The sequence below is a fragment of the Glycine max genome, chromosome 4, assembly GCF_000004515.6.
Source record: "Glycine max cultivar Williams 82 chromosome 4, Glycine_max_v4.0, whole genome shotgun sequence".
Lineage (NCBI taxonomy): Eukaryota > Viridiplantae > Streptophyta > Magnoliopsida > Fabales > Fabaceae > Glycine > Glycine max.
Window position 1 is genome coordinate 1,500,049 of NC_016091.4, and position 230,350 is coordinate 1,730,398.

At 31.0% G+C, this 230,350-nt stretch overlaps 28 protein-coding genes and 1 non-coding gene across 51 annotated transcripts; 19 read left to right on the forward strand and 10 right to left on the reverse strand.

Moving 5' to 3' along the window:
• Nucleotides 1-6,185: 6,185 nt before the first annotated feature.
• On the forward strand, nt 6,186-11,485 carry LOC121172599 (lysine histidine transporter-like 8). 2 transcript variants are annotated; one of them, XM_014774415.3, is made up of 5 exons: nt 6,186-6,598; nt 6,903-7,036; nt 9,799-10,217; nt 10,529-10,660; nt 10,762-11,485. In XM_014774415.3, exons 1-3 carry the CDS (start codon nt 6,279-6,281, stop codon nt 10,206-10,208), a joined length of 864 nt encoding a protein of 287 aa, XP_014629901.1. In that variant the 5' UTR covers nt 6,186-6,278; the 3' UTR covers nt 10,209-10,217; nt 10,529-10,660; nt 10,762-11,485. The 2 variants fall into 2 exon arrangements, with proteins under 2 accessions (XP_014629901.1, XP_040870683.1); XM_041014749.1 differs by lacking the exons at nt 10,529-10,660; nt 10,762-11,485 and having other exon boundaries at nt 6,946-7,036; nt 9,799-9,847.
• On the forward strand, nt 10,535-11,250 carry LOC100816989 (lysine histidine transporter-like 8). Its single transcript, XM_041015107.1, has 2 exons — nt 10,535-10,660; nt 10,762-11,250. The coding sequence occupies exons 1-2, from the start codon at nt 10,535-10,537 to the stop codon at nt 11,248-11,250; spliced, it is 615 nt and encodes a 204-aa protein (XP_040871041.1).
• Nucleotides 11,486-11,765: 280 nt separating the features above from the next.
• On the reverse strand, nt 11,766-14,904 carry LOC100812901 (uncharacterized). The gene is made up of 2 exons (XM_006577887.4): nt 14,700-14,904; nt 11,766-12,361 (listed from the first exon to the last, which is right to left on the reverse strand). Exons 1-2 carry the CDS (start codon nt 14,813-14,815, stop codon nt 12,154-12,156), a joined length of 324 nt encoding a protein of 107 aa, XP_006577950.1. The 5' UTR covers nt 14,816-14,904; the 3' UTR covers nt 11,766-12,153.
• A 1,250-nt stretch (nt 14,905-16,154) lies between these two features.
• On the forward strand, nt 16,155-18,432 carry LOC100306672 (uncharacterized). The gene is given in 2 exon segments (NM_001251581.1): nt 16,155-16,545; nt 18,155-18,432. A coding segment is annotated over 1 exon segment (330 nt). The 5' UTR covers nt 16,155-16,199; the 3' UTR covers nt 16,530-16,545; nt 18,155-18,432.
• Nucleotides 18,433-21,964: 3,532 nt separating this feature from the next.
• Nucleotides 21,965-29,984, forward strand: LOC100815570 (L-ascorbate oxidase homolog). The gene is made up of 8 exons (XM_003523159.5): nt 21,965-22,293; nt 22,459-22,568; nt 24,619-24,889; nt 26,688-26,790; nt 26,904-27,249; nt 28,277-28,642; nt 29,231-29,309; nt 29,464-29,984. Exons 1-8 carry the CDS (start codon nt 22,138-22,140, stop codon nt 29,674-29,676), a joined length of 1,644 nt encoding a protein of 547 aa, XP_003523207.1. The 5' UTR covers nt 21,965-22,137; the 3' UTR covers nt 29,677-29,984.
• A 908-nt stretch (nt 29,985-30,892) lies between these two features.
• LOC100819304 (enoyl-CoA hydratase 2, peroxisomal) lies at nt 30,893-35,208 on the forward strand. Of its 3 annotated transcripts, none has more exons than XM_006577888.2 (12): nt 30,893-31,190; nt 31,297-31,319; nt 31,430-31,535; nt 31,988-32,058; nt 32,254-32,326; nt 32,929-32,968; nt 33,141-33,213; nt 33,280-33,430; nt 34,302-34,372; nt 34,465-34,482; nt 34,706-34,879; nt 34,998-35,208. In XM_006577888.2, the coding sequence occupies exons 1-12, from the start codon at nt 31,134-31,136 to the stop codon at nt 35,083-35,085; spliced, it is 945 nt and encodes a 314-aa protein (XP_006577951.1). In that variant the 5' UTR covers nt 30,893-31,133; the 3' UTR covers nt 35,086-35,208. The 3 variants fall into 3 exon arrangements, with proteins under 3 accessions (XP_006577951.1, XP_006577952.1, XP_003523214.1); XM_006577889.2 differs by having other exon boundaries at nt 30,936-31,190; nt 34,468-34,482; XM_003523166.3 differs by lacking the exon at nt 34,465-34,482 and having other exon boundaries at nt 30,936-31,190.
• A 2,518-nt stretch (nt 35,209-37,726) lies between these two features.
• On the reverse strand, nt 37,727-43,735 carry LOC100776544 (prolyl endopeptidase). Its single transcript, XM_003523171.4, has 12 exons — nt 43,452-43,735; nt 43,103-43,322; nt 42,804-43,004; nt 42,508-42,578; nt 41,990-42,152; nt 40,495-41,088; nt 39,929-40,309; nt 39,764-39,839; nt 39,627-39,690; nt 38,433-38,568; nt 38,069-38,182; nt 37,727-37,981 (listed from the first exon to the last, which is right to left on the reverse strand). Exons 1-12 carry the CDS (start codon nt 43,547-43,549, stop codon nt 37,916-37,918), a joined length of 2,184 nt encoding a protein of 727 aa, XP_003523219.1. The 5' UTR covers nt 43,550-43,735; the 3' UTR covers nt 37,727-37,915.
• A 9,287-nt stretch (nt 43,736-53,022) lies between these two features.
• On the reverse strand, nt 53,023-53,132 carry MIR394C (microRNA MIR394c). Its single transcript, NR_048793.1, has one exon. It is a non-coding gene; the product is annotated as a microRNA MIR394c (primary transcript).
• An 8,414-nt stretch (nt 53,133-61,546) lies between these two features.
• Nucleotides 61,547-63,203, forward strand: LOC100817517 (F-box protein SKIP23). The gene has a single exon (XM_014774416.3). It carries the CDS (start codon nt 61,663-61,665, stop codon nt 62,842-62,844), a length of 1,182 nt encoding a protein of 393 aa, XP_014629902.1. The 5' UTR covers nt 61,547-61,662; the 3' UTR covers nt 62,845-63,203.
• A 2,805-nt stretch (nt 63,204-66,008) lies between these two features.
• Nucleotides 66,009-68,666, forward strand: LOC100784746 (high mobility group B protein 9). Of its 3 annotated transcripts, none has more exons than XM_006577891.4 (7): nt 66,009-66,093; nt 66,476-66,648; nt 66,799-66,877; nt 66,983-67,148; nt 67,310-67,408; nt 67,875-68,245; nt 68,349-68,666. In XM_006577891.4, the coding sequence occupies exons 2-7, from the start codon at nt 66,503-66,505 to the stop codon at nt 68,454-68,456; spliced, it is 969 nt and encodes a 322-aa protein (XP_006577954.1). In that variant the 5' UTR covers nt 66,009-66,093; nt 66,476-66,502; the 3' UTR covers nt 68,457-68,666. The 3 variants fall into 3 exon arrangements, with proteins under 3 accessions (XP_006577954.1, XP_006577953.1, XP_040870684.1); XM_006577890.4 differs by lacking the exon at nt 66,009-66,093 and adding an exon at nt 66,123-66,323; XM_041014750.1 differs by lacking the exon at nt 66,009-66,093 and having other exon boundaries at nt 66,227-66,648.
• A 7,442-nt stretch (nt 68,667-76,108) lies between these two features.
• Nucleotides 76,109-85,620, forward strand: LOC100818047 (serine/threonine-protein kinase STY46). Of its 9 annotated transcripts, none has more exons than XR_001387759.3 (16): nt 76,114-76,610; nt 76,906-77,026; nt 78,904-79,001; nt 79,157-79,273; nt 79,766-79,820; nt 80,693-80,803; nt 81,087-81,137; nt 81,717-81,850; nt 81,925-82,032; nt 82,590-82,663; nt 82,759-82,934; nt 83,638-83,733; nt 83,803-83,870; nt 83,965-84,298; nt 84,848-84,901; nt 85,079-85,093. XR_001387759.3 is itself a non-coding variant. In XM_006577892.4 (16 exons), the coding sequence occupies exons 1-15, from the start codon at nt 76,420-76,422 to the stop codon at nt 85,208-85,210; spliced, it is 1,599 nt and encodes a 532-aa protein (XP_006577955.1). In that variant the 5' UTR covers nt 76,117-76,419; the 3' UTR covers nt 85,211-85,213; nt 85,320-85,620. The 9 variants fall into 9 exon arrangements, 3 of the variants coding, with proteins under 3 accessions (XP_040870686.1, XP_040870685.1, XP_006577955.1); XR_001387761.3 differs by lacking the exon at nt 85,079-85,093 and having other exon boundaries at nt 83,965-84,041; nt 84,218-84,298; nt 84,848-84,902; XM_006577892.4 differs by lacking the exon at nt 83,803-83,870 and adding an exon at nt 85,320-85,620 and having other exon boundaries at nt 76,117-76,610; nt 84,218-84,298; nt 85,079-85,213.
• A 6,862-nt stretch (nt 85,621-92,482) lies between these two features.
• On the forward strand, nt 92,483-94,348 carry LOC548088 (ornithine decarboxylase). Its single transcript, NM_001251700.1, has one exon. It carries the CDS (start codon nt 92,709-92,711, stop codon nt 94,110-94,112), a length of 1,404 nt encoding a protein of 467 aa, NP_001238629.1. The 5' UTR covers nt 92,483-92,708; the 3' UTR covers nt 94,113-94,348.
• A 2,493-nt stretch (nt 94,349-96,841) lies between these two features.
• On the forward strand, nt 96,842-97,647 carry LOC100306554 (plastocyanin). The gene has a single exon (NM_001249724.3). The coding sequence runs from the start codon at nt 96,932-96,934 to the stop codon at nt 97,427-97,429; it is 498 nt and encodes a 165-aa protein (NP_001236653.2). The 5' UTR covers nt 96,842-96,931; the 3' UTR covers nt 97,430-97,647.
• A 1,744-nt stretch (nt 97,648-99,391) lies between these two features.
• Nucleotides 99,392-106,853, reverse strand: LOC100795859 (phospholipase D delta). Its single transcript, XM_003523206.5, has 10 exons — nt 105,335-106,853; nt 104,394-104,510; nt 103,619-103,813; nt 102,828-103,109; nt 102,660-102,728; nt 102,404-102,551; nt 101,404-101,552; nt 101,113-101,280; nt 100,213-100,413; nt 99,392-100,023 (listed from the first exon to the last, which is right to left on the reverse strand). Exons 1-10 carry the CDS (start codon nt 106,253-106,255, stop codon nt 99,730-99,732), a joined length of 2,544 nt encoding a protein of 847 aa, XP_003523254.1. The 5' UTR covers nt 106,256-106,853; the 3' UTR covers nt 99,392-99,729.
• Nucleotides 106,854-108,819: 1,966 nt separating this feature from the next.
• Nucleotides 108,820-117,941, reverse strand: LOC100799551 (tetracycline resistance protein, class H). 2 transcript variants are annotated; one of them, XM_003523213.5, is made up of 14 exons: nt 117,625-117,940; nt 115,136-115,247; nt 114,444-114,556; nt 113,092-113,214; nt 112,778-112,983; nt 112,609-112,684; nt 112,062-112,148; nt 111,861-111,941; nt 111,750-111,782; nt 111,495-111,548; nt 111,321-111,362; nt 110,001-110,079; nt 109,845-109,915; nt 108,820-109,282 (listed from the first exon to the last, which is right to left on the reverse strand). In XM_003523213.5, exons 1-14 carry the CDS (start codon nt 117,787-117,789, stop codon nt 109,226-109,228), a joined length of 1,299 nt encoding a protein of 432 aa, XP_003523261.1. In that variant the 5' UTR covers nt 117,790-117,940; the 3' UTR covers nt 108,820-109,225. The 2 variants fall into 2 exon arrangements, 1 of the variants encoding a protein (XP_003523261.1); XR_005891062.1 differs by having other exon boundaries at nt 109,212-109,282; nt 112,048-112,148; nt 117,625-117,941.
• Nucleotides 117,942-121,671: 3,730 nt separating this feature from the next.
• Nucleotides 121,672-123,124, forward strand: SMT2-1 (sterol 24-C methyltransferase 2-1). Its single transcript, NM_001254202.2, has one exon. It carries the CDS (start codon nt 121,772-121,774, stop codon nt 122,855-122,857), a length of 1,086 nt encoding a protein of 361 aa, NP_001241131.1. The 5' UTR covers nt 121,672-121,771; the 3' UTR covers nt 122,858-123,124.
• Nucleotides 123,125-126,134: 3,010 nt separating this feature from the next.
• Nucleotides 126,135-127,425, reverse strand: 14-1-1 (syringolide-induced protein 14-1-1). The gene has a single exon (NM_001250161.3). The coding sequence runs from the start codon at nt 127,265-127,267 to the stop codon at nt 126,494-126,496; it is 774 nt and encodes a 257-aa protein (NP_001237090.1). The 5' UTR covers nt 127,268-127,425; the 3' UTR covers nt 126,135-126,493.
• Nucleotides 127,426-132,974: 5,549 nt separating this feature from the next.
• LOC100818586 (probable prolyl 4-hydroxylase 3) lies at nt 132,975-137,453 on the forward strand. 3 transcript variants are annotated; one of them, XM_006577894.4, is made up of 8 exons: nt 132,975-133,338; nt 133,428-133,512; nt 134,198-134,295; nt 134,418-134,515; nt 135,581-135,710; nt 135,815-136,002; nt 136,388-136,455; nt 137,005-137,453. In XM_006577894.4, the coding sequence occupies exons 1-8, from the start codon at nt 133,142-133,144 to the stop codon at nt 137,008-137,010; spliced, it is 870 nt and encodes a 289-aa protein (XP_006577957.1). In that variant the 5' UTR covers nt 132,975-133,141; the 3' UTR covers nt 137,011-137,453. The 3 variants fall into 3 exon arrangements, 2 of the variants coding, with proteins under 2 accessions (XP_006577957.1, XP_006577956.1); XM_006577893.4 differs by having other exon boundaries at nt 132,976-133,338; nt 136,388-136,477; nt 137,005-137,142; XR_413761.4 differs by lacking the exon at nt 137,005-137,453 and having other exon boundaries at nt 134,418-134,511.
• Nucleotides 137,454-138,379: 926 nt separating this feature from the next.
• LOC100810383 (RNA pseudouridine synthase 2, chloroplastic) lies at nt 138,380-147,373 on the reverse strand. Of its 5 annotated transcripts, XR_005891063.1 has the most exons (9): nt 146,963-147,370; nt 145,081-145,224; nt 144,717-144,980; nt 144,386-144,588; nt 143,824-143,902; nt 142,775-142,950; nt 142,539-142,694; nt 139,565-139,694; nt 138,380-139,476 (listed from the first exon to the last, which is right to left on the reverse strand). XR_005891063.1 is itself a non-coding variant. In XM_006577895.4 (8 exons), the coding sequence occupies exons 1-7, from the start codon at nt 147,314-147,316 to the stop codon at nt 142,562-142,564; spliced, it is 1,353 nt and encodes a 450-aa protein (XP_006577958.1). In that variant the 5' UTR covers nt 147,317-147,370; the 3' UTR covers nt 138,380-139,694; nt 142,539-142,561. The 5 variants fall into 5 exon arrangements, 2 of the variants coding, with proteins under 2 accessions (XP_006577958.1, XP_003523282.1); XR_005891065.1 differs by having other exon boundaries at nt 138,380-139,694; nt 142,539-142,687; nt 146,963-147,373; XR_005891064.1 differs by having other exon boundaries at nt 138,380-139,694; nt 142,531-142,687; nt 146,963-147,373.
• Nucleotides 147,374-149,164: 1,791 nt separating this feature from the next.
• On the reverse strand, nt 149,165-155,642 carry LOC100815038 (thioredoxin-like superfamily protein). Its single transcript, NM_001289342.2, has 3 exons — nt 155,412-155,642; nt 150,939-151,439; nt 149,165-150,151 (listed from the first exon to the last, which is right to left on the reverse strand). Exons 1-3 carry the CDS (start codon nt 155,535-155,537, stop codon nt 149,507-149,509), a joined length of 1,272 nt encoding a protein of 423 aa, NP_001276271.2. The 5' UTR covers nt 155,538-155,642; the 3' UTR covers nt 149,165-149,506.
• A 12,355-nt stretch (nt 155,643-167,997) lies between these two features.
• On the reverse strand, nt 167,998-168,998 carry LOC100776003 (E3 ubiquitin-protein ligase ATL23). The gene has a single exon (XM_003523254.5). It carries the CDS (start codon nt 168,662-168,664, stop codon nt 168,269-168,271), a length of 396 nt encoding a protein of 131 aa, XP_003523302.1. The 5' UTR covers nt 168,665-168,998; the 3' UTR covers nt 167,998-168,268.
• A 6,740-nt stretch (nt 168,999-175,738) lies between these two features.
• On the forward strand, nt 175,739-178,840 carry LOC100527484 (DsbC_N domain-containing protein). The gene is made up of 4 exons (NM_001249759.2): nt 175,739-176,012; nt 177,060-177,162; nt 177,916-178,077; nt 178,466-178,840. The coding sequence occupies exons 1-4, from the start codon at nt 175,747-175,749 to the stop codon at nt 178,634-178,636; spliced, it is 702 nt and encodes a 233-aa protein (NP_001236688.2). The 5' UTR covers nt 175,739-175,746; the 3' UTR covers nt 178,637-178,840.
• A 3,889-nt stretch (nt 178,841-182,729) lies between these two features.
• LOC100500267 (uncharacterized) lies at nt 182,730-185,710 on the forward strand. The gene is made up of 4 exons (NM_001248650.2): nt 182,730-183,024; nt 183,263-183,365; nt 184,743-184,904; nt 185,271-185,710. Exons 1-4 carry the CDS (start codon nt 182,756-182,758, stop codon nt 185,445-185,447), a joined length of 711 nt encoding a protein of 236 aa, NP_001235579.1. The 5' UTR covers nt 182,730-182,755; the 3' UTR covers nt 185,448-185,710.
• A 2,045-nt stretch (nt 185,711-187,755) lies between these two features.
• On the forward strand, nt 187,756-190,974 carry LOC100787034 (probable 26S proteasome non-ATPase regulatory subunit 3). Its single transcript, XM_003523274.5, has 8 exons — nt 187,756-187,976; nt 188,090-188,280; nt 188,669-188,806; nt 188,883-189,019; nt 189,117-189,171; nt 189,464-189,574; nt 189,811-190,050; nt 190,306-190,974. Exons 1-8 carry the CDS (start codon nt 187,898-187,900, stop codon nt 190,816-190,818), a joined length of 1,464 nt encoding a protein of 487 aa, XP_003523322.1. The 5' UTR covers nt 187,756-187,897; the 3' UTR covers nt 190,819-190,974.
• A 9,268-nt stretch (nt 190,975-200,242) lies between these two features.
• LOC100527629 (putative expansin) lies at nt 200,243-202,196 on the forward strand. Of its 2 annotated transcripts, none has more exons than XM_026128080.2 (3): nt 200,243-200,501; nt 200,751-201,072; nt 201,594-202,196. In XM_026128080.2, exons 1-3 carry the CDS (start codon nt 200,384-200,386, stop codon nt 201,898-201,900), a joined length of 747 nt encoding a protein of 248 aa, XP_025983865.1. In that variant the 5' UTR covers nt 200,243-200,383; the 3' UTR covers nt 201,901-202,196. The 2 variants fall into 2 exon arrangements, with proteins under 2 accessions (XP_025983865.1, NP_001241931.2); NM_001255002.2 differs by having other exon boundaries at nt 200,310-200,525.
• Nucleotides 202,197-205,761: 3,565 nt separating this feature from the next.
• LOC100306155 (uncharacterized) lies at nt 205,762-208,657 on the forward strand. 2 transcript variants are annotated; one of them, NM_001251504.2, is made up of 6 exons: nt 205,778-206,086; nt 206,207-206,255; nt 206,354-206,480; nt 206,853-206,923; nt 207,078-207,150; nt 208,240-208,657. In NM_001251504.2, exons 1-6 carry the CDS (start codon nt 205,915-205,917, stop codon nt 208,351-208,353), a joined length of 606 nt encoding a protein of 201 aa, NP_001238433.2. In that variant the 5' UTR covers nt 205,778-205,914; the 3' UTR covers nt 208,354-208,657. The 2 variants fall into 2 exon arrangements, with proteins under 2 accessions (XP_006577763.1, NP_001238433.2); XM_006577700.4 differs by lacking the exon at nt 207,078-207,150 and having other exon boundaries at nt 205,762-206,086; nt 208,240-208,655.
• A 1,310-nt stretch (nt 208,658-209,967) lies between these two features.
• LOC100819660 (UPF0496 protein At1g20180) lies at nt 209,968-212,220 on the reverse strand. The gene is made up of 2 exons (XM_006578963.3): nt 212,100-212,220; nt 209,968-211,736 (listed from the first exon to the last, which is right to left on the reverse strand). Exons 1-2 carry the CDS (start codon nt 212,140-212,142, stop codon nt 210,703-210,705), a joined length of 1,077 nt encoding a protein of 358 aa, XP_006579026.1. The 5' UTR covers nt 212,143-212,220; the 3' UTR covers nt 209,968-210,702.
• Nucleotides 212,221-217,290: 5,070 nt separating this feature from the next.
• On the forward strand, nt 217,291-222,979 carry LOC100775279 (la-related protein 1C). Its single transcript, XM_006577897.4, has 6 exons — nt 217,291-218,091; nt 218,322-218,913; nt 218,993-219,137; nt 219,231-219,321; nt 222,016-222,087; nt 222,279-222,979. Exons 1-6 carry the CDS (start codon nt 217,678-217,680, stop codon nt 222,525-222,527), a joined length of 1,563 nt encoding a protein of 520 aa, XP_006577960.1. The 5' UTR covers nt 217,291-217,677; the 3' UTR covers nt 222,528-222,979.
• Nucleotides 222,980-225,346: 2,367 nt separating this feature from the next.
• BZIP46 (bZIP transcription factor bZIP46) lies at nt 225,347-227,089 on the forward strand. Its single transcript, NM_001250034.1, is given in 3 exon segments — nt 225,347-225,744; nt 225,849-225,926; nt 226,769-227,089. Coding segments are annotated over 3 exon segments (555 nt in total). The 5' UTR covers nt 225,347-225,351; the 3' UTR covers nt 226,853-227,089.
• The last annotated feature ends 3,261 nt before the right edge of the window (nt 227,090-230,350 follow it).

Genomic DNA, 230,350 nt, shown 5'->3' on the forward strand with positions numbered 1-230,350 from the left:
TTTAACAAACTGAATTAATAAATTAATTATATTAAAAAAATAATTAATATCATTATATATAACATTAAATTTTTTAATGTAAATTTAATACAGATATAAGTTTATATAAAAAAATTTATAATAATTAATCCACATGATATTTATGAATTGTCAATCCGTAAGTCTATAATTCTTTTATGGATCCATATGAAACTATAGATTGACCATCGGATGGTTATGGTTATATGTAAGGTTATTTTTGGTGCAGGAAGAAAATTGCAGGACTAATTCTAAACTAATAGATTTTGTGTGTCGGGCTTTACTAGACTAGGCCTACTCTTATAACAGATTTTGGACCTATGCTTCCTGCACCTCACAATTTTTACCTGCACTCCATATTAATTTTAAAATATTCAAGTCCAAAAATACCCTTAATTAACCCTAATGTCTCATTTTCATGCAATCCGTTTCACTGCAACGGCAACTTCCGTTCCCAGACCACCACCAACAATCGTGCTCGTCGTAGAGGCGTTTGTTTCCCATTTGTGGTACCACATCATTTGTTTTCCCTTTGCCATAGAGGCACGTTTTTCTTGTGATGTTGTGTTCTTAATGGATTACCAAATCTGGAAAAATAAATTCGTACGAAAAACATGAACAATTGTTATCAGTGAAAGAAAACACTTTATTTTTTTTATAATTATAATTTTTTTAAAAGAAAGTTAACACGAACGGTTGTTTCAGAAAAAAAAAAAACACACACACTTTTCATATTGAATAGCAGTACTCAATCTAGAATGCATCAACTAATGCCGAATCCCCCAGTTAGAGTGCAATCAAATTTTCATTTTTCAATTCGTCTGCGCATGAAAGCATGATGGAAGGCTTTTGAAAGCATGATCAATAGATCCAAAAAATATTCCAAATGAGCAAGAATTTCAAATCAAAAGGTGAAAGAAAGATCTATTGGACGATAGATGATGCTTATTGTTTCTGGTTAGGTGTTTCAGCTTTTATAACCAAGTTTATGCCTTATCTTGACATTTTAGATTTTACCACATTTAATGTTCAATACAACAATGGGTCTAGTCCAATTCCAAGATTCATTCATGGGTTTTTCTTATCTAAGTTATATTGTCATATTAATGCCTTGGAACTAGGAAGCATGAGTGGCACACCTTCAGCGAGGGACGTAGGCAAATGAGAGGTGGAATTAGGAGGTTCAGAGTTTAGGAGAGTTGGGATGCGATAAATACTTACAAAAAAAAAAAGAGGGCAATTCGGGGATTGTGAAAATTTAAAAATTAAAAGAAGGTGCGGGAAGCCAAGAGAAGCAACAACCTAAATTTTGTACAAGACTTCAACTTTGGGCCTTTCTCTAGGCTTTTTGTCTTGTTTCTTCTTGATGTGTAATTCTAGATCCCAAAAAGAGAGTTTCTTCCGGCATCTCCCAAATTTTTTGTGCCACCTCCTTTACATTTAAAAAAAGTTAGTTCAGAATGTAATTTGTAAAAGTGGTGGCGTGGGAAATTTGCGAGTGCTGAAAGAAAGACTTAAAAAAATACCTGCACACAAATCTTCCATCTTGGAGACTTGGGTCTCTTGGCTGCTTTTCGTATATTGCATTGGTTCTTTACTAGTATTTAGAAGACCAAAAAATCAATTAAACATAAATATGATTAATAATTTATAGATTTTTTATACAAAAAATCACTTATAATTAGTAAAAAAGATGTAGATATTAAGCTTAATCATATTAGTTTTACTTTATTTTCTTTTTTAAAAATTTAAATCTTATTATTTATGTATTAACCTTTAAAAGGAAAAGATAATTTTTATAATTAGTATTTTTAAATAACATATGATGATAATTCTTTTAGTATCTTACTTATTTTTAATTAAAATTACTAACAAAAAGACATATGATATTTAATTTATTTGGACAGTTTTTAGCCATAAAAAATTTTAATTTAAAATTTGAAATAGATAGTGACCATTTTTTAAGTCATCGAAAATTTCATTTTAAAATTTTTAACTTCCGTATATTATTACTTAATTGACAATAAATATTCACATGAAAACTTTTTTTTATCCCAGACCCAACGCAAAAAAAAAGTTATCTAGAACTCAAAGCAAAATTCAAAATTTTATCAAGAATCTGAAAGTTGTATAAATAATATAATTTAAATAGGTGATTAGGTGAGAGAAAGACAATAGTATACAAAAAAAAAAAAATAGTCGTCGATAATTTCTTAGGTACATTCTTTTCCCTACCCAAATCTATGATACTTATATATGATAACTAAATATAAAGTATGATAATGTGTTTTTTTATTAGGAAAAAACTTCTTAATCAATATTCAATAGAATAAACTTGACTTGAGGTACAAATGTCTCAAAACAAAGAAACGAATAATTACAAAATGTTGTTCCTATAGACTAAAAGATGTCACCCCTGTCTATTATTATTATTATTACAACTTGTCATCTTTCCATAACCAAACAAAAAAAAAATTGTAGGATTTTATGTGAAAGTATTATAATAATTGCAATTTATAAAATTATAGTCAATTAAAACAGTACTCCACACACCCACCTAAAGTAGATCATCAAAGAATTTTCACTGAACCCAAAGAGTATGATTAAGTGAGATAACTTATCCTATCAATGACCAGCTGAAAATGGGTTGATCAATGGGTCGGATCAACCCATTCTTTTGTGCAATGTATTGAAATAATTAATTCATCCGTTTTAGTGTAAAATGGCATTTAACTTACGGTAAAATCCTTCATGTAAAAAAACTTACATTAAATTAAAAAAAAGAAAGAAAGAAAAACACAAGATAAATTAAAAAAAGGACAAAAAAACTAATAAAAAATATAAGAAAGTTAGAAAATAAAAAAAAATCCCACTTAAATAAAGACAATTTTAATTAATATTAAAATTTAATTTTTGTTGCATGCCAATTAATTAAAACTGTACATGCTAAGATTGGGAGATAAAGAAATAAAGTCCATTTTATGTTTTAAAATTATGCGGGTCAATCCAAATGGATTAAACTAATATTTTTCCTAATTCATCTATATCTTGTATGTTGTGAAAGTAAGAATGTAAATTATATATTTTAATATCCTGATAAAAAAAATATTTTTAATATTTATGATTGAATAATGTTTCATGAGCTCATTAACTAATTTGATTCACTTTTATTAGTGAAGCTATGATGGAATTTCGCTTCGTAATAATAAAATATTAAAAAAGAGAATGACAAATAGGATATACTATGAATCATTTTTTCTAAAACAAACGAAGTATCTTTATACCGAAGCAAAGACAAGAAAACAAAAGTGATGGCACGAGAAAGTTTGTCAAGAAAATTAAAGAAAGCTCCAAAGCAACTTTGATAAAAGAAGCCACTTCAAACATGCATGCAACTATAAGACCCAACTACTTGGTCTCAAAGGTTTGCTCATTATGGCAAACCATTGAATGTGTAGAAAAACTAGAGTAGCCACATGTTTCATGCACGGAAAGCTCAAGACACATAAAGGGGACAGAAGCAAGTAGGAATGAGCAAAGTTATTGAGCCTTTGAAGAAATTTGGTAATAAGGCTTTATCTAATTTTATCAGCACATCAAAATATGTGATTTAAATAAATAAATAAATATAATTACGACCATAATGTGATTAATGTCCGACTCATCACACAGCTTACGTTGGGAAACTCGGAAATTTAACAATTTGTAAAAAAAAAAATACTGACTAGCGCCTTAAGAAATTTAACATAAAAATATTTTATTAAAAGATAAAAAATTATACCGACCATGATTATTTTTACATTTTTTATAATTTCTATAGTAAATATTTTTTATTTTCTTAATAAGTACTCTAAAATACTTAGTTAACAAGATCAAAAAAGAAAATGCTAACCATAGAGTATGTAAATTATGTAATTCTCAGGCCTATTTTTTTTTATATACCTTTCGTTATACACCTACTTATTTGATGGGAAGAAAATAATGGAGTACTATTAGTTTTTCGGATTGTGTTATTTTGGCTTTTTAGATTTCAATTGCCATATATAAATGGGTCTTTTGGGTTTTCTATAATTTATAATCGGATACTCACTTTATTTAATTTGATATTATATTTAACATTTACTTACATTTTTTAAGAATACATTATATGTTAAATATAATTTATTTAATGAAGTAAGTAATTTTAAAATTTTGTAAAAAAACTTTTATCTACTTCATATGAATTCTTAGTTTAATGTCTGAATTAATGAAACTTAATATGCACAAAAGATTATTGAACTCCTAGATCATATATACTAAGATCCCTTCTCTTCTTATATGCGTGTAGGGGGCATATCTAGTGAGATTATTTTTTCTTGTGAAAATGAGAAAAATTAATATTTATAATTACATATTATTACAAATGATCAAAATTAAAACATATAAATCCTACTTATAAGTTTGTAAAAATAGCCCAATGGTTTGGTTTATTGGGTTTGACTTATCCCTATCAATCTAATTTATTTTATTTAAAGTTGATTTTAGAAAAAGTGATTCAATCTATCACAGATTTTTAGTTAAAAGGATTTGTCTATCGATCCACCTAAAATGAAATAAAAAATAGTTGTTTTTCTAACAGAAAATTCAACAAAAAAAATCAGTTTTTTTTTAAAAAAATTAATTCAAATAAATTATAAAAATATAGTTAAATTAAATTTTCACAATCCATGCACAACAACTAGACATATTTTCACAAGCTAAAAGTCTAGAACTATAATAACAAAAATTTTTAAATTAGTCTTAAACAAAACACTAAATAAAATAATGGTAAACAATATTACAAAATACTAAAAACGTATTTTAGATAAATTTTACTCTATTTTTAATTAAATGTACAAAATATTTAAAAGTCTTAAAAAAATATTACAAAATACTAATAAGTTTTCTTTTAGGTTAATTAAATAGATCAATCCGACACATCATAGATTGAACCCGAATAAATCGGATCATAAATGGAAATTATGTTTTATTATCAATTACATTTTTTTCCTTTTTTGGCCTCGTCAGTGATACACCAAATTGTTTCGTAAGTTTGAGTGATTATGACAGCTCTAATATTCACCCAAAAATGAATTAAGGAATGTTTTTATTCTTATTCCATTCTTGTCTAAATCTAATCATGGAGATGATATTATTGGTTGTTGTGCATAGACATGACAATGGGATGGGGACGGGTATTGTCTCCCCAATTCTCGACCCCGACTCTCCAACATGGCCCCATACTTGTATCCGATATTCGACGGGTTAAAATTTATTATCTCGTATCCATCGGGTATCTCAGATCTTGTCCCGTACCTGATTCAAATTAGAAAAATATTTTTTTGTAAAGAAAATATTAAAAATTTGATTTAAAAAAATAAATTTATTGTTAAATATTTATTTTTAACTACTTATATATCAATAAATTAATTATAACGCATGTGTCTACAAAAATCGTTAAGAAAATAATATTAAATTATGTAAAAATTCTAAAATAAAATTAACAAGTAATAAAAATTCTAGATCTTTTGATTAAATTATGTAAGAATTCTAAAATTTTTAAATGGCGTGACAGGTCCGGATTCGGGGTCGGAACAGATGTAGTAATCTCATACCCATACCCTACTTTTGGTTATGAGGAAAAACCCGAGTCCATATCCGATCAACTCGAATATTATCCATCAAAATCGAAACAATTGGAATATCTCCTTGGCCAACCCACTACTTGGACCGAAGCGACTGCTGTTTTCTAATTGAAAGATTGGTTAATCTACTCACAACAACTCACAGTATACTGTGAGTTGTCCGAAAATCAAATATGCAAATTGGACATGCACGGGTACTTTTATTTTATAACAATCCATTCTTCTATCTTAGTATCTTTTACATTTAATTGCATCTTTTCCTCCACTTCCCGTCCATACTTCCCATTTCTTATATGAAAAATAATTATTTTTAGGACATTAATTAAGAACCTTAAAAGATAAAAAAAATTATTGAGATATGTAAATTATGCTTTTATATTTTTTTTCACTCTTTTATGATTTTTACAATAAATAATTATTCTTTTTAATTTATTAATCAATATCCTGAACACACTTATCAGTAAAATCCTTCTTATATATACAAACTGAGGCTAGGATGCTAACATCAAAATACAAGTCGTGATGGACTTGACTTAAACTAAAGAAGAGTGGTGACGGTGAGGAGTGAGACACAGATCGAGAACTGTGGCAATTATAATGGAAGAAGTGGTGGAAGTAAAGGTGAGTGGTAGACCGAGAGAGACTCAGAGCTCTCCGGGGATTTCAACTCCCAAAAGCCCATTTGCAACTCGTTTTATGAGCACCCCTTTAGCCAGCCCCATGAAGAAGGCCATTGAAAACATGCAAGGTTACTTGGGAGAAGTTGGTCGCTTCACCAAGCTTGACCCACAAGATGATTGGCTTCCCATCACCGAGTCAAGGAAGGGAAACGCATACTACGCTGCGTTTCACGTTCTTTCTTCAGGGATTGGATTTCAGGCTCTTGTTCTTCCATTAGCCTTCACCAGTCTTGGCTGGTCAGCTTTTAACTCTTTTTTTTTCCCCACTCCGCTAAAATATATATGAGTAATTAATGACCTCTATATATTTCTCAAACTTTTTCTTACATAACTCATCGTATTTACTCTTCTTATTCTTTTCCTCTTTAGGTATTTGGTTTCCATATACTGTTTTCCAATATATATAACTGGATTAGAATGATCAGTGGCTAACAATACTTTTTATTAAGTTGCATATATATATATATATATATATATATATATATATATATATATATATATATATATATATATATATATATATATATTGGTGTTGATGCAGGACTTGGGGAATCATATGTCTCTGTGTGGCTTTTACATGGCAGCTCTACACGTTGTGGTTACTGATTCAGCTTCACGAATCGGACTCAGGGGTGCGCCATAGCAGGTACCTCAGACTTGCTATGGCAGCATTCGGTAAGCGTACAGTTATAGTTTTTTTTTTCTGGGGGTATTATTACGTGCAAAATCGCCAACTCATACATAAATGATTTTGGACATCTAAAAACTCATATTTCGCACTTAGTAAAAGAGGAAAAAAATATAAGTATCATAAATAAAATAACATGATGTCAAAAAAAAAATATTAATAAAGTATTTAATTAGAAAAATTAAGATATCTAAATATCATTGCTCGGACTTATAACTGGAATGATGGAAAAATATGGAAAAATCGCTGACTCTCAACTAATAATTAAAAACATCATTATTATGAATATTAAAATAAATACGGTAAAAAATTAGAAATCTTTTAACACATGATGATTTTTAACTGAATAATAACATACAAATTAATCGATACTTTTTAAAATTTTCAATTAACATGAATGTACGTTTTATATAAATATTTCTTATCCCATTATCTAATATATATTATCATCTAAGATAAATTTATTGAATTTTATACCAATTATTTTTAGTTATTATTATAAAATTCATACTTAAAATCATTTTTGATTATTAGTTAAATATATAAAAAAGTATTTTTAATATATAAAATTTAAATTCTTAATTTATTGAGTTTTTTATATATACTGTCAGTGTAAAATTAACACACTAATTATATATCAAAGATTGCACTTAAATAATTAATGGTGTAAAATACACTATCCACTATTTACCCTAATTTAGTTGTATGCAGGACCATATATTTTATGCCAATATAGTCTAGTTCTTTAAGAAAATAAAAAGGAACAAATGTTAAAAAGGAAGTAGATATATTTAAGGTTATCAAAGTCGAGAATTTAACTAGATTCGTGAGAGTTCCATAAACTCGATTTGTAAACTCAACTCGTAGACTCCTAAGAATTTATTTCATATAAAAATAATAACAAAAAATATATAAATAACATACTAATTAAATATTTCAACAATATAATAAAATAAAACAGTAAATCATAGAGTTGAGAATATTTAAATAACCAAGTCTAGTAATAATACATCACAACTAGACAATAACTTGTAGAGATTATAGTAGTGGTAGATCTTTCTCATCGAGGGTTTGATATTATTAAAGGTGGAAATTTTATATTTGAGAATAACACGTTAAATGAAAGTATGTTGGATGTTAAACAAATAAAAAATAATCAAAATGACTTGCATTTTGGTCTAATTTTTTTAACTTGCTAACTCGTTGACTCGGTGATAAACTCAAGAGTCTACCGAGTTTACTTTAAGTTTATAGAGTTTATCTAGAATCTAGTAAAAAAAAGTTTACTCAAGAGTCAACTCACAAAAAATAAGTGAACTTATAAACTCATAAGAATTAGCAAGTTAACTCGAGAGATAGATAATCATGAATATATTATTTATTCATATTTAAGTAACTTTAAATCATATCATCTCCTAGTAACAGCATTAAAGTTTAATAATGATACAGATCTTGCTTTTTCTTTCTTTCTTTTGATGTACTGTGTACATACTTATCCACATTTTAACATCATAAACATTTAGCAAATCTTAAGGTAGATTTATTTCAACTATTAAGAAAACAAAATGCTGTCTAATGAGTATTGTTTAAAGTGGATGCGATATGGGTATATACAACCCACCTAATATGACATGTCAAATGAATAAATGAAACAGAAAACATCATCTTACGTGCGTGTATCTAAAATATGTCGTCCTTCTTATTACATAATGATCTTATTTAATTGGAATAGGGCTATCACTTATAATGATACATGTACTCTGCATAAAAAAATGTCTCCCTCTAATCTAGTGATTCTGCTTGATTTTTACATCAGTTTTAATTATTATATCATCAAATTAATAATCGATTACCCAGAAAGAAGATAAATAATTGACATCGTATATAATTTTTTATTTCCCACTTATGTTTTATCATATTCTTTTATACACATTTTAAAATTATTTTTTGAGGGTCAAAGAAATAACAAAATTATTGCTCGTTAATTTTAAGAAATAAGAAGAAATTAACATTTTCCTTTAGAGTGTATTAGGATAGAGAATTTTAATTGTGGAAAGTAATTTATTAGAGAATTTAAATTTCTTTAATTTAAAATTAATTGTTTTGATATTTTCTATGACGAATTTAATTTTTTAGAATTTTAAAACATAATTTTAAACAACTAAAAATGTAGAATTTTAATTTTCTTATAAAAAGTGAGAAATTAAAATTCTCTTTCTTGATAGAAGAATCTTTCAAAACGTTTTCATATTTTCTTTATAATTTTTATCTTTTCTTTCACCTGAAAGTTTTTGAAATTTGTGATTCATTTTTTTTTACCCTCATAATTTTAATTTTTTTTATTCAAACACAAAATTTTAAAAATAAAAAAATTTCAATTAAAATATTTAAAATTCTTAGAATTGAGAATTTTTCAGAATTTTAAATTCGCTCGCTCGTTGAAACACTTTTATTTTTTTTTATAAAACTCATGCTTGTTGCACTTTAAGCATGCACAAGTTGGTCTGTTAGGTACTTAGGTCAACTTTATATATGGCTGTTCTATTATGGTTGATTGCCTCTCGTAAAAGCAACTTCAAAAGTAAATTACATATATATTATATTCTGTTAGTGATTTATAGTATTTAAAAATAAGCACCATACCCGAATAGTGATTAGTAGTGTAATCAATTAATTAATGTTTATCATATGTTGACCGAAACAATCATCGGCAATTGACAAGACAAAGGACAAACGAAACTGCGTGCAGGAGAAAAGATGGGAAAACTACTAGCACTCTTCCCAATCATGTATTTATCGGGTGGGACGTGTGTGACACTGATCATGATCGGAGCTGACACAATGAAGATATTCTTTCAGATGGTGTTTGGAACTGCAAGCCCACTCACAACCATTGAATGGTATTTGGTGTTTACATGCACAGCCATTTTGCTTGCCCAGTTACCAAACCTGAATTCAATCGCAGGGGTTTCCCTCATAGGAGCCATCACTGCAGTGAGTTATTGTGCTCTTATATGTATAGTATCTGTAGTCCAAGGTAGACTTGATCATGTATCCTATGAACCACCAAGGGGACAATCAGAGGCTAGCATGATTTTTAGCGCGTGGAATGCACTAGGCATCATTGCTTTTGCTTTCCGCGGTCACAATCTTGTGTAGGAAATACAGGTACATAAAAAGTATGCATGGTCAAGCATTTTGTTTGTACATCATAGGTGGATTTCTATAATCGGTGTTGCTGCGCATGCAGCTATTTTTATATGGAGAATGTTAATCAGTCCACTTTTAAAGGAATTTAAAGTGAAATTTTTTGTTGGATTAAAAAAATTATGTTGTTTATAATTTTTTAATTTTTTTTATAATTTTTTGATTAAATATTTTTTATTTATTTTAATTTCTTAAATAATGTCCTAAAAATACTTATTAACAAGAACTAATATTTATTATTGTTAAACTGTCCCCACCCCCCAAAATTGTAGGGAACCATGCCTTCGGATGCTAAGCAACCCTCACGCTTGGCCATGTGGAAAGGTGTTATGTTTGCTTACACAGTCATCGCCTTGTGTTTGTTTCCCCTTGCCATTGGAGGTTATTGGGCCTATGGAAATTTAGTAAGTATAATTAATAATTAATATCCGTAATAGACTATGTTTCGAATTATTGACTTTACGATTGATCATATAGAAGCTAACCGCTTGCTCTTTGATGGCAGATACCTACCAATGGAGGGATGTTAGGTGCTTTGCAAAAATACCACGAACATGATACATCAAAATTTATCATTGCTTTGACAAGCTTGCTAGTTGTTATAAACAGCCTCAGTTCCTTCCAAATCTATGCAATGCCAGTATTTGACGATCTGGAATTCAGATACACTAGCAAGATGAACAGACCTTGCCCGAGGTGGCTACGAATAGCCTTCAGGGGTCTCTTCGGGTGCCTAGCATTTTTTATTGCTGTAGCCTTACCATTCTTACGGAGTTTGGCAGGTCTGATAGGAGGCGCTGCTCTACCAATAACCTTAGCATATCCCTGTTTCATGTGGATACAGATTAAGAAGCCACAGAGATGTAGCACAAACTGGTACTTGAACTGGACACTAGGTGTTGTTGGGATGATTCTAAGTGTACTGGTTGTCATAGGAGCCATTCGGGGCATAGTTGCTCAGGGCATAGAGATCCATTTCTTTAATCCACAGTAGGAATTAGATACTATACTACGCTCAATCACAACACTGGAAGTTGATTTGCAAATGTTTCATGGACAAGCATGCGGAGCACACAAAAGTTGGGGACGTTAACTCCCATCAGAAATGAATGAGAGAATGACTCGCTTGTGACAACAACAGACATTCTATTCTAATTGTTTAATATCGATCATGAAACATGGGTCATTTTGATGTAAAATGTGTGGAAATAAAATGTATTTAACTTGCAGAATGTGCCAGAAAAGAAACATTAAGTTAATATGTTAGTCTGGCCAATAAATATTCCATTGACAACCACAAATCAAATAGGTCTTAAGTCAGATAAGGAAATATTTTCACATCATCGTCCAAAGTGAAGTTAAACAAGGGTTACATTCTCCATACAAGGCCAACACCACAGGAATTATCTTCTAAGGCCAGCAAAGCTAACAACACTTCGCACCTATCATTTAATCACCTTGTGCACAATATCACAGTGCTAAACCTATCTCACACATATGTCGTCATTATACAATAACTCATCTGATGGTATTTGAACATTCAAAGTCAAGGGGTCAAAAACTCAATAGTAACTTGCAGCAGTTGCACTGTGTATACAGAAATAAACAGCAAAAAGAATTGCCAAATATACATAGGTTGTGACAAGATCCTAGCATTACTAAGCCACATTGCCTCCAACAATGATCAAGATCAACCAATTGGATAAGCTTGTCTTGATGTAAAAACATCAATTATATAGTTCAGTCGACTTGCTATAGGTGGAATCAGATGATACACAATCCAGTGATGAATGAGAAGCGGGACCGATGGAAATGATTACAAATGGCCCAGAACCTAGCCAGTAAATGGGTGGTAAGAGAATAGGAAATATGCCAAAGGTCAAGACTTGATACCATTTTACATTGACAATGGAAGAAGCATCCTTCGTCTCTTTTTCCTTGCAAGCCTTACTTGCTTTGTAATTTTCATGCATAAAAGCAATAGGATTGTGATGCAGACTAAAATAAAAGCAAGCCGGATGTGCTTGAAGTACAGAGAGACTACAGAAAAAACCAAGAAAGCTAAAATAACAAGTTCCCATATTACAAAAAGCACCACATCCACCCTGCACCGCAATAAAGAGACATCATTATCACCAGATTATGTTATTCAAAAAGAATTGACAGACAGAAATAACAATTAACCCAACTAAATAGACTGCAACTATTTTATATGCATTTCATGGCCTTAAGTCATTTGTTTCATAGTGTTCAATTGGTTCATAAATTTGGGGGAAAGGGCAAAAAAGAGACCAAAATTTACTCATTTTCGTTGCACTTCCTACACTAGGGAGATTTGAAGTATACTACTTTTATTTTTCCTCTCTCCTCTTTTAATCAAAACCTATGAAGGGTCGATACTCAAAAAATGCAAAAAGTATGGTGTCCAACACATATCCAATATTGATGCACGTTCAATATCTATCCAAAATTATCCATTTACTTTCATTATTACTTTTTTTTTTTTTAAAATGCCTGATACACCTCTGATATTCCATGGATATGGCTCAGGACACAGTCATGTAACTACTGTAGTTTTTTTTTATTGTTAAAAGGCACCTGATAATGTCCATTGTTAATACGGAGCAACTCTCTTCCCAATGAAAATCTTATTATTCTATGAAGCCAAAACTTCTTTTGTATAGGACTAATGATACTTTTTAATTTTTATAATTTTGAGCCAATTTGTTTAAACTTAAAAAAAACAATTTTTAAAAAAGCATTTTTCATATAGTGCTTTTTTATGAAGTAGATAGGTTTTTCTACTTAAAAAAAAAAACAAAAAACAGCCTATTTTAAATAAAAACAGTTTAGACAAACATATCAGAAAATTATAAAATTGCTTATTTTATTTTAAAAATAAGCTCAAACAAACTGACCCTTTATGGCATTCAAACTTGGGCAGGGAATTGCATATTTTTGTGGCATGTTCATAGGAATAAAGAAATAAATATTCTGATATGGGTGGGGGAAAGATATGTAACTATGCTTACTTGTTATGACTACAAATTATATCTTTTTTGTAAACTGTAATCATCATTTATTGACTATTATATGTTTATATATTAATGAGCAATTAGGGATGCAAACGTCTCTTTACAAATAATGTGTATTTACATTAAATATATATAAATTCTTGTTAGCATATCTTGACCATGTGTATCTTGATTTTTAAGAAATTCCCTGTAACCTCATATCCATATCGTATTGTGTATCAGGACTTCCTAGACCAGAACAAATAAGAGAAATTTATTTTCCCCTTTGATCCTCTCCCCACTACATTAAAAATCCCTACATACCAGTAATTGTAAAGGTGAAACATTAATTTGTGCTTATGATTAGTGTAGCCATTTCAAGTTCAACAAAAATGTACTGATTGCTGGTCATATAAGATTCCAAAGGCTTGGCAAAACAATGATATAATAATTAATAAGTAAATACATGTGCCATCTGGAAGAAAAAATGGTTTATCAGTATGAACTATGAAGTTGGAAATCTTTTAGAGAAGCCCCTAAATATTAAACAAGTAGAACCTTTTTTAAAAGCAGCAAAATATCTGAGATCAAAAGTGTATGAGAAGAGGAGATTCAGATTGAATAGTCATCACTTCTGATTAGTTTAACTAATAAAGGTATACCTGTCATCCTAACCAATTGTGTTAAAACTTGGAACTTAACCATAGAGCCTAGACAACTACGCCAGTATATATACAGTGACAAGATCAATTTTGATAACATACCAATCTTCTCCTACTCCTACACATCAAAACCCCCCAAAGTAACTAATAACTCTGCACTTATTTTGCTTTTGTAACCAATGAATCTGATAACTACTTGAAGCCACTTTTCACCAAGCCAAATTTCAATATTATGCCCAACAAGATATAAGTCCTCCTTTTAAGACTAGCAAATCATATGAATCAAAACCTTGTTTTTCTGTTTGTATTCGTTAACTATCCTTTATCCTGGTTAGGAAAACCTACCTTATTTTGAATAACGAGATTAGGCAGATACCCAAAAATCAAGGAGTCAAACACAAATGGTATGTATGTGGAAGAACAAAAGGTGTGCGTGTGTGTGCTGGGGAACAAATTGAATACTAATCTAGACAACCACGCCCAATCGAATCACCATGTACGTGCCTACCAATTTATTTATTATAAGACTATTTTCCTAATCGAATCATGTTAACAAGTAACAACAATTTCCATCTTAATTTAAAAAACAAAAACAAAAAATTGTAACGGGAAATAAGCCAAATCCTGTGGGGAAAAAAACATTGGAAGTAAGAAAATAAAAAAACTCAAAATTAGCCGAGCGAAATTTGTGATCTTTCAATCCCATGTGTACAATAATTGTGAGGCAAACAATAAACATGGCAAATAAAGGGGGGGGTAGCGCATACCTGGAAGTGGTGATGTTTGAAGAAGTGGAGGAGAAGAACGAGACAGAGGCCCAGTCATGCTTGGATCGAATCTGATACTCTCGCAGCTGTTCAACCAGATTCGATCGTGTTATCATGGTAGCCCCCCTCACTCGCTGTCTCTAATTCTTTCTCTATCTAAAACGAAAACCAGAAAATGAATTTGATTGTAGTTAGAGCGAACTGACCATGCATCCCATTTGTTTTAGTCTCAGGCTTTCTGCTTTCAAACGGGCCGGCCTAGGCTCAATCTACATTAGGTTCCACTATTTTCTCTAAGTACACCTCATATCCCTTTCCTACCTCTTAATTACCCATCATACCCTCTTTTCCTTAAAGGAGAACACCCCCTTGGAACCCCTTTTCCTTTCCAGAGATGTCCATACTAACATATACCTATTATGAAAATATATTTCTAGAACTATGAATTAGTTATGGAAATATATTTTCTAGAATATATATATATATGAGCCTTAAATTTTGTTGGGTTGTAATTTGTTTCAAGGGTATTGTTAATGGCATCCTCTTTATTGCCAAGTATACACCCTGCTTTAGTTTTTTTATAACAAAAATACTCCTCACAAAAGGAAGCATGTTTGTTTGTTTGTATTATGGGTGTGTTAAAGAAATGTGTTTCCATTTTGTATCAATTTTGAATGCAAAAATAGAAAATTGATTTCATTTCCAAGTATAATTTTTTTAGTTAACTATTGATGGTCTAATTATTAGAGTTGGTTTATACAAGTTTGTCATGATCTAGTTGATGGATCTTGGTTGATGGGAAAGAGACCATGGATTAGTCTTTGGAGTTGGTTGATATCTCTAGTTGACGCAAGGAAATCATGGTCTTTGTCATTAGATTTGACCAATGCCACATATAATTAGGGGTAGATATATGGATTAACTCTTTAAGCCTATGAATTAAGAGGACAACATGCTTCTTTTTTTGAAAGTTGATATAATTATATTGAGTTTTTGAGTCTGACATGTTAAAAAAACATATAAATTTAATAGACTATTCATTTAACTCACCTAAGTTAAATATACAAATATTATTAATTTGTTAAGTTAAGATTTTCATCTTTAATTTATATTATTATTTTGTTATGTTTAAAATATTAATATATTTTAGTGTAATAGATTTTAAGTAAGAAGTTAAATTTTTTGAAAATTAAAATGATATTAAGTATTTACTCTGGTTAGTATTATTTTACTAAAAAAATATTATAATCACATGTATAGTTATAGAATATTTTTCTATTATTTCATCACAATTTTTTTTATTAAATTGCAAAATTTAATATTTTAATTTTTTTTAACGAGATAAAAAGAAAAAAAGAGCAACAAGAAAGTAACGCGGAGGATTACACAGGTGAATCCGTCGACATTCATTGCAATTTGTGATCAGCGAGGAAAGAAAGCAGGGAGGTTCTGTTGTAGGTGGGTGAGTAATAGTATCGGTCGTGTTGTGGATAGATCGGCATGGCTTCTTCTTCAGCTTCTCCTCGACCGAGCGCCGCCGCGGAACATTCGAGGAAGATATTAGGGTTTATGGCGCACGCGAAGCAACGGAAGGACAGCTTCATCCAATTCTTCGCCATGACGGGTATCCTTCTATTGAGCATGCGATCTTTGAGTCAGAAGTACAAAATCCATGGCCTCCAAGAAGACATCCACGCCCTCAGGGTCGACCACGGTTCTCTCACCGACCGCATCAACAACATCAAGAACGACCTCCTTCGAGAAGCTTCTCAAGATTCCACCGGCCTCTTCGCTTCTCGCCTTCGCCACCTCTTTGCAGAACAACACTGATCCCTTTCCCCTCCCTGTGAGTTTTTTTTTTTCCATCTCTCCGAAGAAACAATTAAATTGACTCGTGAATAATAATAGTCTTTGAAAGTGTTTTGTTGCTCTCTAGGAAAATTGGTTCTTGTTGAGGATATGTCTAATGTTTGCACTTAAAAGATTCGTATTAAATGTAATGTCCTGTGAGGATGAATTGAAGGGATACAATTAGAAGGGTCTTCATATATTTCTAACAGCTTCAAGGACATAAATTACATTTGGAAATTTGAATCTTCTTAGAAGCTAACCTCAATGTCGAAATTGTTCATTTTGTGTTTGTATTTGAAGTCACTTTGCTGGAGTAATTTCCCTAAAAATTCTGATGCCAAACCATTGTTCCTTCCAGCACACCTCAACTGCAATAAATTTCTTTGTTGTGCTGTTTTACAATTATCAATGGTTCCCCATGTGGTTTTGGAGGTAAACTTTAGTGGTTGCATAATTTATTAAGCATATAACTTAAGTTTGAATCCACACTCTTCCACATTTGCGACCAATTTACTGAGTGATAATATATATATATATATATATATATATATATATATATATATATATATATATATATATATATATATGCTTGAATTTCTTCAATGCTTGCAATGTCTCCATCTCTCTATGTCTCCATTTCTTTTATCTTAGCTTTTCGTTCTGCAACTCCCTTGCACAGTGGTTGATTAAATATCCACGCTTTGATTTGGCCTGATTTCCCTTTGAACAATGGTTTATTTAACTACCTTGGTAATCCGTGTATACTTAACCACCGATTTCACTCTTTCATTTGCTGTGTATGGACTGGCTTCTGAGTTAGTTGTAACTCATTACACAACTTATTTTAAATTTTGACCTAAAAGACCAATGTTAAGGTTCTTCATATAGTAAGATGATTGCTTCATAGGTTGTGAACTCATTATCACGATTCTTGTTACCACAATTTCATGGACTATTAGGTATATGGTTAAAATATATTTTATAATGAGGTGAGCAACCCTCTTCTCTCTATTAGGCTAATCCATTCTCAATTCTAATATGATTTGACGGAAAAAAATATAACAATTACTTTTGACTATGGAACGTCATAGAAACAGAAAAGTTCACAAGCTTAGTCAGAAAGAGTCATTTCATACAGATCCTCCTTTTAAGTAAGTTCCCTGTCTGCAGCTACAGCCTTTCTGCCTCAGTTTCTGTGTAACTGGTAATCCCAAATGCCTTTTTTTTATTCTCTTTCTGTAAGGTTGATACAATGGACTTGTATATTGGTCTATGTAGTGGATGATCATATATGTTTGTTTGTTTTTGTTAGATGAGTTTAGCTGAAAGGTTTAAAGGTTTCCATCCTTTTTCTCTTTAAGTTTTCTCGTTGATCAACCTGCAGATAATGTCTGTTCTTTTATTTTTGTTCTAGTAAACCCTTCCTTAAATATGACACCTTTTTTTCTTTATGATTACTTTGGAGATCATGAAATAGGGGAAACAATGTTTGTGGATAATGTTTTCAGGCGAATGAATTTTCTATTTTGACTGCAAAATTTAGACAAGTTTGAGAGGCACTTTAACTTACACCAAAATGATTATGGGAGATTGTGGTTTTTCAGGTTAAATTGGAGAGATGGAACCACAACAAGAAATGGAGTGGAATGAAGCCCAAAAGATTCCAATAAGCGTGGACCTTATAGTCATGACTTTATTAGTTTATTCTAAGAATGTAGACGAATATGGGTCAGCCTGCAAACTTGGTCGACCCAACCTAACTTGAAAGGGATTTTATGTTTTGAAAGTGGCATGGTTACCGTTGGTTCCTACAAAATTTGTCATTGGCTCTTAACACCACATGAAATTATCCTTCTATCTCTAATTTAAAAATTTCCCATCCTTCCATCTCCTTTGTTTCCCCCCCTTCAACGTCCCTCTGCAACGCTAATTTTATTTTGCATTATTTTGTTAAACAGAATTCTGTTGTAGATAATGCTGTAGTAAAATTATGATTCTGGTGTTTTTTTTGAAATAAAACTCAGTAACGAAATCATGGTTTCGTTAATTATTTTTTTGGGGTTTTGAATGTCAATTGTGATTTTATTATGTATCCTAGTGTAAATGACACAATTTCATGTTTTAGTAATATGGTGAATATGGATAATATGCCTAACAGAAAGTAATGTTTAGTTAACGCGTATCATAAAAAATCGTGTTCAGTCAATTATTGCAGTTCTCAGTCAATAAAGAACACTGTATGTATTTTTAATTTTTTTCCATTTTTTTTGTAAAAAAAATAGTAAAATGGACTCACAATTCAATTGTTGTTTTTTACGCCCCTTAGCTCAAAGAATCACGATTCTTTTGTGTTAATGCGGGTGTCACGATTCTATTATATTAATAACAGTGTGAAAATTGTTGTAAAACAAAACCATGATTTTATTATGCATGACTAGAACCATAATTTCGTAGGAAAGACAATTTCAAAATAAATAAAAAAGGATCAATTTCTTGATAGAGATCAATAGCAACTCCTCAGTGGCATCAATGTAACTCAGTTTTCAAGTAGGAGAACTTTTGAACCAACTAAGTCAATTCATGTTGTTTTTTTCTAATTTTTAAAATGATATTATTGATATTTTTATGAAAGCAGCTAATTAGTGATTAGTAACGAGAAGAAATAAACCTTTGACAATAATCACCAGTACTGATAAAAATATTATAAAGAAAAATTAACATAAAGCCAACAAAGTTCAAGATTGGTCACCAACCAAACCACACTGTCTTAAAATTAAATAAGGAGTATAAAAAAATTCTAAGTAACTTAATCAGTCAAAAGTATGCCCGCCTAATTGAGATATTGTAATAATGATTCATGTTATTGATAGTTAGACTTATAAATTACAACATCATAACAATACGTTTAATTTTTTGTTATATTTTTTTTCCGTCAAATCATATAACGAAAAGACGCCATGATAACACTTCTATTTTTTTTGTTACATTTTCCCCCATCATATCATATAACCAAACATATCATTAATTTATCTTCTCTTCTTGTCTTATCTCTCTCAAAAGATGTAGACACATGAGAGGTGTATAAGCATATTTTTCGAAAATTTATTGGCTTTAGAAATAAGGGTAGACTTGTTTGTATTTTTGGAGCAACAGACATCCAGAGATAAAGAATAAAAAAAATAAAAATCACAAGCACCCTTGGTGCCTGGTGGGAATAAAGAGATATTAGATTCTTTAACTCCAACTTCAATTTATTAGTTAACCGATTATCTGAGTAAACTTCAGCTACCAGATCATGAATCTCTCTCTCTTTCATTTTGGTTGAGGGACTTCTGCTGCCATGTGGGGTGGTGACAAATATGGTGGATTGTTTGTACGTGTAATGAGAGACCTGACAAATGTAAGAGCGGCAGGAAAGATGACACATTTGCATTTGTCAAATGACCAGTTTGCTTTGTTTCATTAACTGGGCAAAAAGTCAAAAAAGTACATAATAAAGCTACATTTTTTTATCATTGTACCAGCACCAACCAAATTTAAACAGTAGTAGTATTTTTTTTTTGTAAAATATATTTAATTTATAAAATATTACTCCCTTTTCCATCGTCAAAAAAAAAATAGTGAAAATTTTAGATCTCGTAGATAATTACTATCACAGTTCACAAGGACCAAATTTTAACAGGCAAGCTCATAATATACATTGATAAAGGAACCTACCCAGTCCTCCTTCAAATCGAAGCAACTCCAACCATGTTTTAATACAAAAAAATAAATGGATGGGAATCATTAGATTTACACAATTATAACTTTGTTGTTCCTTATTTTTTCTTTTCTTTGCTTCCTATTCGAAGCCTATTAAAAAGTGCAGATGGTTTACATTCTGACAACATATTATTATCAATATGTGAGAGGGAGATTAAGAGCGTGTACTTGAATTGGTCCCAATTGTTTCAATTGAAGAGAGAAAGTCGAGTTCTTGTGTGAGAGTAAACTATCCACTTTTTTGGAGAATGTTGTATGTGTATGTAAAATTGTTTGATGAGGAGACAAATTTCTATCTCACTAATAAATAGTAGGTAGGAGTTTCACTACTGGTTATAATGAATGATCCTGCCCATTATGGGCTCACTCTTAAACAAAGTCCAATACAGTATATATCAACAGTGTGGTATTTTAATAATAATAATTGACTATAATTAAATGTTGATAATTAAATAATATTTTCTAATAATTAATTAATATTATTCCACAAAATAAAATAATTAAATAATGCCTCATAGTTGAAATCCAAATAGAAAGAATTAAACAACTCACCTAATTGGGATACATTATACAAAATAAGAAAGACTATCAAACCAATAAGAGAGATCAAATTCCAGTTGATTGAAGTATCTGCAAGAAAGCAGGGTATATAAAAATCATCACATCCTTCAACAATTGAAAGCATATCTATGCGTGTTTGAATAAAGAATTCACACAAAAATATTACAGAGGTAATTTCAAAAAATGTTCTTTATCCAATTAATAGGATAATATAAAGATAATTGAGATAGTAAATTTGAACTATTTATTCATTCTAATAATAAGTGGTAAAATAACGAGATTTAACTTTGTGTTTTGATCATATTGTAGGTATATAAGCCAGTATAAAAAATAAAACTTGTGTGTTTGTTGGTCAGAATTGCGTCTCTCAAAATCTCAAGACTAATGACAACTAAATCCTAATGGATTGCTTTAAAAAAAATCCGAAGGACTTGTTTAGGGTTGTTTATTGATAAAGAAAATATTAAATAATTTTCTCTTGATTATTATTAAGAAATAAGGAGAGATTAATCGTTTTTTTTTGTAAAGAATACTTGTTTAGTTTGAAAAAAAAACATCTATCGTTTTCAAAATACAAATGACAATTTTTATTAACTTAAGAAATAGAAAAGTGTTTTAAACCAAACATAACTCAAAGTAGCAATCAAATTTTTTGTCATGTGATTGTCACTCATAATTAAGTTGTAAATTGATAGTAGAGTTTAAGAACATCCAAACAAAACAGCCAGTACCGGTGCTTCCACATGGGTCATTAATCTAACTAGGGCAGCAATTTAAAAGAGGAAATTGCGTAGGACTGCTATTCCATTGGAACATCTCCAAGAAGAGGGCCCTTCGGTCTTCTTTGCGTCTGAACGCGTCATGTTTGTAATGCAAGAGTAAGCCCACAAACAAACACAAAGGACCCCATGCGGAAGACAAATTAAACTGCATAGTTCAAATATAAGTAAGCTAGTGTGAGGACCCCACGACCGACACTTGCATTTAATTTCTACCCTCTAGAAAAAACATTATTTTTCGTATCCTGCCAAATTCCCTTCAATTTTTCCCACTCTTTTATTGTAACTTTTTCAATTTTTCACGGCTATGTTACATACTCCTCTGTACCGCACTTAAATCTAAATGTGTGCCATCCCTAATCATTTCTGACCCCTCCCCCTCGTTCCCTTTAAAGTCTCTTTGTCCCTTAATAGAGTGAGCATTAAGTACACTATCGGGGAGAGAGCAAAGAGTGTTGTGTTGGTAATTAAGAAAGAGAGGAAAAATGCCGCTCAAGTTGGCGGGAGGAGCCACTGTCGGTTCCCTTCTCCTATGTGTTGCTATTTCTCTCTTTCACATCGCTGGGGCCGAAGATCCCTACAGGTTCTTCAACTGGAATGTTACTTATGGTGACATTTACCCTCTTGGTGTTCGCCAAACGGTATGTCTCTATCTCAATCTCAACCTTCTCCACTGGAATTACTTTTTTACACTTTTCTGTTTTGTTACTATGTATTGTGTTTTTTTTTTTTTTTATAAAAAAAAATACTATAATGGATTTGGATCATATGGTGAATAATTGTTCACAGCATGTCTTATTTAACAGGGAATATTGATCAACGGGCAATTCCCAGGTCCAGATATTCATTCTGTTACCAACGACAACCTCATCATCAATGTCTTCAACAGCTTGGATGAGCCCTTTCTTCTCTCTTGGTACTCTCTCTCCCTCCCTTTATTCACTTACTACTTACCATTTGCTCAAATATTTTCGATCTGTGGTTTTTGTTAACAATATTAAGCTTAAAGCATGCATCATAATGAGGTTGAGATCCAAGTTCCAAGCGTGTGATTAGAGTATTTTTAAAATATATAAAAAATGCTCTTTAGATTGATATTGTTGATCCACACTGAGTCGGTTGCACATTATTAATTGCTTTAGACACTTCTCTACTTTGGATGTTTGTTAAGTCACATGATTCGTCTCCGGCTGGAAAGTGGAAACACTGAAATATGCTATGTGCTGGACCGAGGAATGTGTGGACGTTGTTCTAGATCTAGCTTGCTGCTCTTTCATATATTATAATTATTATCTGAATGTACACTAAAAAGGAAAGTATTTTCATGTTTAAAAAATGTTCTGAGCAAAAATAAAAAATATTTAAGAAATGTTAAAAATGAACATTATATTCTTTCTGAAGAAGGACAAAGACACGTGATTGTGACCTTGTGGTGCAATGTTTGAGTGGGAGAGGAAAGTGTGGGAGGAGGGGACGTCGTAGGTTATCTTTTTAGTTTTAATATCTTTTTTTAATGTTTAATCATATTTATATGATATGATATACAATATAAATAAAATGCTTTTTATTTTCATTATAGTAAAAGCTTTAATATTTATTATAAACTAATTTTCTCATATTATTTTATCCATTAAACTAATATACTTTCTTGACTGTATTTTCACTCTATTTTTAGTTTTCTAATTCTTTCTCCTTTATTTCTCTCACTCAATCGAAGAGGAATATAAGCCCTTATCATCACAAGCCTCGAAGTCATGACTCATGAGTCATGGCACACTTCTGATTTCTCTGGAAGGAACTAGTAAAAGGAGTAAAAGGAAGAGTTGGAGAATCTCTCTATAACTAACACACACACACAGATAGATATATATATATATAATTCGTTAAATACAAAATTATGAGTTAAATACATTTTAAAAAATGTTAGAAAACGTGCATGTTAGGAGCATTTTTCAAAAATAAAAAGAGGAAAGTTTCTAGGATTATTTTTGTAACACTTCTTTTTGGTATTTTTTTTAGCACTATGATTATTGTTTGAATTACAAAAAAATGAGACTTATTAAATAATATTTGAGATTCATAACATTTTATAAATTTTAATAAATATTAATTAATAATAAAGAGTATATTTAAAATAGGAGAAATGTTGTTTATACAATAATTTGTACAACTTATTGTATAGTAATTAGGATGGAAAAGAGAAAAAAAGCATGGGATGTAATATGAAAAAAATATAAATATAAAAAATATTACTAGTATTATATGAATTAATGAATTATTGTATAAATAATAAACAGTGTTTTAGAAAATGTATTAATGCGATGGCCCACTTACCTTTTCTCTTTCTCTTGGGCTGTCTGTCGTGGACTGGAATTTACGGTGACTTATCAACTAATCCACGTTTGTTTCCTAAAATCACGAGCGCTCGGTTCTATGTGATTGCCAATCAAGCACTAAGCATAGATAGGATAGAGTATCGTGTTTAGATTAAAAAAAAACACTTCTTAATGTTTGTTTAGATTTACAGAGAATTTTGTAATTTGTTTAAGAGGAAAGAAAATGAGTAGGGTGAAAAAAAAATGTTGAAATTTGAATTGGAGAGCATCTTCAAAATACAAATAAAAAAATAAAAGAGAAAGGAGGAGAAAATAAAGGGACAAATGTGATTAAACGGAAAAAATTAAAATAAAATTAGAGATCCTTTCCAGGGAAAAAAACATTGATTGAATCTTAATAAATTAGCATTATTTATTAGCCTGCGGAAATATTATTAGGATGAATCAGAAATTTAAATGATAGTCATTTTTACTGTCTGATGGATGGCTATTAGGATAAAGTATAGAATATCTGAATCCATCTGACTAAGTAAACAAATTTGGTATAAAATTACATAAATATGAATTTAAAGTATGAAACGAATTACTAATATGAAGCCCAAGAACTAAAATATGAATTTAATGATACAGGAATGGGATCCAGCAGAGAAGGAACTCATTCGAAGATGGTGTTTTTGGAACAACGTGCCCCATCCCACCAGGGAAGAATTTTACTTACATCCTTCAAGTCAAAGATCAAATTGGGAGTTTTTACTATTTCCCATCCCTTGCATTCCACAAAGCCGCTGGCGGTTTTGGAGGCATTAGGATTCTCAGCAGACCAAGAATTCCCGTCCCATTCCCTGATCCAGCTGGTGATTACACTGTCCTCATTGGAGATTGGTACAAGTCCAACCACACGGTAATTATCCCAACCTAAAAAAACCAAAAAATCCATCATCCTACCTACTTTTTCTTTCTCTCTATGTGCCAAGTCCCCACGTTACCGCTTTCTCTGTCTTTCTTTGAGTAAATGGCAAGGAAAATTTTCATTATCATTTATTATATGTGTCTTCTTTGAGTAACTGGCAAGGAAAATTTTCTTTGAGTATTTATTATAGTAGTAATATACTACTCTGAGACAAATCTTGTGAAGATTCATATTTCTTCTGCAAGACTGCAATGACTTGGTTCGGTGGCAATCCCCTAGGCTTCCCAAGCATTGCGTGTCAATAAATATTCACTTACTCATTTATCAGAAATGCGTAGGAAATAGCAAACTTGGCAGTCGGCATTGCATTTTTTGCTTTGTGTGCCAAGAGATAAGCTTCTTGTTTTTTTTTATGTAAAGATAAGCTTCTTCTATCGGTGACTGCATCATCTATTGGCAAATTGGCTGCTGGTGATCTGACTATCTCAACAGCATCCACGTTCTATGCAAATTATCATATAGAATAGCCTAATTCCTGTGATCAACTTTTTTTTTTATCTAATTAGTTCAAGTATGTTTTAAAAATAATTAAGACAGTTATAAGTGTTTAACTGTTTTTTTAATTCTATGTACAGTACTAAAGTTAAGGGATCATATATATATATATATATATATATAAAGTTAAGGGGCTATAAAAATGTTAAAAATTATTATATAAAAAGAGAAGGGGTAAAACACATTATGTAATAATTTTTTTAATACATTCTCTACCGAAAAAACAAAAATACGAGTGAGAGCCTGGTGGTTGATAGAATACATATCATTTTACAAGCTTAATTAATTTCATGATAGAGAGTATATTTGAATGTTTGTTAAAGTATTTGTTGCAGCATTTTTTATTTACAAATTGTCAGAAAATATGGCTTAGATTAGGTAAAACTGTTATTGATATTTTGAGTGACGTAAGTACCTCTAGTTATTTTTAGGTTTATATATAAAATGGTTTAGACTACCTAACAACAAATTATTATTACGCTGTGACATGGTTGACAAATATTTTTTTTATATTAAATACAGTATATGATATGAGGTTCGACTCTAAGTTTATGTGTATGAAGAAAATACTTTTTTTTGGAAGAAATTAATTTTTTAAATGAATTTTGAATGGTACTTAAAAAATTAATTTTTAATTCCTAATATGAAATATGCTGAGTTTTTTTTATATAAAAAAAACAGTAACTAAATATCAGCATGCCAACAATTATTTCTCAACTACTTATATCTCTTACAGTCTTTGGCAAGCTGGAAATGCATTTGCAACTTGGTGTGAGTAAACATTTGTAGTCCAAAAAATAATCGAGAATATTTATAATACACGTGGTGGTGTTAAATGAATATCGCTAAAATGTTCATTTTAGCATGTTTCTTATATTAGATATTGATTTTAATAGTATGCACCTCTATATATATTAGCCTACTTTAATTAAAGTGATACTCTTTTTTGGCTACTAAGTGATAGTACTTGTTTAAACAAATAGACATACGCACTTACCTTTTTATAAGTAATTAGTAGTATAAATGATTAAGGATTAAAAAAAAAAACTAAATTTGAATATGGTCGAGTCAATTAAAACCTTACTACTTGATAGGTATCTTCTTTCAAAGAAATCTAGGAATTGGTTAAGTAGTTGCCTAAGTAAAATTATTTGGGGTTTAGACTTGAACAATAATACTTTTAGCTGGAATTTTATTAAAAAGAAAAGGTAAATAATGTGTGGATTATATGCAGACTTTGAAAGCCCGTCTTGATAGGGGCAAGAAGCTGCCTTTTCCCGATGGAATACTTATCAATGGTCGCGGACCTAATGGAGTGTCTTTAAACGTTGAACAAGGTATTCAGCCCATCTAATTTGCTACATGATCTTTTAAACGTTGAACAATAAAAAAATTTAAAACTAAAAATAATTTTGATACATGATATTTTTTGCTATCATGTCCACAACAGGAAAGACTTATAGGCTTAGAATATCAAATGTGGGGCTGCAACACTCCCTTAACTTTAGAATCCAAAACCACAAAATGAAGCTGGTAGAAGTGGAAGGAACGCACACCCTTCAGACAACGTACTCCTCTCTTGATGTTCATGTAGGCCAATCTTATTCAGTGCTGGTAACTGCGGATCAACCTGCTCAGGATTATTATATTGTGTTTTCCTCACGATTCTCCTACAAGGTCCTCACCACCACTGGAGTGCTTCGCTATAGCAACTCCGCAGGCCCGGTATCAGGCCCACCCCCTGGTGGACCTACAATCCAAATTGACTGGTCTTTGAACCAGGCCCGCTCCATTAGGTATTTTATCTTAATCTGCTTTCTACTTCATATCTGGTCCCCAAGACAAACATAAAGAGTCCAAGTAGAAACGTCTTTTAATTAAGCTCAAATTCGAATTTTACCCAAAATCTTTATTTGATAGTAGTATATTTTAAAAGGATATGATCAATCAAAATTAATTTTGTAAGAATTTTTGCATTAAAGTTATAATATTTTCTGGTATATGAGAGAGAGAAAAAAAAGTTTCATTTCTATATGCTACTAGTATAGAAAATTTTATACTGTCAATCATAATATTTAAGTTGCTATTGCTAGACTGCTAGTATTATTATTTTACGAGTTTAAGGATTGGAAAATGCTGTTTAGTACGAATAAATTTTCATACTAAACACACGAATCACGTTTACTTCTTTTCTTGTGTAATTTTAATTCCAAATAAAACCCTATTAAGCGTTTGACATTTTACTTCAGGCCCAGCTGCAATCTTCATCTTTTACGGCCTTAATTCAAAAATCCCTTTCTCAATGGACGATGGATAATATCGAAACAACAATGATGAATAAGCACATTCTATTCAGTGTTTCACGAAGCCTTGTCCAACACTAAGCAATAGGAGTAACTGTCAATTGCTAATGAGTAACACGTAGCACTTTAAACTCATAAGCAGCACGTCCATAGTTGAAATTTGCGGAGAGTAATTATTGTTTCAATTTTGGTGGCATAACTTGCAGGATCAACGGGATTTGATTACAATCCATTTATTCATTTCAGTTTTATTTATTTTTCTTTCAACTTTTTAATTTATTATTTTATAAAATAATTACAAATACTTGTAAAATAATTTTTTTCATCAATGATTCTGTGATTTAACGAGAATGCAAAATTATTTGTTTATCTTATTTTGTAATTTTTAGGATAGAAATCAATAAACTTTTGATGCATGATGATATGATGATTTTTGATTGGATGATTCAATGCATAACATTTTTGCTCTTATTTTATACATGTATGGAATAATTAATTACGTTTTAATACATAATTTCAGGACAAACCTTACAGCAAGTGGACCGAGGCCAAACCCGCAAGGATCGTACCATTACGGTATGATAAACACGACAAAGACGATCATATTGGCGAGTTCGGCTGGTCAAGTAAATGGGAAGCAAAGATACGCAATTAACAGCGTGTCTTATGTTGCCCCAGACACCCCTCTTAAGCTCGCCGATTACTTCAAAATCTCCGGTGTTTTCCGCCCCGGAAGCATATCTGACAGACCCACTGGTGGCGGCATTTACCTTGACACTTCTGTGTTACAAGCTGACTACAGAACTTTTGTTGAGATTGTCTTCCAAAACAACGAGAAAATCGTTCAGAGCTACCATCTTGATGGCTACTCTTTCTTTGTCGTTGGGTAACCACTTACTACTTTCCATACTTAAATTCAACTACCAGTATATACATATGATTTGATTGGAAAGCACCACAATGATACAAATGCCTTCTCAAAATATATTTTACTAAATAAAGTGTTAGAGATTCCTATTTAACCGGTGATACTCACGTGACCAAAATAATGTATATAAGTATGGACATTCCTCATCTCATGAGTTAACTTTTAATATTATATTTGGTCTAAACTCAACTTCTAAAATGATACTAAGCTTATATTAGTGTTTGTTGGATCATCCCTATATGTTTAGTCTTGTAAATATCACGCTTGAGATGTCAAGTGCTCGACGTCAATAAATAGAAAATAAATTTCACCTCATGAACTAGTTTTTGAAATTGAATTAATCCAAACCAAAAAATTGAATTAGATCCAAACCAAAATTCTAAAGAAATTTTATTGTTGTCTCACATCGACTTTTATAGCCTATTTTCTTATAAAAGTCTCATATAGCATTACTAATAGTTTGTGTTTGGCTTTCTGAATTGGCGTAAAAATTATTTCAATTGTATATGTAATTGTTGGTCTAAAATGTGTGAATTATATATGCAGTATGGACGGGGGACAGTGGACACCTGCTAGCAGGAACCAGTACAATCTCCGAGATGCAGTTGCACGTTGCACCACACAGGTGAGAATCAGCCATGATTCTTGGCCATGTTCTTTTGTGTGTCCTAACAAGTAACAATATTATATTGTTTGTTCTTTGATTTATTTCTGATTACTTGCTTGCTGGTTTAGAATAGAACTAATTAAGGGAAGCTTTGATTCTTGATTTTGTTCAGGTATACCCCTTTTCATGGACTGCTATTTATATTGCCCTTGACAATGTGGGAATGTGGAACTTGAGGTCTGAGTTTTGGGCACGACAATACCTTGGGCAACAGTTATATTTACGCGTTTATACAGCATCAACCTCAATCAGAGACGAGTTCCCTGTTCCAAAGAATGCAATTCTTTGTGGTAGGGCTAGTGGGAGACACACGCGACCCCTTTGAGCTAGCAAGAGTTTAAAGGTTCCACGCTTGAAGAGGCATTCTAGCTTTAGAATACGAAAAGTAGTTAACTTATCTACTTCTAATTTTATAGTTGAGTGCTTTGGTTTTTTTATTTTATGCTATGCTCCAGTGGGATGATGAATATGTAGGTTGTATCCCTAAATGACCCCAGCTCGAGGTCACATTAATTATTTCCCAGAGAGAGATAGAGAGTGTGTGTGAGAGAGAATATATATTATATTCCCTTTGTATTATCTCGGATTTTACTAGTATTGTTATCAAGAAGAAGGGTGAATCGGATTGCGAAAGTTGGCGTTTGGAACCTGGCTATAAGCAGGGTCTGTGATTCATTTAATTGTTGTAGCAGTGCAGAACTTTTTAATTTCAATTGCTATATGCCTATATCTTTTTTCAATATTGACAGCAGAAACGACGCAAGATCTGAAATATTTATTATTCTGAAGCTTAAGCATTATCCACAATAGTGTGAACAAAATCTGCTTTAACGAAGAGTGAAATAAATTTGCATTGGCAATTAAGGGTGTTTAAGAATTATAAGGTTGATTTGTGGTTGGAAAGGACGGTTTAAGGATTGAAGAGAGGAAGAGAATGATGTGGGGAGTTTGAATCTTTTATTAATATTCTAATAAAAATTAATAATTAAAATTAATTGATAAAAAAACAATTTAGAATGTTCGTAATAAGTTTAATATTGTATCGAATTGACTCATTCTATCTAAATTTTGAACCAGAAAAGAATAATGCAAACTCTTCCTAATCTGTTTCCTGACGTGTCTCGTTGACAACACTATTAGTAACCATATAGGCAATATATGATATTGGACTTCATTATTATTGAATTATTTTATATTCAATTTTTTTTATGAATAAGAATAAAAGCAGAAATTAAAGAATTTTATACTCACCTCTATTTCTTCTAGCTAGTATATGAAATTGTTGTGTGTTTAGATAAAGTATCTTAAAAGTATTTTAAGGTAGTATAAAAGAAAAAAAATTAAAATACAAAAAAGTTGAATTTCTTTATTCAAATAAATAATTTGAAATAAATAGAATTTATATTATTCTATTCAAACAAAAAAAATTGAATTATTTTATCTAAATAAAGTATCTAAAGATCAAAAGAATTTAATTGATGTAATTATATTTTTATAAATGTTAAATTCTTTAAAATAACTCACCCACGTCTTAGTAAACCAAGTGTTATAGTGTCTCTAATTGTGAAATAAGAGTCTTAATAATACATTGTATCAAACGAAGGAAACAAATTTATTCATCTCATGCGCTTGTCTCGAGTCGGTCGAGACTCTGGAGGAGCCTTATCCCGATCCGCGAGAGCACGCAAACACCGATAAATTATTTATCTTTCATTTAATTTAATCATATCCAAATAACCCTAAGCTCACCGTTGTGTTTCAATTGCAATAATTGAAGGCTAGATGGCGAGTGCATCAGAGTTCGACCCAGCGCTTGCGCTTTCTCACAAATTCCCTGATGTAATATTCTGCGTATTTCTTTTTTCTTTTTAGTAGGTTTCCTAATTTACAATGAACTCAATTCTGAATTTCTCTTATCATTTTGATCGCGCGAGATGCTCTGCAGACTACGTACTCTTATACCGAAAGGTGAGGCATTCCGTAAGTCAAACTTTCAACTATGAAATGCGCACATTCTCTCGTGTTTAATTTCATTTAAAAGGTAGCATGAGCAAACATGCGTGTTGAAAAATGAACAGGGATGCAGCACTTTATGCCCTAGGCGTTGGGGTGTGTTTGTCAGACGCTGTTGACGGTGTTGAGCTTAAATATGTCTACCATGAAAATGGTCAGGGGTCTATCAAGGTAAGTTTTTTCTTCTTTTTTTTTAACTTTTCTCAATTGGTAATACATACTGAGCTTGTGAGGAACATCTGGTCTGAGTTCAATTTTAGCAAAGCTTTAAGTGTTATTAACTCCCAGACTTAGGATTACTTACTTTTATAGCTGTATGAAAGGACCGAAGCTCGTAAGGATATCTTAGAGTCTCGCTAGAAACTAGAAGGCCAAAAGTCCCAATTCCAGTGGTTATATATATATATATATTGGCGTATGCGTGGTTATTTTGGAAAATGATTAGAATATTGCTATTTTGGAGTACTCTTCGTAAATGCTCAATGTAACACAATTTGCTTCAACCATAACTATTAACTAATGCTATGATATTGCTAATAATTCATTTCTGTTTAGGCAGTCTCTCTTGACATATAATTTCAAAATATTTCTGACTTATGCATCATTTTCTGCTTTATATATAGGTCTTGCCTACGTTTGCTACTCTACTTGTACTTAGATCTGGGGCGAGTGGTTATAATCTCCCAGGTTTGGAGTGAGTGCTGCTTAATACTTTCGATATGTTTATACTTATACTTCATGTATTGTTTTAATATATAATCTCTATAGCATTTATGTTGTTGGTGAATGTATAATTCCTTCACTTTTTGCTTCATCTTCTGTCATGTGTTATTTACCTTTTTTCCCCCTTCTGATGCCTAACCAAAAGTAAAAACTTTATGTATACTAGATATGATCCACGCCTTCTACTTCATGGACAACAGTACATAGAATTATACAAACCACTTCCTTCAAGCTGTCATGTAAGTTTTTTTTTTATATGAAAAATTGGCATACTGGACATTTAGATCTAATTGTGAAACTAATGATTTATTGGTCCAATTTTAGCTCAATACACCAACATGTCAGATGATATTTGCTGGAAAATCAAACTTTTCAAACTTATGGTAGACATGAATTAAATTTTACTCAATTAATTATTAGAGGGTTCCATCTTTAGCCTTTAGGCATACTATGAACTTCAAGCATCTGGCAGTTACACATCATCTTTTTTACACGTGTAATAGCCATGTTTTCTTGGTGCATTTTCATCCCAATGTAACTTACAGTGAGAACAATTGTAGCAAAACACATTTACTTGAGGAGAGTGGCCTTTTGATTTTGGTTTGAATTTAATTGGGGAAAGAAAGTTCATTTGTGAGTTATTGATGAAGAATGAGTTCTATATAGTTAAATCTAATATCTATCTGAGTTAATCATAACATGAACATCCTTGTAATTTCTCCCCATCCCCCACAGGACTTTACAATTGTGATTTTCTTCAGCATGCTAAGGTTAACTTTATATCATGATCTTCTCTCTAATTCTTTGTAAATAGACTCATGATTTATTATTCTTGTTGCAGATACACAATATAGTAAGCCTTGCCGGATTACATGATAAAGGTTGAATTGCAAAAACAGTTTCTACTTGATGATCTGTTATGCATGTGTATACTCTACAGTTTCACTTTCACATCTTCTTTGGAAAATGAATATCTTTATGCATACATATTTATTTATTTTATATTCCTTTTTTCTGCTCCTTAAAGATTGGCTGTCTTTTCTTTAATTTCAGGTAAAGCAGCAATTTTGGAGATTGAAACAAAAAGCTACGAGAAAGAATCTGGTGATTTATTGTGCATGAACAGGTAATGCTGAAGACATTCCCTTTAATCCATTGTTATCATCACACTCAACTATCTAGTTGCTTGCAGGACAACTGTCTTTCTCCGTGGTGCTGGTGGCTTCTCAAAATCATCTAAGCCATTTTCTTATACAAATTACCCTATGAATCAGAATCCAGCTGTGAAAATTCCTGAAAGTAAACCTTTTTCAGTGTTTGAGGATCGTACCCAACCATCTCAGGCATGTTATAACTATGCAATATTGGTTGGAATAAATTGGATTTTTTGTTAACGTCACTGCATCTCTTTCTTTTTTTTGCCCTACCCTCATTAATTTGTCTGTGCCCTATTACTTTCTTTGTGACATATTTGGAAAGCAATGTAGGATATATATCTTCAGTTCGGAACCAGCTTACCTGCATATAATAACATCTTAAGCATAAATGTCATGATATATGTTTTCCCCTCTCTGAACATTTACATGGATTCAGCTTATCAGATTCTAGTCATATGCCTTAGATATTTAGTTGTCAACTGTCTTTGACCACATTAGTCATTCATGAAATGTGTTTTCTTCAGAAACTTTTCATTAAGTATGTGGCGTGTAATGTCAAGAATACAAGGAACTTGATCTAAGTTATGTCCTTTTAAGATACTTTGAACTGCATTCAAAATACCATACATAAAACAGGAGCACCCTCTTCCTCAAAAGGGAATTCCTTTCAATAAACAATAAAGCAACCCTAATATCCCAAAGCAGAAACCAACCTGCCACAGATTAGAACCAGAATTGTCGCCTCCCATTTCCACAACTTGAGCAGCCACAATTTTTTATCTCTTAGATGTGGAAGACACAGCATGGTAGTTACCAGCACACCAATGATCAGAATCAAGCTCAACCACTCAAGCCCAACACCCAAATACAAATAGAGTTTTCCATGTTCATGTGTTTATCTAATAACAGAACCCATTCTTATCTCTCTACACATTTTCACTGTTCTGGAACTCTGTTGAGATTCTTGAAGCCACGGAAGCCTAACACATCTTTGAAAACTTTTGATATGCCTCTTTATAAATTCTACACAGATTCTGAATGATGTTCATTTTGGCAGGCATTGCTCTATAGGCTATCTGGTGATTACAATCCTCTGCATTCAGATCCCATGGTTGCAAAGGTTGCTGGGTTAGTACTCTCGTCCTGTCTTCTGAATGCCAACAGATTGTTAAATACTTGAAATTTCTAATTAGATTGTACCTCTCGCTCTTCCGCGGTAGAAGTTGGGGTGTGCTAAGGTGAATGTGAATTTTCCTTCCTTTTCAGCCATGGAGCTTTTTATTTGGATTGGTCATGTGAATTAAATACATAGATAGAGTTATAGAAATAGTGGTAATGTCGCATTTTAAGATATAATGCTGTCAGTTTGTGTTGTATTATTCTTTTTGTGGTCATTTTCTATCATGGATTGTATTCGATTGTTCGGCTAAACTAATTTTGATTTTTAACTTGTTGCAAAAGATTCTCGCAGCCAATATTGCATGGTCTGTGCACATTAGGATTTGCAGTTAGGGCAATCATCAAATGCATATGCAGAGGAGATCCAGACTTGATAAAAAGCGTAGCGGGCAGATTTCTTCTACATGTCTACCCCGGTGAAACTCTAGTTACTGAGATGTGGCTTGAAGGCTCAAGGTAGAATTACTGTTTGGCTCATTGATTAAAAAAATATTAATTATCTTGCACTATCCACTTCCAACATATTCAAAAGCTTGGGGAATTATGATAGTGATTGAAAGTTGATGTTGTGCAGGGTAATATATCGGACTAAGGTGAAAGAGCGAAAGCGGACAGTTCTTTCTGGCTACGTTGGTCTGCGTGGTTTGACTTCGTCACTGTGAAAGAATTCAATTACATGTAGGCTGTAGGTCGATAATATTTGCAGAGGGCTTACCATTAATTATGTGTTCAATTTCAATAAATCAATAATGCCTATATGATCTGGAGATAATTTTAAAACGTAATTAAGTGTGTGATAGATGACTAAATTTTACAAAATGGGCATGTATGTAGAATAGTAAGCTGTTATTTAGATAAACTTCTAATACTCAGAGGATAAAAAAATAAGATAAAATGAACTAAACTTCTTTTATCAATTAAAATTAACTTATGCATTTTTTCTTTAATAAAAATTTAACTTATTCAAAAATTGAGGTGTATTAGTTAATTTTAATTTATAAAAAAAACAATTTATTTATCTTTTTTTTCAATAAGTACTTATAGATAAATTTATTGAAATAGGACACTCAAATTAGACTTAAAAATTAAATTTGATAAATGATATATTTTTGTTATTCACCAATCACCAGAAGAAGAAAAAAGTATACTTCTGTTTTGACATATTCCGATTCATGTTCTTGCTCATTAAAATTAAAATTTGAATACATAAAAAAATTAAACGGACAATATTTAAAACTTTGAGTCAATTACTTAAAAAGAAAAAAGACATAATGATTCAATGACAATGAAAAAAAAATTATTTTGTATGGTTAGTTCATGGTCTTTAAACTCATTACTAAAACAAGCAAATCAAGACTTGTGTATGCCTAAGTTGCAATTTAAATATTATTTTTCTAGGCAGATTTTTTTCTTCATATTTCAAGGTAACAGTAAATTCAAAATTATTCAACATTTATAAACTTTGAGACAATTACTTAAAAAGAAAAAACACATGATTTTTTATTCAATGAAAATGAAAAAAATAATTTATATTGTTAGTTCATGATCTTCAAATTCATTACTAAAACAAGCAAATCAAGACTCGCGTATGCCTAAGTTACAATTTAAATATTTTTTTTGGTGAATACTTAAATGGGAAATGCTCTTGAGTACGAACATATTTACATAAAATCTGAACGAATGTAATTTCTCACTAACGCTTATTTTATATTTCAAGTTTCTTTAATTAGTATCTATTTTCAAAGAAGCTGGAATATTTTTTCATCCGTAAAACTTTCAATATGTTTTAGACTTTTATTTTTCTAAAATTAAAATGTGTTATTTGTTTGTATGGACCTAACTAGATTAGGATACATTCAAACTTACCATGATAACTCTTTATGTTGATTATGCATGTAACTGATATAAAATATGACTTTTTTCCTATTAATTATATATATGATTGATGTAAAGAAAAAATAATATACGTAAATATTCACATATTTATTTTGGATAAAAAAATAACACATTTGTAAGAATAAATTTTAAATTTTTTCAAATTTATGAGATTAAAAACATAGTTTAGCCTTAAAAATAAATATGGATTCTCATTGCACTTATTCGTACAAAAGGAATTCTTACCAAATAGCATTGCTCTAAAATCAAATCTTGATATCTTATTTTTTTTCTTATCTTTTTAATAATTTTAATTTATTAATTTTTAAAAAATAATTACATATCATAAATCATAACACGCCAACTATTTCTTATGAAGTAATAACAAGTCAATTTCGTGCTTTCGTACTGCCTACGTTCGTACCATACAGCCCTCTACTTGTATGTTACACGTTGAATACCTACGTATCATACTTTTTTTTTTTTGCGTTTATTTGAAAAAGTTGTTATTAAGAGCATGTATGAGAAGTTTTAGATAATTGAATGGTCTTGATTTGGGAATGCAAATAGTGATCAGATAAAAAGAATGTAAAATCGATAAATTTAATTGTGAAAAAGAGGTGCAGAATAGCAAGGACAAACCTTCAAGCATTCAAAATTGTCAACACATTAAGTATGAATTCCGTATTTAAAGTAGGGTCTCACGCTTGGCATCATATTATATTCTGATTTATGTTGTAATAATTTATTTATTTATTCATTTATTTACTGTGTAGGAGATAATGCGGCTAATGCATTGTGATTTCATCAAGACATCTCCAAAGCTGCAATTCTGCAGTTAGCCAGTTACAGTTTCAGCCATGGATCACAATTTATCGGAGATCAAGAGATATGAATGTGAATAAATTGAGCTTTAACCGATCCTACCTCTGCAAGTGGTATAAAAAATTATTAATATTTCACCAACTTTTTTTTTACAAGTCTTTGTTTTTAATTTCAGATTGAAAAATAGTATACAAGACTGATGTAGTATACCAATGCAACAAATGAAACAACGCATAGGGGATCTAGTTTTATATGGTACTATACCTTGTAGTTTTCAAGCATATAAAATGTACGGTTTACTCGTATGCTTGTCGTTTTCTTTCTATGTAGGATTTACTTTGTAGTTTTGATTATGAAATTTGGGATTTACCTTTTATATGGCATTGTAGACAGATACAACGCGTAACTTTTTTCCCACTTGAGCTTAGTATTCATTAAACATTGCGACAGTTTTTTAAAATTATTTATTATAAAATCAAAACAAAAGCTTAACAATGAGTAACCGCACTCCTATAATATCCTTATATACCATAACAATTCCTTAAGAATCAATATTTAGGCAACATATTTTAACAGACTTTAGTGAACCTAATGCCAATTAAATGATTGACAAATCCATCGGGGCGTTAGCATTAGTAACTTCAAATCTAACCCCCACTGGCCACTTTTCTGACAATCTCATGTTCAATGTATTTTCTTGGTAGAAGTGAAAAACAGAGAAATAAAATGGTTCAAGGGTATCGTCTTAAAGAAATAATCCATTGTTCTCTCTAACCTGTGACTAAGTGGATTCTATTCAATCCAATGCACTTCCAACACTTTAGCCATAAAACCGTACCGGTCAGCAGCTTCATCGATCTGGCATATATATATATATATCCAACTTGAGACAGAATATAACAAAACTGAAAAACGTGCAAAACAACTTGGATGTGAAATCGTTACCATTTTCTGTGTTGGACGACCAGCTCCATGACCAGACTTGCAGTCAATGCGACCAATTATAGCGTTTGTCTGGGGACTTTTTTCCAAGCTCGTACAGAGGACATATTGCATGGTCTGATAGATATTGAAAATGTGTTAACAGAGAAAGAAGGTAAGAAAAATGGGAGTAGGACTATCGGCATGAGTTTCTTGCCCATACAGTAGTCAAGTGAGAGTGGCAGTCAGATACCCCCAAATATGCAACCACAATTTGTAAATATATTTTAGATTATAACCACGTATTCTGTAGTTTGCAACATAATTCAAAAATTGAAGTTAACTTGTGTCTTCAATCTGTGCATGCATTAATGAGAAGCAGACTAACCGCTAATAGCTTCAATGTGTGCAGTGGCACAACACGATCATCATGATCAGCTGTCAACAGCATGGTTGATGGATACTGAAATGACTGATCATGATGCTGTTCCCACGGTCTCCGGACATTATGTAATGGTGAGTATCTAGAACAGTCGATAACAGAACCATCATATTTTCAAGACACACACAAGTTACATATCCAAACAGTAGGAAATCACAGGAGTTCATTAAGCAATATGGCTTACAAAATATGGTTAAAGAACAACATGATGAAATATTATTTACTTTTTTTTTTACATTTTTCTTCGAGAGCCTTAAAATATGAGAATAAAATGAAAACAGGAAATCTCAAATTCAACAAACAGGAAGAAACTCTAAACATTAATGCTGCTACAGTGTTAGTAAAAATTGCACAACATAGCAAATAGCAATCCCCGTACAGAACTATTACAAAACTCATGCGAAATGCATAGCTTTATGCCCTATACATATATCTATCAAGATAGTTTCAGCTTCAGCATCAAAGCATAGTGAGTTTTATACTCAGCATACCAGGTATCTACACAGGCCACTCAATGAGAGTCAAAATGTTTAGCCATATATATAATATGACCAAATTACCTTTTAATGTTTAGAGTTCCTTATTCTTTCTTGTTATATTGATCAATGATAATCTATCAAATAGCAAAGGCATGTGGAAGCCATGCAATCCTATATAAAAGTACTATTTAGGTCTAATGGCACTATCTCTTCAGTAAAAAGCATAACTAGCTTGAATTCCAGGGGAGAAGAGATCAAATGCATTTGAAATTATGAACCAAAAAAATGGATTTTAAATTAAGGACCAAGGATGGTGAATAGTATGATAGTCCAACTAAGAAATGTGGTAGGGCCAGGTGGTGTGTAAGGATTTAGCTATGGCTCTGTTCATCACTTCATTATGCACCTAAATTATGATAAATCTATCCATGTCTGACAATTTAGTATTTAACTATTTTGAAATGCCACCTTTCAACCCATCAGTCCATTTAAATTGTCCAAACATAACCCTACCGTCACCACACAGTTACAGCATCATGACACCAGTAATTTTGAAATTTTGCCACAAATTCAAATAAAATTATTACACATGTTACTTTTCACATAAAATAGGCCACAAATACAAATAAAATGATTACATCATGTTATGGATAAACCTTACTTGATTAGCCAATGAAACTCTTCCTCCTTGTCTGAACAACCATAATCAGAGGTCCAAGCATGACCTGAATAACTATTCAAAATCAATATGGGAAACTTATATAAACAACATACTGGACATTACAGATCGAAAGAAACCTATGGTAAATTTGTGGAACCGTAGCATGTCCATAACACCAACATGAGCCAGAGCACAGCCAAATAAATCAGGTCTCTGTACAGAGAAATAAGAATCTAATAACAGAGATGTTGAAAGGGAAGATATATATGAAAAAATAGGAAGCCAATACAAATAAATTGGACCTGATTTATACAAGCACCAACAAGAAGTCCACCATTGCTTCCACCTTCGATGCATAACTTTTTGGGTTGAGTGTAACCAGTAGATACAAGGTATTCAGCAGCAGAAATGAAGTCATCAAAGCAATTCTGCTTTCTTGCAAGGGAGCCTGCTTTATGCCATTCCTCCCCATATTCTCCACCACCACGAATATTTGCTATGCTGAAAACAACACCTAAATGTCTTGTGAGTACAATGCGACTGACACTGAAATATGGCGTAATATTGATGTTAAAACCACCATATCCATATAACAAACATGGGTGTGAACCATCCAAAGTAATATCCTTTTTGGCAACAATGAACATTGGGATCTTGGTACCATCTTTACTAGTCACGAAATCCTGAAATGTGGAAATTACATCAAAGAATAGAACAACCAAGTTGAGCAACAACTATACAGATTCCAAGAGAAAGCATGCCCTTACTTGTTCAGAATAATGTGATTGCAAAACTGTCTATTTAATAATGTGAACCTAAAAATTAGATATCTTAGCAGCATCAGAAAATACTTTTTAATTTTTTTTACCTGTTTAACATGAAATTCAGACCGATCAAACCCAGGGACAACAATTTCACGAAATATCTTCATATCAGGAATCTCTGTTCCTAGGTTGCACTGGTAGATGATACCGGGAGTTAAGAAGCTTGTAAAGCCAATGAAAACCACACTATCTTCACGTCGTGCAGAAATTTCAGAAACACTGCCAATCTCAATTGGTAATTGATGCAGCAAGGATCCTGTTTTTAAGTCTCTTACTTGTAGAAGATACTTCACATCACTCAAGTAACTTACTATCAGTTGGTTGCCATTTACAGCACATGCTGACTCCAGTACATCTTTTTCAGACTCTTGGAGAACATCAGCCCAAGCAGTTGGTTCTTTCAAATCTACTCGGACTATTTTATATTTTGGAGCATCTTTATTAGTTAAAAATGTAAACACGGTGTCATCATTGGCAATGGCTTCATACTGTGCATCAAAGTTATCAATAAGTTTGGCAAATGGGAGGAGAGAATTTCCATTCCGAAAGCCTTCCAGCGCATTAGGAAGTTTGGACAAGTCGCAGTAGTAAAGTTTGTTAACTGGATCACACCCTTCTGCAATATGGAGAAGGATGTACTGCACAATCAACAAAAACTGAGAGTCAGATTCATGAGAAATTTAAAATCATGCATAAAATTCATTGTAGTTTTGTTACACCACTTGATGAAAAAAATCAAATTATACTCACTACATGCTTGGCTTGCAAAGTTATGAACTAATCATATTTCCTACAATCTTCTCTTAGCTCTATAACACTACGTATGAACATAGATTCAGGATTTTAAGAAATTTTTTAAGTCAAGATGCTTCAAGATAATATTTTTCTGATATTAAATAAGAAATTTTTAAAACCATCAGAGTAAAGCTCCAGGTTTTAAGTCAAGATGCTTGAAGAAAAACAGATTTCTATTGAGCAAAAACATTTTATCATAGTAATATTCAATATAATCCTCAGCCACTTAACCATACCATAATGCTAAATTGGAAAGGTTTAAATATATTTTTGGTCCTTGAAAATAACATGTATTTTGGTTTTAGTTCCTATAAAAAATTTATTTGTTTTTAATTCCTAAAAAATTACAAAAATCATGCACTTTAAGTCCTTGCTAAATGAGGAACTAAGACCATATAATTTTTCTTAAGAATATGGACTACAAATGAATAAAATTTTTATAGGAACTAAAACAAAAAAAAAAGTCACATTTTCAAAGAGTAAAAACATATTTAAGCCAAATGGAAATTAGGCAAAGCAAAACAGTAGAGATCTAGGTTTCCCAAGCAAGACACTTCAATGTTAAATCAGGTAAATAGATGCCTTCTAAAAAAAATATGTAAGGCAGGGCACTAAACATGTAAGCATCAGTAACATTTAGTAAAAAGCACAAATGCATTAGTTAATTTTTCTTATTTTATGTGCAAATAAAAAGAATACAGATAATGTCTCATAATTCTAAAACAATGACAAAACATTAAGCACCTTGCCATCATCAGTTACACTTCCTCCAAACGTATATTTAGGATTTTCAGGATCTCTCCAGCACAAAATATCTTCCGATTGATCTGTACCCAGAAAATGATAATAGAGCTGATGATGAAGGTTAGCATTTGTTTCAGTACCAGCATCTACTACTTCTCCATCTCTACAGAGTAAAAGCAGAGCAATTAATTCAAGTTTTAAGTCAAGAAAACTTGAACTGATCCTACTATCATCACCATGAAAAGTTATTTACAAGATCTCCCATTAGAAATAAGGCCAACTTTAATCGTCTTGATCAGAACAAGCAAATTCAAGACCATTTGCTCTCCGTGTTTACAATAGTAAATTAGAATAACAAGCTCCCATTTTTTATCTTCCTTTATGACCAACAGTCAAAAGACCAGATTCTATCACATTTTAACTAACACGTAACAGTTTAAAACTTAAGAACCTCCAGAAGTGAGAAAAACCAAATCCTGTATTTCAGGGAAAGAATGAGCGCACAGGAGATCACTTACTTGGGTGCTGGATAGCGGCTATAAAAGAAACCTTTGCCATCGTGCGTCCAACTAATTGAGGAAAACTTGACCTGAAACATAATATTTACAATGAGTTTAATTTTTATGCTATGTCAGCATAACAGTGTCTATTAACCAGAAACCATCGTTGGTATCATTTATAAGATAGTTATTGTGGAAAACAACAATTATTTAGACTTAGTGCATATACTATTTATTCATTTACAATTACAACCATCAGTGGGAATTTTGTATGCCAGTTTTAATATCTAGTAAAGGTACAATGTGATACTCACCCACGATAAGGTATCAGGCTCAACATTCCGGTCCTCAATCCGCATTACTTTTATAGTAGTCCAATCGCTACCACTTGAACTAAGCGCATAAGCCAAGTACTTGGCATCTTCGCTCACCGAAAGTGTGCTCAGGGAAACGGTTCCGTCTTCACTGAAGGTATTGGGATCGAGCAAAGCCTCTGCCTCTCCCTCCAAACTCTCCTGAAAATAAAATCAACATATAAATGAATCCGAGAGGAAAAACTCAAAAACCAAGCAAAGCATTGAACGCACAATTACTAACTAATTAGCTATCAAACCTGCACATATAGAATGTTTTGCGGCTGAAGGCCAGTGTTATGGAAGTAAAAGTACTTATTGGCTCGCCTAAACGGAGCGTCGTAACGAGGATGGTCAAATAGCTTCGTTATCGTTTCCCTAAGCTTCCCTCTCGTTTCGCATTTTTGAAGAACCGAATCCGTCAGCTGAACCTGTTTCGCTACGAACTCTTTCACTTCTTCCGCATCAGGATCTTCGAGCCTTAAACAAATTAAAAAATAAAAAAGTTAAAGCATATATAAACGACATTTCCACGAGATTCGTCTCTAACCCGAGTTCAATCATTTTTGCAAATTGAACAGCGGAAACAATTGAAATTCATTTGAGTACCATCGATAAGGATCGGCAATTTTGACACCATGGTAATCTTCGACGACTGAATCGTCTCTGCGAGCAGGAGGATAGTTTAGGGCACAAAGCGAAGCCATGCCACTCCGAGGACGAAGATAACTGAAATGGTAAACGTCAACGTGTCGTGGTGTGGAAAAGCGGCACCGGGTTGAATACTCCGAGGTTTGGTAGCAGTAGGGTGATTCGGGAATAATCACTATTCGCTGTTTGTATGTGTGATGTCGAAAAAAGGAAACCAAACAACCAAAGTTATAGGAAAATGATGCCTAGAGAAATAAACAGAAGAATAATAGATATTGTGATAATTAAGATTATAGTAATAAGAAGAATAGAAAGAGATACAGAAATGAAAGTGTATTAAATGTGGTGTTTAAAATGATGACTTGAGTATTTGCAATGATGAGTTATTCATGTATTATTGAATTTTGTTTATTTTTCTAGAATTGATTTCTGTTTACAAAAAATTAAATGAACAAAAAAAATTACTAAACCAAAATTAAAAAAAAAAACACAAACGAAAATAAACTAAATTCACATTAGACAAAGCATTATTTTTCTAATACAATAAATACATGACCAGTTGTATAAGATATTAAATTTAATTGAAAGGTAGTGTTATTATGTTTTGTTATTAGATAAAAAATATTATTTTTTATAATGTTATTTTAAATTTAAATTCAAACTAAATTCTAATTAATTACTCTGGGTCAAAATATTTAAATTAAAATTAAGCAATTTAAAAAAAATTATGATTCACCTTTGTTTTTTATTAATGTTATGCATTTCTAATCAAATGCCTTAATTCAAATTTAATTTTCTAATGATTTAGAATAATTTTATTTTTTGGATAGAAAAAGAATTTACAAACTAAAATCCAATGGAAAAAGACGAAGAAGCAGTGTTATTAAATACAGCTCGACCTGATGGTTTATTATATAATTCTTTTAATTGGTTTTAAAATTACTTATTTATTAAATTAAATTTTATAATTTTATTTTTAATTTTTTAAAGAAAATAATATTATTAAATATAATTATTTTTGTTTTATTATTTAATTTACTTAACATATGTCTTAGGTGAATATTTTTATTTAAAATCTGAATTTTCTAATATATTTATTTTTAATATAATTATATTGCTAAATATAATTAATTTGTTTATGTCATTAGATAAAAAATAAAATTAATAAAAAACATTAATTTGTTTATGTCATTATATTGCTAAATATAATTAATTTACTTAACATATTTATTTTTAAAATCTGAATTTTCTAATCTCGTTTATATTCTTACCACATTAATTCGTGTGGCAATAAAAAATAACTGTTAATTAAATATCTTTAAAGATATTTTCAATATATTTTTATTATAAAAAATAGTTCATATTTAACACTTATTAGTATCTTTTGGATATTTTAATCTTTTATATTAATTTAATTATAAATATAACCTATGTAAAAAACATATAGCAACCAAAACAATTGACAGTAGTAAGAGTGGCTCCTCCATAAAGGTAAAAAAAAAAAAAAAACACACAAATGCATTATTGTGAAAACAATTTAGGATAATACCTCGTGGATCCTATGTAGCAAAAATAGTCCTTGTGGTGCAAGTTGTTTACAAACTACACTCTTTGGATAAATTATTTTTTAAAACACTCATTATCGCCCGAAAGTCCTTTTTCATTGAAACAACAATATTTCAACTCTCTTTGGAATAAACTTATCACAATGGGAAAGAACAAAAGATGTTGGAGGATGAAATCATTATTTAATTTACATTTTCTCCAAATCACTTAAATTCTTCAAGAAGGTATTTTTTTGTAGTTAATGTGTTTTCTTATCATCCTTAATTTGTGGAGTGTTCAACTTGTTTTAGTTGAAAAATCCAGAGTAATTAAAGAGTAAATCGAAAAGTGGAAACTTACGATCACCATCTGCTTTCGACTGGTGGTGTTCTAAATCTAAAAATGAAATCGACATAATTTGGTTTTTCTTCTTCTATAAATACACTTTTTTTTGTTTTTTTTTTTCAATCTACACTACTTTGTAATTTAATTCTCAATATACACTATTTGTGACTTTTTCTCTCCTTTTTATATTTTTTAATTTAAAATATTATAAAATATAAATATTATATTATATAACTTTTTAATTGGTTTTAAAATTATTTATTTATTAAATTAAATTCTATAATTTTTTTTAAAGAAAATGATATTATTAAATATGATTATTTTTTTTATTATTTAATTTACTTAACATATTTTTTAGGTGAATATTTTTATTTAAAATCTGAATTTTCTAATATAATTATTTTTAATATAATTATATTACTAAATATAATTAATTCGTTAATGTCATTAAATTTAATTAAAAATGAGAAAACTTTTTGTTTAACTACTTATTTATAGAAGAACATTATATTTCATTATCAATAAAATACTTAAACAATTACACTTACCTAAGAAAAAAAAACTTTCGTTCATTTTCTTCTTCTTCCATCTCACTAGGAATGCGAGTTGAAACGGAACGATCCTTTGTCGTCCTCTTTCTCCTTGGATCAGGACCCATTGATCTCGTTCCATATTGATTAATTAGGGTGGCAGCAAAAAATAATTGCTAATTAAATATCTTTAAAGATATTTTTATTATCAAAAATAGTATTTAGCATTTATCAGTATCTTTTGGATATTTTAATCTTTTCTTTTCATATTTGTAAGCTATAAATAATAAAAATATCAATTCTTATCACTTAAGTAAAAAAATAATTGCTAAATAAATATTTTTAAAGATATTTTTAATATAGCAGTTATTACTCTTTGAAATTTTATGTCTATTGTATAAGATAGATGTATCAATTATTTTTTTTCTGTATTTTTTAGTTTATTTTAATACTACTAACTAATTTTATTATTTTTTAATTAACGATCATAACAAAAAAAATATCAACAGCACATAAATTTAACTACAAAAATACATACATATAAAGTAATTAAAAAATTATACTATAATTTTATCCAATTTTTTTTTATCTGTCTATATTTTCTTTAAAAAAATAAAAAACAAAATTATAAAATTTAATTTAATAAATAAGTAATTTTGAAACCAATTTAAAAAATTATATAATATAATATTTATATTTTATAATATTTTAAATTAAAAAAACAGAAAAAGAGAAAAAGTCTCAAATAATGTATATTGAGAATTAAATTACAAAATAGTATACATAGGAAAAAATGTGTATTAAAAAAAAAACCTCGACCTGACAGTCGAACAAATTAGACCAAAAATCGAGCACATGGTCGATAGAAGAAACATAAGCTAACAAAGGAATAACAATAAAATATGAACATCATAATCTAGTAAAATTGATTTATTAAATAATGAAATCTTGTCGAAGAGAATATGAATACATTTAGGAATGATAAAGTGGATTGGACTTATCAAGCCAAGCCGCTTAATAACTAAAAAATGGCAAGATAAATTAGACAATTCAATCAACTAACTTTTGGCGGATTAAAGATCAAGACAAGTTAATGTGCCGAGTTGACCCATTTCTAACATGTCTCCAATCCGGTAAAATTTCTTGCACTCCCATTATTATTTTTGACAGTTTTTATTACATTATGAAAAGTTTATTTCAAGATGAGTTTTTATAATGGAATGGAAAGTGTAAAAAATAATAGTTGAGGTCCAGGAAGTAACGTCCTCCGATTGTAATGTAATACGAATTGGACTTTTCCAATGCAATGGAGTGCAGGAAGTTTCACTTGTTTCATTTTTGGGTAACCTTGGGATCCACCTCTTCGTGAATGGACTTTGTAATTGTTTGATTGCGTTCTTGGATATCAACATGGGCTTCCTCCCTTACAGCAACAGTCGTATCACACTCCTTAACCAAACTATAAATTATTTGTAATCACATTTGTTAACAAAAAATTTGTGAAGCTAACAAAAAGCTCTACATTAAATTAAGTCGGTCGTTCAAATCACTGTCGCTTGATTGTCAAGGAATTTGAAATAGGTTATTACTTTTTTTATAATTTTTTTTTTCGATAGATAAAAAGATTCTTGAATCTTGAGACTAACTTGATTCTAAACTCTAAACATCAATTGACTTGTTTGTTTTAAAAAATGTTGCAAATATTTTTGTCTCATATTTCAATGAAGGATTCTAAATTTCTAATAGTAAAAAATAATTGATAAATCTTAAAATGATAATTTTTTTTACTCCTATAAGTAAACAGGAAATCCAAAATAATTTGATTTATTACAGGTTTTTTGTCAAGATGAATAAAGAGATATTAGCTCATTTAGAAAAAGGAATGATATAATAATATTACTCACTTAACACACAACTCCCTACGGATGAAAGTTAGGTGACTGTTTTTTGTTCCCTGTGCTTGCTACCCTAATAATAAGTAATAACCATAACATGTGGAAATCCTCTTCTCAATATTTGCCCCATTTTATTCTCTTGTTCTTTATTCAGTTAATATCATGGAAGATTTTTTTTTTTACGTAGAGGATTCGTCGACACATCTATAGACTCGAGAAAGATTACAATGATGACTTCATTGAATGTCAAATCGAATCTATTTCTAGATTCTCCATTTTTGTTGACGTATATGGCTTATAATTCCAAAATATGCAGAATAGAAATTTCAACGGCCTAAAAAATATAATGATCCAAATTATTTAACCCAGCAGCAGACTTAAAGCGTGATGCACAATTTGACGTGAGAAACAAACACACACTTAATGAACTAAGTGGAATTAACTATTTTTCCTCACTAATAAAATGAACCATTAAGTTCACTCGCAGTCAATCAGCACAAGTCACCAAATTTACTGAGTCAATCAGCACAGGTCATAGGATAGGTAATACGTGGTAAGATTAATTTTTTTTTACAGAGCCTTTGTTTTTTTTTAGGTTTAATTGGATGTTTATACTTTCATTATGATTTTATAATTTGAAATTAGTTTTTTTTTTCTATTATTTACATTTTATTTTTTTTTAATTCTTATATTTTGAAAGTGATTTTTTTAATTCTTATATTTTGTATTTTAATTTTTAATTATGAAAATGATCTTTTTAGTCCCTATATTTTATATTGTAATTCTCTTTTAGTTCTTATCATCAAAATATGAGTAATGTTATCAATTATAATTAACTACAAAAATAAAATATTAATAAGTAATTCATAATTAATTTATCGTAAGATAATTTATAATAAAAAATAATTGATAATATATAATTAATTTGAAACTAATTATTTTATTTTATTTTATTTTTTGTAGTAAAGACAAAAGGTAATTAAAATATAAATTATAGTGACTAAAAATGTCACTTTCAAATTATAAGAATCAAAGGTGAATTAAAATACAAATTATAAGAATTAAAAAAAATTATTTATAAGGATTAAAAGAAAATTAAAATATAAATTATAAAGATTAAAAAGATCACTTTCAAACTACAAGAACTAAAAGATATTAATCATGAAACTATAAAGATCAAATGAGTAGTTTAACTTTTTTTTATAATCATTTTAAAAATTATATTTAGAGTGTAACTTTTAATTTAAATTGTGACTTTTAGTATATAGCATAAAATATTACATTAACAATGAATAAAAATTTAACTCATATTGGATAGAGTTTGATGTGACCAACAATATAAAATAATTTTTTTATTTTGTTATCTAATCATAAATTATCTTTAAATTATTTTAAAAATCAATAAACTTATGATACATGATGAGTTATAATTAAATACCGTTTGAATTTTTTCGACTGCACATGCCCATAATTCCTTCTCTCTTTTCAATATAAAACCATTAAGTATCTACTCTTCTACCTATTTGTTGTCATTGTCAAGGAAAATATACTATAATTTAAGTTGTTTATTCTAAATTAAAAATATGTTTTTTTATTAAATATGTCTATTACAAAATTCAACTATAATATAATTTATATATTTATAAATATAAATTTATTTATTTTAAACTTAAATGTAATAAAATTTATATATTTTAAAATATTTATTTATATTTTATATTATTCAAAAATAAATATTTATTTTGTGTGATGTACAAACCAAAAGAATAATTAAAAAATCTGTTTTAATATTTTGCATAAACTATATTGACACCCCTAAAGTTTCTTAAAATTACACATAATATTCCTTATTTTTTTACACCTACACTAAATTATTTAAACAACATTTCATTACACTTACACATTATATTAACCCAGCTTAATTGTTTGAAAAATATTATATTGTATACCCTTTAAGGGAACTTACTTTAATGGTAAAAAAAACCCAAAGAGTCTATGTGTATTTACAAGAAATCTCAAAAATGTTATTGTAATTTACTCTAATATTTTCTTAAAAACACTTGATACCTATTTTTATTAAAGAATTTTCGTTTATTTGTTTGTTCTTAAATATAATATTATAATAATAAACTGTCAATCCTTGCAAGTATCCTAAATGAATTTAATATTTACTTAAGAGTTTAATGGTAATATATTAATAGTATAAAATAATTTTACACTTTTATTCGATAAAAAATTGTCATTAATTTTTAAGGTAATTTTTTAAAAATTAACACATATCATGGTGGATTATGAAATATATTAACTGTGAATAAATTTTGTTCTCTTTACTTAAAATACACTAGTAGTATAAAAAAATTATAGTCATTCATAATTGTGCTTATTCAAACAAAGACTTCCATTTTTAAAAAGAAGCTCTGTTCTCCCCTCCATTTTTTTTTTCTTTAACTAAATGGATATTAAATGTCTCGGAAAAGATATCATCATTTCAAGTTCAAAATCCAAACCCTAAACGAAAAAGTTGTGCCTAATAATAACTTCAGGGTGGAAAATGAATGTCCTCTCCACAGGTTATAAACACACGCACATTATTTTATACTTTCCTCGTCCACTTTGCTTGGGACGAGAGTCTAGCCAAGCAGGTTAGCAGGGTCTCTATAAACTCCTTTGTTTTCATCTTCACATGAATTTGTTCTCTAATTATCTCACTTTGATTTGAAATTTGGATTATTATCATCAGGGGAAGTGAAACTAGTTAGGATTTTACGTATTTTGCTATGAACAAACGGAACGGACAAGTATCGAAGCTCAGAGTAGGAGGGTATCGAGTTTCAGGGTCAAAGAAGGCATGTATGTGCTCTAGTCGTGTAATAATGAGATGGTCCCTATTATTAAGGCTAATTCCTAGCACTCCTGCGAGTCGTACACTGGTACCAAAGTTAAATTCAAAGATTTGACTCGTACAAAAACATGGCTGCAAAATGCACATAGTATGCTCATAGGCCATGTCTACTACCACCTAGCACAGTAGCACCTAGCTGTTAAGATGCACAGCAGCGACTCAAAGCCTACACCGCAAGTTTGAGGGGCCGCCACTAGTCTAAACAGTGACTCTGCTGTCGTGCATTTTTACACAACCCAATCACATTACCTATTAGATTCATCATTACGTGTCACTTTATTTTTAAACAAATCAATATTCCTCCGGTTTCAAATATATAAATATTTAATGAAATTCCCTTCAAAATAATAAGATTAAAAAATTATGTTTGATATAAACTTTCAATGAAATATAATTTTTAAATACATTTATTTTTTAATTATAAATAACATAATTAATGAAGTTAATTGGTTTCATAAAAAGTGTTAAGTATATATTTTTTCTTATAATATAGACCCAAAGAAGTATAATATTAAAATAACTGAAAAAGGTTTGATTGGGAGGGGGTAGAGGAGAGAAAGAAAAGAAAAATTGAAAAATGAATATCATAAAGAAATTTTAGTGTGTTCAGTCTTTCAGAATTGTTTTTATCATGATAAAACAGATGAATTTTTTTATGATATCACTGTGAATTTATAAAAAAAAAAGAAGTGATTTTTATGCATTATTCAAAACACACCATTAATGCAATAAGAAAAAAAAATTGATGAAATATGATGTCTGGTACATATAAAAGCTAATTTCTATATATCATCACTTCCATTTAAATAATTTTACAGTTTCTCCGATTACGGAGCCGTAATGCTAACTGAAATCTAGACCAGGGGGAAATGAGAATTGAACCGCTTCATCTTTAACAAAGGGCATTGAATACAGTATTGCTAGTCCAAAGCCATTATATAAATTTCTACAAAAGTCAAAATCTTTAAAATGTTCACTTGTACAAGAGACCAAAACCCGATCGTCCCAACAAAGAAAAGAAAACGGAGCCACAGAAATGAGAAGAAAATAGTAGATGAGGGTTTTAACTTCTAAGTCTTCACCAGTTAATGGGATGATTGTTTGTTACTGACTTTTCCCTAGAACTGGTATTTATTTACACTAGGCACCACTAAAGAGTGCGCCTACTTTTTCTTGGTATTGAATATATACGATATTAATGTCAGTCTTCAATCATGAGCCTCCCCTAACGTTCAGAGAGGGCTCGTGTAGCGTTGTTAATGTGTATGTGTATTCGGCAATATGGAAAGGTCAGTCATAAATTAATGCAAGTAGTTAAAGTACCATCTAATCTCTATAGTCTCCGCTGCCTGCTGCTGGATATGCATATCAAAATTGCTAAAACCAAAGCAAAACCAAATTTTCAATTGCCAATCGGCAGTGAGAACACAAGCGATTACGATCATGCATGAAACTAGCTAAAAGACGCTGAAATCTACTAACTCAGTTGGCATAAAATAATCAAGCTAAGGAAACGACCATAGTCTTAAAACTTAAAATCGTTGAAGCAAAAGAAAGAAAGAAAAAGATCTTTTCTCCATGCACCCCTGCTAAAATAAATATTCACTTCTGCAAAAAACTGCAGATCCTAGCCATGAAAGCTTTGGCTATCAAAAATATAAAATATTAAATTCCCTTTACTCCTAAAGCGATGCAAAGTTGCAAATGGTACCACCCTAAAGAAAGTAGAAACCCTAGATTCCACTTCTAAGAACAACAACCATGCACAACTTCAAAATGTTAAAAAAAGTAAAAACATCAAACATCTGCTACACCGGTAGAACTAAAGAAACGAGGAAATGCCCAAATTCTAAGGGAAACATAGGGTTTACTAAGAATGGAGGGATCGAAATTATAGGGTTTCTAACACCAGATGCAAGCGGAAATTGACCTGAGGCATGCTACCCTTTATCTGATTCCATAGCAAATTTTTTGCCAGCGAACAGTGGGATCCTGCAAAATAAATAAAAATGAGGGTAAAAAGCACAGTATCGTGCTGCTAATTACCTACAAGAAAATATAATAGTAAATCGATAAAAAGGAAGTAACAGGAGACAACATCGTGTACGAGAATTTATCAGACAAATAGAAAGCCAGTATTAAAGAGAAACAGAAAAAAAAAAAGCAAAAACAAAACAAATAAAAAGGAAGGAGGTAGCTGGAGAGTTTACCTCATAATTAATAACCAGAAAAGAAATATGGGAAAAAGGTGATTATGGTATGTAATTGAGATTATAGTATCACGGAAGCTTGACAAAGAGAAGCCAACACAGCTCTATTGGCAGTATGTCCACCTCCGAGTACGTAGATAGGGCCAAAAAGAGAGAGAGATCCATGGAACTGAAAGTGGAAGTGGAGGTGGACAGAATGCCAAGAAACTCTGTAAGCAACCCTTTGTTAAACCCACGTGAAGACATCACAAGCCAGGCACGAAGCAAAGCCAGATTGGGGTTTTGTTTAGGCTACCACTACAAGGAAAAGAAGTAAGGGAAAGCATGTGGTGTGGCGTATTTAATATGTGATCGAGCATGAGAATAAATAAGAGAGAGAAGAAAGAAGACGTGGTATGGTGGGAGTGATTATTGTTTAATTTATTAATGCGAGAGAGAGGGGGGTGGAAATAGAAAAGATTTGATACGCAATGAGATTGGATGGTTGATTCCTGATATTTAGAAAGATGAAAGGATCATCATAGTTGTTCTTCCTGATGAAACCAAACCAAACCCACTCCAGCAGCTTATTAGCTTCACTCCAACAATCTACTAGTACTCTTTCACACTCTCGATTCTGATGCCCACTAAACGCACTTGAATCTCTACCTTCGACACTTGGACACGAGTTATGGGTACTATTTTTGTTCCATTTATTTCTTATAAAAATATATTACCTATTTATTCCTTAAATTATTCATTTGTTCGTAATTTAAAATTTTTATTAATCAGTGTCTTGTCTTAAGATATTCATTAAGAAACTAAAAAAAAATTATATTAAACATAAAAGAGCATAAAAGATTATGAAAATATAATTTTTCGCATTTTAATACTTTTTTAATCAATACTCTAATAATACGGGATAACATTTACCATAATTTAATTCGTACATTTTTTAAAAAAATTATCTCATAGGGTTTACGATGCTGAAAGGAAAACAAAAACACGAAAAATAACAAACAGAAAATAAAGTAAAAATGAATGAATGATTGTAATTATTTTTTTAGAAAAAATCAAATTTGATAAATTGATGGAATTATTTATTAATAAATAGATTAAGGTTTCACCAATGACTTGTTCAATATTTTTAAAATTTTCATTTTTTAATTAAACTCTGTCTAAAAAAATATAATTATTTCATCTTACTTGAATGTAACAAGTTAGAGGGACTTACATATGTCAATTATCGAGGTTCTTCAGCTACTTGGTAATGGTTGTGCAACAAACCACAGAGCAAATTACCTACAAATACTCAAGTAAATTATGGATTCAATGAAGTGTAAAAGCATAAAGAATAGAACACGTCTAAAAGGGGGAGAATGCCCCTCATGTTAAAGGCTCAGGAGTGAAATATGTTGAGTTAGATGATAAATGGTTACCTACCAGCCAAGCAGGTCTAGGTATGGTCGAGGTGCAAATTCAATTGCCGAAATTTGTGACCAAAAATGAAGGTTCAAAATGTCCTTTTACACTAGATGATTAACCGTTTCTTTGAGTTTAGTTTAGTTCTGGTGCAAAGCATATTTTTAGCCGAGTCATTTTATATTTTATAGTATTCATGTTTATAGTCTTTACTTCTTTTTTATTATTACTAAATTAAGATGAATGCACTTTAATTGATAATACATGTGGATTTTTTTTTTTAGAAAAAATTTGAGTTTGATTATTGTATAATACATCCTTAAAAAGTGATGAATTTTTTTAAATAAGACTAAGTTTCAAATCAAATATTAGTTTCATGTCTAAATGACTAAATATTATGAAAATGCCTCAAAATTCAATTGATTATAAAAAAAAATCATGAAAGATTTTATCAATTTTGTGTAACAAGAAAAATGCCAAGTGTAGTTAAATATTTGCTGTAAGATTACGACGGATATTCATTTTTTATTATTAAAAGGGATATTCATTACTTTTTTTTTTTTTACAGCGAAGGACATTTATTATTACAACGAATAGTAACACATTTTCTTCAAGCTGAAACTTTATGACTTAAGGTCAACTACGTGAATATTTGCATCAACTGTGAATATATTGAGGGCGTGTTTGGTAAAATAAATGGATGATTAAAAGTTAAAAAATGAATAAAAAATGAAAAGGTTAGTCAATAAATTAATGAATACGTATGAATTTATTCTCACGAAGTAGAAGTTTTTAGGCGTACACATCAAGTGTTTGACCGAAAAAAGCCCATGGGCGAAGATAGAGTATTTTCAATTTTATAGCCTGTTTATGTTTGAGGTGAAACATTATTTACTGGCGGTGCCCGTGGTACTACGAAACCGCAAGGTACAGTATTAATAAAAAGATCATTTATCTTGAATTTTTAGCTGATCTCTTTAATATTTTATGATGAAAGTATTAAATAAAAATAAAAAAAAATATAAGAAACATAAGATTCATCTAATAATTGAAAGAATGCCAGAAGAAGAGATCATATGGTTGAATCTCTTAAGTAACATTTATACCAAAAATTATAAAATTAGCAAATATTTGTTGATAAAAATTAAATAGTTAATATTTTGGAAATAAATAATAAGATAGAGTGAGCGTTATAGAAGATGGAGGCCCCCAACCCCAAGCTTACCTTTTCATTTCTTGGATGGGACCTACCTCCCACTACTTAAGAATCCAAGGTATCCTCTGTTCAACTCAACCGAAGAACTTACAATTTCCAGTAAAAGAAAAAGCTTTTGATCCTACTACTTTTACAATTGTTCCCTTTGTTTTGGTCATGAAAATATAAAAGAAAATGGTCAATGTCTCTAATAATTATTGAGTTTCTCTAATCAGTAGTCTATTAAGAATATTAGTTAAGAATATTCTAATTAAAAAACACATTAAAGATAATGATAAGGTATAGGTGTATTAATAATAGATTTCAATAAATAAAAAATTATCTTAAACTTCTGAGTTTACTATATACTTAAAATACTCCGTTGTTAAGGTTTCATTCTAGTAAGTAGTAACTGGCTAACTGCACGCTTTTTGTCTTGAAAGGTTCCTTTTTTTTCCATTGAATAAATACTGAATGACATAAGGAAAGAGATATGATTTAATCTTTCCTTTTTGTCGTCCGATACGTCGCACTCATCACGCCCACAAGCACAAAGCCACGCCCTTAGGAAAACTCACCAGCTCCTCCAAACCCCAATATAAATCACAAGAACAAACTCCCACACAAATAATTAGTACCATGTCTTTATTTTCTATGTGCATTTATGAGACCAACCCATTTTACTCACCTTATTTATTGCTTCAAATCTAACCAACCCTCCAACTATCGTCTACACCCACCCAATTTAATTTTTTCTTTCACACTTTCGAAGTTCAAACAAGAAAGCCAGAAGAAATCAGGCTCCGTTGTTCCCAGGAACATACACATCTACTGCAACCGATGACGATGACCTTTTTCTTGGTCTAAGATGTCTCATCTCCGTTTTAATTAGTCTGTGAGGTACATAACAGTTGGCCTGCTGAATAACTGTCAGAGCTATGATTAAATCATTGGAACAATGCAAAATTATTAGTTTTAGTATTGCCATTTCCTTTTTTCTTTCTTTTGTGGGAATTCTCAATTTCCTATATATAGGAATAGGATTAGAAGTTATATCATAGGATAGAAATCAAATTTTATTAAATTTGACTTAAATTGAATACATAAGATTTGAATTTGTTATTTATTATTTATCATAATTTTTTTTTCAAAGATTTAGTTTAGCTTACATAAAAGTTTAGTTTGATGTACGAGTTTATTTAAAAATTTGCTTAAAGACATCTTTCATCAATTAATTATTTTAAAATCTAATGAAATAGTAACTAAAAAAAAACTTACAAAATTTCGTATAAATAATGTACAACTCCAAAAATAATTGATAAACAAAATTATATTAAATTCAAGTCGTTAAAACATAAAATACATCAAAAGAAAATGAAAAAAGAGAGTATAATATTAAAAATGTATGGATTAGAGATGATTTATATTAATATAACCCAACAAAAATATTTAAATTGTCTTACCATTCTTTTCCTTATAAGTATTAATCTGGTTCCATTATCCTTCTAGCTTGAGTCTCTCTCTTTTACATGTAGGTTGGGTTTTACCTTTTTATTTATAAAAACTTTTTAAAAAGATTGAGCTTGGTCTTTACAATAAACAAGTCAAGCCAAACGAGAGCCTTAAATAGACGGAATTCGACTCATTTTCATTCCTAATAACAAGGAGGATTAGGGGCGTTCAGGTTTGATTTGATTTGATTTTTTATAAAAAAAAAATCATCTGAATTAAACTTAACAAATATATATAATTTGATTTGATTTTTATTTTTAAAAAATTAAATTAAACTAAATTAATAATTTGGTTTGATTTAAATTTTGTAATTTTTATTAAAATATTATTTTATTAAATTTTATATATTTTTTCATATTTTAAATAAAGTTATAATAAAAAATTATTGATAATAATTTATGAAATCATGTTGAAGAGAGAAATTTTCATAATAAAAATTACAAAATTATCTTGTATTTGGATTACAAAATTACAAAATTATTGAAAAAAAATTACAAAATTATTGAAAAAATTATCACAAAATTATCCAAATACAACTTAATGGTTCATAATATTTGGATTATAATAAAAATATGTAAAATTTTATCTATTTTAAATCAAACTTATCTTAAAAAATTATCTAAAAAATAAAATAATATATATGATATAAGTTTCATATACATAACGTTATAAAATATTATTAAACCCCAAGTGATACACACATAAAATATATAATACTAAAATAATATATATATATATATATATATATATATATATATATATATATATATATATATATATAATAGCAATTTGTTATTTGTAATCATCAAAACCTTTGTCCACTCTACAACAATAATCATGAAATTCTTAATTTATTTCATCCATCTATATAGAGCATATATACTTACTAACAATTTGATATTAGATTTATTCTTTGTTGGTGTAGATTATTTAACAAAACTTAAACTTCTAATTTTTTTATAAAAAGAAAACAAACTTATTTCATATTATTGTAAATAGTAGCATAAATATACAGGAGAATACGTTCATAAACATGATGACTAACTTCAAACTTAGAAGTTTCAACTAGAGAGTGGGTTACTTGATTTGTTTACTTCTTAACTAAACTTTTAATATAGATAGATATTATGGATCTATATATTAATAGTAGTATGATGGATGTTATATTAATTATTAGTTTTATTAGTATAAAAATTATATATATATATATATATATATATATATATATATATATATATATATATATATATATATATATATATATATATATATATCATTAATACACATCATAATATTAATATAATACGCTTTATTAATAATATATGTTCATAATTAATGTTTACACTAATGAGAACGAATAATGCTTTAATGTATCTTGATAGATTTTAAGTATTTATCATATTTTATACGACCACTGTAACAGATTTATTTAAGAAATGAGAACAACGCTTTTAAAAATAAATCAAGAATTTCTAGCTGCATAACTAATGATTTATTTGGTTGGGGGAGTGGCCTGTGGGTGAGACTCAGAGGATATAGTTTCAGGCGGAGGGGCTCTTGAGTATATTAAAATGTGCAAATTTTTTCATTGAATTAAATTTATTTCTTTAATTTATTATAAATTTTCTTTTTTTCCAAATTATTATTATTTTTACCTTCCTTTCTACTTATTTAAATAAGCATAATTTTTTCTCTCACTCTTATAAGTTATAGCACATTCTTTTTACTCTACTTATAACTCTCCTATTTTCTATATTTGTTTCCGTTCTTGTACAAACAGAGTGTAAGCTTTAATTGGGCATATTGCTTAATTAGTTATCAGGCTAAAGCGGTAGTGTGACATATAGTGTATTTGGATTAACATTGAAATCATGTTGAAGAGAGAAATTGTTAGTTCTAATGCAAAAATTTCAAAGTAACTACTAATATATTATAGTTTTCATTGAAAAGTCTGTTGATGTTGGATTCAAGTACTTTCCAAACACACATTTATCGGTGAGCACCCTAATGCAACATTCACCATCCAACAAATCGTGAAAATCAGAGGAAACATAGATGATAGATCTTTCGTACTTTGACCGGAAAGACTTAAAAATGGTATTATCATTGAACATTTGAACAAACCCAGTGTCTTCCATATGAGAAAGAATCAAACATGAAAATATGTTAGATATGAAGAAAAAAAAAGGTGAAGTAGAAGAGTAGCTAGCTTGCTACATCCAACAGCTAATAGTCTTTCGAGGTGAGTAATAGACATCATCTACTGATGATTCTCCGTTCAAGTTTAGATTCTTCTTTTGACAAAAATGGAAGTGTAATATTAAAAGTATTTTTATACTGGTTATTAATGAAAATTAAAGTTTATTGATAATCCATGCATAACAAAATGACATTAAATGTTAATATGAATTACTGAAATAAAACTCTATTTTTATTAAGAGAACGTAAAATTACAATGTACAGTTGTAACGAACGTAAAATTATTATGGTAAGAATATAGACTATAGAGTGAGAAATGAAGAGAGAAAGGAACACAGAAAAGTTATTTAATTGTTTAAAATTGACTTGAGGAGATACAGAAGAAACAACTTTGTTGTCCACTTTGAGTTTAACCTTTCAAAAAGGTACATGCGCTTTGCTCCCTGCATAGAGTCAACTTTTATTCTTCTTTTGTTTCCTTTATTATATTGAAAGGGGTGGTGCACCTGTGGGGACTAAATTTCTATTTCGCCAACTAATATAATGGGGATGTGAGGATGTCCATGTTGACATTTAATTTCAAATAAGGATTCAATTAATCAGTCTAATTTTGATTCTAACATACAATAATAAATTCTAATCATATATGTAGAGAGAAACGATTATACAGAAATAGATAAAACTCTTTTGTATTCTCATACTTAAAATCATGATGAAAATTAGATGCGAAAATCATAATGGAACGAATGATTATAACAAGAGGTTGATCAAAAAATTGATTTTATGACCTTTCAATTGTAAAAAGCCCTTCCAACGGATAAAGAGAAACCGTACAAGTTGGGATGGTCTCTACAAATAGAGGCCATAACACGGTATATTGGTAAGTGTCATCACTCATCCCATATTTGATAATTATAATTTGACCCTTCATTAAATATCATTGGTATCTACACATCCTTTCACGACGTATATGTCCTTAATCATATTTTTATATTGATTAGACCACTTTAATATTTAATATTCTCACTAATTGTCCTAAATCATTCAATTATGTGATATATATATATATATATATATATATATATATATATGATCCAAAATTACTAACTCTCCATTGTCCAAGGTATAAATGTTAGGATGACACAAACAAAAAAGGAAAGAGAGGATGCTTATCTTTTATGTCGCTCTTTGCTGCATCGTTTTTTTTTTTAACTTTTAGGACGACACAAAAGGTTAATAATGGAAACTGTTCTAAAGTAGTACTCTCATTAGGCTACTAAATATGCAGATTTGGTTGATTAGTGGTTGAATATCAAAACAATTTAAGAGGCCAACCTAACAGAGCAATATTACCTACACTGGAAGCTAGGGACTTGCAAGACTCCACTTAGTTTGCAGAACTCGATGAAGAGGAATCCACCATTATTCATGATTATGGGCCATTTGGCGTCCAAGTGGAGCAGCTCTCATCCAAATCCTCGTACAAGATGCCATCACGTTCTTCATTTTCTACTTAAAAAGTTTTTGGGTAATGATATGCCATGTTCTAATTGAAATAATGCTGCTTTCGGCCGAGCACTTCGTTCCAAATGAAGGCCCAGAGACTGTTGGTGTATCTACAAGACTACAACGGAGAAGTTTAGGGCTTTGCTATTCTCACTTCCAGGTCTTCTCTTCTCACCCCATCAGTTGCTCGGCTTTTTTTGAGAAATATACATAGACTCTAATGGATCCTATTAGTTGATTGTTTGAGGCCTACTATTATAGTTATATTTTTAGGTGGTTTTAGACGATATGCTATATGTGATCCATCTACCATGCTTTATATAAACTTTCTTTCCACCTATTAAATTATTTAAGAGTTTTAGTAAGGATCTATTTTTTTTTTTGTTAAAAATATGTTTGGTCCCTCTAACATTTGATAAATATTAATTTCATTTTCTTAAAAATATTATATTAATATGATAAAAACAAAATATATTTTTACTGATCTTCAATAGTAATTCTGTTAAACAATAATGTGAAATATTTAACACACTTATATGTATGATTTGATTATAAATGAATTAAATAACTTGTGACAGTTATAAAGAAAGTAAAAATAATTAAGTCTATTAATTATGTAAGAAAATTGTTTAAATAAATTATCATTGAGAATCATAAAAAAATAAGTTTTTTATTTTATTTTCATAGAGATTAATTTAATAATTTTTTTATAAAAAACATATTAATACTTTCAAAATTTTAAGGGAATTACAAATATATTTTAGCTTATTATTTATTATAAACTCAATATACACATCTATTTTTTTTTATCAGTTTATATTTTTCAAAAGTGTGAAAGTGGTCAAACAATCATAAAGAGACGCAACACCATCCATGGGGAGATAGCCACACGATATTTGGAGTTTTGAGGGGAAGAAGAAGTTAGAAGGATGGGTGTAGAGTGGGGCGAACTACCTCCAGAACTCCTGGAATCAATCTCGAAAACCTTAACCATCTACGTCGATTACCTCAGATTCCGTTCCGTTTGCCGCAGCTGGCGATCCTCCGTTCCCAAAATCCCTCTCCACCTTCCTCCCCAACTCCCATGGCTCATGCTATCTCGCCGCGCCTTCTTCGACCTCTCCCTCAACAAAACCCATCTCCTCAACCCTCAACCCTCTCACCGCACCCGAATCTGCGGCTCCTCCCACGGCTGGCTCGTCATGCTCGACGAAACCCCCCAAATTCGCCTCCTGAACCCCCTCACGCGCGCCACGCGCCCCCTCCCTCCGCTTCACGCCTTCCCCAACGTCGTCGCCTTCGATCACGCCAACGTCGGACGCGAGTACCTCATCCAAAACCCTTACGGCGGCCTCTACGCCTTCAACTTGCGACAGATGTGCAATTCTTTCCTCGGAAAGGTTGTCTTGTCGGCGAGTCCCACATTAAACGATGATTTCGCCGCGCTCGCTATCGTCGGTCAGAATAACTTGGCGTTCTGCAGAAACGGTTACGATTCTTGGATTTTCCTGAACGGAGAGGAAGAAGAGATGAATTGCTGGGAAGATGTTGTGAATTACAACGGCTTGTTTTTCGCGGTGAGTAAGGGAGGGACTATTGCGGTGTGTGATGCTGGAGAGGGTTGTTTTCCGCCTCGGGTGTCGATAATTCAGACGACGACGCCGTTTGGATTCGCTGGGGATATCCACTATGCGGTGTTTTCGGCGGGAGACATGTTGCTGCTGATACGTGTTCTGGATCAGGACTTTTCCGATCACGCGGGGGAGGAGTCGGATTTGGTGTATAGGACGGTGGGTTTTGAGGTTTTCAAGATGAATTGGGGGTTGCTGACGTGGCAGAGAGTTGAGACTTTGGGCGAGCGAGTGCTGTTTGTAGGTGGGAATTCTTCGCTTTCGTTCTGTGCGTCTGATTTTGTTGGGTGTTCTGCGGATTGCATCTATTTCACCGACGATTATTCGGAGTCCAATGACGACGATGCGTGTGGGAAGCATGATTTGGGCGTATTTAGGTTACGGGATAAGAGCATTGAACCGTTGCCATGTTTTAATCAAAATTCCTGTTCTCGGCTTCGGTGGCCGCTACCAATTTGGGTTTCGCCAAATCCCTGTTGATTTCATTCTTTCAATTTGTTATATTTTTAAATGTATGTGATCATGGAGACCAGCTTGGCTTATTATTTCTTGTATGGTGTTTATAAATGTACATTATGCTATGCAAACATAGAGCTACTATATGAACTTCGAATGTAGCTCAGAGAGAACGAGACATGAAAGACTAGAATCACCTCCCGCACTTGGTGTTCAAAGTCGTGACTATTTTCTTCTTATGGGGAAGTCTCAACAGGGATCCGGATTGAAGAGCAAGATTGCACTGTACCAAAAGCTATATGTAGTAACCTGTTTACTATGAATTTGTAATGGATTTGACTACTTGGTGAATTTGTTCTGGAATTAGATTGCGAATTGCGATAGAGATTGTGTTATGGTTGGCGAAGAAAGTATTCTGATTGGGATTTTTTTGGTATAAAGGAGGGGAAGTAAACTCCAAAACAAACAAAGCTACCTCCTAATAACAGCTACTACAATTCTGATGGGTATTAAACAGATAATTAGCAACCAATTAATCATTATCAGAGTTTTAAGCTATTGAAAATGTATGGTGCTTTAGACTTCAAACTTATTGGTTAATATTTTTTTTGGCATAAACGTGGTACAAAAGAATTATGATCCTGTTGAATGTTGGTGCATGAAAAGTTGGAAACTGTAATAAACAAAGGTAAAATATTGGGGCATTCATCAAACTCGGGACCTCTCGCAACCAAAGCGAGAATCATACTACTAGACCAAATGCCCTTGTTGTTAATGGTCATTAAAGCAATTTATATGATTTTGGATAGATAAGCATCCGTGCCTCTTTCTTACTATTTGAACTGGGCTTTTCTTTGTGTTAAGAATTAGTCTATCTAGACTGGGTTGGAAATAAGTCAGGCGGTCCGATAGGAGGCTACGGTTTGACCCACGAAAAACCTATTTATTATAAAAGTTAGGCTTAAGTTTTTTAAAAAGGTTTTTTTAACTAAAAAAGTTAAACTTTGAGATTTTAAAAAAGTCTATTAAATCTGAGAGCCTAACCTATTTATATAATAAATTAATAATATATAATATTATATATATAAGTTTATTGGTTTGTTAGGTCTATAAGCTTGTTTATAAGCTCTCATAAAACAGATCACTTAAATATGTTTTCAGGCCAGATTTTTAAATGAGTTAGACTAAAACTTAAAAAAGACTTATAATAGATAAATAAGTTAATATCAGACTTAATAATTATGATGTAGGTTAAGTTTAGGTATGTCAAAGTCTAATTTTATCTATTTTCATCCTTAATATAGACCAACATATCTTCTTTCAATTGTGTTTGATTGGGTTTTACTTTCGTCGGTATAAAAAGAAGTTAATAAGATTTTTTTATTCTTTAAAATTTCCTTAATCAAATGGCGTGTGTAAAAAAGTGTTATATGATTTTTAATTTTTTTAAGCATCCATATATAATTTATGACTCAAATTTTTATTTTTTATATTTTATTTTTTACAACGAAAAAATTCTTACTTAATACGACAAAAACAAAGTTAGATAATAATATATTGACTTAACTTGTAGTTTTAAATATATTTTTTTCGATAACGTAGTTTTAAATATTTGAACTTAGAGTTCTTTAATGTATTTTATTATTCGCAAATGTTTTTCTCTGCTTAAGTTGAATAAACAAGATATCGAATAAGAAAAAAAAAAAATTCTCTACGCCAATTTCCAGTGAATAAATTTCTAGCGATGCGGATATTATTCCTGCTAAGTGCTAACTAACTAAATATTTAATTGGTAAAAATACAATATCGATCTTGCATTTGCCAGGTCGGCAGTGATAGACCACCCATTGCAGGTGACAGATGGACGGCTGAAACAATGTTAAATGTTAAATGGATAAGATCACTAGCAAACACATGAACTGACTGGCTTGAGTCGGAGGATAAATACTGGATATTCTAATTCTCATAATCATAAAAAAAATGTTCACTTCCTGCTATAATATTTTGTTTTTGCATGTACAGGGCTTGCTAAATAAAATGGTACTACTTATTCAGTTAATTTGTTCTTTACACAATTAATGTTACCTTTAAGTTTTAATATTTGTTAAATGAAAATTATACAATAAAACCAAAGATTTTTAAAATTCTAGCAACTAATCAGCCATTAATATCTTATCGTTAAATGAACCTGATTAAAAAAATCTGCCAAAAAAAGAAAGTGAACTCAATCAAAGTTAATTATAACTTTTTATAATTTTTAAGGATACACTGATAAACTACTTATAAGTTAAATTTTGGATAAATAAAGTATGAAAAATATATATCTTTTTGATTTATAATAAAAAACTAATTTAATTATTTTAAAATAAGAAAATAAATTAGCATAAATTTAATTAAATATTTTTTAATAGACATAAGATAATTCTCTCAATATTTATTTTAAAAATAAAAGAATTATCTTCACAAGTCACAATTCACAATTCACAAGCATACATACATTACCCCCTAAAAAAAAAGCATACATACAATACAATATTAAGTTTTGCTCATCTATTAAGTTAAATATAATATGCTATTCAATACATATTAATGGTTATATAAGATTGAGTTGTAAATAATGGTGCAAGATTTATTTTATCTTAATTAAATATTTTGAATTTAAGAATTATAAGTATGCAACTTGTTAAATAGTTAAAAAAAATGGTTTATCACCTATAAGAATTTTACCTGGTTTAAATAGAATTATCTTTTATAAAATATATATGTGGTCTATAAAAATCATACTTTCAATTTATAATATGTTATTAATTTAAGGTCGTTAAACAAAATAGACGGAAGGAATGTCCTCTATAATAAATAATAAAATCGTTAAGTTTTATAATAATTATTAAAAAAGTTATTCTTAGGAAAATTTTTAACTGATTGGTAGAATAAAAATATTTTCATTAATAATAAATGAACATTAAACTTAACTTAAATGCCTTCTTATGATTAATTTATCAAATATCAATAAATAACTACGTTTGATGAGTAAATATTTTGATTTGGGGTACGAGAACATTAACTTCTGAGCGGTACAGTAACACATTTTTATATTGTTTAACATTTAAAATGCATATGATGGTAATAGTATAAATTGGAGTAAATGTATGATGTGTGTGTATGATGCATTTGATTCTTTGATGTGGAGGGAAGATACGTTTCAGCTTTGAAGAGCAGAGGAGTCAGAAGCACAAGTGCATGTCAACGCTCGGAAGCTGCTCACAGACAAAGGTGAAACAGTGCCTATGTCAGCCTACGAATAACACCACAAGAGAAAACAAACACCCAACCCCAGTAAAATAAGTAATCATCAACACACTCAGACATATATATAATAAACAAATATTATGGGACTTTGTACACTACCTATGGCATCCGCACAAAATAAACCCAATCGTTTTCCCCCACGCGGCAACCTTTCTTCTTTACTGATTCTCATTCTCGATTTCTCGTCTGTCTCGGTATTCTCGTTCCCCCACCCCCTTTCTTATTTACTCTCGTCACATCAAACATATCCATCTTCCTACTACTTATTAATTAGTACTATGTGCTTTTTTTTGCTTTCTAAACACAACACAACTCTTCCCTTCTTAACTTTCACCTTTAACCTCAGTTTTCCGGTGCCTTCGCGTCGCTCTGAATGTCATCGGCGGCGAGAACTCCCGGTGGCGAGGAGGGAAAGCACTACCCTGCTCCACTCGCCCCTCACGAGGGCGTCGTGAAGGACTCCACTCTCTTCTGGGACACTCTAAGGCGCTTTCACTTTGTTATGGGTACCAAATTTATGTAAGCAGCTTTCTATATCTTGTTTTATTTTTATTTATTATCCTCGTCAATGAAAATGTGGCTTTGGTTTTAACGGAGCTTTAGCGTTTCGTTTTGGTTTGTGCTATTAAAACAAATGTTTGACCGTTTTGTCCTCATCAACTTGTGAAGGATTCCTGTGATTGGAGGGAAGGAGCTGGATTTGCACGTTCTTTACGTGGAAGTTACGAGAAGAAGTGGCTACGAGAAGGTGGGCTCCGTCCGTACAACTTGTGTTTGTAGCACTATCGTTTCCAGTTAAATATTTAAATAAATTAGTGGGTACATGTTATTGTAAGTACTTCCTAAAGTGCAGGTAGTTGCAGAGAAGAAGTGGAGGGAAGTTGGTAGTGTTTTCAAGTTCGCAGCTACCACCACCAGCGCTTCTTTTGTACTCAGGAAACACTACTTTAGTCTTCTTTATCATTATGAACAAGTTCACTTCTTTAAAGCTCGGGGTCCTATCTACACTCCATCAGCAGGTACTATTTTTCTACTCTCTCTCTCTTTTTTTTTGTGTGTGTGTGTGTGTGTGTGTGTGTCTTATGTATATTTTGGTCATTCGTGGGTTTAATTTTTCTTCTTGTTAATTCGTTGACTAATGAAATTCGTGTTTGCGGATCCAACTTTATTTATTGTGCAGATGCATTTTCCGGCAACAGCCCTTCGTGGAGACCTGAATTAGCTATTGTGGAATATTCGCCTAAGCCTATGGATAATAGTCCTGAATCTCGTGCTGAAGGTAATTAAGCAATTCACAACATCACATTGTTTTGTTTCCTGGGGTTACTATTAATTAGAAACTAGCTATTAATTAATCTTCGTGGAATGGGTTAGTTAATTTCAATTTCACCTGTGGATGTCTTTGCCCTCTATAATAAATTCATCCGGTAGCTAATTAATAAAACTCCATTTTTCATGTGTAGTGGAGTTTAGTCTTTAGACTATTGGTTGCATATTTATGTCTTCCACACATTTTATTCGACTTCATGTGAGGCTTCGTTGAGTGCCTGCTTCGATGCATGCTTGTTGAATGCTGTAAAGGTTGGCTACAACACACAAAAATCTTATAATGTTATGCAATCGTAATTTGAAATGAATAATGGCTTGATTAGAAAAATGTTGTAACTTTCAATGTGCAGTGTGCTTATTTATTTAAGTTCTCTACACTTTCAATGCTGAAATTTACTACTGTTTGTTGTGTGTAGATACTTCATGCCTTTCAGGAAATGGAACCATCGAGGGAAAATTTGACTGTGGTTATTTAGTGTCCGTGAAGCTTGGTTCGGAGGTTCTTAGAGGGGTGCTTTACCATCCTGAGCAATTGGTTCCTCCACCATCGATTCCAAAACATGAGAGTGCCATTGTACCAATCAACCGCAAACCTCACCGTTCTGGTCGTAGGAAGAAAAACAAAAGAAGGTGGGACCCCAATTATCCAAAGCCGAATAGGAGTGGCTATAACTTCTTCTTTGCTGAAAAGCATTACACTCTCAAAACTCTCTACCCAAACAGAGAAAGGGAGTTTACCAAAATGATTGGCCAGTCATGGAACAGTCTTAGCCCAGAAGAAAGAATGGTTCTCTCTCTTTTTCTTTTTTTTTTCTTTATTGGTTTTTGCATTATTTACATGGTTGTTGAGGGTAATAAGTAAATTACATGCTTGGTTAATAATGTTGCAGGTTTATCAGAACATTGGCTTAAGAGACAAAGAAAGGTACAAGAGAGAATTGACGGAGTACAAAGAGAAGATGAAGCTTAGGCAGACCTCAGAAGTTGGACGTCCATAGAATCTCATTGGTACCCGTTTGTGGAGGCGAAAGAATGGCTTAGAAAATTTTTATAATCTGTTGACTTTTACGTGCATATTGTTGTGGATAATGGTCCACTGGACTGTGGTCTACAGAACTATTGTTTTTTTCTTTTCAAAAGAGAAAACTAGTGTCTATTGTTAGTCAGAGACCCTTTCATTTCGTTTAATCAATTAATTATCCTCCCAAGTTTGTTCTCTGTAGACTGAATGGTTCATCATTGACAGACAGAGTATAGCGTGGTCCACATGCTTATAATTTTTATTTTAAAATTAATAGCCAACACATTTGTTTTTATTTATGATTTATTTTGTCTTCAAAAATATAAAAGAATTTTTTTAACTCTTTTAATTTTTTAAAAAAGTTTTAAAAATAAAATTAGAATTTCTCTAGATTTTATGATTTTTTACGTAAGTTTTTTTTTCTTGTACTTCCACCTTTTCTATTCCTATCATATAAAAATTAATTTATAAAAAATAATTTTTGGAATTCATTTTATAAAATAGATTTTAAAAACAAAACACATTATAAAATGCATTTTAAAACCATTTTTAATTAGGAGTGGGAACAAGTTATGTAAGGCTTTTCAAGGCTTAAGCGTGGTCAAATTCCTAATCACTAAGAACTGAGGTTTTTTTTTTTTTTTTACGTAGCTAAGAACTGAGATTGACTTGCATACTTATAGGCTTTTTTTTATTTTTTTATTTTACCAGTAAGGTTTATTTCGTAATATGGTCTATAAATAGAGCGATAGTTATTACTTATTAGTCCAAATAGGCAAGCGAGATTATTAATATAGATAAGTGAAATCTAATGATATTCTTTTTATTATTCATATTATTCGTAAAAGAATAATGTTTATGTTAATAGGATTACTTGTTTAGTGAGGTAGTCTATAAATCTTATAATATGAGACTTTTTATCCTGTCTGTATTGATAGATTTACTAGTCTATTTGGACTCATACACCGATATTAAAGAAATCTTGGCACGAACTTATTTAAGTTTGGTCATAGGCCTTTAGTAGACAATTTGACCTGTTTTCATTTTTATTTTTTATGCATTCTTTTTTATTGAATAAGATTCATGTAAATCTTATAAAATATGTGAATCACGTTGTTTCACTTTCAAACTAATGCAACTGATAAAGTGTGTTAACAAATTATACTTTGTTTTTTTATAGGCAACAAATTATACTTTGTAGAAAAATTATATTAGATTTCAAGTGTTGGCACACACATATTTTTGTCCGCTGTTTTATTTATTAAACTAAATAAAATTTGTATTTCTTTTTTATTTTTTTATTTTCAAATATTGTATTTTTTTAATTTTATTTTTATTGTTTTCATTTTTCTTTCTCTTTTAATCTAAAGAAAATATTAAAGAACCCGTGAAAGCACAAGTGCAACTAATCATAGAGGTGGTCACTGGTTTGAATAAACTTATAATTAGGAGCGGAATTATGTTGATGTTGAGGTGGGACATTTTTTTTAACTCCCTTTATTTTATACTAGGAAAAATAAAAGCGTTGTCACGATTGAATGTCCGCATTTCTATCATAGCGTTGTGTTACAAATAATAAACTACAATAATTTTTAATTATAATTTTTGAATTCTATTCAATGAATGACACATTCTAGATAAAAAAATAAAAACAAATTAGATAGCACAACTAAAAATGAAAATAATTAATTGTCATAGCAAAATTACAATAAATTTAACTTTGATAAAATATTTCCCCTCCCCCTTTTCTCATAAATTCTCTCCTCGTTGCCACCCACCGGTAGCTTCCAAATGCATATATTTAAATTAATTAAAATAGTAATTAGTAACAAATAAAGGAAATAGAATATAAAAAAATGTGTAAGAATGATTTGGAATAAAAAAACCAAGCATAAAAGTTAATTCTTAAGACTTTATACCGTACTTACACCATCATCCGCAATGGTAAAAAAACAAAGTCAACTCTCTGCAGTGTATTGATTTTTTATGAGCATTGTGACTTTTTTTAAAGGAATAAACATTGTGATTTTTTATTTTGAGTATTTTGCATTCTTATTATTAAATTTGACTATCCAATATGAAACAACCCGAAATACATTGAATTAATTTGGTTTGAGTTCTTGAAAAAAATTGAATACCAAACTAAACCTAAACCAATAAAATTTAGTTATTTTAGACTCAAAATTCTCCAAACCCAAACCAAATTTATCCATGTTCTCTAAACATTCCGCATGAGGGTTGCTATGTATATGGTCCAAAGAATTTTTACCATGAATAACTTTTCATGGTAAAAGATTTCTTGGATTGGAAGAAATTTGGAAAGAGGGAGGGGTAAAGTCACCTTTATTAATTTGTATTCTCCTTTCATGGTCTAATTTGCGTATCATGGGGGACTTTAATTGTGTGAGGAGATCATATGAAAGGGATGAGAGGAGTGGGTGGATCACGGGGAAAGAGAAATGAAGGAATTCAACAATTTTATTCACAACATGGAAGTGGAGGATGTACCTTTGTTAGGGAGAAAATTCATATGGTTTAGACTAAAAACTCACAATATGTGTTAGATAGAAATTTATCGGATCATTGTCTAATCTTGTTGAAAGTGAATCAATTGGATTGGGGGCCTAAACCTTTTAGGATCCTTGATTATTGGTTTAAGGATAGGGGCTATGTTGAGGAGAATTGGAAGAATGTTACGGTGCATGGTAGATGAGCTTTTATTCTCAAAGAGAAATTGAAGAGGTTGAAAATAAAATAGAAAGGATAGAACCAAGATCATTTTGGCAATATCCACAATAACATTGCTAGAATTGAGAAGGAGTTGAATGATTTGGAGGAGACAAAAGCAAAAATGAGCTTGCAAGAAGACTTTTGGAGGAACACTATACTTAGGGAATCCCTTCTTAAACAAGAGTCAAGAATCAAATGGCTTAAAGAAAGTGATTGTAATTCAAAGTTCTTTCATATGGCAGTGAATTGGCAAAGAAGGAAAAATATGACAAGGGGCATTAATGTGGATGGCTCTTGGAATAAAGATCCATTTGTGGTTAAGGAAGAAGCACAAATATTCTACAAAATAAGATTTAGTGAAGACTTTTGGGAGAGACCATGTTTAGAAGAAGTGCATTTTGAGTCAATTTCTTTAGATGATAATGCTATGTTGATTGAAGGCTTTGGGGAAGAGGAGGTCAAGGAGGCTATTTTGGAGTGTGGTAATTCAAAAAGTCGGGGTTCAAATGGTTACAACTTTATATTATTAAAGGAGTGTTGGAGCTTTTTGAAGAAGGACATACATGAATTTCTTGGAGATTTCCATGCTTCCGAAAATTTTCCAAGAGGAGCTAATGCATCATTTGTTGCTCTTATTCCAAAAATTGAGGAGCCACAAGGGTGGGGGGCGAGGGGGGGGGGGGGATATAGGGTGATTTCATTGGTTGGATGCATGTATAAAATAGTGTGAAATTATTGGCTAGAAGGCTTTAAAGAGTGCTTCATGGTGTTATTAATGGAAGACAAAGTGCTTTCATGGGGGGAAGAAATCTTTTGCATAACACTTTGGTAGGAAATGAAGTGGTGGACGAAGCAAAGAGGAAGATGAGGAAGTGTTTGCTTGTTATTTAAAGTTGACTACGAAAAGACATATAATTCGGTATGTTGGACTTTCCTTTTTTATATGATAAGAAGATTAGATTTTAATGAAAAATGGATTAAATGAATGCAAGGATGTCTTGTCTCTAGCTCGATATCAATTTTTGTGAATGGTAGCCCCTCAAAAGAATTCACTTTGCAAAGAGGGTTAATACAAGGAAATCCATTAGCTTCTTTTCTTTTCACTATTGTGGGGGAGGATTTAAGTAAATTGATGAAGGAAACACTTTCTAGAGGCTTTAAGGTAGGGGTGAAAGAAGTGGAAGTGAATTTACTACAATATGCGGATGACACAATCTTTGTAGGGAATTTATTGAAGATAATGCAATGACTCTAAAGAGTATGATGAGATGCTTTGAACTTGTATCCAGCTTGAACGTAAATTTCCACAAAAGTAGATTTTGGAGGTATTGGAGTGCCAAGGGAGTGAGTAGAGAGATTTTCAAAGTACTTAAATTGTAGAATCTTTACCATCCCATTTGTGTATTTGGGGATCCCTATTGGCGTAAATCCTAGAAAATTGGAGACTTGGGAGCCAATCTTAGCCAAATTTGTCAAGGAGCTTGCATCTTGAAAATATAAACACCTTTCTTTTGCCGGAAGAATATGCTTGATTAATTCAATACTCATTTCTCTACCACTTTTCTTTATGTCCTTTAAAATTCTAGAAGGAATTTCTAGGAAATTGGTGAGTTTCCAAAGGAGGTTTTTATGGGGGTGTGAGGATGGGAGGGAGAAAATAGCTTAGGTTGGGTGGGAAAAAATTATTGTTCTAAGGAGAATGGAGGCTTAAGAGTCAAGGATGTATTTGTATTTAATTTTGTTCGACTAGCTAAATGGAGGTGAAATCTTTTCCACAACAGAGGGAAACTTTGGGAGATGGTGTTAGATTTTAACTATTCAGATTGGGAAGGGTTGTGCGATGTTGGTATTACATCAAAGGAGTCTATTTGGAGGAGGGGCATAAAAAGGGTGTGCGAAAGAGATGATGATAGGTGGTTTGATGATATGGTGTAGGGAAGATAAGAGATGAGTCACCTACTAGATTTTGGAAGGATATGTGGTGTGGGAGTGAGAATTTGCAACATAAATTTGCAAGGTTGTTCCTTAATTCGAAACAAAAAGATGCATGTGTAGAAACAATTGGTAGTTGGAGAAATGATAGGTAGGTTTGAAAATTTAGATGGAGGAGAGAATGATTTCAATGGGAGACACAGTTGGTGGAGGAGTTCTTTGGATTGGTTAGCAGTACTCATATTGAAGGATTTGGTGAAGATCATTAGATTTGGATTGTGGACCCGTCATACCGTTTCACGGTTATATCCACATATCTAACCCTTTATAACTTGAAGGTGAGACCAAATAAGAAAGAAATCTTTAAGCGGTTATGGCAAATCAAAATTCCAAATAAAGTTTTCTTTATGATTAGGAGAGTCTTGCATGATAGATTACCTACAAGGATTGATCTTTATAAAAGATGAATTTAACTTCTAGAGGATGATCTTGCTTGTGAATTGTGTGGACAAAGTGATGAGGATATTTCACATATTATTTTTCTTGCAAAGTAGCACAACATATTTGGTGGAGATGATATACATTATTGAAAATCCAAACGGTATCCCACATTATACCTTGTGATTACTTCCGTCAAATTTCACATGGGCTACAAGGGAGAAAAGCAAATTCTTGGTGGGTTGTTGGTTGGAGTTCCATTATATGGAATTTATGGCATCAAAGGCACAATATAATTTTTGAAGAACAAGTACTAGTTGAAGATAATTTATGACATAAAATCCTCTTTGATATGTGGTCTTGGTTAAAGACATATCAAAGTGATTTTGATATCTCTTTCCAACAATGGCAAGTGAATCCGGATATTTCTTTGGCTGTTTCTTGAGATGCTATCATATTTAGGAGTTGTGGTAATTGATTTATTATGATTCTCAAAGTACGTATATTTTCATATGCAATTTCTTAGTTGTATAGGTAAAGATTCGTTTTCTACCATGTGGTGGATTTTCATGCTCTGACAATAGTTTGTTGTTGGTGGGCGGCTATCAGCTGTTTCTCGGATAGGGGGTTTGTTTATTTTCCATACTTCCTATGTTATTCTATAGCCATGGTATTATATAATCCTTTGTGTAAATGTTTCAGCACCTCTGATGTAATTATATAAATTCTTTTGTTGCTGACCCCAAAAAAACCATGGGAATTTCTCTTTGAGCGTGTTACATAAGGATTTTTAAGTTTAAATCATCGTACTCCTAACCATGGGAATATCATTTCTCTTTGAGCGTGTTACATAAGGATTTTTAATTTTAAATCATTGTACTCCTATGAATCCATGGCTCAAGTTTATTGAAAATTAAATTAAATTGTAAGTCAGTCGTGCGTCATACTTTGATTTGTACGCTTTTTTTTGTATTGTGCGTCAAACTTGATTCAAAAGGTTTCGTGTTTACTAACCATCCTTCTAAAGTATCATCACAAAAAGAAAAATCTTTCTTAAAGTATATTTTTCACTCTTATAATATTGGCCTTCTTAAAATTATCTCACAGTTTGTACTTTTTTCTCAATGAACTGTTGTAACTTGTAATGGCAATCTGGTGCATATACTGTCATCAGATATTTTTTTATATATATAAATAAGAAAGAGACGAAAAATAATAAATGAGATCAAATAAATGATAGGATAAAAAATATAAATTATAAAAATCACACACCTCTAGCAATTGATAATAACTTTGGAAAGAGAAAAAAGAATAAGAAAAAAGAAACCGCATGAAACTTGAATTGAGGTATTAAGATAGTGGCATAATGATAAATTTAATCAAATACCTTAAATATATAAATATCAATATTTTACTTAACATATATTGCTCTATTTGTATCTTAGTTTTTTTTTAAAGAATTATCCAATTTTAAATATTTTTTCTTAAATAAATATATTTTAATTCAAACTGATGCTTATTAATCAGAATCGAGAGAAAGGAACACCTCTAAAATTGTTTTGCTTTTCAAAAAATATAAGAATCAAGAGAAAGCACCTATAAAAAATTTTGTACTCGGGAACAAACCCTCGGATAAGCTAGTTCCTATTCAATAAGTAGTTCATAAAATTTAACTCATTAGAGTTGAGCTAGTGATAAACGATTAAAGTAATTTGTACAATATCTTAAGTTTAAATCTTGTTTTTGTTTTTGAAAAAGGCAAAACTGGAATATATATATTATAAGAACCCTCTTCTGGCACAGGATGCAGCAGTGAGGGAAGTTTAAATCTCGTTATCATGATGACACATAAAATAAAAATCTTGTTGTCGCTATATTGTACACGAAAGAAAGTAATTCGCGCAATGAAAATTTTAATTAAATAAAAATTATTTCACAAAAAAAGATGATTAATAATGTATTATTATATTTAATATTGATTGATGCCATTTATATATTGATTTAAGAAAATTATACATAATTTTATTAAATTATTAATTTAAAAAAGAAAAAAAAAGATTGGTTTGTTTATTATTATAAAAAAATATAGAATATGCCATAAAATGAAAAAAAGAAGATACGTGACCTATAAGGAAAAAAACGTATAAAAGACATCCGAATACTAATCCTATGGATCTCTACGGAATTAATTAATTAAGGACTAAAGTAGAACGTGAAGAGAAAACAAAAAAGTAAATACAGCAAATAAAATGATTGACAGACTCCATGATCAGTGGATAAATTAATTTAAGAGTAGTATCTTCCGACTCCTCAATAAGGAGAGAAGAATGATTACCGTGTCAAATTAAATAACAGTAAAATACTATAGTTGTGTCTGAGTGTGATGTTGTGGGAAGCGAGAGAAACAAGGGGCGCGAGTGTTTGGTGGGTGGGTGATGCCATCAAAGATTCATATTGTTATAATAAAAAGGATTTTTATTGTGTTTATCGTCATTACTTAATCTAAATGGTTAATTCTTGGATGGTACAAGCAAAGTCTCCTTCGTTGTATATATATTATTCTGTACAATCCACGTCGATATGGGTTAGCTAGGGGTGCGCATTACGCTCCCTCATTTTAATTAAATGTTATTTTAAACTCACTTCGAGTGGTGACCTTGTTGATATAGGGAAGCAGAATGCCATTTTTGTCTCATGCAGAGAGCTTTTGAATTGATGATATCCTTCATCACACTTTGGTTGTTCATGTCATATTACTGTTGTATTGATTATTATTGAAGCAAATATATAAGAGGGGTCCCGTTAATTAGTATCTTATTTTTAGTTGGTGGTACTCATATATGGGAGATCATACAGAATCTTGCAATAGCGGAATTTTCAATTCTGGATGGAACCTAAGTCCAAAACAGAGGCAGAAGGTTGGAGTTTATAACGAGGTTCTATGTAGACTTAGGGAATTGAATGTCCCAGAGGCTATGGTTCCTGGTTTTGAGGATGAGCTTTGGGCACACTTCTATCGCCTTCCTTCTAGGTACGCCGAATTCTCTTGTTCTCGCTGTATATTCTTGTCTTAAGAAAAATGGAAATCTTAACGAAAAAAAAGAATTACTTGTTGGTTGGGGTGGTTCAAAATGTTGATTTTTGTTCTTACTTTCTAGTTCAATCCTTAAACCGCTATTCTTCTTATTTAATTTGTGTTTTTCGTAAAAGAATGCTTACTCTTTTTCTATCTTTCTGTTTGGAACTCGTTAATCTATATTCACGGAGTTGTGTGGAGACTTGCAATTGCTAATTTTGTCAATTATATGCGCATATGTTAATATTAGGTATGCATTGGACATGAATGTGGAGAGGGCACAAGATGTTCTTATGCATAAAAGGTTACTGGACATCGCACGAGCCCCAACTACAGCATTCGGGCCTGCAGTTGAAGTCCGTCTTGTACAGGTAATTCATCTAGAAACTAATTATGTAACCTGTTTTTATATAAGCACTTTTTAAGAAAAAAATGAGATAAATTTTTTCCATAAGCTACAATAATATAAAAGTTCTTTCATGTAATTTCTCCAAAAAAATGAAAAAACATTTAAAAATTAATTAATGATTAACTTATGAAGAACTAATTTTAACTTAAGGATTTTATTTTTATTTTTTTCGTTTTCTAAAAGTGCTTTTAGAAAGCTTATTCAAACATGTCCGTAATAAGATTATTAATTGATAGCAGATAAAGTTTTGACCTCTAACGTTTGCTTTCCCTTCGCCTTCATCGGTCAATTTTTCCATGATTCCACTTACTATACTGTATGTCTGTATGTACTATTACGCACTTGAATATGGCCATTGGCATTAGGCAACATTGTTGGAGAAGGAACCTACGTCACGCTTCCATTACTACAAAAAGTTTATGATAATATATAAATGGAATTGTAATTTTGTTATGTGGATTTTAACTTCGTTATTTTTTTGTTAATCGTATATTAGATATTTATAATTTTTATCATTTTAGGTTTTAAAATTGGGCCCGCTAACTACTCCATTTGTTTGCGGTCTAAATGACGAGGGATTTTCTTCCTACATTAAAAGAAAATCTTCTACACCTAATATTTTTTGAAATATTCTAAAATTACCCATTTTTGAAATATTTCAAAACATACGGATTTGTAATTCGAAATAATTATACGGATTGTCAATCCGTATAATTCTTACGAATTATAAATCCGTAATGATTTTACGGATTGTAAATTCGTAATGACTTTACGGATTGCGAATCCGTAATGGCCTTACATTCCCCACCCACACACCCACCATAGACCTCTGCCAGCAGTTCATGGACTGCTACGCTAACTCTGCCACAACGTAGCACCGCCACCTCCTCGCCACCGCCCTTCGTGGAATCTTGCCGCAGAGCGCCTCCCCCTCACGCTGCTCGCGTACTTTGCTGTCACCATCTTTGCCCTCAATGCCTTTGAGGTGGGGCTAGACCCCGTGGCGTTGTTTGCCCTCGTGTCCCGTTCGGCGGCATCGTTGCACTAGAGTCATGAAAGGCTGTTGAGATCCTCGTGATGGCGTTGGTCGGGGAGGGAGTGGGCGCGACATACGAGAGGTCCATGATGAAGTGGCATGCGTAAGGTCCATGGTCTTAGGGATTGTGAATCTGTAATGACCTTAAGGATTGTGAATCCATAATGGTCTTACAGATTGACAATCCGTAAAGGTTATACGTATGGGTGTTTTTGGTTTTTCACTCTCATTGCTGGGTGTAGAAGACAAATGATTGATGCAAGAAGAAAATCCCAATGACTGAATGTGAACCAAATAAAATATGATCCACTTAATAAGTGATCAGCCCGATCCAATTTATTTAAATACAGATCAAAATAGACCAAACAAGCCCATATACCCACCTAGTAAGGTCTTATTCTTTTGTCCTTTTTTTTTATCACTCTCAAAAAATAATCCATTTCAAAAAACGTAAAAAACATAGTAATTTTTTAAACCTTTATTTAGGATTATATTTGTTTAATAGTAATTTTTTCTTTAATAGTTATATTTGTTTTTTGTATAATTTATTAATTTAATTATTAACAAGTATTAATATTTTATTTTCATTAAATATATCGATTTTTTATAACAATACTTTCCAAAAATAATCTCAGGTTAAATAATAAATTAATAAAAAAATATATACACATAAGAAATTATCATGTTCTGATTTCATTAGTATATATAAAGAACATTAATGTATTCACTTTATCAGACAATGGAAACTTTGCGGGTACGTGCTGATTGATTTTGCTAGACTTGGCAATATATATTTTATGCAGGTTGGTTCTGCTTCAGCTGGTCATTCTAGTAAATCCCTTCATTCAAACTCACAAAGTAAAGTTTGTCCTGAAGATTCTGGTATTCCAGGCAACATGAGGCATGATTATGGGAATATTTACCTGCCTTTAATTGTTATTTTCATTTATACACCTATTATGGTTTTTTACAGTGTTCTTATCACCTATATATCTTTTATGCCTTATATAAACTTTTCCAACGGTTTTTTTCTTTTTTTCGTTCATGCTTTCTCAGCTTCCATCCTCCACCGGCTTTGGGTTCGTCAACTAATATGGAACTTGCTCTTGGCGAGAGCCAGTTACAAGTTCGAGACAGGGATAACTATTTGAATTTTTATGCACATTATGCCCGGTAAAATGTTCAATCATAATCTTTAACTTTAATTTTTATTACTTCCTTTTGCTACTGATCTACTTTTCATTTGGTTAAACTTACCTTTCTTTTTAATATCAGGACTTTTCCTTCATTTGTAATAAATTTTTTTCTTTATGTCTATTTCCTTATGTCAATAAACATGATGATATTTGTATAGTGATACATTTTTACATGAGATTAAGAGAAAAAAATCAGGTCGTAAACCATACATACATGAGATTACTTAAACATGCCATATAAAATTAATAGTAGTAGTAAAAAATATTTATTCTTCTTAATTTTATATTAAACACCCCTTGATGAGTTGTTGTAAACTTCCAGTAATTATTTACCATTCTTATAGGAAAAAAAAAATACATTAGAAGTCCTCTCACTGTATATTTGTGTTCTTGATCAAGGGGTTCTTTTTTTTTATTGCTTGAAACTTTTGTTTATAATTATAACTTTTCATCCTACTACTTGCGGCAGGCCCATACATGAAATCACAATTTCAACAAATGACAAGCCAAAACTTCTCTCTCAGGTAGTTAATCTTGTTATTGTGGTGCAAACCTATGCCCTACCGTTTTCTATTTTTCTGATTTTTTTCAGAAATTCTTGTTTCAATATGTCCAATGCGTTATGTTTTTTCTTTAACAATCCTAATGGGGTTTGATGGGGAAGGGAATGGAGGGGCAGGGGACTAGCTTTCCTTCTCAGTTTTCACTGAATGTTGTTGGCTCCTCCTGCCCCTCAAATTCAGGGGTTAACGATTTTATTTGTCTATACTCTAAGGATATAATAGTAAGTTACTTAATTTTTCTTCTCTTTCCTTCCCCTCATTTGAGCCAAACGGTGAATCACAAGGCCTTGGAGTCTTCTAATCACACTTACAGGATATGTTTAGTAAAATGCAAACAAAATTTACAATAAACAGGTATAATATCTTTGAATTCCATTGCATAATGCTTATGATGTGAAGGCTCCCAGAATCTCTATTTTATTGATCTTAGTTTTATACAACTATTGATAACAACAACAAGAAAATATTTTTCCCAGAGAGCTACAAAAAACTATTACTATTGTTGAATAATTAGTGAGGACTGAACTTACGGATTTCCGTTTGAATCTTTAACAACAGTCATTTTGATGTTTAGTCTTGTTTGTGTATCATGGATGCTAGTGATATTAGTATACTTTTCTTGAGGCCGCCACAGCAATTTGAACAATACGTATTACAGTGCACATATTGTATATATTTTTGACAAATAGGGGATAGACATGTAATATGCAGTCTTAGTTTTCATTTCCTTCACACCATCCAGATTCCAGAAAATGCATGCGATTTTTATTCCTTCATTAAATATATGCAGAAATCAAGGTTTTTATAGTTTAAGCTTTTGTGTTGAACTACAGTTGACATCCTTACTATCTGAGACTGGGTTGGACATTCAAGAAGCACATGCTTTTTCGACAATAGATGGCTATTCATTGGATGTTTTTGTTGTTGGTGGTTGGGCGGTTGAGGTATTTTCCTCTACTCTTTTGTGTTGGAAATACAATAGTTCATTTAATTGTGTTTCTCATGGAACTGGGGAAAACATGTTTTGAATTGAACTGCAAATGCAATCCTTTTTTAAGTTTGGCAACATAGAACTTACTAGCTCTCAGACTTTGATAGGATGTACCATTGAGTATTGACACTTTATAATGTAACAAAAGAAAGGAGAATATACTATTGAACTCTATTTTTGTCCCTCATTTCTTCATAACAAGGTTACTTGACATATGTCCATGTCTGAGATTGTAGGAAACAGAGAAGTTAAAATATGAACTAGCTAAGAAAGTTCAGAGGCTCCAGGTAGGCCACTTGTGGTTACATGTTTACTGCTTATGTTTGAAGATAAACTTTTACCTGCAATAATGTTATTTACACATTTTTTTCCTACCATTTCTCTGTTATATAACCAAGTAAAAATAAATTCTGACATTATTCTTTTACCTATATTTGTTCAGTCAAATGTAAAAATATTGATAAGCAAGTAAAAATCCTTTTACTTATAATGAAAAAAGATCAGTGGTTTCCCCAAGCCCCCTGCCGTCAGTATCATGATTTGCACCCAAAATTCCATGTCTAGTTTATGGCGGCAGTTTTCTTCCCCAGTTATATTCATGTTGATAGTTCAATTTCCCTAGTTAATAACAAAAGTTGATCATATTTAACATTTACTTACAAATTAAAAAGTTCAGTAGTTCTTGCTTTAGTTTGAGTGGAAGGTAATTGATGGAGAAATATACATATATAAGTTAGTAGTAGAATTTTTAATTTTCTAGATTAATATTAGCTTAGCAAATAAAGTGTTGCCTGAATCTCCCTTCTCCCACTTTTATAATAGAGGATTATTTATAAGTTGTTTTTTTTTGGGTGGAAATCTGGAAGCAACCTCAATTGAAAAAAAATGGGAGTCTTCCTACTGCAAAGCAAGAGCAAACCAGGATGAACTTTATCTGGAGAATTGGTGCTGGGTGTTTAAGATATGAAAATAAAATTGCATCTGGACCTTTCAGTGATTTGTTAGTATTATCATTCCTTCTTCTTGATTTGTATGTGGATCAGTAAATGTTGAGTTACTGATTAGTTGAAACAGGTATAAAGGTACGTTCTGCAATCAAGATGTAGCCATCAAAGTCCTTAAACATGAGAGTTTGAATGACAATATGCTAAGAGAGTTTGCTCAGGAAGTGTATATCCTAAGGTTCGTTTTATCCCAACTTCCATTCATCACCCCTACCATTGAGCCTGTTCTTCTTCGAATTTCCGTATTTTCATGAAAACAACATGTAAAGACTTGTCTAACAATTGAATTGGAATAAATAAAATAGTTAAATATTTCAGAGGTTCTTTTCCTAAATTGTCGGTTCAAATGATTATGGTTCATATAAAATCTGTTGTCCAAATGCTTCTATGCTGAAGTTGTAGAGAGTGAGAGAGAAAGGGAAAAGATACATTAATAATCTTTTTTTCCTTTCTATGCAATATAGAAACTTGCCTATTTGTGCTTTAATGCAATTCTTTAAATGAACAGCCCCAAGCTTGGATTAAAGGTGAGTAGGTGAGGGTTGTGTTTGGTAGTTGACAGTCAATTTAACACTTTGTTGAATCTGTTTAACATGGATCAATGAGTAGCCAATCCCACCTAGTGGAAAAAGACTTGGTTGTTGTTGTCAATAATTTATGCAATATAGGACGTTATCTCATTGAGTTATATAGTCTGTAGCCAATTCATGGCTTTTTCAAATTTAATTCTTGCAGTAAAATTCAGCACAAGAATGTTGTCAAATTTGTTGGCGCTTGTACAAAACCCCCAAACCTTTACCTTGTCACAGGTGAAATTTGTCCTTATTACTTTTTGCTTCTTGATTGTACAAGGTCAATGTAATGACACAAATATTGTCATTTTCAATGCATAATTTGTTCTCAGAATACATGTCTGGTGGAAGTATGTTTGACTTTTTGCATAAACAGAAGACTGTCCTTGCTCTTCCATCTTTACTCAAAGTAGCCATTGATGTTTCCGAAGGAATGAAATATTTGCATCAGAATGATATCATACATCGGGACCTTAAAGCAGCTAATCTTTTGATAGATGAGAATGGGGTAAGTTTACATTGTATATTTACTTTGGACTTCAGTGGCTAGTACTTCTTTGTTAATGCTGTCAACTTTTATACCACATTATTGTTAACTGCTCTGCAATTCTAGTTGGGTAAATTATTAGATGTCTTCCATCTGATTACATATTGAAAATAAAGTGATTGGTGATGCAAATCAATTAAAAGTCTGTGCAAATTTAATTGAATCATCCTTGGCAGATAAAGGAATCAAAATACATTTGCTTAGTTTTGGAATCAATATAGTGTAGTTGTGGATTAAACATCCTCTCAATTTATTATTATAACATGTCAAAATAAGTTTCAAGTTATTTAAAATTAGAGTTTTCGCAATTTGGGTTGATAACTTCAGGAATTCAGAACTAAAAATTAGCTACTGTATGAACATGTTGAGGTAGCATAAAAAGCCTTAAGGTGAAAACCTAATACAAGTCTAGAGTTGGATACTATAAGGTGATGCTTCAAATATCTTCTCTTGTAATGGATGATCTACCAACCATGTAATGCTTATGATAAAGCCTTGAAAATTTCATATACTGTAATTTTTTTCTAGTTTTTTTCGACATTTTTGTCTGCTACGTGCGTTTTCATCTTTATTTAATTACTTCAGAAAGTTTAGGTATACTTGATCTTATGGCTTGAAGGAATTTATGCCTTTGTGTTTGTATTTTAAATATCTTTTCCAACAGGTAGTTAAGGTTTCCGATTTTGGTGTAGCTAGAGTGCATGATCAGTCTGGTATCATGACTGCAGAAACTGGAACTTACCGGTGGATGGCTCCGGAGGTCTGTGAATATTTATGAATATTTCCATAAAGTTGATTACTTTAAATTTATGAATTGTATAACTTACAGGCATGGATGAGGCTGTTTAAGGACACAATAGGCAGCAGTTTGTGATGTAATAAGATGAACCTAGACAGGTTGGAATGAGAATGACAGTTTTTTTTCTGGTGAACAATACTTAAAGCTAACATTATTTTCAATACTGCTTTTGGTTGCTTATGCGCTCTGCAGATGGATAATAATAATTTTGTCCCCCAATTTGTAAAACTCCAATCCAAAAGAAAAATGTTGTAACAAAGAAGACAATGGTAGGCTATTGCTCTCAAATTACCTTCTCTCCTGTTGGCTGAAACCAAAACTATGGCTTTTTTCCTATGAATGCTTTAATTGGTTATGTAAGACAGCTAAAAAATTGATATGTCTTGCCTTTTTGTTGCTCATTGTATTTATTATAATCAACTTGTGATTCCTTGGCATATGGAAGGTTATTGAACATAAACCATATGATCAGAAAGCCGATGTCTTTAGCTTTGGCATTGTTCTTTGGGAAATGCTCACAGGAAAGGTAATGCATTGTGACTTTTTCCTCTCTTTGGCTTTCTCTTGTTTGACGTCTATAGAACCAAGAATTAAACATTCTCTTTCTCGTGTCCAATTGAAAACTGATTTACTCTCTCTATTTTGTAATAGTATTAACCCCTTCTTATTGGCAACACTATCATTTTCAGTTGGGACTGAATTAACAGAGCTTAGTAATTGACATGCACAACTTTTGTCCTTTTCAATAAAGTGACCAATAACATGTACTACACCCTTCTAACAAAAGTATACAGATTCAATCCTTTTAGCTGGATTATTTCCCGTAACTGAAGAAGTACTAAGCAAAACCTTCTAGCCAATGTTGACCACATTATTAAATCATATATGGTGAATTGATAATGTACAAACTTTGATATATGGAAGAATAAAAGTGAGTAACAATGTATTTAACAGAAATGGAAAATTAAAGTCAGCAAGTATGCTTTAGACACTTATTTTTGTGTTGTTTTGTTCAGTATTATTGTGGTTGCTCAGAATTCATATCTTTCGTCTATGTTTTATGACTGAATGACAGCTTCCTTATGAGCATTTGTCCCCATTGCAAGCAGCAGTTGGAGTGATCCAGAAGGTATTCCTTAACTAGAATTACATATGCTGTTTTGGATGATGGATGTTGGTTATGATTAAAGAGAATTCACAAGATAATGTGCAAGAAATATTACTAACTTGAGAGCTCTATAGTAGCTCAAGCTACCAAGCCACAAAATTTTGTGAAATTGAAGAAGTTTGTGGATATGAGTTGCAGGGTTTAAGGCCTCAAATTCCAAGGCATACTCATCCAAAGTTAGTGGAATTGCTTCACTGGTGCTGGCACCAAGATTCATCTTTGAGACCCCACTTCTCAGAAATTCAAGAATTTCTGCTGCGTGTGACCTAGACGGTATGTTGAGGGGAATCTTGACAATTTTTGTGTTACATTAAAAAGAATAATTGAAGCTTCTACAATACTATTTCTTTTCGACCATACTTAAAAGATCCCTGAACAGGTTAATGGGGAATGTGAAGGCTAGGGGAATGCATGAAAATGAATATTCACCGAGGTACCCCTCAACATGGTAAGAGGCTAAGTGCACATCTAAATGTGAGATTTCTCAATTTAATGTAAAGGTTCGTGATTGGAATATGAAGTTGATATTACCCATTGGCGAGATGTATATAAACTTATATGTGAAGCTATTTCTCATTAAAACAAGCAGTGATACTCACAGGTGAGCTATTAGGCAAAAAATAAATGGAATTCAGTTGTAAATTATCATGATTCTAAATGATATTAAATATTTATGAGCATATGCAGTGCTTGAATGTTCACAACCAACATTCTGAATAAACAAAACTATTCAAGCGAGTCACCAGGCAAATATTGTGGCCATGAAAGAACACTGACTAACGATTTCCTTTTTTTTTTTTGCGCAAAGCAGAATCTCCATTTTTTTTTTCAATTAAGTGTAACAACACATCTCTAATGCATTTTTTTATTTGTTAAATTTATGAAAAACCACAAAATTATGAGTGAATCTTATTAAATAAATGAAATCTATAAAATTTTATAGATTTTAATCAATAGTAAATTGTATATTTTTTCCGAGGAAATAGTAAAGTATATGTTCAAAAGAGAATATTATAGAATATTTAAATTAGTATTTTTTTATCAATAAATGTTAATTGATTGGAGTAAATTAAAGTTTGAATATTTTAAGTAAAATTTTAAGTTTAAATTGTGTAGATAAAAAATTATGATTGAAGAAAATATTTTATTAAAAGACTATCATTCAAATTTTTAACAAAAATTAATTATAAAGAAATAAAATTAAGAAATATTCTGTTGGTCGATATTCCACATGCATGTCATCATAAAAGAAAAACATACTAATATTTATGTTCTTTCATTTTTCTATTTTATACTTTGATAGGTGTGAGTGTCGGTTTGCTCATTGCTAACTGATTCGCGATCTGAAACGCAATCTTTTATTTTCTCCCAACATTTTCTCTGACGTAGAACTGTTTAATTAATAACTAGTTATTGGTTTTTTATTAATATAAGTATAAACTAGAATGATGTATCACTTTAAATAAAATAACAATAATAATAAAATACTCAAACGGTGTGTTATTGTATCACGTTATCAGACATGGTGGCTGAAAAAATAAAAAAGAAAGAGGAGGAGGATGTGCTAAGTCATAATATCACACTAGGCTCCATTTACTAGTTGTTAAAGTTTATTAAAAATATAAATATTTCAAATAAGAATCATTATGATACTCACACAAATTTTATTATTTTTAATAAATTACAGGTAATAAAGTAATGTGTTTTAGAACATGTGTTAACATTATTTTCATAGTGCGTCAAAATCCTAAACGGTGTCAGCTATTATATTATGTGATCATCGTGTTTCACAAGGATATTAGTTGTTAAAAGAATAATCACGCAAAACAGAGAGAAAAAGGATATGGGTACAAATGAGATGAATGGTGAATACTAAAAATTTAGATTTAACTTTTAAAAAAAAAATTAAATTTAAATCATTTATTTAAGTCAACTTAACTATTTTATTTGTTTGAGATGATCCTGAATACTAAAAATTTAGATTTAATTTTTGAAAAAAACAGATAAGTTAAATTTAACTCATTTATTTAAATGAACTTAACTTATTTAAAAAAATTAAAGCTTGAGTTTAATTTATTTAACTTATTTAAATTTAATTATTTACAAACATATTTCAATATTAAATAATAATTTACAAATATAAATATACGCGCTAAACAAGTGGTATTATAATATAATTTATATAATTTTAATTTTTTTATATATACATAAAAATGCATGCAAACTTAGTTTGTGTATAGACACACCCAAACTATTTACAAGTTGTTAATGTTAAGCTTGTAAAGTTTATGTTTGACTCATTTAAATAATTGAATTTAATTTTATTTAATTAAACAAATAAGTTGAATAATTCATGAATAGCTCAATTCACTTCCATTATTAGTTGTAAGATGTGTTGGTTTTTTTTAAGTGGTATTGATGTTTTCTATTAAACAATTGTGACGAAACAACTATTTAGGTTAAAACTTAGTTGTAATATTTTTTTCTGAATACTTAATTGTAATATACCATCGAGATAAATAATTTTATATTATTAATTAAAATATATATATATATGCTTTTTAAACAATTATTACTAAAATCAACAATATAATTGTAAACATTTAGTAATTGGTTAAAGTAAAAATGAGACTTAAGTTTTTTAAGGTTTTATAGATGAAATGAATGTAATTAGGAGGAAAAATATTATTGATGAAATCGTAAAAATTAATAAATATCACCAAACGTTAGTTAATCAAAAAGTTTTTTTAAAAAGATTAATTATTAAAAAATATTTTAAATAACATGATAAAAAAACCATATAATTAAATAGTTAATTGACAATATACAAATAATCTTTGCACACTTATTACATTCTAATTAATTGGTACTAACAAATGTGGTGTGGTAATTTTTAAAAAGTTTAGATTATTTTTATCCCTAAATATCAAATATCTCATCAATATCCTTAAATATGATCTATTATATAAATATTTCTCTCTTTTTTTTTTTATCTTTTTGGGTGTCGAAAAAAAACTTTTTGTTTTAGCAGAAAGCATCGGGAGCCGGAGGCATATACCTGTCCATTGATGAATATTCTCTCAAAATAGCATTGAATTGAATTAAACAGATCTGGCGTAATTTGTAAACTTGTGACTGGCGGCAAATAGGCTTCAATGCTTCAAGTCAAATGGTCAAGGACCAACTGCGCTGTCACCACAATTGAATTTACTGTTATGCTATGCTTATTTTAATATAATCCAACCAATAAAAGTAAAAATAAGAGTATAATTCTTTTACAAAAGTACTTTTGATTTAAATATATTTTTCCATCTGATTTCAAATACTTATGCTTATCTAGTTTGTGAAAGGAATATTTAAAGAGTATGATTACATTTTTTTTTATATAGTATATTCTAATAATTAAGAGTATGATGGCATTTTTAATCTTTTTTAATGGTATTTTTAATGCAGTCCTTTTTTTTTTTTTTTTTACAGCTAATGCAGTTTTCTTTTCAAACTAAAGGCAACAAATTTTGGTGCAAGATTTATCAAACCGAAGTTTTCTTTTTAATCCAAGATATCTCTTGGCAATTCATTTAACCAACATATTTTTTTTTCATACTTATAGATTAAATTTCTAACAATATTTTTAAAGAACAAGGTTATTTGTGAATTATATCACAACACGCATTAGACTTACCAAATGAAGTACAAGAGTATATTTTATCTGCCAATCATTTATTATTATAAAAAAAATGAGAAAAACATTATACGAGAATAATTATTTCAATATCTAGACCAGAATATGTTTTATGCTGTAAAATTACTTTGACGGTTTCTCCGGACTAAAATGAAGTCCAAAATCCAAATAATTAAAGGAATCTTTTATTTCTTTTTAACACAAGTTCGGTTCGCCGCCTAATTATCATGAGAGAGAAAAAAGCCATAACTCCGTGTCGCGCAGGTAAATAAGTGTACTATCAATATAATTTTATCTAAATATTTATATATTTGATTTGAGGTTGAAAAATTAATTTTGAGTTAAATTTATTTTTTTGTTATATAAAAAATTATATGTAAATTTATTATTAATTTATTTTTATAATAAAACCATATAAACATAAAATACTTCACTTTACAATTAATTTCATCAAAATTTATTTTATTTGAAATCAACTTTTTAAATCCTCACTCAAACATACATTATTTTCCCATATTTGAAATCAGTTGCATGCAGCTAAAGGTTTTAATTAATAGGTTAAATTATACTTTTAATGTCATTATTTAAGAATCTAATTAAAATATATTCATAGTACACAAAATTTAATTATAAAATGTTTACTTTTAAAAATAATTATTTAAGAATACAAATTTTTTATATTGCCATCTAGTTATAAACTGTTTTATAACTATTACTTAAAAATATTTTTAGACTAATTTTAATAGGGTAATAGTATAAAATTATTTACACTAAAAGTATATAAAATTGGCTACAAAAAAAAAACTCTTAATTTAAATTGCCGTATGAATATTGCGTGCACAAGGTTTCTACAAACATGATTTGATCAGAAGTAATCTTTATTCAAAATTTGTGTAGGACGAAGAAAATTAATGTCCACCCATAATCTTTGATGACCACGATTAAATGTCGATCTGTTTGTATTTTTGTTTAAACGAACGCGACGCTAATGCTTTTTATTTCTTGAATTTGTTTTCTTGTTTTAAAAAACGTGAAATAGTTGTTAAATGTTCAAAAGTTATCCAAAGACACTCTAAATAGTTCATTTGGAGGCATGAATTATTATGTATTATTCAATGTTGCAATTTCGATCCACAAGCCCCTCCCCCCAAAATTGTAATCATTTCTCAATTTGTTTGTTAAATTTTTTAGTTGACCATAAAAATATGGGGGAAAAATATGCAACATTATGAAAATATGAGGATAAAATGTACAACGTACGTTGGGAAACTCTTGGCGCAAAATTTGAAAGAAAAAAAAACAATAAATGAATTTAGGAGACAATTGAAGGAAGGTTAGAATTTACCACCTTTTTAAACTTTAGGGGAAAAATTCACGAAAAAAATATATGTGAGCAAAATTTGCAATAAAGTCACACATTTTGGGGGCAAAATTTACAAATAAGCAAAAAAAAGATTAATATACAGAGAATATAGTTTAATTGGTTGAGGTGGAAATTATTGTAAACCACTAAACCTCATTGTATCGGGGTTCAACTTCTTCTTTTGGTTTTTTTATTTATAAATATCAAAATATTAGACAAAATACAGTAAAGAGAATAAAAATATAATTAATAAAATGATACGCATAATTTCACAAGACCTCCAAAATCACGTGTTTGGGGGAAGGGGCACTGGTAGTTTTTTGTTTTTCTAATCTCAATCTTTGTTAATTATTATCTTTTCAAAATAATAGTCTGACCACATGTGCCACTGTTATATATTCACCAGAATCAGCACGTTTTCTGTAATATGCTATTATAAATTATCAAATTTCACAGAGAAAAAATAATATAGAAGAAAAAGTAAATAAAAATCTGAAATACATTAGTTATTTTCACTTTTTCTCATATACTTTCATTCACTTATTTATCTATTTTTTTTTATCCTCTATCCTCTCTATATAAGTTAGCTATTTATATATTTTTAGGAATTCTTTATGTATTTCAATCTATTTTTAAAAATTATCAATAGTTAACAACAATATTGTGTCACAATATAAATTGTTTATCATAAATCTAAAATATAATTTATATGTTAAAAATATTTATTTCTTATGAAAATTAATTATAACAATTTTTATATTAAAAAGTATTTATTTATTAAAAAATTTAGTAATATAAATAAATAGTTATTCTATATGTTTCACATGTTAAAATACTATTTTTTCTTATTTTTTTAAAAATAAAACACTTATATTTTTTATTTTTCTTTTCACTTAGTTATTATATCCACCCTCTATCTTCAACTATCTTATTTCTAACTTATTGCTTTCCTACGGAAATTACCAAACGGACCAAATTCGTTTTAAGATTATTATATAGGGATTAGTTAAGTCATTTATGGTCAAAGGAAAAAGAAAGGCAAAAGGGTAATAGACACGATGCATAACGGAAAAGAGAATTATATTAAACAAAAGTAAAAGGGATAGATAAGATATCGCATGTTAAATTAAAATGTGACAGCACAAGAATTATAATTAGGGCGTTAATTAGTTATTTTGGTGCCATTTTTAAAGAAGTCATACTGATGTATATTTTGGTACATTAGATAATTTTTTTTTTCAATCAAAGTCTAAGAATTTTTTACAAATTTAATATTTTTTTAATTTAATGTATTTTTTAAAAATATTTTAATACCTAATTAATTTCTAATCTTGGTAACTCTAAACCTATCCTTCCATAGTATCTTCCTAATTAAGTTCATTCAACATTTGTCACCTGCACGCAGAAAAGGTTAGGTTTAAAATTAGGAAGGTTATAAATTAATTAGGAACTAAAGTGTCTTTTTAAAATACATTAAAATAAAAAATAAAAAAAATCAAATTTACAAAAAGATTCTTAGACTTTAATTTTAAAAATTAAACTTAATCATGACAAAACAAGTCACATGTGATTATATGATGGGATAATATATAATAATGATGTGACTTATTTTAAAGTTATACTGAAGTAATATTCTTGTAATTATTAAATGGAAGTTTCATCAATTAATAATAGAAAAAAGTAACATTCCATAAATTTTAAATAGACAAATAAAAGATGACATTATTTATATTTAAACAACGAAATATGAAGGATATCATTAACATATTCTCTGGCACCTTTATTTTTAACATATTTTTATTATTAAGTAAATTTTATGTAAATTATGATATATAAAAAATAGTCAACGCACTTTCTATCATTGAATGAATCTATATAAATTTCACCAAATAAGAAATAAAATTCGTAATTAATAAAACTAATTTAAAATACATTAAAAATGCCACATATTAAATGACTGGCCAATAACCATCCTAATACTTTACATTCACCACGTGCTATGTAATGTTATTTTAATTTGCGTTTTCCACTGCAAGTTATTTCAGTGCTTCCATTTGTTTTTAAATATTGTTAACCAAGGTACATTCTATTTATTGAGAATAGTAAATTAAATAAAAACGGAAGATATATATTGACAGAAATTACATGACAGTAGTTTTACGTAGTATTCACACACACATAATATATATATATATATATATATATATATATATATATATATATATATATATATATATATATATATATATATATTAAGCAGTTTTCATCTTAAACCAAAGCTAACCCAGCCTCTACAGCAGCATCTCAATAAACGCACATTTTAGTGTTTGGGTGATAGTCTGTAGTCCTATAAAGGCGTTTCTACTTAGTAAAGTATTCGGGTTTAACGACGGAAACTGATATGGCTTCCATAACAAAAAAACAAATACTGCTACTTTTAACAAATTTTATATAAATCTCGTAAACTCACATGCTTTAACAGGTTTCATGACAAAATGCTTTAACAGGTTTCATGACAAAAAGATGTCCTTCCTTTTCTACCAAGTATGTCAACCTTGCTACAATTAATTTCCTTTTTTAATATAATTTGATTAGATCTGATATCGATCCTTTTGAGATGCTTCCTCGATTCGTCGCGCGGGAAGGAGATCCGGTAATACTTTATTCATGGTTTCTAAGGTATGCATGTATCACATTCATGCAAATAACATATATATTCAATCATGCAACACGTGGTAGGTGGCTGGTGGCTTATGGTGAGTATCTGTATATATACGTTCATCAACCGCGTCCAAATCAAAAATCCCCTCCAGTTAGCAAAAATGCCTTCACTAGTTGCTGAAGCATTCCAAGCCAATGGCGCAGAACCCTTGAACCTGAAGCCCATTTTCTGTGCCTCAGGCATCAAGGGCAAGCGAGTGACTGCGTTGTCAGCAGAAAAAAATGGCCTCACTGATTTCATTCAAAGAATCATTGCTGACAAACCAGACATCGACACACCATTCAGCGTCCTCGATTTGGGGGTCGTCATGGGCCTGATGGACCAATGGGCCTGCAAGCTCCCCACGGTCCAGCCCTTCTACGCCGTCAAGTGCAACCCAAACCTCTCCCTCATCGGTGCGCTCGCTGCGCTCGGCTCCAGCTTCGACTGCGCCAGCAAAGCCGAGATCGAATCCGTTCTCTCCCTCGGAGTCTCACCCGACAGAATCATCTATGCAAACCCATGCAAATCCGAGTCACACATCAGATACGCCGCCTCCGTAGGCGTCAACGTCACAACCTACGACTCCATAGACGAGGTCGAGAAAATCCGAAAATGCCACCCCACGTGCGAGTTGCTCCTCCGCATTAAACCCCCGCAAGACAGCGGAGCGCGAACCAGCTTGGGCCTCAAATACGGCGCGCTTCCCGAGGAAGTCGATGAGCTTCTCCAAGCTGCTCACGAGGCGGGGCTCAAGGTGACCGGCGTGTCCTTCCACATTGGTAGCGGCGGAGCCGACACGCGAGCCTACCACGGAGCCATATCCGCCGCTAAAAACGTCTTCGAATCGGCTTCTCGGCTCGGCTTGCCCAGAATGGGCGTCCTCGACATCGGCGGCGGCTTCACCTCTGGGCCGTCGTTCGAAGCCGCGGCTTTGAAAATAAACGCCGCGATTGAAGGCAGCTTCGGGAAGGAGGAGGGGCTGGTGGTGATTGGCGAGCCGGGTCGTTATTTCGCGGAAACGGCTTTCACGTTGGCGACGAGAGTTATTGGAAAGCGCGTCAGGGGGGACGTGAGGGAGTATTGGATTGACGATGGGATTTACGGAACTCTTAATAACATCGTGTTTGATTACGCTACCGTCACGTGCATGCCACTCGCGTGCACCTCGAAACCGGAGAATCCTACATGCTGCAGGGATTTGAATTTGAAGACTTACCCTAGCACCGTGTTTGGACCCACATGCGATTCTATTGATACGGTTCTGAGGGATTACCAGCTCCCGGAACTGCAAGTGAACGATTGGCTTGTGTTCCCGAACATGGGTGCCTATACGACGTCGTCCGGGACTAACTTCAATGGGTTTAGCTCCTCAGCCAAGTCCATATTCCTTGCATGTTCGAGCCCGGAACACACCATGTTCTAATCAATACAAATCCCAAACTATCCCTTGCTCAATGTACTTACTTATTTTATTATCAACTTGTCTCTCTTTTGGTTTCGGAAACTCAATAATGGCGGAATGGCTGCTCGTGGACGCCGCGTGGTTTCTCTCTTGATTGTATTACTACTATCTTTTTCTTTTCATTTATATTTTCTAATTTGGAGACACCTACGTACCTTTTGATATTCGAAATAAAATTTCGTTTATTGTTGATACTATTTTTATTATTTGCTGTTTATGATACAAAAAAGTATTTTTTTTTATTAAACTTATTTATAATCTCTTAATATTATTTATTATTTTGATATTTTATACACTTTTTTATAATGATATAATTGTATAAATAATAATCAATATCAATTAAAACTTAAAGGTAATAGATTAAAAAAATTCTTTTAAAAATTACTACTAACAAATAGAAAGAAACAAATCCCTTCGTGCATGTATTTTCTATCGAAAAGCGTGGCAATCAAATTACACTGTCTGGTTATAATTTGAGTGTAGATGTGAGACAAATTAGTTGATTATAATAGAATGATAAAACTACATAAGTTTGAAAGTGTTCATAACGTGTTTATGAACTTATTATGTAAAAGTATTAAATATATTTTTTTTATTAAAGATTTTAAATTAAAAAAGTGATTGTGCAGGGTCCAAAAGATAAAGGTATTCTTTAAAGGGTGGAAGGGCACGATTGTCGATTGGGTATTTCAAAGAGTCATTTTAGCAAATAGATGGAGAATCAAGGCAATTGGGCAGATGCAGGAATAGCATCACAGATATATTTTCTATGTTAATGTTTTAACATATTCAGAACCATCTTTTGTTTAGGGAGTAAATAGCTATGCGTGAGTCAGATACAAGCAATGGCTGATATGGGTGGAGAGTCTCATGGAAATTTATGTCTTGTTTTTCAGATCCGCGTATTGTGAGAATCATTATAGCTATAGGGGTGCCCATGATGTAAACGTTTTTTTTTCTTTCTTCAGGCACAACTTGTGCCGGAGTTGGACTTTATATTAATAAAACTTTTGTGTTTTTTTTTTCTCTTTATGTAATATTGTTTTAGATAATGATATTTTTTAGAATTTTTTTTGCATTATATGCCGATAAAAAAAATTCTCTTAAACAAAGTGTATAAATTCAATTAAAAGATTAAATTTTCACATTTTACAATCACACGGTTACAATAGCAAGAAGACCAAAATTGTAATTAAGTTTCTCTCTTATTTAGTCAAAGAAAAAGAAAGGAAAAATGAGTTTTAAGAAAAAAATGTTTTTTTCTCAAAAAAAAAAACAAAAAATGTTTTTTTTCTTCAACTAAAATTTGAAATTTTCTCTCTTCATTTTCATTATTTTCTCTCTTCAAGACTTTACCTATGTTCTTTGTAATTGGAGCACATCCGGATCTTTAAAAAAAAAATATTTTTGGTGTTTATATTTTCATGTTGTAATTGTTAGTGGAGCCAGTGTTGAGCATGAGTTCTCTTTCATTGTTCATATGTTGTACTGTAACCCTCTTTTAGCATTTTGTATGCTTGTGTATTTGTCGGGCATTTTCATAGATGAATTATTGACAAAACAAAGGATAGTTCATGACAGTAATGTCGTAGTCGCAGAGAACGTGAGTAGTTCACAATCTAAGGAGTGACTCCACCTATAGACGATATATCATTCATGGCCATGGAATTCATATTCCCACGATTATTATAGAATCTCGCAAATTTTTTTTTTTTAACTAGGTTTCATTTAAAGAAGTAAAAAAAAAAAAAGAGTATATTAACGCAGAGCAACTTAAAAGCAATTGATACTCTTTTTCTTCTTCTTCTAAAAATTAACTTTCGAAAACTACTTTTCAAAATGTCTTAAATTTTTAACACTTTCAAAGACTACTATTTAGAATGAAAATATTATAACAAATTTAGAAAATAATTTATAAAATGTGAAATTTTAACATTTGATAAAGTAGTTTTCAAAAAAGGAATGTTTTTAAGAAAAATATAAAAAGAGGTATATCAATAAATTTTGAAGCGTGTAAATAACAATATAATTACTTGGACTTGATAACGGTGAAATTTGAATTAATTTAATAATTAATTTTAACTAAAAATGATTATAATTTCTTTAGTTAACTGTTGATTATAATCAATTTAATAATCAATAAATGATTATGATTTGAAGAAACCCAAAAGCACATGTGAAGAGTCCGTGTGAAAATTTCCTTCTTTTGTCATTTTTTTTTATTAATCATCCATCATTTTTTTTCATTCATATCAATGTCTTGGGGTGTAAAAGTTTCTTATAAAAATAAAAATGAAAGGTTAAACTCTCATTGTTGAGTACTTTGAGGCAAAAAACATTTGTAATGTACTTGTGTTTTCATTCTCCTTCAATATATATATATATATATATAGAGGAAGGTACAATAATCTCTCTTAATTATGTTCGGCCGTGGCTTTAACTTATTTGGAATACTAGGAGCTTGCATATGTACCTCAAACTAAAAGAAAAAGAAATCATTTGTTTAATCTAGTTAATAAACAAGGTAGAATTTTATTGGTAGGGAATATATAAGAGTTGAGAATATTAGAATATCTAAGCCACGTCAGAGGATAACATCCAATCCAACCAATGGCAGCAATGGTGATGAGATGAGATAACCCCCTCCAAAGATCCGCGTTATCTACATCACCCATTGCTCCTCACATTTTGAGCCACACAAAAACCAATCCACACCCTATAAAAAAACACTCTTTGTGTGTCTGCATTTTGATTGATTCCCTCATTCTTCATCCATAGACATGGCCACCGTCACTTCTGCAGCCGTTGCTATTCCCTCATTCACTGGCCTCAAGGCAAGCGCAGGCAAAGTGAGTGCCGCAGTTAAAGTCTCAGCTCCCCAAGCCACAAGGTTGGGCATCAAGGCTTCGCTGAAAGACGTTGGAGTCGCTGTTGTGGCCACTGCCGCGAGTGCAGTGCTGGCTAGCAACGCCATGGCCATTGAAGTGTTGCTGGGTGGTGATGACGGGTCTCTGGCTTTCGTTCCCAACAATTTCTCCGTGGCCTCTGGGGAGAAGATCGTGTTCAAGAACAACGCAGGTTTCCCCCACAACGTTGTGTTCGACGAGGACGAGATTCCTAGCGGCGTGGATGCAGGGAAAATCTCCATGAGCGATGAAGACCTTCTCAATGCGCCTGGTGAGACTTACAGCGTTACTTTGGATGCTAAGGGAACCTACAGTTTCTTCTGTTCGCCTCACCAAGGAGCTGGTATGGTGGGAAAAGTCACTGTTAATTAATTATTGTCTCAAGGGCTCGTCTCCTACGTCTAAGTTCTCATATGGTTCCTTCTTCTAATATTTTTGTTTTTTCTAGAAGAGCTTGGTTGATCTTTCTTGTTATGGCCTATGGGATGAATGAACGATATAATGCGTTTCTGTAATTCATTTACTTCTTTCAGATCCTTGATGAAGTCTTATATCGATTAATAAATAAGCTAATGCATTATCCTGCTGCAGAGGGCTCCGGCCAAAAAACCAAAAAGTTGGAAATAAAGTTAGTAAAAGAAAAAAGTATAATTATTTTAGCATGTGAAGTAACCTAGACGATTGAATGGAAAATTTGTAAGTTTTCTAAAATAAGATGTTGGGGTAAAATATGCCAATTACCAATTAATTTATTGGGTTAAAATTCATAAAAAAAAACTAAAAAATTAGGAATAAAAAGTACAGTTAAGTTAAACAAATATTTATTTTTGATTAAATTATTCATTGGTCCCTATATTTGTATGATTCTTATCTTTTTAGTCTCAATAATTTGAAAGTGATTTTTTTTTTTCTTATAATTTATATTTTAATTCTCTTTAGTCCGTGTAGTTTAAAAGTATTTTTTTTAGTCTTTATAGTTTGTATTTTAATTTTCTTTTAATTCCTATAATTTGAAAACTATAAGGACTAAAAAAAGTAAGAATAATGAAACTATAAGGATTAACAAGATCACTTTTAAAATTACAGGGACTAAAAGAGAATTAAAATAAATTATAATGACTAAAAAAATAAGAATCATGAAACTATAATGACAAAATGAGTAATTTAACCTTTATTTTTTTATAATAGATATATAAATTATGTTATTAATAAAATTTATAATAGATAAATATTTTTAAGAACAAATAATCATATTGATCTCTAAATGTGTAAAATTAATGATAATTTTTAACCTAAAAGAATTAAAAATTTGATTTAATCTTTAAATGTATAAAAAGTATAATAATTATATTATGTGATTTAACTTAATGACAAATTTATCTTAAAAAATATAACTTAATGTCAAATTGTTCTCACAATAGCAACATAGTTATATGGTAACTTTTACAACATTTTCTCACCAATTTACACGTTCAAATACCAAAATAATCATTTATCATATTTTTAATATATAAACCATATTTTATATTTATAATGAATAATTTAGATTGTAATATAAAAATATTTTTAATCATTGATGTTACTTTAAAAACATTATTTTTGAATGGAATTTAAAAAGCATTATTGAAATTTAATATGAAAATAAAAAGATAATAATGTGAAATGTTTGAAAGAGAGAAAAAAAAATATTAGCTAAGAAAACGTGTAAAAGAAAGATTATTGAAAATGTTTAATGACTTCTAACTTTAGCATAGGAATAGTATATTTCTCTATAATATAAAATTAATCTTAACATTTTTTTCCTATTGAAATGTTAAATTTGCACTGGTGCAGTGATGAACGACATCCTTAAAATCTAGGAGTGACAAAACCAGTGTCCTGCCACAAACTCTTAAAAAATAGATCCAGCCACCAGTCTCATTTCATATATAAATTCAAAGTGTCAATGTTGTTTTTATTGAATTGATTCGTTGTTCTATTGAAAACTAAAATGTTAAGAAAAAATAATAACTATATTTTAATTAATTTTATCTTTTATAAATATTAAATAAAAATACTTATTAAAAATTAAATATATTACTTTAAATTTTAAATAATAGTTTATTTGGGCAAAAATACACTAATTAAAAATAAACAAATATACGTATAAAATATTAAAATAAATAATAAATTTTTTGTAAAAAAAAAATTATTGGATTAATCGATTCCGCTTTTCTCTCAATCCATTTTTTAACATAAGAAAATGGGACGAGTTGAAGTAGATTTACAAGTTAAAAATCCCAATCCAACTTGTCAAATAAACGAGTCAAAAAAAGTTGCCGACTAATCAACTCGTTTTGTCACCCTGTTGAAATCAATGGCTTTTTAGGTGGGATGACTGATTTAAGAATTAAGATACAATGGTTTATTGCGCGTTCGACCACTTGGCAGAAAAAGAATCGATACAAATATACATTGTGGCTGTGACATACAGTCCACTAATTAATAATTTACTATACGCAGCCTGTTGCATACTATACCGTGTAAATAGTTGAAAAAAAATGCAGGGGCAAGGCCTCTTTTTAACTTTATATACCAAGCACGCCAGCAATCCAATCCAGTCCCTCTCTTCTTCTCTGAGACTTGGTGTACTTATTTCACGTAGAAATTAAGAGGGTATGCTATTATGCCTATTACGTAGTTAGAGCATCAGGAAGGGTAGACCGGGAGCCAAGCACCTTGCCACCGACATCTGGGAAAGACTCAAATCCAGGTAAGGACTTTACCTTCCCATTGGCATTTACAGACACAGGATACTTCATTAGGTGCCCTTGCAATGGACTATAATCATCAGCTGTGTACTTCTTCCAGTTGTCTTCAGCAATCTTGTTCACACTTTTCACACACTCCAAACATTCAGGCTCCTTGAAGCAAGCTTCTATGGTCCCCGTGTGTTCTGCCCACAAAGACATTCTATACCCATATACCTGCAAATACCTTGATTTAAGTCCTCCGGATCCGGAACGAGAAATTTCTGGGAAATCTAACTAAGAACGGTTCTTAACTTTAAGTACCCATTTAAAAACTATTTCTGGAGATGCTCTAAAAAGGCCAAGAAAGAAGAAATAAATAACTACGTATAGTTAATTTTACATTATATATTTAATGATACAAACCTGACCATGTGGATGTCCCTTTTTTTGACTCCATGTATGATGGGGTTGATATGCACCCATTGCTATCTCAGTATCTCTGGATCCAGCCAAAGATCGTTGATTTATATTGGCAGACCCAAGAATTACATATTCATCATCCACAATCATTCCTTTGGCATGTACATAAATCATAAACCGTCGGAACTTTTGTGAGGCTGAAACCTGATGATCATTACATAAAGATATTAATGTTATCAAACGCAAAACAAGAATATTAACCCTGAACTACATATCTACCAACGAGTTAATTGGTCATTACTTCACATTCATACTACCAGTAGTCTAGAGGAATGTAGCAAGAAAGATCTATGTGAAATGAAAATTGATCGAATATTTGAACTTCAAGATCCAAGAGACATAAGCCCTTTAGAAATAATTACGATCTTAAATCCTTCTCCTTCGCTCCTTTACTTTTTCCACTTCCTTTCTCCTTTTCATGTAGTTTTTCGTTTCTTTACCTTAGATCAACCGACCTAAGGAGAAGGATCACAAGTGTTCTCCTCAAAGAATGAGGCTAAAACCCATATTAAAACATGGAAACATATGAAGGATGATGAGACTTATTTTATTAAATATAATACTGATAATGAAACAAGAATTATATTAATTATTATTCATCTTTAAACAAATAAATTGAAACAGTATTTTTATAAAAAAAGAATTGGCCCAAGTTGATGTTTGAGAGTTTAAGAGGAAATGCATTATTTATATTTATATTAAAAGGAGTATATGATATACATGACGGGGCCACTGTCATCTTAATATATGACATTACGGTCCTAACACTTCGTCACTTGCCAGGTTATTGATTCATTCCATTAATAATGCACCAAACTCAGAAAAAATACTTTGAATGATTACCGTTTCGCCATTATCTGAAGGTGAACTACTTGAACTCGAAACTTCAGTTGTCAACTGCTCTCGGTTCCCAAGACAGTAAAAATTGAGGTAATCTTGTGGATGACTATCAAGCTGCATAGATTTTAACTCCCGAGCAATGATTTCATACATCATTTTCATTGTTTGTCCCTGAAAATGAGAATTCCTTTTAATTAGTAATAAACATAGCACTTAAAATTGCTCAATAAATAAATTATTTCTAATGTTAAAATTTTGTATGACTAGCTAGCTACGTAATTTACACTATATTACCTGCCAAAAGAGTATCTCTTGCACTGAAGTAGAAGAAGGGGAACCTTCAGGCCACATTGGGATGACAATATAAACTGCAAATCTCTCCTTGGATCTTATCTTACTGACTATCTTCAGTGCCAACTCCACAGGAATTAGGTTATCAGCACCTGATCATACATAGAATGGAAATTTAGATAAGTAGAAAATGTTGTTTTAAAAAATTGATGGAAAAGGTCGATGTCAATAACAAAGTCTTGCCCCACTAGGCGGGCTTTGAGGAAAAACAATGATATTTCAAGTGATGTAGTTATTAAGACTACACAATCGTAGTACATAGCTAACAATTACTTTGAGCAAGTTTGTCATTCGTAATATATGTTAAGCAGCTGTTGGATTGCCTGTTTGGATAAGTTTATCCAAAAACACTCCTAAGAGAAGAAAATAACAAGAAAAACAGAAAATGAACTTTTCCATAAATTAAAATTAATTTATACATAAGTTAAAAATCATCTTTTAATGAAACTCTGTGAGAGAGTTTCTAGAAATTTACTTACATAAGCTAAATTTAGCTTAGGAAGAAACTTATTTCATTTTTTTCTTCATATTTTCTGCTCTTATAAGTGTTTGTGGAGAAGTTTATCCAAACAGACACTATTTGAGAGCAAAAAGGAACTATATTGTGAGCATTGTCAACTATGAAGCACCAACACCGACACGGACACCGGACACGACACGGACACGGACACGTGGACACCTGTAATGTCCAAAATATAGAACGTAGTACGGGTGTCGTGTCGGTGTCGGACACTGACACGGACGCGTGTCGGATACCGGACACGGCAATGGGCTGGAGTGTCCGTGCTTCATAGATTGTCAACAATTTTTTGTAGTGTTCTGAGCTTAAAAGTAGAAAAACGTGTCACATGCTAAATACTAGTCATAGGTGCTTATACAGAAATTACGAGCAACAAACAGATGCAACAAGTTACATGAGTAAGCATCAATATTCTGCCAAAACCTGCTTCTTTGTAAGCTGGCCAAGCAAAGGATGATCCAATAAAATATTGATTCTCGATATAAATAAAATGTTGAGCAGATCTGATCGCATGTATATATGCTGTTTGAATACTCTTGTCTATGACCAAATTTTTTGCACAAACAAGGTTCTGCAATGAATGACAATCAAAAAGAAATTAGCGAGACAGGGAAATCCAAAGATTCTACTTCGATGACATTTATCTAACTATAGAGCAACCCAATGTTGGATGAGTTACCTGAGTCTCGGCAACTACTACATCCTTAGGAAATCCCTTCAAAGAACCAGAATCTATGGATCGAAAAACCTGCGTGTAAAATGTAAACAAATTATAGGTAAACAAATTCTCTGTTGAAAGAAAAAGAAGGAAACAGAATACAAACTTTAAAGACAGTGAACTAATAACCTGAACATGCCAATTTTCAGGATCGTCTTCCTTTGAAACCCATAGTTCAGGATCATCAATTGGAGTTGATTCCGAAGGACTAAGAATCCAAGAGATGCGTTCTAACTTGATCAAAGAATCATCGTTCCAGTGAGATACTCTCTTGAGTTTTCGACCCAGCTCAGACCATCTGGTGGCTTTTCTCCAGCGCTGCTCAAAATTAGTGAGTATATCATATGCAGCTGGGCCTTCAATTTTGCAATGTAAATCATGCCATGGTTGCCTTGGACCCTTGGTTCCCGCCTATTATTAAAAGTGGAAGACAAGACAAATTTCAGTTAGCAAGAGAGACCAAGAGTACACTGGTGATCTAAATCTCAGTATCAAACAAGATCTCAGACAACAAATTTATGTTTATGAAGATACTATACTATATGCGAAGTGCCAATAACGGTACTGTATTTATAACAAGCCAAACCTGCTGAATGAGTGGAAGGAAGGCATGGAAGTTTTCTGTCACTACTTTTAAAATGTTAACAATCAGAATATGCTAAAACAATGTCCGTATGAATATTTATACTTCAGACCAAGAAGTCATTATCAGCTTATAGACAAAAGGAGGAATATTGGCCATTGGGTCAATAATTAACCTCATTGAAACAAAACAACTCAGTTTTTTTGCTTATTAGAGAAAGAAACAGAAATTGGACATATATCGTGCTAAAAAGAAAGCTCATGTATATATCAATGTAGATTTTGGAACGCCACAACTTATAAGTAATGCATTGTATCCTCAGAGATTATGAACTTACACAAAATGTGGGATTATGATAATCGTCCTGATAAACAGTGTCGATATCACGTAAAATTCTATGCTCGGGTGTATCATACCGGCCATCACAAAGATCTAGACCACCTATAAATGCAGTTATCTTCCGATTATTGCCGTGTGCTTGAGTATCCACAATCACACATTTCTGATGATGTGTAAAGAGAGTGCCAACAACCTGAAGTTTGGTGCCAAGTAATATAGTAAATATGTTTTTCAATTTTTGGAAAACAAAATAATCTTGTTTTCGAAAAACAATCCCTGTTGGGATTCAAAATCTCAATTAACAATTTTAAATTTTAAATTTTCTTTTTCTGGGCTCAACTGCTAAATTAACAGTTTACACGTGCCAGGTATGCAGATTTGGGCAATAGAAACAAGGGTGTCCACTAATTCATTGACACATCAATGTGAAGTTCAGCTAAGGAAGTTATCCTGTGCATGGGGAAGAACTTCATGTTACAATTTCACATGATCTTGTCATGTCAAAATTTTGTGTCTATTTCTCTTTTCATAGACATTTATAGATTTTGATAAGGCCTTCCCTATTTAATGTCTACTAAGACAAAGACACAAAAAAGTTCGTATTATTTTGTCATGTTAAAATCTCTCGGTAGGATTCATCCCTCCTAAGCATGTATTAAAATTAGAGTGATATTTTGAAAGGATGGAAAGCAAGCATGATTAAGTATCAAGAACTTTTTAACAGAAAAATGACAAAATCTGGGAAAGCTACTAAACCATAGCATAAAGCATGCCTGCTGCCTGAAAATGCTAAGCTTACTGCTGGCATATCTTGGTGACAGCAAACATCTAACTGAAGAATGCTTGAAAAACTTTCGAGTTTCTTCATCATGTGTTTGCATTACTCCACTCTGCAATTAAAATTGCTAACTTGTAAGGATGTAAAAAGAAAAACTCAAGAAACACCATATTCAACTGGGCAGAATGGCAAACAAAGTAAATCTGCCCAAGTCAGTGTCGATGTTCAAGCAACTTGTAAGCACAAAACTCACTAAAAGTAAAATAAAGGCAGCAAAAACAGAATGCTGATTAGTTAAACCTTAGAATAGAAGCTTTTATCTCAGAAATATGAGCACAAAATCATGTGCCTATATAACATGTGATTTTAAATTGGAATCTGTCATGGTTTACTTGAATCAAAATTGAAGAGCAGGAACACAATAAGGTCCAATTTGAATACCAAAACCGGATATTAATAGCGGAAGGAACATCATCAAGCCACTCCTTGAAGGTAGCAATCATACTAACAAGTCACAAGTATGTTTCATGGACAAGTCATTCTAACGAAGGAACAAAAATCACATTAACAAGTTACTCCTTAAACTTAGTAAGCTCAAAAACAAGAAAAAACTGTATTTGCGTATGTGAGAAACACATGGTTATTGTGAAAAATAAAAACAATAATTTTACATTATTAGTTGGTGGATATGTGACCACTTAAAAAAGTCATAGAACATTTCTATTAAAATCTTGACCATTCAAAGACAATCTAATCGTTTATGTTTATAGTTATCATTTCTCACGTTAAAGAAAGAAAGGGTTCTCAACGGAGTTACTCCCATTATATCCACACAACTAGGTAAAATACTTAAAAAAACCTACAGAAACTCGATTGAACCTAACCATGCAACCAATGAATTACATTTTCACTTTAAAACGATTACTGAAAAAATACCGTGTTAATGAAAAACTTGCTGTGCGAAGTCTTATCATCCCAAACCAATAGTAAAACTCGCAAACCTTCTTGCGACTTGTACTTGAGCAACTCCCCGAGACTCAAGTTACCACCGCTAGGTAAGGGTTTTGTAGGCTCTCTCACCAACTTCACCTTGTGGTAGATGGACCAACCCACAATGTAAACCAAATGATGCGCTTCCAATATCGCGTGGCATATATCTTCCCAGCACTTCCCGTGCTCAAACACAACCCCGTCCTCTAACTCAACCTCCGGCAACATCGAATCAGGCACGTGCGCGTCCTGATACAGCGTCACCGAACCTCCGCGCCGAACCGGAAAATACGATTCCCGAACAACGAACCGGTCCGGATCCGATTCGGTGCCGGCCCGGTACATAGGACTGTCCTCGCACCTCGTGAATTTCATCGCCAGCCGCACCGCGCAGTCAGGCTTCGGCGGCTTCCCGAACGTGCCTATGATCGGGAACCAGTCGCTGATGGCTTCGCCGGAGAGGATCCTCTCGGCGGAGACGGTGGCGACTCCAATCAGGTCGGCGCCGAACATGTCGTTGTCCTTGACGTAGAACTCGACCTGCGAGGCCGGGTGCGCGAGCGGGATCTTGAAGTGCTCGTTCCACGTCGGGTCCTGCGAGTTCGAGATCACGCGGGTGCGCGCCACGGTGGCCCCGGCGAGGCACACGGTGACGTAAGGATCGCTGGTGATGATTTTGCGGTGGCGGTGGCGCGCTTGTTGCTGCTTCCGTTTCCCGGAGATGGAGGCGCTGCAGGTGTTGAGAGCGGAGAAGAACCTCCGCACGCGCTCGGAGAGCATGTCCATGTTCGGAAGGAAGCGAGCCTCCTCGATTACCAAATCGAGGGTGCCGTGGAGGTAGACCACGGTGTGCGGATTGTGAGGCATTGTCACCGCGGAGGGGTCACCGCAGGGTGAGATTAGATTGAAGGAGGTTAGTTAATAGTCGAAGGGAAGAGAGTGATAGGGAGCGTTACGTTGCTGAATAATGCGCAGCGGAACCTGCGAACGCTCGCTACCACGGAACGGCGTTACGGAGGCTACAGCATTACTCCGTTGGTCGATTTGTTCGGCGGCGAAACCGAAGGGAATGGCACACACTCTGGCAACGGTGTGTGCAATAAATAAAAATAAAAATAAAAATAACAATATAATGTTATGGTGGCGTTAGTTAGCGGGAAAGAGAAGGTAACGGGATTGGGCACTGGTTCTGTTGTGTTTTGGCGTCTAAATTTGGATATATGAACACGTGTAAGTGGCAGGATTAGAAGGAAAGGTGTTTATTTAGAGCAACAACAGATTATGAATATGAAAGTTATGGCAAGTTCTAGATATATTTTGTGGGGCCTTTGGCTAGGACAGGCCAGCTTTGCCATTAAATGACCTCAGATTCAAAAGGTATGTCATTCCATTTCCTACCCATTTGCGTTGTGCTACTAGAACAGATATTCGTATCTTGGCCTTCATCAGAAATTAATGCGATAGATTATGTAACTGTTATGAAACAATAATTTTTTATAGGTAAATAGTAATGGTTAATTCTGTTAATTTTTTTAGTAGTGAGAACGAATTTTTGATTTTTTTCTCTTATGTTTTCTAAAAAAATCCTATTACTCATTTTTTTTTCTTGTAATGTATAATTATTCTTATTTATTTTTAGAGATGTGAGTATTTGTTTCTCACTTGTATTAAAATTTACACTTTCTTTTTTTTAAACATTTTAAAATTTACCTCTTTAAAAAATTAATATATCATTTTTTATTAATTAAAATATATTTTTGTTCTTATCATGTGTTTTACTCTTTGCAATAAATACATATATATATATATATATATATATATATATATATATATATATATATATATATATATATATATAGTTTCCATAAATATTTTTTCATTGAGTTAGTGTCTTTGAAAAAGATTGATAGAGATAAGGATAGACATGAAAAAATGAGTATATTATAAACATTAAAATAAAATAACAAAGACAAAAAAAATTTAAATATATTTTTAATCATTTCAATTAAATGTTGTTTTATTTTTTGTCCTTTAAATTATGTTTGTTTGTTTTTAGTGCATAAATTACTTTAGATGACATCCTACATAATAAAAAAATATTGTTTAAAATGTTATAAAAACAAAAAATAAAACAAATATAAATTAAAAAAATACAATTACAATATTATATATATATATATATATATATATATATATATCGAATTTAGATTCATGCAAATGATCAATGGAAACGTAATGTAGATTATTTGCATTCTGTGAAATTTTATTTTGAAAAACAAAATAAAATAAATGAATAATTAAGTTTTTTTTTTGCCCAAATACCCTATTAACTCTTTGTAAAAATTAGTTATGACAAATAACCTTAGGCATAAGAGGTGTTAAAGATTTCACATCGACTAATAATATAACCAAAATATAGTATATAAGTAAGAATAATTCTCACCTTACTAAATAATTTTGTAAGATTCCATTAGACTCAAATCTAAATTGTAAGATTGCATTAGAGTTTATTTAGTTCAACTAGTGGATCACCTACATTTGTCATGCTGCATGAGGGTAGTCATGAGCATGTGGGCAACTCTGGATGTAAGGAAGAATGTTGGAAAATCATGTTAATTGTGGTAAGTAGCCTTAGGCATAAGTGATGTGTTGGACATCCTATGAGAGATTATAAATGAATTTTGTGAGAAAAATAAATGATTAAAAATATATTAGGGTGAACATAATCTAATTTGGCTCATTTGTTTGGTATCATTTGAAATTGTTTTGGATAAATTTGAGTTTTAAAATAGATCCGATGTATATCTTCGATTATTTCAATCTAATTTGTAGTATATTATGGGTCATTTCAACCCGATTTAGTATCTTTTATATATATATATATATATATATATATATATATATATATATATATATATTTTAATAATTAACATTATGTTTACATTAATAATATTATTTATTTTAAAATATACCTTAGTTTAAGTTTATACTTTTTTTTATTCTCCAGTTTAACTTTACATAATGCTAATAATGAAAATTATGTGAAAACATTAAGTTGACTCGATTTTTGTCACATATATTCCATGTCTATAACGGGTTGATTTTAGATTAAAATAAATGATATGGTCAATCAAAATGTTGCTACTCCCCTTAGTTTTCAATATGATTGTCATGCTATTATTTAGTTGTGATATTCGATCATAAAAACCAAAAATATAAATAGAGGAAAAATAATAAGAACTAAGATTAATGATTTTTTGTTTTAGGAACTAAAAGTAAAATTTAAATAAATATTTGAGATGAAAATCATATTTAACTTTTATTGAAGCACAATGCCGAAAAGGAAGCATTTGGAAACACAATGTTGCACTTACGCATTTTATCACAATTTCCAAATTGCAACAACATAAAAAAATAATGATAATTATAAAACTATAAAATTTACCTTTGTTTCATTTGATTTAAAGTTTTAAACCCCGTAATTGATATACAAGTAAACATGGTACAATGAAAAAAACTATAGAAGTTATTCCTGCAGATATTATTCCTCTTGTGGAAGCTGATGCCTTTGGACCTTGTTCCCTAGGCTTTAGCTTTCTTTTCTTTGCTTTTTAGTTTTTTTACTCGTAAAAAAAACCCGTAATTGATATACAAGTAAACTTGGTACAATAGTAAAAAAAAAAAACTATAGAAGTTTGTCAAATGTCTACTAGGAATGAACTTATACAATATATTGTTTCCTAATCAAAAGCACGTTAAAGGTAGAGCTTGTACATATGAGGATCGGCTAAAGCACAATAAAAGCACCGTTGAAGGCTCTAACTAATTTATATTCGCCTAATTCAAAATGGGAGGAGCCACTCTAAGCATCAAACTTTGAACAAAAGATATCATCTGTAAAACAAAATTCAACCATACAAACGGTCATATAAATATAAATATAAAAGGTCAATGAAAATAAAGTAAAATTTGGCTGAAATATACTTCAAATATAATAATATATAGAACAGTTTCTTTTTAGACAAAACAAATTAAAAAAAATGCTAACTAGATTCTATTAATAAAAATCTACGAGATAACCTCGCATAGATGAGTTAAATCAAGAATTGTACTATCACATGTAATGTATAACTATAAAACTTTGAGGTTTATAATTCAATTTACGTATTAATATTGATATCTAAGGTCCAGTGTTGGACGTGGTTTGAAGATTACAAAATTAAACACCAAATGAATATTATGTATTATCTTTCATGTGTTTTTGTATTATGTGAATGAATCATCCTTGTTTAACTTTGTACCATACTGGGCTAATTATTATCCACATATGTAATTAAATTTTGGAGTTGATAAGTAATAGTAGAGATTCATCAAGACAAGAGAAAACTAAAGAAATATTGACTTCGATATTAGGGGGGAGGGGAATAGAACATTTTCGTCCAAGTTAAGTTCTTACCGAAGCAAATCCAATGCACATTATACTGAATCCAGGAAAATCAAAAGGTGCCTTTTCAGAAAGGAATAGAGCTGGCAATTGAGAAGACGCATTTGTTAATAAATTTTAATGATAATCTAAATATAAATCTAATAGAACATAATGGCATACTCTTACCTGTTAATGGAGAGAAAACCAAGGGAGAAACAATATGTGCAATTGAACATATGCCTGAAATGCAACCTTGAGCCTTTCCCTAAAAAAAGATAAATGACGAGAAAAATTAAACAAATTTGAAGTTATCTACCAAGAGTATAAAAGAAAACTAAACAAATTAAGCGTTGCATTTTGCCTTCATTATAAATTGAATAAATTATACTCTTGTTTATCTCTTCAAATATGATTCACAAGTAAACTCCAAAAAGATAAACGAAATCATATGCATTTTTTAATTAAAGCAACAATCATGCATTTTATTTTTTAATACGACAATAATTAATAAAGGTAGCAAAATTACACATTATTCTACCAGATGCCTTCACATCACACAATACAACACTGACTCATAGAAACCAACTTATTTAAACATGATATTTTTTTATCATTATTTTTGCAATTTAAAGTTAGGCTTTACTTATTACATAGACCAAAATTCATTTTTTTTACTGGACCAAAATTCAAATTTTTAGAAGTCATCTACAATTAAATACAATTCCACTAACAAAGATAAAAAAAAATAATCTCAACAAGTTGGAATCATCCTGGAAGAACAAATTATTCTTTAAGAACCTATTTGCCAAATTTAATTATAATATGCCAATATGTCTCTCATATATTTTTATAGCCAATTAGATATATAAGTTATAGCTTACACAAGTAACAAATAAGTGATATCTTTGGATATAAATAACTGGTAACTTCTTTTGATGTGCTATTACCTTATATCAGCATTTACTTTTATTAATTATACATCTTTTAGTTTATTAATCACATTTATAGACGTCATTAAAACAAACAATTGACATATATTTTACAGTTTGTAAAAATTTCCATATTTATGTCAGTTTTTTTTTTCATATCGCGGCAATATTATTGCATTTCTAGAATATATTTATTTGCACTACAGAATAACAAAAATAAATATTAAACAAATATGCCTTTGATAACTATAGTGACTTTTTTTTATCTTAGAGTTTGTAGCATCACTAAATTATTGCATATTGCTTCAAATTTATATATTTAACACCCATTAGAAAATTAATAAACATGAAAAATATAATAAAATATTTATCTTGTTCAAATTAAAATAATATTGCTTTTAAATAAACATTGTTAAGTGTAACATTTTTGTCCTTTTATCCTAATCAAAATATTTTGTATATAAAATTTAGTTTCCTCATAATTTTTTTGAAGTTTTTAGTGAGAAGAAAACAATGAAATGGTGAAATAATCTTGTACATTGTATGAAAAATATTATTTGTATAATTAACGTTATACCTGCTCATGGGGACCAGCTTCTTTAGATACAATACTTCGTATCTGCAAAATGTAAAAATAAATTATTCAATATTGTGTTTTGAAAAAAAAAAACTTAATTTGAAGGGTGAAAATGAAAAGCAATCACCCGTTTAAAGAATTATATAGAAAGACAAAATAAGGAAGTAAACTCACACAAGGGTGTGAGAAAACATATAAAATTGAGAACATGGCGGAAGCATAAGGAACCTGTCAACATTCACACACCAAAAATTATACAACATAAAAAAAAGGGAACCATAGACAACGAAAGGATATGAGAAGATTATACAAGTGTGAAAAGTCTACCACTCTAGCTCAAGCTTTAACCTTATAATAATATTATATATTGAAAATAATTAATAGAAACAAACTTGTAATTATAAATAAAGTAGCAAATTAAAGGCATACCAAGGAGGACCATGCCATGCTGTAAAGGAACATCTGCATCCCATCAATTTAATAATTTAGAATTTCATAAAAGAGATATAGTTTTATGATTTTATGAAAACACGTGCTTACATGTACACAATGGAAGAATAGGCCAACTGAGAGTAGTCTTGTCTCGCCCAAAATAGGAGCCAAAATAGGCATAAGAAGAAGCTATGACAATCATTGTTTAATATTTAGATTCATGATATATAAACTCAAAAGAAATTGAAGATATATAAAAGGATAAAAGGACAATCAATTTAAATTAAAATATTACTTTGTAATTAATACCTGTGACACAGTCCCTGCAATCCCAGAAATGACCATCAAGTCAGCAAACTGATTCTTATCAAAGTGAAATTGAGCCTTTAAAAAATACTGCACCCACAAAAAATGTGTTACCAAAGACTTGTCAAAGAGAATAACATAATAAGTCTCAAAGGGACATAGATTATCCATGTTACAAAGATTAAAAAATGTAAGAAATTAAACATCAATAACGACTAATTAAAGATATTGAAAGCTTATAATAGAGTATGACTTCAAATAGCCAAGAGAAATATAATGATAAAAGATATATAAATACAATGTTCTTGGATACTTGATGTTTTGGTTTGAACCTAAGAACCAAATTCAACCAATACACAATATGAGTAAGCATCAATGTATGCTCAAGTAATGATGTAAGAAACTGCACAAGCCTTTACCAACATTGAAACTTAAAAATAAAAAATAAAACAATATATAGTATACGTGATATGTAAACTATAAAAATTGGGACTTGAACAGGATACAAAAAAAATATATGAAGAGATTTAAAAAAAAAAAAAAGGCATACCAACAATGATCCATGAAGGCCAACATCTGCAAGGCTATTGAAGAAAGCAACAATTGCTGCTTGATTAATGGTCAAGCTGAAAATTTGAGTATACATCATAGATGTAAAATTATGAAACAAAATAAAAAATAATTGTCTGATTAGAGAATAAGAAAGAAAATTGAAGCACCTGCTATTGAGGAAAGAAGTTAGGTCCTTTATGGAGCGCAATGCTTTCAAAAGATGCTTCTTACTTTCCAAGTTTCCATTGACCTTAGATATTATGGGATTTCCTTGTGATATGATTGGGGTATAAAGGTGCTTGTCATCAATGACTGAATCTCGAAGGAAAAATTGCATGTATAGTGCTCCAATCACCGCGATAAGTGTAGAAACCTTATTCAAGGAAAGATGTGTAAGCATTGCAATTTAGGGAAAGAAGATTGAGATTTGGATGCATTGCAATTAGATAGAGGAAAAGGGAGTAAGCATAAATCAAAATACTTGAAAAGTTAGGGCTGATGATAAAAATCGAGCAGATAAGGTGGCACACACAAATGCGGCAGACCCAATTCCTGAAAGAATTCCAAATACAGTGCTTCGTCCACTTTCTGGAACGTTATCTGCCTGGAATCAAAAACACATTTCAGAGCAAATAAACAAACTCTATATAGTTAATAGAATTTTAAATTAATTACTTATTTCATAATATTACAGTATTTAATATTAGTAAAATTTTATGCAGAAACCCATTGAATACAAAATGAGACTTGTTAAATAATGAAAAAAAAACTTTATTTTTAATGAGTCTTGCCTGAATTTTATCAATTAAAAAGTTCTATTTAAACATATATACTCATGAAGTTATGAAAAAATATTAACAAGATGCTTTTAATGTAAAATTTTATGGTTTGAATTATGCTTTGATCGTCTTGACCTGCTCCAACATCTTATATTTTTAAAAAGTTTAATTTTTTTGAACAAATATATTTTAATAATACTTTTTAGTAGATATTTTTTTATAATATAATATGATACTCATTTATTTTGTAATATGTATTGTAAATATACCTTAATTCAAGTATTTTACTTTTTATTCTATGATTTAACTATACACAATATTTTGACAATAAATAGGATTGGCCCGACATAATCCTTAATTTACTGAGTCTTAATTAGGTTAGGTTCAGATTCAAGCAAATGACTTTAACAAAATTTTGAGTCCAATAATAATAAAGATAAACCCATCTTTTATCATATTTGAGTTGGACCCTACTCGCATTTCAAATGAATTAGAACATCAAATCCGAGTTTCGCATAATGAAAGAAAAACAACCATTAGATAAACCAATTTCACAACCGATCATGCATTCTGAGAAAGAAAATGAAAAATGACCAAAAACTTGACGACAATTATCATTTAGACAAATGTAATAGAGTTGGATATGTTTTTGTATTCCTACCAAGTGGGTAAATATTTAACTTTAGTCCTAAAATAAATTACTTTCTTTTACTCTCTTGTCAATTGAAATGTATCATATATGATTTTTATTTGTATAAATGGGAAATCAAAATAAGACAATTTTTTATGAATGACAATAAACACATTTAATAAATTTTCATAAATGAGAGAAAAATATTTATTTTTTAGGCATTAAAAATAAATATTACTTTATTTAACGAACGATAAATATATTTAACCACCCATTTTTTTTGGTACCTTATATTTAACCCAATTTAATATAGTTACATATATAAACTAGTATAACTACACTTACTTTTAGCAGTAAAAAAAAAAAAAAAAACTGCACTTATTCTTACGTTATTTTCATCTGAGGGTGATAGTGAAGACTTACCACGTAAGCTAGGGCGAGGCAAGGAACGCTTCCTTCGCAAACCATTGAAATGAGTATCTTAAACACATAGTAGACGTAGAAGAATTTTTTCGTCCTGCTGTAAGCTAATATGCCTGTGATACAGCCAGCGGTCCATTATTAAAGATAAAATTGACAATTTAATGGCACCAGTTCATCATGTCATGTGTTTTTTAAATCTAGACAATTGGTATTTTCTGTAGAAGTCAATTTATTTTTAATTAAAAAAATTCACAACACAGTAAAATTACTTTAAGACTACATTTAAAAGGAATCAAGTATATATCACTTGAATTACTTATCTGTTGATTGTCATGAGTTTATGCAGAACAATTTGATTTTAATTAATCGACAATTATTTTTTTATCATTTGTATAATATGTAAAAAAATCTTGTATTATTATTATTATTATTATGATTATTATTATTTAATTTTGTAATATTAAATTTCAAAATAACTATAACTTTTATATGTTGAAGTTATAAATTTAACTCTTTCTATAATGTATTAACACATAATAACTAAATAATAATATAATAATAAAAAAAACTCCTTGCTAACAATAGATTGAATTTTAACAATTACATGCTGTATTTAAAAGAGGTATATTTTTTTTTTTGAAAAAAAAGGGTGAATCAATCAAACAAATGGAAGAAATTGAACGCAAACGTACCTACGGGAATGATTGTGAGGATCATAGGGAGTGTGAGGATGGCCTTCCTCCCATACTTATCCGAAAGATTTCCCAATAGTGGCATCATCACAAGCGTGCCCAGCCCTATCATCTGCATAAATGACACGTTTTTTTACCCACACAGACATGGATACAAATTACTGCACATTGTCATTGCAATTAACTCCAAAAAAATTTGTCGTCATTGATATTATTAATAGGTTATGAGAACTAAAAGGGGGTAATTTGTAATGAAAAGAGTGAGAGATAAACTTAGAGCATTTGCCCAGCCGTTATTTCTAACAAAAATCTAGAGAGCTTACGAATTGCATTAGATTCATATATAATACGCTGGATAAAATGTGATTGTGAGTCATAATGGTGAATTATCGTAGATTTTTTTTCCGAAGGCGATGAATCATCGTAGATGTCAAAATTGTTTTTTCTTGTAATTTCTTTATTTGTAAGAATAAAAAATATGAATAATTTTTTTTATAATAATTTACGCATCTAAACTTAAATCTCTATGATTGTTTTTTCTGGTGATTAATAATAGATATTATATTATTACATTTTATTTTTATTTTCAAGTGTGGACCAGACTGAGTGATGGAGGGTAGCAATTTTTTAATATATATTTAATGTACATCTAAATTTAGATGATAAATTTTATAATAATTAAATATATGTAAATTTATTAGATAAATTCACATGGCATTATAAGGATTATTATCAATCCGCAGTGAGTTGATATGGATTATGGACCATAAATTTGCCATAAATAATTTTGGAAAAATAAAAAAAGTGTTTAATACGCAAACAATTTGGGTGGAGCGCAAAGCAATTGCCGTCACCTTTTCCATTTGGCCCAATAAAAATCAGTTGGAGACTCGTCCGAAGTTAAAACTTAAAACGGGCCATAGAAGGTGACAAATAGTCCCAAGATGGACATAAAAGTGTTGTTGATCAAAATAAAAATAAAAAAACTCATTAGTCCACATACGACGAGATAATAGAAAAGGTAAGCAAAACCACGACAACTCGAGGAAAAAGCGTCCAGCGTCCTGCGTCCCAATGTAAACTTGCAACAAGTTAAGGAAAATGGGAGCCTATAAAGACTCGCGAAATCACAGGGAAATTTCTTTCTCTGAGTGGGATCAGGCTTATCGAAACAGACGATAGGGACGCTATCTTGATGGGGTTTTCAATTTTGTGGTTGTTTGTCTATAAAACAATCATCATTTATTGGTAATCAACCGAGGGGTCATTAAGTGATCACTGATCAACAAATTCAATTTGTGTTTAATTAGAAAATTATCCTAAACAATCTAAATAACAACTTTTAAAATCTTATCTGATCCAAATAAATCAGATGTTTAATGGAATTTAATTATTTTTTTAATGTAAATTTAATTAATGTATTTTTTTTTTGTAAGAAAGGCTGGTAAATAGTGACGGGCTTAAATAATTCTGTATAAATTGTTAAATCTTAGCTTTATTACAAAAATTAATATTATTTATGTATCAAAGTTTTACAACAAGTTGTACATAAAGGAGAGATAAAAAACTGTGTAATTAGATAGGTGATGCAACGAAATACATATTGAGCTTTTCATCCACATTTTTTTAATATTGAATCAAATAAATAAAAAATTGTTCTTGTTAATTTAATAACCAAATAACCTTACTTTTTCTTAGGTCAATATACATAAAATAAATGTGAAATAAACATCACAAACTCGCTATATGCCTACTTTATCAAAATTTAAGAGGATATGAACTCATGAAAGACAAATTATAAACAAAAAATTATAATATTCATAAAAGACTACATCTCATCCTGTTTTATTATCCAATATTAAATAAAATTAATTTATTTAAATCTCATTTGTCATGTAACTCATGAGGGATGAATGCCTGGATGTGCACCGTGCGCAGGTAACACAATACCCACAGATTCTTAATTTCGCCAAAAGAATAAAATTTACATATACATAGAAAGATGCCTATGAAAATAAAATGTATACCATTTACTATTTTTTTTGTTAAATACTGAGGTAAATGAGTTTCATTTAGTTCCATAGCAGTTCTTACTTGTACCGTACGTATGTTTTGTGTTGCTTATTACTGAAAAGCTGTTATTGAGCAAGAGTAGTTTAGATTCTCCTAAAAAAGGTAGTTATATATCAAAAGGTTAATTAAAGTATCTAATTAAGAACAACTGACTTAACTCAATTTCCAGTCGCTCTAATACTTACACAAACACACACTATATCACTTTAAGGAATGAAAACATCAAATAAAAGAAAAAGCACTTGTATACTTTAATTTAACTATATCGCTAGTTGAAGTGCGAACTCTAACAAACACCGAACATAGACACACATATATAATCACTGATTAAGGACGAAAACATCAGATAGAAATAACAGAATGAGTGAAGAAGGTCATGTTTTTTACTTGGAATATATTGGTTGAGTTAAACTCACCGCTTGTTGAAAACCAGTGATGTAGATGGCAAGTGAGCATTCATCTTGTCCGGGACAAAGAGCAGCCATTGTGACATCGGTGATGGCTGGTACCACCATGAACATGGAGAAGTTATGAAGAAACACTGTCATGAAGAGATGACTCAACCCATACAATTTGTCCATGGTATTCTCCCTAGCTATGGCTCTCTCAGTTTCTCTTTGAAATGACAAAAGAACTAACCAGCTAGCTAGAATTCTTGGTAATCTTAAGTAACAGTCTTACAGGGAAAGCTACCTCTCTACTTAGCCACAGTGCCACAAATTAAGGTTCACTTAGAAGCACCCTATATATATATATATATGAGTAGGACCTCAAAGCTAATCACACGACAAGAGCAAGCGTAGCGTACTTTTTGCGATTGCTTTACGTGGTAGCGCACAATTGTGCATGTGATCAATCAAACAGTCGCAGTAAGTAAAAAAGGATGGAAATACTTCACTACTGCTTTTGCTCTTGTGGAGCAATATGGTGAGCTTTCAACTAAACCAAATAAATGACGGTGAAATAAAGATTTTTTAGTCACGTATGTGAAGAGCTATTGATTATTGATATTTTTTTTCCAAGTATTTCGTTAATCATCTAACTATTGAACGGGATGCGTGGCGTCAAAGATAATACAAATAACCAGGATCAACTTACGCCTTGAAGCGTGCAAGTTTATGTTTACCTTTTTTTCTACACGCAAATAAAGCATCGTCCAGGTGGGCCAAAATCATCTCGTGATCACTGATTAAATTCACGGTTGATTTAATTTATGATTAAGTATCTTAATTGTATCTAACTAGACATAAAGCTCGTCTAAGTTATGCGATTAAACTTTCAATTCGTGAAGTTTTTTTTTTTCCAGAGACGTTAAGTTTTTATTAAGAGTCGATGGCTATAAAAAATTTTAAAAAAAATTACAATAACCTCTATATATATGTGTGTGAGAGAGACTCAATCACTTAATTGTGTGTGATGAAAATATTTTTTTTTAAAATATTATAGGATCTACTTTGTACTATTTTTTACTTATTTTTACTATCCTCTTAATATCTATTCTTATTTCTTTTTATTTCTCTTTTGACTAAATACTTTTAATTTTTTTTTATTTTTTTTTTATTTTTAATATATATTTTTTCTTTTCATCTATCTTATTTATCTCTTTTATACCAAATAGACAGGGTCGATGATCTTGTATGAAGGTGCAGTGACATAAGGCTCAAAGTTAAAAGGGTTCAATTTTTTTAAAAATTACATGGTTGTATAATATTTTTCTATTTTATTTTTGCAAATAGACTAAAATTATTGTTTTATTTCATGCCTCTTTTATTGTTCAAATTAAAATGTAACATGATTAAAAAATATTATCTTATTGGTTAGTATTTTCTTAGTTTAATGTTTCACACATAATGGATCTATGATAATAGACCTAAAATATTTGATTTTGTTTAACAACATAAGAAATACAAACAAAAACTCAATAAATTATAAAAGAAATAAAATAAAATGATAATATATCAGGGAAAAAATATGTAAGTTTTAATATCAAACAATATTTTATTGATGATAGACTACAAGAACATTTTATTGGAGAGATAAAATATAAAAAACAAATTAAATTATAATATTTTAAAATATATAAATAAAATAAAATTATAAAAAAATGTGTTAACCGGGTTTATCCAAATCCAATAAAATCCAACCGTGGTGATGGGGATGTCTTTCATAGATAGCAGGAAAGAAAATAAACATTCCAAAATTCTAAAAAATTGAAAGCTTTTACAAACTCTTTCTCAGTCCTCTGATGTGTCTATTAGATTATTATGAGAAGATCGACTATATATATGCATGCTCGGGGCTTGTGATGAAATCACTTACAAAAGAAAAAACAAACTTAAACAGAAAAAATTAGGACATGGTCGAAGGAGAAGGAAGAATAAATTAAGGAAGGGTTAGAGGAAGAGGAAGACATAACAAAAAAAGATGAATCGCGAAACTGTTTGAAGAGAAAGACATGCTCGTTTATATAAAGAAAGAGGAAAGCAATCTGCAGTTTGGGACTGTTGCATTGCCTGTATTAAAATTTATTGTGGGGAATATCAATAGTCTTCTTGAAAGAATAAAGGAAAGGTTTAATTTTGGAAATTAATATTTCAATTAAGATTTTCATTAATTGCCAAACATATCTATAAATTTTATTTTTTTATACAATAAGAAATGATATGCAAATTAACTAAAAAGGAGACAAAAAATGTGAGAAATTTAAAATGTCAAAAATGCCTAAACATATCTACTTTATATATATACTAGTTTTTTTTTACCCGGACTATGCACTAAATAAACAAAAAATTTGAGTATTTTTATTTAAATTTTATTTTTTATTTAACTATAAAATGAACATAGACACCCTTTAAATAATATGAAAATGTTTATTTGTTTTTTTAGCTATAATTAAATGTCTAAATTTATATATCTGAAAGTAAAATCTCCTCGAGTAATAAATAAAAAGATTTGTATGTGTGTAAAGATACTTATGTCTTTATTTTATATGTATAATAATAACATTGATTGTTTTTTTAACCTTTTAAATAAACTATCTTCGCTAAATTAGGGTATTAGATTTGCAATGCAAAGCACTCCTTGCAATTTGTAAAGCCTAATCTATTTTTTTTATTTTAAAAATCTTTTATGTAAAGCTTCATCTAATAAAACTTTATAAGCTAATAAAATAATTTATAAATTAATAAAAATGACTAGACAAATACAACTCACGTGAAGAGAATATATATATATCGAGTTTTTTGTATTGTGAAGTTGTTATAAAAATCTAAAGTGACTCAAAGGATGGTTGATTCTTTCAACATTGTAATGGTATCGGATTGTCTAATTATAGCAAGAACTAATATGTTTTAGCAAAGTTAATTTTTTTTTCGTGGACTAGTTCTTCATGAATCAAAATCTCTTCAGGATACGTTTTTTTAAAAGCTCCTATTTCCTATGCTTGGGGCGGAACTGATATTAAAATTGAGAACTAAAATTCACCAAATTTTATAATTTTTGATAAATTTTGATGTGCTAATAAAATGTTTTGCTAGCATTTCTTTTTAGTCAATTAAAAAGACAAGTTAGTATGTTATTTAACAGAATTGAATGGAACTAACGAAAATAATCATTTTTTTTTATCAGAAAGAAATAATCAATTTATTAAAAGATGAAGAATTAAAGAGGACCCCCCACCCCCGAAAAAAGTCAAAGACCAAACTGAAAAATGAAATAAAACAATAGTTCAAATTATTAATTTTGCCTTGAAATTAATTTAAGTTGTAACAGATGCTAAATAAATGCCTAAAAGATATACAATATTAACAAATATTTAATATTATTTTCAAATAACAAACAAATTGTTTGTTGATTCTAGTGAACTTGGGCTCAAAAAGACTTATTAAAAATGACTCGTTAGATTTTTGGGTAAAAATTAATCATTTAACATGTAAATATTTTGTATTAATATTAAGATTAAAAAAATATTTTAAAATTTTCAGTAAACTTTAATAAATAGTAACTCATTATCAAATGACCTTACAACATACATTAAATCATTTTGATATTATTTTGTGATGGCTTTTGTTGTCTTGTGTGTTTATTTGCAGTGTTTAATAGAAACAACTGAAGCAGGATTCACGCGCGAAGCACGTGATCTGGAAGCAGGAGCCATCGATCCACATTCCGCAACACATAACATAGAAACCAATGCCAACTACCAACAGTTTACACAAGTGGAACACTTGTGCGTGTCTAATAAAGTAGTTTTTAAATTTGTTTTTTGAGTATAAAATAAATAAGATTAAGTGAAAAATATTTATTTTATATATTCTCACGATTTAGACAAAAATTAATTATTATTTTCAATGAAAATAATTTTATGCTAATAATATGATAAAAAAAATCAAATAAAACAAGGAGTCGGGACCAATGGTTTTTCCACTTAATTATTAATAACAACAACTTAACCCAGCCCACACACTCACTAGCCCAGTCCCCAAAGTAAGTAAATCCACAATCACAAACAAAACACTCTATTACTTTTTCTTTCCTCACTTCCCTTGTTCTCACAAAGTCACAATGGACCCCCTCTCTCTCTTCTGCACCGGAGCCCTCCTCGCCGGCGGCCTCTACTGGTTCGTGTGCGTTCTGGGCCCCGCCGAGCAGAAGGGCAAACGCGCCACCGATCTTTCCGGCGGCTCCATCTCCGCCGAGAAAGTCCAAGACAACTACAAACAGTACTGGTCCTTCTTCCGCCGCCCAAAGGAGATCGAGACCGCCGACAAAGTCCCCGACTTCGTCGACACCTTCTACAATCTAGTCACAGACATCTACGAGTGGGGGTGGGGCCAGTCCTTCCACTTCTCCCCCTCCATCCCCGGCAAGTCCCACCGCGACGCCACGCGCCTCCACGAGGAGATGGCCGTCGATCTCATCGAGGCCAAGCCCGGCAACAGAATCCTGGATGTGGGCTGTGGCGTGGGCGGTCCCATGCGGGCCATCGCGGCCCACTCGCGGGCCAACGTAGTCGGCATCACCATCAACGAGTACCAGGTCAACCGCGCAAGGATGCACAACAAGAAGGCAGGGTTGGAGTCCCTCTGCGAGGTCGTGTGCGGGAATTTTCTCAAGATGCCCTTCCCCGACAACAGCTTCGACGGCGCGTACTCCATCGAGGCCACGTGTCACGCGCCGAAGCTGGAGGAAGTGTACGCCGAAATCTTCCGTGTTCTGAAACCGGGGGCGCTCTATGTTTCCTACGAGTGGGTGACGACGGATAAGTACCGAGGCGATGACCCTGAACACGTGGAGGTCATTCAGGGGATTGAGAGGGGGGACGCGTTGCCTGGCCTTAGAAACTACACCGACATAGCCGAGACGGCGCGTAAGGTAGGGTTTGCTGTTGTGAAGGAGCGGGATCTGGCTAAGCCGCCGGCTCAGCCATGGTGGAGCCGATTGAAGATGGGTAGGATCGCCTACTGGCGGAACCATATTGTGGTCACTGTTCTCGCCGCTTTGGGAATCGCGCCCAAGGGGACCGTCGATGTTCATGAGATGCTCTTCAAGACCGCTGACTATTTGACCAGAGGGGGTGACTCTGGCATTTTCTCGCCGATGCACATGATCCTCTGCAGAAAGCCCCATGACAAGGACGACCATAACTGAGCGTTTCATTGGGAAATTCCAAAACTATAACAACCACCACCTTGTTTCTTTCCGGTACTCTCTTTTTTTTTTTTCATAATTATTATTATCTTGGGTTTAACTTATTGTTATTAGTTATTATTATTACTATGAACTTGGTGTAATTTGGATTTTGATCTTTTCAATTTTATTTTTAATTTTGCTATGTTGATCATTTAGTGGAGGATGTGTATTTTTTTTTGTTTCAATGGGATATTATTTAGAAATAGAGTGAGGGCTTTGATGTGTCATGCGCGTATTAAAACGGAGGAAGAAAGTATAACCGCGTAGTACTAGTATTAAGTAGCTCCTTCATTTTCGGCGAATTAATTGATTCACGAATCTCACGGATCGAATATCTGAAATGCTCTGATTCACATGACGGTGGTTCGAGGATATTTTAATGAATGCATTTATTTATTTAATTAGAAGAATGGGTGGTGTTTGTTTGTCGTGGGAAGTGGAGGGAGATTGGCTATATTAGCGTGTGATTAGGTGGAGACCACTGGCACTAACGATAAGTTAAGCCTGGTTGTAGCGTAACGTGGTTATGTTCGAGCTTTCAGTGTCTGAATCTGGCATTGATGCGTGCTGCTGAGTTGCTTTTTTGGTTTTACTCTTTGTCACGTAGCGCGTGGATTTTTACTTGCGAAGCCCCAACGGCCACACGTACTGCGATATCTGGCCCGCACTTGCTTTAGATCTGGCAAATCAGTTTTACTCATTCGTATAGTATCTTGCTCCCGTGACGCCACCCAAGCCTAACCCACGGATTTTTATTATTGCTCTGCTCTCCATCACTAATGCAATTTTTACAACTCCTAATGCCCTTTTATAATAATAATAAATCATGATTAAGAGAGAAAATTGATACAAGAGTTTGTTTTACTGATTCTAACTTCATTTCCAAAAATGTAAATTCGAGAGTGTAATATTCTTATGTTTGATCTAGTTTTTGAAAATTTATTTGAGAAAGTGGGAATATGATGTTTTATATAATTCTCGTGAAAATGATATTATTATGAAAAATGCGAAGTTATTTTTAAGATATTTTTAATTTTAATATATTTTTTTTATGAATTTATTTTTAAAAATATTTTAAAATTTAATCAAATATACTTTTGAATATATATATATATATACTACTCGAAAATAATTTTTGAATATTGATGGGAAATTATACCTTGAATATCATTTGAATAGTATTTGAAGGTAATTTTTGGAATAAAGAAATAATCTTTTGGAATTTTATTTATTTATTTTATCAAATTTTGAATTAGTCGGATTTTTTTTTTCTTTTTTGATAAATTGAGGATGAGGACCCGGCGAGGTTCGTTTTTTCCTTTGGAAATTTGAGGCACGGGGATAAGTACTGTGGTCATGACTGATGGACAAGGCATACATCTCAATCCTACTCGGTCCGCAGCTTGAAAAGGAGTAGCATATATTAGCTAGGTGGTGAATATATTTTATGAAATTAATTTGAAGTAAAATCATCAATGTTTACTACAATTTATGTCATGAGTTTGTTTTATACTTTATTTAAGATGAATATTGTTATAAAAAAAAATTATGAGTAGGAAAACTAAAAGATAAAAGAAAGGAAAGAACAAAAACTATCTAAAACGAACAACGCCTGTGGCATTAGCAAATAGCAAGAACCAGAGGCAAACTAGGTGCAAAACATGAATCGAGCAGTGTGATTCCATCTCGAGACTTAGAAAGCCAATCTGTGCACGTACTCCATGTGAGAATGCTAAAAATGATGCTAATATTGCTTTTATTTAATTTATTTTTAATCATCCATTTTAATTACTAGTATATCACATTATCACCAAAATTTCTCACCTAATTGAATTTAGACGGACCACACAGTAGGGTTGGCCTCTTTTTCTCTCTGTGGAAAGGATCTCCGATCTTGATCTCTGAAAAAATTGAGATTCCTCTTTTTCTGCGGAAAGGATCTTTTTATCTGTGGAAAAATGGAGGTTCCTCTTTTTCTTTGTGGAAAGTTGAGGCACGGGGATGAATACTATAGTCATGAGTCATCCATGGACGAAAATATCGTAATCCGCCTTCGAAGATTTAAAACTTGGGTTTTAGTTTTAGGTGCTGAATTTAATTTTAAGAAATTAATTTAAGTAAAATCATCTATGTTTAATTTTTTTAATTTCAAAATTAGTTTTATACTTCCTTCCTCTTATCCTTATTATATGGTCAAACTTCAAAGCTAACTTGGATTTTTTTTTATAAGATTAAGTTTGTTTAAACTAAAAAAAAACTTTAAAACAAATGTTTATTTCAACAAATAAATAAAAAATTATTTTTTAAAACATAAATAATTTAGACAAACATATTTAAAAAATATAAAATTACTTATTTTATTAAAATAAACACTTATTTCAATAAATAAATTTAAACAAGCTGACTCTTAATTTATAATTTTTCATGTATTAATTATTTCTTACAAAAATATCCTTCATTAACATTAGTTCTCGAAAGACATAATAATAATAAAAAAACATAACCTATGTATATTTGTTAGTTTTATTTATAGGAATAATCTTTAAAAATTGTAATTTAAGACTATTCTAATATTTTTAACTAAATTAATTAAATTTGTTAATGTGTGAATGATTTAATTCAATATATAATAAGTACAGAAGAAAGTACTTTTATGCCATCAAAGATAGAAAGTCGGGAAACATCAAAAACTTGAATCCCATGATGCATGGTAGACCATGTTTGGCAAAAGTGTTCGCTTTTGGGCTTTTATGCCCTGTTAATTAAAAAGAATGTTCTATTTGTAATGAAAAAATAATGCATTTGAAATGAAAAGAAATTGGGCAAATGACTATTTAGGTGCCTGTGAAAATGTAAATGGGTGAGCAATTGAGCCACCACAGGAGAATCTGTTCCCACCAATATTCTTCTAAATTCAAACAGCACAACTGAACAAGATCCTAAAGCAGAATATACAAAACATTTATATAATCTAATGATATTCCACCAGAAGCAGCCCTTGATCCCGTTGAAGAGTAAGCCCTATTCTGTATCCAGTTTAACCCATCCAAAAGGGGAGGGGACCAAGAGATTAGGGTTAAGTTATCCTTCATATTAAAAAGCCTAGACATGTCTTCCCCATATGATGCATGTCAGTGATGCCCCGAAGGAATTAATCGTTTTGTCTTATCAGAGCTGAATTGGGCAGCCAACAATTGGAGAATATGAAATCTTTTCTTCGCTTCCAAACAAGGTTGGTACTTGGTAACATGGATAAAATTCATTGGCCAATGCAGAGAATGACCTCTCTTAAAAATCCAAATAAAAGTATAGTCAGTCGGTCCCTTATACTTAAAGCTCATGGAAGTAATTTTGACGAATGGCATTTGTATCTTAACTTTTGATTAGACTAGGATACAGATCGTAATTTTGATGCTATATATTCATTCACAATATGATACTTGCCTATCACAACATGTTGCCAACACCATTTTTTTGCTGTACCTAATTAAATCTATCAGCAGTTCTGCACAGAAAATGTTTCAGAACCAAAACATAGCCATTAAAAAAAATCGAAAAATCAAATTAATCTTCATTTTTGTAATGAACAAATAATCAGTTTGCTCTGTCCAATTGAAGAGGCCTGGGTGGAGCCATGGTTCTTCTCTTCCACAGGTTAATTTCTTTTCGTGGCTTCAAATTAAGCACACCCCCACGAGTATGACCAACTCCACCACCAACCAAAAGGGGTGCAGAGAAAGGGATAATAATCTCTTCCTCTTCTTCGCCATCACTATCCACTCTGTATTCATCCGAATAGTAATCAATTTCCTCTTCATCTGGCGACACCTTCCAATCAAATTCAGCAAGAGCGTCACGTCCACTAGAAAACCTTCTCATCTGACTCACGCGCGGTGCGCGTGCTGCGTCCGCAAGAGCAAGATCCTTGTTAATATCTCCAGGCGCAGAAGCGTTGGATTTCCTTCCCTCAGATTTTGGCTTTGCCCCATGGAATAATAACATCTTGTGAAACGTGGAAACGTGCTTTTTTACCTCTATGTCTCTGGAAGCTGAGGATGTTTTTTTGCTAGCAACGTTCCTCGCTTCTTTTGTCATGGACTTGCTCTTTGACTTTGATTTTTTGATTTGTTTCTTCTTGTGCTTGATCTGTCCCATGCAGGAGATTTTTGGTGAAGTGGGTTCTTGGGAATAAATTTCATCAATGCCGTTATTGCCTCTATCGTGGGTTTTTCTTCTAGCTTCATGGGGAATCATAGATACGATAGGCTTTGATTTGTGATCCCTGCCTGGGCTGAATGGATGGTTTTGAAATGTCACGGTGACTGCTGCAACTGCTTTTGGTAGTGCCTTCAAGATTTTGCTCTTCATCCTATAAGCTGTTTCGCCTTGAACAAGAGTTGTGAAAGATTGGTAAAAGCTTGTAAGAGTTGGAATTTAATACTTTGATATTCTGTGTGTTATAATTGGGTGGACTCTCTTTATATACCTTGGATTGTTGAAGAAAGCAAAAGGAAGGAACTAGTACTTTGAGAAGAAAAGGTTGTTCTAGTCTTATTTATTAACGATTGATTTTGTCAAGAAAGGTGGGAATTGGGCAAACGGAGAAAGGGTTTGGTCAAAGAAAACCAGTATGCATGTGACTCGTCAAAAAAATAATGCAGTAGCTGTTTGCTACGGCCAATAAACGTAAGTTACATAACTACAACTATTATTATTAAGTTACAAGATAACCACAAGTAGTAGTATTAAAAACGTGCTGCGGCTTGTGGATTTTTTGGGGGGTCATGAATTAGAAACACTGAAACAGCTTGCAGTTGAAGTAGTAGGGTATTGTTTTCTTCGTCTAAGAAATATGCCTTTTTTTTTTAGAAATAAGAAAATGGCCATTACGGTTTAACAAAATGTTGTATTGTTATTTATAAATGTCAAAATATCATTGTTTTATTTTCAAATAAATATCAAAAATTTGTAAAGATAACATGGCTTTATATATCTTATGTTTTAAAATAATTTTTCATTAAGGTTATGTTCAAGGATAAAAAAAATACTATTAAATACTCAATTTCGAAAAATATAATTATATTGAGCTAAATCATTTTTTTACTTCATTAACACGTACTGGTAGTTTATTTCACTTAGTGTAGATCCAAACAGATAACAATACAATTAAATCTCATAAATTTGTTCCTATTTCCGGAATAGTTTTTTGTGTTGTCGTTTGCGTCCTTGATTTTGTCTATTTCTGACTCGTTAAGTTTTGATCTAACATTGAACGCGGCAGGTGGTTTTTAAAATTAAAGAAGAAGACGACGTTTTAGTAAAATAAGACAACTAGATCACTGCATAAACGTGGATTTTAAATTACCAGTTGTCGACATTTGAAACGCGTTAAAATCTATATTCATATTTAAGAAAAAGTAACCAATGTTGAAAAAATATTATTATTCCAGTGAAACTTTTTTAAATACTCATACTCATGAAATAAATATATAAATAATAAAACAATAAAATACTACTAGTAATAATCAGAGTTAAATACAAAGATATTTTCATAGTCACTTGACTTTTTTCGTCATTTAGAATCAACATTAGTTAGTTTGTTCATTAATCATTAGGTGTTTTATAACCATTTGGTTAGAGAATAATTACTCATTTAAGTGTTATTTAAACTTGAACAGTTTTCCCTATAAAGAAAAAAACTCGAACAGTTAACATAAATTTTTAAAAATAAATTTTAAATTCTTACTTTGTATGTAAAGTCATGGTTCATTCAACTCCGTCATCTCTCTCTTTTCCTTTAAAACATTTGATATTTTGAGTCTCTATTAATTCAAGTTGATTTGCTGAACTTGTTTAAAGAAACAAAACTTTAAAAAGAAAAAAAGAAAAAAAATACTAACGTTAATCCAAAACTTTATTTATAAATCGAATTTCTTGTCACTTGAACTACACTGTAGCTGTATCCTGAACTACACTAAGCCGCACTCCAACCACAACCATATCCAAATTCCAAAAATTACTAACAAAATTAGTTAAAAAATTAATTAAAAACTGAAAATTTAATTGAAAGTTGAAATTAATTAATAGTTTGAAAGATAAAAATTAAAAATTAATTTATTAAAATATAAGTGTTAAATAATAGTAATTGTTAAAGTAATTAAAAAGATAAAATAAAAAATAATAAAATTTGATTTATTTTAAAAAAAATTAAAAATTAAATAAATATATTGAAAATAATATATATATATATATATATATATATATATATATATATATATATATATAATCTGATGTTTTAAAAAATATCATTTCAAATAATATTTAAAAAATACTAAAAATTATTAAAAAAATTATTTGTCAAATAATTAAACAAATTTTTTAACTAATAAAAAAATTAAAAATTAAATAAAACATCCTATCAAACATAATCATATCTTCTGGAACTCATTCTTTTTCGTGTGATTATTGGATTTACGCAACATAGTAAATGCTACAGCTAATTGAGCACGTGCATTTCGTTGTAAATCAACGTGTGAATACTGGTTTTCCTCGCCGTTCGTGGAACTTTACGCTGTAACAGTGTGAATACTGAATATCTTTATTTATAAATTTTAAAATACTCCATATGATAATATAGTCAGAGAAAAGTAGTTTAGCAAATTAATATTTTTCAAAGAAAAAAAAAACTCTGTAAATAGTTATTTTATTGCCGCATGATGGACTTCCAAGTCATAGTAGTTTTGCGCTGTTGATTCTTTTTGACGTCAATTCGTCAAATGTGATTCTTTTAGCCGCATACACTGAACCGCTAAAAAAAACAAGATTTCCATCCTATTCAAAATTATAAGATTGACTTATAAAAATGAGAAAAAAAAATATCATAAATTCAAATTCTTCTTACTAACAACAAAATTAACAAACCAACGACTAACATTTATCCATATAAAAAAAAGATAACACCAATAAAAATTAACAAACTAACCACTAATATTTTCCCTTGTATTGAATGGCACAAGTTATAACATCTGAAAAAAAAAAGATCAGACAATGCACAAAGCATTTAACACGCAGAATTCTTTGGATTGCTGATTTATGAACACCTAAAGAATCCAAATATATAATAATTGACACGCTTCATTCCCCCCTATTTTTCTCTTCATTACATCACATTACTAATTATATCAACACCTCTCATCTCTTCTTGTCTGGATAGACACCAAGAGAAGTATTCATGGATCTTTTTCCTATTCACGTTGATGCAAGTCTCAAGATAGATAGATGTCAAGTGTTCATGGATCTTCTTGCCTGTGGGGCTGATTCATTTCACACACAGGTTCATTTCCAATTCTGTCTCAGACACATGACCAGCAGCACCATATTTGCGCAAGGATTGTTGGGCCGGTTCACTTCACACTTGCAAGAGCATCTCAATCTCTTTTGAACATGCCTAATTGAAAGTGGAATCAAGCATATAGCATTTCATTCAGCCGAACCAGTTCATGGCTTATAAAGCAAAATTTAGCAGTTCATAAAAAATAAATGGCAGTCGTAGTAGGATATAAATAATGAGTACGGAAGAAATTTGAAACCTCAGACTCAGTTATGAATTATAAATGCCCATATTGACATCACACCTTAAAAAATGTGGCAAACTTGCAACTAGAGAATAAGTACTCAATTGAGTATCCTTCCCAGCGACAAGAACAGCATTTATCAATTACAGGTTCAATGAAATGCTTCAAACAACAGTTGTGCCATTTCCTTCAAGAACACCCAAAATTTCGGCCATAAACCAAATTATAAATCACGGCTATCAACTATCAAGATTCAAAGTCAATCAAACGGAAAAGAACTCCATCCATGATCTTAATCAGCTAAACCACCATACTACACACGGACATAAATAGCAATTAGAGGCTAGATTTAAAAAAGTAATAGTAACAAGGCACACTTTTATTTGGGGGTGTGGTAATAAAAAACCTTTGTTTTGTCCCAATTGTAGCAATTAACAAGCAATCTTAGAAGTTTTCTTATTCACCTCCTTGGGGTGAAGGATGAAATAACTTTTATCATGTTAGATTTCATCTTAAAATTAATTGACACTAAGTAAAATTGTTCAACAGATATATAAGCTACATCCCAAGAATTGAGACAGACGATGTGAAACTTCCTAACATCTACCAAGGGTGAGTGACAAATCCTCTCGCAACCATTTTATCCACCAACTCTTCATGCTTTTTCAAATGTCCAGCCTTTCTCAGCAGCTCCAGAACCAATTCATAAACTGATAGATTTGGTCTTAGGCATTTTTCTTCAACCATCTCCTTCATTAACTTGTACGCATTGTTCCAGTGCTTCATTTCACAAAACATCGAAATCAAAATTCGGTAAGTATTCACATTAGGTTCAACCTGATTCTCATCCATTTCCTTCTTCATTTTCAGAACCATATCAGTAGATCTCGACTTAGCAAACATCCTCATCAAAATATTATAAGTCAATGTATTGGGCAGGCACTTCAGCTCCTTCATTCTAGCATACATCCAATGCGCACCATTCACATCATGTAACTTAGCTATGCACCCAAAAATAAAATTGAAAGTGGACGCATTAGGAGCAACCCCTTTCGTGACCATCAAATTGAGAACCTTCACAGCCTCTTCAGGATTCTCATCCCTACAATGACTCTCAATAATGAAATTATAGCTAATGGTGTCAGCAGAACCACCAAGCCTCTTCAGAATATTTTTAGAATTCTTGTATTAAATATTTTTTTACTGCATTTAGAATTCTTACATTAAGAATTTATAGTAATTCTTTAATTTTATAATTTATTTCTTAACTTTAAATTTTGTGTCTTTAATTTACTTTTATAATATATTAGAATATTAATTAGTAAAAGAAATAATCTATTATTCTCTTTCAATTTTATTTACTATATAATTGTTAGTTTTATGTGATATAAAATGGAAACTTTTCTAAGGATAATGTGTGCAAAAGCATCGATTATAGACCCAAATAAAAAAGTAAATAAGATAAAGCAGCAACCGAAGGCTGGTAAATTTATTGAGTATGGATATGTTTGGTTAACCATTTAAAATGTATTTTTCGAGAGTAAACTCAATTTAGTATGTTTTTAGTTATTCTTTAAAAGTATGTTTAGTTATTAAAATTTTATCTAAAAATTTAATTTTATAAAAGTAAGACTTGAATTACTTTTATAAACTTAGTTTATAAACTTTCAACTAAAACTTAAATTTAAAAACTTTAATTCAAACATTCATTAAAAAAGTTTAGTTAATTAATTAGTTAAATGTAAATAAGAAGAAGGTGAACAATTTAAATTATAACATGAAGTTTTTTTTATTGATAACTTATTATAAAAAAAAAATTAAAATTCAATTAAAAATATAAATAAAAAAGAATAAATGATTAAAAAGATAAAACATACAAATAAAAATAATAAAATAGACACCATTTTAGATGAGTGAGAGAAAGGTTTTTGTTATTTATAGATATAATGTATGAAAAGTATATATAGAGAAAAGATGAGAAAAATACTAAAAATATTTAATTGAGAAAATAAATCAATTGAAAACTTTATCATCATTTTATATTCTGAATATAATTTTTTTATTGATATGAAACATTTATCCTCATCAAGGAGTATTATAAGATTTTAATTATAATATAGAAATATATTAATGTTTATTAATTTATGATGTATACTTGTACTTTTTTAACTGAAACATAATTTTGTTTTTCACCTTTAATTTTTTTTAACTTTTAAAATTTTAAAAGAAAAAGAGTTATATAAATAATAGTAGTGTAAAAAATTTACACAATTATTTAATTATAATTCATCTTTAAGTTGCTAATTTTAAAATAATTTAAATGTGAATATAAAACTCTTAACCATTAAATTCTTTTTAAAACATAAACTTTTATTGCACAGGTTACTAAAGAGAAAATAAATCAAACGTTTCCGCAGAGTTTTTATTTTAAATTTTATTTACGAAACAAAAAACGGGGAAGATGCGGTGTTTAGTAGACACCAGTCACACTCACACCACACTGGACCCCGGGAAATATTTTGGTAAGTAAAGAAAGAATAGCGACTGGAGTCAACGAAACCGTGACGACACCATTCCAAGGACTTGTTTGTATAAGTACGATTGAGTATATCGTACGTCCATTTGCATTGCTTAGGGTTTTGGAGCAGATTCAATTCAATCCAAGCACATGGCGAAAGGAAAGCATTCGCATACCCGCGCACAAGGGAAGAAGTGGTCAACGTTCTCGCTGGTTCTGTGGGCGCTTTTCTTCCTCACACTCATCCTCGTCGTGCTCCTTGCTCTCGGCATTGTTTATCTTCCAACCACCGACGACGATTTTCCAACCACGGAGCTCAGCGCCTTCAGGCGCAAGACCTCTCAAAGGTTGCTATTATATAAATTCATTCTGCTCTGTTTGGTTTCGATTTAGTTTAAAATGTATTTAATCTTTTCCTAATTGTTGTTTCACGAAGTGGCGAGAGTTTGGTGGAAAACTCGGAGCAGTGGACCGAGATTCTCTCCTGGGAGCCAAGAGCGTTCATCTATCACAATTTTCTGGTCAGTTTTCGTAATCTTCTTATGGATCTGCCTCTTCTTGTTTTTTTTTTTTTAATTATTATTGGAGATAGCTAGAATTTATGCGTCTGAGTATTGTAAGCTTTTGTTTGATGCAAAACGGTGTTTATAGGTCGTGAAATTTTTGTCGAACCGTTGAGATTAGGAATATTTTGTTCCTTCGGTGTTTTCTGGATGATAAAATTGTTCAAGTGTAGAATAGAGTGGTAAATCTATAATACTGCGTTGTATCAAGGAAAATTGTGGAGTTCAAATTGAAATTTCTGTAAGCATAGGTTTGGCTCAGGGACTGAATTATATATTTTGTTCCTCGAGTGTTTTTCTGGATGATTAAATTGTTCAAATTCGGAACAGAGTGGTAAATCTATAATGCTGTGTGCCTGCATCCATATCAGGGAAAATTGTGGAGTTCAAATTGAAATTCTGTAAGCATAGATTAGGCTCAGGGACTGAATTTTGTTATGAACGAGGTTCTTTTGTATCTTTCGTGGTGAAAGAAAATTCTGGTATTCGTGTCTGGGATGTTCAGATTTTTGGTCAACTTGAACTTGCTGAAAGACAGAGTTTGAGCGAGAGATCTTATTTTACTGCTGTAAATTCTTTCAGTAGCAAACTGTTGAAATTTATATTGTATGCTAATTTTAATTATGCTTGTGATTTGCAACAGTCTAAAGAAGAATGTGAGTACTTGATTGAACTTGCCAAACCTCATATGGTAAAATCAAGTGTTGTTGATAGCAAGACTGGGAAGAGTACAGAAAGCAGGTTTGACTTTTTGTGTGTGTTTTTGTAATGGATCCAATAATTGTGGATTTTTTTTTTCTTTTCCATACACTGTTTTCAGAGACTAGTGGCAATGCATTATTCTGGATATCCTCTGTCTGTAGGGTTCGAACCAGTTCAGGAATGTTCTTGAAGAGAGGAAGGGACAAAATCATCCAGAATATAGAGAAAAGAATTGCTGACTTTACCTTCATACCTGTAGGTATGAGTTTTATTTATCAATTATAATTTATTAGCTTGATATGTTCAATAGCCCCACAAAAAGTATATGATTTGCTTGCATTTCACATCAAGCAGAAGTATATTTTTTTATAAAAGCTCTACAATTTGCATATTACATCATACCTAAAAATCAAACTTACCTTAAGATGAGTTTACATGTTATCTAGCATTTTAGCTTGTTGGCCAGTGGATCTAATGGCTACTTTTCCCTGTTCAGAATGGGGTTAAGATTGGGGTGAAGGATTCTGATATGTATTCATGAAGCTGGGAAGTTATAGAGTTATTTAGAAAGTAGTTATAGAATTAATTGGGTGTTTGTTATAGTGGAAGAGCAAGGGCTTTGCTTAAATAGTAAGAGTGATAGAAGGAAATGTATTCAAATATGCTAGCATTTGGGAACTGAGATTTGTTGTAGAAAGGGGAAAACCTTGGTTGAAGAAGAGTTCTCTCCTTTTGTTTGTTGTCATTCAATATTCAATAATAAAGCATTGTTTCTCTTTCTTTCTTTTGTCTTTGCATCTCTCTCTCTAAATTCTCATATTCTACGTCTAGGTCTGTAACAATTTTAACTGCTTTAAGCTCCCTAAATTATTATCCCAATAAAAATAAAATTTCAAAGAATGAAACTAGGTTTTTCTCTTTTGAAGAATTTATTTAATGTCTTGGATGTTTGTTGTGGAAAAGCAGGATAATGTTGTACCAAAAGGAAATTGATCTGTGTATAGGGGATAGAGAGAACCAGAGTATTTTAAAATGTCATAATTAAGTTGATGATTTAAATTAATGGAATTACTATGAGAAACTAATTCCTGGCTGGTATCAGTACATTTATTTTTTGTTATAATTAGAGATTAATTACAAGGGAGGTCCATGGAGGGAAGCAAAACACAGGAGGTCTTTTTGGGGTTTTGACACACGACTCCCCCAAACCCCATGCCTAATGTTGCTGGACGTGTATCGATACATTATGCATCAATCCCCAAGTAGCTCTAAAATCTATGTATTTGTCAAAATATTTACTGACGGTTAACTTAAACATATTCAGAGAATGGAGAAGGACTTCAAATCCTTCACTATGAAGCAGGACAAAAATATGAGCCTCACTATGATTACTTCCTTGATGAGTTCAACACTAAGAATGGAGGCCAACGTATTGCTACAGTTCTTATGTACCTGTAAGCTGTCATTCTCTTTCCAAATTATGGTCTTGCATTGTGTTTTTTGTTGGATTTTGGATGGAAACTTGATGGTTCCCTTTCATTTTTTCCTGCTTATGCAGTTCAGATGTTGAAGAAGGCGGTGAGACTGTATTTCCTGCTGCCAATGCAAATTTTAGTTCTGTGCCTTGGTGGAATGATTTATCCCAATGTGCAAGAAAGGGTCTCTCAGTGAAACCAAAAATGGGTGATGCTCTGCTATTTTGGAGCATGAGGCCTGATGCCACTCTAGATCCATCTAGTTTACATGGTTAGAAACTGTTGAAAATTGTCACCAGATTAGCTGTGTAGATACAGATTTTGTTCCTATAGCATGTGAAGTGCACATTTATGCATTTTTTTACCACATTTAATTATGAGCCGTCTTTCTACATTTAGGTTCAGATTGATCCATGTATTTACTGCTGCTTTTTAATCTTCTGCATGCTTGCTCTATTTAACCGCTCTGGGGAAATTATAATAAATATGAAATATGGACCTTATGTTGAGAATACTATTGCCATGTCATTCCATACTTTTTTCTTACCAATGGAAATTAAAAGCCACCTGGCACTTTGTTTTATACTCACAGTTTCTTTTGGTTCCAGGAAGAACATGATTGGTAAAGTTACTTAAAAATTTATCTTTGCTTCCAGGCGGTTGCCCAGTAATTAAAGGAAATAAATGGTCTTCAACAAAGTGGCTGCATCTTCATGAGTACAAGGTTTGACCCATCAACTGCATAGGTATTTCTACAGACTAAGTATGAGCCTATTGTGCTTTTGAAAATAGATGTACTTCAGATGAAAAAATTCAAGGAGAATTTCATCCCTAAAATTTCCATTGTCATGCAAACTTGACTTCATAATAAGTTCTTTCCATTTTTGTTTTTTTATTATTAATAATGGCATTTCTTTTTGTATCCAAATATCAAATGAGTTTTAAACTTCTAGTTTGAAAATACTATTTCAAAGCGGCCATTTAATTTGGTCTTTGTTGCTACAATTATGTTTACTGATGTTAGATTTGCCATCCCCTGCCCCGGCTTTTTCCAAACTGTACTTCCCAATTATTTAAAATTAATATATGATATATCAGCTGTGTGCCCAAAAACATTTTTTAGCCTTGTTTTGTACACGTCTCTCATATCATATATGAAATGTCACGCACTACACACTGGAGCACCTTACTGTTATTGGTGGATCATTGAACCTCCTCGGTTAACATATTTATGTCAGATATCATTGAGCACCTGATGGTTTTATATTTTCAGGATTAACGTGGTACAGGGTGAGTATTTCATCGCATTTTGGATTGGAGAAACACAAGTTCAATGCATTCATGTTCACCTTTTATTCTACCTAGTGATCTTTCCCTTTGCTCAGGTGCGCCAGCATTTTCTTCACATGTAGAATAAACCATTTGGTTTCTCTTTCTCATGGATAGATAATTTGGCGTTGCCAAGGGAAAAAAGAGTATTTACAGTTAATGATCCGAGTTTTAGTCTTGTAGAGTTTTCAAGTGAATATGTCTTTAGGTAAGAGGCTCACCGGGGACTGATGTGTTGAATACGTGGAGATAAATTTGTAGTTTAGCATAGTGAAAGGATGGTATATTGGTCATAGATAAGTTTTTGAGAATGTGATATATCCACAGAAGTAAGAAAAACACATTTGGAGAAGAAACAATTTTTAGTTTATAAAGAGGTTTTTTTTCCCTCCAGTGTTCGTGTAATTATTTTTATCATTCATTCATGTGTTGTTTCTTAGTTTAAAAATTCTGTCTTGATGTCGCTATTATAGTCAATCTCATTTGATGATATGACTATAATGTGTGGTATAATGATAGTTTTGCATTAACAATCATTAAAATCAAATTTCCAATTTTCTGAAGACATTGTACAAATTTATTTTGTTATTGGCAACCAATCGCCCAATACTACTAGATTTGATAAGTGACATCCACCAAAATTAATAATTTTTAACTAATTTCAGTCAATGACAGAGAGTGTTGAAAAGAGAATGTCTCTAGTATTATGTTTCTTGTGTTTCTTCATTCCTTGTTTATTTGACTTTTCATTGTCGATTCAATAATTGTATGTTCATCATGGGGATTTTGAATATTATTTTATTGTCTCCAAGTATTGTGTGATTCTAATATAGCAAAAGGAACAACATCTTGAAGACAAACATTAGGAGAAGATTCACGAATCTCCACAATATCCATTTTTTTGTGATTTCTCACTCCTACTGAATTGGCCATGCTTAAGAATGTAACATTTAGACTTTTTAACGATACCCTATGAGAAAAGCACTAAGGGTTCTTTTACGTTAAGCTTTATTTTTTTTCATGTAAAATTATACAGTTTTACTTTTGTTAGGATAGCCAACCAAAAAACAACTTAGGGTTCTTTTACATCAAGCAACCTTAAATATGAAGCTGTCTTAAATTGAGTTTCCTTCTTGTCCATAGTTCATAAAAAGTTTTAAGAACTAACTTAGGAACCTTGTTAAGCAACCTTATTAGGAACTACATTTCTTGGAACGTTGTAAAAGAAATATACACCAGTGATTAAGGGTACATTACTATATACATTACTTGGAACGTTGTAAAAGAAATATACACCAGTGATAAAGGGTACATTACTATAATTCAACATCAACTTAACCATATATAATAGAGTGCAATTCTACTTTTCAGATACATTATTTTGTTGTGATGTACAAAGGCATACTATATTGTATACATATGTACATTCTCGTTAAATCTTCCGTAATATTAACCACCCATATAAGACCTCACAACTTTCACTTTTCTCTCTAAACTACCTTTCTGCCTCGTTATTGAAGATGTCCATTGAATAAGACTTTTCGAGCAATAAATACAAGAATAAAATGAAAAATAACTTTTACAGACTTCTACCTTGTTGACCTTCATTAAGCATTTGCCCATGTGCTTCCTTACCTAACTTGCTCTTATTGAATTCCTCATGAGATAAATAGAGTTGTCTTTCACTTTTTTAATCTTCCTTCTTGCATTAACATTGACTTAATTTCCTTTAAGTTCCAATCTTTTTTAAGGGTGTTATAATTCACCTAAAACTGATCAAATTCAGCAAGAAAAGAATTTAAGATGAATAGTACAAGAAAAGACTCACTTCCATATTCATTAACTTCAACTTTGTTGTCAAATTTGATATTTCAACTACATGATCTTGAATGGGCTAAGCAAGTCAAGTTTCTTGTTCGTCGGCTCACTTGTTAGATTCCCCATAATCAACTTAGCAATAATGTCAAATTATGAGTACTCCTTAAACATTCCCATGAGTTGCTTAACATAATCTGTTGTGGGCATGAATGACCAACATTTTCAACTAATGTTGGTTTCATAAAGTTAAACGACAGTCTATTAGATCGTTCCCAAACCTCAAAGAGAGGCTTGTCAGCTTTTGTACTGGTCTCTGTAATGATTAGGGACTTTTTATGCATCACAAATGTCAAGTCTAGTCCATTGCAATCAATTGAAACCTAATGATTTCAAATCAATCAACATAGTTCAACCATTCAACTTGATAACTGACAATGGCTGAAAATGTTAAGCCATCCAAGCCCAAAACAAGTGATGTTAGGCAATTCATGAAAGTAGTTAAGATTACTCACAATCTAACATTAGAAGCCAACTAAGGAGAATCTAGCGCCGACAAACAAGAAATTTGATTGGTCTCAGTTCATTCGTGGTCACGTAACTGAAATGTCAAACCAAACAACAAAATTAAAAGTCAACGGGGATAGAAGTGAGCAAGTCTTTCCTACCACGGTTCATCTTAAACTCACTTCTAGCTGAATTTGGCCAATTCCAAAGCTGAATTATAAACACCCTTGATGGAGAAAAAGGAATTTTCATTAAGTTTAGAGACATTGGCTTCATTCAATAAAAACCACCTCTGCAAATAAAACTTTTTTGCTGGAAAAAATAGAGAAAAAATAATTCACATTAGGTCTTTTTGTTAAAGGTAAAAATCACATTACAGTAATAAGTATCTAAATCACCATTGGTACAAAAAAAAAAAAATCAAATAAGGAAGAACTAACTAAAAGATTCAAGGTCACACAAAAGGAAAACACAATGATTCAAGAATCTATCCAGGTAAAATTTTCAAATCATCCTTATTGAAATTACACCGAACATCCCAGTACCTTAGTGTAGTTTTCATTAATATTAAACCCAAAAGCATCTACACATTATAGTTTAATTTCTATCATATATCTTCTTTTAACCTGGTCTTGTTAACAAGAATGTTTAATTGTATACGATGTACAGTATTTCAATAACATGTCCAACTTCAGGCATACTAACCAGGCCATGCTGATACCAATGTCCTAAAACAATAAGATGCCCATGCAAGGGATCAAGCGTTAACAATTAACATCACAAATCTCTTTGCACGTACATTACAGATTAGTAATTGAGTGAGTAATGGATAAACAAATTCCCTATTTAAGTAATTTAAGTGGGCACTCTAAAACTAAACTCTTGACTTGATAACAAGTTTTCTCTTCTAAGATAAATTTATTTTCACCTCAATAGTGTTTATTATATTGATGAGATTACTTATAATAAGTATAAATGTATAATTAATTATGAAAAAAAGGATACATATTGTTAGTAACGAAGAATAAATTAATTAGAATACATATTTTTTTTTATAGAATAAGAGTATATATTTTAGCATTGTTATAATATACTAGAAATCATGATCGATAAAAATTATTATATTCTTTTTTATTCCGGTACCCCAAAACATACCTTATTCTTGTCTGATATTGAACAAAAGTTTTGCCTTTAAAAAAACAAATAAAAAAACATTTTTTGAGACAAAAAAATTATGTAGACCTTAATTTTATATATATATATATATATATAATATTTTCTGGTTCAGTATCATTCAATAAATGGCAACTAATTTCCTCATAAATGATCAAGCAGCAGGCAAGTTCTAATGGTATTGTTTTCAATTTACACGAATCTTAAGCCGAACATAATTTTAAAAAATAACCGTTAAAAATAGAAAAAAATATTTCAAAGAATAAAGACTCAAAAATAGAACTGTCATACAAACTAATTAGGAAAAGTTCTTTTTTTTTAGAAGCCTAAATAGAGGAATCATACAGTATTGAAAAACTACAGTTCCTTTCGGCTAAACGAACATACGGTCATTTAGAAGGCAAGTTTTGAATTTCATGAAAAATTAATTGCTAATGCTAAACTTTTCTTTTTCTTTTTTAAATCCATTTATTCACTATTCTTTTAAGTATCCCAATGACACGTTTTTTAGGCTTCAATTTATTTATACTACTATAAAAGAGATTATTCATTAAGTCATAATTTTACTTAATCTAAAATATCATTATGATTATTTTTTTTATTCATTAGAATGAACTAAGAAGTTTACACCAACTATGTCCTACTCAACCAATCAAGTTAAACTCATATAATAAAATATTATTTTATCAAACAAATATATTTTTAAAATAAAAGAAAATTAATATTACAGTTGTAACAATATTTCAATATTGTTTATCCTTTCACTGTATAACAATATTTCATTATAAACTTTGTAATTATAATATATTTTTTTTATTTTTTTACTTATAATTTATAATCTTAACTAAAAATTAAAATAAAGATTAAGAAAGTAAATAGGAATGTATACAATTTATTTGAAAAGAAATAGTCTAAAGCAAAGCCAATAAGAAGTCAGAATGTTGGACAATTCTGTTTTCCACAAATCACTATATGGTGTCAATTTTCATAAGGGGAAAAATAATCTGCCTAAAATATCATGTCTTATGTTTGGCATTGTTTTAAAATTAGCATCATTACTCGTGTATACGTAGGGATATTATCTAAAATTTGATCATAAATTTTTCATTTTGTTTATACTTTACACAAAAATAAATTTTTAAAACGATTTGTCATATAATAATTGCATAATATATATTATTAAAAATAAAATATTAACATAAAAATTATAATTATAATTTTTTATAAAATAAATAAATGTTTAGTTCAAAAAAATTGTCTTTTAGAACCTTACATTACGTTTTATTTTATTTTCAGCCTTTATATTGATTTAATATAAATAGTGTGTCTTTCTGTTGCTCACTAAAGCTTTTCAGCACCAAAAATGATCCTTTTTCATATTTTTGTGGTCTACAAAAAACAATAAACGGAGATGATTGATGTCATAATTTCATCATTCAAAAATTTATTTTTTAATATGCAAATTTTAAATCATGCTAACAATATCAAATTGAATAGAACTATCGCTATACTTTGTTATCACTGCTAAAAACAATTATTTTCAAATATTTATTTTAATTTTTCGATTTTATTGAATCTTAACACAACATATTAACATTATATTTAAGATAATAAATAAAAATTCAAATAATGTTAAAAAAATCAAATCAAACTAAAAAAAGTTTTCTTTATATACTTTTATTTTATCATCTACTCTAAAAATATTTTTTCCCATTTTTTAAATTTATTATATAGATCTGATCTTATAAAAATTGTAATTAACATAAAAAATCATTTTTATTATCTTTTAGTTTCTCTTATTTTATTACTTTTGAACAATTTTAAAAATGAAAGATAAAATAAAAATGCAAATTAAAAAAAAAGAGCGAAGAATGATGAAAGAACTTCTACTTTGTAAATGTATAGACTTTTATTTAACAAGTCTATAGATATGAAAAAAGGTATTGCGAAGTAGTTTGATAAAAAAAATCAAAACCTGCTTACTGAATATGAAAATAGTGCCCCCGTCATGAATTTGAACGCTTTGTGAAAGAAACCGTCTCACTACCAATTCTACGAAGCTGGCTCAAAATCTCAGCGAAGTCTGCAGGGGGTTCGCATGAAAAATGCACCTGCTCCCCTGTATGGGGATGCTGAAACCTACAAAACAATAGGCAACACCGCACCTTATCAAGTTTGTTATGCAAAAAGATGAGAAACAAGGTTTAAAAAGTTCTCACCCGAGAGTCCAAGCATGAAGGCAAGGCCTATCTAGCCTAGAAACCATTTTTACGATTTTGCTATGCAAACTGATGGGAGTTCGGGGCCTTAGCAGTGACAAGACCATGCTTTTTGTCCCTCCATACAACTCATCACCCAGTAGGGGAACTCCCAAATACTTAGCATGTGCGCGAATCTACAAAAAAAAATATGGATTGTTTTTAAAGGGAAATTATAAGCAAATTCTAGGGGATTTTTCTTCAAAATATTGGTATCTAATATCTATTATTCATTTAAAATGGTGTAACGTTTAAGTTCTTGTACAAGGGAGAAAGAAAAGAAAATTAAGCTCTACTAAAAATTACACAAACAATATCTGCAAACAAACGTGAAAGACCCAGTGGTGACACCTCCCAGATCTCCCAAGTTGCCAGTTCACAAGGAATTCTGCATACCCTTCGCTAAGACCATGTGAAACTATGCAAATGGGATATATGGCCATCCAAAAAGAAACATACTAATAAGTCCAAATTACAAACCCTAATTCCAAATTTCCAATTACAGTAGTATAAACTAGTATAAGATCATAAATATAATTTCATGCTGTATTGAGAACGCACGCATAACCAGTTCTCTGTCTTCTCCAATTTACCTCAGCCTTTTCCAGCAATATATTATCCCATATACTCACAAAACAGACTCTCCTTTTTGTTTTCTCCAGTTTAAAAGACAAATTCCCATGCTAAAGATTCGTGTTTTAGATGATTGCATGTCGTGTCTCTAAATCTTCAGACAGTTTAACTACAGGTTCACTGAAAAATGTTTGGGAGAAGATAGGGTTTCGAACTAGGTAAACTAAGGTTGAATTTTATGAGATCATCAGGGAAATAAAATGTAATTTACCCACAATTTTTTTAAAAATAAAAAATGCATTGTTTATCGTTACATTCTTCAATTGATATAATATGCAAAATAATGTGAACAATAGCTTTTCCCTTCATATTGGACTGAAGCCATCAAGGAATTTGTTTATCGTTACATTTCTCCAAAGTTATGTGTCATGAAGTACCTGATGAGTGCGTCCAGTTTCCAACTTCCACTCAACCAATGAACAACTCCCCCCAGCAAGTATCTCAATTACTTTGTACCTGACAGATGGTAAATAATAAACTTTTAGATGAATACATGCCCCTGGAGTAGCACTTGCAATGAAACCTTAAATGTATCTCATGGATATCCTGCCATATGGAAGAAAGCAAAACTAACATAATGACGAAGCACTTAAATGGATCATACCAAGAGAGGTATTCAACTATTTCCTTTAGTTTTGATCATTTGATTACAAGGGAAAAGCCCAAGGATGAAATATCTTCTAGATGACAATTGTTAGTCACCTGAGTTAAACTAATTCCACAAGAAATCTAATTGACAAGATCGCTTGGATTGAATAATAAAAAACTTGAAGTTCATGTTATGCGTACATACACATGTTTAAAATTATATAGTTTTTTATATAAATATTTTAATTGATATCTACCAAATTTCACAATAGTCAAATATGACCGGATGAAACTAAAATAATCCGTATTACTTAGTAAATATAAAATAAGTGTAAAAGGGCCATTAATCACCTACTAGCAGCATAACGGGCCTTTTTAGAATTAACTGGTCCAGTTACAGCAGTCATACGAATCCGGTTATTAGTATCACGGCCAACTGGAACCTCAACACGCCCAGCAACTGGAGTGGGTACCCCAGCAGTAAGACTGACATAAAGCCTCTTAATGGTTCGTTGCTTGAATTGCTCTGACAATTTCATGTGTGAATGTTCATCCTGATATGAAAGCATACAAATAGCAAGTACAAAACCAAATGTCAATCTTTCAAAATATGAACAAGAATTTCCATTCTTTATTAACGTTGGGTGCTAATGACTAGGTTTTAAGAAAATGCAAGAAACACCTTTGCAACAACAAGTAACCCACTCGTGCCTTTGTCCAATCTGTGTACAATCCCTGGGCGAATTGAATTTGATGCCACAGACAGTCTAGAATTTAACCCCTCACAAGAACTTGCCAGGGAGATATAACTATTGAACTCATCATCAGAATCTTCTGTATCTGAAAGAGCTTCGTCTTTAGAAAATTCAACATTTGGAAGGTTGCAATGGTGAAGAATGCCATTGACAAGCGTTCCAGATGTATTGCCAGGTGCCGGATGCACAACCTAGGCAGTAGACCAAATAATGAAATTGACAATCTAATAGAAAATGGAGTTAAAAAAGATAGATAACTTCATAAATCTTACAAATCAGGTTCGGTATTACCATGTGTGCAGGTTTATTTATGACTAGAACATGCTCATCTTCATAAACGATATCCAAAGGTATATTTTGTGGCACGGCCCTCAAATTCTGCAATTCTGCGATTGTGCACTTGATCTCATCCCCAGATTTGACATTGAAAGAAACCTGCTCAAGCATCATCAATTAAAAGATGTCACTTATCCGTGCAGCTAAAACACAAATTAAGAGAGGAAGACCAAACACTGTTAAAAGCTACCAAGAGATAACAAAGGACCCAATTTATTTCAAATGGGGGGAAAAAATTATGATTACTTAATCAAGAATTGCCATCCTCACAATTCACCAAAGCATATTTCTCTGGTTGATACTTCAATTTTTGAAATAACCAAAAAAATACCTGAGTAAAAAAATACAGTCAAGGGCATATGTTTGATAGTTATTTTGGAATCAATACATCATTTTTCCCTTTTGAATATGTAATGTGGAATACGTCAATCATTTAATAGAGCCTTTTGTCTACAGATTCTGAAGGAGCTTCCATTAGACTCGGAATATTTGATATTGATCAATGGCTTAATAGCGATGGTAAAAAGGTTTAGACTCGGGAGTCAGAACACCCATAAAAAATACTCATGGATAATGGTCCGGGTATGAAATGAGAAATTACCTGAAAAAATTTATAGCAATGGATATTCAAAGTACTTTGATACCCACCTTGCCCCATACCAACATTTATTATTTAATATATTAAACTAAAATTAAAAAATATAATACAAATAAGTTGATGAGAGATCCCATTGTTCTTAGAGGTTGTGCACTTGTCATTTCAAAACAGTATGTCTTATTGTCCTAATTATATTGTCTACTGTTTTTGTGGCCTCATCTTCATCTAGTTTCAGAAGTAGTCGACCGTTCTTTAATCCAACATGTTGTAACATTTTTAATTAATGACATTAGTTTTGTACATCATTCACATTTAATTTTAGTATTAAAATAGTATTTTTATTTTACTAGTCTGTCAAAAATAAGGTACATTAAAAGGAAAATATATTTTGTTTAACTAAAAGGCATGTAATGAGTGTGAAATGAACATTGGTATACAAGTCAACATAGGGTACAAGGATGAACACTAAAGTTACTACTTGTGTGGATATGAATTCACTGATTTTTTTTCTCTAAACACGAGATTGGAGTATACTGATGTGTTATCAATTGTGGATTGCGGAAAATGGCGGAAAGCCAATAATCCACCATATCATATAGTGGATAGCGTTGCAGGCATATAGCGGAAGTCACATAACGGTTGAAATATATGATATATATCAATTATATATGTATAAAAAAAATTGTATGCAAATAAAAATAAAATGCATAAAAATTGACATAATATTAGCTCAAAGGTTCAATTGGCTAGGGACTCGCCAGAAATGACAAGAGGTTGCAGAACGCATGCCACAACCACAACAATGATACCGGTCGCAATAGCGGATGAAGTCTCAATCGCGGATTCAAGAAATTATGCTATGCGATAGACTTATAGTGCCGCTATAGCGGCTATTTAACAACACTAGAGTATAGTACCCGGCCTAAACTCTACTCATTGTGCTACCTACGTAAGTGTCCTAAGTAATGGTGGCCTCTTAAAGTCTCTGATCGCAACAAAGAAAATTATCATTACAGATTTAGTTTCAATTTCAACTAGGATATCATTACCGCAAGGAAACTCCTCCAATTTGTGAGCATCATCTAAATACTGGAAACATTTTCTAAATTCTAAACACAAAGCACATTCATATTCATAAATAAATCACACATAAACAGCATATATCTTCCAGGACTGAAACATTCATATTCATTAAAAACAGCTTCAGAATCAAATGCATGAAGCGCCTCTGAGATTTACCTTATCAACGACACGGCCATTGACATGAACGAGTCCTGATTTGATACTTGATTGAACTCGTGCCCTGCTAATGCCATTGATGCGGGAAGAGATCCAGTTGTCGAGTCTGAGTTTTCCAGATCCGATTCTGCTATCGACTGCCTCCTCCAACCGCACACCCGAGAAGTTCAATTTTGGCTCTCCATCGGAGTCTGAGTCGCCGGCGGAACCAGAAGCGGCGCTCGCGGTGGCAGAACGAAATTTATAGCTCGTAGCTGAGAGAAAGAGTGAAGGAGAAGGTGCGGTTTGAAATTGAAATTGGAATGCTCGGGAAGCGGAAACGCGGCAACATCCACATGAGTGAAACGATAGCATTTCTATTTGATTACTCGTTCACTTTTTCGCTGAATGGTGGGATAAAAATTGGGACGGGAAGTTTGAAACGACGACGTGTTAACGGGTTGGGCCTTATGATGCACGGGATTATGCAAAGGAATTGAGCCCCACTCTCAAGTAAAGTAAGCGTTACTGAAAAAATCTTCACTCATACACAAAAAAGGATTTTTTTTCATTTTTTTCATCATGCTTATAATTCGTTTATTATTTATTTTAAAAAAAAGGATAATGTAAGAATAAAAAAAAATTAATGTGCTCCATTTATTATTGAAACAATGGAATAAAAAAATATGTTCCTTTCCACTATCTCATATGTAAACAATGGAATGAAGATTTTATTCCATTATGATTCATTTCATATTCCATATTCCATTTAATCAATTTTATTTCACTACTCATAAAAAATAAATTTTATGTTTAATCTTTTTATGTCATAATATTCGATGCTAGATACTATGTATCTGATTGTCTTTAGGTCAAGCACCTACCATAGTTCATGACTCGACAACCAATCGATCAAGTCCTATGAGCTATCGATAAAAATACTATATTCAACTATAATAACAACTTCTCTATTGTTTTTGGATATTAACAAATACGATCAAAATGATAATCATGGATATATAAATTGAAATTAGAGAATAGTATAAAAATAACTCTTAACCTACAGACACGAGAAGTTACACATACTTGAATGCTCTAGTTAGGTCTCTCAAACTTTAGAAAAAACTTATGTAAGAAAATGTATGTTTTTAGAACTACTGTAGACCTACTAATTTTCTAGCTATTTTTATTGCTTGTAGTTCAATGGATTGTTAATCTCAGTTATTCAACGTTGTTGATGATTTTAACAACAAGGTATTCCCTTCAATCTCTCGAATACAAATAACAAAAATCTTTATTTTTTTCTTAAATATAAATAAATTTTAATTATGTTTGTCTTATTTAATGAGATTATTTTTGAAATATTAATTTTTTATTTAATAGGATTAAATATTTTTTTTATGTTTCATATCAAGTTCTAATTTAAGATAGTTTAGAAAAAAATAATTTTTGATTAAAATTAACATAATTTAATAAAATTAATTAATTTCTTTAATAAGTCTGAATTCAATTTTTTATAATCGATACAGTAGAGTACACTTTTCAGGGAATTTTTCTTGTTAATATAATGTTCTAGATTAAAGTTCTTTAGAAGTCTAACACCTTGAGATCAAACTTCAAAAGTGCCTGTAGTGACAGTTGGCGATGAACGAATGTGTGTAAGTACGTTTTGTTATCCTCATGTATGTACTTGAGATGAAATTAAAAGTAAAGAATTATTAAATATAATAAATAATAAAGTTTTTATATTTTTTTAAAAAAAAAACCTCATGAAATTACTCGTATAATTTCATTCTTGATAAGTGAGTTAATATAGTTTGAAATGAAATCAACAACATGAGCTAACACAAAATCTAGATACTCTAATTAAAAAGTTAAAAGTTAACGACTTAATTAACTTGCCTCGAACAAATTCTATAGAAAAATTATATATTTGGGAAGCTTCATGACTTCTTCAAAATGGCTCCGTGCTCATTGTTTGGAAAACAATTTCGGTTAAGAGCATCCACAGTTTGTTTGCAGTCTTATTCAAAAATCACTTGAGATAAATTCAAATATTTCACCGATTTTAATTGCATCAAGTAAAGCAAAAGCCTCTGCCTCGATCAATAGAAGAAATTAAACCATGCACGTGCCCAGCTTGTTTTGGCGGAAATGAAATTGCCATGATGATTAGGATACATGCAGCATGCATGACCATATTGACCAATATACATTAACAAACAATGCAACTTCTTCACCTTTAAACATATCAAATGCAGTACGTACTAAAAATTCTTTTGTTATTGTTAGTTATTCAAAGACACTTGATATAACGAACAAGTAACAGCACTATTTTTTATAAAAAAAAAGCTATGGAGAATCAAATAGTTGATTCCCCAAGTATCTCCTTTTCTTTTTATCACCGTCAGTCACATATTCTGAACAAGTAGAAAAGCACCCATAAAGACACGTGATCTAACTAATTTAAGGGCATTCCAGTCCCTTCCCTTGTGCACTCAAGTCATCGCCCTCTAGGACGACATAGAATTAATTGCCAAAGGAATTGAATTAGTTAATTAAATCCTAGAAGCAACCAGTGGTGTCCACCAAGACATTGTCATCGCGTTCCACAGTTCTGACGCACTTTGGGTGCACTTCATAGCCACATTGGAGACACTGGTAGGCCCAGCTAGACCCTTGTTCATCACACACGCAGCAGATAAAGGGCCCTCCACCATTTCCATCAGACACCAAATTCAGATCATGTCGATGCCCTTGGTGATACACCAATGCTGGAAGACCCTTGGCCTCTTCCTCCAGCTGTTTCTCCAGCTCCTCCACTTTGGCCTTGGTGAAAGGGTACGCATTCTCTTGGTACAAGTTTATCAAACTCCTCCCGTGTACGGTTATTGTTTTACCATCAGGACCTATAATCACCAACCAAGGAATTCCTTGCACGTTGTAGTGTCTAACGAGGTTCTTGATCTCTGGGTCACCGAAAGGCAAGGCCAACCAAGGCATGGTGCTGTAGTAGGAGTCAAAGGATGCTTGGTCGCGGTCGCTGGATATTAGCACAACTTCGAAGTCCTCCTCTCCCTTTTCGGCTAGCTCGTGCTTTATCTTCTCGTAAACGGAAATCAGCTTGGGAGTGAACTTGGCGCATGGGACGCACCATTCCGCTGAGAAGTAGAGTCCAATTGTTTTACCCACTAGGGAAGCTACAGGTACCTGTGTACATGAGCAACACCCGTCACGCGGAACAGGATCCATGATTCTCTGCATGCAGTTCAAATAAAACTGCGTGCACCCAAAATTCTATTTCTATTCATGGATATATTCTACAACTTTTTCTAGAAATACCAAGAGAAGAAGAAGAAGAAAAAAACAGTTAGAAAAGATGTACTGAAAATGTCTTAATAATACTTCTCAATAATAATAACTTGAAGATTATTTGATTTGATGCTTAAAATTTGTAGTTTTCTGATATATTTTAATATATCTGTATAGTCTTTAAGAAATATAAAAATAAATATACATAAACACTAATTGCTATGTGATAGCTTAAGTGAGAAAGACAGAAATATACGTAGGGAAAAAAATTTGACACCCAAAACTTATACCTACAAACAGAGAGAAAAAAGAAAAAATATATATAAATATAATAGGTGATATGATGTGATAAAAAAAAACACTATATTAATAAGGTGTTTGTAATCTATGCATCTTTAAATATAAGCACTCAAAATACAATGCCCATAAGAAAAAAAAATGTTGTCTAGTGCTTGTGCTTGATGAAAACTTTTAAATAACATGAATTTAGGTGTATAATGAATACTTCTATTATATATATATATATATATATATATATATATATATATATATATATATATATATATATATATATATATATTCTAATCTTTAAAAAGGATTAATTAGATAATTAATTAACAAAACGTGGAAAACAGTAGCATGCATGCATGCAAGCGAGACAATTAAAGGTGTTGAAGCCATTTACCTTTTTGAGTCCCGTGTGAGTGTGACTCAAAACGTAGTCTCTATGGTGGTTTGCTAGTAAATTAGTGAGAGTCTGGTTATCACGCTTCACTTTGTCTTCCTTTTGCAGCTGCTCCAACCTGTCCTTACTGAATGGATAAGCTTGGATTCCATAGCGGTAAATAAGTTCAACCCCATCACGAACTGTTGCGTGCTCTTTACGATCGTCAGGTTGCAACAAAATTAAGCATGGAACGGCTTCCACGTCAAACTTTCTGGTCAAAGACTTCTTTGTTTCCAAATCAGAGAACGGAATTGCAATCCAGGGCATGCTTCCATAGAAGCTATTAAAGGCATTCAAGTCCTCATCTGAGGACACATACACAATCTCAAATTGAGGGACTCTGCTTTTTAGCTCCTCGTAGATTCCAGCTAGGACTTGGGTGAATCCACGGCAAGGTGGGTACCAATTCGCAGCGAATAATAGACCCACTACTTTCCCTTCAAGATCAGAAACTTTCACCTGCATCCACCATTTACAACCTAAACTTAACCAAATAGCAACTACCAATGTAATTAAGTGGTATTTCAAAAATTCAGGGGGGGAAATGTGGTACTTCAATATATTTTTAATGTAACGTGAATTCAAAAGTTTACGAGTTTCTGTTCTTATCACATTTGTTTAAGTTTACTTTTTTATAGGCAAATTATTCTTCCATTAATATTATAAAAAAGATAGTGTCAGAGAATTTATAATATAAAGTATAAAAAAATCATAACATACTCAAAGTATTAAAAAAATACAATTTATTACGTTAATTATTCTGCAACGTGTATTTACACATATATTAAATTAAATATTTATAACATATATTAAGTAATATTTTAACTAGAATGATTCGGTATTGGAGAATTTTTTTATGATAAGCCACAACATAATGGTGTGAATTTATAATAAATAGCGTTATGTGTGTGAGAGAGAGAATAGATAAATAATTATATATACATATATAATTTTAAGATACCATAATAAAAATTTACCAGAATAATAGCATAATATCATATTATTTAAATAGGTTAGTATATAAAGCATTAAAAGTCTTTTTAAGTTAATCAAAAGCTAACCTCTTTTGACTAAAACTAAATATACATTTAAAGAACTTCATCAGTTTAACACCTGCACCTGGCCATATCCATAATAAGTCTTCCACGAAAACTCTTAAAAAGGAAGAAAAAAAAAACATCTATATAAAAAAAAAAGGACATCACGTGGATAGGTGTTCGTACGTGTCGCTGGCAGACCAGAGTCCAAGACCGTGCCCAACACCGTACGGCTGCCTTCCAGCTATGACCATGTGTCTGAGGTGTCAATTGACACGAAGATACATGAACATCTAAGTTCAAAATTCTGGGTTAGTCAAATAAAAATGTTTCTTGAATAATTTTTAGTTCCTTATAACTTAAAAGAAAAATAAAAATAAATAAATAAGTGATTAATTTGATTAATGATGTAATTAATAAGAAGAAAAATATAAAAAAAATATCGGTTAGGTATTTGAAAATTTTTGTTATCAAAATATAACATTTTTAATCAAAAGGGCAAGGATAACAACACATGCCACATTTCTCCTTGGCTGATAATAAAACGGAAAATAATTTATGGACATCGTTATATAACACCAAGTGAGAGAGGGAAAAAAGAGAAAAAAAGTATAACCCTTATAGGTTATATGATGTGATAGAGAAAAATGATAAGTATTGATTAAATGTGTATAAAAAGTGAATATTCGTACAGCATTCTAAAAAAACACATTTCTCTTGAGTCCTGAGACAATATTCTTTCACGTAACTTTTATTATTGATAGAATTTAGGAGAGGTGAATTCCACTAAACACTACTAATATTGATGTTACTGGGTGTCCATAATTCGGTTCGGTTAAAGCAAACATCATATTCCTACTATATTCTGTAAAATTCACATTTAATTTATCCAATACTAAAAAAGTTAAACCAACGAATAAACAAATAAATGCGTTACTCTCTTATCAGAATTCAGACATACTTAAAAGAGGCTGAACAACTTGAATAACACCGACAAAGCAAGGGTGCATAAGAACAGAAAAGAATCCAGTGCTATCCGAAACTATGAAAAGGACGGGCCACCGAAATGGCCCACTATTTTTGTTTTTGTAGGGGATAATGGGCCGCGTGTATAACGCAAAGCGTAATAGCTAGGACTAGGCTACGGGAACCGTTTAGGTGACACTTGTCCTTCGATTGCAATGCTTGGTCCTCCATGACACACTGAAAGGGACTACAAAATATTGGGCATGTGTAGCTCCTGATTGCTTTTGCATCTATGATCTAACTAATCAAACAACTCCATAGCTAACAACAAGAATATCATCACCATTCATCTTTAATTTCATTTTTCGCTTTTAATAACAATATGTAGGTGTCTAAATACATTTAACAGATGCTGGGAAATAAATCACCTTTCTTCATTAAAAAAAATGCAATTATGTTCGGTATGTGAGGTGGTTCACGATTCACTAGTTGAGCAACTTTTAAGACAGCTAACCTTAAATCAAAGAACTGTCTTAACCAATTGACTGGGACTAGTTATATACATGTGGTATTTATTAGTTACAGTAGATTATCAGTGTTTAGACCCACTTTTCTTTTCGATACTCCATTTGACAGTATCTTTATCTCTAAACTAAAGAAGGGTTCCAGACTTCTTTTTTCACTTCACATTTGTATCTATACATATGTTGGGATAGTCTCATTTTTTTATAAACACCTCTCTTTTTCCTATATAACCCTCTCTCTCTTTCGTAGAGGATTACTGGGTAAACAGGGGCGGACTATTATGTATATGAGGATGTACAATTAAATATATTTAATTTTATATTTTGTATTCTCAAATTTTATATTTTTAAACGCTGGACTTATTTTCATGTGAGAATAACTAAGTGTATCTCTTATTTTAATAAAATCTCTTATTTTAATAAAATTGTAAGTATTTGTTTTAAATTTTATATTAATATTTCTTATTTATTTTTATGCGTTTGAACTCATTATTTCTACTTTTTTTCACTCTTTTATATTATTAGATTATTTATTCTAAATAAATTGACCCACCATCCCGGATCCTAAATCTGTCAGTGCTAGTAAAGATGCTATAACTCATGAGAATCGTAAGCTTAGTTTGTTGGAGATGGTTCCATAAAATTAAAGGGTGAAGGAATATACCACTAAATCAAAAGCATATAGAGGACAAGCTCCATTAGACAGCACAGCATAATACAAACTTGTTTCTCTCACAGCTTATGTATACCCTACCTCGCTTGCTACCCCGTTTATTTGGGTTCTTACTTGCCGTTATTGGTTCTCAATTAATAAAGGTCAAAGGAAATGAATTTTACCCATCTGATTAATATTTAAAGAAAGAAAATATAAACATATTCTGCACGCAAGTTTGCAGCTGAACAAACCACAGATATCATAACCAGAGAAAGCTGTTTCAAATTGAGAAGTTACTTCCTTTAAATAAGATTAATCTGTTAATTGGGTTTTTAAACCCTAGAACTTAACTTTTAAGGTGGAACATAGACTCTCCTTCAGCGTGGTCCAATACTCTTCATAATTTTGGGGTTGCAAATGCTTCTAATTAAGTTCTAATATATAAAAACGTATATCTATAAACTTTTTATTACCTATTACAATCTCTCAGGGAAAACAACTGACATAGTTCTTGGTCTTCACTAAGAGCAACCTTGGGTTAATATAACATCTGCCTTAAAATACATGAATATGAAGAATTTTTTACGGATGTAAGAGTAATTAAAAATCACTTTTTTCTTGTTGCAGTTACTAGAAAACGCTGTTGAACATATATAATAGGCTCACCCGCCACCGGCTACTGCAGCAGGAACACACCAGCCAACAAGTTTTTTAAAAAATAAAAATAAACAATTCTAAAATTTTGCAAGACTAGCTCCCGACCAAAACTACACCAGAAGCCACAGCAAAGAGCTTCAAATAAAAGAAAGTTAAAGGAGAATTAAACAAATTACCATGTACATATCATATATAAGTATAAATTATTCTCTTGAGTATTAATATCATTAAATTAAATTACTAAGAAAAAATTTATTATTATCTGTGACGGAGTACACAACTTTGTTAGAGGATCATCAGCAAATCTGGCAAAAATATACAAAGCACATAAATATTAAATCATACGAAGATCAAGATAATATATAGGACGTTAACTGACCAGTGACCACCATCTCAGACAAACTAAACGATAGAAGTATAACCGCAGAAGCATACTACATACAGTAGTAGATACTATTTACCTTTTTTTTTTTTTTGTTTATACATACTATTTATTTTCAGCTATTACCCGGAAGACTCTCTGAATAATTATATAACTCTGACAAAACTAGAGAAAGATGGGGAAAAGTTGTGAGAGAGAGAGATAGAGAACCTGAGCCCCAGTTGGAGAGAGAAGATAGTCACGATCTTGGGAAGCAAGTAGGTGTGAGAATTTGCCGTGGTTACCATTATGATTCATCACAACTTGAGGAGCTCCATCCTTCATCTCCGCTTTCATCACTCTCTTTTTCTTTTTCTTTCTCTTTTATAAGGTGTGAGTACTAATCTAGAGATGAAAGCACCGCGAGGGGAGTAGAAGGCCCCTTATACACCCGACACTTATATTCATTTAGAAGCAGTAGAATTATTGCATCCTATGCATCCACAAATCAAACATCAACACCTTCACACGTAGCATTCATCCAAGCCCCAGGAGGATAATACCAACCTACACCGCACACACATAGCGAATGATGCTGCAGCCTTTATTGATTGCCGCGAGATCTCATCCATGTGCGCCTTGACTTTAACTTAGAGTGTGAGTCAAGGCCAAACTAAAATGGCCACGTGTATGGTGGTGATTCCCCGAATTGAGTGTTAGTATTAGTTTGCTATCTTCTGGCAACGGTGATACGGAAGCTCCGTGTTGTCATAATAAAAGACTTTTGAATTAAATTGATGGTGCCGAATACGGCAAAACTCTTCTTCCGACACCTGTTGCTCGCTCCTTTAATTTCCTCTTTCTTTTCTTTTCACTTTTCTATAACCACTCCTCTTTCTATCAAGTCTTGCTGGATACTGTATTACTGTAGCGCATTAGTGTGCACTGATGCGTAAAACAAGTTAGATATTACATTTTACATTACAATCATTTTCAATCTTTCAGGTGTATATTTTTTCTTATTAATCTTTTTATATTTAGATTTTCTTAAAAAAGTAACGGAAATTTTAAGAGAAAAAAAAATATAAGAGCATATTGTACAATTACTCTTTTACACTATAATCTAAAGATATTTTAATTATTTTACATTTTAATTTTAATTGAAGTTTAATATCTTAATTAATTGTACTTGTGTACGAAAATAGTGACAGGAAATTAGTTAAATGGTGATACAAAATCTTACGAGCTTTAGTCATTTTAATTTGGACATATTGTTTTGAGATAAAAATAAATAAATTGTTTGGGGTTTTAATTAATTATTTTTTTAAAAATCACATAAATTTAGTTTTGGTGTCTATTTTTAATTAAAAACTTTTTTTCACTGAATTAAAAGCTTTTAAAATTATTAAATATGTAGGATTCTTAATAATTGTTCTAGCTAGTCTTAAATCCTTTTAGACTCAAACATTATAGTAAAGCAAATATATTAATACAAGAGAATTATTTATTTCTCGATTTTAATGTACCATTCCTCACACTGAAAATCTTCCACGCACTGTAGAAAAGTTTGTACAAACACGAGACACTAGATGACGATCCTAAACTATTCATTTTATGGAAATGAAAAATAAGAATGTGAGACTTTTACATTAAAAAATTCAATGAAACAATACTTCATTTAAACATAATAGAGAGTTTAGTTAAATATTAAAAAAGAGTTAAAATGCTAAACTCATACAAAATTCAAACTAAATGTAACTAAAATATACAATCAAGTCAAACTTAAATTACATTTATCAAATCTGAGGTGAACTAACAAAATACAAGTCTTTTTTCTTTAGTAAGACACCCATGCAACTACACATGGGTCTTCCGAGTTTCTGGGAAGACTTTAAGTCTAGCATTAGACCTCCACCGTCGTTAATATTGTCGACCTCATCCTTCTTTTTTGTCGTAACTATTCTTAGGCTATCTTTTATTTTTTTTTATTCAGTTCCTCTATTTATGACGAAAAAAAAAACAAGAAAAGACAAATGTTTTGAAAAGGAAAAAATGAAGAAGAAAGTAGCACCTGCCTCTTCATGTCATTGTTTTAATGCATATATGTATATATATATATATGGCGAATATTGTTTTAATAATAATTATTATTATAAACAAATAAATAGCAGTAAAAATGAACATAAATAAATTATTTAAAAGAATCTATATTTATAAATGGTCAATTCAAGGACAAGCGTGGAAATATATATATATATATATATATTATGTCCTTGCTAAAGAAAAAATAACAAACGCCAGAATTTGTTTATAACAAAAAAAATTTATTCAATTTCTTATATAAAATTCATTCAATTTTATTGTAAATGAATTTAATCTAAAAAATATTGCTCTGAAAGTCTTTTATCGGCAATATAGGCACTGCCTAATGATAAAAAATAACTTTTTGTTTTTGGAAAAGATAAATCCAGCAATGCAAAAAGGAAAGAGAAAAATGATTACGCAACAGTATATTTTTTTTTTACTCATTCAATCATATTCTATAATGTAAAAACAAATTATATCATCATTAATTAATTTATAATTTTTATTATTATTAATATTATAAAAGATATAAATAAAAAATAATTAGTGTTAATTATTTTCGACCATAATTATAACATGACGAAAGAAACATTTACGCTGTCAACATTTGCAAGTAAAACGTTTTTTTTTTTAATTTCATCCAGCAATTATTTTTAAATCTAAGTAACTTTTGTTAAAATTTTGACATGAATTTTTCTAGTTGTCCAACACCTGTCGAATGTCGAATAAAAAATAATGCAGTAGACCTCTTGAATCATTAGTGGGAACTTACAAAGTTAGTATTAAACTCACGTTCCAAGATCTAACAGGTGCGAACGGATTCTCCAATCTCCGATCTTTTGGAACATGAAGATTTTTAATTAGTTTATTTTTTATACAAGAAACATACATGGAGATTACATCGATATATAAAATAGAGCAAGAATGATTTCGCGTGTCAAACTTTTCTACTTTTATATATATGTGTGTGAGATAAAAAAAATTAATCAATTCAACTCTTAAATAACAAACTTTATAAATTTGATAAAGCTTATAAAAGCTAACAAGTAAATAATTTATTTTAGTTTAATAGGTAATATATTATATTATTTGATAGTATATCGACAAATGTTAAATTTATGTGAATTTTGATGTTACATTCGAAAAAATATGTCAAATGATTCATCAACCTTTGAATCAATTCATTTTATATTTTATAAAGAGTTATCAAATGGTTTTGAGGAAAATTTCTACGCACTACAATATAAAATATTTTATAAAGAGTTGACTTTTATTATAATTATGTTAAAAATCATATAATTAAATGATTATATAAAATTATTTTTTTTAAACTGTGTCAATCCATAATCATTAAATTCAATTGTTTTGTTTAAATTTTTAGGCATAATGTGAATTGATCACGATTCTTTAAAATACATTTTTCTTTATTAAATTAACTGTTGAGTTATTATTTTATATCTGATGATATCTAAGTTCAACTCTTCTATTTGAAAAAAATGTCAAATGTTATAAAAAAAATAAATAACAATAAAAATATAATTAAATAATTGTTTTATATATTTCAAAATATATATTGCACTGTGAAATACATTAATAAAATATTACATTATTTTGAATTAATATAAATTTTATATCTATAATTTATATGATAAGAACCTTCGATCTAAATATAAATTTCAGAATTAAATTTATTCATTATTTATTTAATAATGTGAAATTTATTGAATATGTAAAAAATAACGTTGCAAGTATCTTTCAAATATGGGGAAACAATAAAAAAAATATCACTAATACTAAAATTTATCAAGATCCAACACAGATACTCAAAATAATGAATAGTTGTAATTTAATTGTTGGGTCAACAATTATTTTTACCCATTTCTTTTATAATTTATGTTTACAATCAATTATTGATAACTTATTCAATTTCTATCTAAAAAAAACTTATTCAATTTCGATTAACAGTCAATAATTGTACCAAAAAAATTAACATTGAATAACCATGCACTGCCACTGTTATTTCTCTTTAATTTGATAATAATTTAACAAAAACTGAAAATCCCAATAAATCTATTGACTTCTTCCGCTCAAAGCACGCATGATCAATATTATAAAACTAGCCCGATGCTATAACTCAATAACAATATTATATTAACAAGTCACTAATCATCCAAGTTATTAGTTGAACCACGTAAGTTGGTATAAAATATAATAATGTAAATTTAGTCACGTATTTTTTAAAATGTTAATATTAATTAATTCTGTAGCCTTTGTTATCATTAGTATATATATTATCATTTTAATTTTTATTACTCCATCAGTTTCAAATTATATGATGTTTTAGATAAAATAATTTATTTCAAAATAAATGTCATTTTATAAAATTAATGTTATATAAAATATTATTTGAAGACTGTTCTTAATTAATACTACTCAATGGGAATAGCACACATTAAAAATAAATGACTCATTAATTAAAAAGATAAAAAAATATTAAAAAGTTATCTATTTTTTAAAAAATAATAATAATAAATTAATTATATTTTTATCAAAATTCTTAAATGTCATAATATAATGTAAAACTGATGACGTAGTTATGTATGTAAGTTAAAGTAAGATTTCAAAAATATTGTTTATAAAAGATAAAATAGACTCTAAAAAGCTTATGGCATTAATATAGTATTTTTATAAGAAAAATAATACATTAAATATTCTAAATTAATTCTTATACAAGATGGAGCCAAATCACTAGTGTAGAGTAATCTCTAGTATAAATTATAAAAATAAGGAGAGTATATCTGTAAATGGAGTGTGTTATGCCCTCATGGAGTACCCGTGAAGCCTGGAAAATGGAAATTAACAAGAGAAGAGAAGAGTGATGGGAAATGCGTACGGACAATGACACGTATAAAAGAAGCCGGACAAGTGTCACGTGTTGGCCTCTGGAAGTTGTTCTGAAGTCAGCCACGGATGCTCTTCCATGCCTTCCAATATTACTTCTGCTGCCTTCTCCTTTCAACCACTCCTAAATGGAAAACTGCATTGGGAAAATATACAAATCAATTTTTTATTTTAAAATTTTATTTTTATCCTTTTCTAATTTTTAACTTCAAAATATTTTTTTTTTAAGTTTCATATTTTATTATTATAAATAGGTTAAGAGTGTTTATGTGTAACAATAATAACACTAGAGATAATAATCATTTTTTATTGACAAATTTTGATGATTAATTTTATTATAAATGTCATTCAAAAAGATTCAAATTCTTAATCTTTTTTTTTCATTTTTTCTCCGTCATTAAATAATCTTATATCTCTTAATTACATTAATCATGCTAATGATAATAATAAGGTGATGGTAATCATATTTCATAATATAAAACAAACATGGTCCAAAATTAAAGAATGAAAAAAAAAATATCTGTTTGAATTGGGGTTCATATACGTTGGATCCACATTTATCCAAAGCTGTTACCAGTAGCTTCTGTGTTATTTTTATGGGAAAATCTCTCTATAGGCCGAAATGGACGTACAAAAATTAAATCTTTTAAGTTTTACTTAAAGATTGCGATTACCAAAACCAAATTTAAAATATCTATATGATAATTAATAAATTTATTAATTATTATCTCCATCCCTGAATATAAGATTTTTTTAACTAATTCATATACGTTAATGATTTTTAATAATTATTTTTTTAAATTATCCTTCAAAATATTGAGATTTATGATTTCTCTTTTGACTCAATTACTTTATATCTAATTAATTAATATATGTTAATTTTCTTCTCCAATTGTTATAAGAAAGATAATGCATTTACATTTTTAATTTGTAGGATTTACTGTAAAATAGTTAAGAGTGTTTAAAAAATAATAATGAATACGTGTTGTCAATGGTTAATACTCAATATTCTGTTGGTTAATATTCATAAGATTTAATTACCTAATTTATTAAGAATTTAATTGATAATAATAAATTTATTTTAAATCTATAATTTTTTTCAAAATTATTATTGTCATTATTAAGAATCTAATTGTTTGTCAATATTTTATATTTTTTCTTATAATTAGAGATATTTATAGTCTAAAAATAATTAATACAAGAAATATTATAAATTGAATCTTTATAAAAAAAACAAATATTATTTTTAACTGGGATCTTATAAATAGGAATAAAGAAATCTTATAAATAGGAATAAAGGGATCTTATAAATAAGAATAAAAAGAATAATGCATAAGATAAATTAAAAGAAACTTATAAAAAATGAACAAATAAATTTCTTTAAAAAAATCTTATATTTAAAAACAGACATGATATTGTATAATTTCCACATTTTCCTTTTGCGCTTTATAGCCATGAAAACTTGGCTAGGTATGAGGCGGAGAACATAAACAACACAAATGTCAAGACCATTGTTATTTATATCACTCAGTTTTACTAATATACCTCCTATTTGTATTTTTAAAAAAATCCAAAAAAAAATTTAAAAAATGATAAAGTCTTACCACATTCCGAAAAGTAATTTCTAAAAGTGTTAAATTTCTAACACATTACATAAAGCAGTTTCATTAGACAATTTTTAGAAGATAGTGTGAAAGTTGGCTTAATGGCAGCAACAACAACGTGATTTTGTTTCATTGTGAAAGGAGTTTGATTCTTTCAGCGTTTCTACTTGCTAGCTTCCTCGGTTTCCTCTCTATGCATTGCTTCGCTCGATCTCCAAGTCCTTGACAAACCCACAAGGTTCTTGTAATGACCACCTTTGCATCTCTAACATCATTGACAACATTGCCCTTTCAAACCCTTCCCTTCGCAAGCAGTGCATTCTCTCCGCTGACCATTTTCACGGCCTTGAATCCTCCCTCTTCATTGCCCCATTCTTTTTCTGAAAATTGACTTCAGAATCTCTTTTTCAAAATGTGTTAAAATTTTATACTTTCATAAATTTCTTTTTGAAAAAAATATATAAACGAGAGGTATATTAGTGAAAATGAGGTGTAAATCATAATGGAACATATATTTCGATCAGTTAAACGATGGAACATATGGAACAATGTAATGAAAAATAAAGATCAATACTTCCAGCTGTTAAGCAAGTCCAAAAACAAAATAGTGGCTCCGCCAACAGGCCCAACAAGGCATCTATCACTTTGCCAATGTAGTCTATCGTTGTCACTTGTCAACCTGCCCCTTGTATAACAATAACATGCTGGAATTTCCATTTCTGGAACTTAATATTTTAAACGGGTTGGCGTAATTAAAATTTTCTTCTCTAGTTGAAATGTTGGTAAATTGGAGTTGAATCTCGGTATTTTGCCTTTGTGGGAGATGTTAGAAACTGCATAATTCTAAAGGTTGACATTTTAAAATGAAACACAGAGAAGTTTAGGATCTGCGTCATACTCAATTATTAAGAATTTATAGATTTTAAATATATTCGAAATTGCAAGTAAATTAAACCTTAGAAGCAATTATGCAAATATTCAAGAAAATTAAACCTTAGAAGCAATTATGCAAATATTCAAGAAAATTAAACAACCTTATATTGATACTAGCGTAAGATATAAATTAGATACCAACTACATTTGGCGATGAACCAGATCCGGTGTGAGTAATTTATGGTTTAAAAATAATGGTTCATTATAGATCACCTAAGTGGTCCACCTTGGCCTTTTTCATAAGAATAAGCTAGTTTTTTCTCTTATGTTTGATTAGGACATACGAACCCAAATCTGTGAATTTGGTTAATAATGAGCTTTTTTTAACTCAAATTATATCAAGTTTTTCAATTTGATTTGTTAAGTTTACTGACCTAACTGAGTCTTATCCTCAACCTTGTAGATTATCTGTCTAACTTACCTAAGTCTAATGTACAATTTTATTAATTTGTTATGTCAAAATTTTGATTGTTGTTGTTAATTTTTATGTTTAAAATGTTTACATATTTTAGTGTGATAATTTTTAGTGTGATAATTTTTAGCTTAAAAAATGAATTCACAATTTTTCCTTCAAGTTTATACATTTTTTATTATAATTTTTATTTCAAATTACAATTTGTACCCATGGATCGATCTACAGGTTATTAGGTAATCTGATCTTATAAAATGTGAGTTTCACGAGTTAAACGTTAAACGTGTCGGACAGATCCTTATATCTATTCCTATATTTGATTTTTTTTATGAAACCCCCTAAATTTGATAGCGGAAGGAGTAATTGAATTTATTAAAACATTAAATTAATGAATTACGTGAATTAACACATTAAGTCAATTCCATTTTGCCGTTTTTTGTGAGAACATTTATTTATTTTTAATCATAAGGAGGAACATTTTCAAACGAGTGAATATTTTTATTTTGTCATTTTCTGTTAGCTTTTATGCATATCTGGACGTCATCATGTTAACCCTCATAAAGTAATGAACCACTAATCTTTTGGCAGCGCTGAAAATGAAAACTAATTTGCCTCACTTTGTGATGTGGGGAGTCACTGATTAAATTTGTGAAAAATATATATATATTTTAACATGAACCATCGATCATTGACGATGAGGATAAATAAATAAATAATAGGATGCATTTTGATGGAATTTCTGAAAAGACGACCTTGCCCTCAATTGAGATACATCAAAAAAAATATTTTAAGATCGTGCTGACTGCGCAACAAGGATATTAATTAAAAATATTTGTTGATATTTTATTGATAAAAAATTATAAACTTATTTTTTTAAAAAAAAATATATATCTAATAAAGTTATTGATAATACTTCGTATAAAAATATTTTTAATTTAGAAACTAATATTGTTGTAATCATTTTATTGGTTTAAAGTATTTATCAACTTTAAACCTAATTATTTTAATGGAATTTTTTTTAATCATATTTTTTATTTGAATTTGAGACTTTACTAAAAAAATAGAATTCAATTTCAAATGTTTAAAATACTTTAATTATTTTTAATTGTTTATTTTTTAACTCCCATCGGAAAAAAGTTATTTATTACTTGTTAACGTTTTATATTCGCTACTCTTCGGAATATTGTCAAACCATACACGACTGCATGAGGTCATGCTCTCATGAATTAGTTTGTGAGTAGTTTTTAAAAATTAAATAAGAATATGTGCCCCAAAAGATAATTGTTTCCTATTCATACTTTCCACTTGTCCCAAACATAGTGATGAAAATGACTGAAAATAAAATATCAGAAAGCAACATATTTTAGTATTGGAAATTAGAAACCAACCTTAAAAAATCATGTGATCGAGATATTTTCAAATGCTTCCTAAATCCTTTTTTTTTTTAGAAGTTCCTAAAGAGAAGCTAAAAAAAATATGAGTTACGATAATTCTTAAATGCGTAGGATATTTTTATCGCTTTATCTAATGCAAGTCTATATTTTTTTTATTAACAAAGGTTAATTATCAGTATTGTTAGTTTTTTATAAGGAAAAAATTTAGATTTATGATCTCTTTTTCTCTCCTTCTTTTCATTTTTTGGTTACCACTAAATTAACATTATATCTTTATGCAAATCTGTACATATTTGATTATGATGTATTAAATATTTATATTTTATTTTTGAAATGTTAACTAATTTCACAGTAAATGTTTTTTTCTTCAAATTTTTTTTTTTTCAATCTCACAGCACATTAAAAATACACTTTTATGGCAAAAATCGAAACACGAATACTTAGGGGGAAAAAGACGATTTTCAACTAACAGGCAAATTTCTTAACTTGGATGTACACATATTTAGAGGTTGAAATGAATAATTATCTCCTAATAATAATAATATAATTAATTGTAGTCTGATTAATATATTTTATAATCATAATTATTATGTCAAATATTGATATTTTTAGCTGAGCTTTATATTCTTGAAATTTGAAACATACTAATTAGGTTTTTTATTTTTAATTATGTATGTGCATTTTTTTTTTTAAAGTCAACCCTCTTTTCAACATTTTTTTTAATTAGCCAAACCAACATATTTCAGCCATCTATTCACTTCAAACTTGAACGCTTAAAAAGATGAAGTGTTTATGAAAGTGACAAAAATATCACACTGGACTCAGTGCATTTAAGTAGACAACTATTCAATTTCTTTTAAGTACTTATTATAAGTTATTTAAATAATTGGTGAGGAAATAAAATAAAATCATCATTTTCATTTATATTTATATTGTAAGTTATTTTATAAGTTATCTTGATGACCTTATTAAAATAAATTAAAAATAATTTATAAATATAACTTATTTTTATAAGTTCTCCTAAATATTTATATATACATGTAATCATATAATGAGATAAACCTAAACAAAATGGAATTTAGCTCTTTCAAATGCGCTTTAAATAAAGCAGCGAGGATGTGGATAAATTGATGTGAAGTTGTTTAAATTTAATTAATAATTTTGAGATTGAGTATTAAATATTTAGAATAAGAATTTTATGAACTATAATAATCATAATTTATTTAAGCATCTTTGATTCATGTAGATACATGTGGTTTTGTATAAAAATGCACTTTAAATAACTACTACTACTTTTCACTGAGTTGTTGTGTTAATTGGTTTTTATACTTTTTCTTGGAGAAAGAAAATAAATAATAGTAAAAAGTATTAAAATAAAAGTAATTAAAATACTATTTTTTTTATAAAATTAACTTCTTTTAATGAAGTTAAAGTATTAAAAATTATATTTTATTTATTGAAATAATAATAATAATTAATACATACATACATGTTCACAATTGTAATAATATATAGTATTTTTTTCATAAAGAATTTAGAAACATTTACGATAAATACTACCATGTATGTCCTTTTAGAAAGAAAATCATATTTGAGTTGGATGGCAAAACTTTTTATCATAAAAAATTTAAAGATTGAAATAAAAATCTTCTATAAACATCATAAAATCTAAATTCCATACAAATCAGAGAGATAGTTTTATTTAAATTTTCGTTGTTTTATTTTTATTAATATTTGTGAAAATATCACTTTATTTTAAATATTTATAAAAAATGATAAAAACAAACTATTTCACCTTTTCCGTTACAATTAAAAAAAAATCCTGTGGTCCTAGGTTGTTTTATACAAATCAATAAACATGATAAAAGAAAATAAAAGTATTACAAAAATAACGTTATCATTATTAGTTCATTTTTTGTTTTTTAAGTCATATAAGTGGAAAAAATAATTAATATTATATTATAAAACTAAAATGATAATTGATAAATTTTATTTTTCATACGGGATAATTATAATGGAACGGAGAAATTACTAATAAACACGCCAAAGGAAAGGATCGTATTCGTCCCATACAGTTATTGTTTAAAAATAAGTGGAAAAAATAAACTTGCGCATTTTCCATTGGAAATTAGAAGATATTTTTGACTGGAAAGCTGGAAGATCTTAAAAACATTTATGACTACGATGTTGATAAAGGTGTGAACTGTGAAATGGAATATTACTACTCGTTGAGTTTATTGTCTTTGGCGTATTGTTGGTGCAAGTTCAGTTGCAAAACACCTTCTTCACTACTCCGCGGGGCTCCTTAGTTTTGATATCTACAAATCTTAATATATGACAGCTATTGCCTTTCTTTCATTTCCAACCTCAAAGTCAAAAGGTTCATGTACAAACCAGTAGTCACCCATGCAACTTATTATGGAGGGACCCATTCAAATGTGAGACACTCATTAATTCTGTCGGGGCATACCATGCAAATAATGCAAAGTAATGAATAAAGAAGATAAATTATCGGTTAATTTAATTTAATAAATATATATGATTTTTTTTATACAAAAGGAGATATAATTACTCAATTGCTCCTAAAACTTAAAATTTGATGCTTAATTAATCATATATTTTTTATTAATCAGTATAAATTTTAATTTTAATATATTTGAAATCATTTATTAGCTTAAAAATTTAGGATAATAGTAAAATATCAATTTAATTTTGCATTAAATAATAAACTAGTGTTAATTTTGCAGCGACAAAAGATGAGGTAACTGGATAGAGAGTGACAAATATTAAGAAAATGAGAGAGAGAGATTTTAAAAATAAAATAAATAAGAATTGTAATATAAATATCCAGAAAAAAAAAAAACAAATATCAGAGTTACACGTTTCTTTAAAACTCTGCACGTTACTAAAATCAGAAACTTTTGTAAACATATTTTTTTTGCTTAAAGGAACTTACTAACTGGAAAAGTCTTGGCAGATGTACTCCATGACCCCGCAATAATTATACTCTTGCTTTAATTTGGAATGTTGTTTTTCCTTACACACTCTAATTTTTAACCACGTCAAGGGAGATGATAAAAATAGATAAAATTTAAATGTAATTTTTCAAGTGCTTCAGTGCCACTCTTTAGTTAGACTTTCATTTTGATATATTGCATTAATATTAATATAAAGCTGCAATTTCAAATTAATGAACCTATAAAAATCAAACATTCCAAGCTGGCGTGTAGCTGTATAGTGTTTTGGGGTGATAAGATCAAAATCAAAATCACCATGCGCACTCTGTGACTCCCCATGGAAAAAGCAAACGTAACCAACGTTCAGTTCACGACCCGCACTTGCTTCAACCATCCCTCACCTACGTGTCTGGGATTTACGTGATAGCGTCAATTCCCCACTCCTTTGTCTTCTCCTCCATTCGTACCTTCTTTACGTGCAACAAGCAATACTTTACGAAACAAAGCGAAAAATTCAAATAAGCTTCACAATTACATCTCCAAAGTCCAAACCACATAATATATAAATTAAACCATGGCTTCTGATTTTTCGTGTACTAAAGCTAAATTCATCTAGGCCATAACACACAACAACCACTTAACCACAATACACGACACATAAATATAAATATAATAATAATAAATTAAAAATAAGTAACGGGAGTTCTAGAAAACTAGAAAGAACGCTAAGAAAGAAAACAATAAAGATAATTAAGAATTTGGCCTCCCTCATTCATTCCTTGAATAACGAATGTTTCATTGTTCAGCAAGGGCTTTGGGAAGTGAAGATTTGAGGGTCCAGCTTGGTCCTGCAAACGGGGCAAAGAGGGTGCTTGGAGAGCCAGGTGTCAGCGCAATGGACATGAAAACCATGGTTGCAACCGGGGACCAGTCTAGCCGGTTGCTCGCTCTCGATCTCGTCGAGGCAGACGGCGCATTCGTTGCCCAAGACGAGTTCTTTGCCGGTGACTCTTGGAAGCTTCTCCAACTCCAGAGCGGATAGACCCTTGTCAGCGACGGGCTTCACCGGTTGCCCGTCGATGGGGGGTTGCTGGTGGTGCCGGGTGGTGGCGTACCAAAGAAGGCACATGTAGACGATAAAAACCCCGCTCATGCCAAGGCACGGCAAGAAAAGCGCCAGAAGGACCGAATCGAGCATTTTTTGGCCTTTGAAAGTTTCAGTCGCAGTGGAACCTTTGTCCGATTCCAATAGAAAAACAATTAATGCGGCGGTGGGGGTTGGTAAAGGAGTACCCAAGAGATTGGGTCTTGGCGACAATTACCCAGCATATCGCAAATTCACACAGGCCTATGCCTTGTGGTATATGGGAAACCCCGAAATTGAAGAAGATCGAATCAGAGATTGCGGTGAGGGTTAATAGGGGGTGGTTGGGTTGAGAATTGTGAGTGCCGAGTGGAGAGGGAAGAAACGAAGAAGGGTATTGTTATTATCATGCGTGGCTTCGTTCTGTTCTTAACGCTCTTGGGTTTTTAGAGTGAATGTGAATATATATACAGGACGCACGACATAGAGGTGGCACATCTCTATCCTATCAATATTTAAAATGTATTTAAATATTTATTTATCTATTAGTGTATGATTAATTATTTATAAAGGTGCACATTATCGTTACGATTATGTCCTCCCTTTTATTTATAAATAAATATTTATTTTTAACATTCTCTATAATCTTCTATCTATTATCTATGAAAATTATCTATAAAGGTTAGAATAATTATATTTTTATTTGTTATGTTCTCCTAGCCTATATTTTTAATTGAGCGTCAATTTTATTTTTTTTGTTTTGCCGATTCTCCTCGGATGAAAGATACCCTAAAAACCGATATCTAAGATCTGAAGTCCTAGATTGACTGCATCAATCTCCACGTATCACGATTTTAGATTTTGATAATATCAAATTATTATGATAGCCAAGACTCATTTATCACAAAAAGATTTTATTTTTTAAACGGATGCGCACTGCACAGCTGTCGTTGAGTGAAATATTTACTGATGAGATAGGTATAAAATATTATCTTCAACATTTACTAATATACTTTTTGTTACCTCTTGAACATTCAATATGTTATTATTTTTATTTTATTTTAAATGATAAAATAATAGATGCAATAAATATTAATTGAAAGCTAAAAATTTATAATACTTTCAATTATGGCATGATATTTTAAATTATAATATTTTAAAAATTAACAAAAAGTTCATTGTTACAAAATAAACTTAAAGAAATATGTAATATAAGTTTTAATGAGAAAAATGTCATATTTTCAAAAGAAAGGGTGGGAATATTTTGATAAAATTATTTTCTAATAAATATTAATTCTCTTATATTATGTGAAAAAATATTAAATATTAATTATTTTGGGATGGAAAAAATATCGTACTATTAGATAATTTCTAGTGAATTGATAGTGTAAAAACAAATTCTATTGCTTGTGTATAAAAAAAAAATCCAGTATTCGAGGTGCTTGGCAATGATGAGTCGGGATAAAGCGATAAATCACGTAAGAAGAAAGCGACATAGGTGGGTAGCTGTGGGCGACGATGGATTTGTGAAGACCAAAGGAACACAAAGGATATGCATCTGATATTTGCTATGACTGAAATTGGAACGAGGAGACAAGCTTCTAAGTGGGGTTACCAAAGGAACAGTTTGGTCCCTCTTGATAAGGAAGCCACCGCAATCAATCGATGCTACGGACCCAATTTCGAGATAGCATGGCTTAATGTGCCTCAAGCCATCCGCCAATAAAACCCAATAGATAACATATAGGCCCCTTCAGTTTCCTTGTTTCGACTTTCGATTACAATTAAGGTTAATAATCCTCCCTCCCTGTCGTAATAATCTTGTGTAAACAAAAAAAATCTTAAAATAATTATTATTTTATTTTTTTAATGCAATATTACTTATTTTTTAACTTATATTTCTTATAATATTAATTACAAATAACAAAAACTAAAATAAATTAACGATGATAAAGGTTAATTTTATAAAATTAATATTCTGTTTCGTTTATTAATTTTTCTTGATATATGTAAAATATCATAGGACAATAATTATAATTAGACAAAGAAAATATTAAATACACTTTTCTAAAATTTATTGAGTTGTTGTTTAGGGTTTGATTTCTTATTGTGTGAGCAAAAAATGAGTGTTGAAAAAATGTTCTAATATGCAAAAAAATCTTATATAATTTAGTAGTAAACATCAATAAGAATTTATAAATAATCTTCACCCTTAACCACTAGATGATTTTTAAGAATAAAATTGTAACGAACCAATAACTAAAACAAACAATATCTCCAAAGAGATAATCCTAACGATACTAAGGGTTTGAGGTGAAAAAATAATAATTTATTTTAATACACAAAAAAAAATGCTTTGTTTTTGGAGTTTAGATTTAAATATCTTTTATAAGATTTTTAAAAATAAAATTTGGAGAATGTATAGCAGCGGTTCCTTAAAAACATGCTTAATGCATGGGCTAAAGCAAAAGGCGGATGAAGACAAGGAACTCTAACAGCGGCATTGTTTAATTGAAAATTGAATGACTTTTGTTGAAACAGAGGGCCGGTAAAGGGCAGCACAATTGACTGAATTGAGTCAAGACTTTAGGGAGAATGAGTCTGAACTGAACCTTAAGATATGCGGTATGAGTCAGCCAAGTGTCTCATTTTTTTTACTTCGCGCTCCCATTTTTGTTAGTAGGGTTTACTATTTTTTTTTTAATTTTTGATTTTTTTGTCAATATATTTTAAATTTTTTGTCCTTATTTTTATTTCTTTATTATTTTTTATATACTTTTAGTTCTTTTATAAATAAAGATAAAAAAAAGTTACGAGACTAAAAAAAAATCAAGGATTAAAAACAGAAATCTTAAAAAAAAATTGAAACTAAAAATATTGTAAACTCTTTACAATTGTTTCTAAGTTATAAAATTGTTAAATAAATATTAATGAGGCTGAGTGTGGTAAAATGAGCTAATTACTTATAAGGTGACTAATCAAATTTTGAATGCTTGTCAAAGTCGTGTTTCCATTTAACGTTCTATTGTGTTTTGAACAAAGAATGTTTGAAAGTCTAAAGGAAGATACCCGTATAAAAAAATAAAAATGTCTTGTTTTAAGACTTGGATTCTTTAACTTTATTTTTTTGAGTACAAACTTAAAGTGTGAGGAGTGTAATTTAGATAATATAGTATATTAATAATTAATTATTAATACAAATTTGTAGTTAATTTTAGAATTTATTATATATGCACATGGCTTATTATTATATTTAATAGTTAATTTTTAATCAATAGTTAATTAAAAACGTGTTTATTTTTTAAATACACTTTTCACTGTAGAATAATTAAATATTAAAATCTAAATGATGTCAATTGACAGGTAGTAGTTTATATAAGTAATAAGTTCATAATATACAATTTTTATATATTATTTTTAATTTTGCAAAAACATTGTTTGAATAAATTTGTCTTTTAAAATGCGAAGTACATTACAAAAATAAAATATATTAATAATCTTTTAATTTATAAATTAATGAATGAATTATGACTATATATACATATAAATTATAAAGATATTAAATTATTTTCTCTCAATTTATTTTCCTAAAAAAACATTCTTAATTATATTTTTCTTGTAAATGAATTATTAGCAAACTAATTTTTTAACTCTTGTAAATGACTAAATACACGGAGTAAATATTTTTATATGTAATCATTTATTTATATAAATCAAAATCAATTTGTTATGTATTCTTTCACTAAATCAAATTAGTATAAAAATAAATTTTAAATTTAAAAACCAACAACAATTGATACAAATAATAAGGATTTGTGTCTGTTAAGCAAATAGTCCAAAATTCAAATCCTGATTGATAATTGAATATGAAATAAATCATATAAAAAAACAAAAACAAACACTAAATTGTTTCTAAAAAAATCAATTATTTAGTAATAAAAATCTATTGTTTTTCTTATTTCAACTGTGACAATCGATCGTTTAAAGATAAATATACATTTGTTAAAAACTGATTATTTTATTCTATTTTTCTATTTTGTTCTTTCCTTTTTTTTTTCATTCAAATTAAACACACTTAATTTTCTATTTCTCCTTTTTTTTTTCCTTTTCCATCTAACAAAGTAACAAACCATAGGCATAAATGGGAAAAGGGAGGTGGTGTATAGTCGTAAAAAATCGGGAGGAGGCGTGACAGAATAAAGAAAATCCAACTAATGTACTCCGTTGTCAACAAGAAACGTATGATAAATCCAGCAAATGTACATATGTACTTGTTTGCAACCAGAACGATATATGATATGACACCTTCATGGCGGCTACACACTTTGTGGCCTAAAGAAAATATATCAAATAAGACTTTTTATGCTACGTACTTCTCATCTAACGAAATTGCACACATGTGCCCAAGCATGCCAACAATGGATACTCAAATTCATTAATTGGGACCGTTGAATCTTTTGTTTATTAAATTATAGAGATTGCATTCGTTTAATAACATCTAAATTCGCATACTCCAACAAGCTATTAGTATGATGGATAAATTAAATCTGTTCATAACTTTTTCTTAATCTAAATTAGAGAGTTGTAATCAGGTAGCTTGACCTACGTAGTTTATAATTAATGAGAGGAGCAACTATAAACAATGTTTTTTTTTTAAAGAAAACTATAAACAAGATAAGAAATAATTCTGCATAGATCTATTTATTCACACTTTTTTATTGTTATCAAACTAGAGAAAAATATTCCGATAGAAGAGGATCGAAAGTGAGATGTGAATTCATAATTTGAATGAATTGGTTCAGTACAAATGAGATTTACAAATACATAAAAATTAGTCATCGGCATAATGAACCATAAATGCAAGACAAAAATATCTAATAGGTCAATTAAAAGTTTTAATTTTTTGAAAATTTTTAAATTAATAAAATTATCTGTTAAATTAATGGAAAAGTATAAAAGAATATGATTTTTTAATTTTTATTACGCAGACAAAACTATATTTTGAGGTGATTATAAATTTATGTTTAATAATAATTTTGAAGTCATAGTAATATTATTTTTTATTTAAATAAAATATTTTATTAAAATTAAAATAAATAATATTACGATCAAGGAAAATAATTATTAAAAAGAATAATGATGATGATAACATGCTTGTACCATAGCCTTTTCGTTATTGGACGCATCCTGCATCAATGATGACTCATGATAGCAATGCCTCACTTGCAACTTCGATCAAGCCCATGCTTGACACACTGTATTTCGGAATTAATAAAGCAATTTGTGTTCCTTAATTTCAAATAGTGTTTCTTGAATCACACGTGAAACACGGGGTTTGTGTTCCCAGTAAGTTTTTGGCATATTTTTCTCCATGCCGTAAAATTGTCTTCAACTCGCTAATTTTCTGTCAACTTTCATCAACTATTAGACAATGATGCTTTAGTGCGTGATTTTTTTTAGTTTTAACGTAATTGTATGTCAATCCATGTTTTCTTTTTTACGTTTCTATCTTGGAAAATAGTAAAACTCCGTTTTGACGTGGTTACAACAAAAAAAAAACCAAACACATCCTTAACCATTTTCACTAGCTCTGCAACACATGATTCAAATCTTTCTACAAATTATAAAAGTCACCTAGTATGTGTTTGGAAATATGCATGAAAAAATTATTTTGAAATAACGCTGTTCTATAGAATTAAAATTAATTAAAAGTGAGCTTGTAGTAACATAATTTTTGTAAAGATAACTAATGTTAGAAAATTAATTTTTACACACAATATTTTTGTAGTGACATAATTTTTTAAATTCAGAAAAAAGAAAATTAATCACAATATTAATTGTTTGAAAGCTTACCAATTCATCGTATCAATTTATATATATTTCTTTCAAATTCAATTATAAGAAAAAAAAATTGGTGAATTAAATAAATATAAGCAAATTTTAACTATTTTTTTTACCTTATTTAATAATACCGTCTAAGAATACTCTCCAATTAGTTGCATTTTTTTAAAAGTCATCAGTAAAATATCAGTAAATGATATTAATTAACATTCTTAACTTAACTTTATGATAATAAAAATGATATTAATTAAAATTCTTTAAAATATTAGTAAATGATAATAAAAATGTATGTTAGACTTTACGAAAATTAAACTTAACTTATATGATAATTAAATATTTTAAAATTTTAATATAATATTTACTATAACTTATTTAAAAATATATGTTGTAATAAGATATAAATTTATCTTTTGAAAAAGTTAATTCTAAACTTTAACTTATTTTTTTTAATGTATATCAACGTCTTTAACATTTAAAAATATATAAAACTAAATGTAATATAACGAATTTAATAATAAGAATAATATAAATATTTTTTTAAATAGGACAACTTAATAGGTCTAAAATGTTTTATGAATAGTATATGATTTGACATTTTTAACCAAAAGGCTTTAATAAAAGTGTTTAACGTGATTTATTTAATGCATAAATTCTTGTCGAGCCTAGTTCATCTCTACTGTGAAGATGGAGATCAGAAGATTTATCCGTGAAAAAGTCTACCGATTGAGGTGATTGTCGTCCAAATAAACATTAGTATTTCCTATGTTCAGTATATTGTTTACGAGCATCTGACAGCTTTTCCTTAAAAAAAAAAAAAGAAACCCGAACAATCAGTATACATATGAAAAAAAAAAAAAGATTTAAATATATTTTTGTTTTTAATAAATATTTAATTTTTATATTTTTTTAATAAATTTAAATTTTATGTTAAATTTTTAATAAAATAATAAATTTATTTTTATCTTAATATTTTTAATTTCTGAAAATTTATGAATTTTGTATTTTTTTAATAAAAAAATCATTTATGATTAGTCAAAACTAAAATAAAAATTTTTAATTTATGGGAGATTAAAAAATATCAAAGTTAAAAAATAAAATTATTAATTTATTTGAAATTTAATATAAAATAATATTTTTATTAAAAAAAAAATTTATTAGAGATATAAAATATATATTAGAAAAAAAATAATGTCTTAAATGAGTCCGAGCATCTTACAAAAATCATTTATTTTCTGCCTGGATTTATTAAAAAAAAAAAAAAGGCGCAATCTCACTAAACAATAATTAATCAGCACATGAAATAAAAGGGAAAGTTTTTCTGGTGAGTGGGTTCTTCCGCAACTAAGTGAGTGAGAATGAAAATGTTGCAGGTGGCAATAGTGCAATTGGCTGCGTTGCAGGTTTTTGTTATTTTTTTGAGTGGTGGTGCTGATTACATACCGCCTTCAAGGTTGGATGGGTTCGTCTACCAAAATGGGTACTTAGATTTGGATACTGTTTTGATAGAAGCGTTTTATGATCCGGTGTGCCCATACAGCAGGGATTCATGGCCTCCACTCAAACAAGCTCTTCATCACTATTCTTCTCGGGTTTCGTTCCTCCTTCATCTCCTCCCTTTACCGTTAGTCATACCTGCATATTTTCTCACTCTCCCCTTCCTTCTCTTTTCTTCCCTTTGATGACTTTTAATTATTTTTGCTGTGCAGCTATCTCAGACAGATTAGATTAGATAGTTATTTATTTATTTAGATTATAATTAATTGATTAAAAATCGTTTGTTAATTCATTTATGGTCTATTAAAGAATTATTTAAAAACACTTTTTTCTTATTTATCCATAAATAAAATTTAATCAATAATTATTAATATCAAATAAAATAATTAATTTAATTAAAAACTATTTATTTTATTTTTTCAAAACTATCATTTATCACTTTTTTCTCTAATTCTCTTTGCTATTTGTATGTCATTAAAAAATTTCTTTTAATTAGGATATTTTAGTCTGAAAAGAACTATTATAAGAAAGATTATGAATTGACTCTAACAAAAAGAATTAAACACCACTTCGATCTTATTCGGATCTTATAAATTGAATCGGAGGGAGGATCTATTGGATTTTACATGAATGGACCGGATGAGTCTTCTAATTCAGGTCTTATAAATTGAGTCAGAGAGAGTATCTATTGGATTTTACATGAATGTACTGGATGAGTCGTGGATTAATGGATATTTTTGCCACTCATATTGTTGCCTAGTAACTTCCTTGTCTCTTAATGTTATTATAAAGGTCAAATTATTTAGTTGTTCCTGAACGATTTAAGAATTTTTAAATAGATTCATAGATTATTTTTTTAATTATATTTCTGATATTAGTTTTTGGTGACTTGAAATTGTAAAAAAAAATAAAAATACTGATTTTAAAAACTCAAGAACTCGATAAAAAAAATATTTAACAAAAAACTCAATTAAAAAAGAATTGGACCCATTTGAAAATTTTCAAATATTTCAGCTAACAACCGACTAATTTAACCTATTATGAATCATGTTGAATCCTGAAATTCAGCAAATATAAAAATAATGTGCTAGATTGCATTTAATATTGTTTGTGCGCTGACTTCAATTGTCATTCTACCTACGCGGAGTATAAATTTTGTCTATGGAAATTGCAGTTACCATGACAATGCTTTCGTCGCGACCCGTGCTTTGCACATTGTGAACACATTGAACGCATCTGCAACGTTCCCCTTGCTGGAATGGTTCTTCAAGCATCAGGTTTGTATTCACAGTTTCAAAATCAATTTGTATTTGATGTATGTATCGGTTGAATACCAGATTTGTTTGTTTAAATTGATTGAGAAAGGAGTTCTCCGTTTTCATAGTGCTTTAAATCTCCACAAGCCTTTCAAGTAAAGTTTCAACTTTTCACTGTTTTTTTCCACTCCTTATTGTTGGTTGTACTCTTTCGCTATGGTGTTGGCCTCTTGGTTTACCAATTCTTGCTTTGACACATTTTATGTCTTTTATGGGCACACACACGGACTGCGCAATTAATGCCATAGATATATCATGTTAATGGGCACACACACAGACACATTCATTTACTCCCCTGTTTTTATTATATCCAAGAAATGAGATGGAAAATTGTTTTCTTCCTGCTTGTTCTGTTTCAATTTTCAAAAATAGCCTTACATATTGATCACTTGATGGTTGAGTGCTGCATCTGATTCGTGGGGAGATTTCGGTGTGTGGGTTCGCACAATGAAAGTTGCGTTGCTGAATCAGTAACATGTATTAATATAAGACATACCTGGCATAACTCATAACTATAACGAAGAGCAACATTGTAAAACCACATTTCTCTGGCTTAAAATTGTATACATTTGCATCTAGGAGAGCAACAAAATATTTGTGCGTATCTTCTGTATTATGCCTAAGACATATATACATTTGCATCTAGGAGACAATCTTTCTACTTAAGTTATTCAAGTTTCTTACTCACCAGATCTAGTGCATACCCTTTATCAGGAGAAATTTTACGGGGCCCAAACACGGAACTTATCTAGGGCTTCTATTGTAGATGAGATAGTGAAGTCTGCAACAGAAGCAGCTGGGAGCTCTTATTATAACGCCATAAAGCATGGCTTCAATGACACAAAAACTGATTATCAGACCAGAGTTTCTTTCAAGGTAAGACAAACTCTTTTATCTTTGAGTAGAAGTGACAAAACAATCTATTCATCCATCATCATCCGATTCATCTACCGGTAAATCTATCAAGAATGTGTTCAGACTAATTCCACATATTAGAAGATATTTGGATTTCAATTTTTGTATTCAAAACTAGTATTTTCATATCTTATTAATTACTTGATTTAAGGCTTGATAAGACGCCTAAATATAGCTCACCTTTCAATCAAATGCATTTGATGTTAGTTTAGTTCACCTTCCACTTTAAAATTATGTATTCTTTGAATTAAGACTGGATTATTCAAATTATGTTAGTTTAAATATAGCCGGCCTTTCAATCAAATTCATTTTTCATGTTAGTTTAATTTTAAGTTCTTAAAAAATGCAGTACGCTGCTTCGAGAGGGGTGTATGGAACGCCTTCTTTCTATGTCAATGGATTCTTGTTGCCTGATACTGGAGCTACCGCTGACTACAAGACTTGGAGGAAGGTCATTGATCCATTGGTTGGTGTGAAGAAGAGTATCCAGAATGAAGAGTCCCTTCGTTTCTTCTTGTAAAAATTGTGGGAATGTAAAGCCCAGTTGCATTAGCACTTTATCATTGAAGGAATCCAAATAAAGAGTGTCTCGTAGCTGCTAGTGTCGAGAATGCAATAATGGAATCAACTGTTATAAAACATTCCTTAGTCCTTGCATATACATATGTGGCATGGGTTGGAAATTCGTATATATGATCCACGGGGTGATGATGCTACGTTCCTTAGGCTTTGGATTTTTGAAAAAATGATAGAATGAATTGGGATATATTAAAATAGAATCAAATATAATGGAACATAATAAAATAAGAGGAGGAATCAAATTAGATCCGTGTAACTTTGACAATTATTTTATCAATCTATAATTCTTAATTGAATGATATTTTTTTAAAATTAACAGTTGGATTGAAAGTTTCATTTATATATATTATATGTGTAAAATTTCATATTAATCTCAAATCATTTGTACCTCATTCATATAAGTTAAAATGATTATAATATAAACATTTAAAGATATACTAAAATACGAATCATCTGATTATCTTCTTATTATTATTCAATTTTGATAAAATTTGATATAGACGATCTTGATAATATATAAATATAATTCAACGGTTGAATTAATAAAAATCATATTTTATATTAAATTATAAAATTGTGTAACAATTGTTAAGGTTATACTAGTATAATTTGATCTCATCTCATAAAATAAAATCTTTATTTAGTTGTTTGAATATATTAATTAAGATCATCTCGGAGAAGTGTATTTCTGGATATATTTGCTTGGTTCACAATAACAATATTTCAGGAAATACTTATTAGTTATTAAAAAATATAATTTTAGTTTCCTATTTTACTTTGGTTACCTTATAAAAAATATAAATATTTGTTTTTCTTTTGTTTTTTTAAATTTTTTTTATTCAACCGCCAATTTTGAAGGAGTTGACCGTTAAATCGTTAAGTCAAGTTTTTTAATAATAAATTTTAATTAAATTCTCATTAAATTAAATATTTTATTAATCAAATTAATAATTAAAATTGTAATATTATAATCCCACGTCAACAATTTAGTCGTCCAAACTCGAACGTTTCAAATTTAACAAGTCTTAATAGTAGTATATAAGAAAATTTAGATTTAGATTTTACACTTGACAAAACTACATGACGCCTTATTGAATAATGTTAAAAGTTATGATAAATATTTGCTTTTGTTCTCAACATGAAATTCGTTGATAAATGTGTCCTTAAAAATGAAAATATAAAGTTTAATTCCTGAAAATGTAAAAAATACGATAAATATATTTGACTATATTTGTTATAATATTTTTTTGACTTTTCATTTTTCCACTCCGCTGATAAATGCGTCTCTGAAAAATAGAAATGTAAAATTTAGTCATCGAAAGTATAAAAAAGGGAAAGCGGGATTAAAAAAACAGTCTTAAGATCTAAACTGTTATACTTTGATTATCTATCTATTTATCCATCTATTAAATTGTTAATTGACTTTTTAATTAATCAATATAACTACTTATTTTTCAAAATAAATAAATTTCTTTAGTTTTGTGACATAAAAAAATTGAGTTACCATTTTAAAAAATAAAAGTATTTTATTTCTTGAAATTTTTTGTTTCTTCAATTAATTATTAATCTATCTTTATTACGTACTCTGTTATAGTATGTCATGGAATGCAAGGTCATTACAACCCTTAAATTTTGTTTTGAAAGAACAAACCTCTGTATTAGTTTTTTTTTTCCAAAGTTAACCTTTGTATTAATTTAAACATTATTGTATTTTTTATTTAAATTTATTTGGGTTCTTTATTTGTTAGAAACTATTTTCATTTCATTCATATATTGGGTAATAAGTGTTGTCTCGAGTGAAAGCACATAAGGTTTATTCAAGGGATTCTTTCATATTTGAGGTATACATATATACATTTTATTGATTAAGTAAAAAGACTTATAATTCCACTTTAGCTTTATCTAGTATAAATTTTGTGAGACTTTTTTTTTAAAAAAAATAGTTGATTAAATTCTTTTTTTAATAAATAAATTTGATCCCGCGGGCGATTGTGTTTTTTATACTCAAAATTCTCGACATATTATTTTCAATCTAAATAAAAGGGTACTTAAGTTGGAATTGGAATATAGAATAATTTTAAAGATTGAAAGTGAAAAATTCGATAAAATTATAAGACATAAGATAATTTTTTTTAAAAAAAGTGAAGATTAAGGTTTAACAAGGAAATCAAAATAATAAAAATATAAATATTAAAAGATAATTTAAAAAATATATTAGATAAGTATTAACCAAACAGGAGCAGTAAATTACAAACTCACAATAATAATAATAATAATAATAAGTCACAATTTATTATTAATGTCTAAATATATTTCTCGTACTTTTTATACTTTCAAAAATTAAATTTTATATTTTTATCTTTCAGTGATACATTTATGAGTGAAATGTGAGATGAAAAGTCATAAAAATAATATGATAAATATGCCGAGGCCATCCACCTTGGCAATCATTATTTCAAACATAAATATTTGTCTCTCTGTGTGAAATAATATGACAAATTTGTATGTTTAGAAATTAAATCTTATATTTTCATATTTTAAGGATGTATTTATTAATCAATTATAAGATAAAAATAACTATTTATCCTAAAAGTTATTTTACAAAATAAAAACAAAAATAAAAAATATTTAAACCAAATAAAAGCACACTAGTACATTTTTTATCTAGTGTTTATACTTTATAAGCTCTTTTCCCACGCGTAGCTTTTTCCCTCGCAATATCGGGGGATCTACCTTATTAAATAAGTGGATTCCTAACTTTTCTATATCGCTTCAAAACGGCGTTAATGGATCCTTACGATGCTTCCTTTATCAATTAGATTTATAATCTCAATCAGAATCAATGATGTTGTCGTGAAGTGCAAAGATCCGGCCAGATTCAATGTACCTCGTCTGCATTAAATCTCATACACACACTGAAATACACCCTCCTCTCTTGTAAAAGAAAACAAATTATTTTAAATTTTAATGTAATATTAATTATTTTTTTATTTTTATTCTCTATAATATTAATAATAAAAAATAAAATTAATAAATAAATTCATGATATTCTCTTATATATATATATTTATTTATTTCTTGTCTTGTGTAAAATAATTTAAGATGATTATTATTTTAAGACAAAAAAGTATCGGACTACAAATAATTAAATATTGTTACGTGCAATTTCCAAATTTATATTTTGGGAAAAAGACTTCACATTTATGTTTCTTTTCAAAAGTTTAAATGAGTTTGTGATAAGGTGCATGATTATGACAAGTTTGAAGGCTCAATATACTTGAAAGTTGTAGGTCTATTCTTTACCTATTAGATCAATATTTTGTTGGATAAAAAAACAACTTCTATAATAAGTATTTTTTTCCTTTTAATTTTTTAATTAATATTTTAAGGACCTTGATAAATAACAATTTTTTAAAAATATATATGCATAATACTTTTTAATGAATTTAAGATAAGAAGTTCATATTAGAATTCACATTAAAACTACATAATACATTCAAATTTATATTTCTTTAGTTCCAAAATAATAGTCATTTTAAGTTATTTTGTATACATAAAAAAAGTAATAATAGATGAAAGAAATTATTAATTTTACAAAATTAACTCTATAATAACATTATTTCATTTATAATTTTTGTTATCTACCATTAATAGGACATTAATGAAAAAACGTAATTAATGTTAGATTAAAAAATTAAAAAAATAATTATTTTAAGATAAATTTTAATGAGATATACATTAATAATGGGCATTGGTTAAGGAATAAATATACATTAATAACATTTTTTAATGAAATTTGACCATAAGTAAATAATAAGAATCTCGTTAACCAGTATTTTTAGGATACTGATTAAAGAATTAAAAAAAAATTATTGTACAAATCATATTAAAAAATAATGAGCAACATAATTTTATGTTTACCTATCTAAGTAAAAGTATTTGTCAAAGAAAAATAAACGCGAAGTAACCGGTGGCCCCACTTGGGTGTGGATTAGTACAAATAGTAACAGGGCTTGGTTAAGGTTTGATTCGTCAGTTCATTGACTTGCCCACAGTGAGAATGAAGATGTTGCGAACGACAATACTGCAATTCGCTGCGTTGCAGGTTTTGTTTATTCTGTTGGGTGTTGGTGCCGATTACATACCGCCTTCGAGATTTGATGGCTTCGTCTACGGGAAGGGGAACTTGAATTTGTTGGATACGGTTTTGATAGAAGCGTTTTATGACCCAGTGTGCCCAGATAGCAGGGATTCCTGGCCTCCACTCAAACAAGCTCTTCATCACTACGCTTCTCGGGTTTCGCTCCTTCTTCACCTCCTCCCTCTACCGTTAGTCATACCTAAATCCTTTCTTCTTCTTATTATTATTTTAAGGAACAATATTTGACTTTTTATTTTATGCTATACTCAATTTTTCAGTATTATGTATCATGTTGATTCCTAAAATTCAGCAAACACAGAAACAGTGTGTGGAGTGCACATAATTTGTGTGCTGACCTCAATTGTCATTCCCTGAGTGTGCTGTATTGAATTGAAATTTTGGTTTTCTTTATTCTGGAAATTGCAGTTACCATGACAATGCTTTTGTTACGTCTCGTGCTCTGCACATTGTGAACAATTTGAACGCATCTGCAACGTTCCCCTTGCTGGAGTGGTTCTTCAGGTATCAGGTTTGTATTTACATTTTCGAAATCAATTTGTATCTGATGTGTGCATTGGTTGAAGATGGTATGTATTATTGGCTTAAAGCTTTCGCCACTGTGAATTTGGATGGTTTGAGAAAGGTGTTTTCCATTTTCATCGTGCTTTAAATTTGCTATTCGCAAGGGCCTTTCAAGGTTTATTGAACTTTCAGTTTTTCTCCATTCTTTCCACTCCTTATTGTTGGTTGTACTCTTACACTTTGGTCTTGGGTTTGCTTTTTTTTTAGTCATTTAGTGGACTTTGAACCCACACCTGAACTTGAGTTTGTCTTTTATGGGCGCACACACAGGCTGCACAATATTTATTTATTTTTGTTCCCTGTAGCTATCTTTTCTTTAGAGACACTCCTGTTTGAGACACTTTCAGACACTAAATGTGGACAGCTTCCCTACTTCACAAAGTGAGAGACTTACCCCTTTTGCTAAACCCAACTCCCATTAATCATATATAGCACAATTTATGTATCCAAAATGGATTGTCCCCAGATGATGGAAACTGGCAATCCTTGAGATTTTATTCTCTGGTTTTTATTTTATCCTTGCATAAGATGGACATTCGTTTTCTTCTATTGAATTTTCATTCTCTTTGCTTTCTTTCTGCTTGTTCTGTTTTAAATTTCAAATATAGCCTTAGATATTGATCACATGGTGGTTTAGTGTTAGCTGCTTCTGATTCATGGGGAAATTCTAGTGGGTTCGCACAATGAAAGTTTCGTTGTTGAATAGGCAACATGCCTTAATATAAGCCATACCTGTCATAACGATTTAAGGAAGAGCAACATGGCTACTTGTAAAATCATAGTTATCTGGCTTAAAATTGTTTACATTGATGTCACTATGATTTGTATGTTGTGTTATGCTTAAGACCTATGAAGCACAAGACTCTGACATGGACACCGGACACAAGATAGACACGTACACTTTGACATGACTAATGTCTAAAATATAGGAAACGGGGACACCATAAACACACTCAAAAGAGAGAATCTCTAATAAAATGAAATATGAGAATCATATAACAAAATATTTAAATTGATGATATATCCGTCTTTTTAAACCAACATTCTATGTTTTTTCAAGTGTCTGAGTTGTGTAAAGGTATCCACTTAAGTGTTCAAGCCAACTAAAAGTTATTTTTAAATTGAAAACTTAATCAGAAGTGTCGGAATGTGTCGGTGTTAAAAACATGCCCGACACGGTGACACTTCAAACAAGAGAGGTGTTTGTGCTTCATAGCTTAAGACATTAAATGCATTTGCATCTTAGATGCAATCTTTCTAGATGAAAAGCCGAAAAGTTATTCTAGTTTCTTACTCACTAGATCTGGTGCATACCCTTTAACAGGAGAATTTCTATGGGGCTCAAACACGGAACTTATCTAGGGCTTCTATTATAGAGGAAGTAGTGAAGTCTGCAACACAAGTAGTTGGGAGCTCTTATTATAAAACCATAAAGAATGGCTTCAATGACACAACAACTGATATTCAGACCAGAGTTTCTTTTAAGGTAAGGCAATTTTTTTTTTTATCTTTTAGGTTGCATTCGAATTAATTCCACTTATTTGAAGATATTTGGATTTGAAATTTTGTGTTCAAAAGTCAAAACTAATATTTTAATATCTTGATTCTTTGATTTAAGACTTGAAAAAATGCATAAATATGGCTCACCTTTCAATCAAATACATTTGATGTTAGTATAGCTCACCTTCAACTTATTAGAGGATATTTGGATTTTAAATTATGTATTCAAAGCTAATATTTTCATATCTTAATTCCTGGATTTAAGACTTGAAAAAGCACGTGAATATGGCTCCCACTTCAATCAAATACATCTTTCATGTTAGTTTAATTCCAAGTTTATTTGAAAATGCAGTATGCTGCTTCGAGAGGGGTGTATGGAACGCCATTTTTCTATGTCAATGGATTCTTGTTGCCTGATACTGGAGCTGCTGTTGACTACAAGACTTGGAGAAAGGTCATTGACCCATTGGTTGGTGCTAAGAATAAGAAGAGTATCCAAAATGAAGAGTCCCTTCATTTCTTCTTGTGAAAATTGTCGGTATATAAATAAAGTCCAGTTGCATTAGCACTGTATCAGTGAAGGAATCTGAAGAATGTATCCGCTGACTAATAATGGAATCAAATGTTATAAAACATTCCTTAGTCCATACATATACATATGTGGCATGTATTGGAATATATGATACACTGGGCAATGATGATGTGATATTCCTTGGCCTATGTTTGAATTTTATGAAAGGTGATAGAATGAATATTAAAAATATAATGAAATGTAAAAGATTAAAACCTTTACATTGTTTGTATATCATTGGATAAGGTTTTCTAGGAATTATGTGTTTCTATGTATATTTGGTCGGTTGACAATAACAATATTCTGGGGAAAGCTAATTAATCATCCAAAATAATTTATAATAATAAATTAACAAGAATATGGGGAAATTACAATGAGTGTGACTGGAGGGGGAGTGAATGGGGGAAGAAAAAGGAAACGTGATCAACTGCGATGCTGAGTAATCGCTGACAAGTGATAACGGCGTTGGGTACTCTGTACAAACTCTGAATCACAATTTGATGTCAGTGTACATTTTTGAAGGTAAATTTTGATTATTCTGTTGTTGCAAAAAGGGGCACTGGTTGGGGATTTATTGCAAGAAATCACGAATGTGCAGTTCTGGTGATCCTGTCAAATAACGATCGAAAACTATCTCTTTTGTCGATGAGTCTTTGTACGCGTATTTTTTTTTTTTTTTTTTGTATGTTCCGAATGAGGTAGCCGGAAAGAAATTCCTGCAAAAGACATGCTCAAGTCAGTATTCAGTTGTGAGCCGTAAGTAAGAGTAGAAAAGAATGTATGCAACTGGCTTCTACAACAAGACATACCAAAATGATTTGTGAGCCATCCATAGCAGAGAAGCTCTGGGTTTCTGGTGGGCATTACAAGTGGATGAAGAATTGTGCCTATTTAGAGCTACTTTTGAATCTGATTGCAACAAACTGGTTCAACAGACGCAAAGTAGTTCCCAACATACTGGATGCTTGAGTAGCAGGTTGCAGGTCTTTTCTTTAAATCCATCTCGAATTACTTATTAAGAACTTAAGAACAGTGCTTGTTAAGCATTCAATCATCAGAGACATGTACTTAATATTAAGTATTGGCTTCTTATTTAAGTACCCGCCAAAGAATTTTTTTTTTAAGTTAAATAATTGTTGTGAAGTCATTTGTGAAATTTAAAATTAATATCGATTTTTTTTTTCAAGTTGAGATTGTGATTGTTCTTAACTGTATGGACAATACAATAAAATATTTGTTGGTGAATTCAACGAATAATATAATGATACAAATGCAATTTTTGTTTTTGTTGAGCTGTTCAAAGGAGCTCACGTGTTATAAAAATATATACTCACAAAAGAATAATAATTATCCATTTAAAATTATTGTCATCAAGTCAATTAAACTGACTAGAGGCCAGAGAAAATAACTACTTGTTTTACTTTTTTCAAATTATTCAATGAAAAATACTGTAAAAAGTATCAAATGAAAAGTAAAAGTCTTCAATTAAAATATTTTATTTAAAACAGAATATTAATATTTATCTTTTAAAATATTTAATAAAATACACTAAATGTTTTTTTCATCAATTAAGCTACAAGTTCCAAAATATAATTTTTGAGAGAATACATTTGGCTTAGTAGCTTGATTTTTTTGGAGAGTTGTTAATGGTCCCAACACATTATTATTGTCACCACTCTCATATAATCATGTTTTTGTTATAGTGCAAGGGTCCCAACAAAATTAAAAAATAGAATCATCATTTCATTTTGGATTTTGTACATGAAAACACATTTTATATTTTGTTCGCAATCCCTGCATTACAACAAAAATGAGACTTCAGTTAAAATCCAAAATGAAATCATGATTTCATTTCAAATTTTGTTGTAGAATCATGTTTTTGTTGTACATTTATTTCGACTTAAAAAAATAACAAAAATGTAATTCCGTCTACAAAATTTAGAACGAAATCATAATTCTGTTTTGAATGTTGTACACAGAATCATGTTTTTGTCATGTTTTTTTTTTTTTACTTAAAAAAATATAACAAAAGCATAATTCCGCATACAAAATCTAAAACATAATCATGATTCTATTTCAAATTTTGCACGCAGAATTAAGTTTCCGTTGTGAATTTGTTGGGGGTGCAGGGAAGTGAAAGGAAAGAGAGAAAGTGTGGTGGGTATGAAAAGAGGGGTACAATGATCTTTTTCGTGAAACATGGCTCGTGGCTTGACTTGGCCCATCCATCTAAGGCCCATTTTACGTTTACAAGTTTTCTTAACATGAGAAGTGAGGTGACCATAGAGGACATGTGCCAGCTGTTCGACCATATTGGTTTCACTTTGGTCTTCTTCACCCTGTTAGGGTTTGCATCAGATTCCCCCAATTCTTGTTTGATTTTGCGCTTTCACTAGTTTTTCTTCGACATGACTCAAGATCTCGAGATGAGGGATCGCTCAACGCCTTCCAACTCTGTTTCTTTGCCTGCTCCATCTACTTTGCAGCGTAAGCATATAGCATCTTTCTCTAATCACTCCCACTGCCGATTTCGCAATTTCACAAAACCATTCCAACATTTTGCCCTTTATTTTTTTTTGCTTTGGGATTTGGACTCGCAGATTTGAAGGAGATAGCGTCTCTTATCGAGACCGGTTCGTACTCGAAGGAAGTTCGTAGAATTGCTCGCGCTGTTCGCCTTACAATTGCGTTGAGGCGGAAATTGACAGCATCCGCTATCTCTTCTTTTCTCGACCTTGTTCTCACTCCAGGCTCTGAAGTTCACGCCAAATTGTCTGCGTATCTTCCCAAGGTGCACTTCTGTGTTAGATTCAGGGGTTGTTCCTGTTGAATAGGGCTTTAGATTCTTTTTTATTACACTAATTTGAATTATGAAGTGGACGAAGGTGGGTAGTCGTCTATGGTTCATTTAATTTGAAATCTAAATTACGAGGTAGATGAATGAATATCGGTAAATTGGTGATCCCTCTAAGAATTACTTCTGTTGATTTCGTTGCTCATGTGGAAAGTTCGTATTATTTTACTTCTGTTTATAGACTTAATAGTGGGAACTGGATGAGGGTCAATGAGCGCATTATTTTGGTGCTCTCTCTGGCTTTGGGAAATGTTAAGATATTTCCTTCCTATGTTTTTATTGCGTGATGGTGTTTCAACTCATAATTTTGTCACTGATTGTGTAGGAGGATGATCATGAGATGGAAGTGGACGCCGCAACATCTGCTATTCAAACCCCAGCCAAACACTTGTTGCCTGAGCTAGAAATCTACTGTTACCTGCTTGTACTACTTTTTCTGATTGATCAGAAAAAATACAATGAGGTCAGTTCCCCTTTTTTGACTTTGCAAACTGATAAGTGACAACTGACTATAAGCTAATGTTTCTTTTACTTTTTAGGCCAAAGCTTGTTCCTCGGCTAGCATTGTTTGGCTTAAGAACACAAACAGGAGAACTGTTGATGTTATTGCATCCAGACTGTATTTTTACTATTCGTATAGCTATGAGCTTACAGGAGATCTTGCTGAAATTCGGGGGTGAGTTAGGTGCTAATCTTTGTAATGCTTGAAAAAAAGGAGGTTTAAGACTAAATTATATTTAAGTAATTTTAAATTTTTGGAATTTTGTTTTCAGCAACCTCCTTGCATTGCACCGATTTGCGACTCTCCGCCATGATGAGCTGGGACAGGTTTGTTTCAAACGTACTTGAGCCCTTTTATATAAGGGCTTATGATCTTTGTTAGAATTGAGCACATGTTAAAACCAAGGACATATTTGATAGCTTTTATAGATTCTCAATTAATTCACATGACTGGTTTGTAAGTAATTAAAGCTTTTTGATTTATCTTAAATTTTCTATTGTATTCATTATTCAATCACGAGCATACAATAAATATTCTCTGAATATAGACTGATCTGTCACACAATTCATGCAAATTATTTATTTTTTAACTTATCTGTTGACTGTTGATTCAATGCAGGAAACACTTCTTAATTTGTTACTTCGAAACTACCTTCACTACAACCTATATGATCAGGCTGAGAAGTTGAGGTCCAAGGCTCCTCGATTTGAAGCACATTCAAACCAGCAGGTATAGTAGTTCTTTTATCCTGAGCACCTAAGCTTTGATTTTATTTTTTTTTACTTTGGTAAACAATCTCTACCTTTTATTCCAGTGCTAAGAGATGTTGTGTTAAATCCTTTGTGAATGTCCTCAACTATTGTATTGTTGATGTTTATCTAGTCTCATTTATTGTTGCTCAGACTCTATTTTGATTCATTTTCCCTTTACTTTTTCTTGTCCTCATTTGTTGCATTTCTTTTCAGTTTTGTCGTTATCTCTTCTACCTTGGGAAAATTCGGACAATTCAGCTGGAGTATACAGATGCAAAAGAGTCTCTCCTGCAGGCCGCCCGGAAAGCTCCTGTTGCTGCAAGGGGTTTTCGAATTCAATGTAACAAGTGGGCTGTGATAGTGCGTTTACTGTTGGGAGAAATACCTGAGCGGACTGTCTTCATGCAGAAAGGAATGGAGAAAGCTTTAAGGCCTTACTTTGAGCTTACAAATGTAAATCCATGTTATTATCCTAAGTTTATCATGATAACGTCATTCTAAGCTGGTTCCTGATATCATTATGCTTAGTCCTGTCTCCCTCTCTCTCTTAATCATGACACGTGAACTTTCCTGTTTTGGTTCAACTATAAATTCATTCCATCTTACATATTTGTGAACACTCTCTTTGTATCCCAATAATTAATAATTTCATATCCATGATAATGTTATTTCTGGTTCCTAAACACTCTTATGTTGTGGAAATTTCAGGCTGTGCGGATTGGAGACTTGGAACTGTTTAGGAATATTGCAGACAAGTTTGCCACTACCTTTAATGCAGACAGAACCCATAATTTGATTGTTCGTTTGCGGCATAATGTCATCAGGACTGGTTTACGCAACATCAGCATCTCCTATTCTCGCATCTCTCTAGCTGATGTTGCTAAAAAACTGAGGCTGAACTCTGCAAATCCTGTTGCAGATGCTGAGAGCATTGTATCAAAGGCTATTCGTGATGGTGCAATTGATGCTACATTGGATCATGCCAATGGTTGGATGGTGTCCAAAGAAACTGGAGATATTTACTCCACAAATGAGCCACAGTCAGCCTTCAATTCTCGGATTGCTTTCTGTCTTAACATGCACAATGAGGCGGTTCGAGCTCTTCGTTTTCCACCAAACACACACAAAGAGAAGGAAAGTGCTGAAAAGAGAAGAGAGAGACAACAGCAAGAGCAAGAGCTGGCTAAGCATATTGCAGAGGAGGATGACGATGATTTTTGATAATTGTCTTATTTCACCCTATGAATTGCTATGAGGATACCTTCGTTTCCAACCTTTGCTCATCTTTTCCTTTTGAAGAATTTCCATTATTATTTCCTTTTCAAAAGGTGAATTTTTCATTTTCTAAGTGGAAGATCTCTGAAAGTCAGTTTAACATATCGAAAGATTTACTATTTATTTCCATCCATGATGACTGCTATGGTTTGTTCCTTGTTTGGAGAATTATGTTGTAGGACCTGAAGAAAAAAATCAATTATTTAGGACCAAGCGAATTCTCTTCAGAAGTTTTATTATTAAAAACTATTATCCTGAGATTGTGTTTGGATGGGATAATTTAATTAGGGAATGTATTTTTTATAGGGAATTAATTTTTTTTATTAAAAATAAATGATTGGATATTTTAGTAAAAGAAATTCAAAATTTTAGATTTTAAACGTGATTTTAATTAGTTGAAAGAATATAATTTTAAATTTTATCTTTAAGGAAGTGAATTTGGAAATTTTGTACTCTTTGAATTTTCTCTCTCTAGTTAGTCTTCTCTCTTTGGAAAATGTGAGAACACAAGAAAACGAGCTTATGTCGTAGGAACAAGTGAAGATTCAAAGAAGACCTTCGGATTAGTCCATCAGAGACGACGGCGAAAGGACGATGTTGTCCTGGAAGTAGCAATCGAGAATAGGAGCTTGCGAGGGAGTTTGGAGTATGAGGAGGGAGGCATTGATGTCGTAGAGGCAAAGATTCTAATTTAGAGTCAAATTCAATGAATTGCGAAACCAAAGAGAGGGAGAGAGAGAGAGAAAAGAGTTGTTAGAGTGAGATTGCTGCTTACGGAGTCCCAAGAAGAAATGAGAAGGTTGTTGGAGTGGGGTGCGAAACGGGTTCGAGAAATGGCGTCTCCAAATTCCTTCTCCAACTCCAATTCCAACCAATCTCCCTTCATTTTTTGTTTGCACTTGAAATCGAAGCGGCCATTGGAGCAAACAGTAATAGAATGAATACCTTTGAAGCAAATAGTAATAGAATGTTTGGATAGCAATCACTGGAGCGGGGTCTTGTAGCACTGCCAGAGCCATTGCGTCTCTTTAATTTTGGCGGCGGCGGAGACAAAGAGGCCAATAAATATGGTGACGGAGACGATGGACATCGAGAGACTTAGGGGAGAGAGGAGAATTTAGGTTTGACTTGTTGATTTTGGTTTGAAATCTAGAGACTTAGGGGAGAGAGGAGAATTTAGGTTTGACTTGTTGGTTTTGGTTTGAAATCTGGGGCTTTGATTTGGTGGTAATTCTGATTGTTGAAGAGAGAGATTCTATCCAAACACAGAATTTTAAAAATAAAAGAATTTAATTTTAAGCATTTGAAATTCTCAGAATTTAAAATTTTTGACTCATCCAAACACACTATGAAGGATTTATTGAATTATAGCTTCACAATCTATTTTTCTATCAAGAACGATTCATTTTCTTGGTGCCCTGAGATGAAATCCTTCCTTATGCATTTAGATGGAGATTCTTTTTGAAGACCATCTCTTGCAGCGTGATTTAGTTCGTTTACCATGAGGTTTTATGTAAACATATTATTGGGCTCTTGTTAAAACATGGGAAAATGCAACAAAGGAGAAATGTAGTTATAACTTTTTGGTGTTACAATAGAGGTCTAAAACCTTGTGCGGAAGAGCGGGAGGGTAGACTAAAGGTAATATGGTTTAGGTAACAATTGTTTAAAGAGCTGAGCTAAAGCAGCAGTCGCTATAGGGCTCTGGACCAGAGTCTTGTTTTATATTGTGAACACGTTACTAAATGTAAGATAATTTAGGCCGTGTCTTTTCCATTGATCTGATAGTCTTTTATATGCACAATACAATTATGTGGTTATGATTCTAATAATCATTGGTTATGATTCTAATAATCATTGTAGTTAATACTATTATGTGGTTATGATTCTAATAATCATTGGTTATGATTCTAATAATCATTGTAGTTAATACTAATAATAATGTTTCTATATTTACATATCTAATACACCCCCGTAGTCGAAACTGGAGGTGAACGAATGTTGAGACTATCACGAAAGTCATCAAAGAGTTGCAACGGAAGTCCCTTTGTGAAGATGTCAGCAATCTGAAAACGCGAGGGAATGTGAAGAACGCGTACTTGACCGCAAGCAACCTTCTCACGCACGAAATGTATATCCATTTCAATATGTTTGGTGCGTTGATGTTGAACAGGATTGTCGGAAAGATAAACTGCGCTGATGTTGTCACAATATACTAGAGTAGCTTTTGTGACAGGACAACATAGTTCCAAGAGTAAGTTGCGTAACCAACATGATTCAGACACAACATTAGCGACACCTCTGTATTCGGCTTCAGCACTTGAACGAGACAAGGTATGTTGGCGTTTTGCGGACCATGAGATCAAGTTGTCACCGAGATAAACGCAGTAGCCGGAGGTAGATCTTCTTGTGTCTGGACAACCGGCCCAATCTGCGTCTGTGTAAGAAATGAGCTTGTCGATGGATGAAGGGTACAGATGGAGGCCGAAATCTATGGTACCATTAATGTATCGAATAATGCGTTTCAAGGCAGACATGTGTTGAGTTTTTGGATCATGCATAAATAAACACACCTGCTGAACTGCATATGAGATGTCCGGTCGAGTGAACGTCAAGTATTGCAATGCTCCGGCAAGGCTACGATATTCAGTTGGATCATGGTAAGGGTTACCGGATGAACCACTAAGTTTCGCCTTTGTGTCTACTGGTGTGGAGGATGGTTTGCAGGAAGACATACCTGCTCGTTCGATAATGTATTCTGCATATTTCTTTTGAGAAAGAAAAAGGCCTTCGGGATGTCGGGTGACAGAAATACCCAGAAAATAACTTAGAGGCCCCAGATCCTTCATGGAGAATTCAGAACTCAGTTGTGCCATAATAGATTCTCTAAGAGTGTCAGATGATGCAGCAAGAATAATGTCATCCACATACAGAAGAATATAAGCTATGTCATTGCCATGATGATATATAAAAAGAGAGTGGTCTGAAATACTGTGAGAGAAACCCATTGTAGCTACATAATCAGTGAAGCGCTGGTACCAGGCGCGAGGTGCTTGTTTGAGACCATATAGAGATTTCTTCAATAAACAGACATGATCAGGAAATTGAGAATTACGAAATCCAGGAGGTTGATGCATGTATACTGTTTCATGAAGGTTCCCATGCAAGAAAGCATTTTTAACATCTAATTGATGAAGACACCATGATTTTGATAATGCAACACTTAGAACCGTTCGAATGGTAGCCGGTTTGACCACCGGGCTGAATGTGTCACCACAATCAACACCCGTTTGTTGATTTGCACCATTACCTACAAGGCGAGCTTTGTATCTTTCAAAGGATCCGTCAGATTTCTTTTTATGCCTGAAAATCCACAAACTCCGAATAACATTAGCATTAGACGGACGAGGAACTAAGTCCCACGTCTTATTTTCAATAAGAGCATCATATTCGTCTTTCATGGCCATTTTCCAATTTTGATCATTTAATGCATCAATGGGATTTGTAGGTAGAGGGGATATGGAGGTTGAGGTTGATGTATGGAGATTGAAGAGTTTGCGAGGTTTGACAATACCGTGTTGGGCTCTGGTTGTCATTTGAGGGGAGAGGGGCGGTTTTTGTTGTGAAGGTGGAGGAGTCGGGGATGGGGATGATATGATAGTTGGTAATGATGGGTTTGGAGGTGATGTTATGAATGGGGCTGATGCTGTGGTTGGTGAGGTGTGATTGTGGGAGGGTGACGGAGGCGAATTAAAAGAAGATGGTGATGGTTGATAAATGTTTGTTTGAACTGGTGTAGTTAGGGGTGGAGTACGATTTTGATGGTTAGAGGGTGGAGCACTATAGGAATAGGATGGAAGGAAGGGTGTGTCGTCATCCAGAAAATTATAGCCAACCGTTGTAGGGACATTTAGATTAGAAAATGGAAGCTTAGTTTCATCAAAAATGACATGCCGGGAAATAAATATTTTACGGCTAGATAAATCATAGCATTTGTATCCTCTATGATTTGAGGGATATCCTAAGAAGACACAAGGTGTGGACCGAGCTTGTAACTTATTCCTAGATGATGAAGGGATGAGAGGATAGCAAAGACATCCAAAGACACGAAGGTGAGTATAGGCCGGATCTTTTTGGTAGAGTATTTTAGTGGGTGATTGGAGGGAAAGCTTTTTATTTGGAAGGATATTATGTAGGTAAGTGGCCATGTGTAGTGCATGATGCCACATTGATGGAGGTAAAGAGGCATGGGCAAGAAGGGTACGGATGATGTTGTTTATGGTACGAATTTTTCTTTCGGCTTTTCCATTTTGTGAGGAGGTGTGAGGACACGAAAATCTAAAGGACATTCCATTGTTTTTACAAAATTTATGAAACATAGAGTTATCATATTCTTTACCGTTGTCACATTGGAAACATTTAATCTTTCTTTCAAATTGTGTTTCAATGTGAGTTCTAAATTGAAGAAAAACGGAATGAACCTGAGATTTTGTATGAATTGGAAAAGTCCATAAGAAATTTGTGTAATCGTCAAGAAACAACACATAGTAACGATGACCCTCTGAACTGAGAATTGGTGAAGTCCAGAGGTCACTGTGCACAATATCAAAAGGCATAAAAGTATGAGACACAGAGCTATAAAAGGGCAATTTTATGTGTTTTCCAAGAGGGCATGAATTACAAAAATAATTGTGCGGAGACTTATTACATTGGAGAAAGTTGTCTCGGTGCAGAGAACTTAAGATAGTAGCTCCTGGATGTCCTAAACGGTTGTGCCATAATTCCGTGGATAACGCGGCAAAGGTGGATGGTGGCAAGGTTGTATTAGGTGGTCTTGTGGCAATGGGATAGAGGTCACCAGAACTGTTACATCTCATTAACAGTATTCCTGTCTGAAAATCCTTCACAGAAAAACCAAAAGGATCAAATTCAACTGACACATCATTATCTATGGTAAATTTACGAACAGAGATAAGATTTTTTATGAGTTTTGGTGCATGTAAAACATTAGGTAATTTTAGAGGATGAAGGGAATTTGGTAATGATGCATGTCCACAACCAATTACAGGAATATTTTGACCACTACCGACAGTAATATTATTACTCAGATTGAAGTAGGACGTGAGATTACCTCCGTTAGCCGTCATATGCGAGGTTGCTCCGGTGTCCATGTACCACTGATCATCAGGAGTAGAAAGTGAGAGAGTATGCATGGCAGCTTGAATATCCGTTGGAGCATATGAGGAGGTTGGCGCTGCATTGGCGACATGAGCTTGGTGAGACGGCTTGGGCCCAAGGATGCCGGGTTGTTCCTTTGGATTTCTTGCTGTGGGATACGGACAAGGTGGTGTAGCCCATGGTTGCCATGGCGGGGAGCTCCACTGCTGATATTGATTTGGGTACGGCGGATAAGCCCACTGCTGATGCGGGTAGTATGGTGAAGGCCACTGCTGTTGCGGAGCACGACCGCCGCCACGTCCATTGTTTCTCCCTCGGCCTCGTCCACGCTGTCCTCTGCCATGGCTTCGGCCACCACGATTGTGGTTACCGTTGTTGCCGCGGTTAGGACGGGATGTCGATGAATCAACTGGTGCGTCATTGTGGGATGCCATGAAAGATGAATTTTCGACTGAGTTTGACACCTTTTTCTGCAGTGCTGTTTCTTCCAAAATGATCATGGAACGAGCTTTATAGAACTGAGGAAGTGAATCAGCATGACGAATTTGGGATCCCACAGCAGCATATGCATCGGTTAGTCCCGAAATGAGTTGAAGAACTAAACGTTCATTTGATATAGGGGCACCAACATTAGCTAGTTGATCAGAGAGAGACTTGAGATGCTGACAGTAGGAGGAAGCATCAGAGAATTGCTCCATATGAGTTCGCGAAAATTCTTGCTCTAGGTAGAGAGCCCTAGAATTCTTGTTATCATAAAAGATGTCGAATAAGCGATTCCACGCGGTTGCAGCGGTGGAATTATGTTCGATGATAGTGTTGAGAAGATCATCGGAGATTGTTCCATATATCCACTGCAAAACGACGGCGTCGAGACGAAGCCATAACTGTGGATTGGTAGTTTTGAGAGAGGGATCTGCGGCTGGTTTAGAGGGAATGATATGGTCAATCACTTGAAAAACTCGAGCATGAATTTTGAAAAGTTCGGACCACGTGTTATACGTGCCTTTTTCAATGCTCAGAGTAATCTTAATGAAGTCGGAAGAATCAGCAGAGGTAGTCATGGCTGTTTTGCAGTGGTTGAAGAGAGAAAAGAGAATGAAAGATAGGAAGAGAGAAGGGTGGCAGCTAGTTTTAGGGTTTGGGATAAAACCAAGTCTGATACATGTAAGATAATTTAGGCCGTGTCTTTTCCATTGATCTGATAGTCTTTTATATGCACAATACAATTATGTGGTTATGATTCTAATAATCATTGGTTATGATTCTAATAATCATTGTAGTTAATACTATTATGTGGTTATGATTCTAATAATCATTGGTTATGATTCTAATAATCATTGTAGTTAATACTAATAATAATGTTTCTATATTTACATATCTAATACTAAAGACTCACTTACCGTTTGCATTCATAATTAATTTGGCTTATTTTGTGGATGAGGTCGCGGATCCTTTGCAGTTAAAGATGTCTCCGGAAATATTTAGGTTTTTTATATGTAAAGTCATGATTGTATGTGGTTGTAAAGTCCCTGCAGAGTATCCGATCGGATGAAATGTGCAAAGGAACTTAGCATTTGATACATAGTCTCGCCCATTTCACCTCAAAATTAGTTAATAAAGATGAACACGTACTCCGTCAACGAACATCGTCTATTACTTCACTGCTTGGTGGTGTCATCTACGTAAGTAAATGGATGATATGCCTACGCATGTTCACGCGATGATGTATGTGAAGTGCCCAGCACACATTTTTTATTTGCATCTAGTGCTAATACAAGCGTATTATTTGTCATGGTTCACAGAGTTGACCCTCGTTTTGGACTTAAATTGGATTGGGATTAAAAAAAAAAATGGATTCATCCCATTACTTGTGTTTGGACTTTGGAGTAACTATTGTTTGTTTAAGACTTTATTATTTTTAATTGCTAAATGACCTTTAGGATTACTTTTGTTGTCCGTTCATTTATATTGTATACTATTCATGTTTTATATTTTAGAAAATGAAAATAAATTTCTGAAATATTTTAGGATTGTAAAATTTAAAATAGATTAAAATTAAATTCTAATTCAATTATGATGTAATTTAATGTTTTTCTATGCTTTTTTAATGTATGTTTGATGACAGTTTTCACTTTTTTCTTGGTTCACAATGAAAAGTATAAAGATATTGGTACTCTGGAAATAATGACATTGAAGCAAACACTTTTTGTAATTTATTTTTTTTTCCCAATTATGACACCCAACTTTATCACGTTTTTGTACATAACATTTTCGTATGAAAAAATAGTTTTCTTAAAATAATAATTATTGGCAAAAAAAATGAAAAAAAGGTTAAAAAATATTTATTTAATGTCCCAAGGCTTAAACTGTTTCGTAGGAGTTTTACACTTTTTTTTCTCAGATGTCTCCTCCTTTGGAGACAATTATGTTGGAGGCATGATCAGACCCTAGAGTTTTACACTTATGATTATTGATTACAAAACCCTTTTTATAATTTTTTTAAAAGATTTTTTTTTTATCAGATCTCCAAATTGTTTGAATCGTCCAAACATTCACTTGCAAGAAGTGGCAAGATGTTTACTCAAACTATATATATGATAAGGATAGAATTTGAATTATTTAAAAAAACAATAATAAAATTAAAGTACCGTTAAACAACTTATATGGGAGGATATCATCAATATATGTGAATATTCACATATTGTTGCAAATTAATTGAAAAGTGTTATATGGTGCAAAACAGTTATTTATTTATTCTATTTATTATTATTATTATTTGCACCGAAAGTATTTCTAAATAAAGATTCGCATCATAAAAAGTATGTGAATTTTATATTTCTTAATAATAAATTATTTTGCTTCGGTAATTTTTTTAATAATTTTACTTTCTATTACCCATTAAAAATATTTTTTTGCATTAAATATATAATTTGATACAATTAATATATCTTTATCATAATTTTTTATATTTTATTTATTAATTTCTAATTCATTATAAAAACACTCAGCAAACTAATCCAATACAGATTTCAAGAAAAGGAGTTCCTGATGATATAAGTTATACAGTCAAAATTTTCGAATGTTTTTCGCACAGAATATCCCTTCGTACTCCGACAAGCATTTTGGTCTTTGGAATGTAAATACTCATGTCGGAAAGAGTCAGAAATAAACAAAAAAAGGTAAAAAAAAAATGAATAATATTATTTCCAGGATTTTTTTTTTTCAACAATGTTCATAATTAAGAGAAAAATAGAAAAAAAAATATAATGTGATAAGTAAAGTTTTCTAAAAAAATTACGAAAGTTAGAAAAATTGGAAAGCCGGTGAATACTGAATTATATCTTGATTGTAGTTGCCTATGCGTCCAATGTGAACTTCATTGTCGCTCGCTTTGCTTGACGGTGCCGACCAGTCATCACTAGATTAAATCAAGTAATGATCATTTCGATAGGTTTTCAGTATTTTATTTCACAAATGAGACAATATATATCCAACCACCAATACTGTGATTTTAGATGCACATAATATAGATGACACATTGTGTATTTTATTTTTATTTTTATCCATAAATATCAATTATTAGTTTATTATTACTTTTTGTTTGAAGGAGGGATCAAACTCACATAGTTTTTTCTCCTTTTTTTTTTTTTTTAACCATCCAATCCATCAAACCAATCTTATATGTATTCACGTTGTGTATTCTCTAATTAAATCAACGGTGATATTGCCAATTAAGCTTGTGACTTCTAGCACCATAATACAGTCGTGACAATCTGTATTAGTAGTCAAAATGGGACATGTGGATATTACTCATTAATTATGACATTGCCAAGCATTTGCATGTGACCATCAGTGACATTTGCTCCATTGCATAAAAATATTACCTGTCATTTTATCCGCAAATAGCTGCAAACCAAGAAGTCAAATGAAACGATGGAACTAAAATTGGGAAAAAGATTGAGAAGGAAAATAAGAAAAGACAGGACCAGATGGGGATGTGCAATGAATCGTTGGATTTGTTTGGATGCATTCACGGCTCTTGTGCATGTGAGCAAGAAGGGAGGTGTCAGACGAGAGAACGTGGGAATAATTGAATGGCATCTAGAACTGTACCGATATGCACACACAAATATAATGCAAGTAAATGATTTTTTTTTTCTCAGTTCTTTCTTGTTGCGGCATTCACATGTGGCATCGTTGCCTTAGCGACTCTGATCCCTTATTTAAACACTAACTCCGTGCTTAATACAAATTCTCTCATCACATCCTTTCTTTTTCACTCGGGGCCATTGACTTGAGCATATTCAGTGCGTCGTAAAGCAAAAAGATACTAATGGCTAAAGTCATGTTTGGTTTGGTCTGCAGCTTCCTCGTATTATGCTGTTTCACAATCAACACTAGCGCCTTCTCACCTTCTGGATGGACCAATGCCCATGCCACTTTTTATGGAGGTAGCGATGCCTCGGGGACCATGGGTTAGTCATAGTACTAGTAACCTTTAACGTTAACTAATTAAGTAGTTTATTTTTCTATATTTTAATTCCCTTACGATCCCTGTAAAATATATCATGGTACTCGCATGATTGAGTGTAGAATGCACTAATTATTATATTTGATAAAAAAAAATATGTTTTTGACATGTCACTCAACGACAACAAAGTAAGAGAATTTAAAGTTTTTTCCCTTTTGCATGAGTGCAGGAGGAGCTTGTGGGTATGGGAATCTGTATTCGACAGGGTACGGAACTGATACAGCGGCATTAAGTACTGCCATATTTAACGATGGAGCTTCATGTGGGGAGTGTTACAAAATCATATGCGATTATCAAACAGATCCCAGATGGTGCTTGAAAGGAGCATCAGTAACCATAACTGCCACAAACTTCTGCCCTCCCAATTTTGCTCTTCCCAACAACAACGGAGGATGGTGCAACCCACCTCTCAAACATTTCGACATGGCTCAACCCGCATGGGAAAAGATTGGTATCTATCGAGGAGGGATCGTGCCAGTGTTGTTCCAAAGGTTTGAACTCTATTCAATATCTGTCTTATAATACTACCTTTAAAACTAGACGGAGGGGTGCATGTATCTTTTCTAACAGACAGACATTCTATTGATTAAAATTTATTAAATTATAAGAGGTAGTGTCAAAAAGTAAGTTAATTCTAATTTAATCTTAAAAAATTGGTATTAGGATTGTTTTCTATTTATGTAGTCTATGTCGACATTATTTTAACAATGTGAGATTTAAATATGTTTTGTCTTTGTTTATATTACATATGTGAAACTTTTAACCTATTTTTTTATCTAGGGTGACTATAATTTAGATTCTGTTTCTAATATGTAATTAAATAAAATATGAGATGAAAAAAATTTAAGATTTTTAATAAATTTCAATCAACAATATAATGTGGTAAAAATAGTATGTTAGAGATATAGAACTGGAAATGTGTTGCTATGATTTTCTCAATTAGATATAGACATGAATATAAGGTGAGCATTTTTTGTAGGTGGCAAATGAATTAACGTTGTCTTGCTTGCAGGGTTCCATGCGTGAAGAAGGGAGGGATTAGGTTCAGTGTGAATGGGAGAGACTACTTTGAGCTTGTATTGATCAGCAACGTGGGAGGGGCTGGATCTATTCAATCTGTGTCTATCAAAGGCTCAAAAACTGGATGGATGACTATGTCAAGAAACTGGGGAGCTAATTGGCAATCCAATGCGTATTTGAATGGTCAATCTTTGTCCTTCAGGGTCACAACCACCGATGGTGTAACTAGGTTTTTCCAAGACGTTGTTCCATCAAATTGGGCTTTTGGCCAGACTTTCCCTACTAGTGTCCAGTTTTAAGGGCCCAAAACAACTATTGAGTTGTGGGTTTTGGACTTTCTCATGGACGAAACGGCAGTGGCGTGCTTATTATTTTACTGGGAGCAGCCCGCCACCTATCTACTCTGCTTTTGAATTGGGTAAATATAGTGAGACCGAACCCATGAACTTGATGTCCTTAATGAAGGAGCCCAAAGTGGCATTGCATTTACGTGAATTATTATTTTATAAGGAATTATATGTCAGCTGTAAGCCACGTAAAAGTAAACATATTCAGAGTTTGAATCATACCATACTATAAAATGTTGTTATGCGAACACTTTTGTTGAGTTTTTAGTACAGCTGTATTGCGGGAATTGGGACCACACTAATTCCCTGAAATCGTTGTTTCTGCATACCAGACTATTAGGTCGTCAGTTGCATCACACACTTAAAAAAGCACAATAGTTTTTTATTTGAATTTTCTCTTGAAAACGAGATTGCTTTATTATTTAAGTAAAAAAATGTCACCAAGACTATTTTTTTTATAAAATATTTTATGAATTTAATGGTCATGTAAAACAGTTTATATTATCATTTAGATATAAATTATCATTTGTGTGATTTTAAATATAATTATTATAAAATTAATAAATTTATCATTTATAATGTTTTGTGTGTTGGAAAATAAAATAAAAAAGGAAAGAAAATAAATACGAAGAAGATGCATAATCTTGAATTAAATAACAAAATAACAGTAGTAAAATAAATTTAATTGACAACATGAATAATGCATTATGACATACAATAAGCACAAGGAAAAAAAATTAGGGAAAGAAAAATTTAGCGTGGGTTTAAGTGCGTAAACGTGATCTTTAGAGAGAAAACGCCCCAATGCATTGGTAGAAAAATTTGATTGCCCTCCTCTCCCAAGCGACAACTCGTTGATTCGGATCGTGTGCAACGAAAGGATCCCCGAACCTTTTGAACAATCATGCTCTTACTCTCAAGAAATAAGTTTTTACAAGAGAAGAGATATAAAATTTTAGGGAGAAAGGAACGAGACTGTAACTCTGTCGGTATTCTCTCTCTAGAGAGGAAGAGATATAAGCATTTATGCAACAACAGAATGATACATGACTGTTGGAAAATATGATCGTTAGATAACAATTTAGAGGTATCAAAACAACCCTAACAAATTGTTGACTCGTTACAACAAAATCTTAAGAAAATCTAAAATAAATATTTTATTTTATAAAATAGAATTAATATAATTAATATATATTCATAAATTTTAAATTAAAACACAAATATTTATCAACATGTTGGGATGATATGGTAAGATTATCATGTATTATTTTTTTTCATATTTTATTATTATTTTAAATTTATCAAAAATTATATCAATTTCATTTTATAAATTTCACTTCATGATTTTTAATAAAGTTTAATCTAACAATAATATTTTTTATTAAATTAGTAAATGTATCATTAACACTTATAAAAAATAAAAGATATATATATATATATATATATATATATATATATATATATATATATATATATATATATATAATTTTGATACATTATATATTGGTGTAAACATTCTACACTGTGAACACTCAAAAAAATTAGAAAATACTTATGACTTTACAAGTAATAATTATTGTGTGTATGTTTAGCAAACAATTTTATTGGACTTTTAGTTTTTTATGAGTGGAAAATTTTATTTGATCTTATTAATCATTTGGATCATAAAATACATCGAACAGTTTAAACTCATCCATGCAATTCTATAGTACAATACCATTTACGACAGTCATAGAAGTAAGGAAATGATAGAAATAGTGCGCCAAACTAAGACATGAATATAAATTACCGATTGATATTCCATTGTAGAACCAAATTGATACCACACCAAAACTAGAACTAAAATTGAGGAATACATGAATTATAAACAACAAAACAACAATTAAATTCATGTGACTGCATCAATTTTATTATAGGCCACGAACCTAAAATTATAAATACATGAAATCTCAAAGGCGGTAGCACAACCAACTTTCGCAGAAGCAACTTCCACGATTTTCTTAGAACCGAAACCGATTTGTCTCTAAGCAACCATTTCACGAACTAACGAATTACATAGGTGAAAAGGAAAACTCACGATCGAGGAACACAAACGTCAGGGGAATCCACGCCATCACTATTCGTCACCAACACAATTGGCTTCGACGCGTTGAATTCAACAATATACGAGTTCTCGATGGGTTGTTCTTGTTCCGCATTCTTGTTCAAATTTAAATTGGATTCGAGATAACAAAATTAATTTTGAATGAAATTGATTTTAAGAAATTAATTATTGTAAAACAGATTTTGATAGAAGTGGAATTATTTTTACTTCAATTTTATCTTATTTTTTTTCATCGTAATTTTTAAAAAATTTGATCAAAATCAAGGTTGACTTTTCTCATCATGTTTTATCAATGATTAGATTTTGATCAAATTTTGCATCATTAGATTTTTTTAAAATCAACATAAAATCGTACGAGTTAAATCGTGAGTAAAATCACAAATCGAGTAGAATCGATAAAAAACTCAATAGAATCGAAGTAAACTCGATAAAATCGAATCAAACTTGGAGTTAAGTTATAATCTTCAGCTTTTTATATTATTTATAGGTTCATGCAAAGAGAAAAAACTACTTGCATAAAAAAAAAGATGAATGATTTGGTTTATGTGATGTATAACTTGAAGGTGAAAAATAGACAAATAAGAAAAATTGTTGCTAGATCTTCCATTTGAAGATATGAAATCTGATGATGTGTGAATAACAGAAGAGGAATATGATATCTTTTATGAAGACAATGTCCAAGTTGAGCAACCTCTAGGCGAAAGTGATAGTGGGAGCAATATTAACTTGGTTTGAGGAAGTTTAAGTGATCTAACTTTGAATGCACTTAATATTGACAATTTGGTTTTGAATGACAATGTTGAAAATTACTTGTCAACCCAGGAAGATCTTGAAGATGATGGTGGTGGTAGTGATATTAACAATTATTTAATTAAAGGATTGATAGACATTTGAACTATTTTTATGTTTTTTAAATGCTTTTATTTTAAGAACTTATGTTTTGTATTGTATGAATTTATATTTGATTACACACACATGCACACACACATTAAAAAAATATTCACTTCCTTTATACTTTTCTCCCCCTACTATCTTATTTTTGAATTCTTAGCCTCCACGAGTGGTGCACTTTTTTTGGCATGTGTTTGTTCAACAAAGATGTGATTTTGCTGTGTGACAATATGTAACAGAATCATATTTTCATTGTATGTTGAATAAAAGTACACAACAAAAATGTGAATCCATAGTGTATGTCATTAAGATACATAATGAAATCATATTTTCGTTTAGTGTTTAATAAAATTGCACAACGAAAACACATTTTTGTTGTGTATCTCATTGGGATATATCACAAAAACATATTTCCATTATACACTTTTATTATACACCAAACAGAAACACTGTTTTATTAACAAGGGAGTTCAAAAAGTTTAAAAGAAAACACATTTTTGTTATAATAATGACAGGTGCAAAAAGTACAAAAAGAAAACACATTCCCGTTATGTTATATTAATGAGGGCGGTACAAAAAGTACGAAACATTAATACGATTCCATGGTTCCATCAATAGGGTATTTTCATAAATAAGAAAATTTTCAGCACATGGGTAGAGAAAATAGCAAATGATGGGGTGAGAATAGCAACACGGAAAGAATCCTCAATCCTAAGTCAGATTGAAAAGGAGGTATGTGGAGGCCGTGGCCCATCAGTGGGCAACATTGGATTGAAATGGGTGAGGCCCAATCAGATGTAAGAAGAAACACAGAATCCTCAATCATACGTTGTTGTTGTCACTTCACTTGTAACTTGTAAGGTGGTTCTGTAACCTCTGTTACCACTCACGAGTTACGACTGTTACCCTATTTGTAGAAGGCTGGTTGTCGCGGTTGTTATTTTTCTCATTTAAATTTGAATAAATAAAACATGTCAACAATAAACGAGGACCATATCGTCGACGAATCGAACTGTTCAGAAACCAAACTAGTCGAAGAGGAAGAGGAAGACTTACAGAAGCTTCTAGTCCCTGACTTGCAGAATCTTCCTCTCACTCCTGCTTCCGCCGTTGAAACCAACTTTGCCATTTACTTCGCCCTAGGTAATCCTTTTCACACACTCACATAACATAACATTTTTCTCATAAACCCTAATCCTCGATTCTAGTTCGGTTAACATTTAATTCTGATGAGGATAATTAATTAATTAATTTGAATTGCAGATTTCATGAAGCCAGCTCACGATCAGTACGTTTACCGCCACGCCAATGGGTATATACTATTCATTCTTTCTTTTGAGATTCTACTTGGAATTGAATTGTGTTGGTATTTTTTTTTAATTCTCTATAACTGTTGTTGTTACCTTAAAGCTTGTGTGTGATTGGGTTGGCTCCTTCCCACATTGCTTTCAATGATGAAGGTGGAATCACAGCCGTTGATTTCAATGTTGGAAAGTCTGATCGCAGCGGGATAAAAGTCACTGGAAAGCGGAAGAAGGTACGTATTTTCTCAATTTTGAATTTTCACACTCTCCTTCTCTCTGTTTTTTAGTGCAAAATTGAAAAATGCTTTCATATTAGTGATATTACTTTTAAGACTAGAAGTCTAGAATGAATGGCTTTGTCGTTGTTAATGATATCCTTTCATTATTTCTCCAAGTGAATTGAGTTGCAAATTTTATCTTGTTATATCATATAGGGCGTTTTCACGAGAATGCAGAGCTTCTTGTTGTTTATTCCTTGCAATATATGTTGATGATCTCGCTAAGGCATGTGCCATAAAGTCACTGTTTAATGAATTTTGTGCGTTGTACTTTATGAAAAATAGCTTCTTCATCTCCTTCTTTTAATAGGATGTGTTTTCATGCAGAACGCACAACACTTTGAGTCCAATACGGCTCTGTGTAAAATTTCTACCAAAAATGATACTTATATTGTGAGGTAAATTTTCTATTATAATACATCCATATGATTAAAAGTTTGTTTATGTGTCTGTCTGTGTTTGTGTGCTTAGCCAAGTAAGCCAACTCCTCTTCTTTCATGTCCTTTAAAGTTTTAACTTTCTGATAGCTTGACTTGTGGTCATTTTTCATAGATGTTGCGTCAAAGGCTCCCTTTTAGAAATCAATCAACAACTAATCAAGCAGCCAGAACTGCTTAATGTTTCGGTAAGAATAACCAAGTTCTTATCCAGCCTGTTTTTTCATGCTGGATAACATAGATAAACTTTTCTTATAACAGGAGCAATTATGCATATTACAATGGTGAATTGAAAACCAGTATTGCCCCTTACATCTTAAATTTTATGATGACACCCAAAACTATGTTTGATCTGCTAACATTCTTCACAAATCACAATCAAATTTGGCTTGTAGTGGTTACTTAAATAGGGAATTTTTATTTGTTATTGAAGTTTCAGTGTGAACTAATAGGATCTTTGTGCAGAAACAATACCAGATTTATGTCTCACTCAAGTCTTACTTATGGTGACCAATGGGTATTTTATAGGTGCTGTAGTCTAATACTAGTATAATCATTAATGCAAATACAGTTCACAAAGGACAAGAAAGAGATGTTGAGAACTGTTGGTTGTGGTAGTATGGTTAAAAAAAATTGTGTTTATGGTTCATAGGATAGTGGGAAAATGCATGTAAGGCACTAGAAATATACTTGGGTAGATATGCACCTCATGTATGCACACCTAAGAAGGTTGATACCATCTCCAATCTACTCAAGACCCTATGAAGGAAAGGAGCCAATCTATAACTATACCTTAGCAGATGCATCTGTATGAAACATTATATTTTGAAAAATGATTTGTCTGATATGTGTTAGAAGAGGGAAAGTAGGGAATGACCCACTCCTCAGTCCTGATAGTTAAATATCGTTAAGAGTTAGTTAATGACTAATAAGAATCTGTTAGTTGGGAAATAGTTAGTAGCAGGTCGGGTAATTGATAATATGATAGATTAGGATGGAACTGTTTATAAAGGGATGTAGTAGGTAGAGTTGTGGGGCAGATAGGGGAGTAATCAGGAAATGCGAGGGAGAGTTTAGGTCTCTCAAATAAGGGTTCCTTGTATAAAGGTCCTTTTATATATTCATCTTCTTATCCAGTTCTATCAAAATGATTGTTGCTACTGCTAAATACTTGGGTCGTTGAGATTGTTAGAGCATACACGAGTTTGTGCTATGAACTATTCTCTAAGGTTTTTCTATTCCTCCTCCTTATGAATTTATTTTCATCAACCCTTCAGGCTGGCAGAGAAGGATACATTGCTATTATCATGCCAAAACCTGCTGATTGGCTCAAGGTCAAGGCTTCCCTTGTTAGCCTTCAGGAGTACAAGAAATCGAGGGAAGTCAATTGAATCTGGAACAAGAATGGTGCCATAATCAAAGTGCTAACCCCACATGATGCTTCATTTAGAGAGGTCCCAAATGCTACAAACTGGATCAAATTGATAAATTTTTAGGTGCAGTAGATGATGAGACACCTTACACCGTGGCCGGATGATTAGTTAAATCTCTTAACTCCCCATGGGCAACCAAGAATCTCATGATATTGGATCCACTTCATTCTTTAGGTTTTTCTCTTTTATTTTTTGCTTTGTTATTTTATTTCTTCTTTTTAACTATTTAAATTAATAAAAAATAATGATGATGATGATGATATGACTTTTGGCCACTTTTAAGATAATTACTGGCCAGAGGTGAGTGTTACAAATGTTTTTTTTTTAATAGAAGTGTGTTATTATAGTTTTATTAGAAATAAATTAAGAGTCGAAGTTCACCATTTATAAAGTATGAAACCAAAACTATTGTTTTTGAATCATAAAAACTAAGGCCAATTTTGATAAATAAAAAAATAAGAGATTAAAAACATATTTACCTGAAAAATATATAATATATAAGAGAAAGAGTAAATATTTTTTTATACTTTTTAATTAAAACATTCACAAAAATAATTGTACCAACAAAATTACTTTAAATAAGTATAGCTTTTTTTCTTAATTTATCCAAATATTTTGATGTATGTTTTTTTTGAAAGTTTTTGTATCGAGATTGAATCCCGTCAGTATGATCTAAATGTTTAATTGTAAGACAATTATCCGATATATTTTGATGTATGCTACTAACACGAGTAAATTAAAATTTGGATTGACACATGTTATATAAAAAAAATATTTAAATAAGATGTCCATTATATACTCTTGCAGCCAACTTTTTGTGTTTTATTTAATAAATTAATAGTTTGATATTTTATATGTCAACTTTCATGGAGAATGTTCTACCATGATGTTCGATATCACTGAAAATAGAAGAAACTTCCAAGAGAGGATTGAAAATAAATAATAAAAAAAAGGAATGAAAACAAGCTAACATTAATTCATTCATCTATTTTGGAGCCTTCCTAAATAGTGAAGGAATGAAAAGTCTGACTGTGCGAGTAGGTCTCGCATGAAGATGTGATCCTCTCAAATATGCAGGGAAGAGCTGAACAGGAAGAGAGAGAAGCATTTTTTTAATTATTTTTTGCCCTTTTAACTCTAGCCTTCGGCCCATCTATGTTTGGGCTTTAAATAATTGTGAAATCAAAGCCTCACAAATCCGTTCACGTAAAAGCAACAGGACTCCGGGAATTTCCTGCAACCCATTTTTTGGTTCTTGCACCCCCAAAAATTTCAATATCCCCTACTTACCCTCCTCTTCCTAGGCTCAAAACCCTAAAACCTCCTCTTCGTGAACCCCAAAATTATGAATTTTCTAAATTTTAGGAACTAAAATTGCAAATCAGAAATTAAAGGGAGGCAAAATTGTAATTTAACCTTGTTTTCTTGTTATCATGTTATAGGTGTGGAGTGTTCATCTATTTTATCAAGAGTAATGACATATGAACATCCATATGTCATAAACACCAACAACAATGCTTATATAAGTGATATCGGTTTGTGTTTTTTAACTAAGTAATTCAAGGTCCGAATCTTAACCTAAAAATGCTTATATAGTTGATGGAGTCGTCAGGTTATAATTTCACGCTGAAAAACACAAACCGATAGGATAGTTGATGGAGTCGTCAGGTTATAACTCCATCAATTATAACCTATAAATCATAAACATCTATTTAATACCCTTTTATTTTTTTTTATCTCTTTTTCCCTATCAAATCATATCATCCATCAAAGCTACACTTCTTTCTCTTTCTTTCTCGGTGTCAAATAGGATAGTTTCATTATCTTCTCCCGAACTTATTTTTCTTTTTCTTTTTTTACAAGATCAGCTTCTAGATGTTACGTACTATATTTGAACTCAAATATACTTTAACTAATATAATATTAGTAAATAGTTGATGGAGTCGTCAGGTTATAATTTCACGCTGAATAAAAATAAATCATGCGAATCAAGACTTATAACAGAAATTCTTGGCAACAAGATTAAGGAGGGGAGAGACTGTACAGTAAGAATTCTTATTATTTATTATGAATGAAGACGTAAAAAAAATCAAAAGAATTACGAAGACTATTTGAAAATTGAAAGAATGAGCACTGGTCAAAGTCACCTGGTCCCCGAAGGGAAGAAAAATTAATCCTCTTGTGAAACATTCCTCTAGGAACGGTGGGTGTGACATTGCAGAAGTTTCTAATCGAACGTGTCTCGCGCACTACTGCTAAAAAAACTCCTTCGCTATGATAAAAGCAAAAGAGTGGTGTCAATTTCTTTTAACGTTGTTTCCCCATAATTTCTTCCATAACCAATCTTCTAAATCTGTTTACGGTGAGAAAGCACAAATAGATATGCTCTTCAAGTTCTTCCAACATATCCAAAAAGTTAGATTCGTTGTCCTGAAATTCCTTCACAACCCGCTTCAATATTTCACACTTACAGTAATTCTTCACACAAATATCAGCAACCTGTCTCCAATGTTCAACCTCATCATCTAACCTCTTAACCATTCGGCTCATAGTGTCCAACTCATTGATCACCACATAAACCCCTTTGGCAGCAACATCAAGTTGCTCACACAATTTCATACAAGAGTTTCTAGTGTTGAACCTTTCACAACTCCTCTTAAATCTCTTCTTCATGACCAAACCAACTATGCACGGTGCAGCAGCCACAAACCCAATTACACTATGAAACGCAAATACCAATAAAGCCACCATAAGAACGCCTTGCGAAACGATTAAACCGATTCCTCCAACCTTCTTGCAAACGCTCTTTATGGTTAATATTCTTTGAATTTTCCTTTTCTTTGATAACAGCCTACTTAAGAGGGTCATGTATCTGTCGTGAATGTCATGGAACTGCACAATAGACAAAGGGTTATTTTGTAATAATACGAAGGAAGAAAGTTGTGTGTGGATAGGGTTTTGGGATTGGTCATAATAAGGCGCTGTTTGGCTTAGCTTGACAACGACATTGGTGACTCTTGCGTAAGCAAGTCTTGTTTGATGGATAGCTTGAACGATTGTCTCGCAACAACGGCATGCTTCTAAGCTGGCTTCGAAGTAGTCCACCAGAAGACGGTGCACCTTCATGTTTGCTACAATTTCTTGCTGGGGTGGTTCTAGAAGATATTCGGTAAGGTGCATCTTAAAGGAATTAGTATTAGTGCTTGCATTTCCCAGTTCCCTGTGTGCTATGTTGCATATTTCAACGTAAGACTTTGTTCTGAATGCCTCGAGGTATTCTCCATTCACGTTTGGCGTGCCGCAAAAGCTACCTTCTTCGTGTTCTTTCTTTCTGGATCTACCTGCATGGTTAATTAATTTGCATATGAGAAAGGGTGAAGGAGAAAGAGAAGAGAGAGATTACCGGTTTAATTCCTGTCTCCTATTTCTAATAAAACTAACAAATTAAACTAATCACCGATAAAAAAAATAATTTGCATAAATGAATTTCATTAATTAGATAATTATTTGGCTCGATTCTCTACGAATTAATTAAATTACCAATAACACTGATTTGGGAGTTTCGTGAAGATGAACAAAAGCAAAAAGAAAAAGAAAAACAAGGAAGATCATATATATGTAAAGTGTAATGTATACATACATGCTCACACATAAACGAAAGACGTATAAAAAAAGTTAAGTGCTGCAGAAATTATTAAACTCACCCGTTCTTCTTTGCAAGAGAGATAGCCACCTAGGGTTTGTCATCTCCTAAATAAAATTTAAAAAGGTTTAGAGATTAGAGGTGTAGTGTTATTATGTTGATCTTCTTTTTGTATGATATGTGTGTGTATATAAAGAGAGAGCTAGGTGTGTTATATATTTCTGGCTTGGGGAGAAATTAAGAGATTGAAGAACAAGAGAAGAAATCCATTTGGCAGTTTGCTACACCACAAATAAGTATGTTGTGGTAGGGCTTTGATTACAAGTTAGCTTACCTCACACGGTGTGTTCTCCCACGTGGACACTGGACAAGTGCTCCCACCACAAGCTCAATTTATCTATTTCTATTCATCTACGGTATATAAACTCAACCACTTCTTTCGTATTTTGGTCATTAGTCAAGTTAACCAAGCTTCTACGTACATAATTTCAAAGTAATCATTGATGTTTTGATTAATCCAAAGCGGTTAGGTCAATTAAGTTGTAAGTGACTAGAAGGATCAGCCTGGGGACTGGAACCATCACCTTAGAGTGTCTTTGGTTAATTTGGTGATAAAAAAACTATGATGAGTTAAAATCATAGTGAATTTGATCACCACAAAAATAATTATTTGTTGCTTCCAAAAAATTATGGTGACTTCAACTCATCATCAATCTAAATACACACTTAGTATGATTGGAATAAATCATGTCCAAAATTAGGGATTAAATTTCTTGGTTTAATATTCTTATTGAAAAAATTAATGACATTTTAATTATATAGTTAATAAGATGTATATATGGGACTATTATTGGGTTTTGAGGTCTAATTAGACAACGAATCTTAGAGTAATTTTTTATTTTATAATTTAATCATATATTCTAATATGCGTATGATGAAATTATTAGTTTTTATAATAATTGTTAATTAAAATCATATTTAGAATATTTTTAATATATTAACAATATTGATGTCCGTGTTAATGTGCAGCAAACACATTATTTTACATTTGTGTAATTGTATGTAATAAAATAAAGATATATCAGTAAAAATTAAAATAAGATTTAATTGCAACCCATATAATAAATATTGCGTAAATATAACCATTACCCACACGCATACAAATCATATGAAATGATTTATATTCCAATTAAGTCTGCAAAAACTTGGGCATGAAGCCTTTATACTAGCACAAAATGGTGGATGGTTTTGGAAAATTCACGTTTGCTTGCAAAACAGCTGGGATACTAACATGAGATAACATTGGTAACGAACGAGTTTCTGTACAAGATACAAAGCACATATGGCGTCATATAAACGTATTAACGTGGGGTCTCGCAACTCTCGTTCAATATTTCTATGTGCCTTTGCCACGTGATTTGAGGAGTGATTTCATTTTTACATCCTTATTTATTAAATTAAGTTCTTTCTAAAACAAATTATTGGTATGGTCTCTTTTGATTAAAATTCAAGATTGAACTCATAATTTGAAAATTTGACAGTCCAGTTAATAAAAAAAATGAAATAATAATTTTAAATGAAGTAAAATTTTTAAATTATTATTTTATCACATCAAAACAAAAAAAAAATTTGAAATTGTTGGTTTGTCACATTAATATTCAATAATTTAACATTTTTGGTTCGTTGATACAGTTATCCAATTATCTGCAATGGTTGATTTATATGCGTGCTACTTAATTATGTATGTAATTAAAAAGTACACAATATATGAATCAATATTAGTTCAAATACACTTGAAAATAACATTACACTTAAGCATCAAAACAACAATTTGCATTAAGTGGGTTCTTTGTTTCCCTAATTATATATATGTAGGTTTTTGCTCTTATAATTTTTCCTTCCATAACCCTTTTTTGCATATATAATTCAAATGTTAGGACCCACTAATCTAGATGTTATTGCTCAAAATGGAGCTAAGTATAGTGTTGTTTGAAGGTTAAGCATAATGTTGTTTCAGGTGTACTTAAACAAATGTATATTCATATATTCTACAATTTTTTATCAACAATTGTGGGTAGGTGTATCAAACAATCTCAAATTGTTGAATGTTAACGTGGAAAATCAATAATTTTAAATTATTACTTTATTTTGATGTGACAATTTAAAATTATGGATGTGTCACATTAACTTTTAATTAAAAATTACTGATTTATCCTTTTTTTGGTCTGACTGCAATGTCCTCAAATTATCCTTTTAACTTTGGATTATACATATGCTAATAATTTATTTTACAAAGAATTCATTTTGATATAATTTTTTTTTTGTAAATATGACCTAAAAGGATTAATCACTCCCAATTAGTTTCTTTTTGTAGTCTTTCTTTTTTGGGCTTTTTAGCCCGTTAAATAAAAAATTAATATAATTTTGTAAAATTTAATACAAAAGCTACGCTTTATTCTTTCTAATAAATTTAAACTTTGAAGACAAAATATTTTTTTATATTTTATTTTAGGTAGACCAATTAACTCGCTTTTCAAACAACACATGGTGAACCAATTCAAGTGAGTTGGGTTGACCCACTTTAACAACTTTGAAGATTTATGATCAAATAATGATCTTAATAAGAAATGATAGCATAGAATATACTACTTTTTCATTTTTTTAGTTAGTTATTTGATGTATCCATGAGATATGATTATTGTTGTTGCTTATTATCTATTTTATTTTCTTAAGTTGATAAATGTTCCAACTTCAAGTTTGTTGCACCACTAGAGTCGTTGCACCATTAGAGTCACTCCATTCCTAAAATAAAATAATTTTTTTAATTATAATAATGGGAAATTATCAACAAACGACGTCAAAATGGATCTTTGTAGAGGTAAGACTCTTCATAAACAAGAGCAGGCTTTGAGCGTGTCCATCGTTCACCCTCTTCTACATTTTCTATAATTTTTCAAATTCAGGATTATATGTTAGGCTCAAATTTTCATGTTGATGGCAATTTTTTGGTTTGGAAGTTAATTAAGCTCAATATTTTTCATATAAACGCATTTGATGAGACACAATTTAAATCAGTAAAAAATATTTAAAATCGTGCTTCAAAATTAAAAATATCACTATTTCAAGAAGTGTATAAGTTGTGACCCACATTACTTTTTTGGGTGACTTTTCCCGTGATTTTTGAACGGTTTTGCATGATTACTGATAAAAAACTTATATATGATGATCAAATATTATTAAAATAGAGTATTTTTCAAGCCAAAAAATATAAAAAATTAATGGTTATGTGCTCATGTAAAATGATTTTATATTCTTATTTAATTGCATATCATAGTTTATATGAATTTGAAGATGATTATTATAAAAATAAAAAGTTATTAAAATAAAATTATGATTGATTTACAATATAAAATAATTTACACTGATAATATATAACCTATTTTTTAAACAAAAATGGATAAAAAAGTGGGTCCATAATATCAAAACGAAATACAAAAATTTGTTGGCGAGTTAGTCGGTTGTAGACTCAGCATGTTAGGAGTGAAATTTCTTCATGATTTTGACATCATTACTATTTAAGTCTATGGATCGTATAGAATAAATGTTTATTTTATATAACTAAAATTTATAGGAAATATTCTTTTAATAAATAAATTATATTATAATCAAATTTTTAATAGATAAATATTTTTTAATATATAAATTATATTTTGAATTTGTTGTATATAATTTATATTGTGATGTAAAGTTAATTTTAATTATTAATAATTCATTTTATAAAATATTAGAATTAAAGTTAATATTGGAAATTTTAAATCAAAATAGAAAATATATTAGTTAAGAAAATATCCTAAAAACGCTCTCATTCAAAATAACTATTTTTTTTTGTTACAACCAGTTCAAAAAAAAAATCTAAAATATATAGTAGGACTTTAAATAGTATAAAAGTTTATCATAGTTTTATTATATTTTTTTCCACCTTTTGTATCATATGTTATTCTTGTGACATTAACTCTTCTAATAGATTTTTTTTTGGATACATAAGATTTGAGTGCAAGACATTGCTCAAGAAAAATCAAACATGAACCACCTAAAATAATTCATTGATAATTCATTGTTTTGATACAATTTTCAACCACATTATTAAATTATTGAAAAATAGTATTGCACAAAATAAATATTTATTTTATATAATTAAAATTTATAATAAATAATTTTTTAAATATATATATATATATTATATTATAATTAAATTTTGTAACAAATAATTATTTTTAAACATATAAATTATTTTTGTAAAAATATATAAATTATATTTTAGATTTATAATAAATAATTTATATTATGATATGATGTTATTTTTAATTATTAATAAATTATTTTACAAAAATAATAAAATTTAAGTTAGAACTATATATATTAAAGATGATAGATTGAAAGAGACAATTTTTTTAAAAAAATATCTTAAAAGATGCCATTTTAGAAGAAAAACTCCTAAAAAACTATTGTTAAAATATGTATTGTCAGTGAAAACATTGCCGTTCAAGATAACTATTTTAATTTACATGCAAAGAAAATGAATACTAATTTATAGGCAACTTTTTAAGATCATATGTTAAGAAAGTATTAAAACAATTTAACTGTAAACAATTATAAAGGATATCAATAAATTTTTATATATTGACAGATAATTTAAATGACAAAGTATTTCTTAAATTAAAAATTATCCAAACCATTCTTAAAGTGATTTATATTTGAATATTTTTATGTGAAAGTAAGTTCGAAGTAAACCTCTGAAAAACAAAGTTTTTGAGTTTTGCTAAGAAGACTGGTCGTGCTTCTCCCTCTGCTGAAGAATTGTGGGAAGTGCATCAAGGATTGAAGTTAGCCAAGGAGAAAAGGTTGTCTAATATAGTGTTGCAAACTGGTTTCAAGGTAGTTATGTAGAGTATTACTAGCACCTTTTTGGGGTGTGTTTCTGGATTCTGATGTAATTTTTTATTCCTTATAATAAAATTAAAATTTGAAGGCAAAATAAATTTTACTAAAATGGAGTGTGTAAAAGGAGGCAAAGTCAACTGTGATAAAATATACTTGCACAAAAGAAAATAGAGAGAGAGAAAAACAGCATGAATTTACCGTTTTGTACAAAAGAAAAAGAAGAGTCTTGTACAAGAAAGAGGGGTAATATAGTAAAGGAATATTTTGACTACTAGAATTAAAAATAAAAATAGAGAAAAGAACTAGGTTTCGTAACAGCTGGGGTAGCTGCTACTGCTGCACTTTGTTTGTGTTTCCGCCGAGTCGTGAAAACAGAAAAGAAGAGAGGCGGAAGAGATCGCAGGTTGCGCGCCTCGGAGAGTGAAAGCCAACGCAACGCAAGAGAAGAGGGTCCTGCTACCATACCAACATCCACACCCTTTTGTAATTTTTATCGCAAACCCTTCTGCCATCACAAACCCTAACTCATTATTTCTTTCTTTTAATCTTGTTATTTCTCTGGCCTCTTTTTTTTAATTTTCGAAACAATTTCATCCATAACCCATACCGATTTATTAATTTATCTGTCCATGCTTTTCTTTATACACTGATCAATCAATAATAATCTGTCTCTGTGAAACCGGAAACCCTAATCGGCAATGGTTACCACCACCGTTGATTCTTCCTCTAACCATTACTCACCCACTGCTGCTACTGCTGCCGCTGACACCTCTAATAATTTCCCGCGAAAAAACCTGCCATCCCCGTGGGCCCAGGTAGTTCGCGGTGCTGACGCTGAACCTAACCATCAATCGCCGCCATCTTCTTCCTCTTCCTCGTTCTCGTCCCTCGATTCCATTAATTCTAACGGTCCCGCCGTTCAAACAAGCGATACCACCGTGAAACCTGCGTGGAAGAAACCGGAGTCCAATGGCGTCTCGGAAGTTGGGCCTGTAATGGGCGCTCATTCTTGGCCCGATTTATCTGAGTCCACCAAGCCCACCGCTAAATTGACATCTGACTCCTCTGTTAAGACTGCTGCTGATGAAGAATCACTCACCACCACTCCTCAGGTCCGCTTTTCATACCAAAGCCTGATTCTATCATTGTCTTCAGATTCTATTTTATTTGAAGGAAGAAACAAATTTAATTGTAAATCTTAAGGGTTTTAGGATTCATATTGGGGTAATGTTGTTCCTCTGTTGTTGACATTGTAAACGAGTTGATGTTTTCCTTATGAAGGATGTGTGTTTATTTATTACAGAAAATAGTTGTATCCTCTCTGATGTTTGTTGTTTTGCAGGATCCTGTTAATTCAGACTCCCCTCAGAAACAAGCCATTGGTAATGCAAACCCTAGTCCTACTCCTGCAATGAACTATGGTATGGCTAATCGACAAAGATCAATGAAGCAGCGTGGAGGGTCAAATGGCTATAATGTTGGGTCTGGTCCTGTTCAGAACAACTTCTCCGGTGCTACCCAGAATCTTCCTCCACCGCCACCACCGCCCCCCTTTCCTGTGCTTCCGATGCCTCCAAGAACATTTGCCCATGGGATACCAGGGGTTCCAGTTCCTACTCCAAGGGATCCTTACAGGAACAATAACTGGGATGCAAGACCTCCGCATGGGGGTTTTATGCCACCAATGAGTGAGCATCGGAGTCCCTCTCGCAGGGGCAATGCTGGGCACCATCCACGTGGAGACGGTCCCTATCATAACAGTTATGGCAGCAGGCGTGATCAGGATCGTGGAGGTTATGCAAATACTAGAGATGCTCATGTAAATCAACAGAGGATGCCTCCAAGGGGATTAATGAGGCCCCCGCCACCTAATCCTGCTCCATTTATGGGGCCTCAGCCTATGCGACCTTTTGCAAACCCTGCTGGGTTTCCTGGTCAGTTATTTTTTTCTTCTTTTATTTGATTATGTTACTACAACAAAACAAACCTAATGCACTTTCTCTTCCTTTATAGAATTCTATTATTTCCCAACGCTACAATTTGAACCCTTTGGGGGCATGCCATTTTTCACACATGCACCTCCTCCTGCAATGTTCTTCCCAGTTGCAGAAACTCCTCTCACCAATACAATAGCCAACCAAATTGATTATTACTTTAGGTAATTTTTTCTGTTCTGTGTTATTTACTATTTAGTTTGCCAACAAATCCTGGCTGTTGAATTTTCTTTTCATTGCTGGTTTGTTTATGACAGTGATGCTAATTTAGTGAAGGATGAGTATTTAAGGTCCAACATGGATGAACAGGGATGGGTTCCTATTACTCTGATTGCAAGCTTCCCAAGGGTAAGTTAATTGTGCTTGATCAAGTAATATTTTAAACATTTTTTCTGCCAAGTCTGAGTATGTGAAACAGTGTATGATATATGTAATTGATTGTATGGTTTAATGATTTTAACCATATACTGATCGTTTGTCTGCTGTGGATATTTTTAATAGATTTTTATTTTCCATTAAGGAATTTTTCCTTTCATGGTTGATGCTAATGTTTGTTACCTCAGAAGCAGTTGTTGTAGTTGAAACTGAAGATAAAATATAACAGAATAATAGATCTGGAAAAAGAATGGATTTACTTGGTGCTTATGAGGAAACATTCTATTTTTCTTATGTTAGATTGCCTAGCTTTTTTGGAATATATTTGGTATCCTTGTTATGCTGCTTTTTAATACCTTTATGATTAAGCTCTAAGCTCTGCGTTTCACCAGCAAAGATCCCTTCCTGGGGGGTTTAATATTTTCAAAAATTATTTCATGAATGTCAAAGCAACCTGCTGCCACAAAAACGTTGTTTTTTGCTTGAAATAATATTTAACATGCAGTGTCATCTGTATAAAATGATGGAAGGAACTGGTTAGGAACAGCTATGGGTTTTACAGAACTTTGGATATGGTTTTAAAATGTGTTCTACTTCCAAGTCATTTTTTTTTAATGTTACTCCCACAATTTTATTGTTCTTTTAATTGAAATTTTCATTTTCAATATAGACAATGCTACTGGTATGGATATTAGAAAGAACAAGTCTTAATATAGTCCAACAATAATATGTGCTTTTCTACAATTGGACTATGCTATCTATAATGATCTATGGTGTGGACTGGACTAGAATGAGATTTATCTGTTTCATTCATTCCATTTTAGTTTAAATAATCCAAACAATGACAACTTATGCCATTCCATTCTATGCCTGGTCCTAATATTGCAGGAAAATTTCTTAAGGTATTAAGAAACCAAATTCCATCCAAAAGCATACAAATGTGTCTCATCTCATTCATTTTTTATATTGTTTTTACACTTCCAGACTTACACTTATCCTTACAAATATTTCATCTTCTAATAAACAGCTGTTTGCTTGAATGTATCAATGAATTATTATTTGTTCATTTATGCCCATATGTCAACCTCCTCTTTCTACCTCATTGTGCTGTGTGTTATTCTTGGCAAAACTCACCTTTGGTAGCTTTATAGTAAATGGTAAATTTTATCAAGAGCAAATTACATTTGCACCCAAGTTTTTTTTCAAATTGCACACAACACTGCCCTTTATTTTTATTCCTACACTATATCCCCTTAATGTTTGAAAACATTAAACATACACCCCCTTATATATTACACTAACCCCCCTAAACCCCTTATAAAGGAGGTTGTTGTAAACAATAATTTAGGAGGGTATTGTGTGCAATTCGAAAAAACCTCGGGGTGTTTATGTTATTAGATCTTTTATCAATCTATTGTTTGATTGATAGTTTTCATGGAGTAGATGAAGTCTATAATTCAATTCAGAAACTCATTGAGGAGAGGGGGAGAGGTCTCTTTGTATATTTCTTACGCCTTGTGTCAATGAATCTTGTCCCAAACATGCCTTCCATGTGCATGTGTGCACACACCAGTGTAATCATTACCTGATCGCGGAGAATCACGAAAAGCTGAAAATCCGCTATAGAATATAGCGGATACGTCGCGGTCAAATAGTGGAAGCCGCATAGCGGTTGAAATAGAATATATATAACAATTAAATATGTATAAAAAAGAATCCTATATGCAAAAAAAAGAAGCTGGATAAACATTAACATAATATTATCTCAAAAGTTAAATTGTTCAAGACAATATATGTTCATTCTCCTCTGCCCCTTCCCCAATAAAATAAAAAAATGCTATAAACAGCTGAATGCTAATTAGCTAAACAAGCCCTAGTGAGGCACATAATCAGAATAAGCTAAAAGCTAATTTAGCTGAACAAGTCCGATAAAGAAAACATCTATTCATTCTGCTCTGCCCCTGCCCCAGCATCAAGAAAACAGAGGAAGAAGAAGAAAAAAGAAGTTAAAATGCTGGACGAAGAAGAAGAAAGAAAAAACAGAGGAAGAAGAAGAAAGAAGTATTAAACAAAATAAAGAATTGTTACCTTACCTGTAAAAAAAGAGGCTGGACGAAGAAGGCTATGTGGTGACTAAGAATCAGAGGAAATGAGAAGTTCTAGAATGCACTGGAAAAAATTTACGTGAAGTTGAAGTAGAACTGAAGTTAAAATGCTACTGTTGTCCCAAGTCCATAAGTAAAAGGTAAAAATAATTGAGTAAAAAGTAAAATGAGTTTTAACTTTTAACAAAGTCAATAAGTAAGGCTACTGTTGGGCCCTTGTGTGCATTCTGCTAGCCCAAAACAACAGCCGCGACCCAACTTGGTTCCGTGACGCGTAAGGTGCTGGCAAATTCGATTATCGTGGAGTCCGTGACGCCATCACGATTCCGTTTTCTCCAAAACCCACTATGCTATAGCGTGATAGCGCCGCTATTTGACAACACTGGCACACACAGAGAGGGAGGGGGTACCTTTGGTGAACATGCACAAGATTTTGGGTATTAAGATTAATATATATGTTTTGGAGTGATCCTTGACCCTTATGTTGCTAATAGTTAGGTTATGATTTGATTAAACTTTCATAAAATGATAAGTATTCTAGGTTTGTTTTATCTTTTTGCAGGTTAGAAGTTTGACAAGCAACATTAAGTTGATATTGGATTCATTGAGAACTTCCACTGTCGTGGAAGTGCAGGTAAGTTCTTATTTTAAAGTTTTGTGTCATTCTCATTCAGCTTTCACTGATCACACTTTCTACACATCTCATTTCTGTTCATTGCCATGTTAGCGATGCAGTGGAGGTATGTTTGAAGTATACTTTGATTAAAGCTATTCAATTTATTATATTTTCTAATTAGTTATTTCTGCATTTCAAATTTGCTGTAGGGGGACAAGTTAAGGAGGTGCAATGAGTGGATGAAGTGGCTTCCCTCCGCCCAGCTTCGGGCCAACTCTGGTTCAATATCCCCTAGCGGATCAAGTTCTAATAACCTAGCAGCTGATTTTGAAAAGATCACAGTGGATGAAGCTATTTCACATAAAGTTAACACTGAGCCTACCACAAATGAAGATGCTGCAGGAGAGTCCTCAACTCAGTCCCAAGTCCCAAATGATGCTACTGTGAGCAGCAATTAAAACTCAACTCAGTTTATCTTCCTCATCCCAAAATACTTGGCCCATTCTAGTTTTTGGCCCTGTGCGACTCTTGATTTTGAAAGGGTTTTTTTGGAGGGGATGGTAGGATAGGTTGATTCCTTTCTACGGTGACTGAGATCGATTTTGGTAGCAATTGAATCAAATAGGGAAATAAATAAGAATTCTTTGGAATTATTATGGCCTAAAAAGATAAAGAAAGTTAACGAGACACAAGAAATCTAGAATTTTGATGGAGGTGAATTGAGTTTTGGGTTTTGTATAGTTTTTTTTTGCTGCGGATGATTTATTCTTTATTTTCTGGTGGCTTATGGTGGTATGTGTGGGTAAAGTATTTGTTATGAATTGAATTGAATTGAATTGAGCACTTGAGTTCGCTTGTGCCAAGTTGCCCTGCCATTTTAACAAATTAGGCCTTGATGTTTGCTCTGTCACTTCTGTGTGCTCACATAAATAGGTGGTAGATTGTTTGATGGTCTTGCCCGTTTATACTTGTTGCCCTAAGTAATTTCTTCGTTCGTTTATTTTTCCTTATCGTTTCGTCATTTATTTTTTAATGTTCCCGCATTTTTTATGTACATATTCCATTGGCATTTGTTGCCTTAATCTCTTACGAGTCTCATCACATCTTCCCCTGAAATCTTGAAATGGATTCTGCCGTTTAGAGGTAGAGGTGTGAAATTGAACTGTTTTAATCTGTCAAATCGTTTAATAAAGAGATTGAAAATGTTTGGTTTGAATTGATCTTTTATTTTTTATTATTAAAATTGAATTTGTATTATTTTGTGTTGATATTTGAACTAAGGTAGTTTTTATTACTTTATTGTTTATAATTATGTAAATATCATTTTGAAGAACTGATCAATACTTAAGTTATTAAGTTGTTTTACGTTGTTAGTCATTAAATTGCAAATAGTTGATATTATATTCAAATTAAATCAAATATTATGTTTAATTCAAATGATTTTGTTTAAAAGTTAGACTAAATCGAACCCTTTCTGCCCTGATAAACTGATAGCATGCGTGACGTTCCACAACATTTGAGTTCCGTCCAGGCAGTGTTTGGCCGGTATTATGGTAGTTTTTGGCTGATTGTTTTTTTTTTAATTAAATGATTGAAATGGAATCGTTTTATTTTTATGGTGTTTGTAGTCATTAGTCAAGAATCACAATGTTAGTATATTCGTTAGGCGATCGGCTGGAAGTAACATAAAATCATCATTATAAAGGGATGTGATAAGTTCAAACCACGAAGAAGCCTAAATTAACCACAAGTAGTCAAATGCTCATAATATTAAAATGTAATTTGTCGAATATTTCAGAATACATTAATCACTCATCTTCAAGAAAAATTCAAAGCGTTTGAGCTGTATAGCAATCCCGTAAAAGATGATAGGTTCACTATGTTGTCCACTAACAACAAGCTAAAGCTATATAATACTAGTATATCTGAGCAACAGTTGCAGAGTGATTATGGGAAAACGCTATTTAGGTTAATGTTTTAAAAAAAATAACTAAAAAGATAGAGTAAATTTTTTTTAAAATGCCCACAATTTACATGATAAATAACCTTATAGAAAAATAAACTAATAAATCAAATGCCTCCCTAGAATATATTGTTTCAACTATATGAAACAAGAGTTATGTTTTCATGAAAGTAAAAAAAAATACCTTGGTTAACGGGCTTCAAGGACAAGTTTAGAATTGTATATTATAAGTCCTTTTTTTTATAGAGTTGGAAACAAAAAGTATTGAATCAAACAAAAAGTAAAACTTATATTGTAACCAAACCCAAATTTGTAACCAACCTCCATCAATTTCCTTACCAAGAAAAAAACCTCCATCAATTTTTCTTGCCCTTACTCTACTTGGTTTTCTTTTCGTCGGAAATTTTTAAAAATTTAGTAAAAATCGTAACGAAGGGGCATTAATATTATTATTAAATGCCATATTTTTAGTTTTTATTCTTAATTTTTTAGGCATTATCTTCAGAATAACAAACTTTTTCTGTTATCTATATCTGTACAAGACATTTCATGCATTGACAAAAAAAAAATTGCATTTCATGTCTACACATATACATCTAAGTCTCATAATTTATCCTTCATTTGAGTGTTTTTGCATGTGTATGTAGGTTTAGTTGCTCACTAAGATTGTTGCCGCTCGTGAGAATCATCATTATCACTTGAATTGTCTACCGTGTTTGTATTTTTCTGAACAAAAATAAATGCTAATAGCATATTCTCTAATATATATATATTTTTAAAAATATTTTATATTATTAATATTTATTAAAATTTATCTCCTCCATCTCATTTTATAACTTAATAAATTTCAATCAACAATAAAATATATGTTGGATATTTCTGTTTCTTTTTCTGTCACAATAAATTTAGGAAGAGAAAATAATGTTCCACTTCACTCCAAAGCAGAGAAAGCTTCTAAACTTGAAAAAAAAAAGTTATGAAAGAACACTTGACTTTAAAAAGATGAGTGAAGACTTGAATCCTCCATGATCACATGTGAAACCCCCTATCTTCTGATTCTTTAGTACTACCATCAATAGCAAAACTGTTTACGGTCTACATTAACAAATAAAACTCTTCCGGTTACCTGTATTTGTAACCAAACCAAAATGTCAGATGAAAAGACAACCGAGTATAATAAGAAGAAGAAAAATGAGGTGGTGGTTAATTTGTGTGGGGACATGAACCTGGGACCTCCTTGTCAACCCCAAATGTGGAAATACCCTTGTTATTGCCAAACAAAGTAAAGAAAAAAGAGAGAAAAAGAGAGGGGGTGAAGCATGGCCTCATGGCCACCCAAACCTACAGAGATTTTTTGTGTGCATGCGAGGGAGAAAGCGATGGCCTCATCGCCATGTGATTGCTGGCCCCATCTCTCTCCTCCTTCTTCCATTGAGCATGTCTGGAACGACATCAAACTCGACTCTCTCTCCAATTCCCCTGTTGACATAGACTTCAACAACAACCACTCTGTCTCTGATTCTTCTTTTCTTAACCTCACTTCCACTTCCTCTTCTGTCTTTCACAAACATGACCATGACCACTCTCTTCTTTCTGTCTCCAACACTTCCTTCGAAGCCTCCGGCTCTAAGAAAACCACCCTGCTAGATCAACGCCATGCGCGTATAATAAAAAATCGAGAATCCGCGGTTCGGTCCAGAGCTAGAAAACAGGTTACTAAGCTATCTTTCTTTCTGCACTTTGAATCTTCTTAATGCTCAAAAGTTGTGTTTTCTTTCTTATTAACTAACTGTTGGAAAACAATTTGTACGTGCAGGCTTATAGAAAAGGCTTGGAAGTTGAAATTGCCCGTTTAACGGAAGAGAATTCCAGACTAAAAAGACAATTGAAAGAGGTTAGCTGTTTTTTCTTTTTTTAATTTTGTTGTTCCTTCTTTTCATCGGATCTTAACCATTTTTGTAATGCAATATCTTTTCATAGTTCTTGCGTTTTTTGTAAACAACCTTTTAAAGGAAATAAAGAATAAGGTCATATTTGTATAAACCTTTTCACAAATAATTGTACAGAGAGAAAAGAAAATAAAAATTATTATATTTTTTTATGTATCTAAAAGACAATTCTGTTCCAGCGTTTCACGTAGAATTACAATAGGCAGCTGGAATGCAATTAAACCTCTTTTTTATTTAATTTCGAAAAAAACATGACATGTATTAGTTGATTTTTTTTAGAAATTCAATTTTTTTCTATAAATAATTATGAAAGAAATATTTTAATATGACCTAATTATGTGAATAAATAACATATGCATATGCATTAACACAATAAACCTTCATGTCTAATAAATTTGCTGGTTTAAATAGTAATTATCTTAAAAAGTTATCTAAAAATTAATTTCGCTACATACTTTTAGATTAACATCACATATTTATTAAACTTAAAATATTCCCTAAATATATGTGATATGTTAGAAAGTTAAAAAGTATTGATATACTTATTCGGTAGGAAAAATTTGTACTGGATTTAGGAAAATGTTGTACCTAGATTTAAAGAAAAGGTGAGCGAGAAATTAAGACGCTTCAGCTGGTTTGGTATCCATCACTTTTATGTGTGGTCATTTCCATGCTACTGTGAAAAGTGTATGGAAACGAATTAAAAGAACAACTTCCCTTATTCATTATTCTGTAGTGGTCAGGGTTTGGCAGCTTTAATCTATTCTGAAATTATTTTTTGTTACAGTTGCAGTGCTGCTTGTCCTCCTCTGATAACCCTCCCACTCCCAGAATGGCCGCTCTGTGTAGAACCTCATCATCTCCATTTTGAGAAGGAAAGGAACCCATCATGACTCTTGGATGTTTTCAACTTTCAAATGTTTGGGAAACAAACACAAGGATTATAAATGGATTGAATTCTTATAATTTTTTTTTTAGAGGAAGAGTTTTCAATTTTTTGATAACCTGATTTTGGAGTTTTTACTAAGATGGTCTAGTAGTTGGGATTTTAGTAATTAATGTGGAATCTTAAATTTAAACTTCATTAATTACCATTATTGTATATTTAAAAAAAAAAAATGGGCTGCTTTCTGTCATCAAGGGTCTCTACTGTCTATAAGATTAGAGATCCCTATAAGCACGTTGCTGTTTGATTTTCGCCTTTGTTTAGACATCTAATCACGAGTAAAATAAAGATAGGATGGTTTTTTTTTTAGAAAAAAAAAATATAATGGATTCCTTCTTAATTCTACGGTTCTACCACATTTCATTATATTATATTTTAATAAAACAGATAATTTAACTAACTAAATTTTATTCCTTATGAGCCGAATGTTATCCTGAGATTTGTCTTGACCTTGAGGGTTTATTTACTTATTTTCCTATGATCAGTCTCTATCTTTGCCAGCTTGTATCGTTGGCGGGAACATGGTTTAATGTTTCATTGCGGGATTGTCCTAGCTAGAATTCACGCGCCTTGGGTATTTCTTGGTGTTGCTACCTCCTTCCCAGATTATTTCTACATTAACTTATGTAGTAGTTGGTTGTTATGGAGATATAAGATTAGTTCACTGATTAAAAAAATAATAAATGAAGGATGGAAGATTGTAAATTCAAATCTCATTAAAAAAAAAAGTTATTAGTTATTAGTTATTATTATGCTCGCAAATTGTCTTATGTATCGTGAAATCGTCACTACAAATTACAATTCGGTGGATTGGCCAATAATTATGCTAGCTATATATTCTGTTAACATGTTTTTTTTATTAATTTTTTAATAAAAATATTAAAGAAATATAGTATTAGTTATTAACATTTGTTTTGGCCTGATACCATTAAGAGAGGGAGTGACTTGTTTCTTTGAATTCAATAAAAAAAATTCAATGCAAGTGAAATAAAAAATATATATACGCATATCAAAATAATGGAGGATAAAAAGACAAAAAAATACACAATGATATAAAAATATACGTTAACATTAGTTTAGTTATAAATATAACCTATGTTAAAAACATATAGCAACCAAAACAATTGACACTAGTAAGAGTGGCTCCTCCCACACTCTTGAAGAAAAAAAACACAAATGCATTATTGTGAAAACAATCTAGGATGATACCTCCGAAATCCTATGTACCAAAAATAGTCCTTGTGGTGCAAGTTGTTTACAGACTACACTCTTTGCATAAATTGTTTTTTAAAACACCTATTATTGCCCGAAAGTCCTTTTTCATTGAAACAACAATATTTCAATTCTCTTTGGAATAAACTTACTACAAGTATAGAACTCACAATGAGAAAGAACAAAAAATGTTGAAGGATGAAATCATTCTTTAATTTACATTTTTTCAAATCACTCAAATTCTTCAAGAAGGTATTTTTTGTAGTTAATGTGTTTTCTTAACTTTTGCTAGTTTTTTAGAAAGAACTATGTGAGTTCAGAAAATATCATTCTTAATTTGTGGAGTGTTCAACTTGTTTTAGTTGAAAAATACAAAGTAGTTAAAGAGTAAAATCGAAAAGTGAAAAACTTACAATCACCATCTGCTTTTAACTGATGTTGTTCTAAATCCAAAAATGAAACAAACATAATTTCACCATGTTGCCCTCTTCTTGTGAATCTGTCACGATGGATTATTATTGTCTTATTATTATAGGGTACAGTCACTATAGGAAGGACTGCTAAATATGGATCGGTTCAAATCTCCATTCGTTCCACGTTTGGGATGCGGTTGAGGAAAGTTTCTGTCTGCCATATTCTTATTCCCTCACTTTTACCAAATCCTCAAAAGAAGGAAAAAGCGTGCTCTGCAAATATTTATGGTCCTTTTACGAATTAGTTATACTGATTTTTATTTTTTTTACAACACTTTTTCCCCTCTCTTTTCAATATCTTACCCTTTTATTTTATTTTTCATTCTATTGAATATAGTTTTATGAATTAATTATATAATTTGCGTACGTATTTCTTTTATAACATTTTATATTTTTTTTTCTCTTTTCAATATCTTATCCACTTTATTTTATATTTTTCTGACCATTGCTCTCTTAATTGTAAAACAATTATAAAAATCATAAAAATATAATTTCACTTAAAATATAATTGGGAATGGAATTTTAAAGAAAAATAAAAATGATTTAATTAAACATAAAATATTTATATAAAAATTGCTTGGTTTATTTAGTGCAGATTTTGTATCAAATTAATTAATTTCTATGTTGAAAGATTTTCTTAATTAATTTTAATTTTAATAAAAAAAACTGTTGGAGTATATGAAAGGTATTTTGTTAAGGTTATTCTCTTATGAAAACTCCTGTTTCTATTCATTTTATAAGTGGCGAGGAAAAGAAAATAAAATAAGAATTGATCGTAGTGTTTGGACTATTTTTCAAAATTAGCCAAAAGGATAGATCATATTTCATAGATGAAGCATTTCATGAGAAATGAAAGTAATGTGGAGCATAGGGTTTTTGTTGTTGTGGTTATCTGATTGTTAATAAATATTAATTATTGTATTTGTTATAGTTAAATATTACGGTATATTTGATTTGGTTTTATTTTTTATTCTGAATGTTATCTGAGAAGTTATAAATAATGACATTTATTAGTAAGATTTAATTTTCAATACTATAAAATTATGAATATTATGTTATTTTTTAATATTATTTAATATATTGCATTAAAAATGGAATAAAAGTATTATTTAATTATTATCAACTTAACTATAATTTATATTAATTCCTTAAAAAATAAGTTTACACCATTAAATTTTGAAACACTAACTTTACCCGTTCAACAACCCTCAGTCTTTTTTATTTTTTACGAGATGTATCTTCTGTGCTCAAGGTGGATAGCACTAATATGAAAGAAGTCTAATAGATGGCCCCGGTTTAATAAAAGCTGAACAGAAATTAATTACGAAAGCAATCCTTAATCCCTTTTTAGTACACAGAATGAAGAGATTTAAACTAGTTTCTGCGGCTTTAATTTTTGAGTTTTGTTGACGTTTCTTTTGCTACAGTTGCAAATCCGCTTGAAGGCACTGCAGCGCCTCCCAAAATGTGCACTATGTATAGAACCTCCACATCTCCATTTTGAGAAGCATCACTCGCAACGCAATTTGCAATTTGCAATTTGCAATTTGCGAAGGAGTCAAAATTTGAGTTTTGCTACATTCTGCTCCAACAAGAACAACTCCCTTTATTATCTGAAATTGGGATATTCGCGGCTGATTCAATTTGGTTTAAGAACTAATTTAATTAAATTTAATTGATTTGATTCCGTTTGGTTTTTATAAATTTTTTTTAACTCAACCCAACCCAATCCATCATA

Coding starts and splice junctions, on each gene's coding strand:
- LOC121172599 (XM_014774415.3), top strand. CDS start 6,279: ATGGAAGAAGTGGTGGAAGTAAAGGTGAGTGGTAGACCGAGAGAGACT. Junction 6,599..6,902: donor GCCTTCACCAGTCTTGGCTG/GTCAGCTTTTAA, acceptor GTGTTGATGCAG/GACTTGGGGAATCATATGTC. Junction 7,037..9,798: donor ACTTGCTATGGCAGCATTCG/GTAAGCGTACAG, acceptor AACTGCGTGCAG/GAGAAAAGATGGGAAAACTA.
- LOC100816989 (XM_041015107.1), top strand. CDS start 10,535: ATGCCTTCGGATGCTAAGCAACCCTCACGCTTGGCCATGTGGAAAGGT. Junction 10,661..10,761: donor ATTGGGCCTATGGAAATTTA/GTAAGTATAATT, acceptor CTTTGATGGCAG/ATACCTACCAATGGAGGGAT.
- LOC100812901 (XM_006577887.4), bottom strand. CDS start 14,815: ATGATAACACGATCGAATCTGGTTGAACAGCTGCGAGAGTATCAGATT. Junction 12,362..14,699: donor TCAAACATCACCACTTCCAG/GTATGCGCTACC, acceptor ATTGCGGTGCAG/GGTGGATGTGGTGCTTTTTG.
- LOC100815570 (XM_003523159.5), top strand. CDS start 22,138: ATGCCGCTCAAGTTGGCGGGAGGAGCCACTGTCGGTTCCCTTCTCCTA. Junction 24,890..26,687: donor GGTACAAGTCCAACCACACG/GTAATTATCCCA, acceptor GATTATATGCAG/ACTTTGAAAGCCCGTCTTGA. Junction 26,791..26,903: donor GTCTTTAAACGTTGAACAAG/GTATTCAGCCCA, acceptor TGTCCACAACAG/GAAAGACTTATAGGCTTAGA.
- LOC100819304 (XM_006577888.2), top strand. CDS start 31,134: ATGGCGAGTGCATCAGAGTTCGACCCAGCGCTTGCGCTTTCTCACAAA. Junction 32,059..32,253: donor TATAATCTCCCAGGTTTGGA/GTGAGTGCTGCT, acceptor TATGTATACTAG/ATATGATCCACGCCTTCTAC. Junction 33,214..33,279: donor GATTTATTGTGCATGAACAG/GTAATGCTGAAG, acceptor AGTTGCTTGCAG/GACAACTGTCTTTCTCCGTG.
- LOC100776544 (XM_003523171.4), bottom strand. CDS start 43,549: ATGGCTTCGCTTTGTGCCCTAAACTATCCTCCTGCTCGCAGAGACGAT. Junction 39,840..39,928: donor TTGGTGCTTGTATAAATCAG/GTCCAATTTATT, acceptor TTCTCTGTACAG/AGACCTGATTTATTTGGCTG. Junction 38,183..38,432: donor ACACATTGAAGCTATTAGCG/GTTAGTCTGCTT, acceptor AATATCTATCAG/ACCATGCAATATGTCCTCTG.
- LOC100817517 (XM_014774416.3), top strand. CDS start 61,663: ATGGGTGTAGAGTGGGGCGAACTACCTCCAGAACTCCTGGAATCAATC.
- LOC100784746 (XM_006577891.4), top strand. CDS start 66,503: ATGTCATCGGCGGCGAGAACTCCCGGTGGCGAGGAGGGAAAGCACTAC. Junction 67,409..67,874: donor TCCTGAATCTCGTGCTGAAG/GTAATTAAGCAA, acceptor TGTTGTGTGTAG/ATACTTCATGCCTTTCAGGA. Junction 68,246..68,348: donor TTAGCCCAGAAGAAAGAATG/GTTCTCTCTCTT, acceptor ATAATGTTGCAG/GTTTATCAGAACATTGGCTT.
- LOC100818047 (XM_006577892.4), top strand. CDS start 76,420: ATGGGAGATCATACAGAATCTTGCAATAGCGGAATTTTCAATTCTGGA. Junction 79,274..79,765: donor TTTTATGCACATTATGCCCG/GTAAAATGTTCA, acceptor TACTTGCGGCAG/GCCCATACATGAAATCACAA. Junction 82,664..82,758: donor AAACCTTTACCTTGTCACAG/GTGAAATTTGTC, acceptor ATTTGTTCTCAG/AATACATGTCTGGTGGAAGT.
- LOC548088 (NM_001251700.1), top strand. CDS start 92,709: ATGCAACACGTGGTAGGTGGCTGGTGGCTTATGGTGAGTATCTGTATA.
- LOC100306554 (NM_001249724.3), top strand. CDS start 96,932: ATGGCCACCGTCACTTCTGCAGCCGTTGCTATTCCCTCATTCACTGGC.
- LOC100795859 (XM_003523206.5), bottom strand. CDS start 106,255: ATGCCTCACAATCCGCACACCGTGGTCTACCTCCACGGCACCCTCGAT. Junction 102,552..102,659: donor TAGTAGTTGCCGAGACTCAG/GTAACTCATCCA, acceptor CATTCATTGCAG/AACCTTGTTTGTGCAAAAAA. Junction 100,024..100,212: donor AGGGACATCCACATGGTCAG/GTTTGTATCATT, acceptor AGGTATTTGCAG/GTATATGGGTATAGAATGTC.
- LOC100799551 (XM_003523213.5), bottom strand. CDS start 117,789: ATGGACAAATTGTATGGGTTGAGTCATCTCTTCATGACAGTGTTTCTT. Junction 112,984..113,091: donor CATCAGCCCTAACTTTTCAA/GTATTTTGATTT, acceptor TCCTTGAATAAG/GTTTCTACACTTATCGCGGT. Junction 111,363..111,494: donor ATGTTTTCTCACACCCTTGT/GTGAGTTTACTT, acceptor TACATTTTGCAG/ATACGAAGTATTGTATCTAA.
- SMT2-1 (NM_001254202.2), top strand. CDS start 121,772: ATGGACCCCCTCTCTCTCTTCTGCACCGGAGCCCTCCTCGCCGGCGGC.
- 14-1-1 (NM_001250161.3), bottom strand. CDS start 127,267: ATGAAGAGCAAAATCTTGAAGGCACTACCAAAAGCAGTTGCAGCAGTC.
- LOC100818586 (XM_006577894.4), top strand. CDS start 133,142: ATGGCGAAAGGAAAGCATTCGCATACCCGCGCACAAGGGAAGAAGTGG. Junction 133,513..134,197: donor TCATCTATCACAATTTTCTG/GTCAGTTTTCGT, acceptor GATTTGCAACAG/TCTAAAGAAGAATGTGAGTA. Junction 135,711..135,814: donor GCTACAGTTCTTATGTACCT/GTAAGCTGTCAT, acceptor CTGCTTATGCAG/TTCAGATGTTGAAGAAGGCG.
- LOC100810383 (XM_006577895.4), bottom strand. CDS start 147,316: ATGCTATCGTTTCACTCATGTGGATGTTGCCGCGTTTCCGCTTCCCGA. Junction 144,981..145,080: donor TAAATAAACCTGCACACATG/GTAATACCGAAC, acceptor TCTACTGCCTAG/GTTGTGCATCCGGCACCTGG. Junction 143,903..144,385: donor GCCCGTTATGCTGCTAGTAG/GTGATTAATGGC, acceptor ACCATCTGTCAG/GTACAAAGTAATTGAGATAC.
- LOC100815038 (NM_001289342.2), bottom strand. CDS start 155,537: ATGAAAGCGGAGATGAAGGATGGAGCTCCTCAAGTTGTGATGAATCAT. Junction 151,440..155,411: donor TCTCTCCAACTGGGGCTCAG/GTTCTCTATCTC, acceptor TGGTGGATGCAG/GTGAAAGTTTCTGATCTTGA. Junction 150,152..150,938: donor CTCACACGGGACTCAAAAAG/GTAAATGGCTTC, acceptor TCATGTACACAG/GTACCTGTAGCTTCCCTAGT.
- LOC100776003 (XM_003523254.5), bottom strand. CDS start 168,664: ATGCTCGATTCGGTCCTTCTGGCGCTTTTCTTGCCGTGCCTTGGCATG.
- LOC100527484 (NM_001249759.2), top strand. CDS start 175,747: ATGAAAATGTTGCAGGTGGCAATAGTGCAATTGGCTGCGTTGCAGGTT. Junction 177,163..177,915: donor AATGGTTCTTCAAGCATCAG/GTTTGTATTCAC, acceptor ACCCTTTATCAG/GAGAAATTTTACGGGGCCCA. Junction 178,078..178,465: donor AGACCAGAGTTTCTTTCAAG/GTAAGACAAACT, acceptor TAAAAAATGCAG/TACGCTGCTTCGAGAGGGGT.
- LOC100500267 (NM_001248650.2), top strand. CDS start 182,756: ATGAAGATGTTGCGAACGACAATACTGCAATTCGCTGCGTTGCAGGTT. Junction 183,025..183,262: donor CTTCACCTCCTCCCTCTACC/GTTAGTCATACC, acceptor TGGAAATTGCAG/TTACCATGACAATGCTTTTG. Junction 183,366..184,742: donor AGTGGTTCTTCAGGTATCAG/GTTTGTATTTAC, acceptor ACCCTTTAACAG/GAGAATTTCTATGGGGCTCA.
- LOC100787034 (XM_003523274.5), top strand. CDS start 187,898: ATGACTCAAGATCTCGAGATGAGGGATCGCTCAACGCCTTCCAACTCT. Junction 188,281..188,668: donor TGTCTGCGTATCTTCCCAAG/GTGCACTTCTGT, acceptor CTGATTGTGTAG/GAGGATGATCATGAGATGGA. Junction 189,575..189,810: donor AAGCACATTCAAACCAGCAG/GTATAGTAGTTC, acceptor ATTTCTTTTCAG/TTTTGTCGTTATCTCTTCTA.
- LOC100527629 (NM_001255002.2), top strand. CDS start 200,384: ATGGCTAAAGTCATGTTTGGTTTGGTCTGCAGCTTCCTCGTATTATGC. Junction 200,526..200,750: donor CGATGCCTCGGGGACCATGG/GTTAGTCATAGT, acceptor GCATGAGTGCAG/GAGGAGCTTGTGGGTATGGG. Junction 201,073..201,593: donor GTGCCAGTGTTGTTCCAAAG/GTTTGAACTCTA, acceptor TCTTGCTTGCAG/GGTTCCATGCGTGAAGAAGG.
- LOC100306155 (NM_001251504.2), top strand. CDS start 205,915: ATGTCAACAATAAACGAGGACCATATCGTCGACGAATCGAACTGTTCA. Junction 206,087..206,206: donor TGCCATTTACTTCGCCCTAG/GTAATCCTTTTC, acceptor TTTGAATTGCAG/ATTTCATGAAGCCAGCTCAC. Junction 206,924..207,077: donor AATGATACTTATATTGTGAG/GTAAATTTTCTA, acceptor CATTTTTCATAG/ATGTTGCGTCAAAGGCTCCC.
- LOC100819660 (XM_006578963.3), bottom strand. CDS start 212,142: ATGACAAACCCTAGGTGGCTATCTCTCTTGCAAAGAAGAACGG. Junction 211,737..212,099: donor TCTCTTGCAAAGAAGAACGG/GTGAGTTTAATA, acceptor TTAACCATGCAG/GTAGATCCAGAAAGAAAGAA.
- LOC100775279 (XM_006577897.4), top strand. CDS start 217,678: ATGGTTACCACCACCGTTGATTCTTCCTCTAACCATTACTCACCCACT. Junction 219,138..219,230: donor CAAATTGATTATTACTTTAG/GTAATTTTTTCT, acceptor TGTTTATGACAG/TGATGCTAATTTAGTGAAGG. Junction 219,322..222,015: donor TGATTGCAAGCTTCCCAAGG/GTAAGTTAATTG, acceptor ATCTTTTTGCAG/GTTAGAAGTTTGACAAGCAA.